At 38.9% G+C, this 288,358-nt stretch overlaps 1 protein-coding gene across 13 annotated transcripts; it reads right to left on the bottom strand.

Annotated features, from left to right (window-relative positions):
* Positions 1–73,470: 73,470 nt before the first annotated feature.
* LOC136883477 (peroxynitrite isomerase THAP4) lies at positions 73,471–235,726 on the bottom strand. Of its 13 annotated transcripts, none has more exons than XM_068229725.1 (9): positions 221,418–221,703; positions 141,369–141,458; positions 136,948–137,248; positions 136,588–136,861; positions 120,371–120,499; positions 113,065–113,205; positions 100,355–100,435; positions 86,324–86,353; positions 73,471–81,367 (listed from the first exon to the last, which is right to left on the bottom strand). In XM_068229725.1, exons 3-7 carry the CDS (start codon positions 137,106–137,108, stop codon positions 100,355–100,357), a joined length of 786 nt encoding a protein of 261 aa, XP_068085826.1. In that variant the 5' UTR covers positions 137,109–137,248; positions 141,369–141,458; positions 221,418–221,703; the 3' UTR covers positions 73,471–81,367; positions 86,324–86,353. The 13 variants fall into 13 exon arrangements, with proteins under 13 accessions (XP_068085826.1, XP_068085828.1, XP_068085827.1 ...); XM_068229727.1 differs by lacking the exon at positions 221,418–221,703 and adding an exon at positions 201,701–201,759; XM_068229726.1 differs by lacking the exon at positions 221,418–221,703 and adding an exon at positions 175,695–175,742.
* Between the last annotated feature and the right edge of the window lie 52,632 nt (positions 235,727–288,358).

The following is a 288,358-nucleotide window of genomic DNA, read 5'->3' as shown; positions in this document are numbered from 1 at the left end:
GCCATGTCTTCTGGCCCATTCCCGTCGTCTTTTGATCAATGCGTGATTTAAATTAAATTAATCATTTGTTGGCGATACCGTTGTGCATTAACGGTTTCACTGGGCTGCAAATGTTCATAATACACAATACGACTCTGGTCGCACCAAACACAAAAAAAGGCCTTCGTGCTGAAGGACCGGCTTCGCCAGGTGACAGCCATGATTTTCTCCGCTTTGGGTTTTCAAAACAAATCCATTTTTCGTCACCCATCACAATTCGGCACAGAAACGATTTTCTTTCATGATGTTGAAGCAGCATTTCACAAGTGGCTGCGATTTTCCTTTTGCCGTTCATTCAAGTCGTGTGGTACTCATTTACCGAGTTTATTGATCTTTCCCATTGCTCGTAAAGGCTCATCGAGTACCAGTACTCCTATTAAACAGATGAGTAAACGAACATAGTTTTTGGCTGTCTGTGGCCGGTCATTCTAGCTCTGGAAATTTGGACTGTTAGATCTGCAGCGTAGTACTGTTCGTTTAAAGTGAGAAAATGTGTGGTTTTTCATTTGATCGGGTATTTCATATGATAGCGTTGCTTTTAATTGCGACATTCCTACTGGCGTCATTGTTATGACCTATTTTGATTTCAGCTGGGGAAACGACAGACAGTTTTTCTGAGGATTGTAAAAAGGTAGGTGTAGAGTAAGTGTGTGCCATTATAATGAAAACTCTCCAACTTGATTGTGACTGTCAAAATCAGAAAGCTGCAATATCTCGGTCATATGATGCGAGGAGAGAAGTATCAGACCTGTAGCTTAGATCCTTTCCAACAGAACAAAGATGGCCTAGGCCACCATAGCTCAATTGGTACAGCAACCGACGCGAAATCGGGAGGTTGTGGGTTCGGATCCCACTGGTGTCTGGTTGGCCATTTTTGTTCTGTACTTAACATCTTTTCAATACGTACTAAATGTACGTAACACGACCTAATAGGTTGAAAGTCGATTTTGATTACAATGCGGTCGTGAAAATTCAATCTTCTCTGACTTGGCCCTCAACGGGCAACTTAAACGCACTCTACAGTGTGATGGCAGTTGTGCCAGACCTGTAGCTTAGATCCTTTCCAACAGAACAAAGATGGCCTAGGCCACCATAGCTCAATTGGTAGAGCAACCGACGCGAAATCGGGAGGTTGTGGGTTCGGATCCATTTTTGTTCTGTACTTAACATCTCTTCAATATGTACTAAATGTACGTAACACGACCTAATAGGTTGAAAGTCGATTTCAATTATTCATATGCACTTTCGTTTGGAGCGTAGCATTGTATGGAAGTAAAACATGGACAATAACTCGCTCAGAGAGAAAGAGAATAGAAGCTTTGAAATGTGGTGTTACAGAAGAATGCTGAAGGTGAGATGGATAGATCGAATCACGAATGAAGAGATACTGAGTCGAAATGGTGAGAGGAGATCACTGAGGCTAAATTTGACGAGAAGAAGAGATAGAATGACAGGACACATCTTAATACACCCAGGACTTGTGCAGTAGGTTTTTGAGTGAAGTGTAGGGGGTAAGAACGGTAGGGGTAGACCAAGGTATATGATAAGCAGATGTAGGATGCAGCAGTTATGTAGAAATGAAAAGGTTAGCACAAGATAGGGTGACGAGGAAAGCTGCATCAAACCAGTCTATGGACTGATTAGTCAAACAACAACATGCACAGATAAAATAAAACTGTTAGGACTTTATGGAATGCAACACATTCGTAGGGGATTATCATTCAAAGTGGCCTAGATTAACAATAATTATGATTAAAATATTAATGGGTGATTTTAATGCTCAAGTTGGCAAGGAAAGAAAATACAGAAAAATAGTTGGCAGTTATCCTGGGCATTTAAGAACCAATAGAAATGGGGAAAGGCTTATTGAAGTGTGTGAAGCATTCAACCTCAAGTTAATGTCCACCCAATTCAAGAAAGAAAGGAAGAAATTAATGACATGGCGTTCACCAAATCCCATGTTAGGGGAGTTCCAAATAGACCATGTAGCCACATCGAACCCTGCAGAGATTTTGAACGTTAAAGTGCAAAAAGGTGCAAACATAGATTCTGACCACTACCTTGTTAGAGTCAAGATAAGATTTATTCCAAAGTCCTTCAAGAGACCTTCACCCAAAATCAAGAAATATCAAACTGATGAACTCAAGATAAACCAAGAGATTGTTGAGAACTATAAACGAGAGCTTGAGGTCTTGGAATCTTCGAATTGGGACGAAATGGCAAGGAGGATACAAGAAGCAGCTGAAAAGACTATAATGATCGCCAAAAAGAAGAAATATCCATGGTGGAATGACGATTGTGAAGTAGCCTTACGGGAAAGGTCTAAAGCGTGGAATAAATGGTGTACTAATCATAAGAATTTCGAAGACTTCAAGGAACAACGGAAACACACAGCAAAAATTCTTCGGAATACGAAAAGAAAGTACGAGAAAGAACAGCTGCACAACATAGAAGAAGATTTCAAGAGAAACAACACAAGAGATTTCTATAGAAGGTTTAAAAACAAAATCAAAAAATTCTCCCCTGGTAATCTATGTTTTAAAAGTGAACAAGGGAAACTCATTATTGGTGACAAGAAGAACTGCGAGTATCTGGCCAACTATTTCCAGAATCTTCTGAACTGTGAACCTCCCGAAGATGGATTGCTATTTGGAGAGCCTCAATTCAAGTTGAAGGATTCATTACCACCAAATAAGGAAGAAATTAGGGACATCATTAAGCAACTAAAAATCAACAAAGCTCCTGGGAAAGATTCAATTACTGCAGAGTTATTCAAATTTGCAGGTGAAAATATAGTGGAAAAACTAGAGGAATTATTCGCTTTTATTTGGGAAAAAGAAGAAATACCAAGTGATTGGAAAAATGCACTCATTCATCCTTTACACAAAAAAGGGGACCAAACTAACATCAACAACTACAGAGGTATCTCTCTTCTTCCTATAGCATACAAAATTATATCCAAAGCATTGCAGCGGAGGCTTGAAACACATCTAGATAAACAAATTGGTGAATACCAGGCAGGGTTCAGGAAAGGGCGTTCATGTGCTGAGCAGATTTATATTCTAAAATCACTTATAAAAATAAGATCTATGAGAAATCAGAAGAGGACAATCATAACCTTCGTTGATTTCAAAAAGGCATATGATTCCATAGATCGTGGAGTGCTCATGAACGTTCTGCAGGAGTTTGGAGTGGATGAGAAATCTCTGGCCATAATTCGGCAATCTCTTACCAACACTTTTTCTCAAGTCAAATTTATGGGCGAACTCTCAAATCCATTTGAGATAAAAACGGGTTTGAGGCAAGGAGACAGCCTTTCTCCGCTACTCTTTAATTGCATTTTAGAAAAAGTTATTAGGGAATGGAGGCTGAGAATGACTGAAAATGGAATGAAGAATGGGGTAAAGATAGGTTGTGGAAAAAATGCGATGATGTTGGATTGCCTTGCCTTCGCAGACGATGTCATTCTTATTACAGACAACCGTCAAACAGCCAAGAAACAAGTCGAAGAACTACAAAATGTTGCAGTCAAAACAGGGTTAAGAATCTCTTTCGAGAAAACAGCATTCATGGATTCTATAAAAAAAGGCGACACGGACAGACTTGTTACATTGTATGGGGATATCCAGCGTGTGCAAAAATTTAAATACCTGGGAGAAATACTCACCCCCAATGGAGATGAAAAGGAGGGATTAAAGGAGAGGGTGAGAAGGATGGAGCTGGCATTCAGACTATGTCATGACACCTATAAGTCCAAGTCTCTCTCAATTCAGGCCAAGTTAAAACATTACTGCACAGTGGTTAGAACAGAGTGCCTTTATGGAGCAGAAACCTTGACGAGGATGGCTGACCCAGTCCTTGAAAAAAGAGAAAGAAGATTCTTGCGAAAAATCTTAGGCCCTAGAAAGTCGACGAGTGACCCAAACACATTCCGGTTAAGATCGAATTTGGAGCTCTACAAGTAGAAAGAATCACGACTGTGATGAGAAAAAGGAGACTGACGTTTTATGGACATATCAAAAGAATGAACCCTGAGAGATTGACCAACAGGATACTTCTTCTGCAGGAAAGGTGGAAAAAACAACCGGGATGGCTTACACACGTGCACAATGACTTGGCAGAAATAGGTATCAAGGAGGAGGATATAAAAGAAAGGACATCATTTAGGAAGAAGATTGCGGGATTGAGGGATGCGTCTGAAGAGCAACATGCGAAGCCACGGAACATCTCGGTGGAAGAACGAGCAAGAAGAAGTCAAAGACTCAAGAATCTTTGGCGAGAGTGTAAAGAGAAGGGTATCAGTCTGCGTGACAGAAGGAAGATTGTGTAAACGTGGCCCACAGGTGGCCGTATCGATTAATAATAATAATAATTATGAAATATACAGTTATAGTACATTATTACAAAATACAACTGTGTTCTGTAAGTTCAGTTCAGAATACAGTACAAAACTGCATATTACATTTGTAATTTCTACTTTGTAGCTTGTGTTCTATTAGAGTTACAGTATATTAAAATTTAATTAAGAATATAGTATACTGTATTTGAATTCTGTTATGCTAAATGTTAATTTTCTTTTTAGTAGTATGCTATGATTAAATCCCTTCTATACATTGCAAATGGCATTTTAATTTTTCTTCCATTGTTGCAGATTCTGTTTGGATTTGCAGGATTCTACTCTGTCTACTAATTTTATGCCAGTAACTGACGAATAATCGTTATTTGATTTTTCCCTTTCTCGATTTTTCCTGTGTCTAATAGGACCCACATAATTTCTCCTTCTTCAACATTTCTGCCTGAACATTCTGAGAAAAGGGGTAAAACTTTGATCTGCTTGAATGCACAGCTTCATTCCTAAAACGGCTTTGCCTGATACAGTTTTACTACAGAATGACCGACATCACCGCTCCGCGTTTTTGGCTTTTCCAAATGGGGCATAATGAAATATCCGGACAATCTTCTCGATAGGTTTCAAAATACAAACAAAGGTATAAATTTGTATTTGTACATTAATATACAATTATTTACAACATACAAATGGAGCAAGAAGAAAAATACTGTGCATATTACAACAATGTATATTGCTGCAAATATCAGAATAAGTTTATTTCTAGACAAGTGTTCAAAGAAAGGATTTTGTACTTCATTGAGGGGTTGAGATACCTCTGAAGTCTATGTTCCTCAGTGCATAAAAGATTAAAGTTACATCCATTGTTGAAGGATCAGTAGTAACTACATAGTTCTGCAGGTTTATTTCAGCATAATAGCAAGTTTTTATGTTCCACATTTTACAGTAGAGTCCCTCTAGTCCAGCCGGCACCTCCTTGAATGAGGAGGGGAAAATGAGTCACGCTGAGGGAAAAGCGACTTATATTGAGCAATAGATAGAAGCAAAAAACAGTTGATGTAATTTTTATATGGGAGTGGCGTGACTATGCTTCTAAAAAAAGCAATTGACACTAAAAAACAGAAAAAGATAACAGATTTCTTTTCATTTTTGAATTCTGGAGAATTTGACAGTAATGCGAGTTCCTTTTGTATACGACAGACTGTAATGTTTATATGAAGTGTTAAGTGTACCCTTACATATTAAATTCTGAGTTTTGTAATATGTTTTTCTGCATTTAATTTTCCACCACGATTGTTTATCTCTGTTTGGGAGTGAAACTACAATAGTGTATGGAAATATCATAAAGGCATCACCTTATTTCGGGTGAGTACACTTGTAAAGACACATTAATACTACTTGTTTTATAATTGGCTCTTTATATACGTACTGTATTTCACTTAAGCTAAATATTGGCATTTATAGCATATTGTCGGTTAGTCCGGCCTAGGGTCCGGTCCTGAGGTGGCTGAACTAGAGGGAGTCAACTTTGTTCTTTCCTACACTGACATAGCGACATATTATAAAGAGACTTCTAATTATGTTTGGTTTTACAGTTTCATAAAACCATTTTGGAATTGAATTCATAAAAATTAAAAAATACATACTTTTCTCAAAAGTCTTTTTTTCTTCTGAAATACACCGAGCAGCCAAATGTGTCAGACTTACAAGGTAGTGTTGAGTCCATACAGTAATTTAGGCAGGAATCAGAAAGGAATGGTTGGTAAAAAGAAGTCTGCCCATGCCTTCTGTAATGGTTCAAATCCTGTTACAGGGTGATATCTGTATTTTTATTATTATTATTTCATTTGTGATATTATTATTATGTTCATATTATTATTATTATTATTTTATCTGTGAGATTACTATTATTATTGTTCAATTCAATTCTGTAATGATTATCGCTTGCGTGATTGTATTTAATTTATTGTGTATATATGTGTGTGAATAGTAGCATTTTACCATGTTAAGTAAGACTTGCTACATAATATTATAAATGGATATGCTTTGTAATAACTTTGGCATTGCAATGCACACGTTGCAATATTGCTAACGTAACTGCCGAGTCATCACTCTGTCATCGAGTGCATTTAGCGGTGAGCTCATTTTTTGGAGAAACCTACTGCCACCCCAGGCAATTTCAACATAGTATGTAACATTTGGAGCCAGGTGGGAGAAATATTATAGTTATTTCTGGATATTGCGTAGGTGTGTCGGCTAAGGGTATAAATACTAGGGCCAGCGTCTTATAGCGTCATTCAAATGGATGGTGAACAGTGAGTGAGTCAAGTGGAAGGACAGACCACAGTCGGTCAGTTAGTTGAAGTCATATAGAAGGAGAGACTTGCCATGAAGTCATATGGATGGAAATACTTGCCAAGAAGTGTTGTACTGAGATGATAGTAGTCAGTCAATGGATGGAGAAGCAACAGTCACATGGATACTTAGTCGTCAGTGAAACAAAGAGGATACATCACCAAAATAGGCTTGATTCACCTACAGCAAAACACCAACTCAAAGGGATATTTCGTAATTACACTCAAAAGTGTTGAAGGTACAGTCAAGTGAACAGTGAGGGATAAATATCTCGTATAACTTTTAAATGTCTGGTCAAGAGGAATTCAAATTTAATGCCTAGTTTCTTTCAGTTGTAATGTCATAATTTTATATTTTCATCTGATTTATCGCAGCAGGTCTTGCTAATTTTTCTATGCAATTTCAGAATATATTTTGTTCTATCAAATTAATTTATCGTTTCATTTCAATGATAGAATTAGATAACCTCTTATTTAATGAGGAAACAAAATGACAATCTCCTTTTCCTAGAACCTATATGGTATGTTGTCAAAAGTAAGCTTATTACCCCACACCCTAGAGATATTCAAGAATCTCATTCTCTTATTGCTGCATTGAGTTGTAGCTGGCACCCATCAAATAACGTACGTGTAAGTAATCAGGCAAGAACTACAAGGTACAAAGTCCAACGATTGTGTATTTTATTTAATGAATATTAATTTTCATATTTTTCATTTTAATTCATATTTTATATTTTTAAAGTAAGTGAGTCAGGAAAGTCTTCACTTCATTTGATTATGACAAGGGGAAACTTTTCAGTGATAACTAAAACTGCTTGAATTTTTCTAATCTGGAGAGAACTGGGTACATGACTAGGCAGTTTTTAACAAAAAAAAAAAAAATAGTAGTACTGTGCCAGTGAAAACAAAATTAACTGTACTTCATTTTGTACAGATTCCTCAAGATAGGATCATAAAGGGAACAGAAAACTTCAGTCTGGAAGGACCTCATTAATGAGATGATCACAAAACCAACCAGCCTAAGTTGAAAAAACTTATTACCATTTTTACTCATATCCCTTTCAGACCGTGTACGCACAATTGTGTGGGTTCATATTTTAGTTATCCCTGATCGTATTTGATGTTTTTTCGGTGCTAGACCGGACTGCAGTGATTGTGCGGGACACGTGGCGTGTACTGTATTTCAATTGCTTTTAGTATGTGCTTGACCGCCAGGGCAAAGGAAGAAGAGTTTAAAAAGCACAGTTGATCGGCGAGATGGCAGGAAGCGGTAGTGCTAAAAGTAAGTATTTATTTATTGCGTTTATATTAATCTAGAAGCTTTACTGAATAACGGAATATATTCAGTGAAGTGTGTACATTGGTTAGTGAACGTAAATTTTGAAGATACTCATCGTATGTGATACGAGGTTTTGAATTTTAATACACACAATTGTGTGGGTCCTGTTTTTCGGATGTTAGTTTTTATTTTTTTAAATAAACTATCAATATGTGTATTGAGGAGCATTTTAGTCAGTTTTTGACATACAAACAAAAATTCACACCTCCAGTTTTCTTTCAGGTCTGAAAGGGCTATAAGTTTTGCTCTCCCATTATTTTTAATACCACAATTTTGAAGTGCCTATTTCAGATTTAAAATTATCTTGAGTAATTTTTGCATTTTGAAATAGCTTGGATTAGTTGAAGACTTAACAAATCCAGTATTTGCATTTGTTGCTAACTGTTGTTATAAACCGACAATGAATTGCTGCTGAAAGCTAATTTTTGTGACAATTCCAGTAAGAAAAAAAATTATGAAGAAAACCTATTTGACTTTTTTCACCAACCCCTGCCATTGTTTATGCAACTCAGTAGTTTTATAAAGCATGTCTGTCATTGTATTCTGAGATGAAAACGAGTGATCTACAGGAGACTGCCTATAAATATAACAGTTACACAGCTGGTTTGAAGTTAGCATATGGGGGCTGATGACCTTAGATGTTAGGCCCCTTTAAACAACCAGCATCATCATCACCATCATGAAGTTAGCATAATTCTGTATGTGGAAGAAAATGGCATCCAAGCTGCGAAGAGAGAATTTGGAGTTCCAAAAGCACTGGCAGAACTGATCCAAAGCTGAACCGTTACAATCTCATCTGGCCTGTCACTGGCACTTCCATATACTTTACAAACGTAGAAGCCGCTGGAAATCTCTGGAATCAGAAAGCTCTGGGTTCCTCTCGCATTGTCAGAAAGGCCTGCGACTAGCGACGACAGTAGTGGTTTATAAAGGTTAGTTTCTTCAGTCTGTTGAAACTAATTTATGTATAAATAAATTTATAAACTACCGAGCTCGATAGCTGCAGTCGCTTAAGTGCGGCCAGTGTCCAGTATTCGGGAGATAGTGGGTTTGAACCCCACTGTCGGCAGCCCTGAAGATGGTTTTCCGTGGTTTCCCATTTTCACACCAGGCTGTACCTTAATTAAGACCACGGCTGCTTCCTTCTCATTCCTAGCCCTTTCCTGTCCCATCATCGCCGTAAGACCTATCTGTGTTGGAGCGATGTAAAGGAACTTGCAAAAACATAATAATAATAATAATAATTATAAACTACCTGGGAAAGAAAACATACGATAACAGAATTACACCTGAAAAAGGAACAACTTAATTCAAATAGAATGACATGTTTCATTATCATCAGATCACACAAGTAAATATGTAGAAATGTATTAACTTATTTTTAATTCTGTTTAAATCCTTAAATACTTGAAATTCGGAACTTACCTTAATGCAAGTTGGTGTAATACTTTGTCGTTGGTGTGAATCCAGCTGGCTAGTTTCTCAGTTAACTTTCCACTACATCATGCTCCGGTTAGGTCATTACACGCTGAACTGTACTTTTAGGTTGTATAACTATTATTCTTAGTGCTCCTATTATTGTTATTATTATTGTCATATTTTAATTGTTTTGTAAATTATTTAGGGGCTCTTTAATTGGCTGGCTGGTTTATCAATAATTTTCTGTTTCATTTATCAATAAAAAGAGCCTCCGTGGCTCGGGTGGCAGCGCGCTGGCCTCTCACCACTGGGTTCCGTGATTCAAATCTTGTTCACTCCATGTGAGATTTGTGCTGGACAAAGCAGAGGTGGGACAGGTTTTCTCCGGGTACTCCGGTTTTCCCTGTCATATTTTATTCCAGCAAAACTCTCCAATATCATTTAATTTCACCCGTCATTAATCATTGCCCCAGAGGAGTGTGACAGGCTTGCACAATTCCTATCCTCACTGCTAGATGGGCGCTTCATTCATTCCATTCCTGACCTGGTCAAATGACTGGAAACAGGCTGTGGATTTTCAATTTTCATACATACATACATACATACATTATCATTATAGACTGTTATGCCTTTCAGCGTTTAGTCTGCAAGCCTCTGTGAATTTACTAAACGCCGCCACAATCCTCGATTTGCAACTAGTGTTGTGGCCTTATTTACTTCTATACATCTTTAAATCATTAGAAACTGAGTCTAACCATCGTCGCCTTGGTCTACCTCTACTTCTCTTACCCGCCATAGCAGAGTCCACCATTCTCCTAGGTAACCTATCCTCCTCCATTCACCTCACATGACCCCACCACCGAAGCCAGTTTATGCGAACAGCTTCATCCATTGAGTTCATTCCTAAATTAGCCGTTATCTCTTCGGTCCAAGTACCCTCCTGCCATTGTTCCCACCTGTTTGTACCAGCAATCATTCTTGCTACTTTCATGCCTGTTATTTCTAACTAATGAATAAGATATCCTGAGTCTACCCAGCTTTCGCTCCCGTAAAGCAAAGTTGGTCTGAAAACAGACCGATGTAAAGATAGTTTTGTCTGGGAGCTGACTTCCTTCTTACAGAATACTGCTGATTGCAACTGTGAGCTCACTGCATTAGCTTTACGACACCTTGATTCAATCTCACTTACTATATTACCATCCTGGGAGAACACACAACCTAAATACTTGAAGTTATCGACCTGTTCTAGCTTTGTATTGCCAATCTGACATTCAATTCTGTTGAATTTCTTACCTACTGACATCAATTTAGTCTTTGAGAGGCTAATTTTCATACCATACTCACTGCACCTTTTGCAGGCTTTCGGCACAATCTGCCATTAAGACCAAGTTGTCAGCATAGGCCAGACTGCTTACTACATTTCCACCTAACTGAATCCCTCCCTGCCATTGTATACCTTTCAGCAGATGATCCATGTAAACTACGAACAGCAAAGGTGAAAGATTACAGCCTTGCCCAACCCCTGTAAGTACCCTGAACCAAGAACTCATTTTACCAATCAATTCTCACCAAAGCCCAATTGTCAACATAAATGCCTTTGATTGATTTTAATAATCTACCTTTAATTCCATAGTCCCCCAGTATAGCGAACATCTTTTCCCTTGGTACCGTGTCATATGCTTTCTCTAGATCTACGAAACATAAACACAACTGCCTATTCCTCTCGTAGCATTTTTCTATTATCTGGCACATACTGAAAATCTGATCCTGACAGCCTCTCTGTGGTCTGAAACCACACTGGTTTTCATCCAACTTCCTCTCAACGACTGATCGTATCCTCCCTTCCAAGATGCCAGTGAATACTTTGCCTGGTATACTAATCAATGAGATACCTCGATAGTTGTTGCAATTCTTCCAGTTCCCTTGCTTTAAGATAGGTGCAATTACTGCTTTTGTCCAATCTGAAGGTACCTTACCAACACTCCACGCTAATCTTACTACTCTATGAAACCATTTCATCCCTGCCTTCCCACTATACTTCACCATTTCAGGTCTAATTTCATCTATTCCTGCTGCTTTATGACAATGGAGTTTATTTACCATCCTTTCTACTTCCTCAAGCATAATTTCACCATCATCATTTTCCTCCTCCTCATAAGCTTGGCTGTTCGCAGTACCACCAGGATGATTTCCTTTTACATTGAGAAGATGTTCGAAATAATCCCTCCACCTCTCCAGTGATTCCCTGGGATCTATTATGAGTTCACCTGAATTACTCAAAACACTGTTCATTTTCTTTTTCCCTCCCTTCCTAAGATTCTTTATTACTGTCCAGAAAGGTTTCCCTGCTGCTTGACCTAGCCTTTCCAGGTTGTTACCAAAATCTTCCCACGACTTCTTTTTGGATTCTACAACTATTTGTTTCGCTCTGTTTCTTTCATTTACGTACAAATCCCTGTCTGCCTCGGCCCTTGTTTGTAGCCATTTCTGATAAGCCTTCTTTTTACGTTTACAAGCTGCTCTCACTTCATCATTCCACCAAGATGTTTGCCTTTTCCCATCTTTACACACAGTTGTTCCTAGGCATTCCCTTGCTGTTTCTACTACAGCATCCCTGTATGCCACCCATTCACTTTCTATATCCTGAACCTGCTTACTGTCTACTGTTCGGAACATCTCACTAATCATATCTATGTACTTCTGTCGAATTTCTTCGTCCTGTGGATTTTCTACCCTTATTCGTTTGCAGACAGATTTCACTTTCTGTGCCCTAGGCCTAAATAAGTAGTTCACTACAGATCAGATAGTGGTCTGTATCTTGAAAAATCCCCGGAAAACTCGTACATTCCTAACAGATTTCCTGAATTCGAAGTCGGTTAAGATGTAGTCTATTATGGATCTGGTAACCCTAGCCTCCCAAATGTAGCGGTGAATAGCCTTATGCTTGAAGAATGTATTCGTAACTGATAAACCCATACTAGCACAGAAGTCCAGCAAACGCTTCCCATTCCCATTAGCTTCCATATCTTCCCCACATTTACCAATCACCCTTTCGTATCCTTCAGTTCTATTCCCAAGTCTTGCATTGAAATCGCCCATTAGCACTATTCTATCCTTGCTGTTGACCCTGACCACGATGTCACTCAATGCTTCATAAAACTTGTCAACTTCATCCTCATCTGCACCCTCACATGGTGTATACACGGAGACAATTGTAGTCCTAATTCTTCTAACTGACAAATCTACCCACATCATTCGCTCATTTACGTGCCTAACAGAAACTATGTTGCATGCAATGGTAATCTTGATAAAGAGCCCTACCCCAGATTCTGCCCTTCCCTTTCTAACACCCGTCGAGTACACTTTATAATCTCCTCTCTCTTCCTCGTTATCTCCCCTTACCCGAATATCACTTACTCTTAGCACATCCAGGTGCATCCTTTTTGCAGACTCAGCCAGTTCTACTTTCTTTCTTCCATAAGCCCCATTAATATTGATAGCTCCTGATTGAATTCCATTTCGTTCGCCAAGTTGTTTCCAAGGAGTCCCTCACTTGTCAAATGGGAGTGGAACTCTGTTACTCCCATTTTCATTTATTATTAAAAATAATGCCTTCCAAGATACTCTTTAATTAAATTTAAACTTTGTTCCATCTAATCATTAACTTAAATTTACTCCCAAGTATGCAATAATAATAATAATTAAAAAACTACTTAGTATAGTTCCATAAAAGGAATTCATGTAGCCAAAACTGACATAACAGAAAATTAAGAGGAAAAATAGCCAGCCCATTTAAAGCTCATTAGACAACCCCTGAATGATTTTCAAAAGCAATTAAATACGATGATAATAATAATAACAGAAATGGTACAGTAATTTGAATGAACTCAAATGTCAGAAACAAACTGCAACGCCACATACGAGTGGCCATACATCACGGGAAGGAGTGTCCCATTAGAAAATGTACCGTGTATGACCCCTGAGTGTTGTGGCTATCTGCGGTGTAGTTGAGCAGTCTGTCACAGACACTAGTGTCGTGAAGATGGCAGCACATCGCGAGTTAACCCACTCTGAATGTGGGATGATCATCGGTGCACGGCGCATGGGTCATAGCATTGCGGATATTACACACAAATTCAGATTTCCGAGGTCAACAGTGTCAAGGGTGGATCTTCAGTATCACAGAGAGAATGTTACCATCTGCATAAACCGCCACACAGGAAGACCACAGGCGTTTAACAAACGGATATCACGTCGCCTCTGCAGAACCATACTGGGCGTTCGACAAGCTACTGTGAGTCAGATCACCGCCCAGTTGAATGTTGGGACTCAGTAACCCATTTCTACCAGGATTGTAAGGAGACAACTGCACCACATAGGCTTCATCAGCCGACGACCAACTTGCTGACACCTCAACACAGAGCTCAATGACATGCATGGGCCAGCAAACATCGGCAGTGGACGATGGAACTGTGGCCGCATGTGGTATTGTTCGATGAATCCCAGTTCCAGTTGTATCGAGCTGATGGGCGCGTGAGATTGTGGTATATGCTCTATGAATCTATGAATCCTCCGTGTCAACAAGGTTGTGTTCAAGTGGGAGGTGGCTCGGTTCTGGTCTGGGCGGCCGTCTTATGGTCGTTATTAGGGCCCAATGTCCTGCTTTAGGGAGTGCTGACAGGTGCACGATATGTGGATATTCTTTCAGACCATCTGCATCCCTTCTGGCCCTAGAGTACCCTGATGGAGATGCCATGTTTCAACAGGACAATGAGTAATGTTACCGCTCTGCGGTGGCACGCAGGTGGTTGGAGGAGTGCTCCAGTGAAGTTACGACCATGGATTGGCCCTCCAAATCCCCCAATCTTAATCCAATTGAGCATTTATGGGATGCTGATGTACACTCTATGACCCCTGCAGCAGCTACACAAGGCTGATTTTTGGGTAGCAGTGCAAGACACCTAACACCTTGTAGAGTCGATGCCTCGCTGGCTGTATTGCTGCCGTCTTGAGGGCTCACGGAGGAGCAACTCAGTATAACGTAAAACAAAAGCTAAAGGTTTCCACCTATTCAATACTATTTCTTGTAACCTTTAAAAACTAGTTTCACTGGGCGAGTTGGCCATGCGATTATGGGCGCGCAGTTGTGAGCTTACATCCGGGAGATAGTGGGTTCGAATCCCACTGTCGGCAGCCCTGAAGATGGTTTTCTGTAGTTTCCCATTTTCACACAAGGCAAATGCTGGGGCTGGATCTTAATTAAGGCCACAGTCGCTTCCTTCCAACTCCTAGGCTTTTCCTCTCCATCGTCGTCATAAGACCTATCTGTGTCGGTGCGACATAAAAGCCACTAGCAAAAAAACCATCAGTCAAAATCAATAAAAGTTAAGGCAAGACATGAATTATAGATAAAATTTATGAAGCAAGCATGTGTTGTTGAAATTCAGTGCAAAGACAAGTAAAGATTTGGATGTTAAACACTCATCGCAATCACCTGTCTTGTAAGTTCTCAGTCTTCTTCCAATTTGAAGAATGCACTTCACAGAAGACCAGGTGAAACACTTAAAATACTAGCACTTGAAGAATCTTCTAAAATTCAGTTCAGCTGAAACAAGTGTGAACAGAATGATGATGATGATGGGAAGACGTTGAGATGTTCATTTGTTTCCAATATGGATCACTGAAGAAGTTGAAAGATCAAAAGCAAAGAAATAGAATAGAGCTGAGTTGTAGATGGGAGGTATATTGTATCCTAAGGTGGGGATGTGGAATGGGGGGAACATACCAGAATTTTTACCAGTAATATTTCCAACAACATTCAATTCTGGGACAGATACGTGGACAATACTATAGTTATAATGGACGAGAAATTAGCCAATGTTACCACCACCCTTTCAAACTTAAACACTTGATCCATATATCAAATTCACTCTAGAATCAGAAACTGAACATAAAATCAATTTTTTTTACGTAACAACATCATGAAACCATAATTCGCTTAGCTTCAAAATTTATAGAAAACCTACACAAACCATAAATACCATTCATCAAGACTCTTTACATCCACAAGTCCACAAACGTGCTGCATACTACAGCATGGTTCATCGTGCATTCAATATCCCAATGTTAAAAATGATCTTATACCTGAATTAAACACCATCTGAAACATAGCCAAGGCCAACGGATATAATAAAAGTTTCAATGAAGGAATAATAAATAAAGTCAGACATCGACGTTCCACTACCCTCACTAAAGAAGAGAAAACTAACAAAACCTTTTTTTCCACTTTCACTTTTAATAATCCACAGATACACCAGATTTCTAACATTTTCAAAAAACATGATATAAAAAAAAAAAATTTAAATGGGCAATAATAATGCATCAATTCTACACAACACAAACTCAATTAATAATAATAATAAATTTTATAGATCAGGTTTTTATATGCTTAAATGTAGTAGCTGTCCGTCACCTGTATTGGCCAAACAGGTAAAAAATTTTGCACGAGTTACTTAGAACATGTAAATATAATCGATTTTCAGCTATGGAAAAACATATGATGGACTCAAACCATAAATTCACAAAATTTGATCAAGATCTAAAAATCTTTAAAATTGGTTAATAAGGGCTTTCTGCTCAATATCTTTGAAAATTGTTTCATCCACCGTGTTCAATTCTTTAATCCCAATTTCAACCTTATTGAGATATCAGAAAAGCCAAACCCTTTATTTGATCTATTAGTTCCTATATTCAATGAAAAGAAATTAAGTACGGTACTCTTAAACCCCCTTCTTTATTATTCTCCAAATTCCCTCCAGCAATCACCCACCTTAGGATACTCTATACCTCCCATCTACAACTCAGCTCTATTCTATTTCTTTGCTTTTACTCTTTCAACTTTTTCAATGATCCCTATTGGAAATGAATGAACATCTCAACACTTTCCCATCAACATAATTCTGTTCACATTTGTTTCAGATGAACTGAATTCTAGAAGGTTTTTCAAGTGCTAGTATTTTAAGTGTTTCACCTGGACTTCTGTGAAGTGTATTCTTCAAATTGGAAGAAAACTGAGAAACACAAGACAGGTGATTGTGATGAGTGTTTAACATCCAAATCGTTACTTGTCTTGCACTGAATTTCAACAACACATGCTTGCTTCATAAATTTTATCTAAAATCATGTCTAGCCTTAACTTTGATTGATTTTGACTGAGATGGTCTCTAGCAAGACCGAAACTAGTTTTGTTAAATATATGTAACTTTTTTAAGATTACAATAAATAGTATTGAATAGGTGGAAACCTTTAGCTTTTGCTTTCCTTTATATTGCTCTTCAATATAGAATAATGTGAAATTTATCACCTATGAGGAGCAACCCGTTATTAACATTATTTTCAATGTCTTTGCATGACTTTTGGCCACTCAGCGTATATAGCCAAACAAAACTTCATTCCCACACCAGATACAGCAAACTCAAAAATGCAATTAGATACAGTCAGCATTCAGCCTTTGAAAGCACACATACGACAACTCACACAAAGTCAAAGATATCTACACAGATCAAAACATGTACACATCGAAAAGAAAAGCAACCATATAGGTATTAAGAAGATATTAATTTTTATATTGAAAATAATAATAATATACTACAAGTACAGTTAAAAAAAAAAGAGCAAGACGTCAACAGAAAATTAATGGTGCCAGCTCATTATATTCACTAAAGAACCCCAAATAACTTAAAAACCAATTAAAATATGATGATAATAACAACAACAGTAATGGGAGCACTAAGAATGATAGTAATAAAACTTAAAGTACAGTTCAGCGTGTCGTGATTTTACTGGAGCACGACAACTAAAGGGCCAACTGGACTCATGCCAACGACGGAGTATTACACCATCTTGCATTCTATGCTAGACTGGAAAGAAGTGAGAAGATAAGTTCCAAATTTTAATATTTAAGTGCTTTTATTTTTTTCTCAACGTCACACTGACATGTCAAAAGTTTCTGGCAATGGAAGGATGGGAGAGGGCTAGGATTGGGAAGGTAGCAGCTGCGGCCTTAATTAAGGTACAGCCCCTGGTGTAAAAATGAGAAACCACGGAAAACCACCTTCAGGGCTGCCGACGGTGGGATTCAAATCCACTGTCTCCCGAATACAAGCTACAGCTGAGCAAACGTATAGCCAACTCACTTGATATTTTTAAGGATTTAAATATAAAAGTTCATATATTTCTAAATATTTTCAAGTGTGATTTGATAAAATCTGATGATGATCTTTCAATAATAATATCACTGCCTCACTAACTACTTTTTCGGTTTTTGGGGACGCCGAGGTGCTGGAATTTTTCCCCGCAGGAGTTCTTTTATGTGCCAGTAAATTTACCGACACAAGGTCGAAGAATTTGAGCACCTTCGAATATCACCAGACTGAGCCAGGATCGGCCAGGATCAAACCTGTCAAGTTGGGGTCAGAGGGCCAGTGCTCCAACTGTCTGAGACATTCAGTCCAGCGATGATCTTTCAAGAACAAAACGTCATTCTATTTTTAATTAAGCTGTTTCTTTTTCAGGTATAATTCTGTTATAATATGTTTTCTTTTCAGGTAGTTGATTAATTTATGTACATATATAAAATAAGAGTTTTGTCCATACATTTTTGAAAAGAATGGTATTTCCGTATCGGTTGTGTCCACAGTAATAAGGAAATGCACTTTTTACTTTTCTGTAATTTCTGTTTGCCTGTGTGTATGTACATGTATCACGAGAAAACGGCTGAAGAGAATGTGAGGAAAATCGATATGTAAAGTCGGGGGATGATCCACTATAATCTAGACTATAAATCATTTTATTTTCACACTGAGTGAAATGGTAGTTTAGGGGAAAGCCTAAAATTTAATTCTCGAATTATATTAATAGAGGTTCTATTGATAAATACTACATAACTAAAGTTAGATATTCATGAATTTGTATTTTTGTTGCTAAGTCCATATAAACGCCGATCTACGAGAAAATGGGTTAACAGAATTTAATGAAAATCAGTATATAAAGTCGGGGAATAAGAAACTACAGTCTAAGCTATAAACAATTTTATTCGCCAAGGGTGAAATTGTAGTTTAGGGGAAGGCGCCTAAAATTTAATTTTTAAATAACTATGTTATTGGTCCTATCGAAAAGTACTACATAACAAAAGTTATAGAGAATACAATTTCTCATAATTTATGTTTTATTCAGTTTTACTGTACCAACTATGATAAGAGTGGTATTTCAGAGTCAGAAGAAAACTAAATGTGAAGGCCTACAATATCAAAAGCGCATAACATTGATCAACAATAACATTACATTGACCATTGTTTGTTGTGATGTTCTTTATCTCTTATGCTGCCCCTCAACTCCGATAGATGGGATTACTGCTGAGTACCGAGTATAACAGCCTGACTGAATATTGGCGGGAAATAGCTGGAGAGTTAGAAAACTTTCTTCTTTAGCATGCCATTCCTCTGGTGCATACGTTTTCTAATATTACTGGTACGTAACACACTGATTCATCATAGTATTCCAGCTATTCCGTCCCTTCTCTAACGCGCTGTTTTGAATGAGCAGTGTGCACACTTAAGGCAGAGGCTCACGTAGTAGTAGTAGTAGTAGTAGGAGGAGGAGGAGGAGGAGTATGACCTGGTCTAGAACTACCATTTATGCCTATTCCACATTATATCACCACAATTCATTAAATAACTCAAAACTGGGCGAGTTGGCCATGTGGTTAGGGTCGCGCAGCCGTGAGCTTGCATCCGGGAGATAGTGGGTTTGAACCCCACTGTCGGCAGCCCTGAAGATGGTTTTCCGTGGTTTCCCATTTTCACGCCAGGCAAATGCTGGGGCTGCACCTTAATTAAGGCCACGGCTGCTTCCTTCCCACTCCTAGGCCTTTCCTATCCTAAGACCTATCTGTGTCGGTGCGACATAAAGCAAATAGCAAAAAAAAAAACTCAAAATTCAACCGTGAAAAGAACCGTTTCTTAAGGAAAGCTTCTTCCTTTTCACTTTTATTAAATTCTACATTCTTTTTATTCCAAATTAGCAGTGAAGAGGGCGTTTCTTCTCTGGCTTGGAGGAAAAATTTGCCTCCAAGTCAGATAGATTTTTCTGTCGCCAGTGTAGTGAACTGAGATGTTCCAACTCATCGGGTACTCCTAGGAAACAAATTAGTAAAGGGCATAGTTTTTGCCCTGGGACTCTCCACTATTCGACCCCCACCCCACTGCCGAAAAAAGACGAAGAGTGTTCACGGATCACGGCTGTCTGCGGCTTGGTCATTCCAACTCTGGAACTTTGGACTGTTAGATGGGCAGCGTACTACTGTTCGTTAAAAGTGAGAAAATGTGTGGTTTTTCATTTAATCGAGTATTTGATATGAAAGCACTGCTTTTAACCGCGCCATTCCTACTGACGTCATTGTTATGACCTGTGTTCATTTCAGTTGGGAAAACCACTAAGACAGTGTTTCTGAGGATGTAAAAAGGCAGGTGGAGAGCAAGTGTCTGCCATTATAATAAACGTAAATGTCTGGCTTCAGCAGCAATGATGTCCTGGTGTATTGGTAGCTGGTCGTTTGCATTTATCTTCTTATACTCCCGGAGTAAGGTGTGTTTGCGTTTCAGTTCCGCTGATGGAATGTGACTCAGTGCTGTTAACCAGAATGTAGGTGTTGATTTTACTGTGCCAGATACAATTCTCATTGCCTGATTCAATTGGGCATTGACAAGTTCTGTATAGCTGCTATTGAGCCACACTGGAGAACAGTACTCAGCTGTTGAGTAGACCAAACTGAGGCTGGTGGTGCGTAAAGTGTCGGCTGACGAACCCTATGTAGTGCCACACAGTTTCTGAAGTATGTTGTTTCTAGACTTCAGTTTTTCAGCCGTCTTCTTCAGGTGTTTCTTGATGGAGAGGGTTCTATCTAATGTGATCCCCAATTAGTTTGATTCATTGGTGTGGGTCAAGCGATTTTTACCCAGGTACACTTCTAGTTCACGATTAGCTAGCTTATTGCATAAGTGGAAACATGTCACTGTAGTTTTGATTGGGTTTGGCTTCAGCCTCCATTTTTGGAAGTATTCTTCAAGAATGCTTAAGTCAGTAGTTAGGGTATGTTCTGTATTTTCGATATGTTTGTCCTGAATAGCAATTGCCCAGTCATCTGCATAGCCAAACTTTCTTGAAATGGTTGCAGGCATGTCAGAGATATAGAGGCTGAAGAGAAGTGGGGCCAAGACAGAGCCTTGAGGCAGCCCATTGTCAAGTTCCTTCTTATTACTGACTAGTTAATGGTGTTTCCCAAATTTACTTGGAATCTGCGATTCGTTAACATGTTATCCACAAGTCTAGCTATTCTTATATAAGGTATTGTGCGTAGAAGTTTATAGATCATGCCATGCCTCCAGAGTGTCGTAAGCAGATGTCAGGTCAATGAATGCAACGGATGTCTTAAGTCTTTTCTGGAATCCGGCTTCAATGTGGGTTCTCAGTGATGGTACTTGATCGACAGAACTGCGATTTGGTTGAAATCCAGCTTGTTCCGTAGGAATTATAGAGCTTATCCTGTTGTACAGAAGTCTTTCCAGTAGCTTATACACTGTGCTGAATAGTGCAATACGTCTATAGCTTTGAGGTAAGTCATTTGGTTCGCCTGGTTTTAATATGGCAATAACCTTTGTTCTTTTAAGTGCAGGAGGTATGTTCCCTGTTTGCAAGATATCAGAGAAGAAGCACGCAATCCATACTTTTGCATATTTTCCACAATGGAGCAGGAATTCTGGGTGGATACCATCAAAGCCTGGAGCTTTAACTTGTTTAACATCTTTTAGTGCCTTTGAAATATCCTCTGATGTGAATGGAGAATATACTTCATTATCCTCCTGACACATTGCTTTTAAGTCTTTAATAATAATAATAATAATAATGCTATTTGCTTTATGTTCCACTAACTACTTTTACGGTCTTCGGAGATGCCAAGGTGTCGGAATTTAGTCCTGCAGGAGTTCTTTTAAGTGCCAGTAAATCTACCGACATGAGGCTGTCGTATTTGAGCATCTTCAAATACCACCGGACTGAGCCAGGATCAAACCTGCCAAGTTGGGTTTAGAAGGCCAGCGCCTTAACCATCTGAGCCACTCAGCCTGGCTTTTAAGTCTTTAAGCTCTCGTTTAATCTTGATGGTGTGATCTCTTTGCTTGGGTGCTTTTGATGTTGACACCATGTGTGAGGCTATAGTATCTGGACTGATGGTGCTGTTACCACGTAATATTTTGTTTCCACCTCCCAGTTTTCGAAGAAGGGACCAAGCTTTCCTACTTGAGTGTTTGAAGTCTATATTCTCGACGGTTTCAATCCATTTCTATCTTCTTGAGGCATCAAGGCTGTGCAGTAGTTCATTTGATATTTCACGGTCACCAGTTGTGAGGAACTCTTCATATAATTTTTTGCTGACTTCATTCCATCCAGGAATATACTCCTTCCTAATACCTCTACGAATAAACTTCTTTGCAACACTGGTCACTGCGCCCACAAATCTCTTATGATTTTCACAACGCAAAAAATAACTTGCGCTAGATCAAGATACAGGTGTATGTATTTCTGTGTTCAGTGTGACAAGCACAGGTTGTGTGTTTTGTAGATAATGAGCTAGTGGGGAGGGTGAATCCTGGTGTCAGCACACAGCCTACTACTCAAGGCTCAATGTCCCCATCAACAGCGTCATATCAGCTATGTGAAGAGGTTTGGAACAGAATTCAAGCTTCTGATATGTGATATGTAATCGAGTGACCACCTCTCCCACTCTGCCAGCCAACATTCTGACTAGGAAAACTTTCTTCCACCAGCAGGACTCAAACAGGCTAATCAGAGTGTCAGAATATAAATATTGCCTCATCACGTTCACTCCCGTAGCTGACCTAAGTTGGATAAGCATTCGTGGGTACCAATGAAATTTAAACTGAGCTCCAGTCGTGTCTTTTGTTGTAGTTATGCTTCTAACCTACATACGATAGATAAATGAAGTGTATTTTTCACCCTCCTTCCATGCGGTCGTGAAGGACACGTGTCTACTAATTTTTATTTGAATGAAGGTCTGCTTTGAGCAGCCTCATTATGTTCCTAAGCGCACATTGTAAGTGTTGACAAGCGTGTTGTGAAATAAACAAGAAGCTATGGCTTACAAAGAAAGTTTGGAAACCAAAGAAATTTTGGACATGTTGCTCAATGAAGACTCGGCTGATGAATTTATACCAGTAAAAGGAGAAAGTGACAGCGAGTTTGAAGGACTGCCTACAGAATGTGACGCGGGAGAAGTTTAAGTACTTGATACCAATCCGCTATATAGGCAACTTCACCACCATTTACTGCTAATGTAGGGCTAAATAATGCTGGATAATGAAATCGATTTTGCGAACAAACTAACCTGTATGCCAGTCAGGTGATTAGTGCTTCACCTCGCCCCTTTACTAAATACTCTCGTGTACAGACATGGAAACCAGTAGAGGTTCTTGAGCAAAAATTTTCTTTGGTTTAATGTTTGTGACAGGAAAAACAAAACAAAAACTGATTTGAAAATGTAGAGGACTGATGACCCAATCTTTGAAACCCTGTATTTTACTAAGAGCAATGATAAATCTTGCTCACCAAATTGCTTGAAGATTAACAGTCCAGATGGAAGTTGCATAATACAAAGTAGCACAGTTATTTTGGTGCTCCACCACTCCGAGACGAAGGCAGACTCAAATTGTGGAGCAGCGGAGTGGGAATATATAGCGGTATAGAAAGATCTAGAAAAGTAAGGAGGCTAAAGGCCAGCAAGTTCCAGAAGCGTATTTATCACGTGTCCAATAGGAAAGCACCAGCACACACACGACGGAGCAGGCGAAGCGTAGAGAGGATGACGTCAGAGTCACGAGATGAATGGAGCCGCCAAAGCACAGGTGAGCAGAGTAGTTGAATGCGTGGAGCAGCGGCGACGTGTTCGGCGATAAAGCAGCATGCAAGGTAGGGAATATACGTAATGTAGGCGGAGATCATAACAACTTCCTTCATTCAAATGTTATGAGTTTGAATCATAAGTGTTTATTCCTTAGAATCCTCTGCTGTTCTTCTCTGCCTTCAATTTGGAGCACTGATAAATTGAATTCTTCTAAATCATTCATGATTTCTGCGAACCACGTGTTCTTTGTTTTATATTTCCAGAAGTAACTAAATAACTGCTTCACTAGTCAGGTTTCTGGCAGTCAGAATATATGACAAAAAAGGCAGTTCTCCTTTTCCGCATTGTATCTATTACCGATTCGCTTTCTCGATATACTAGTTCATCAGGTAATAATCTCCATTGGCCATCAACTTGGTGTTTCTTTTTGATGATTGTCCTAATGATTCTTCTATCTACTTTCTGCAATTTATCAGTTGTTGATTTAGTGTTCAATGTGAAGAGTGTTTCACTAGCATAATTTGCTTCGGGTTTTACAATTGTGTTGTAATATCAAAATTTAGCATTCATAGAGAAAGGTTTTTTGTTTTAATAAGTTGGCCATGTGATTTGCTGTGCCCTTTTCAGTTTAGATGTTCTGGTGTTGATCAATGTTTTCTCTTTTATGTTCCAGGTTACAATTTCCCCAAGATATTTGAACTTATTCACAATCTTAATTTATTTGCCAGTGTCGAGGTGAATGGCTGGTGTTTCATTCCTGAAAGTCGGCATCATTTTAGACTTTTCAAACAAGATTTGCAGTCCAATTTTTGTAGCAATTTTCTCGAGTTCTTCAATTTGAAATGTAGCTTCTTCCACACTATTTGCTGATAATGCAAGATGGTCTGCAAATGCTAGGCAATTAAGTTTAATATTTATGCTTATCTTGATGTTTGAATGACATTTCTTTACCCATTCTCGCACAACTTTCTCCAGGGCACAGTTAAACAATAATGGCAAGAGTCTATATCCCTATCGAAGTCCAGTGTGGATTTCAAGTGGCTCAGACAATTCAACTCTCAAGTTGTTTTTTGACTTAGTATTCTTAAGAGTGATTCCAATAAGATTGATGAGTTTTTGGTGTAAACCAAATTCTGTAAGGACTTTCAGTAGTGACTCACAGTGAATACTGTCATATGCTCTTTTGAAATCAACAAAACCGATGATTCATCTCTTGTTCCAGACTCTATGGTGTTTCATGATCCACTTAAGACTGATGATTTGATTGGGACAGCTTCGTCCTGGTCAAAATCCACCCTGATATTCTCTCAGTTCCTGTCAAGTTGTTCCTGAATTCTTGTACAGTGAAACCTCGGAATGCGAGTAACTTGGTCTACGAGTATTTTACAAGACGTAGTGGGACGTAAAACAAATAACATTATTATTATTATTATTATTTTACAAGACGAGCAAACATTTTAAATAAATTGTAACTTGATGAGCGAGTGAGGTTCCGCAATACGAGCATCTCGTGTGCCTACGTTTTCCCCTCCCCTGTTCGTTCGTTTGGTCCTGTAGTGAAGAAATATCTTATAGAAAATAATCTGATGCTCAAAGTCTTGCTGGTTATGGACAATGCTCCTGCTCGTCCTCCAGGCCTTGACGCCTTGTTGACGAATTACTGGAAGAATTCAAGTTCGTTAAGGTTAAGTTCCTTCCTTCCAACACTACTCCAGCCTATGGATCAGCAAGTCATTTCGATCTTCAAGAAACTATACACCAAAGCACTATTTCAGCAATGCTTCAAAGTGACCGAAGGAACAAACCTTAACTTCCAAGAGTTTGGGAGAAATCATTTCCCCATCTTGAACTACCTGAAGATCATCGATAAAGCCTGGGATGGAGCCATCAAGAGAACTCTCACTTTCTCCTGGGGAAAGCTGTGGTCTGACTGTGTTCTTGGACATGATCATGACGGGATTGTTGGTGAAAATGAGCCGCCGATTGTCGATGAAATTGTGTCGTTAGGGAAGACTATGGGGCTGGAGGTGAATGACGTGGACATTCAAGAGCTGGTGGAAGAACATAGCCAGGAACTAACCACCAACGAACAGATGGACCTGCATTGCGAACAATAGGAGGAGGTTATGGAGATCTCGTCCTGGTAAGAGGAGGAAAAGTCATTGGAATCTTTCACTTCAACTGAGATTCAGGAGAAGTGCAAAATGTGGGAAACTGTGCAAAATTTTGTAGAAAAATACCACCCGAATAAGGCTGTAGCAGTGCAAGCGATGAATCAGTTCAATGACAATGTAATGTCACATTTTCGTGAAATCCTCAAAAGAGGCCAAAGCAACAGGCATTGGACAAGTTCCTCGTTAAAGTTGCACGAAAAGAAAACAATTCCACTGAACCAACAGATAGCAGTGATTTCGTTAGTGAAATTCATGCTACACAGTAACTCTTCTCATGTCATCTTTCGTCTCCCTCACACCAACAACAATTCTATTGCAAGGAAAAGTGCACTTTAATTTGTTTTACGTTATATTTTGTTTTAGAAATGGTATGCGAATAAATATTTTTATGTTGTAGACGAATCATCCGCGTTCCAATTGTTTCTTATGGGAAAACTTGCTCTGGTATATGAGCGCGTTGGATTACAAGCATGTAAAGGAGAACAATAAAACTTTGATTTCCACCTATTCAATACTTTAAAGACTTTAACAGACTTTCAATATGGAAAAATGAGGATAGTCTCCTGCAATACAAGCATATAGCTGGAACGAATTATGGTCGCAATCCAAGGTTCCACTGTATATATAATTTTAGATAAAATCTTATAAGTAACATCAAGCAGAGATATACCCCGATGATTAATGGGATCCCATCTATCACCATTTTTGTGCAGTGGCTGGATTATTGCTGTATTGCTGTACAATAGTGATACTTACTCGACAACTGTCAGCAGCAACCATTTTTTCTACGACTTTATCCTCAATCAGTTCACTTTTAACTTTGATCTGAAATAAGACAAAATCCTTTAGAGACAACAATGTCATTTCAAAAGTTAACTATGATGTTATTCCTCAAAATTTCTCTGTCCTAAGCTTACAGAATTACCTACTCCAAAATTTCAAACAACTTAATAAATTTCAAATAGCATCATAATACGCTTGCTTACAGTTGAAGAGGTGGATTCCAAAGTGCACTAAGTCAATTTTTTTTCAATATTTCATATTATGGTTGCAGTTGTTTGAAAGGCATACTTGTATCTAGTCAGAAATGAATACTTTCCAAATAGTGTTTATTCACAAAGTTATTGAGGTGAAAAAAGTGTAGGTTTTTTTTTTTTCCAGATTGTGCTTAATTATTTAATGTAATATAACATGCTTAGAAGAAATCGGAGCTAAAATACCAATAACAGACACAAAGAAAGGTAATGAAGAATGGAATGATTTTAAGGCAAGTCTGGTTGGTAGTGCAGATAAAATATGTGGAAGAACAAGCAGAAGAGTGAGAGAGAAAAGAACATCTTGGTGGAATGATAAATGAAGGAAGCCATAATGAAAAGGAATAAAGCCAAAAAAGTTCTTGGTGTGGCTAAGTCTGACAGAAGAACCACTGTTGGCAAAAAGCATAGCCTCCACCGGGTTAGTGCCATAAGAGCCCATGTATACGCATGCTTCTACTTACTTGTGTTAGGTCACTCACTTTTATCTATCCTATCCGACTTTCCTCGGTTAACTTTTGTTCTTTTCCGACCCTTACACCATTAGATTTACGAGGGCTAAGGAATCTTTCATTTTCACGCCTTTCGTAGCTCTTGTCTTTCTTTGGCTGATACCTTGCGCGGTCGCTCATCTCCCCTGGACCTAAGGTTAATTTTCAGCCTTATGTCTCAATGAATAAAGCATATTATGTATTAAGTCTTACACCATCTCCCTGGTACCATGTCAAGTCCTAGGGGGTTAACGCGTGGTCAGCACAACGTTGGGCCTGCAGGGGTATCGAACGTAAAGTGTAAGTAAGGGTTTTATTCTGTGTTCGGGAATTCTGATAATACGCGAAATCCTGCAGAGCTAAATTCCGGCACCACATTATTTTTACGTTTTATATTGGGTGTGGGATATCTGTGAGTAAATGTGGTATTGTCAAGCCAGAGGGAAACAAAATATGATGTCCTATGAGATGAGCAAGTAGAAAACTGTTGCCGAGGCCAAGACTGAGCAGAACAAAGATCTGTACACAGAGCTGGACACTAAGGGAAGTGAGAATCAATCAATCAAGAAGAATACATATCGGCTAGTAAAAGCAAAGGACAAGGCAACACAAGACATTGAACACTTCATATGCATCAAAGACAAGGAAGACTGTAGGAAAAGTGGCAGCAGTACTTCAAAGAAATTTAAAATGTGGTAGTTTCACATCCGCCAATTCCATAGGGACCAGAAAGTCATATCACTTCCGATGAAGTTATCCATGTATAAGAACTCAAAAGCACGAGGCCCAGATGATCTACCAGCAGATATTTGGAAGCTAAAATAACTTCTTAATGCTGTCACTTCAATGCCATGATGGGTGATGGTCATGATGACTGGTCCACCTCGTCTCTCGTGACGAAGATCTTTGGCTAGATTCCTGACTGGTACGTGAGAGACATTATTACAATAGGCATGAAGTAGTGCAGTTTTGTAAAGGGAGTCAGTACTTCTGATGCAATCTTTGCAGCCCACATGCTTCTGGAGAAACAGTGAGAAAAGAATAAGCTATTGCACCTGGCATTCCTCAGCCTAGAGAAAGCATTTGTTTGTGTTCTGCGTCAGCACGTCTGGTACGATTTGCGCGACCATGGAGTGCCAGAGATGCTTATCGACTGGGTCTGGATACTTTATGACAATACTTCTAGCAGAGTGAGATGTGCTGGAGGCCTCTCCGGGAGCTTCCCTGTGAGAGTTGGAGTACATCAGGGATCAATGCTGTCACGTACTGTCTTCATACTCATTATAGACACTATCTGATGTGACCTGCATGAGAGCATTCCTTAGACCGTACTGACATCCTGCTTGCACCTACAACCAAAAAGGAACTGTAGTAGGGAAAAAAAAGCTGGAGCTGGCCCAGAGTCTAATGGGCAAGATGGCCGCCGCGCGCAATCAACCTCTAGGGCTAGTCCGCAAGATGGCCGCCGCGTGCAATCTACTTGCAGCTACGCATTACGACCTCTGACACCTTCAGACAATAAGATGTCGTCATCTTATTGAATACTGTCGAAAGAGGCTACTAAAAGAGGCGCCTGACTTGAGAGAGCATGGGTTAGCCAACACAGGGTCTTTAACTGAGTCTACACATGATGTGTATTCTAAGCTGTTGTCTATCTAACATCCCTTAGCTAATTCCTGTTGGACACTTTATTCCGGGGCGGGTGTGTGTTTCAGAGTAAAGCTCCTCCAGGGGCACCGAGCAACTTGTGCTGTTGTTGTGTCTGCAATGGCGAACTCCGTTTTCTTTTACCTGAGTCTAGCCATGATGTGTGCTAACCTGTCGTCTATTTAACCTCCTTGGCCAACTCTTCTAGGACACTTCATTCTGATGTGGTAGGGTTCCAGCAGAGTAAAGCTCCTCCAGGGGTACCCTTGCCTGAGGTAGGAGCCGAGCAACCTGTGATGTTGTGTCTGCATTAGCGAACTCGGGTTTTTTAGCTGAGTCTAGGCATGTTGTGTGCTAAGCTATCGTCTATCCAACCTCCTTGGGCAACTCTTGTAGGGAGCACTTCAGCCCTAGAGGAGCAGAGTAAATGCCACTCGTAAGGATTCGAACGTGGAGTTGACATAAACTCAAAACTAAAGAGCTTATGTGCAATTCAAATATCCTCACCCTGATTGAAATATGTATACGATGTGTACTGGCTACAGTAAATGTGGAGGCATATACATCTCAGCAGAAAAAGAATGACTTTGCGAGCTAAGCTGTATTTTCCCCTATCTGGTGTAGTAGTAAAAAATGTTGACAGTGTGTTATGATGCGAGACACTTGACTTGAGAGAGAACGCGGAGTCTTCAGCTACAGGTCAAAGCTTGTTCGCGATGACGTCATTACAGCTCTTGCTACTGAGATAACGTTACTCTACTTAGATCTGAATTATTTTATGAGGTAGGGTGGAGGGGTAGAATTTTATTAATGGTATACTGCTAGTCGAAAGGGTACCTAAAAGGGATGGGCTAACTCAGGAGAGAGCTGTGCTAGGAAACAGGGGTAATTAGACATATACAGAGCCTTATAGAGGCATTCTCTAATTTTCTTCTTCTTTCTATCTTAATCTGCTTACCATCCAGGGTTGGTTTTTCCCTTGGACTCAGCGAGGGATCCCACCTCTACCGCCTTAGGGTCAGTGTTCAAGAGCTACAGACTCTGAGTCGGGGGATACAATTGAGGAGGATGACCAGTACCTTGCCTTACATGGCCTATTGTTAACTTCTTAAGACTTTGTTGCTTACCTGATTATGGTTAAGAGTGCTAGGTTAACCCATGCATATGACACCAGGCTTAACTTTACAAGGGCGTTACAGTCTCAAGTTAGAGATTCGATCTTATGCTCAACCCAACTAGACGAGATAAGACATGATCCAGGGACTTTGATGCTGAGATTGGTGGAAGGACTAGGGATATGGTGTGAGGTGTAATACAAATGCTTTATTTACAGAAGGCGTAATATTGGGAAGCATCTTTGAAGTTCTAAAAACGGAGAGCCTAGCATAACATAGAAAAAATAACTGCACGTGTAAGTTGACTAGCTTTGGATGTATTTGCTAACACACAGAATACAAAGTATTTTTCCCTACAAGTTTGCAACTTAGGTACAATGACGCAGGAAGACCTTACCTATCCTTATACTGAATACCCAATACTCAAAAATTTTTAATTTCAAAGCCCCAATTCTATTTTCAATGCCTTACAAAGTTCCTACCCACATTTTCTACCTCCAACCCACCCTAAACTACCCCTCCTTCATCTCCCTATCTTATCCTTCCTCAACACCGTTTAACTTCAATCTCTTTTATTCTTCTCATATTCCACTATTCCTCTTCCTCTATTAATTTATCCTATCTTTTCTTTTCACCTCAAAAAAAAAAAAAAACAATACCACCTTCATTTCGGTTCTTCTCATTCAAATTTAACTCTTGCCTTGCGCCGACTTTGACTACTTCAATCACGACCTGAATTTTTTACATTTAAAAAAATAGCGCACTGTGCATATATGTTTTCATTTGTTTCCGGTATTGCACTTTTTACTATATTTTTTTCTCTTCACAATTGTTTTTTTTTCACGTCAACTGTTCCAAAAATTCTACAGGATTACAATTACTTATTCAGTTATATTGAATTATATTATATGTATCTATATATATACTTACATTCCCGCAACCGAAGCAAATACTGGATCTTTAATATATTCTTCATTTTACGTTGGTGTTTGAAACCACAGTGCCTGATGTTGAATATATCGCGCTGATCACCGGGAGCTGGCAAGTTACTTCAATTGATCTATTCATCTTCAACTTCAGTACGATTATGGTTCTTTATATATGTTCGATTGTGTTATGACTTTGTGCCTGACAGTGTATACAAGCTAGCTCATTTAACCGTTCTCCGCTTTTCATAAACACTATAAGACTTTGCCTAACACTGCGTGTGCCATACTGCCGTTCAGAAAATTACGCACTGTTTCTTTTAAGTAACTTACATTTTACTTCTTCTGAATTTTGCAGTGTCTACCCCCATCATTTTTATATCGCCTCTTTTACTGACCCGGAGTGAACTTGATCTTTTATTTTCTTTTTCCTATGCATTGTTTTTCATATTTTAATCGGCTGATGATGACCTGGACTAGGGTCGAAACCGGTACCACTTCTACTTATTATTAAATAAGAATGTAATCACTGCATTTCTTATTCTTTTGTATTGAATAGGTTGAACCTCTTTATTTATTATTTCAATTTTAACTGTGATACTTTTCAATACGGAACAATGAAATTTTTATCTTTAAATGATTGCAGTATAGTTTAGACATGGGCTGGTCCACTCAAATCAAAGGTATACCACATTATAGTCCATCCAGCGTCATCGTATGGGATCGAAGAGCTTGCCTGTCACTAGAAGTGCTGAGTGCCCTCTACAATCCATGGAGATGTGCTTGTTAGATTGGTCTCTTGGAGTGTCACTCCTTGATAACATAACCAATGACATGATCCAGCAGAGGATGGGAGTTATTCCCATTCTGGAGAAAATTTAAAAAGGACACCTAAAATGGTACAGTCATATCCTGAGAGCAAGAAATGGTACGGTCGCACATGATGCATACAACCTCACCATTCCACATGGAATGCCAAGACATTGGTGGCAAGATACCCTAACTGCTGACATGCAGATTGCTCAGCTGACACCAATTGCTGATAATGAGCGGACCCTGCATTTGTGACAAAATGCTAAGTTGATAAAGAATGTCATAAGCCCCTAAACCAACAGCAACATTACAATGACTCACTACAGTCTTCTGCTGCCACTCATCTCCAGCAGATGGCATTTCTGCTGCAGTTACAAAAACGAAACCATCAACAACAGGTACACAATAGCTAGGCAGCTCGATAGTTGCAGTGGCTTAAGTGCGGCCAGTATCCAGCATTTGGGAGATAGTGGGTTCTTGCCGCACTGTCGGCACCCCTGAAGATGGTTTCCGTGGTTTCCAATTTTTTCGCCGGGCAAATACCGAGGCTGTACCTTAATTAAGGCCATGGCCGCTTCCTTCCCACTCCTAGATCTTTCCTGTCCCATCGTCGCCATAAAACCTATCTGTGTCGGAGCGACTTAAAACAACTTGTAAATTTAAATAAAAATTACTAGCAGTTCCTGAGGCTCCATCTCCAGTAATAAATGGCCCCAGATCACCCTCTCTGTCAAATTTCACCTGTCCCCTTGGCCTCCACATCAATTGATATGTCCCAAGCCACAGACAGAGCACACTACTTTTTCCAGAACCTGAACTTCTGAAAAATTAGGCAGCATAAATTCCCTTTTGCTTGGTCCACATTTTCTTCCATGGATTAAAACATCGACCATGACTTACTGTATTAAGTTCTTCTGTGACTGGAATTTCCATTTCACTTTCAGTTGACTGAAGCTCTTCTTTGACAAAGATTTCAGGAAATGAGGTTCGACTGGGATCTGTTGCGGGTGCAATAGCCACATCGCCATTCAAATTTCTTTCCTAAAATATAGAAAAGATAAGGAAAGAAATTAACACAGTGAAGATAAAGCAAATCCAAGTTTTAATGCTACCAGCTTAGGCGTAATTCAGGGGTGGCAAGCGATGGCAGTTGCCACTCCAATATTTTGAAGGAAACCAAATTTTCATAATATTACAGACTTAGAAATAGACCTACATAATTTACAAGTGTGTTTTTCATTATTTTTAATTGAGCTCAATGAAACAAAATGATCATGGCAAAATTTTACAGGCTTCCTTTATAATGTTGATAGCAATAAAATCTTATATTGTTCAGTTTTACCTTTCTCCATTGTTCTAATTAAAATATTGCTAATCCAGCAGCCTGTGAGAGGTATTTTTCACGCTCGCCAGCGTTTAAAAATATACTGCAGGAACACGATCGCTCACGAGAGGTTATCCTCGTAGGATGTTTGGCTATCAAAAGTAATACTGATGTTGCCATTTCAAAAGTAACTAATGACTTTAATTCAAATTGAAACGGAAGACTTCATTTTGCGTGAAGATACAATGTGATCAGATTATGTAAAATAAAGACAAGGTTTGATCTTTGTCCATGTTGTCTGTTTGATTTTTACTTTTACGGATAAAAACAAGCCAAGTAACAATTACGTCTGAATGGGCTAAGCATAAATGTAAATATATTAGGATAAGTCGATCAAGAAACTGCATAGAGAATACATATGAACTAAATAAGAATGTAATACCGCAGTGTGCAAATATCAAACTTTTAGGATTTTATTTCTCAGGATTTGAAATGGAACCTGCAGATGGAGGAAGCAAGGTGAAAAGTGATAAAAGTCATGGAATTTCTTAGCAAGAACCTAAAAGGCTTCAAATCAGGGGCCCTACAAAAAGCCTACCTCAATATGGTAAGACCCATACTAACTTATGGTTTTCCTGCCTGGAGTCCCACCACAGTCACAAATCTAAACACTTCAGAAAATACAGAATCAGAATACTGCTCCCATCTTCATTCGGCTGACCTCCCCACAATAGAAACCATTGTTAAAAGAACCGACTTGATCTTCCTCCGAAAATCCCTCGCCGGCTCCATTATCCTTGACCCGCTTCGCTCCTTTTCCTATCCATTTGCTCTGTCCACAGAGGAGTTAATTTTGTCCCTCCATTTGCCCGCACTACCTCCTACTAATCCGGTTACTACGGACGCTCCGCACGTCTCTGGAATAAGCTACCACCTAAAATAAAAGCCTTGTCTCCAACACAGTTTACAAACCATGTGAAAAGGTGTAAATCTCTGTGTGTGCATGGATGGGAGTGAAAGGGAGAGAAAATGTCGTTGAGCGAATGAACTACTGTACAAGTGTAAATATGTGAATAATGTAATTTTTGTATATATTAGCTTAGTAGGTCTGTGAAGCAACTAATGTAAATGGGCCTTGCCCTTTTTCGCTAGACCATCCATATAATCTGTATGATTTGTGGTAAATAAATAATAATAATAATAATAATAGGTCTATTTTTAATTATGTGTTATGTTCTTTACTTTACAGAGGTTTGTTTATAAAATGAAAGTTATTAACATAGAATATTCAAGGAAAGATAGAAAATATTAGCAATAATTTTCTGGTCGCAAGTTGCTCTCAAAAGGGAGCTCAAATTACATCCATGGCTACCACGAATATGATCTAATAATGTTTGATAATTCCAATATGAAAGTTTATCACCACAGAGATTTTAAGTGATCAGTAGATTTGGCAATGATACTACCCTCATCACAGCTGACGAGGAAGAATTAGCCATTCTACTCAAAAGTAAAAAATTGGGTCTGGAGATCAACCACCAGAAAACAAAAATGAAAGTGGACAGAAATAAACCATCTGAATGGAAGATGTCTTGAAACTGTGTCCAAATTCATATACCTCAACTCAGATATTACCAGCAAAGGAAACTGCAGCAAGGAAATCAAGCACAAAATCACAATAATAAGAAGGCAATGTCATAACTTAATCCCACTTGGAAAGATAATTCTCTTTCAAAGTTAGTGAAGGCAGTTAGTTCACACTCTCATCTTCCCTATCTTCCTTTTAGGGTGTGGTGATGTATAGAAAATGAGTCAGATAAGAAGAAAATAGATGCTTCTGAGATGTGGTGTTACGGAAGAACACTCCATATTTCTTGGACAAAATAAAAAAAACCAATGATTCAATACTTTAAAAACTGAAAAGTGAGAAAAGGTTGTCCACAGTCTTTCTGCAATGAAAGAGTTCTCTGGGAACATGGATAATGTGGGAGAGTATCTCTACAATGGTCACATAAAATTAAAAGTACTGTTGGTCCTACTGCATACAAGAAATATCAAGAGAGAAGAATGTGGAAAACTCTTACAAAAAATTTTATCAAGGAAGATCACAATCCTCAGCAATGACAGACTGGCTGAGAGGCACATTCAGACTGAATTACCTAGTCATGCCGTAAGTTCTGTCCTCCATACTAAAGCAACTAGTATATTGAAAGTCACAACTAAAAGGGTGTATATGTAATTTATTCTTTCACACCCGGGCGACTGGAGTGGGACAGTGATGATCCTTTCCATTATGTAGCATTGGTAGTTGGTGGCATATGTTTTTACCTCTCTTTCACAGAAATGCAATGATCTGTCAGTAACCACCAAACCATCGCCGATGCCACAGCGTGACCTTCTTCCATTTTCAGAAGTTGGCAGCAGCTAGCTGAGAGAACACACTCAATCATTCTGACTGTTCTTTTTTTCTTCTCATCTTTGAAAAGAATTTGCTAATGATTGTCGTTTGTGTGTTTATCCAGTTATCATGGTTGTTATCTGACATAAAGCAACTGTCAGTCACCATCCTGTGCTGCTTTGAGTCTGCTTTAATGATGCTCACAGTTTGCAGTAGATTTCCTCATTTCCAAGGCATGGCAATTTTTTTCAAATTGTCACGGTGACAACTTGGATGGGTGCTGGTGCTTTCATTTTGTATGGCAGACCATTTCCAGCCTATCACTGACAAATGAAACATTGCACCATTTAAAGAGTTGATACAGATATCTGCTTGTTTGTTTACAGCAGTCATTACAAGATAAAAGGTGTCTAACGGAGTCTTGTATATTTGTGTAACAGAATCACACCAGTAGTGTTATTTCACTCCCTATTCCACATTGACTGAACAGCGGCTGATCTTAAAATTTTTCTAGTGCAGGAGCTCGGATCAATCAGTCACTTTTAAAAAAAATTATATTTGTTCATGGCACCGACCTCTAAAGATCTTTTGGCACTACTTGCACCATATGATATGAACCTGCGTGTAATTGGAATTGCGGAAGTGAAGTGTGTTGAATGTGAGGAAAGGAACGTTAAGTACGACACAAATACCCAGTCCCCAGGCCAGGGATATTAATCATTTACAATTAAAAACCCCTGACCCGGCCAGGAATCGAAGCTGGGGCCGCCGGGTGACAGGTGGACGCGTTGCATCCTACACCGCAGGGTTGGACAATCAATCATTACTGATCTGCATTTAGTGCAGTCCCTTAGGTGGCAGATTCCCTATCTGTTGTTTTCCACTCGGTTCACCTGGAAGGACGTGGGTTCAAATCCCCGTCAGGAAGTCGTAAAATTTAAGAAGTGAGATTTCCACTCCCAGAGGTGCATATGGCCCTGAGGTTCACTCAGCCTACACCAAAAATGAGTACCAGGTTAATTCGTGGGGACAAAGGCATCTGGGCGTAGAGCTAACCACTCTACCCCATCAAGTGCCGAGGTTACGAATAGTGGAAGCCTTTACCTTCCACCACTCCCAGGGCCTTCATGGCCTGTACAGAGAAGACTTTGCTTTTTTGCTCTAAGATCTTTTGCTACCATGTTTTTCCTTCATTCCCACCTAGATATACCTGCTTCCTTCACAAAGCTGCAGGTTGTTCTTATTGGGTCTTCTTGGATTTTCTCTCTCTCTTCACCTGGTAGTCCTAGAGTGGAGAGTCTGATTTTTCCCGTGCCTCACATTAAAAAAGTATGTGTTCAGCTGATTCCTCTGCTTCATTGCATTTCCTACATATGTTTTCTCTTATTATTCCAATTTTATGCAGGTGTTTTTTCAGAAGGCAGTGTCTTGTCAACAGTCCTACTACCCATCTTATATTTTCTCTGCTGAGTTTCAGCAGTTCTTTAGTATGCTTCTTGTTTGGCCCTTTTATCAGTTCCTTTGCAAGCCTGCATCCTGGAGTATTTTTCCAGTTTTCCATTTGTTTCTTTTGTACCAATTTTCCTATATAGTGTCAGGCTTCCATCCATAGGAAATCCTGCATACAGGTTCTGGGCCTACAAAATGTGTTTCTGCCCCTTTCCTCGCCAGTTTATCTGCCTTTCCATTTCCTTCTATACCTGCATGCCCTGGTACCCATATTATTTTGACAATGTTTTACTTTGAGAGCTTCAGGAGAAGTGAGTGGCAATACCAGACAATTCTGGATATTATCCGGACTGCCTCTAGTGCCTTAATTGCTGCTTGGCTGTCCGTAAAATTGAAAATGTTCTTATTCCTAAGAGTTCATTTTCAGATTTTCTTCAAGACATGTTGTGATAGCTATCATTTTAGCTTGAAAGACTGTAGTGTGTCTTCCCAGGCTCATCTGGATTGATCTCTCAGGTCTTCCCCTGCTGATCTCGCCTCCTGTGCCATTCACAGTCTTTGAGCTATCATCCACTACACTATATCTTCTCTATCAGTATTCCAGTTGTTGATATCCCAGTCTTATTTTTTTATTATCTCAGTCTCATGGTTTCTCAAAGTTGTACTTTGATATCATATAATCAGAAGGCATGTGTAGAACTTCCTCTGTTATTACTCTGTTAATTTCACAGTGTCCTAGATTGGGTCTTTGTGCATTCCAGCACTCTGATTGTGCCAATCTATATGAATTGTAGCCTGTCCTTTTATGAAATTGCACTTATGCCTTAGAAGCAAAACTATATGTATCATAAATTTTTGCTGTATAAAGGCAGAAGTCTGACATCCAACTTTATGAGTTAAAGGAGCTGTGGCATTTAGGACAGGTGCCCAGTACATTAGCTGCACTGTTGCAAAAACACCAAAAGGCAATATCTATGTCCACATCCCCCTGTGGGTGGGGGTGGTAGAATAAAACCCACCGTATCCCCTGCCTGTTGTAAGAAGTGACTAAAAGGGGCCCCAAGGCCTCTGAACTGTGGAGCATGGGTGGGCAACCACAGGGCCCTTAGCTGAGTCCTGGCATTGCTTCCACTTACTTGTGCCAGGATCCTCACTTTCATCTGTCCTATCCAACCTTCCTTGGTCAAATCTTGTTCATTTCCGACCCCGACGGTATATGAGCACTCAAGGCCTAGGGAGTCTTTCATTTTCACGCCTTTCATGGCCTTTGTCTTTCTTTGGCCGTAACCTTCATTTTTTGAAATGTCCGACCCCTTCTATTTTTTTTCTCTCTGATTAGTGTTATATAGAGGATGGTTGCTCAGTTGTACTTCCTCTTAAAAAATAATCACCACACTCTGTGTCCAGAACTAAATCTATCAATCATGTACTGTACCTAGAAAAGTGTGAGTGTGACAACACAGAAAAAATAATGTTACTAAAGAATGGTTCTACAGAACTTTTCTTTACTAGGAGTTCAATCTTGGATTCAAAAACCCAGCAAAAGATACATGTGATGTTTGTGATTCTCAGCAGGTCCAGCTAAAGGAAGCCACATTACAGACACAGGAGGAACAGAATGAAAATCTCAAGCAGCATCAATAAGAAGCTACATATTGATATCACATACAACAAAACAAGAATGTGATTCAGCAAAGCAAGGTAGAGAAAAGAAAATTGTTGTGATGTTGGACCTCGAGAAATGCCTCCCCCCTCCAAGTTTGAAAAACCTGCCAGTCTTTCTACCTCAGAAAACTGTGGACTCTTTAATCTTACTATGTGCAACAATGCCAAGGATACATTCATTTCATCTTATAGAACAAGTCACTGGGTGGCAGAGGAGGAAATGAAATTGATTCCTGTTTTGTGAAGTAGGCAGTGGAGCAAATTAACCAAGGTAGGGAAGAAATGACAGTATTGTCAGATAACTGTATTGCTTAGAATCAAAACTTGACAATTGTGTCTGCTTACGTGCAGCTCTTAAGAGTGAAGAAGAATCACATCTGGTATAATAATTATTGGTTCTAACTTGCTTACCGCTTATGCAACACAGGACGCAATGACAGCTGCTACTAAATTATGTTGGTGTTCGAAAAGGAAAGCTAAATGTGGAGGGGACATGTACTGGCTGTTGTAATAAATATAAAGTCAGAAGAGAGTTCATTGAAATTAAATTTGTTTGGTAATGCAACGCTGTACTTTAAAGTTTAACCCTTTCCTGATTATTATACTAGACGTAAAGCAGCTTCAAACGTTCCCCCTCCAGGGTCACGGTAGAATTGGAGTCTAACAACAGTAAGAAATTGAGACGAAGCTCTTTTCTCAAAAAGTGACCGGCAATCAGCTTCAAAGTTCCGCATTAGACTCAATTTAGGGCACATTAAGCAAGCTCAAAATATATATAACAGCCTACCTGGAAGGAGTGAAAGAAATGAACATTCAACAATAATCAGAACAGTGTCAAGAAGCCAATAATTTTTTAAAAAAACCTTTTAACTGGAAGACAAACAGATATTTTTTGTGTGACAGAGTTGAAACTTTTAACAACTATTCCAATGAATAGATATAGTTTTTAAGCAGGCTAACTACGTATTCATCCTGTCTCATTTCATCAACCCATTAACGCCCACATTGTTTTAACATCATTTTAATTTAATTTATATTCAAATAGTCTTTAAGAGGAACAATGTACCTGGAAATAATGTATTCAGAAACTTAACGATTCACCTAAGCTTAACAACAGCTGAAGATGTTCTCAAGTGAGAACGAAACATGTACTGTTTATAATTAATAATTTGCTAAAAAGCAAATAAAAAGTATCAAAAAGGTGGAAGATTTTCAATTATTGTAAGTCTGAGAACTTTGTGTGTCAATTCCATGCCTCCATTGATGCAGTGGGATGCCATTTTGAACATTTGTAGTAAATGGAGCAGCTTGTGAAACTTGTGCAGGTAAACGGACTTAAATGAGTAGAATTTTGCTTAACATTTGACTTGATCGTTTCCGGAATAAGGTTCCTTATCTCAAATTGATCCATTTGCATTCCTCCATCATCCCCGAAAATTTGTAGCATCATCACGGATACACCCTGTATTTGTGGGAGAAGCTAAAGAACTCTGTGGAGTAACAAGATCGACTAAGAACTAAAAAGACACCCCTTAGTGGAACAACAGAGTCAGAACAGTCATTAAAGAGAAAAACCACGCAAAACGAATGCAAGATAAAGAAAACAAAAAACAAGCGACGACCAGGTAAGTCAAGATTACACAAACTTCATAGAACAAGGAATGAATTGGATAAATTGGAAGTGCAGACAGAAGAGCAAATAGGAAATTATTGTATAGGGTAATAAAAAGCAAGATTGACCAAGAGTATATGAGGGGTTCAGAGCACAAGCGGAGTAACTACAATTTTCATCAAAAATATATTTGTTAACAGAGAGACATGTACAGTTCAGAGCTATAAGTATGTATCTCTGAACTTCCATCATCTGTGCATAGAGTGCTGCACTGTGTTAGTACTTCAACTGTTTTCCGCTTTTGTTCAGAGCACAAAGTACGTATGTCCATGCGCATTAGGAGAAGATGGAATGTGAGGGTTCTTGTAGTGATAGTATTATTGAGTGTTGTTCGGAATATCCACCAGACAGCAAAGGAAATGTTCCTATTAATAATACTATCCCGATCGATGATACCTCAGCCAAGACCTCACAGTGAGAAAAATGTATGAACTGTGTACTGAATAGTGTAAGAAGACTGGCAAAGAACCAGTAAAAAAGAAGTTTTCAGTTCAAAATGTAATCTACACTTCAAGCCTCCATACAAAGATACTTGTAAAATGTGCGATGAACTACAGTTGCAAACTGCAACAGAGGACAATGTACAAAAGAGAAGTGGGCTCCAAAAAGAAAAGGATGAACAGCTAGCAGAGGCTGAAGAAGCAAGAGAGTCGATGCAACAAGACAGAAACTCAGTATCTAGTGACCACTACGTGTTTATCTTTGATTTAAAAAAGGCACTGCCCTTTCCAAAACTGAAGACTTCTGTTGCCTACTATAAGAGAAATTTATATGTGTATAATCTGTGATGCCATTCTTTTAATGATGGAAACAGATACATGTATGTATGGGATGAAACAGAAGGAGGTCGAGGTTCCCAAGATGTTGTGTCCTGTGTCGTGAAACAGCTTAAGAAATATGCAAAACTTACAAAGTAATAACTGCATAATCCGATTCGTGTACAGGTCAGAACTGGAATTGTAATGTGTGTGTTTCCTTGATGAAATTAGTACAGGACCCAGACATGAAAGTGGAAGTATTAAACCACAAATTTATGGTATCTGGTCATAGCTACCTGCCTAATGATAGTGACTATGGTCTGATTGAATTAGCAAGTCGCAAAAAACAATATATTTACTCAGCAGGTGATTGGGTAGATATTGTCCAAGGGTGTAGAAAGAAAAAGCCTTTCATTGTTTGCATAATGAAGAAAGACAACTTTGTGTCAATGGAGGAGCTACTAGACAGCACAGTGATCGAGAAAAAGGCTACTGATTGGCATCTGTTAAATTGGTTTCAAGTCAGATGGATGTAATTGGAACAGGCAGTGCCATTTTCCATGAGGTTTAAATCAAGTTTCAGTTGAAGCAACAAATTTCATGAAGCAGACTTTCGTAAGCACACGTTAGGCAGACCTCTTTAAAGCCTTGCATCAGTGACACGAGGGAGACTCTACAAGACCAGGCGGACTATGACAACTGACAAGAAGGATATACTTGATCTTCTAAAATTTATTCCTCCTGTGTATCATGCATTCTTCAACAGCTTACCTACGAAGGCGTCTACTCGTTGTTCAGATTTCGGACGAGGACAACGACGAACCATTATTCACGCAATGTACTTGAAGTTACAGTGGATGAACGATACAAGTGTTCAGTGCACAAACTAAGTAACTCCTTTCTTTTTTGTTTAACAAGTCATTTTGTATGCATTTGTATGATATTCTGTTTATACATAAATATATAGACAGACTTTAGTGCCTATTATTCTATATTCATAAATACACATTTGTTATTAACGTCAATAATTTTTTAAACACTTCTTAACGAATGCTCCTCTTATTCAAAATGATCCTAAGTGGAGTTATACCACTTGTGCTCTGAACCCTTCATATAAGACAGTAGAACTGAACAAAGGATCCTTAGTATGAGAAGATTATGAAATCAAGAGTGAATTTAAGACAATTTTCAATAAGCTCTTAAATGGAGTGACGATCACTACATTAGACAACGAGGAGCCATGTGGTAGTAACGAGCCAAGGAGAAACATAAAACCATCAATTACATGGCTTGAGATAGAAAAGTCCCTGGAAAGTATGAAGAAAGGGAAAGCAGTTGGAATGGACAAGTTGAATGTGGATATGTTGCGAGTAGCAGGAACTACACCAGTCCAATGGTTAAATTGACTCCTCAATACACTATGGCAGGGAAATATTATTCCAGAAGACTGGAAGAAAGGCGTAGATCCAGATGAACAACTACAGACCTTATTTTTGCTGTCAGGATGTTAATGGAGAAGCATTGGTGAAAAGGGAAACCACTATTTCTATTCCTACACACTTCGAAAAGGCTTATGGTAACATACCAAGGGAGCATATCTAGGAATGTCTAAAAGGGCTAAAGTTTTGCCACAACCTTATTGCAAAAGTGAAGATGCTGTATGGAAAGTTGCGGCTGTCCAAATGGTTTGAATCAAAGCGAGGCGTAAATGAAGGCAATGCTTTCTCACCCCCTCCTATTTATCACCGTGATGGATGAAATAATAAAGACACTAAAAGGAAGGAGCACCAGGACTCACAAGCTGTCTCTGCAAAAGACAATCTTGTGAAATGAGGCAGACAATAGAATTAGCAAGGTAACAAAATTTTACCACCAAGTAAGACAACTGCTATGGGATAAATAAGCACAGATGACTATATAAATCCAATATTCACATCCTAACATGGAGCCTACAAACTACCATGTTAATGAGGCAAGACAACTCAAAATTCCAAGATGCAGAAATGAAGTTCCTACACATCATGATCCAGAAGACCAAGAATAAACGAGTCTACGAGCAGGTGGGACAGGAGACTACTACGAATGATCCAGAAGGCAAGAATGAAGTGATCTAGTCATGTAAGTTAAATAGGAAGAGAGCCAGCAGGACTGCAAGTGAATATGAAAGAGAAGTAAAAGGAAAAAGACCAGAGGGCAAACCAGAAAGAATGGACTGATCTAGTGAAGAAAAATGTCAAGGAGAGAGGTGAAGATTGGGAGAAGGCTACGACAGAAAAGTAGTTCATGCACAAAGATGGAGGGGGATATGTATACAATTTGGGTGACTGGAGTCCAGCTCCATGGTTAAATGGTTAGCGTGCTGGCCTTTGGTCACAGGGATCCCGGGTTCGATTCCCAGCAGGGTCAGGAATTTTAACCATCATTGGTTAATTTTGCTGGCACGGGGACTGGGTGTATGTGTCGTCTTCATCACCATTTCATCCTCATCACGACGCTCAGGTCGCCTACGGGAGTCAAATCAAAAGACCTGCACCTGGCGAGCCGAACATGTCCTCGGACACTCCTGGCACTAAAAGCCATACGCCATTTCATTTCATTGTTCGGGTGACTGGAAATGGTCAACGAAGATGATCACTGACTTAATGATAGGATGACTTAAATCTGCTAAAATACCAGGTGTGTTTACAATTTTGTTAATATGTGGTAGTAAATCTAGTGATTTAGTTGCTAATATTTTGTATATTTTCTCTTAATTGCCCAATCAACATGCATGCAAGAAAAGCTATGCCAGAAGTTCCTTCACTGGCTTCAAAAGATAATAAATATTTGTTTTACATCCCACTGATTACCAATACTTTTAACGGTTTGCACAGACACCGAGCTTCAAAAGAAAACTAGCGGCTACAAGCACAGGGTGGCATTTTCATTCTAGCTTTCCGTTTTGCAAACATGTTCTCATTAGCTGAAGTTCTTTATCACACAATAAAAAATTAGCGGTTCAATATCAGTGGCGTATACTGAGGGCTACCAAGGCTATCGGTGAAGCCCAAACCTCAACTGAGAATGATGGAAATCTAAAGCACATTATAATGTAAGCATCTCGCACATTGTTCCATTTACAAAACTTGAAAGCAGTGAGAAAAATCATTGCACGTATTTCTGAGAGCAAGGCATCAAAGATTGATACTGCAGCCCAGACACTCCTCCCTCTCCCCTCTATTAACACCACGCGGCTTGCTGCTGTATATCGGATAGGAGCAGGGCCCGGGGAGACAGGTGTGGTAGGCTTCATTCCGTCAGATCACCACTGATAGCTATCAACTATGCGTTACTCATCGCATATACTTCCTCACCTCATACTTCTGACTTTATCATATAGATTACAGAGTGCTGGTATTTCACTTCCGTTTACTTCTACATCCTTGTAGGAAGTCACTACAGGGCTGCTGTTCTAGGAGTAATATAGTTTTCTTTTTACAGGTAGATCTTCTAAATTGAAATGCAATCTTTCAGATTTAGTGTTCTCTTTTGTTGGTTGGAATCGAACCCGTGATGGTGGTGGTGGTGGTGATTATTGTTTTGAGAGGAAGTACAACTAAGCAACTATCCTCTATATAACACTAATAATAATAATAATAACTTAAATGTTTCCACCTTTTCAATACAATATATTCACAAAATTACAAAATTATACGGTACTAGTTTCGACCCATCTAGGGGTCATCATCAGCCGTATTGGAGCAAAGATCATAGGATTTCGCCACAAATGATCTTTGCTCCAATACGGCTGATGATGACCCCTAGATGGGTCGAAACTAGTACCGTATAATTTTGTAATTTTGTGAATATATTGTATTGAAAAGGTGGAAACATTTAAGTTATTATTATTATTATTACTTATATATTGTTCAATACGGACCAAAAACATGAAATTCATAACCATCAATATATAACACTAATCAGAGATAAATATGGAAGGGGTCCGACACTTTGAAAAATGAAGTTATCGGCCAAAGGAAGACAAGGGCCACGAAAGGCATGAAAATGAAAGACTCCCTAGGCCTCCATACATAATACTGTCGGGGTCTGAAAAGCACAAGAGTTGACCAAGGGAGGTCAGATAGGATAGATGAAAGTGAGGAGCCTGGCACAAGTAAGTGGAAGCAATGCCAGGACTCAGCTGAGGGCCCCGTGGTCGCCAACCCACGCTCCAAAGTTTAGAGCCCGTAAGGCCCCTTTTAGTTGCCTCTTACGACAGACAGGGGATACCGTGGGTGTTATTCTACCGCCCTCACCCACAGGGGGGCGAACCCGTGATCATGGGTCGGACACCACCACTGATCTCGCGAGGAAGCTAATTAACCAGTGAACGATGGGTGCGACCACTGTAAAATTCAACATTTTTATTTAATAGTAATGTTGATAATAATAATAATAATAATAATAATAATAATAATAATAATAATAATAATAATAATAATGGTGAATGGCATCTGTATAGGCTTGGTGGTTACCTAATGAGGATAAAATGAGTGGCGAAGACGGCATAATATACCCAGTCCCCAGGCCAGGGGAATTAACAGTATGAGGGGCCATTGGACCAAGATAGCGTTCTATCCATTAAGCCACAATGCTGGACTTTAATATGCTAAACCTTAGGCTTGAGGGGTTGAGCATTGGGAGTAGCACAGGCCAGGGCAGTAGCTTTTGAAGCAGCCTTGACAACACAGCAGGTTTCTCCATTGGCCATTGGCTGCAGCTCAAAACGCTGAAGGCTTGGCATTCACTAAAACAAAAGGGGTAACCGAAGTCTAGTGATAGCTCATGTCTTGATCCCAGCATATGCCCCTGAACAATGTAATTAGGTATTCCTGCATTAACTGTAATAAAGCTGTCAGCTGCTCTTCCATCATAACATTTTGAGAGAATGCAAATAAATCCTGATGGCATACTGGCTATAAGAAATTTTGCTTTAAATGTAGTTTTATAGTGGAAAAAATGAAAATTGTCTACCATTTTCTGGTCTCTTAACAGTTCACCTAGAACAGTCTATGATGCACATTTAGTTCTCATAATGTTCTTGAAATTAATAAATCGTGCTTCTGTATGCCGATCCATTGAGGCCAACATATCCAGTCCTTCTGAGTTTTGAGGGACTAAAAATGGCGCGCAGAACGTAGCGTATGTTGTAAGTTAGTGAATGATTCTAGAGAAATATCGCTAAATATACATTTTCAGTTGTATATATTTTAACATTTTGTTATAGTGATTGTGTTAAGGTGTTATCTCGTAGGTGCTTAAGCTATTTCTTGAAGATTTCGGGGAGTTAATCCGCACGTTGTTGTTGTTGTTGTTGTTGTTGTCGGAGAGATTATGGGCTCTATTATTTCACCCAGCCACTACACTTATTATCGTGATATTACACTTAATATGCGAAATCACACGCAATTATTCACACTACGAAGATCACACGCAATGAGTCTCACTACAAAGGTCACAAGAACAAAGTTGAGCATCATGTCTATGTACACATCTTAAATAGCGCGTAACATAAAAAAGGAAGTGCATAGACGTAAAAAACAGTGGAAGCAGGAGTATGTAACCGAGCGAACAATAAAAAGACAGTAATTTACAAATGAATATGAGAGTCATCCAAATATTGATTGATAGCATGTATTATAGCAGGAGACATATCGGTAAGCAAACAGGAGATATTGGTGGGGAGAGCTTTCTGAAGACTGATAAGACAAGAAATAAAAGCCAGACGAAAAGAATCATACACAGGGCATTGGAATAATAAATGATTTACATCAGCATACGACGGAGTACCGCATAGACAGGAGGAGTGGGGGGAGAGGTTAAAACGATGTTTATACAGAGGAGTAAGGGCATGATTAAAGCGAAGACGAATAATGTTGGTAATGTGGCGGCGAGAATACCAAGGATAGGGAGGAATAAAAGGCTGAATATTGTAATAATAGCGACCTTTATAAGAAGCTGATCGAGTCCAATCTTCTTGCCACTGACGATAAGCGGAATGTTTAATAACAGGGTAAAAATCGGGTGGGGGGAGAGGTTAAAACGATGTTTATACAGAGGAGTAAGGGCATGATTAAAGCGAAGACGAATAATGTTGGTAATGTGGCGGCGAGAATACCAAGGATAGGGAGGAATAAAAGGCTGAATATTGTAATAATAGCGACCTTTATAAGAAGCTGATCGAGTCCAATCTTCTTGCCACTGACGATAAGCGGAATGTTTAATAACAGGGTAAAAATCGGGTAGAGGAACTGCAAGTTTAAGTAGGGATTTTCCATCACGAGCAGCTCGCTTAGCAAATAAATCCGCCTGTTCATTCCCATAGATACCTATATGACTAGGGATCCAGACAAAAGTGAGAACCACCCCAGATTGATGCAAGGAATAAATTGGACTTTTAACATGATACAAATACCAGTTAAAAGAAAGATGAGAGGACATGATTGATTGAACGGCACTGAGAGAATCCGTATAAATAGCTGCTTTAGGTATAGAATGATGCTTAATGTACATGAGAGCTTGTCGAATAGCAAAAATTTCCGCAGTGTAGATAGAAAAGTCACTGAGTAAACGATAGAGTTCAGCAACATTGGTATTGACAATATAGAACGCTGCTCCAACACCAAAAGAGTTTTTTGAGCCGTCTGTATATATGCTGACACCAGAATCACTTAGAGCAACACGTTGTTTTTTTAAAAGGAGGGCCAGTCAACGAAGAACCAGGAATAGAAGAGGAAAAAGAAGATGTAGGGGAGATAATGATAGAAGGGACAAAAAATAAACAGTCAAAATGTACTGAATAAAAGGGAGAAGAAGCAGTGCGTAAGATAGTACTTTTGTAGGAGAGAAGAAATTGATATGCATACAACAAAGCAGGCATCTTACGACGGCGAGCCTGTGAAAGAAGAGAGTATTCATCTAATAACTGCAATTTAGGAAGCAACGGGTGTTGAGCCAGGGCAAATCTTTTAAGTAAATATTTAGATGTTATCATTTTATGGCGAATTGGAAGAGGGAGCTCACCGGTCTCGACAAGGAGAGCATTAGTAGGGGTAGACAACAATGCTCCAACACAAGTTCTCAGGGCTTTAAATTGTAAAGTATTTAAGTGGTTAAAAAAAGAATCCGGCGCAGTATCTATAACATGTGCACAGTAGTCGAGTCTAGAGCGAATAGTAGCAGAATATAACAACTGAGCTGTGCCAGGGTCAGCACCCCATGATCGTCTAGTAACTGCTTGAAGAATTTTAATATGCGTATCAGAAGAATTACGTAACTGAGTAATATGATGTTTCCAAGATAACGAGCGGTCTACCATGACACCAAGGTATTTATGGGAGGAACAAAAAGGAATGACATGAGAATCAAAAACAAGTGGCTCAGAGTTAAACCTACGCTTAGAAGTAAAAAACATTGCACAGTATTTAGAGGTGGAAAGTTGAAGACCATGAAAAGTAAGCCATGTAATGACTTGCTCCATTAGCTGATATATATGATGACGACACACATCGACATTACTATGAGAATAATAAAAAACTATATCATCAGCATAAAAGAGAAAACGAGCTTTTTGTGTAACCAATTGTTCAAGATTACTCATGTACAGGGCGAAAAGCAGACCACTTAAAATGCCCCCCTGAGGAACACCGACAGATGACAGACGACAAGGAAGAGAAGAATAAGTGGATTTAAGTGAAAGTTTCCGATACGTAAACAAATTACGCAAGATGTGGAGAAAATGAGCAGGAAAACCTTTCTGTGCAAGATTAGTCCAGAGAAGATGAAGTGGTATGGAGTCAAAAGCTCCTCGTATGTCCAAAAAAAATAGCAATAATACAATCCTTACGAATTTGCGCTAATAAGATATCTATAATTAAAATGTTAATAGCATCTTGAGCACAATGACCTTTAAAGTAGGCGAATTGATATTTGGGAACCAAATTATAATATTCAAGAGACCACAGGATTCGTTGAAGGAGAATTTTTAAAAACGTCTTGCAGATACACGAACCAAGGACAATCCCTCGAAAGCTGTTAGCGTCAGTGTGAAATTGACCAGGTTTGGGGATAGGCACCAAAAAAAATTCATTCCAAGAGATAGGAACAGAAGTAGTGAGAAGAATATTATTATAGAGAGCTAATAAAGCTTGTTTAGCACGTAGAGGGAGGATCCGGAGCATATCATATGATATATAATCAGGGCCTGGAGACGAACTCTTTGCGTTACACAAGGTGGCCTCAAGTTCAGAAAGGTGTATAGGTTGGAGTAATACCGAAAAAGGGGAAGAGCATGGAGACAGGGGGATAATAAAGTCAGGCACAACATAATCAGGAGTGAGTGAGTTAAGAAAGATAGATAGAATCTGTGGAGGGGTGACAGAGGGTGGAATGTATTGAGAAGCTCGGGTAAGTGAGCGAATTGCACTCCATAAATGAGAAGACGAAGTTCGAGCGTTTAGGGAGGAAATAAAAGATCGCCAGGCAGCACGGCGTTTAGAAAGAAAAACTCGTCTAGCGTAAGCAATATGTTGTTTAAGACGGAAATAATGATGGGGGGCTAGTGTTTTCCTATATATCCAGAATAAGCGACGTCGTTTAAGAACCAGATTATGGCACTCTGAGTCCCACCATCGTAAAAAGGAATAGGGACGAGAAGAGTGAGAAGAAATAGGTTTATAGGGATGGTAAAGATCGAGATAATCTTGTATAAATTGAAAGAGAGTAGAAAAGGACAAAATAGTATCCGAAATAAGCTCAATACGATGGGTAACATAAGAAATAAAAGATACTCTATCAAAGTGACAGAGGGAGCGAACATTACTGATACATGTAGGAGTGGAAGAAGAACTAGGAAACCTTCCAAGACCATAGTAAGAATAATAGGGAAATGGACTGAGCGCCACCTATTACACATGCATGTCAAAACAAAAAACAAAGCAAAACAACTTTAACCTCCCTTCCCTATTGTGTGCTTCCCGGTCATACAATAACGTTGCACACTCAGGGTATGTTACGTACATCACCTTATGTTTACAGCACATGCCTGGTAGGTATCCGTTCTGTGGTTGAACTCACTCCCAGGAAACTACTTGCGCGTCAATATGTACTTGCCCGACTTCACGCCGTCAGATGTGGCATGCCAAACCGCGCATGCTGTTCTTATTTATATCTCAAAAAGTAATTGTCCGATTTTGAAAATACTTACATATTTGAACTTGTACGTAGTTGAACTTCTAGGCTAGGTGTATGAATCTGTACCGTTCCATTAGAAATATGGAGTTAGTATCAATATATCGGGTATTAATCACCCCATGAGACTAAGTAGCACGTTATTTTACGAGATCCTGGATACCATTTAAGAATATGAAAACAGAATACCAATATCTTTAATGGTTTAGAAGTTATTTCCGTGTAACATGTTACGTGAATAACCCTGTATACTTAACCTTACCAGACTTCCACAATTTCACCAATCTCTGCCACTCAATCTATCATTCAACTACCGTATTACATTCCCATTCTTCACAGGCCTCCAATCCAGCCTCATTAAATTGAACCAACTTTCATTATTTACAATCGCTCTTTATATACCTCCAATCCAATAAACCTCCCGTCCGACCTCTTAACCATCCTTCATTATTTCACCAATCTCTATAACTTAATCACTCTTAGCAACAATCACACCAATATCATTTAAAACTTTCATACAACCAAGTCTTATCATTCAAGCCGAACTACACATTAAATTGTACTCCACTACTTCCACTTCAATCTCAAACAATTATAATCACACTATCCCTTCCAATCTAATTATACTTGCACACCATTCCCTAACTTTCATCACTTACGATCATTCTTTCATACCTCCAATTCAATCTCATATTAACTTACTTAATACACTTAACTACAATCACACTGCACCTTAAACCACCCATCCATTATCTTAACCATCCTTCCTTATTTCACCAATCTCTATAAATTCATCAATCTTAACCATCCGAACCACCTTTCATTTGTTATAATCACTCTTTTCAGTATTTTAAATATACTTAACTACACCAGACTTCCATACTTTCACCAATCTCTGCCACTTAATCTATCATTCAACTGTTACAATTCCACTATTCACAGTCCTCCAATCCAGCCTCATTTTACTCAACCACCTTTCATTATTTACGATCACCCTATATAAACCTCCACTCCAATCTCATAATAACTACACTTCCAATATACTTAACTATGCCAGACTTTTGCCTGCTGCCATTTCTTGATGGATACAGTACTTTTGTATCCATCTCTTAGCACAGGCCAGAGTAAAGTGTAGCTTCCACTGAAGTCCCAGTCTCATCCATGGCTGTGACAATATGGAAGCTGCTGGGGTATGGGTGGTGCTGAGTAATGACATTCAGAGCACGTCTAGTGCATCTAAGTGTTATGAAAGGTGGTGCTCAGAGGGTCAGTCGTGCTGCAATAGCACTTTCTGACCCAGTGAGGAAAGCAATGGCAAACTACCTCACTCCTCATCTTGCCTAGTACGCCTCATTTTGGTGCTGCCATTGGTTTTTGCGGTTTCCTTATAACCTCATAACTTTTGGTGGTGCTACTTGAGGATCCAACCAGCCTCTGGGCTGATGACCTAACAGACAGACAGATGCCAGACTTTAATTATTTCACCAATCTCTGCCACTTAATCACTCTTAACAAAATGTACCACCTTACCTTATTTCCAATCGCTCTATACAAACCTCCAATCCATTCTCATATTAACTTGCATTTCAGAAAAACTTAACTACATAATCACACTATACCATCCAATCTACTTAACTTCGTACCCTTAACTATTTACATTTCAACTATTCACAATCCTTCAGACCGGCCTCATTTTACTCAACCAACTTTCATTATTTACAATCACTCTTTATATACCTCCAACCACTTTTCATTATTAACAATCACTCTTTATGTACCTTAACTTACACTTCAAATACACTAAACTATATCAGACTTAATCACTCTATATAATTTACTTAAACACAGTCCACAACCTACCAAATTTAACTTCAATCCAATCTCATATTAACTTACAATTTAATACAACCTGCCAATTTTAACTTCATCATTCTTCACAAACCTGCCACCTAACGTAATCACTCTTTACAAACCTCCAATATTACTTAGATTTTTTATTTCTCGTTACTATACTCTCATCAACTTTAGCTTTCTTACCCCACAACTCCTTTAGACTTAGACTTCTCCGTTTGTTCATAGTTTCTCTTAATTTTCACAATGCCTCAGACCACTTGCCATTTCTTGAATATTTTTCCTCTCCCTTCATTTCCCGCATAAATTCTCTTCCCGCTTTCCTAATCCTAGCTGCTTCCATAAGCACTTCTCTGAACTCACAGCATCCCATTGCTCATTCCTTTTCACTAAGCCCGTCTTATCCGGCACTGGTTTCTATTGCCTCGTCGCCATCCTTTCTTCCTGCTTCAGTCTCTCTTATATTTCCCACAATTTAGTCACTGAACAGTATCGTATCCATCTACCATTGGTTACTACTAATTGTTGGTCCCTAATGTGCGCCCTTAGTCCTTGCACTCTGGCCCTTACTAAATGTTTCTTTAAAATATTTAAATTCTTGTTTCCTTCTCTTGTTTCTCTCCCTTAATCGAATTTTTTTTCACTCTGTAAATTTCCCGCGTTTCGTATCACTGTTTCCGCCATCAGTGTGGATAACAACTTCACTTTTATATGCCTGTGTCCTCTCACTTTACCTATCCTTTCCGCATCATCTATATCCCCTTCGCTGAAGTTAATTTTTCATTTTATTCCTGATGACATCCACCACTTTGTAAATTGCGCCCACCTTGTCCTCGCCCTTTTCTTCCGGCACACCATATATAAATATGCATTTCCTCCTACATTCCTAGCTGCTGGCTTCTACTTCTATCTTCAGATTCAACACCTCTGCTTCCATATTTCTAATTTTCTCTCTTAGTAACACAATTTCTCTCTCGTTGTTTCCCACCTTGGTCATTGTTGCTTCCGTTTTTTCCTGTATCCATTACCCAGTAGCGGCTCGTTTGGGAGGCGCTAAGGCGCGCGCCCCCCACGGGGTTCCATTAAATTCGGGAATTTTAATCTTAAATGTTAACAAGGGAAATATCGAAATATCGAGTTGTACTGTGCTGCGGCGCGATGCGCTGCTGGCCCTACGCAGGAGGGCGCTCTCTCACAGCAGACCAAATACTCCCGAGTCTCGCTTGACTGGCCTTGAGGGAGCCAATCAGAGGCGCAGTAGAGATGTGCTGTTCTAATGGAGATTCCGGTGCGTTTCTGCCGCGGCCCATCGTTGCAGCCAACCTACCCGAAACATTGGTGATCTGATTTCTATTTAACAGGGGTCAGTTTATGCCATTTCTCTCCTAAAACTAGGAACTATTTTACTGTGGCACTTACCTGAGTTAAATGTGCCGGTATACATTTAAAATAGTCTTGTAATTTTTAGGATTATTAACTAACAAAACGAGTAACGACTGTAACTACTGGCTCCTCGCACTTGACTCATGTTGGCCATACTCACTGGAGAGCGCGATGTTTAACTTTGTGTTGGTGAATGACCGTGATGTGACTGTGACAAGGTGAAATTAGGAGAAAGGTTGTGATTTATATGTAGGCGTAGTGTTATGTATGCACTTCGTACAGTATGATTACCGTCGAACATATTAAAGAACTAACGTTTTCTTCTCTTTCTACCGAGAAGAAAGTCGAACTGAAGGAGTGTTTTAGGCCGACACCAGACTTCTTGTTGAAAAAACCGGAGACAAAGAAAAATGAAAATAGGGCTTTCCAAAGACAAATTAGTTCTCCTGACGTATATAACAAGCACTCGCGGATATGTGGAAGTGATATCTCAGAAACATTTTACTGCTTTCCTTGCCCGCCATTCTCCCGTTCTAGGAAAGGAGATAAATGGATCACCACAGGGGTGATATCAATAGTACCATGGACTTTGACATGCTTGGTGAAGTCAATGTCGTGTCTTGTGTAAGTGATCACTACAATGATACTATTCGTAAACATAACTCGATGGTGGACAAGAACAGGCAAATATTATTATTATTATTATTATTATTATTATTATTATTATTATTATTATTATTATTATTATTATTATTATTATTATGTTCAGTCTTCAGCTCTAAGGCTGGTTGGATCCTCAACAGTTCTGCCATCAGCTGTCATAGATGGCCTAGGCATCACTGAAGAGGCATACTAGGGAAATGAGGAGTGAGGTAGTTTCCCGTTGCTTTCCTCACTGAGCCAGAAGTTGCTGTTACATATCAGTCTGCGAAGCCCACTGAAATGCACGCACCAACCGACCCTATGAGCAACATTTTCACACAATTCATAGCAAGGACTGGCTGCAGAAGGAATGGAATTACTAGCATCGCTCATACCTCAGTCACTTTCATATTGTCAAAGCCAAGGATAAGACAGAGACAGATCAATGAAAGTAACAAAATTGCTCTAGCCCATACCAGAAGACATAGTGCACTGTAAACACTAGGTCCTGCCAGTAAAGGCATATAATAATAATAATAATAATAATAATAATAATAATAATAATAATAATCGTCATAATCAAAACAATTGCGTATGCATTGCACCGTATAGTGTTCGAATTGTGTATCTTGATAACATGTTTTGAAGAACTTGAGATATTTGTGGAATTATGAAACTAAGGTGCGCCCCCCACTACTGATATCCACGAGCCGCCACTGCCATTACCTCATATTTTCGAACTCCTTGACTTGTTCCTCTATCATATGATCTGTTCAAAAGGGCAAACTTCTTCCACATCCTCCTTTACCACCTTCCTTGTGACTTCCTCCCAGCTCATGTTGCCACTTGAATGTGGGCCGGGGTTTACTTCGAGGCCCCCAATAACTAGCAGTACGGTTAACACCGCTGCCACCAACATCATCTCACCCTTCATTCCCATTTCCACTTTACCTTCCATTACATTGGTTGTTTCATTCTTCCTTCTCCCCTGTTATCTTCCGATAACGACCCGATGTTGTTCTACTTCAATCACCTTCCTCGTCACCCTCCACTCATCTCGTCCACTCCTCGATCACACTCAACTCCCACTATACCGACACACTCGACTCAGCACGTTCTCACACGTTGCTTGCTTAGGCTAGACTTGAGTGCGTTTTATTTTTTACTGTGTCACATATATATGTATATATCCTTTCTTCCCTTTAATGACGATCATGTCTACCTATCTCGTGCTGCCATTTACTCCGATGTCATGGACTTCCTCGTGCACTTGAAATGCTTTCTCACGGAGCGTCTATGGTTGGATGACCTGATGTGATGTCTGGTGTTTCAAATAGCTTCTCAGAAGGTACAGGAACTAAAGGCATGAGTAAAGTTTCAGACCCACTGCATCTTTTACAGCGGTTACCATCACGGAACCTTACCGGTACAGATCTTGCAGGTGCAATTTTACGCGCCATTTGTAGCGCTTCACGGCACTCCGTTCTAGAAAGGCCATCGTAGTTTCTACCCCAGCGGTTTGCAGGAGGGAACTCGTTTACAGACACACGCACTGACCTTTGCTTCTCAGCTGGCACCATTCCTCAAAGTGAGACTTTCTTAATTTATTTCTAAGTTTCTAGCTGTCATATTCACCTTGACTTCTTCATATACTTAGTTTTATAATTTATGTTTAGCTCAGTTACGCATCTGTTAATTTCTTCATCTAGATTTATAGTACCGGTAGCTTCAATGTATTGGTTCCCATCCCATTCCAGAATGTTGCAGCTGTATGCTATAGAAAGGCTTCCTAGCTTGCCTTAAAGCAGGTAACCATTTGTACCTTTTTTACCTGAGTAAATAATAAAATCTGGAGTGTCAGAAGAAAGGGATAATATCTCCTTTAGTGTAATCTTAACAAGTTTATCAGCGTGTTCTAATAACCGCCGTGGTATTTTTCCTGCAGGAACGCACAGGAACTGCTAAAGCAGTGTAGGGCAAACTGAACAATTTCTGATCCGGATGAAGCCAGGGGCAGGATGATAACGAAATAAGTTTCTGCTGAAGGAGAGCCATTGTCTTCTTGGAATCAAATAACATAGTATTTGCATAATTTACCCCTAGATATTTGGCACATTCATTCGTCGAAATACACTTCATCTCCGCACCTTCTTCGACTGTAATGAGCCTTACTTTTTTTCTCCTCTATTGATATTAATAACTTTAGATTATTTAGTGTTTACTGTTATACCAAGTCCACGAAACCGTGCACAATATTCAGACATAATAAACGAGGCGTAAAGCTGAACGGCGGAGATTAGTTGCGTTGGCACACCAAGTGGTACCACACAATTTCCGCAGGATGTAGTTTCTTGTCTTAATTTCGGCAGAATTCATTCTTATATGTGGTCTGAATGACGATGTTGTCTTCGGACACTCCCAGCACTAAAAGCCATATGCCATTTCATTTCCATTTCAATGACGATGTTCTGTTCAGAGTTACAACCAAATACTTGGGATATCTGTTGTGGTGGAGGAGGGTGTTTCCGAACCCTGGAAATAGACAACTTCGGTCATAGTTGTGCCTGACTGAAGTTTCCATTTTCGGAAGTAGTCTCCCAGGTCAGAGAGGTCATTTGTCAATATCTCTTCTTTCTCTCAAACATGGATCTCTATCAGCAATTGTCCAGTCATCAGCGCATCCAAATTTCCTGGATGTTGTACTGTGCATTGACAAAGTCAATTATTTCTTTTATTTTACGTGCTGATTTCACTGATAATAATGACCTGAAAACTTGTATCACTCAGCACTTTAATTACAAGGCGAGCCAATATCTGAAATGGGATAATCTGAGGTAATTAACAAATCGCGCCCATAAGCTGCCTTAAGTTCTAAGAATATCACAGAGGTTTTCTGGTGATTTCAGAACCCTGCAGCTGTGTAGCTGGTTAACGAAAGTTCTTGGTCAATGCAGCTCAGCTGCGGTCTGAATCCTTCTTGTTCTGTAGGAAGTACCTCAAAACACTTTCGGGGTGATTCCGTTTAGGATTCGGGATGGTTACCCAGTTGTATTTCCTCTTAAAGAAATGATACCCACCATCACCACCACTCCTTTCAAGATTAGTCTCTCAATTAACTTGTAGCACACTCAGCAATGTGATTGGTCTATAGCTGTTCGGTCTATCACTGGCGTTCCCAGGCTCAAAGATGGCAACAATCTTTGTCACTTTAAATAAGGGAAGTAGCTTACCTGTCAGAGTAACATTAGTAGCTACCTTGGGTAACTAAGTGTGTATTTTTTTTGCTAGGGGCTTTACGTCGCACCGACACAGATAGGTCTTATGGCGACGATGGGATAGGAAAGGCCTAGGAGTTGGAAGGAAACGGCCGTGGCATTAATTAAGGTACAGACCCAGCATTTGCCTGGTGTGAAAATGGGAAATCACGGGAAAACATCTTCAGGGCTGTCGATAGTGGGATTTGAACCTACTATCTCCCGAATGCAAGCTCACAGCCGCGCGCCTCTACGCGCACGGCCAACTCGCCCGGTGTGTATGTTTGTCACAATGAATCAGGAATTCAGGATGTTTCCCGTCAATCCCCGAAGTTTTTTTAAATTTTGATACCTGACAGTACTGCCTCAATACCCTTGGTAATAATAATTTCGTGTGGCTATTTATAGCCGAGTGCAGCCCTTGTAAGGCAGACCCTCCGATGAGGGTGGGCGGCACCTGCCATTTGTAGGTAACTGCATGTTATTGTGATGGAGGATAGTGTTATGTGTTGTGTGTGAATTGCAGGAATGTTGGGGACAGCACAAACACCCAGCCCCCGGGGCCATTTGAATTAACCAATGAAGGTTAAAATCCCCGAACCGGCCGGGAATCAAACCCGGGACCCTCTGAACCGAAGGCCAGTACGCTGACCATTCAGCCAACGAGTCGGACAATACCCTTGGTGATGAAAGGTTTAATATATTCTAGTCCAAAGTTATTTGTGGCTTTTATTCTGGTCAGCTGTAACTTGATATACATTGTGTGTTTTCTGTCTCTAGCCGTTTGTGACATAGAAAATATATGGGCAGCAACTTTTCTAGGAATACACTAGGACTTTCACCTCTTCCAACATTTCTCCGGAGTGATGAAGCCTTTCTGCAGTATTGACAGAAGTTCACAGATTTCACAATCTCAACCTACTTTTCCTTCCAAACACTGTGTACCACACTTAGCAGTTCTTCTGTAATTTCTTGTTTATCACTTCATTATGGATCATATTCCTGTCTGAAACAGCCGGCAATTATTTTAGGGGCCGTAGCAATTACAGCTCATCGAATTTCCCACAATCGTCGTTTGGAGGTATCCATCGGGCACATTTATCAAGTTCTTCTGAGAAGGTGGTTTTACAATCTGATTTTTTAAGTTCTAGCATGGGCGAGGATATGAAGTCACAAGAGAAATCTTAATGCCAACTTCAAGATAGACAGGGTTGAGCTGACAGAGCGGAAATCTGGAATAACTTTCCGCGTAACACACAAAGGCCAATAGTGGTCACAGGATATAAAGCAGAGATCCTGGTTATATTCATGTTTCCTTGCAGCTCATCTAAATGTGCCCCTTTCATTAACTTCGAACAAAAGATATATTTCCCCCCTCTCTAGAGATTTTCATCATTGATGTCAGTGGTAGCATACTTTCATTCCTAATGAAGGCTGTTAAAATCGCCTACATAGTGCGTTTGATAGCCAATAGGTCACAACGGTAGTCGGGATGCCTGGTCACTTTTACTCGTTTGGCACAATCCGGGTGGGGGGAAGGTTTAGGTCAATTTAAGTTTATTATAATCTATCAGTTTCATGTCCGTATTGATACTTGGTATCCACAATCGCAAAGAATGGGTACCGTCCAACTAATCAATACTTTATTACGTCTTGTTACTATGCAGTACCGGTTTCGACCTTCACAGAGGTCATCCTCATCTGGTCATGAGATCTAAAGATAATTTAATATATAATTTAAAAGCATTAGTAAATCTAATGAAGAATATCACACGATGTGAGTGATAGTATTGAAATATACAATATATAAAATGTACAATGATATAATTGGTCTTCTGGTTTAAAAAACAAGCGTCGAGATTCTATGACATGTATATGTTACACAAAATTCTCGTGTTCTCTTCGTGAGTAATAGATAAATTTGGTGAAATACAATTTCTACACTTAAAATGTTTATAGCATTCTTGAGGTGCACTTTGAAGATTAGTTCATATTGGTGAATCGTTGCGTACGTTCAATGGTATGTTTGTACTAACCATTCTAGAACATTCTAGATTATGGATGTAATAAAATCAAGTAACATAAAATACATTAAAATACGATAAAATGTTCACAGTATTCTTGCGGTAGGCTTTGGAGTTATATTAATGTTGTTAAAGCATTATGTACGTTCACAGGCATGTATGTAGGTGTACCAAGCATTCTAGAATGTTCAACGATGTGTATTATTTATCTTGTAAGTTTATATAGTTAAGAGTGTTGGATGATTTACATCAAAATATTGTGGTGTATCAATAGTTTCCTTGGTACTAATCTCGTTAAAAGATATTGAGTAGGTGCAGATGGTCCCTCTTTGTAGTTTTGTTGTTGGACATGCAGTGATCTGCGAGAACATGGAAGAAAATGAAGTATAAGAATTTTGTCAATGGTATGTCTAATGAACGTGTGGAGTAAGTGTTTACTTACATAGTACTGTTGACTAGTCGAATGTGTACAGTTAGGGAGCACGTCGTGCACTGCTCCGTGTACGTCTAAGGCTGGTACTTGCGGTAATGGTGAGGGGAAGTGGAGGGGCATGAGGGGTATTAATTGGGGAGGTAAGATAGAGGTGGTAGAGAGGGGAAGTGGAGGTAGAATATGGGCAGTGATTGGGAGAGGTGAGGTATAGCTGGGCGTGTCTTCGGGAGGTTCCTTCATATGTACTGGATTCTGTTTTTTAACTATTTTTATGTAGGTGTTCTTCTAAAATCGGGATGACTGTATTAAAAAGGATATTAACTTCATCCGTAATTTCGTTTAAGTTATAATTTGGATTTGCGTATTGATCTATAGTAATGTAAAATTCTTCCGTTATATTGAGCAGAGGGCCCTTGTGGATCATACTTTGAATTTGCATGTCGTCTTCAATATTTGTAAAATTATGCTTATAATCCTGGTCATGTTGAGCTATAGACGAAAAGTGATTATGCTTTAAGGCGTTAATGTGTTCATTGTAACGGATAAAGAAGTTTCTTCCAGTACGTCCGATATAGCTAGCCTCACAATTGTCGCATTTCATTCGATACACTCCTGAACAACTGTATCTATTATTTTCATTAACAGATTTGGATTTGTGTAAAATGTTGGCACTGCTGTGTGTGGTTTTGTGTGCTATTTTTAGATTGCGTTTAAAAAAATATTAGTTATGGCATGAGAGTGGATGTTATTAAATGTGATAAGTACGTAATCCTTCTTGGAGTCGTTAGCTCTGATTAGTCTTGTTTTGGGTTGATATTTTATCTTTTGAATGATTCTATTGTCCATTTCTCTATTAAATCCGTTTTAATGGGCTATATCTTAAATCGTGTTTAATTCCTTTTTAGCCCTTCCTGGGATAGTGGTGTTTTGAATGCTCTGTGTATCATACTATGAGAAGCTGCGTTTTTGTGAGCGTTAGGGTGGATAGAATCTTTTCTTATTGTATTGGAGGTTTGTGTGAGTTTCCTATATACTTGATATGTCAGGTGATCGTAGTGTCTAGTAACAGATATATCTAAATAATTCAAGGTGCAGTCATTTTATTTTTCCATTGTGAATGTTATATGTGGGCCTATCTTATTTAGTTGTTCTAAAATAGAATAGAACATCTCTTTATTGCCCACACTAGTAAACACCATCGGCTTACAGGCAAAAAAGACAACGAATCACACAAGAAAAACAATATCTACTATATATCTCTTGAAACTACTTAACTGCATACTCTTAACTTATTTAGTGGCGCCCCGCACAGGCGGAATACCAGACCCATGTATTGCACCACTGTTCACTAAAAGTACTGAGTGGCCTCTAACATGGGCGGATATCCTAACCGCATGTTAGGGCACCCCTTACATCAACTCGAACGTGCCAACTGTTTATTCTACTACCTACAACTAATTACAGAAAAACTGGCTGGTCGTGGTATCGCCCTGGTAAGGAGAGAGCCCGTCCAGCCCGTGATACCACAGCCAGCCACACCCCGTGAGTCAGATGTCTTCCCCTACCTACACCTAGTTGGCAATGTGCTTCCCTCCCATTCTTTGCGTGGCGAATCACAAGAGGCGGAAACCAGTCCATCATGCGACCCGTCTGGCTCTTATCTACTGTCCCGCCTGCTGATCCGAGTCGTCTTTCTTACACATTGCCTGCACCCATCTTTGACTCTCCTGTTCCGCCATGTGCGGACATACTTATTCTTTTTACCTTGGGATGGGTCAGTCCCACCCCACCGTTCCATCCCTTATACCTCTCCCTCCCTATCCCAAAGCTTTCAATCTCTCTTTTTCACTTACACCCTCCTTCATCTGCCTTATTTGTAAGTTATCCTCTGTGTTTACACACTACTTGCTCATTTTCATCCACTATGTCCTAGAGTTAATATTAGAACACTTTTAACAACACCGAACCTGCCAACAATTCAACACTTTCCTTATTTCTCACAGTTCTTCCATCTTATTTACGTCTCTTAGTCTAAAAAACCACTCACTAATTGCACATTTCTTTACATTACCAACTCAATTATTATACCATCTCTTTACAGGTTCTCTCCCAACTTACCTTCACCTATCTAATTTCTTTATAACAAGGTTTTCCTACCTCATCCTTATCTAGCAATTACCTACTCATCACTTGTTAGAGTCTTTTACCAATATTTACAGGCTTCTTATTGTATCTAGATTATCTATCATATAACACATTTGTCATCTCATCCTCGTCCCTATCTAGCTATTACCAACTCGTTTCTTAATACCAATATCTACAATCTCTTCTTTTTGTCACTACATTAACTGAAACATAACACATTCGACAACATCTTATTCACTTCTATCTAGATATTACATATTCGACTCCTAATCCACTCTTCTACCGATATCTACCATTTTCTTCTTTTGTCTAAATCATACTCATCCATACCAACTCGTCTCTTAATACAAATATCTACAATCTCTCCTTATTGTCACTACATTCACTGTACATAGCACATTCGACAACATCTTTTCACCCATATCTAGATATTACCTATTCTTCTCTTAATACGCCAATGACCGTAGACGTATTGAAACACCGAATCCCGTGAGATCTCCGAAGTTAAGAAACATTGGGCCTGGTCAGGAGTTGGATGGGTTGCCACGCGCTGTTGGTGGGGGTAAGGGAATGGAGGAGCGGAAAGGAAAACCACTGCGGAGGTTCGGACCTGCCTTCGGGCAGAATACACCCTTACCTTATCTTCTCTTAATACAATCTTCTACCAATACCTACAATTTTCTTTTTATACTACATTCTTTCCCAGTATATACAGATCTCTTCTTATTAATTTACATTATATATAATCCAACAGTTTCGTGTACATATTACTTCCCATTCCTCTGAAACACCATTCTCCCGTTATTCCCTTAATTTCTTTAAAAATCTAGCTCTAACCTAATTTAAATATTTCGATATATTTGTTCCTCTTTCCCATTCTTTGCACACCCATGATGCCATCTTATAACACTTTTCTACTTTTTCTCTTTCTCTCCTCTAACACACTACACGGGTTAAACATCCCTCCCAACATAAAATGCATCTACCCTTATTTTCTCGACCTACCCATCCCCTGTTTCTTGGAACTCCCATAACCCACCAGTATAAACCTCTTTTACCCCTTCTGCCCTCAAATTCGGTTCTCGGGTTCGTTGTTTCCACCAATTTTGTTTAATACTGATAGCGAGACTCTTTCCCTACATTCCATTATTAAACTCTGTCTTTCTATATCTGCCACTCTCCCTTTTACCCTTTTCCATACCCATTCTTTCCTCTGTCCCCATCCCTCACACCCTAGATCTCCTAACCCTAAATTTTGTAATTTATTTTTACACTTATTCACCCAGTACCCTTCGTTCTCCATACTTTTCTGGAACCTATACGCCTCTTATATTAAATCCCCTCCCTTCCCTTCTTCCAATCTCATCCAAAACTTCATCACCCTCTTTGCTATTGTAATTTCTATCGATACAGTACAGTCTGGAACCCCCATCATAATCTTACTAAATTTCACCACCACTTGGTTTAGTTCCTTTCTACTCTCCTCCAATCCCCAAACTTCTACTCCATATAACATTTTTCCTTTAACCAGTGATTGGAACACCATTCCCTGAATTTTATACTTTATGTACCGGGAGGTACACCTCCACGCCGCTTGTTCAAACATTGCGCCTAAAATAATCCCCTACAGGAGAAACTCCGAACTTTAAAATCTGTATTAATTCAATGGTTCCTTGGAAGATGTCACTACGGTAAATTTTGAGGAGTTCTGAACTGTGTCTATTTCGATTCGTGTTTGTTTGCCCTGTATCAAGAAGTGTGGACATTCTCTTCTAGATGTCTCTCCTGAGAAAAGACTACGATTGTGCACTCTGGTGCGAAGTAAAGGGACTGTTTTTGAAGAAACTTTGTATCCATAAGTTTGTTCTCTGTTAAATTTCTTTCTTTCATTTTTTGGGTTGGCAATATTGATCTCTGTTTCCGCCAGTTTTGAATTCAGCCAATTCCGAATTTTCTAAATTAATTTTCCTCCAATCCTAGGTTTCTTATTCATGTTGTGTGTAACTTTTGATGTTAGCCAATAAAGGGAGGGGGTGTGGCGCTTTTATTTCATGAAAAGGTCTCGAAGCTTCCTTGTGGGTATAAAACTGCTGAGGTTCCTGGCTCGTTGCCACTCCATCGACATCTTGCTTAGTGTGTGGATATGTAGCAGGGGGCGGGAAGCGCCCCGTTCTTCAGGCAGCAGTTCTTCATCAAGGTAATGGCCGTTTAATATCTTTATTTCTTGCTAGCTCAGCAGTTTAACCCACGGGGCAGGTTCGAAACTTTTCTCATGTAACCTACCTTTAAAATGTAAAGACATTTGGTAAAAATTCCGTCTCTTTAACTACAAATTGGGATAGAGAGTGCCTAACCCTCTCGAGCTCCCACTCATATTGTTTTGAGGTGACTACGTTTTCATAACCGATTTTCTTCTTTCTTAATGTAATAAAGTTTTCTTATAGAGTCATTTCCCTAGTATGGGATTAGCCCTTGTGTAAGCGGCCTAGAGCCGAGTAGGTTTTAATAGTGTAATGTAGGAGTGCAAGCTACGCCTCCAGTCATTTTGCATTTTGGACCATTTAATTATCCTGTTCTTTTTCGGCCGGGGCCCAGTAGATTGGGTACTAATACCCGTTTCATTTGGTGCGGTAACGGCAATTGATTTGTAAGGTCGGGTATGCCTTTAATAGGCTTGACATATAGAGAGCGGGACAGCTCTTTATAGTGTTGTGGTAAAAGGGCCTTAGAGAGGCTTGAGATATAAGGTTGGGAGCTAATGCTCCATGTAATTAAGGGTGTTCTGCCCTTTTGTATTTTTGTTGTTGTGAGCTGAGAGCTCAGAAATTACACTTGGGGCTCGAAGCCCAGATCTTGTAATAACCCCCGAAATTTTGGGATTTCTTTGTATCTGATTTTGGCTTGTTAAGTTTTCAAATTCTATGTCACCATTGTTAAGTTTTGAAAATATAACCTTAGTTGAAATTTTAATTCATCTTTCGAACTTGTAGTTCCAGCCCGCACCTTCTTTCACCTCTGCTGATCCACCAAAACTCCGTAACAAGTGGTAGCAGAGCATGGTTGAATGGGTCTCAATTAAGCCCCTTTTGACGGTTAAATAGTTTATCGAACTCTAAGTATTTTCTCAGTTGCTGGATTTTAAATTTGTAAAATCTTTTCTATCATGTCTGGCCCTCGCGAAGTCCTCAATCCCAGCCATTTGCGCAAGGAGGAATTTTTCTATAAACTCCCCATTATGAAGGTCGAATCTAGTGGCATGCTTGTTCAAGGGATTGTGAAACTTAAGGTTCCGTCTGGTTGCCCTTTTCAAGTGGTTTCTTTTGAGTGATGATCATTGTTTTGGTCGTGTGACATCAACCTTGTCATTTGTTTCGAGTGCTTCTTAACCGCACTTTTCCTATCGGTTGCCCCTTTAAGATGTAGTTTTTGGGCGAGGTCGTTGGGTATGTTCATGGGCTAAATTCTTTGCGATAGACCTACTCTCATTGTTTAGGCACTATGCCGTCAGGCCAACCTCTCCTTATCTCTCCTGTTAAGCCTTGCTGGATGTCACTTCTGATGGTCGTCTGCTATGATAAAATGTGTATATTTTATTTGCATGTCTTATTTTTCTTTCAAGGTCGGGCATTTCTCTGCCCAATTCTTCCCGTGTACGAATGAGCTTCGTGGCGGTCAAGTGTCGCTTACGTCCTAGTTCTCTGTAATGGAAGCCTTCTAGGTTGTGTGCAATCTAAGTTCCTGTAGCCTTCTCTAGGCAGGATCTGTATATCGTCTATTCCCTAGGCTTGATCGTAGGGTACTCTAATTTTACGGCACGTATTGGTTGGTAAGGTTGGGTGATTGCGAGGTACGCAAACGAAGTATGTGTTCCTTACGGCCAACATTCTATTGTTTCTTCACTTTATATGTCCCTCCCATTGGTGATGGGTCAGATGGGGTAAAGCTTCCAACATACTTAAAGTGGTCTCTGTCATGTTTATTGATCTTCCCTGTTTTCGTCCTCACTCCACACACATTTCTCGGTCTCACTTCTCTATTTTTGACAGTGCCTACTCAGTTGAGGAATTTTGCTTTAATTTGAGATGTGTTTCTACTCAGTCGACCCGCTATCTGGTCCTCCTGCTCAAGTTCACCCAGGATGTCTTTTGTATTGTGATGCATTGTAGGGTCATATTTTTGTGTAATAGGAGATCTTGTATGGGAGTTATAGGCTCCTTCTGATATACATTTTCTCTTTGGTGAATTAGGGTATTTATGATGTAAGAGAATGGGAGGATGTTGCTCCTTTTGGGTATTGATGCATCTTCTCGTGGTATTTCTTGTTTGTATTGTGAGGTCATCGTGTTACCTCTTTTCATGTGTAATTTGTCTTTTAACATGGGTGTAATGAAGTCACTCCCGAGTGATTATCCCTGGTAGGACGTTTATATCGGTATGAGGCGTGTTTTGGCCTTTGGATTTATCGATGAGGTTCTACACATTAATTACTCCTTTTCGTCGCCATAAGACCTATCTGTGTCGGTGCGACGTAAAGCCCCTAGCAAAAAAAAAAAAAAAATTACTCCTGGGAGTTGTGCTTTTTCTTTGAGGCAGGCTCTTATACGGTAGTAAACCATCTGCATCGTTAATTTGAGGTTCATCCCTGTGAATTCCTCGATATTTTTTAAATGTTTTTTTGTTTTGTTTTACCATCTCAAGAATTCCTCCTGGGAAGTAGGTGCCATTCATTTTCTTCCGTTAAATTCTTTCGGGAGTGTATCATAACAGTCTTCCCCGATAGAATGTTTCTGAATTTCCGTGTCTCCCTATTTTTGGATTCGGTGTTTGCATATCGTAAAGTGAGTTGCTCTTTCTTCTTTTTGGAACCCTGGTAATGAACTAGATATGAGCATAGACGGATGTCCACCCATTTAAATGTTGGAGATCAATTCATGTTTATAAGGTGTGTTCCAGCGGGCACGTTTGCCCCCATATTTCATGGGCCGTGTATTATTCTCGATTTCCTCACACCCGTTACTTTATTAGTAAGTAACCCAGCCACCGAGAGGATCTTTAGGGTTCACCTGTCTCAGGTGAAACCTGTGTAAATTAACTTTAAATTTCGTAGTTAGACCCATTCGCCGCCCGCACCTTCTTTCCACATCTGCTAAACCATCAAAACACGGTTACACTTTATATCCGGGAATTTATTTTCTAATACCCCTACTGCTGCAAGTGGTCCCCTCCCCTTAAATTTGGCCCTTCTGCTCTTATCCTTCCAGATCCGTTACTACTGATTATTTTTTCTGGTCTGATTTCTTCCTGCTCTACTATCCTAAATTTCTTTTCTTTCCTGGCTTTACTTTTCCTACATATCATTATCTGCGTCTTCCGTACATTTACTCTAAGTGCCCATCTTCTAGTATATTTCACAACCTCTTCTAACCGTATTTGCAATCCACTTGCTGTTAGTGCCAAGATCAATAAATCATCTGCAAATAGCAGTCCCAGTGTCTCCCGCTTCCCTATCCAAGGACATTGCCATCTCTCTCCTCCATGCCTGTCTAATATATGATTCATAAACAATAAAAATATCGGTGACAGCTTACAACCTTGTCTCACACCTCTCTTTGACTCAATACACTTACTCAACCTATAAGTCACATTAAACAATATTCTTGTAAAGGAGTTCAATCCACCTGTCCTTCATTTCAGCAAGTATATCTATTACACTCGTCTTGAAGTCAGGCGTCTTGCTAAGATGCCACAGCAGTTCCTTCTCTATAGGTAGAGTTCCCAAGTTAGACAGTCTCTGGCTGGTCATCAAATTCCTTAAATAGGTTTTAATTCGTTTGAATGCACTCACAGCGCGTTCACAATAATAATAATAATAATAATAATAATGGCGTGCAGCCTCTGGGGAGGCCTGATGCGGGTCTATAGCTGACCTGCGCGTCTATGAGGACAAGACCCTACCTATGATGAATTTTAATGATGAAGATGGCACACACATCCAGCACCTGGGCCATTGGAATTAACCAATTAAGGTTAAAATCCCCGACCCGATAGGGAATCAAACCCGGGAGCCTCTGGACCAAAGGCTAGCGCGCTAACCATTTAGCCATGGGGCCGTACAGTGCATTCCCTAGAAACTGCTGTTAACGGAACATACAGCATCAAGTTAAGCAATTTTGTTGTTTCCGTATGCACACACTAGAGTTCATTATTAAAAATGTAAGCCAGTACTGTTGTTGGGGTTATAATACCGTAACTACTGTAATAGTGGTGGGCAAAAAATGCATGTACTTGAAGGGTTTTGATGCTGAGATTCATTTATTAGGTGTAAGTTTGCTATACTTCATATTTGAATATTATTATTATTATTATTTTTTAAGACGTATCTTATAATAAAGTAAATTCAAATGAATTACATTAAAAGCATGTCTGAGATGGTAGCCAATAAGAGCATGAAATCCAAATACTACCCAATGAGAGCAAGAAGAGACGCTGGTAAGTCTGTCTACTGGGCGGAGAAATCTTGCTATAGGAAATTCATAGTTCCATAGTCAGCACCTACAGACAGCGTTAGTGTTGCTCTATCTAAAAGCTTTGAAAATCAAAGGGAACATACACAGAATGGACAGAGTCTACTTTCATCTACGTGCTTCGTGTAACTGACGCGAGCCCTAGCATTGCCGAAGTGAGATGAAAATAAGTAACGCAGGGAATACAATAATGTCACGAATGTGGAAATAATTAATGTTCTAAAAAATAATTGAATTGACAAGTCAGAAAATATTAAGGGTACCGGTATACGCTATCTACACTGTTTCCCCTGATGCTTCGCCCCTGCCCTCACTCCATGTGAACACTGAGGAGAGGTTTGGAATTTAATCCAGGCTTTTGGCATGCCCTCGTAAGATATGGTATGCCACTAAATAAAGCAATTTTTACTTGAAAAAAAAAAAAAAAAAAAAAGCAGCAATAGACTGGTTCAATAGGTCATGCATCAGGGTGTGTTTGCATGCGAGCGCGCATAGCGTTTCGCACAAATGGTACAATCAGAGCAAAACAAACCAACCAACCAACCAACCATATAGCCTAATAAACAAACAAAACAAACCCCTTGGCACTACAGTCCTTGAAGGGCCTTTGCTTACCAAGCGACCACTGCTCAGCCCGAAGGTCTGCAGATTACGAGGTGTCGTGTGTTCAGCACGACGAATTCTCTCGGCTGTTATTCTTGGCTTTCTAGACCGGGGCCACTATCTCACCTTCGGATAGCTCAATTCTAATCACGTAGGCTGAGTGGACCTCGAACTAGCCCTCAGGTCCAGGTAAAAAATCCCTGACCTGGCCGGGAATCGAACCCGGGGCCTCCGGGTAAGAGAGAGACACGCTACCCCTACACCACGGGGCCGGCATGACCTAATAAACACATCCATGAAAGCCTTAATTGGCAGAGGAGGAATCAGATAATGGAGGATTGTTTCCGATTTAAACAAGTTAGCAATGCTTATTTGTCAACTCTAGGAAAGGACGAAACAAATTGAAATGACTATCTGAGAGAGTTTCTTTTGACTACTGCATCTTGAAAAGGCATCAGTCCAACTGACAAGCCTACATGGCACAAACAGGGCAAAATGAGTCACATACACATATCCTAATAACCAAGTATATTGTTATTTTCTTTATGAATGTCCGTGAAACTGGCATTAATAACTCCACGAGTTTTAACTAACACACTTAACAGTATTTAGTAAGCTACTACTGGCTATTTCCCCATTTCATCATTAACAGTTTATATCAATATGCAAATTTAACTCACTCTTTTCTTTAAAGGATGTCACATCACTTGGGATATTCCTGAGGATCCTACCACCAACGAGATACATTTCAATCAAATTTTATAACTTTATACAAAAATGTATTCTATGGACTTATTCTTCTATGTGCCCTGCCCAGTCTCACGGACATTGGCAAGCAATGTGGAGGGAGCTTCTCTGTCTTCAGCAACACGGTACGGTTCTTCGGTACTTTTTATGCCTGTCCAGTCTTTAATATTCTTAGGGCATGTTATTCTTCTGCCTACTGCTCGGCGCCCTTTAATTTTGCCTTTCAAAATTAGATGTGAAACTGCGTATTTTTCACCGCGCAGAACATGCCCTAGGTATGCAATTTTTCTAAATTTGATGGTGGTTACTAGTTCTTTTTTGCATTTTGTTCTCTGTAGTACTTGTTCATTGGTGGCCTGGTCAATCCACGAGACTCTAAGCCTTGTTCTATGAAGCCAAAGTTCAAAGGCTTCCAGTCTTTTGATGGTGGCCTCTTTTAAAGTCCAAGCTTCAACCCCATAAAGGAGTGTAGACCAAATACATTTCACCATACGCTGCCAAAGTTTTAAATTTAATGCATCATCACACAACAATGTTTTCATCTTCCTGAATGTTGATCTTGCAATTTCTATTAGGCTCTTAATTTCTAGGTCTGGATTCAAATCATCCGTTATCCATCAACCAAGATATTTAAGTTTGTTTACTTGTTGAATATGTTGGTCTTTTAAGTTTCAGAGTAGCATTATTTCTTCCTCTGCTGAAAACCATTAGGTTTTTTTAATGTTGATTTTTAGACCCATCTCTTCCCCAACTATATTAATTTTGACCAGGAACAGTAGCAAACTTTCAACACTATTAGCAAGAATTACTGTGTCACCTGCATATCGCAAATTTCTTATTAGTTCTCCATTTACGTTAATTCCCACTTCCAAATCGCTTGATGCTGCGTTAAATATGGCATTTGAATAGATGTTTAAACAATAACAGAGACAAAACACAGCCTTGACAAACTCCTCGTCGGATTTCTATGTAGTCCGTTGTATCATCAATCTTCACCACAGCCTTCCGATGCCAATACAGGTTTTCAATAATTCTTATATCTTTATCATCAATTCCAGTTTGCTGCAGTAGTCTGATGAGTTCAGTATGTTTTACTCTATGAAAAGCCTTTTCATAATCTATGAAACAGGCAAAGACATCCTTTTGTTGATCCCAACATTCTTAAAGAAGAGTCGTTAAACTGAAAATAGCCTCACGAGTTCCATATACATTCCGAAATCTAAACTGGGTATCATCCAGGTTTTCCTCACATTTTATTCTTACATGAGCATAGATAACATTAAAGAAAGATTTTAACAAATGGCTCATTAGGGTAATGAGACGATATTCCCCACATTTTTCGAGGTTGTTTTCTTTGGAAGGGGAATGAAAGTAGAGGTTAGCCAATCTTGAGGTAATTTTATGGAGTTATAGATGTTATAAAAAAGGTCCACTATCTTGTTAATTTGTTCTTCATTGATAAGTTTCATAACTTCAGCTGGAATTTCATATGGGCCTAAAGCTTTCCTATCTTTTAATTGGCTTATCACATGACTTACTTCTGATTTCAAAATGCTCGGTCCATTTGAGCATTCACGATTTTCATTTAATGTCTGTCGATTATCACAGAAGAGTTCTTCTATATATTCTTCCCATATCTTAATTTTGTCAAAATGATTTATAATAGGTTTCCTTGAATTATCTTCTAGAATAGGCATATTTTTTCCTGAAAGTTACTTCTTTTATAATTTTGTGCATATTGAAGGTATCATGTTTTCTTCCAAATTTTCAATGTTTCTGCATTTTTCAATTATCCAATTTTGTTTTGCCTTCCTAATTTCTCTTCTAATTTGACCATGTACTGTATCTGACGATATTGAGCCTTATTGTTCTTAGCTTTTCTGCGTTCTTCCATTAAGTCCAAGATATCTGTCACCCACTTCTTTTTGCCTTTATATCGAACTTTCTGTATTTCTTGTTTACTTTCTGTATAGCTTCTTTTACTTCCTCCCACTGGTTTTCCACCTGTTGACTATTCAATGATACTTGTCTTAGCTCTTCATTAATTACTTTTGCACTTCTTGTTTTATTTCACTGTTTACCAATTTTCTTTGGTCAATTTGGTTGGAATGTTTTATTTTCTGAAAAATTTTCAATTTTAGTTGTACATCAGCAACTAGTGGATTATGATCAGAACCTATATCTGCTCCTGGGTATGTAATAACTCTTTTAATGAAGTTTCTGAACCTCTTATTTATGAGGATGTAATCAATTTGGTTCCTGGTAGGAACATGATGATCAGTCACCAGGTGAAACCCAAGTGCATAATCGACGATCAGGAAGTTGATACCATGTGTTTGTAATAACCATTTCATTTTCTTGACAAAATTCGTATAATTTATCCCTGCGTTCATTGGATTCTCCAAGTCCCCAATTTCCTCGTCGGCCTTTGCCGATCATAGCATTGAAATCTCCAACATTATTATGGTTATGCTATCATTTTTTGTTGATTTCAGAATGCTTTGCAAGCTTTCATAGAATCTTTCCACCTCAGCGTCATACTTTTTATCTGCTGTTGGAGCATATACTTGTATTATATTGATCTTGAAGGGTTGTCCATGTAGTTGTAAAAGCACGAGTCTGTCTGATATTGGGATAAAATTGGTGACATATTTCACGAATTCCGATTTTACAAATATTGCTACACCATTTCCGTGACTTCTATCAGTTTCAGGACTGCCAGAATAGTATAGATTTCCATCTTCTCTTTGACAGGTACCTTTACCTGGCCATCTCAGTTCACTTATCCCAAGGATAGAAATTTTTAACCTAATAATTTCTTTAACCATGATATCAAGTTTGCCAGCCATGAACAAACTTCTTACATTCCATGTTGCTAATCTTGTGTAGGACTTCATTACTTTGAGCCAGGAAATTCTTTGCACCCCCTGCCCACTAAAGGGCTGCCTGGGACTAGGAGCCATTATTTCATTAACTCTCTCCATAATGATATCCTGGGGAAAAATATACCAGAGTGGTTTCCCGTTGCCTTCTCTGGTTACTATTCAGCCGCTCCTAACCTGCGAAACAGACGCTGTTGGTAGCCGCCCCTAACATGGGATACAGCCACTACCGAATGGGATACAGTGGCATTTCCTCCACTGAGGGACCATTACCCACCTAAAGGAGCTCAACCACCGTAAGATGTTGACCCCTTTAGGGTGTTAGGTTATTTCCCGCCGCCCAACATTGCGTTGAGACGCTGGCTGTATGGTCTACTCCATTACCATGGCAGGATAACCTGGCCAGAGTTATTAGACAAATATAAATTATCTTTCATTAACTACTGAACAGTCTTCATTTTTATTTCACAATTTCCCCCAATATCTGATTAGAACCCTCCTCAACAATTTGCCTCAAAAAATCTGAGGGGAAGGAGGACTGATACAAAAGTAAATACAGTAAACTATAAATAGATTCCATTCTACCTAACTTCGATCTGTTTGAATGTACAGCTTCGTTCCCGAAACGGCTCTGCTCGATACAGCTGTACACCGTTCCGTGTGTTTGGCTTCTTGAAATGGGGCATATGCAGAGTATATAAAATGAAATATCCAGACAAACTTCTTGATAGGTATGATTCCAAAATACAAACAAAATATCTGTAAACAGGTCAAGGATGAGAGGTTTAACAGCAAAAATTTAGAGTACTGTAATTAAAACCAAAATTTATTAAAAGTATAAATTTGTACATCAATATACAGTTATTTACAAGAAATCAATCCAGACATTAAGAACAGAACAAGAAGAAAAATACAACACACATTACAACAATGTATTTTGCAACAAACATCACAGAAAGAGCATATTTGTAAACAGTTGTTGAAAGAAAGTATCTTGCACTTCATTGAGGGGCTGAGATACCTTTGTTAATTAATGTACCTTAGTGTACAAAATAACAAAAGTTACAGCCACTTTGTAGGATCTGTAGTAACTACACAGGTCTGCAGATGTTTAAGCTCAAATAACGCTGGAATGATTTAAAGAATGTAGCAATTTGTGTGTTCGATACAGGTTCTGTCAGATGACATGTTGTTTGGTTTTACAATTTCACAAAACTATTTTGGAATAGGACGTGTGATTAATAATAATAAATTACTGTATGTGTAATTAATAATAAGTTATTTTTAAAAATCTAAAATACACTAAGCAGCCAAATGTGTCAAACTTGAAAACTATTGAAATAAGGGTGCGTAAATTATGCAAGAAGAACGCGGTACATTATGTGTTTACGAAAAGTAAATAAATTACTGCAACACAAAATTACCACGCTTTTATGTTCCTGTACTCAATGTTTTCCCATTGTTTACACCATTTTTTGTTGGTTCCCTCAGATTTCCTATGCTCACAATATATTAAAATTCTCAAATTTAAGTTTGCGACATTTACGCCACAACAGGCTCTTGAGATGGAAAAAAAAAATGAAGTAAAATGGCATCGCAACTACCCAACAATGCTTCGAATAACCACGGCATGATAACAAAACCAGACAGCACACATATTATGACAACACATGGGCGAAACCAGCTGACTATGAATATCAGGGGAAGCTATGCAAATTGCATGACAATTCTGACAAGCAGGTTGCCTAAGTAACAAACTTATATTAAGAAGGTGATTTTGGGCTGGGGGTCTATCTGAAATTAGCGCCGACAATAAACCAACAACATAACCCAGCAATCAGTGTACGTCATAGAGATCAAAGATTGATTCCATTTTGGTGGACGAAAAGGCATGTATTTGCAAGATGATGTTGAATGTAATGGACATTTAAAGAGAGACTGTAACCAAACCAATGGCGAATAATTTTAATGGAATAACAAATTCAAATTCTGAGAATTAATTTGTATTCTAACCCTAAAACATATCCATAATTCAAAGTTTCTCTGTGTAGCTGCGAAAATTGCAACTTTTTGGAGGCCTACACACAATGAAGGATTCATTTCTCTCAAATAAAACCAAGTAAAGCCAATTTTCTTTTCTTCTTTAAATTCTTTCCTAAAAGAAGGGTGTGTGGATTATTAGATGGCATGTTTTATTTGCATATACAGTGTATGGTAATTTTGTTATTTATGTTTTTGTTATCTGAGTCGAGCGGTCAAAGTCATTTGCTGCAATCTTCTTGTTGCGTCATTTGTTTATAAGAAATAAATTTCATTTTGGATCCGTATTGACAATTATGTTGTATAAATTGAAAAATTAGTGTATTGGTCCACCTAGTCAATAAATAAACTTATAAGTATAGACTAGGTGGACCAACAAACTAATTTTTTTGGTTTAATCCTTCTTTATTGTTGGTGTTTGCTTTTCTGACTAATTATGGGAGGAGAAAAAAAAAAAAAGAAAGGAAAACTTTCACTATGGAAGAGAAGGTTCAAATCTTGGGAAAAATTGCAGCTGAATACGTTGAAAAACAGAGAAAGCACATCAAGTGCTTCAGAATTCAAACCAAATTCAAATAAACATACTCTTGGAAATTTGAAAATATATTACAAAGTAGGTTTGAAACTTCAAGAGCTGCAGGCATTCCAATTGATGGTGTGCCAAACATTCTTGGTATTGTAAATTGTAACTGGCATCCTAATTGACCAACTTACGAAAAGGCATAACATAACCTATAATATTGTTTGTGGAGGGGAATCAAATGCACTTAGGGACAAAACTGTGAAGGAGTGGATCAATGAATGATTGCAGATGATGACCAACATGAACGCAGGAACCTTTCTAACGTAGACAAAACTGGACTAATTTTCAGTGTGCTTCCAAGCAAGACTTTGGCATTCAAAGGGGACGAATACCATAGTGGGAAACAGCAAAATGGGGCTCACAATAATGTTGGGAGCTCTGAGAAACTCCACCCCTTTGTGATAGGGAAAATCTAAAAAGCCTCGTTGCTTCAAGCATGTGGGATCATTATCAACTGCCTATGATGCCAACTGTAAAACTAGGATGACTTCAGATCTTGTCTTGACATCAGTTGGCTGTTCTGGATGCAAAAATGGGTGCGCAAAATAGAAAGATCATCATCAACCACTGTCCTGCACATTCCACGGATGTTTGAGGAACATTCAGTTAGAATTTTTGCCTGGTAACAGCACAAGCAGGCTGCAGCCTATGGATTTAAGTCACATTATGAGAAAAGCTCTGGTGTAGAGAATTTTGTTTCATATGGATGCTGGAAAGGACCCATCATCATTTAAAATTTTAATCCTGGATGCGCTTCACTTCATTGCAAAGTCTAGGAAGGCTTAGAAGCACAGTACTATCTCAAATTGTTACTTGAATGTAGGAATCTTCAAGAATCATCCCAACTCACAGCTGCCAGTGTAATAATAATAATAATAATAATAATAATAATAATAATAATAATAATAATAATAATAATAATAATAATAATAATAATAATAACAATAATAATACTGCAGAGGGAAGAAGTGTGTGTAGGAGTTGGTTGCAGAACAAATTTCAGCCAAGTCTCCTATCAGTGACAATTTTTTTTTACTAGTTGCTTTACGTCGCACCGACACAGATAGGTCTTACGGCGACGATGGGACAAGGAAGGACTAGGAGTGGGAAGGAAGCGGCCGTGGCCTTCATTAAGGTACAGCCCCCAGCATTTGCCTGGTGTGAAAATGGGAAACCACGGAAAACCATTTTCAGGGTTGCCGACAGTAGGGTTCGAACCTACTATCTCCCAAATACTGGATGCTGGCCGCACTTAAGCGACTGCAGCTATCGAGCTCGGTATCAGTGACAATGAAGAAAATGAGCGTAGTGAAGTGATGCCTACCAGTGATGAGGCAAGTGCAGCTGTGGACATTTTATTTAGATGTCAGTCATCTCTAAAGGGGGATGAAAATATATTTCATAACCTTTAAAAACTTGAGAAACAGAGGACTTTAGAAGTAAGTGTAAGTAGGGATTGATTCTGGACTATTTTGGTAGAAAGCAGTGATTGTGTAGTTCTCCATCTAGAATAAATGAGTGTTAACGTTGTAAATACTGTAATAGCAGTAATTACTACCTACCTGTACCCTTCTCCTGGTCAGTGGATTTGCAGAATTACAAAGACTGTGTAGTATCAACAGATAATTTACATTGGACCTTTATTTGGGGTAAGTAATAGGATTAAAATTGAAATGCTCTATAAATTAATATGCATTTGTGTACTTTTTCCCCCCTTTCCAGAGCATTTTTATGTATACAAGTTGTTTCCTATGATTCCTCCCCCTTGTTTAGACCAGTATTCTTTGGGTCCCTAACTGACTCTCCCCAACTGGAGATTGCTCTGACGACAATGTATACCTTTGAGATACCTTTTTAAATTATTTTATGTATCTCAATGTAGTACTTTTGTATCCATACAGTAATTTAGAGAGGAGGAATCCAAGTAATACTGCATATAAGCAAATACTCTGCACATTTGTTTTTTGGAATTCAGCGAAGATAAACTGAGGTGTGCACATTATTTGAAAAGAGGTTTGAACTGGTTCAATTCAAAATATAACCCGCTTATATCATAGGTTAAATAGGCAACCCCCTTGATCAGAATAGTCATTCGAGTTGCTTAACTTCCCCTGATATTTTAATCAGCTAGTTTTGCCTTTTCTTTTTTTCCCCCCCATGGGTCACACACACCGAGGCTGGACAATACTATTCTCTGGAAGGAACTGAGAAAGACTCTCTATGGGAAGATTTGATTTCACTTAATATCCAAATTCTATTACCTGTTTTGAGTTTTAGGCATCTGGAATGTACCGTTTCTGTTTTTGTAGAAATTCAGGTGTTAAGTTATGAAAAAGACCGTTTCAAAAAATTATATTTCTTTACCAATTTTGGTGACCATAATTTAGAGATTTAATTTGAATGATTCATTAGTGCAGGCCCCACCAGAACAACAGGAAATAAAATCTGCAACCTAGTTCTATACCTGGAAAGCAAGTTTCGGGAGTTCTATATTCCTAATAGGAAGGTACAATTAACAAAAGTATTGTTAGTTAAGAATAGAGACATTTTCAAATGCTACAATTCTCATAAGCCAAATAAGTGAGGGCTTCACATGTACAAGGGTAAGTCAAATATAAACAAGCTTTTTTTTTATTTCAGCGCCTGTTTGGTATGCATGTGGTTCGAGGCCATTACAGCACGCAAGGAGGGGTCTCTGGGAGGGGCATCATAGCTTGGGATGTCTCGTCCATGCTGTATTCAGTTGCTCTCACGATGAGAGCGAGAGAGATAGGTACAACCTCGTGTTCCACAATGCATCATAAATTTCTCGCACGAGAAAATGTTAAAGCTGCTGAAATTTGTCGCCAGTTACATGCACAGTTCGGGGACAGAACCCTCTCATGAACCCGGGTGAAGTATGGTGTAATGAGTTCAAGGGCAGACATGAGAGTTGAAAACATGCCACACTCATGTTATTTAGGTACTCTCATTCAATTCATCAAAATATTAAATTTTATGTAATGATAATTTTTCATAACATTTAACTACTTTGTTTATTCACTGATATGGTGAATCAGGATACAATACTTCTTTAAATTGTAAAAAAAAAAAAAAAAAGGCGTTATATTGTTTTTTTTCTATTTGCTTTACATCGCACCGACAGATATGTCTTACGGCGACGATATATATAGTTTTTTATTCCTTGATTTGACATCACTGATGTTTCTGAAACATGTATAATAAAATAAATAATTTTCAATCATTAAAAGTGTATTGACAATGTGGACCCAACATAAACTATTTTAAATAGTTCCTTTAATAGATTTAGACAAGTCAATACACGACTAATAAAATATCTATTATGGTTAAGTTTATCAACAGCTTCTGACAAGGTACAAGGCGGAAGGTGACTCCTTTTTGATACGAATAGTCACTTGCTGTCAGATCTGGATCCACCATTACACTCCCACATCAAAGAGGGCCAGTATGGAGTGGTGGAAGCGTGGCAAGAGGCCACCGGTGAAAGCCAAGATGATAAAGATGTTGATTCCCATAGGGAAAGCCAAGATGCAGTTGTCTACAGGCAAAATCTTGGCCACGGTCTTCTGGGACCATAGAGGAGTACTGCTGATTGATTTCCTCGAGGAATGGTGGACCTTTACTGCGGCATACTATTGCAATCTTCTATGCCAGGTTCGCACTGCCTACAGGTCAAAAAGGCATGGCATCCCAATCAGATACTTTTTCAGATACTCTTTCATGACCAGGTCAAAAAGGCGCACCATACCAATCAGAACTATACTGCTCCTTCATGACAATGCCAGACCCCACACCGCAAGACTAACCAAGCAAACATGCACATAAATGCACTGGACTGTCCTGCCACATCCACCCTATAGCGCAGACTCGTCACTGTGCGACTTCCACATGTTTAGGCTGCTGAAGGGCACTCATGGTGGAGAGCGCTTCACAACCAACGATGAGGTGAAATAGTTTGTGCACGTTTCAGACACGCCCCGCTACCTTCTTTGAAAGTGGGATGAAGAAACAGCCTATCTGGTGGCAAAAGTGTATAGATAGGATGGGGTGAAAAGTAAGAATAACATCAAATGTACATAATTTTGATAAAATAGTTACAACAAAAGGCTTGTTTGCCTACATATGTTGCTGCAAACCCTGCCATAGGTTAGCTGTGAACATTCATCCCGTACTATGGTTCTGTAACTACACTCTTCCTTGATCCCTCCTGAAAGCCCTTTACAACAAGAAATGTGATGCAGCTTTGTCAATAACTCACTCAGGAATTCTTTGGGACTCACGAATTTCATATTTTCACTGACAAATTCCACACAAGCATGGATTTAGCAAAGCAACTGTACAACAATGGTTTCCATTTCACATGAAACAGTACTGATGAACCAAAAAGGTCTACTACCTATAATTGAACTGTTGCAATTGTCAATAGCTTTTTGTTTAATATGTAGGGACAGAAGCAACAGAAGAAGCCCTTCACACAGAGGATATTTAGAAAATAGCTGGCAGTAGAGTTAATTGGAGGTGTTCACAACATTAATTCTAGAAAGAGAGGATGTCCTGGTTCCAGTAATGATAAAGAGCAACTTAACAGAAACCCATCTTTTATCCATCCACATCCTAAGAAGAGTACAAAGGACAGTGCTGTGTGCAGTAACAGGCAGAAGAAAGGAGGAGAAAGGGAAACCCATTTTTTCTGCAACACCTGTTCAATAAAACCAGGCCTTCCTTCATCCAGGTGTTTGCTCTGAAAAGCACCATTCTATAAAAACGGTAAAAGTGAATCAACACATGGATATTTGCAAATTCTGTATACTCAGTGTTTCTGTAGGCATGTAAAGTTTTATTCCAGCTGGAGTTTTGCAAAATACAGTAAATTGTTTTAGCCTTAAGAACAGACAACAGTATAACCATACATTTTCAGAAAAATAAATACAAGTAGAGTTATGTGACCAACTTAACAAATTCAATTGCTGAGGGTTAATGATGACGTTCCGTGAATCACATATGATGTGCCTCAATCTTTAGAGAAGATGAGCACATCTTTTCAAACATCTGCAAAAAGGTGTAATAATGTACCACTGATCAAAGTACTTAGATTACTGACAGTTTTCATAAGAAAGAAAGAAATAAATAAAAATAAATAAATAAATAAATAAACAAAATACATTATATATCAGAGGAACATTTTGTGCAAGAATGTTTTTTCTCTATGCTAGAATTCTCATAATTACAGAAAGTTTACAGAACCTAGTATGGAACAATGGCAGCTAAAGAAGTGAAGTTCATGGCATATTATCTGCCTATGATGATATACAGGAGAGACCTAACCAGTAACAAAAAGAGGATTAAACACAGATGAAGTTTTTGAGAAGTGTGGCATCATCATCATCATCATCATCATCAAAGAATTCAAGTGATATGTGAGAAATGAATACACACAGGAAGAAATAGACAGAAAAGTTGTAATTAAGTGGAAAAAGAAATGTAAAGAGGAAATGAATAAGGAAACCCAAAACAATAGAAATACAAATGAAGGGAAAGCCTGGATTATGAAGACAGACCTGGTTAAGAACAGCAAAAAGTGTAGAAGCCTTGACTCAAATGCATCTAGATAATGGGGGATGATATACAGAAAGACCACAAGGAAATTCAAACAAGCTGTCAGATGCACTAACACTACACAGAAATTAAGGTAATTTTCCACAGAGTAAAACAAATTCAACACCTCAATAAAATAAGGAAAAATCAATGAAAGGACATAATATAATAATTCTACTGCCAACATAAAAGTCTGATTCATTGGGAAAACTAATTGGAACTTTGCTACAAAATATTAATGGATGTCATCATTCAAATGTATCGTCAAGCTTTAATTTTGTATCTCCAAGACAGTCCCACAAGCAACTTGCATCACTGCAAGTGAATTATTCCAAAAATACAGGAGCAGCTCTGGATCTGGTTCACTCTTCCAACAGGGTAAGCGTTTTAACACATTCCAACACCTTTTCAGTTCTGGTCATCTCTCTCCACCACCGGCAATGTGGATCTCAAATTTTCTCCACTGAGTCTCCTGAAAAAGAGCATTTTATTTAGTTATAAAACTTCTAAGTGTCTTTTCAATGGGGCAAATGGAACATGCTATATTTTCATTAGACTATTAAGCCTTTCAGAGTACAGTTTGAAAGTCTCTGAATTTAACTAAGACCTCCAATTCTCTATTTACTACCAGCTCAGCGGCCTCATTTTATTCCAGGCTTCTCATCTTTAAGTCATTAAAAACTGATCTAGCCATCATCGACTTGGTCTCCCCCTACTTCTCTTACCCTCCATGGCTATGTCTACTTTTCTTCTAGCTAACTTATCTTCCACCATTTACCTCACCACTACAGTCAGTTTATGCGTACAACTTCATCCATCGAGTTTATTACTAATTTGTCTTTTATATACTCAATCCTAATACCTTCTTGTCATTGTTCCCAACTGGTTGGACACACAATCATAGTTTCCACAGAAATGTTCTCTCGTATTTCCCTGACTTTCCCTGAACTACTAAGGAAAATTTCCCTGACTCACGAAAACTGAGTAACAAGTTAATTCGCCAAATAGCATGTTTTACAATGAACAAAAACGGAAGTTCCAGCCTCCACCATTGCCATAGCTGGCCTAATTCCCTCTCCATTTCCTTTTTTTCCAATTATTTATGGAAAAACAATTACACTGATGGCACATTATATATAAACAAATTGTTTAAAGGCAACATGTACGCCTAACATATACCTTTATCGTATCATTTCAGAGTAACAAAGAACAACTTATTAATAGAATAATTCAAATATGAATATAAAATTATTTTACCACAACAATCTAATACTAATTCACGTGGATTCAAAACACTCTTGAGATCAAAAGCAATTAACTTGTGTTTCTAATGTAGGTGAATATAACGAATTCGAATTAGTCTAGGTCTATATTCAAAACAGTTTTCAAATTTAAAGGCAAATCAGTCAGGAAAGATAGGAACAAAAAAGAAAAGTTTGCACTTAATGAAAAGATCATTGTTTTGGTTTTATGCTTTCTAGAACTATTTTCTTCCTTTCAATTTTCAACTTTTTCTGTTATTCCTAGAAATCTTTTAATTGCAATTCAATTTTCCTTTTATCCATTTTCTTCTTTTCCTCTTCTGATTGCTTTTCTTTCTTATTTTCCAGGTATGAATGATACCTTTTTCTTGAAGCTCGGATTGAGGTCAGCATACTTCTATTGGTAGTAACATTCCTCAAACCACCAACGTGTTTCACATTATCACAAATTATTCTCTGGGACACAAGTGGTTCTTCTGAAAGATTTTTGACTCGTAAATGTTTCTTGACAGAAAAGCCTGCCTCAACAAATGCATTACCACAGAATAAAATGCAACAAAATTTCATTACAGACCAGAGATCAAAAGCAATCTTCTCAAGCTATCTTCTCAACTTCTCTTAAAAGACTGTAGCAAAATTCATCCAATCCCAAGTCATCTGTTCTTTCAGAAATGAAGTCATTAATTTGTTTGTTGATTGATTCCCGCAATGTTCTGAGCTTCCTTGGTTAGCAGACAGAACTGTCGTTTGGCCTTTTCAACACTTTTATCACATTCTTGTATGGCTGTGCAAGTTTTCAAAAATGACATCAATCCTTTTCATTGCCAAACTGGATTTGAGCAATATCATTTTACAGTCTAGGGCAGTGAGACTCCTTGCTAAATGTGATTTTAGAGGAGTTTTCTCTCTGAGTTTTTCTAACATGGTGATCAAAGAGATTTTTGAACTCATTCTTACAAGAAACCTTTTCTTTTTCAGAACATTTAACTTGTTTCAGTAAGCTCCTGGCAGCATAACCAATATCCACTCTTTCTACTGAAAACAGATTGGCACTATCTTGTAAGTCTAAATATTTTCACTTTTAGGAAGTACTTGCTTCAGCTATCTTTTCAGACCTAACAAATCTCATTATGTTTTTCAAAAGTTCAAGTGACATAAAAACCATAGGTTTCTGACTTTGAAATCTTCCGAGGAAATCTGACAAAATACTTCCAAAAGCACTTAATTTTGCCTTAAGTAGTGGATTCTTAATAGCTTTTGTAAGGTATTGAAGGTTTCTTTTTTTTTTTTTTTTTCCTCCAGTGTATTCTTTCACAAATTTTTCAATGTGATCATATATTTTAAGAGCTTGATCAACACAGCATCCATTTTCAAACCATCTTATTGCAGGGAACTTGTAAGGAAAATGTGGTACTTGTTATGTATGTATATTTAGCACGTTGAGCAGGGCTATCTTAAAAAGATTGTACAGAGACCTGATAAAATGAAAAAGGTCCCAGTCAACCCTCGCCGCGTCACAAGATATTCTAAGACCTGTTACTGCATGCAATTAACAATGTTTCACAGTTTAAACCTATCAAATATCATGGAAAGAACTATTTCCAAAAAGTATCTAACAAGGTGCATTTACATTATTCAAATAATGTACTTGGATAAATAACTGCCAAACATAACCTCACGCGATGAAAGAAAAAACACTATTCAAAGACGAGGACAAATTATGCTGGCTTCCCTGTGCAAGTGCTTTAGTTTTTGGATTACTGCACTTTCTGCATTTTTAGATGCCTTGTACTTGCCTGAGTGGTATTGACGAGAAGTTTAAACGTGAAGGGAGGAAAGGTTAACCACAACAAACAGAAGAGACTAACGGATTTCTTCTCCAAAGATGTTAACGGAGCTATGTTTCTTGTTTCACTACTGTAACAAGCGTTATAAGTCATCATCACCTCTTCATTCCCGCAAGCTGGGTGCTGTTGTGTATGAGCCACCTCCAGGTTTGTTCTATCCATTCACAGATGCGGCTCATATGTGACGCCAGTTCACATCTCTAATTTCAAGGTCCTTCAATATCGGTTTTTCTCAAACATCACGAGGTCTTCCTCTTGGTCTTTTCCCAGGAACATTGTGGTCAAAGTATGTTCGAGGAGTCCTGTGAGGGTCCATTCTTTTCATGTGACCATACCATTGCAATCTCTTCACTTCTTGAGTCTCCAGCAAGCTTCTTCCCAATCCAAGCTGTTGCCAGATATCCCAATTCCTTATTTTATCCATGTTTGTTTTTTTGTAGACAAGAACGGAGGAACTTCATTTCTGTTGCCTGAAGATGACTCTTTGTTGGTCCAATAAGTGTTGTTGCTTCCAGGCCATACGTCAATATAGGTACTAGATATATTTTGTACAAGCTGATCTTGGAAACTAATGGAAATGTTTCATCTCAAAGTATCTGATGTACAGCGTGATAGAATTTGGCAGCTTTCTGTATTCTGTTGCTAATTCCTTGATGTATGGTATTGCCTGATGACAGAACATTACCTAAATAATGGAAGTTGTCTACAATATCCATCTCCTAATCTCCAACTCTTTTTAGATGAATAGTTGGATAGTTTCTACTCAACACCAAGCCAACTGTCTTCGTTTTTCTGTTTTTGAGACCTAAGGTTGTAAAAGCCAGAGATCTAGTCTAGTTTGTACTTCAACTTCTGTCTCACCCCATTCCATTACATCATCAGCAAAAACCAGGTAATTAGTTGCTGGATGCTTTCTTATAATCACTTTAAAACTTCATCCATTATGATTATGAAGAGGTGGTGAAAGCAACTTCCTTGCTGGACTCCACTCTGTTTCGAACCAACCTGACCTTGCATAAAACTATTTTCATACAAAACAGAACATCTAACAACTACAACAGCGGAAATGGAATGTAATATAAGAAAACTGCCAACAGAAACACAAAATGATGTTTAATTTGAAATAAAAAAGAAACTCCCATATTTAGTGAAAGAAATGAAAACCGACTCACCAGGCCCTATCAAAGCAAATAAAGAATCTGAAAACAAAAATAAAAGTTAATAACGTGATTATAACAAAGGCAGATAAAAGCAAAACAATAGTTCTAGGAAATAAAAACGACTACATTAAGAAAACCGAAGAGTTTTTCTTGGACAAGTCCTATACTGTGGTGAACAAAAATCCAATGAGGTTTAAAATCTATCCTTAAACATTCTAATTTTTTATTTAAAGAACAAGAGCAACAGAAACTGATAAACATGAACCCGAAAATACCAAAAGCAAAGGCTTTGCCTAAAATACATAAAAACAACATACCCCACTAGACCAATAGTAAATAGCAGGAATAGCCCCACTTACAACACATCAAAATTTATACACCAATTTTTAAAAAAACATTACAAGTTTAATAATACCTCTTCAGCCAGAAACTCTATCGAATTCTGTGAGAAATTGAAGTTCAACCTGCAAACCCATCACAAAATAATCTTGTTTGATATCACTAGCATGTACCCTAACACATACCTACCAATGAAACAGTCTAAATAATTATAGTCAATTTATCCAAACAACTATTTCTCTTTCAATAATAAGATTTATGACCAATTAAGCTTGGCTATGGGGGACTCCAGCTCAGGGATATTGGCAGATATTTTCAGGGATAACTTGGAAGAATCTAAAATTAAATCAAATATACAAGGGCTATGCCTTTGGCTGAGGTATGTGGATGATACGTTTGTAATAACAGACCACCGAAAAAATAACAGTACAAAAATTCTAGAATTTTTCAATAGGGTAGATAATTGCATAAAGTTCACCAAGGAGGACGAAAACAATGGTTCATTAAATTTTCTAGATGTGACCATAACACAAACAGATTTTGGATTTGACTTTCAGATATACAGAAAACCGACACACACACAAATTACAATGAAAAATTATTCCCTTCATCCGAAATCCCATAAACAGGCATCCTTTTTCAGCCTAGTCTATAGAGCCTTCAAAATACCTTTAACACCTGTTAACTTAAGGAAAGAACTTAGATTTATAAAACAGCGACAGTGAATCGAATCATTAATAAAGTAAAACTTAAACTGGCCGCTGATCTTACTCCAGAAAAAACTAAAAAAAAAAATCAAAATATGCAACTTTCAACTTACCAATCTTGCGATTCACCAAATTACAAATTCCTTGAAAAAAAAAAAGAACAACGAGATTAGCAAATAGGCTTCGAAACACATAACACTAATAAAAACATATTTTTCAATCATAATACAGTTAATTTAAATAAAGATGAATATCAGGGATCTGGAATATACAGGTTAACATGCACACAGTGTAATTTCTCATATATTGGCCAGACTGGGCGCAGTTTCACTAATACAGGGAACACTATAATGCATTAAAACATAACAAGTATTCTGCAATGGGCAATCACATGAAAGACTGGCCATCAATTCAGTACAATAGACAGCAATCTCAAGATAATAAAAAGGATTGAGAACATTTATACTCATTTGGATCAGTATTTCAATAGGGATAAAAGACCTAAACGATGCAATAGAAATAAAAAGCCCATTAATAGAGCAATTGCTGAAACTGCTAGAAGTTTTCAAATCAAATAATAGTAAAATCTTTAAAATATTCAATTATAAACCTTCAAACACATTAACAAACACAACTCCCACCTTGAAAACAGAGAGAGACCTCTCTCCACAAACTACCGTCAGTATCCAAAATCCTGCCCACAATCCCTTCCCCCACGTCCCCTACTCGCCCTCCATATGTCACACCAGTGCCTAATGCCCCGCCCACATTTCCTTCCCCACCTACTCGCCCTCTACCACACCTGCCACATGCATATAACACAAGAAGTACAAACATGATAACAAATAGCCTCAGTACTGCGACAGACACACCTAGACAAAGCATAAAAAAAAGAAAACCAAAAGAATAACAACTACAAACAACAAACTCTTAATATTCTTTTGTTACAGATACATTCATCAACAAATGTTGCAGTAAAATCAATACACCAACAACTAAGCATCACTTATTTAGTGTCCCTTTTAACTACGCTTCAATAACAAACACATCAGCATAAAAATAGGCCGATTCAAATCAGATGAAGATCGGTGAAAACTACTAGTATGATGTATCTAGTAAACTTCAATGTGCAACCTTTTAATAATGTTGTGGTTTCTCAACTAAAACCAAAATACAAAGGAGAGAAGCATCGCAGGTTTAATCTTGTAACATTACTAATTTCAAATAGGACATTTTACTTAGAAAAATAACTTTGCACTTACTAGTGTTAGAAAAAACTGGCAACCTACGGAGAAAAAAAGAAAAGCCCAATCTTACAGTTGTTCAGAACATTACTATGACTTGGACATCAGTATTTTATGATCAATGTCTAGTCCATCACAGATTTATTTTAATTGTTAATTCTTTTTAATTATGTGTCATTTAGTTGTAATATTTTATGGATGTAAACAAAATTTTAATGCACAAATTAATTATAAGAAGCTTCAATGTAAAGACTCAACCTTGAGATAATTGTTTAAAAAGGCTGAAGATCCTGTTAATGTTTGTATTGTAATAAAATGTCCTAGAGACAAACTTTTTAATGTATTGAATTAGGTGGAACATAAAACAAGAATTGAGGACCGTTTTTTCAAAACTCGCTCATTGCAAAAATGGGGTGAATTGAGTTATATACGGGACGTGGATGTTAGGTCACTTGGCTTTCATGTCCTTAAACTGGTTTTAGCAAAAGTTGTTTATTGTCATCACAACAAGCTGCTAAATCTGCGCCGTTTTCCCAAAACTCGCTTATTACAGCAAACGTCGCTAGACTGCTGGATATTTTGCTGACATGTAAGATTCCATTTTTTTTTAAATGTATGAATGTTAGTATCCGGACCTTAATATCAATAAAATGTACATTCAGTTCTGCAAAGAAAGAGATTTAGAAGGGAAATCAAAATGTTCAATCTCAAAGTACAAGCAAATTTTCTATACAGAATTCAATTTAGGTTTTGGGAATCCACACTCAGATACATGTTCGAGGTGTAAAGAACTTTTATTGATAATTAAAGATACGGAAAATGACGTAAGGAACAAGGCTCGTAATGATTATAAATTACACAAAGCACGAGCTAATACATTTTTTGCCATACTTAAAGAAAAGGATGATAATCATGTTGATGTTATATATGACATGCAACAAAATCAACCCATTCCTAAAGTATCTATAGGGGAAGCATTTTACTTGAGACAAGCATGGTTATATAATCTTTGTGTCATGACAAATGAAAAGCGGCTGGACAAAAGTAAAGTTTTCTTTGATATGTGGTTGGAGACAGAGGGGGGTCGTAGAGCGTATGAAATAGCTTTGGGTGTAAAAGACTATCTTGAGCACTTCGAAATAATCTTCGCAAGGAAGGAGCTACATATAAAAAACTCAGGCTATTTTCAGACTCTTGTGTATCCCAAAATGAGAATAGTATTTTATTAGCATCTGTGGCACGTTTCCTCGAAAAGTCTAAAGTTTTCACATCAGTTGAACATTATTTTCCCATTCGAGGTCATAGCTTTTTGCAGCCAGATCGAGTGTTTGGGAATGTAGAGAAAAAATACAGAGAGAAAGAAGAGATTGTATCACCTATGGAGTATCATAGCCCACTCAGTTATCATGGACAAGTGAGAATACTGCAAAAAGATTGGAACATCTATGATCTGAAGGCAAAATCAAGAAAGATTTTGAAACGGAAACTACCTTTCAACATCACGAAAACCTGCATCATTCAATACAGGAAACGTGAAAACTTCAAGGTACAAGTCGCTGTTCGATACACACACAGTGGTGAATCAACCATTGTAGAAATACTCAATAAAGGAAAAATTTCCTTCAAAGAAATGGACTTGGCTCCAAAAATGGAAATAGTAACTCACGCTAGTAAGGAAAAGAGCCAAGATATGGCAAAATGAATGAAATTCATACAAATACCTGGAGAAGCTAAGGAGTTCTATGAAGCGGTTCTTAAGGGAAAACATACCAAGAACAAGCTAAACGTAAGTGATATGATGGGAGGATACAGAAGTTGGGGAAACTGATTGAGAAATAAAGTGGTCTAATCAATAAAGACAGATTCATTAATTTTATATCTGTTAAATTTTGAAACACTGGTATCATATATACTATTACCACTACCATTCTTCATTTATAGTATTGTGATAATGTCTGTGTGTAAATTCTGACATTTCATGTTTCTAAATTTGTTTTATATATGCTGTGGAGGAAATTTTTACTCAATAGGATTATGCAATGAGCGAGTTTTGAAAAAAAACTTCCCCTACCTTTTTTGTAAAAACTATTCAAATTTGTGCTTTTGGCTATACTTATATCAGATTGTAACTAACAAACTGTTTAAGATGTACTTTGTCAAATTATCCTTTTTACTCTATTGTCTAACCAGTTTTTTGTCTCTCCTGAAAAATTATGATTTTGCAAGGAGCGAGTTTTGAAAAAACGGTCCTCAATTGTAACTACCAACCTGACCTTCCATCCTGGACCTGGATACAACACTTGGTTTCATCATATAATCGTTGTACTCGTGCTATGTCGTCATCGGGCACTTTCTTATGTCTCCAACATTCCCATATATGCCATGTCGTCATTGGGCACTTTCTTATGTCTCCAACATTCCCATATATGCCTGCGTGGTACATGGTCATAGGCTTTCTCAATGTCCAGAAAAACAGTTATAAGTGTTTTACCTTTCTCCCAATACTTCTATAGATCATTCTGGTGGCAAAAATGAGGTCTACAGTTGATTTATGAGGTCTAAATTCATGTTGTCCCTCCTCAAGTGTATGTTCAATATATTATCTAATCCTGCTCTCAAGGATGGATTAGAAGGTTTTGAGGCCACGTGACAGCAGAGTTATACCTCTGTAGTTGGAACATTTCTTTCTATCACCTTTTTTCAACAATGGGATGACGACCCTTTGCCTCCAGTCATTGGGTATTACATTTTCTTTCCAGATTCTATTTAGTCCACCTTCTCCGCTGTAGAGTCGTTGAGGTCTTCACTCGTAACCCTGAGCTGGGACTCTTACCAGATGTTACACAGCAGGTCAGTGTGCTCTGGGACTCACATAGGCAGGGGCACAACTCCATGGGTAGTACTGCCTCCAAAAAGGGTCCCTACCTGCTTCCTACTATAATTAGAATGATGCCGTAAAACTGAGTTTGTGTATTTTTAACGTATTCAGTAAGAGTCCATACATACAATGATTCAATTATGTGCTATACATGCTCAAAATGGATGAATTCTGTCTCTGACCTGCAACACACCATGACACGCTTCATGGTCCATGGATTTCACTACAAGGTGTGCAATAGAAAGTACTTCCACGAACCAGATGGAAAGTGTGTTTGTGAACTGTGTGGATAAATCTGCCAACGCTATCATGCAGAGCTGTGCTCCAAAAGAACAGTAACTCTAGCTGAATTATGCAATTAAGTAATTTCTCTTTCCTATATGCACATTGTGCGCTATTGTCCTATAATAACAAAAAAGGTATTCTCTATATCTCAAAAGTTCGATAACTCGAAAAAAAAATTTATCTCCCGAGGTGATTCGAGATATCAAAGTTCCACCGTATTTACATCACACCAACACATGCAACAAAACGCACAATAGTTTCCTTTATTAGACTGTAAAATGAACAAAAATTTAATTTTATAGGTGTATCTGAACACTTGGAGATAACGTTTGTTATGTTTATGGGCATAACGTGAAGAGAAAATACCAGAAACTGCCACAGACACAACTCCCCGAAATACATTCAACTCATTAAAATTAAGAAGTAAGAATGAACAAAAATGCACTGAAATACGCGAAACTACCACATACAAAACAGATTGGTATGACTCATACATTATTAACATACGACTTTGATTAAAATAATAACAATAAGTTATTTTATTAATTTGACCACCCACCGCTAGCAGCTCCGCTCCAAGTACTACAAACAAGCCCATAGTCACGCCTTCGCAAACAGATCCCCTTCCAATACAAGCCTACAGTTATAACACGTAGTAAGAGCTCTACAGTCGTCAACAACTCTTAGCTCATAACATAAGTTACCCTCACCATCGCCAAATGGTAAGTGTACACAATTTCCACCTAAAATTTATTACAATTTTTTTCATATAATTAACACCACGGTTACCTACGGCGAAAGCGTTACCGAAGATTCACAAGGCGGATGTCCCCATAAGGCCCGTTATTAACTTCAGAAATAGTCCGACGTACAAAATATCCCAATTTATTCACAATTTCCTTAAAACACATTATTCCTTTCAAGCTAACACGTCAGTTAAAAATTCCCTGGAATTCTGCAATAGAATAAAAAATCTCACGTTACCGAAACATTACACCCTTCACTCCTTTGACATAGTAAATATGTACGCGAATGTACCCGTCAATAAAACCATCGAAATAGTAAAAAATGATCTTTCCAAATTCAGTAAATTGACTATAGGGGAGATAGAAGAGTTTATTCAGATTCTCAAGTTTACATTAAATAATGGCTTCTTTACTTTTAATAACATCATATACCAATAGAAGGGGCTTCCTATGGGGTCACCGGCCTCGGGAATCCTCGCTGATATTTACGTAGATTTCCTCGAATATACTCACATTATAGGTAAAATTAATGGGATCAAACATTGGACTCGGTATGTGGATGATACTTTTATTATCCTGGATTCTCACATTACTGACAGCAGCACCGTTCTTGAATTACTTAATAACCTGGATCCACACATAAAGTTTACGATAGAATCCGAGAACAACAATTCCCTTAATTATCTCGATTTAACTATTACTCGCAATCAGAATAAAACCATTTCTTTTAATATTTACAGGAAGCCCACTCACACAATAAACACAATCCACCAAACTTCTCTACACCCAGGGACACAGAAGAAGAGAGCTTACAATAGTATGATTTTCAGAGCTCTTAATGTTCCTTTATCCCGTAAGAATTTTAGAAAGGAAATCAACACGATTTATGCTATAGCCGAAGGTAATGGTTCCAGTAAAGCTTTCGTGAATAAAATTCTTAATAAATTTAGAAATAAACCCAAGACCACCTTGACCTTGCCGCGGTGGGGAGGCTTCCGTGTCCCAATGATGCAGATAGCCGAGCCGCAGGTGCAACCATATCGGATGGGTATCTGTTGAGAGACCAGACTAACGAATGGTTCATCGAAAGGGGGGTAGCAGCCTTTCGGTAGTTGCAAGGGCGGCAGTCTAGATGATTGACTGATACGGCCTTGTAATGATACTCAACATGGCTTAGCTGTGTTGATACTGCTACACGGCTGAAAGCAACGGGAAACTACAGCCGTAACTACCTCCCGAGGACATGCAGCTCTCTCTGTATGAATTATGTACTGATGATGGCTTCCTCCCGGGTAAAATATTCCGGAGGTAAACTAGTCCCCCATTCGGATCTCCGGGTGGGGACTACACGAGAGGGGGCGATCATCAGGAAGATGGATACTGACATTCTGCGAGTAGGAGCGTGGAATGTTAGAAGTTTGAATCGTTGTGGTAGGTTAGAGAATCTGAAAAGGGAGATGGATAGGCTAAAGTTAGATGTAGTTGGTATAAGTGAAGTACGTTGGCAGGAAGAACAGGATTTTCGGTCAGGCGACTACCGAATTATCAACACGAAATCAAACGGGGGAAATGCAGGAGTTAGTTTAATAATAAGAAAATAGGGCAGCGGATAAGCTACTACGACCAGCATAGTGAAAGAATTATTGTCGCCAAGATAGACACCAAACCAATGCCCACCACAATAGTGCAGGTCTATATGCCTACTAGTTCAGCAGATGATGAAGAAATTGAAAGAATATATGAGGAGATAGAAGATTTAATACAATATGTCAAAGGTGACGAGAATCTAATTGCGATGGGAGACTGGAATGCAGTGGTAGGCCAAGGAAGAGAAGGTAGCACAGTAGGAGAATTTGGATTGGGACAAAGAAACGAAAGAGGAAGTCGGCTGGTTGAATTCTGCACTGATCATAATTTAGTCCTTGCCAATACTTGGTTCAAACACCACAAACGACGGCTGTATACGTGGACGAGACCTGGAGACACTGGAAGGTATCAAATAGACTTCATTATGATTAGGCAGAGATTCAGAAACCAGGTGTTGGATTGCAAAACTTTCCCAGGAGCAGACGTGGACTCTGACCACAACTTGTTGGTCATGAAATGCCATCTGAAGTTGAAGAAATTGAAGAAAGGAAAGAATGCAAAAAGATGGGATCAAGACAAGTTGAAAGAAAAGAGTGTGAGGGATTGTTTCAAGGAACATGTTGCACAAGGACTAAATGAAAAGGCCAAAGGAAACACAGTAGAGGAAGAGTGGAGAGTCATGAAAAATGAAGTCAGTAGGGCTGCTGAAGAAATGTTAGGAAGGAAGAAAAGATCAACTAAGAATCAGTGGATAACTCACGAGATACTAGACCTGATTGATGAACGACGAAAATACAAGAATGATAGAAATGAAGAGGGCAGAAAAGAATACAGGCGATTAAAGAATGAAGTGGATAGAAAGTGCAAGGTAGCTAAGGAAGAATGGCTGAAGGAGAAGTGCAAGGATGTCGAAGGCTGTATGGTCCTGGGAAAGGTAGATGCTGCATACAGGAAAATCAAGGAAACCTTTGGAGAAAGGAAATCTAGGTGTATGAATATTAAGAGCTCAGATGGAAAGCCACTTCTAGGGAAAGAAGACAAAGCAGAAAGATGGCAGGAGCATATCCAACAGTTGTATCAAGGTAACGATGTAGATAATTTGGTTCTGGAACATGAAGAGGCTGTTGATGCTGATGAAATGGGAGACCCAATTTTGAGGTCAGAGTTTGACAGAGCTGTGAGTGACCTAAATAGGAACAAGGCACCTGGAATTGATGATATTCCCTCTGAATTACTGACTGCCTTAGGAGAAACCAGCATGGTAAGGTTATTTCATTTAGTGTGCAAGATGTATGAGACAGGAGAAGTCCCATCCGATTTTCGGCAGAATGTTGTTATACCTATTCCCAAGAAAGCCGGTGCTGACAGGTGTGAAAACTACCGCACCATTAGTTTAGTATCTCATGCCTGCAAAATTTTAACACGTATTATTTACAGAAGAATGGAAAAACAAGTTGAAGCTGAGTTGGGGGAAGATCAATTTGGCTTCAGAAGAAATGTAGGAACACGTGAAGCAATCCTGACTTTACGTCTGATCTTAGAGGATCGAATCAAGAAGGACAAGCCCACGTACATGGCATTCGTAGATCTAGAAAAGGCATTCGATAATGTTGATTGGACCAGGCTATTTATGATTCTGAAGATGATAGGAATCAGATACCGAGAACGAAGAATTATCTACAACCTGTATAAAAATCAGTCTGCAGTGATAAGAATCGAGGGCATTGAAAAAGAAGCAGCAATCCAGAAAGGAGTGAGGCAAGGCTGCAGTTTGTCCCCTCTCCTTTTCAATGTTTACATAGAACAGGCAGTAAAGGAAATCAAAGAGAAATTTGGAAAGGGAATCACAGTCCAAGGAGAGGAAATCAAAACCTTGAGATTTGCCGATGATATTGTTATTTTATCTGAGACTGCAGAAGATCTCGAGAAGTTGTTGAATGGTATGGATGAAGTCTTAGGTAAGGAGTACAAGATGAAAATAAATAAGTCCAAAACAAAAGTAATGGAGTGCAGTCGAACGAAGTCAGGTGATGTAGGAAATATTAGATTAGGAAACGAAGTCTTAAATGAAGTAGATGAATATTGTTACTTAGGTAGTAAAATAACTAACGATGGCAGAAGTAAGGAGGACATAAAATGCAGACTAGCACAAGCAAGGAAGAGCTTTCTTAAGAAAAGAAATTTGCTCACTTCAAACATTGATATCGGAATTAGAAAGATGTTTTTGAAGACTTTTGTGTGGAGCGTGGCATTGTATGGAAGTGAAACATGGACGATAACTAGCTCAGAAAGAAAGAAAATAGAAGCTTTTGAAATGTGGTCTTACAGAAGAATGCTGAAGGTGAGATGGATAGATCGAATCACGAATGAAGAGATACTGAATCGAATTGGTGAGAGGAGATCGATTTGGCTAAATTTGACGAGAAGAAGAGATAGAATGATAGGACACATCTTAAGACACCCAGGACTTGTTCAGTTGGTTTTTGAAGGAAGTGTAGGTGGCAAGAACGGTAGGGGTAGACCAAGGTATGAGTATGACAAACAGATTAGAGCAGATGTAGGATGCAATAGTTACGTAGAAATGAAAAGGTTAGCACAGGATAGGGTGGCATGGAGAGCTGCATCAAACCAGTCTATGGACTGATGACTCAAACACAACAAATAATAATATATATATCCTATTTCAAAAATCTTTAAAAAGGACAAGTTAAAAGTAGCTTTCAAGACCGTTCACACCAATGTTTTTTAATTCTCATACTGTCAACAGCAAAAAAATTTCTAACTCTGGAATATACAAATTAAAATGCCAATCATGTCTTTCAACGTATATTGGGCAAACAGGCCGCAGTTTCAATGTAAGATACTCTGAACATCTTAATGCCCTAAAGTATAATTGCTACTCAGCCATGAGCGAACATTGTAGAGAGAAAAATCATAAATACACAACAATTGATCAAGACTTAAAGATCCTGCATTACGAACAGAAAGGTCCCTTACTTAATATATTAGAGAATATATATATAGATATCGACCAATATAACAATCCCGTCTATAACTTAAATGAAATCAACGAAAAGAAAAATATTTTATTGGAAACCTTTGTCCCGCTCATCTGCGAACAGTTCATTAATAAAAAAGAGATTCACTACCGACATTCTAGAACAAGACCCGCCCTTCCATCAACACCCTCCTTCCGCGAATCACAACGTCCCTCCCACCCTGCCCCTTCCCCTCCATTACCCCTCCCAACCACATCGACACAGATACACAGTAAGCCACACACAGGCTTAGTTGTCAATGTGACTTGAGACCGACAAGGTCATCTCCATTCGAGACGACAACTTGTCGTTATAAGTAAGTCATATGAGTTTTCTTCTTGTACATCATTTTAACTTGTTTCTTCATCCATTCATACATTCCTTTTTTTCTCATTACAGATGTTATACACGTTTTATTCGCAGTATTGACGGTCTCACTACACTCCTCAGCATAGTGTTTTTATTTAACAGTCAGCAAGATCTATTAGACGAGAGGACTTTGTACCTCAACGTGTTTTTAACTCACCAATCATGATCACTGTCACTTCACATCATTACGATTTTTAATTTGTTTGTATATTATGTAATCATTGTTTTACTACTGAAGATGGCCTTGAGATTAGGCTGAAACATGTATAGACTTTGCTTCATCTAACAGATGACTTGACTTGTATTGATAGGAGGATTTTATAAATATTTTCTTTTGTAAAGCAGCTACTAACGTTGTTTTATAATTCGTTGTTTTGAACAACAATTCAATCTGTGATTTTTATTGGACTTCATGCTTCATATCATGTTCACGCCGTACCATTTTAACATTGAAGACTGACAAAACGCCACCACACTGCGTCACAGGATACAAAGACTTTTTATTCACTTATTTCAACGTGTCCTTGTCTTATTTTTAATGTTTTGTATTTGTGACTGAAGATGTCCCATAAGAGGACGAAACATGTTTCACGAGATAATTTAATGTAGTCTTTTCAAAAAAGACAATTACAGTATTGTAAAGGTGAAATTATAAATTCAAATATTCACAAGTTTACTTTGACAATACGGGCTCTAATATGAAGTTTATAATGTGCAACAATGTACTAGTCTTTTACCATATGTTAATTTTCTCTCAGTCTCTTTAAGGGAACCAGGAAGTGAAAATCTGTCGAAATATAAAAATAATGTTTTAAGTTATACCCCAGTCCTTCCTGAATACAAATATACATGGTTTTTGCATGTCTGCTGCATATTGATATGAAGGAGGGAACATTTTCTAAACAATGACACTTATGCCACGCCTCCTTCTGTCACCTGTAGTGCATTCACGTGTGTTTATCGCGGTCGCAGCAGACTTTCTTTGACTTTGCACTCTTTTATTCTTTGACCAATGCTCTTCATGTTGGTTACTCTGATGCTATACGAGTGTAGGTAACAGCTGAAGATCATTTCAGCATTCTGTTTACGTTTTACTCGTAGTCATTTGAAAGAGAAGCTTGAATTGAGAAAGCAATCTTTCTGTGTTTATAGTTTTATTCTTATCCATATAGATCCCGAATATGGGCAGAATAATAAAGTTTAATAGTAAGAATAAATTCAAAGGTAATAGATATACCAGAACCGCGAGTGTAATGAACTCTCCCATGGATAATTGTGAGGTTATCCATCAAAATCCGCCACAGGATCCTACAAGTCTATCTTCTGCTAGTAAGAAGCTGTCTTTTCTAGACTCCTGTGAACGTGAGAATCGTAGTAATTGTGATGAGATTGTTGAAGTTAGGAAGATTAGTGGGAATATTATTGACTTGGGAATTGTTTCTGAACTTGTAAAAAGTGATACTAAATGCAAATGGTGTGACAACAGTGACTGTATGGAGATAAATGAAAATGTAGGGAAGAGAAGGGGACTGACCTCCAGTATTAATTTGTTATGTACAGTTTGTAGTAAAAAAACATCTGTTATGTCTTCTAAGTTAACAAGTAAATGAACGTACACTATAAATGTGAGGTTGGTATATGGCATGAGGTGTATCGGCAAAGGCAATACGGCTGCATAGACACTCTGTGGAATGTTAGATTTGCCACCTCCACCAAGAATGTTTAGTTCTTATTCAGAGTTATTGAATGAAAGCCTTGAGAAAGTAAGCTTGACATCTATGAGAACTGCTGTCCAGGAAGCTATTGACAATGAGGGAAAAGACATTACTGCAAGGCAAAATAGGGGACACACTTCTCTCAATGGTGTTGTCAGTGTCACCATAATGATGGTAGCTATGGACCTGGCAAGTTTTAGCTGTTATGTAAGATGATTATCACAAACTTTAAATCCATTTTTCCGAAAGTATGAAATTTTGAGTTTTAGGTGCAAGTGTCTCTGAAACTAGTACATCTATTGCAATGAAACTTGGTACAGTGATTAATTATAGCATTTTCATTAAAGTGTACTAGGATTATGGAAATCAGACTTAAAATGGGACATATTTAACTTTAAAAAAAATTGGCATTATTTTAGGTCATTTTCTTTTATCAATTTCTTCTGTATTAACAATGTTACTGTCATAAAAGTAATACATTTTGAAGAAAACAACAAATTATGTATATATTAAGTTTGGTTCAATTTGAACAATTAGTTCTTGAGAAATGTGTACCAACGTTAGTATGGTTAAGTATAGGAAATACGCTCTCTTCCTGGTCCCCTTAAAGCTTTTCATAAATTTATTTTATTTATATGTAAATCAGGTGCCTGACTTTATTTCAAGGTTAAACCCATGGCTGATGATGCCTATATGTAAGGCGAAACATGTACCATTTTAATTAACATGTCAATGTAATTCAACAAAGACAAGATTTATTGTATTGATTAGGTGGTCAAATAAATAAAATAACTTACTGTTATTATTTCAATCAGATATCATCAATATGGATCAAAAATTATATTTATCACATGTAATATGACTGACACGGGGAAAAGCACAGAAATACTAGGAAAAACACGAGGCCTACAACTCCAACGAAATTATGCACAGAAACGATGTTGATAGTGTGCGAACTACACAATAAAAAACTCTTTCGCCCCGATTAACTTGGTTGCTAGTGCACGCTAGCCTCTCTTGCTTGTATGACTATTGCCGTCTGGAATCCCCAGCTGTCAAGCACACGTGCTGCTGTAGCAAGCAGAAAACACGATACACGAAGGCGAAGGATGATACATGTGCGAAATAAAGCAACAAATAAAAGCGCTTGAAAATGAGGTTGGGTAAATTAAACAAGCACATAAGAATTTATCCTTTATCCTAGGGCAAGAGTATTGACTGTACTGGAGGTTATATTGGTCAAAAATAGGGAGAATTTAAAATAAATCGGAAAATTGGAAGACTAGTTACAAAACTGAAAGTTTCCGGGTAAATCGGAAGGATTGGCAAGTATGCCAAATCCTTGCTTCATCCTTTTCCCTCATGGTCCAGGTCTCACTTCCATATGTCAAAATTGGCATGTAATAAGTCAGATAAATTGATCGCTTGCATTTCAATGGTACTTTTGGGTTCCATATTAGGTCTCAGACAACTCTATAGAATGTTCCTCCAGCTTGAATCCTGCTGGTAAGTTCCTTTTCAATGGAGCCTGTTGCTGATATCATGTTTCCTAGATATGTGAATTTGTTGGACATCTTGTGTTGTTTACCCTCTATTTCTATTGACCATTTCCCTGCATAACCAACACTTCAATTTTTTCCTCACAATATTAGGCCGTATCCTTTAGCTGTCACTGTCCATGCGTTGATCTGAACTTGAAATTTCTCCTTGGAATCTCCCCATATACAGATGTCATCAGCAAATAACGATGAGTTTCATTTTGTTGTCACCTACTTTTTGACATACTTGTCGAATCTCATTCATCACAGTAATGAAGAGAAGACTTGACAGAACTCCAACTTCTCTTAGGCCCGTAGTTATTCTAAAGGGTTCCATCATTCCTGATTGTGTTTTGATGCGACTACTGATGTCTTCATATAAATTTTCAATTCATTTTTTATGTCATTATTGATTCGACCATTTCTCAATACTTCCCAGACTTTATCCCTGCTTACAGCATCAAAGGTATTTTTGATATCCAGGAAAGCCAGCCAAAGGACCTTATTATGTTCATAATATTTCCATAAACTTACACTATTTAAATCAATAATTCTGGTAATCAGAAGACATCAGATTCTGGTTTCTTTAATTTAAAAATCTGCATCTTCTTAAAACATTGTTGTCTTTGGAATAGGTACGAAAAGATTCTTTTATTCTTGGGAACTTACTAAAGCCCTTATAACTAAGTTTACCAGCACTTCAGGTTTGGCATTACACAGATACTGTACTATAGTGATACTTACTCAACAACTGTCAGCAGCGACCATTGTTTCTACGACTTCCAACTTAACAGTTCCTTCAACTGGTTCACCTTTCACTTCAATCTGAAATAAGACAAAATCCTTTAGATAGAATAAGGTTTTTTGAAAAGATAACCATGGTGCTATCCCTCTAAATTTCCCTGTCTTAAGCTTACAGAATTACTTCAAAATATCTAAAAATTCAATGAACATCACATGGGGTCACAATATTGCATGCAGCAGCTATATTCCAATGACGCCCATGACAATATTATCAAACAGATGGGTTCCAATTTTGATCATGAGCCTGCGATTTTGGAAAGTGAAGTGGAACAGGCAGTTAAACATCTGAATAACTACAAAACTGTTGGCAGTGAAGATGTATCTGTCGAGATAATTAGAAGTATGGGTGAAGAGGGTATTGCCTTACTCCATTCAATCTGCAATGAAGTGTGGAATACAGGATTTTGGCCTGGAGATCGGGTTACTTCCACATTCATATCCTTACACATAAAGGGATCCACACTGGACTACAGTAAACCAACGAACTATCACTGTGGACTCGCATGCCAGAAAAGTTCTATTACATATTATACATCAATGCCTAAGGCCATTTCTCCAGAAAGAACTTCCTCCAGAACAGGCAGGTTTTGTTCCAGGTTGAGGTACAAGAGATCAGATACAGTAGAACCTCGATTATACGTTCCCGGAAACAACGTTTTCCCGTACTATTCGTTCAAATTACGTGGTCCCGCGAGCATCCTAATTAAATCACGTTGTAAAAATCCCGCAATATCCGTTCCGCAAAGAAACTATTTCCCAGATCCACCGTCCAAAATTTCAGTCCTATCAACGCTAAATCCTCGATCATGCATTTTTCATGAAAGTGTGTCTTATGAAAGGACGGCTACAGCATACTTCCGGATCTTGATGTTGAGGTCCTGTCATTGCGGTAATTTGAGGAAGTACTGTACTGAAAAAGCGATCGGTGGTGAACTTGCATAAGGGATCATCTTAGCATCGCATTCGGGTGGTATTGTTTACAGAATCCTCAGAAATCACAAAACAGAGAGTGCCCACAACAATTGGAAGGTATAGTCACTGGGCTTTCAGGCAGGAATCGAAATTGCTCCTTCTTAACCCTCCAAGTGATTTGAGTCGTTAATAACGACTCATTTATGCCTTTGTGAAATGATAAAGTCGTAATTAACGACTCATTTCTTTAGAGCCGTGTTGCTGGGCAACCATTTAATGAATGTCGTCGAACTTTGCACTAATCAATAGTTCAGTTCATTGGCTATTTCGATTCATCTAGCTGAATTATGGAATAGGTTTTTTTGCTTATGTACTGTCTAAAAAAAAATCTTAGCGTCAGTCGCTCGAAGTGTCACACCGCATGGCAGTGTTCTAATGTTGTTCTACTTGATTGGTTAGTGTTTCAATAAACTAAAATGTGCGATCCATGTTGTTCTGACGATATTCGGGATATGTTAGAAGAAGATTATGAAAATTATGTTTTCAGTGATGACGGTGATTTGCCAGGTGACGAAATACCAAAAGCAGTTTCTTTGAGTGGTGACTCGTCAGGAAACAAGGATTTCGCCAAAAGTGATCTTTGCTCCAATACGGCTGATGATGACCCCTAGATGGGTCAAAACTAGTACCGTGTAATTTATAATTTTGTGAATATATTTTAGTATTGAAAAGGTGGAAACGTTTACGTTGTTATTATTATTACTTATATATTAATAAAAAGAAAGCGAAGCAAATTCTGGTGCCCTAAGTGTAATTGTGGCATCCATCCTACTTGCTACTGTAAGTTGAAACACTTCAACAGGCCCATAGTAAAGGGGAGGAAAAGAAAAACTCTTGCAAGTGACTCAAAGTAAAGAATTATGCCCGACGAGATGTACATAGTTTTGGTTTTTTGTACATAACTTTCTGCTCTTTAGTTTTACGGTAAATATGTACTCTAAGTCTTTTGTTGCTAACAAAATGGTGAACATTTTATACCTTTACCTTTTGTTTCGGTCTTTTATAGTTTTGAAGCTACGTATAGTGAAATTCGAAACATTGTTCTTTTCAAAAGTGAAAAAATGTAATTCACCACCCGCAATAAAATGGAATCAAAGCATGTGCCCAATATTATTACATAATCACATTCTCTAGTTTATACTGAATAAAAAGATATGTAATATGATATATTTTACTGTCTTTTTGTATTTTTTATGAATTTTTAAAAGAAACTTGTACTAAGACGTTACAGTCGCTTATCACTTAAGAGGTTTTTACGTATCACTTGGAGGGTTAAGTAACAAAAATTTAGCATTTCAATATAATCGTATATGATTATGTTTGTATAATATAACTATTTAAAATAGTTTATTTGAACCCGCCGTGATCAATACACTCATTAAATGAAAGAAAAACTATTTATTAAGTCAGACATGTTTCGGGAAGTCTCAAACATTCCCTTCATCAGTGGTCAGAATGAGTGTATTATTTAAGGCGGATTCAAATAAACTATTTTAAATAGTTATATTATACATTCAGACTAGTCAATATGGACCAGACACGATATTAACCTATCATGGTTAAGTTTATTAACAGTATGATTACGTTATCGACACCAGAACAGATTCACAACTGAGTATTTATTTATTTATTTTCCACCTAGTCGATACAATGATTGCCTAAGGCAATTTAATGGTTAAAAGTGGTACATGTTTCGTATATTATCAACATACACTGTTTAGATGAAAAATACATAAATTGACAGAGTAATGCTTTAGAGGAAGTGTCCTTAAAATTAACATAAGATTGACAACATTAAAACAAACAAAAATCTCAAGAGAGAATATATAAATTATTTCTGCAATTGAAAGCAGTCATCAAGGAAACACTCGTACAATATTCCATAGAGAATATGTCCTAATGAACATTCTTTTCTTAATAATTCATGAAAAAAATCAATTTATAAATTAAAAATTATACAATTTATAAGTAATTGTCGAAATGAAGAAATCCAGTTATCACAAAGTGGCTCTTGTTATTAATGCAGATGAAAATATTACTAATTCCTAGTTGTCAATTCTCATTAAGTCTGCTTTCCTTTGGAACAGTAAGTCCTGTCATTCTTTCACAGTCTTGTGTCTGGTGTAATACTGATGATGCATTCTTCCTTGCTCTTGCACCTGAGGAGGTGGAGGAGCGGGGGATATAGGTGTGTCAAGAACCTCCTTGCTGTCCCCTATAGCTTCAACTGAGGAGGAAAAAGTTGTAGGGCTATCTGTAGGTGGAGAAATTCCAATTCTTTTTTTTGTTATCTTCCTCAAGCATTTTCAAATATACTAGAATTTGATAATATAATGGAGTTTTATATTCTACAGCCTCATTAAGGTTATCATTTTTCTTTACAAGTTTGTCTACATGAATGTCTAGATCTTCATATGTGTTCATTAAGCTGCCCATTTTTAATTTTTTTATGATGGTCAGGTCTTGTTCTAAGTTGGTGAATTTATGACCTGTGGCAGTCATGTGTGATCCCATAGCCGAGAATCTTCTAGTTTTTCAGCATTCACATGTTCTAAATATCTTACTTTAAAATTCCGGCCAGATTGTCCTATGTATGTATTCTTGCACTCAAAGCACGCACGTTTATATATTCCGGAATCAAAAAATTTATCTTTTTTCGAGAGATTTATTGCATCATGGTTGAAAATACTATGTTTCATGTTGTTATTGGTGGAAAATGCAATTTTGAAATGTTTTCTCTTAAATAAATTTGTTATTACGTGTATGTTTGGATTATTATATGTGAACTTGATGTATTTCTCAGTTTTACTAGGCTCGATTGCTAATTTAGATTGCTGCTTCTCCGAAAATTTATTAATTATTTTATCAATCATGTTATTGTTGAAACCATTCAAGAGGGCTTGTTGTCAGATAAAGATGGCGATCATTGTGTTTTGGACATTAACTGAATTGCTACAATATGAATCAATGTTAATTTTTTTGCCTGTGTTCAATGTATTAGTTGTTTTTAGATCTTTATATCTTGCCCTATTTTACTATTTGGCTGATGATGACACTTGTAATGTGTCGAAACCGGTCCCAACAAACAAGTTGTGACTTCTTTTTAGTTCAACTTACAACGGAGTATTGAAAGGTGGATCCTTCTAATACTGTACATCTTATTTCTCTATTCAATACGGAACGATCATGAAGTTTTTAACTTTAAATAACCTTTAGGGTCGTAATCATGAACAAGACTGACTTAGACTTAGAAGGCGGTAAGTCGCCATTTCCATTTAATAATCGCTGCTTGGAGGTACGTAAACTTAGAAAGCGACTTTACTTCCAAGTCAATGATGTTCCGTACTTAAGTAGACTCCGAGATCAGAAAATTAATAAAATGGCAGATATTGCTGGTGTAGTTAATTGTGTAGATCAAATTGAAGAGATCCAGGAAATTATTCAGTATGTTGTGTCTAATCCTCGGCATGTTATAAGAGATGCATAGAACCCAGTTGAATTTTATACACAAAATGAGTTCAGAAAATGATATAGATTCGACAAACGTACAGTATTAGATGTACTAACAATGTCTGAAGACGAATTACAGAAATATAATACTGTAATCGAGGATCACCCATACCTCTAATAATACAGTTGCTAATTTCTTTAAGATATCATGCTACAGGTAAGAGTGAAATTATTGTTACTATAGTGCAAAGTTTTTGCACTTTCTACTCATCGTGTCATCTAGTTGAGTAAAGGGATGATCGGTACAGATTAATGCATTCTTATGGTAAATACAATAACCTTTCACTCTTGCATGGTTTTCAGGTAACTTCCAAATTGATTCCACTGATTTATGAGTAGTAATCCAGCCCTCAGTATGTAGAATAATCAGAAGAATATTGATCCTGATTGCCCAAAAGAAACCACAGTTGAATTCGTTCCCAAATGAAGCTAAGTGTCGAAATAATGCGCGTCGTGTGTGTGAAAGATCCCGATTCCCTGGAGTGGTTGGAGCTGTTGATTGCCCCCATGTACCAATAAGAAATAAGTCCAGGTGGCAACCATGCTGAGGTTTTCTGTAATAGGAAAGGAATTTTTAGTTTCAATTGTCAGGGTATAGTAAACCATGAGATGTTTACTGATTTCATGACAGGTTGACCGGGTTCTACACATAATAGAATTTGAAACAACAGCAGGATTTGTTTACGATTTGAAGCAGGACAGCGACACGGATTACTAATTGGAGATAGCAGTTATGCTTGCAGGCAATTCTTGATGGCACCCCTTATTAATCCTCAAACACCACCTGAGGAAGCATACAATGTGTCTCACATTTTTGCTAGAAATATAGTAGAGAGAACATTCGGAAGCTGGAAGAAAAAATTTCAGTGTTTATCAAAGAAGTTTACATTGAAATTAAACAACATACCTGTCTGGCCCTGCGATGTAGGGGGCAACGCGTCCGCCTGTCACCCGGTGGCCCCGGGTTCGATTCCTGACTGGGTCAGGGGTTTTTAATTGTAAATTATTAATATCCCTGGCCTAGGGACTGGGTGTTTGTGGCGTCCTTAACGTCCCTTTCCTCACATTCAACACTTTACACTTCCGCAATATCCAAATACACGCAGGTTCATAATATATGTTGCAAGTAGGGGAAAAAGATTTTTGTAGGTCGACGCCCCGAACAATTAGCATTTAATAAAAACATACTTCTGGTCATTGTGGCTACCGTTTTACTTCATAACATTGCTGCAGATCGTGGTCTCCTGGAAGAACCTGATGAAGGGAATGACGATGGTGAACATCATGTCCAACCTACACCCCAAATGTTGGGAGCTGTAGTCAGAAGACTTATCATAGAACGATATTTTAACTAAAACTGTTCTGTGGCTATCTAAGGAAAGTATTGCAACTGGTGGAGGGCCTAGTATAAAAGATGACAAGGATGACAGTTTTCTGGCAACGGTGGAAAGTGTGGTACCTCACCTTAGTCTCAGAATTCAGAGTTAGTTTGACACCAATGGATTCACGGGTGAAGAGGAGATGGAAAAGGAGGTGTTGTATAATGAAGTCACTGAAGTACTGGAAACATTGGGAGCTGAGAGTGGGCCTATATTACTGGCAGAATCATCAGCTGAAAAGGAAGCCACAGAACGAAGAAAGAGTACTGGTATGTCCAAATGTGTGACTAGACCACGAGCTGCGGCAATGTCATATCTGCAAGCAAGGAGGGAACTTGATATAGAGCAGATGAAAGAGCTTCACCAACTCAAGATTCAGCAGAAGAAGGAGTTCCATGCAGCGAGGATGAAATTCCAAGAGAAGGTGCGTAAGTTGACTATCATAGAGATGAGTTATTTATAAGGTTCAACCTATTCAATAATAATTACGTGTTGTATAGATGTTATTTACAACATTTATTTAACATGGGACTGGTTTCGACATTTAAATATCATCATCAACCATAAACAAATTACAAACAAATCACAAACAAATGAGCAAGGACATAATAATTAAAACTGGTGTAGTGACACACTGAAATATGCACATTCTAAGATTAAGAGAAGGCTTTGAAATGTTATCAAATCACAAAAGTCTCCATACGCCCATTCATACCTTACACTAACACTGGCGCAGTGACACACTGAGACATGTACACAGCCCTCTTACTAATCAAAGACTAATACAAGATTCCGACATATTATCAGAGTACAAAAGTCTTTACACGCCCATTCACACCACGTGTCAAACAAACCGTCAAAACAAATGAGCAACGGCATAATAATTAAAACTGGCGCAGTGACACATTGAAGTCTGTCTAGGTGAAAAAAGGTCAGGATAAAACGCATACATATCTACAGTTACAATGCAAAATGACCATTACATTTAAAATATTAAACTAAGAAAACAAAAATGGTTACAAGATAATGTACCTAATCATTCTTTTATGACACGTACGAATAATATTTATGTCACACCGGCACACACAACAAAATACATAATACCGTATTTTCTTGCGTAATTAAAGCATATTTTTGACAAAAAGTACAGGCGAAAACTTTGGATGCATAAATTACTCAAAGAATTCAGATATTTGTATATTATTTACAATTCATTTACATTTAAAAGATACATCAAATATAATATAAACACAACTGGTTCAACTCATTTGCGGTTATCGACATTTGGCGTAAAATTCCGGCGTGAGATTTTTTCTGAAAAGTCAAATACGGTACATCAGGTAAGTTAGACACGTGGGTTTGAAGTACCAACACTGGAAAATATTCTTCCCATTACGAGCCGACAATAGGACCTGAAGTGAAATAAACATTAACTAACAGAAGTACAATTCATGTAATGCCATAACAATGACATACCGGCAAAAAAAAAAAAAAGAAAACTGTCCATCACGAGAAGGGCCGGGCATCGTATCCAATCTTGTACGAGTGACGTGTCCATCAACACTTTTTCTTGAATATGAACGTGGATCACCCGCGGAAATTATGCTTTAGGCATTGTTTTAGGTTTTAGTAGAATATAAGGTGCAAGCTTTCTGCCATCAGCTATTACAGCAAGCATTGCAGTACATCGTTGTTTCTTGCTTCTCGTAGCGTGGACGATAACACTGTATGTTCCTTTCTAATCAATTGTTCGACTTTGTGGCATATGGAAATTGACTGGCGGTTCCTATAAGGGAGAATGAATATTCCTTCACTTTACATATCTGTCACAAAGCAATGAAAATGGTTGAAATCATTTAGTCATTTTTTTGGCATAATGTTATTCTTCGAAGAGAAAGTCCATTTCTCCTCATAAAATTAATCAATCCTCGGCTAACTTCAAATTCGAGACACTGATTCCATGTGAAGCGGCTATTTCTCATTCTTAACACAGCATTTCGTGAGAAACGGCATATTAACCCTTTTGCTCTCAGGCTATTTTCATCAGTCATGCCCAAAACACTCCGACCATTTTTCATGATTATGCATGTTAAAATGTAAAAAATTGCCGTATAAAGAAATTCCCAGGTACAAAATTGAAAATGATCACAATAGTACATCATTCAATATAGTTTTAGGAAAAAAATATCTGAAAATTTTTCATGGCATATTTTACTACAAAAACATTTTGAAAATTGGAAAATATTACAAAAAATAAAAATCTGTTTTCAAATACTAAAAAAATAATCTGTTCTTTAGTGATATTGTTGATCAGTTATTCTGAAGGTAAGAGCATTTAATTCTGTATAACTGATACAATTTTGTTTTTTTGTATTCTTATTTAGTCATATAATATACAACCCCCTGACGTTAAAAACTGTACACGTACTTCCGGAGTCCGCATTTATGTTTTGGAAAACTTTCTCCTATCATCACCATCTGTAAAATCGAATCACTCCTCTTCTTCTTTTCCTACCGCTTTTTCTACACCCGTGGAGTCGCAAACTGTGTCGTACATGTGGATTTGGCTTAGTTTTATGGCCGGATGCCCTTCCTGACACCATCCCTATATGAAGGGTTGTAATCACTATAGTGTTTCTGTGGTGGTTGGTGTAGTGTGTTGGGACAAACACAAACACCCAGTACATGGGACAGAAGAATTAATCAAAGGCGACTAAAATCCCCGACCCACCCGGGAGTTGAACCCGGGACCCTCTGAACCGAAGGCCTCAACGCTGACCATTCAGCCAATGAGTCGGACTAAAAGCTGAATCGGTATCAGCTATAAAGTCAGTCATCGTCTAAAGCATCTAAATAATCCAAGACTACGGAATTATTTAGCCTAGAACTTGGCCCAGCCATCTAAACAATTAGGCCTACTGGTGGCACAAAAATCAATAACACGGCATGTTAAACTAAACTTCACTTGAGAACACCAATAAATGTTGAATATAAACAAAATATAACAAACAAACTACTATTAAAATGGAAACAATGTAACGAAGGAAAACACGTATTTTGAAGCCTAAAGAAGACTTTACTAGCAAGCACAACACTTCAACTCGACATGCGATAAACATACGCGGTTTGATAACTTAATTTGTTTCGAACAGATGAATTTAGTGTCCCTATCTCTTGAGAAAAGTGTGAACTAAATATAAAAGGTAATATTGTTGGCTTTTCTTGACATCTGGGAGTCCATTAAGGTACTAATACAGCCATCCGAACACAGAGCCGATAGATCGGCACGCCGAATGTTTTAAGCAATACCACTCGAGCCGATAGATTGGCTTGCCGAGCAAAGAGTTAACAAAAGCATATTTTTAAGCAGATTCTCCTCTACTTGTGGAAACGTGCTGCTTTTTGATCCGCAAAATGCTTTGCGAGACTTGTTGGCCACTTGAAGTGCACTTCTGTTACCGCGGTAGCGCACGTTTCATTTGGGCACTGAAAACTTGCTGCCCGCTGCCCTATTCCCGTATGTTTTGGCGTAAATGATCACAGCGAGTTTGTATGTTGCAGTATTACTCGAATACTGTAGGCTGACAAACAATTTTGAGATTACACAATGTCCTGTGCCTGAAACACTGTTAAAACTAGTACAGTGGGATTTCCTGCCAGCTAATAACAGCATGTTGCCCTGTATTTGGAAAGCCCGCTTTCGCAATAGGAAGCCTGCTACTTGAGTAGTTGACATCTTTATTTCAAACCGCGTCCAGAACTGCGTGTTCGATGTTCGAAACTGTGGATGCGTCAAGTACGTGAACATTTCTTTTTCTCCACTTTGGATCCAAAATTATTGGGATGCGTAAATTATGCAAGGGCATTAATTACGCAAGAAAATAGGTAGTATCCTTATCAGATGGTAAAATGAACGGAAATGTATAGGTTTCTGAAACTTTGAGATAATGTTTGTTATACTTTTTGGCCATAACGAGAAAAGAAAATACCAGAAACTATCACCGACACAACCCCCTTAAAAACACTCAACTCATTAAAATTATGTACTTAAATACGCGAAACTACCGCATACAAAACATTTCAAAATGTCCCATACATTATTAACATACGACTTTGACAGACAGGGAAAGCATAGAAATGCCAGAAAGTTCTTGGCCCGGGTTATGTTCCTTTCTATATGTGGATTCCAAATTAGATTTTTATCTAACACTACACCTAGGTGCAGCGCCTGTTCTTCCATATATATAGTTTCTGGGAACGGATAATCAAGGTTCCACTGTACTTGTCTTGTGTTCAGAAGTCTGCTAGTGAACACGTCCCACACAGTGGAAACCTCTTACAATACAACACCTAATGCCACACTGTAACTGCTTGTGCCAGTAATCCCACACTTTGAACTTGTATTAATACCATAATTTGGGACAGAGGGAGTAACATGCTGCTGAATGTCTCAGAAGTTCAGGACCTGGAAAACGTACTGTAGCTTGACACAGAAGCTGAGGAGACAGATGAAATATGACGGATTCTTCACTGTTGTTACAAACAGTGTGAAATGTGATTAAGTCCGACTTCAAAACAGACGGTGCCTCAGGAACTGCTGGTAAATTTACAGGCTAGTTATTGTATACCTGTCATTGATGGGTTAGTTTTTGCAACTGCAGCAGAAATACCAACTGCTGGAGATGAGTGGCAGTGGAAGAGGCAGAGCAGACTTCAACAAAGAACTATAGTCAGTCAGTGTAATGTAGTTGATTTAGGGGCTTACGACATTATAGGTCATCACATTTTTTATCCCTTTACCTCGGAGTGATACTATGGCATTCAATGCTTAGATCTCCCTTTACCTTTTTTCACATCGTTTTTCGGTGATTGTTCCTTCTCACTTTTCATTTTGGTAGTCATTTTTGCTACCTTCCTGAAGATCAACAGGGGTTTATATCTACACTGTTCTGCAGCTAATAAAAAACCATTACAACAACCACTACCACCACCATCATGCTAAAAATGTATCTGATATAAGAGATTGTGAACTGAATCTTATGTACACTATTTAGACAGAACTAATATTTCCAGATATATTGGAAGTTTGTGACAAACGCTATTATTGCAAATACAGTATCTCCATTTATCATTCCTTTAAAAACTCATGAAACAGAACAGAACAGATCTGAAATTGTATTTTCTAAAGCTTTTGTTATGTAGCATTTCTTGATAAGACCAGTGTTAACAGAGGTATTTGAGAATTAATTTTTTAGACCTTCTCCCTAAACTACTATTTAAACCAGCCTGACTGTAGTGCCTTCTTCCTGGCCTTAAATATCAATTATCAATACATTCAATTCAGCCATTTTCTCTTGATGCACAAATACATACATGAAGGAAATTTAATTTCCTTCTTATTCCTAATATACCAAGGTTTTTCTAATGGTTTAATGTCGAACAAAAGGTTTTTGGCAACACAAGGATAGGAATGGGCTAGGAGTGGGAAGGAAGCGGCCGTGGCCTTACTTAGGTACAGCCTGGTATAAAAGAGGGAAACCGCGAACAACAATCTTCTGGGCTGCTGACGGAGAGGTTTAAACCCACTATCTCCCTAATGCAATTTCACAGTTGTGCGATGGTAGATGTACCAGATTTCAGCCTGTTATAATATTGAACTAGTCAAAAGCTGTACTGGCGATAGCACGGCATCTCTTTGTTGTTATAATTTCCCCCATATTAATAATATTTAAATGGCTACAATATGCTTCCATGTCTCTTAAAAACGTTGGGACCTTAAAATATGGAATATAAAGTACGCCCGATATGCGAATAAACATGGCAATTATAATGATTCTATACCACTGAATGATATGGGAAATATGGTTTCTTTTTTACATCCCATACTTGCTGATAAAGATGTCAATTCCCATAGGGAACCTGAAATATTTGTCCCGAATGAGTTAATGTATAATATCGTTATTGTCCATTATTGGACATTATAAATTTTCCAGCTAACTCATTCCTGGTTGCCAGGGTTTCACCCCAGTGTGCTAAGTTGGGCTCATCAGTTGGTAAATAGCACACCTACCAAGATGCATGGCTACTGCAGGTTCCCTATGGGAATCAACATCTTTATCATCCGATGGCCAGTCAGGCATCAATTTTTGAAAATGAGACAGTCTTTCATAGTGCATGGGCACTGCCAGTGGCTTTAAGTAGCCTACGTAGTGGCCTCCGCAGTATGCACTAGCCATGCGTCTTGGTAGGTGGGCTATTTACCAACTGATGAGCCCAATTTAGCACACTGAGGTGAAACGCTGGCAACCAGGAATGAGTTAGGTGGAAAATTTATAATGTCCAATAACGGACCAACTATATTTGTCACCGAGCTCGATAGCTGCAGTTGCTTAAGTGCGGCCAATATCCAGTAACCGGGAGATAGTGGGTTTGAGCTCCACTGTCGGCAGCCCTGAAGATGGTTTTCCATGCTTTCCCATTTTCACACAAGGCAAATGCCAGGGCTATACCTTAATTAAGGCCATGGCCGCTTCCTTCCAATTCCTAGGCCTTTCCTATCCCATCGTTGCCGCAAGACATATCTGTCGGTGCGACGTAAAGCAAATAGCAAAAAAATAAAAATTAAAAAAAACCTATACTGGTCCCATACTGGATGCAAATAAAGCTGGGAGGTACTACTGTATACCTTCAAACAGATTTCCTTCTAACAATTCTTGATACCAGAACCTCAAAAAACACTAAAGGAACTTAAGATTCTCGAACTTTGAGGTACAGATGAAGATTACTTACCATATTAAGTTCTTCTGTGACTGGAATGTCCATTTCACTTTCAGCTGATTGAGGCTCTTCTTTGACAAAGACTCCAGCAAATGACGTTCGATCAGGAGCTGTTGTGGGTGTAATAGTTACATCGCTATTGGAATTTCTTCCCTAAAAAAAAAGAGTTTAACATAGTACAGGAAAAGCAATAAAAATTTTCATGGCACCATAAATACAATAATGCTCATTCTAATATGAAAGAATATCACCACCGAGAAACTTGAGATTCGCTGAGAATACTACCCACATCACAACAGACAAGGTAGAATTAGCCATTCTACTCCAAAGAGTAGAGAATGAAAGTCAAAAATTGGATCTGGACATGAAATGCCAAAAAAGGAAAAAAGGAAATTAATATGGACAGAAACAAACCAACTTTTTAGAAGATGTATTCCTGGGTGTAGTGATACAAGGTCTAAATTTAAATACCTCAGCTCAGCAATGGAAACTGCAAATACTGCAGAATGATTTGGAAGAAGGAAATGTTGCAAATTAATCTCCACAGATCGACAGCCACCATTCAGCACCAACACTTGTGTGTTGAGCTCAAATTGTTACATAGTTTTGCGTTGTGTAACTACTGTTGACTATATAGAGACTTTGATTTTTTATTCAATGATTGCTGCTATCTTCTGGGTACTGTGAGAACCAAGTTCAGAAAATTTACTTTCGAATGCAATGACCATATTACTATGTTTCCTTGGTGATTTATAAGATCAATGGAAAGTGATCGGAGGAAAGTGGCGGCAGCCGGCCTAACCGATATGAAACATTGGCGTCAATTTAAACTGAATTTACGGACAGCGATCAAGAAAGTGATGAATTTGCAATTCAAGAATCTCATAATTGTTCCGTATTGACTTTACAGTAAAGGAAATACAAAGTAATTTCAGTAGTCACCTTGGTTAATACACAAATGTTGATTAAAAACACAATTAGAGATACTTTGCAGCAATAGGACAGCTGGGGGCAGGGAGGCAGTATGAAACCTGTGAAAAGCAACCAGGACTTAACCAGGACATTATATTCTCCAGAAATACCAATGAAAAAAGACTATCTGTATTTTTCTTATGTGTTCATGTACAATATTTTTGCATTATGAACCTGTATAAATCGTAACAGTGTAAATAAGGGTTTGATAATACATCTCCCAGTATGGCAAAAACTGACCGAAATACAGTAGAAGTCCGTTATAGCGAGAATTCATAACAGCGAAAAATGTACTCGTTATAGCGGATTGTCGTTATACCCGATTTTTGTATGAAAGTCGGAAGAACCTCCATACACATTAATATCGGAATGAAAAGGCAATTAGTTTGTTTAAACTTGCGTTTCGCGGATGATATCCACACTACGGCTTACTTGTTTGTTACTTTTCGTGGAAATGTGAGTTTAATTTCATTCTGAAAAAATTGTAGTACCATATTTCTCCGAATCCAAGACTACCCCACGTTTTCCTTCAAAAATGTAAATCAGGCTCAAAAAGTGCTCTGTAAAATCATACGAATGCCTTTGTTGTACAGTACACATTTTAGACGCCGAACATTGGCTTTCGTTATGCCGTATTTTTTCTTTTGCGACTGCACAATAAATTATTCTTTATATATGCAGGTTTAATGACCATTAACTTAAAATTGGCATCGTAATACCGAAAAGAACCTGCTGAAAATTTGCCCGCAATACCAATTTCATGGATCTGTACAATACGACGATCCATCAGGAAAATATTCTCACTGCCTATAAAACTGTTACTTTTACTCGGCATCAGATATAACCGGCAACCACTACGTGCATGTCCCGCCTGCCGGGTTCAGCCAACGTCAGCAGCTAGCGATGTATAGGCCTACTCGCGGACACTGAAGGTCAAGGAAAGAGTTTATTGTGCCATGGTATGGCCATTCTGCTTTTGAGTTTTTTGTGCATTTCATTCTGAAAAAATTATAGTACCATATTTCTCCGAATCTAAGACTACTCCATGTTTTCCTTCAAAAATGTAAATCAGGGTCAAAAAGTGCTCTGTAAAATCATATGAATGCCTTTGTTGTACAGTACACATTTTAGACGCCAAACATTGGCTTTTGTTATGCCATATTTTTTTTCTTCTGCGGCTGCACAATAAATTATTCTTTATATATGCAGGTTTAATGACCATTAACTTAAAATTGGCAACGTAATACCGAAAAGAACCTGCTGAAAATTTGCCGGCAATACCTATTCCATGCGATTGTACAATATGACAATCCATCAGGAAAATATTCTTACTGCCTATAAAACTGTTACTTTTACTCGGCGTCAGATATAACCGGCAACCACTAAGTGCATGTCCCGCTTGCCGGGTTCAGTCAACGTCAGCGGCTAGCGATGTATAGGCCTACTCGCGGACGCTGAAGGTCAAGGAAAGAGTTTATTGTGCCATGGTATGGTCATTCTGCTTTCGAGTTTTTCGTGCACATACCTCACAATTTCATCGTCGACTTCTTTAAAGCACCCTCGTCGCGGACCACTGAATGCAATTTTTTGTACAGTACGGTACGAATTTTTAAAATTATCTTTGTCTTCATACTAACGTCAAATATTGGCTTTAGTTCGGCCTATGGACAATTACTCTACATTTCCGAGTGCCTAATAACCATTAACTTCAAATCGGCATCATAATATCAACAAGAACCCTTTTTTTTTTTTTTTTTTTTTTTTTTTTGCCAGCAATACCTGTTCCACGTATCTTTACAAAACGACTATCAATCACAGAAATGTTCCTGCTGTCTATAAAACTTAATTTTACTAAGCGTCAGATAAAGTAGACGCGTTATAACTGCCACCGAGTAGCTGTGGCCTTTCTAAGAATTCCAAGGCTCGCATGTTTTGATGCCATTCTGCAGATATGAGAAACATTTCTGTAGGGGCTAACAGAACGTCATTCTCTCTTCACAACTTCCCAAGATCCAGTGACGTTACACACAGGCACTGTACAACAACAGGTTGATGGTTATGAATTTCATGTTTTTGGTCCGTATTGAACTGAGAATAATATATAAGTAATAATAATAATAACAACGTAAATGTTTCCACCTGGGGTCGAAACTAGTACCGTGTAATTTGTAATTTTGTGAATATATTGTAGTATTGAAAAGGTGGAAACATTTACGTTGTTATTATTATTACTTATATATCAACAACAGGTTGTCGCAGCTAGCGATGTATAATAAAGAGGTGGTCGTTCACTGTTAACGAGTTTTGTGTGTACGTGAGTGTGCAGGAGTGAAAAACAGCAGCGTGGTTACCGCAATAGTTGCCAGTGGTATTCGTTACTGTTAGGCCGGGAATGCAGGACAACCCTTGATTTTTTCACATAAATTTCTGAGGGAAAAAAATGTCGTCTTGGATTCGGAGAAATACGGTATCACTCAGCAAACTTTTCAGATTTCTTCAAACGGTGTTCCCTAACCTAACCGTATATGTATCATGAAAACATATTTGTAATGCATGTAGAGAAATGATAACCACCTCGCTAAAAATTTACATGTGAAGAGCCTTTCCAAAATGTAACTTGACACGAGAAATGAGGTTTATCACAGTGGCGGCTCGTGGAGTGTAAGTTTGGTGCAGCCTAACACGCGCGTGTGCAGTAAACGTGTACATTTTGAATAGGTGTGTTGGATAATCTAACTAGCAGGAAATCATGTATCGGGGCGATGCTTTGTGAAGATAATGGCTTACAAATCATCTGCTTACCATTTTCAAGCACTTACCTTAACAAGCACAATATAACTATAAATTTAACTAAAAAGGCAAATATTATTCACATTCGGTAAAGTTTCTTGCTTGTATGTTGAATCTATTCTCCTGTCCCTTTGAATCAGCGAACTTGGCAATGTCATCGTAAAAGGGCATTGTAACCATCAAGTTGATGGTTGAGCAGTGACTTCTCCAGGGATATGGTTGCCAGTGCCATCAGCCTCTCCTGTGATGTTGAATTCCTTAAGTAGGTTTTTATCCACTTAAGGCACAGAAAGCTTCTTTCTACTGAGGAGCTGGTAGACTGTATAGTATATAATTTATTGCTTCTTTGAACATGTCCTTGAGTTCATTCTTATTGAGCGACAGAATTATTTCCTCCAAACTGGTATTTTTGTAGGTAGAATCAGTATACGTTGTAGTTCGTTTTCTAACATGTGTGTGTCAAATATCGTGGGATAAGAGATTTTTAAGTTCTCTAGAGCATCAAGATGGAGGATTTAAGAAAATTCTTCAAACTTAGAGCTATCTCCCAAGAAAAGAAACTTGATCTTCTGCATATCTTGAAATCTTGTATCAATTTCTGCAGAAACTAAATCCAATATCTGAAAATAAAGCACTCAATACTTAAGAAAATTTCATTTTCTGTTTTTAAACCAGAATGTTTTTAGTTCAATTTTGGTTTTCTTCTCAGCCATTTGAAAATAGGTTTAAATGTTTAATTCCTTTATTTACAGTTCACTCACAATTAATCCACCACACGGGCGCGATTCACTTGATAACAACGGACATTTATTTTCACTATAAAAGAATACTCCGTACATCACAAGTACAAATTTATAAAAAGCTGCTTCTTTTTACAGCAGCTGGAACAGTAGCCACAACTCTTGTGACAAAATATGCTAGTAAATGTGCCTTTGTTTGTGTTTTAGCACGAAATTGAGATACTAACATTGTCAGCAATGTTATACGAGCCGGCATGCGTTCACCCTAAGCAGATAACTCGGGTTACATATTCGGGTGTGTTCGGATAATATCGGCCCAGCTCGTGCCATGCAACCAAAATCCCTGTGCCTCAATGGGCTGCACCAAGCAAAATATAGCCGTATACGTACTGATGACGGTCTACCTTGTGGGTTTACCGCGTTGTCATGGCAACCGCTGTGTTACATGTCAAGTCAGTCCGCACTGCTGTGAGCACCAAGAGGGCTCACTCAGATTGCTAGGCACACTCGTAAAGCGAACAGCGGAGCTTGCTTAATTAACTATGAGCGCTACGCCTGTTGAATAATCACAACATATAGGGCGCACTATTCGTTTTTTTAAACGAATAGGTTTTAAAGAGATTTTATAGGGATGCAGAAAATGCTAGACAATTATTTTGAGAAATGTTAGTGCAGCCAGGCTGTACCTGATGCACTGGAAAAGCCACTACTGGTTTATCACATTCTTACTTAACCTCAGCTTTTATTTTTAATGAGTTAACAACTGCTATTGGCCACGTTATTTACGCATTTATTACGAAAATGTGTTATCTTCTTTCACTTAGAATTTTCTTCAGATTACAGCAGTCGACGGGTATTACTAATCGACTCCAACATCGCCTTCGAATTTCGAGGAGAGTCGCAAATGCACAGTGAGAAAACTATACCGCACCGAAGATGATTGGTCGCATTTTGTGGCAAACGTTTCAGTTTTCTTGTTCAAACAGCTTCCGCTATTCTAACTTAACCGTACTATACGTATGATGAAAACACGCTTCAAGTGCCAGTAGAGAAATTATAACCTTCTCGCTATAAATTTACATGATAACAGCCTTTCCGTAATTTAACCAGATGCGAGAAAGTATAAACTAACCTCTGAAATCAATTATGCACTCTGCCATATCTCGAGATTATCCAATTCTTACTTAATTGTAGTATTTAGCTTTAAAATTAAGTGACCGTTTAGTCAGCCTTTATTTTTAATGAGTTAACAACACTTATCAGACAAGTTATTTATGAAAATGTCTTCTTTCATTTCAAATTTTCTTTACAGAACAGCAGTCGACGAGTATTACTAATCGACCCCGACAGCGCCTTCGAATTTCGTCAAGAGAACTCGCTAGTGTAAATAGCGAGGAAATGACACTGAAGGTAATCTATCGCATGCAACATAGTTGCTGGGGCGCATAAATACTGGTAACTGAAAAAAATCACACACGCTTAAGCGCTCATAATAACAGATGCGTCAGTGACAGAGCTCTCGCTGTAACCAAAGGATAATACACAGTTTAATACAGGAATTTTGAAGGGACAGCACAAATTGGCGTTATAACGCGGTTCTCGTTATATGCCGTAGTTGCTATAGTGGATTTCTACTGTAATTACAAGTTCAGACATTCTGGCTAGGGAAATATTCAAGGGCAAAGGGTTAAGCAGGAACCTCCAACACCACAATCATTTCAAAGGCCTCAATGTGACTTAATGTTGGAGTTCAGCATCTAGGTTTTTCCACAGTATAACTCCACTGACCAAACAAATAGCTTGACCGGTCTCTTCCTGAGTTCTAGTACCCTGTGCTTGTTGGTCAGCATTCCCTGGTATTTATAAAACACTGCTCTTACCATTCCAAGCAACATCCTGACTTCTTGTTGACAGCAGACATTCTTGAACATTATTCCTCCCAGGTATTTGAAGGAAGAGTTCAAGAGCCTCACAGTGAATTGAAATGTTGACGTCTTTCTATCGTTTACTTGCAAACATCACTTTCATCTTTGATGGATACAGTTTTATCCCAAATTAATCAGATATTTTGCATATTCGTAGGATCATTCTTCTAAGGGTACTAGGGCTACCTGTTATAATTACTGCTTGACAGTCTGCAAATTTTAATGTCCGCACAACTCAACCTGTTACCTTCCCCCTTTGTTCTTCTGAAGGCCTCATTTAGGACTGTGCCGGCAAAACATTGAAGAAACCAGGTTACAGTATGCATCCTTGGTGAACACCCCTGCAGATTTTTGCTGGATCTGGAAAAGTGCCATCAATTCTGACTATTGTCTTTTGCCTTCTACACAGATCTGCTAACCAGCATGATTTTTTTTTCCTTGGGCAACCAATCTGCTCCAACAAAGGAAACTACCTGTCCCAGGCTACCCAGTCAAATACTTTCTCATAATAAAACAGGTTGATTAGCCATTCTGGCAGGATTAGAAACCAAAAACACCCACGGGAGTCTTGTGCATTTGTGTAACATAATCAGTGGCAATTCTTCTTTCACTTTCCATTCCATGTTGACTGCAGGGGACCCGATATAATATATTCTGCTCTGTAAACTAGGGACAGAATTTATGGCAAGACTAGATATCCATCAACAATTTGCCACTGCAAATGATTCTGATCTGGTTCATAGCTTTCTTCAGGGCTACCGAAGGTGGGGTTCAGCGCGTAACGCCCAGTCAATTCAGTCGGCGATAATATTCAATAAGAAATTTAAAAACCTAATTGGCATTATGTTTCACTGAAGAGCTGATAACATGCTAATATACTAGGCAGCCTACCTCACCATCTGACAGAGGCTCTGATTTCACCTCAGATGCCAGGCAAGAACCAGATGAATATTCCGCTCCTGATGTCTCCCTAGACTCGTCAAATTCAATACTCCCCTCTTCAATCTCACATTTAATTTCCTGTAAAGAACAATTACAATAAGACAGATTTCACTGATAACACAGTAAAATTCTAAAGCACTTGATTAGCAAAAATATTCTTCACAAGAAGTATCTTTGTTTTGTAAACTTCTTTACAGCTAAAAAAATGTTAAGAAAAATATGTAATCAGTTCAAATTAGTCAATGCAATTAATGTGACAAAGAAAGAAATTTTTTAAAGTAAAATCACATTAAAGTTACATGCTCCAGCCCCCCTGGGCCTTATTAAGCCTTGAAAAAAGAATATAAAGTCTTTTGAGAAAAAATGAAATATGTTGTCAATATGGAAAACAAAAGAGCTGTCGATTGTGGCAAGGGACGGGGAAGAGGAAACTGTGGGAGGGAGAACTTTTATGATGATGGGACGAGTTGCGACTCAAGAAGGATTACTGTATTAATATCTCAAAAAGAACATTACATTGTTCAGTAATTTAAACTGAAAACAAGGGTTAATCCTTTGATCTAAATGGATGAAAATGCTTTCAATAATATTAAGTAATTTGCCCTTATTTTCTCTATGGAAAATAAATTGTTCTTTCTAATAAAGGCGAGATCCAAAACATTCAAAGAATCATTAACTTCAGATGCTGAATTGTATATGTTGGTGTAATGAATGCAAAAGTTGAAGCAAAGTGTTTTCTTTAAGATCGTGGTGAGTAACACTACAATTATCATCTAAGTATCTCGTTCAGAGGTTATAGACAGTTTTAGTATACTCCAAATCATCAAGATAAATATCGGCTAAAATGCTAGAAGCAGGGAACCCTTGAGAAGCCTATTGAAAGTACTATTGAAGTACTATTGAAGTACTATTGAAAGAAAAATAATTTTCTAAAACATATTTAAGGAGAATCATGAAATCTGTTTCCACTTCACTCAGCTCACTACGAATATTAAGATTCTCTTTTTCAATGACAAGTAGTTTTGGTTGCTGGCATGTTAAAATACAGGTTTGTGCAGCCAAATGAATAAATGGAAAAATGGGGCTGTGAACTAATATTTTTTGTCTTATTAAAAATTAATGGAATTTTTGACTGAAGTCTTAGCTGCAAAGAAATAATATCTACTTAAATATTTATGAATAAATTGAGAAGTTTCATAAGTGGATCTATTTTTGAAGTTAACAATAGGAGTAGGAGCTGGATAAGGGGAAATTATGATGAAGATAAATAGGACTTATTGGTATATCTGTTTTATAGTTGGTAATTTACAGTGGTAAATTTCCCATACATATGGTTGATGAGTTTCATCCCTTGTATTTTCAATGAAAAATAAATGTTCATTGCTCATATTTTCATGGAAGTTATTTATATAAAATTCAAACACACAATTATCGATAATCAGAGATGGAAGTAACGAGTGTAGCTGGTTAGAGACTCTTACTAATTATTGCCAAACTACTCCAGAGATGGCAGCACGATAACTGAACCCTCGGTCGTTGTGGATCTCTTCCGTGGGGTTGGAATGTGGAACGAACAGCCACATCTGTCAAGAGGGTAGTGGCAAGCTGGAATCCTGTAAGTTATCGCGCGTGGCTGGGATTTATTTGTTATTTCGTGAAATATGGGATTCTTGCTTGCGAGTGGTTCTTTTGTGCTATATGATGATATATGCCTGTTGTAATATTATAAATAATTTAGTTAAGCGTGCTTGTAGTGTAAATATATATTTAAAAAAAGAAAATGCGGGAATGTTATTTTGAAATGACATCACACTGACAGAGAGTAGTTCATCAGGCATGGATGTAAGAGCGCCAGGATCACGTGTTTCTACCGCACAATCCAAATTTAATTATTCTAACCATTGCATAATCAAATGATTATTACGAGAAACATTTAATATGCTTTCTTTTAAGGAGAAAAGCAGAATTATAAACGAAGGACAATCGCGTCCAACTCTGAATGTAACTACACAAATTAAGTCGTGTGTTCGTCATTTCAACAGATACATTTATGAAACAGACCACCGAATTGGTGGATGTGAGATTTTATGTGAACTTTTCTGTTGGCCCGTTTGTTGTTTTCTCTTGAGAAATGTGTTTGGAATGACGGTCTGTTTGCGTTGATGTTTGATGTTTGCGTTTATGTTTCCAAGCACACAGATACGACACACGCAGCAACAGGCAAAAATTTAACAGACCCCCTTGAACGGCTAATGTCTCCGCTCAACGCTCATCCAACATAAGAGATTTCAGTTCACGCACTTGGCATCTTATTTTTTTCCGTTTTGGTCTTGAACTCCCAGCAAAAATGAAGCGGTTTCAGGCGTGATCAATCCTGTTTGAAGTGTTACTACTCCATGTCTGCTACAACATATGATTTCTCTTGCTCGTTCTCACGTATCTATACAAGAGTGGGATTTAATTATTTCTTCACTTAAAAGAATATAACCATCATGTTTTGTTATATATGAACATTCTTATTAACTGACTGGCAGCCATGAGTTTGATATTACACTGCCAGCTCTATGTTGTACCTTATGTTTTTACCTCTGGCAACACGATTACGTGTTTTTTCTAACTCGGCCATGATGAACACTCTTATATATTTTCACGCTTGTTTTTATGTTTGAACATTCTGATTGACTGACTGGTAACAATGATATCCTAATGATTTTAATTATTTCACTACCAGCTCTGTATTGTAGCCTACTTTCTGTTCTTATCCTCTGTCTCAACTCTATTGCGGTTTTTTTTCTTCTTAGTCATGTTGTAACATTCCATGTTTTTTCACACTAGTTTTAAGCCTATTTTCATTTTATAAATATAAATGTTGATTCTTAGGGTGCCATATATGTTAAGGACACTAGGTTCAGGGCCCTGACCTAACTTTAGGCTAAGATTATTTTCGGCTGATGATGCTTACGACTGTTAAGCGAAACATGTCCCATCTAACAACGCCTGTTGTAATGTTTATTTCCTAAATATAGGAAAGATAAATATTGGAAAGGTGGTGTTAACTATTATTCTTGTTTTAATGTTCATATACATCCCCTAAACCAGAAATCAGGAGTCGCCAGTGGTAATTTATGGTTCATATTGACTAATTTGGTTGTTTCTTGTTCTGTTAACACAAGAAGTGGGAATTGGAATATTTTTTTAAGGTTCTTTTGCATGGAGTTAGTGGGATCCTTCTTGACAATTTTGAATTTGTTATCTGAGAGAAATTGCTCAGTTTTATTCATGATTATGGTGTATCGCATTTATCACTCTTAGCAATAATTAGGTTATTATCTTCGATTTTGCATTTTAAATTATCAAGTTGCTTATTAGCCGCCGAGTCATTATTGAGGAACGGTTGTTCATGCATGTTTTGAAGTTTATTTTTATTACGTATCTGATTTCTTGAAGGTCTTTTAGGAGCTGATTAATTGCAAATTCAGTCTCTGCTATTATTGTAATGACATTGTTTTAATTAGAAATATTTCTATTGTGTTTAGATCCTTCGCTTAAAATATTGCCTTCAGTGTCAGTCTAGGGAGTATTGGAAAGGTTAACAGGGAGATGAAATATGAAAGTTTTATCTGTAGAAAAGATATTATTATGAATGTTATGAAATACTGTTCTGTTTGTCAGTCTTTCAATTCTCTCACTTATTAGTGAAAATAGTTTGCTTGGTGTGTGAAATATACTGACACTGACATAAAAATCGAGGGCTTTGAAAAACAAGCAGCAATCCAGAAAGGAGTGAGGCATGGCTGCAGTTTGTCCCCACTCTTTCTGAATGTTTATACAGAACAGGAAGTTAAGGAAATCAAAGAGGAATTTGGAAAGGGAATCAAAATCCAAGGAGAGGAAATCAAAATCCTGAGATTTGCCAATAATATTGTTAAGACTGCAGAAGATCTGGAGAAATTGCTGAATGGTATGGACGGAGTCTTTGGTAAGGAATACAAGGTTAAAATAAATAAGTCTAAAACAAAGCAGGACTGCAGTTGAATAAAGTCAGGTGATGCAGATAATATCTGATTAGCAAATAAAGAAAGTAGATGAATACTGTTACTTGGATAATAAAATAACTAATGATGGAAAGTAAGGATGACATAAAATGCAGACTAGCACAAGACAGAAAGGCCTTTCTTAAGAAAAGAAATCTGCTCACTTCTAACATTGATATAGGAATCAGAAAAACGTTTTTGAAAACTTTCGTATGGAGTGTTATGGATTTTTGTATGGAAATGAAATATGGATGATAACTATCTCAGAAAGAAAGAGAATAGGAGCTTTCGAAATATGGTGTTAGAGCTCGAAAGTGACCTGGATAGATCAAATCACGAATGAAGAGATACTGAATTGGTGAGAGTAGATCGATTTGGCTAATTTTGACTTTTGTATGCAAGTGAAACATGGACAATAACTAGCTCAGAAAGATAACAGAAGCTTTTGAAATGCGGTGTTACATAACAAACATTGAAAGTGAGCTGGATAGATCAAATCATGAATAAAGAGATAAGGAATTGGTGAGAGCAGATCAATTTGGTTAAATTTGATGAGAAGAAGAGATAGAACGATAGGACACATCTTAAGGCACCCAGGACTTGTCCAATTGGTTTTCGAGGAAACAACAGGCGGTAAGAACAGTCGGGGTAGACAAAGGTAATCATAGGTTATAAACTTCATGGTTCTGATCCGTACTGAATTGTAAGTACAATATAATTATTAAAGTAATGTAGCAATGGTCCACCTTTCAATAATATAACATGTAATATTCTAAATTATATTAATTAATTAGGGACTAGTTTCGGCAGGGTCTGGCCATCTTCAGCCTTAATGTAAAACATCTAATAACTAAACAAATGTACATGTACACAATTGACATAAAACAAATGAAACAATATATACAAATTGACATTTAAAAAACTGGGATGAAATTATGATTAAATTTGAAAATAAACTAGGTTCTAACTTCTTGAGTATGCTCATCATTGAGAATATTTCAAGTATTAATTTATATACACAGAACATCTAATCATTAATAATTCAATAGTAAATGGTAGGCCTACTGGTAAAAGTTGATCCCACAGTTCATTACCAAATCTATGCAAGCCATTGGACACCGCTGTAAATAACCATTAGCTGACGGAGAACTGTTAGATGTTTCATCTTTGATCAAGGTAATAAAATGAGATGCTCTCGTGGTGCTTGTTAAATCATGCTGAAATGTTGTTGGACATTGTCAGGATGCCATATGAAGATGTGGTTAACACAGATACATTGTGTCTGGTATAAAATTTGCAATTCATTGCGATGTCCATGAAGTTGACCTGAATAAATTAGATAAAATTTAATTAATGAATTGAATGAGAGAATGTGTTAGTTAGATGGCATAGATTATATGAGACTTAGCTCTCAATACAGCTTGAGGTGTATGGCCTATTATTGTGTGTGCTTCAGAGTAACTGTTGTGAGATTCAAATGAAAAGGAACGAGATTGGAGGGGGAAGATCCTGAAGGAGAGGGGAAGGGGGTGGGTTGAAGGATGTGGGAAAAAGGATGGCTGCTGAGGAAAGGTGCTGTGAATATTATGAAAAACTGAATTATGACTTGTTGGTTTGATGTTACTAAAAATGCGAATTAGAAGGTCAAAAAGGATATTTGGCTTTTCTGAAATTTCATTAAGATTATGATTTGGGTTGAAATATTGATCTAAATGTATGAAGCAGCTTTCGGTAATGTTAAGGAGGGGTCCTTTTGTTGATGGTTTTGAGAATTTCCATATCTTGTTTTATGTCTGTGAATTTGTGATTATAGTCGTGCATATGCTGTCCTACAGCTGAAAATTTATTGTATTTTAGGGCACTGATGTGTTCCAAGTACCTTATATTAAAATTTCTCCTGGTCTGTCAAATGTAAGAAGAATTACAACTGTTGCAAATGATCCTGTATACTCCTGATTTTGAATAACTATTGAACTTGTTTATGGATGTGGCATTATGTAAGCCTTGTGCGTTTCTATTGTTTGTTTTGAAAGCTACTTTTACATCGTGCTTTTTAAAGATTTTGGTGACTTCGTAGATTTGTTCATTGAAGGTAAAGATAGAAAGAGAGTTCTTTTTCTTATCTTTCTTCAAGGTGGTTGAAGGGCAGTATTTATATTTATTGATTATTTTTTCTATAAAGAAACTGTTGTATCCATTGGATTTAGCTATATTACGAATAGTGTTCAACTCATTTTTGAGGTCTCTTTCAGACATTGGAACACTGAAGGCTCGGTATACCATGCTGTTGTATGCTGCTCGTTTGTGAATTTGGGAGTGTGAAGAATCTTGATGGATTGTGGTTACTGTTTGGGTGGGTTTTTTGAAAATCTTGTATCTGAAGTAGCTTGGGTGTTTGATAATAGTTAGGTCTAAAAAATTTATTTTCTGTTCAGTTTCGGATTCAAGTATACTAGAAATACAGGATTTCATGTCTATACTTAAGTTAGTTATAAGCAGGGAACGGATTTGTATGTAAATACATCTCTCTTTAGGAAGCTAAAATTAATTATATGTTGCATTATCTTTACGAATCATGACGTGTGGAGCTGAAAAATTGAGTATTCATTTTCCATATTTTTCCATATTTTGGAGTTTAGCACATGTTCCATATTCTTCGTCATTAAATTCAATATAGTCCATATTTCAGCTAAAAAGTATTAATTATATTAAATTAGCAGTCCTCTCAATAATGGGGAAATAAATTAAAAATCTATATTCGAAAAATTAATATTTTATCTGGTATGCAGGTCATTATCACGCCTATCCACTTCTGGGCTGATAAAATAAGCTGATAAGCCGTGCGAAGAAAGAGAAAGGTTGAGCCCAGAAGTAGTGGAGATCAGCCCGTCAGTACCGTGACCATCTGAATCACACTTACAGCACTGATAAGCTGCATTACATAACATCGACTGTGTCTGTGCCATAATTTCGTAACTAGGAAAATCTCATTCATTGACGATGTGCTAGTGGTTTCCGGATTAGTTCTTAATTCGGGAATTCTCTTTGATTACTTCATAACTCCATCTAGTTCACTACCAGTCAATCACAGTTTGAATTAGCAGTGAGACAGATCATAGTGTTCTTGTATGTTCAGTGTGTGCAGTTGTATATTAATATTCATTGAAGACATTAACGTTGTTACAATATGCCTAAAGTAGCTCAGTCAACCAGTTTAAAATTGAAAAGTTATGTATCAGAATTTAAAGAAGAAAGTTTATCAACTGACAGTAAGATATTATTTTATTATTTGTGTCATTGTACAGTGACATCTACTGAAAGGTTCCTTGTGCAACAGCACGTTTCAACCAGTAAACACCAGGCTAACAATCAACGAGATTCCAAGCAGAGACAGTTGTTTCTGACACAACCACCAACTTCCAGTGTAACGTCCGAGTTCAACACCGATCTTTGCAATACTTTCATCTCTGCTGACATACCTCTCTTCAAACTGAATAATCAGTGCTACAGGGAATTCCTCGTGAAATATACCAAACGATCCATCCCGGATGAGTCAACGTTCAGATAAACGTACTGTTCACCCATATACGATGAAACTGTTCGAAAGATAAGGCAAGAGATTAAAGACGGTCCAATTTAGGTTTCGATTGATGAGACCACAGACAAAGAAGGCAGGCTAATAGGCAACATAATCATTGGTTTGTTAAGCGAAGATTATTGTAAACGGATTCTCTTACACTGTGATGTTCTAGAAAAGTGCGATAACAAAACTACAGCAAAACTGTTCAGTGAGGCTATGGGTATCCTCTGGCCACAGGGCGTTAAGTATAATAAAGTGTTAATTTTTATTAGCGATGCCGCACCTCATATGATAAAAGCCGGAGAAGCATTGTGTGTTGTATATCCTAAGATGACTCATTTAACATGTGTAGCACATGCCTTTCATCGTGTGATAGAAGTGGTTAAGAGGGAGTTACCCCAAAGTAGATTTATTGATTTCCTCAGTGAATTTTTTTTCTCAAAGCCCACAGAAGAGTTAATCTTTCGAAAGAAATGTACCCAGAGATTCCATCGCCGCCTAATCCGATTCTAAGTAGATGGGGTACGTGGCTGCAAGCGGTTGAATATTATGTTGAATATATAGACTATTAAGAACGTTCTGCATGCCATGGACTCTGAAGATGCAGCCTCAATTGAAGCTGCGAACAGAGTTGTCTGCAATACAAGTGTGAAAAATGACTTATGTTACATTCATCATAGTTTTTCATGCATCACAAAAACATTGAAACGGCTCCAAAACTCGCATCTCTCACTTTCTGAAGGTTGTGAAATTGTGAATAAAGCTGTGGAATAACTAAATTGTGGTACAGGTAAAGTTGCAGATGTAGCAAACATGAAGATGGCCACTGTATTTTCAAAGAACCCTGGATATGAAGAAATGTCAAAGATTGCTACAATGCTGTGTGGAGATTTAAGTGTAAAATTAACATTGGATTTAACTCCAGCAGATATTGTGAAGTTGAATTATGCCCCCATTACCTCTTCCGATGTTGAACGCAGTTTCAGTCAATATAAATCTGACCTTAGAGATAATAGGAGAATATTCACTTTCCAGCACTTAAAAGAACCTTTTGTAATCCATTGTTTTGGTAGCAGAGAATAAAAGATTGTGTGTTCTTCAAATATATTAAAATGAGAAGTACAACATTATGTTGCATGTAGATCTACTTTGTTTAGCTTCTTTGAACTTTGATATTAAATAGAAATTAATGTTATATGTGTAATTTTAAGTCCATATATAATTCCATATTTCAATAAAAATAACTAAATATATATGCACATATTTCAATAATTATTAGTACATATAAATCCGTTCCCTGGTTATAAGCAACAACTATTTCACTTTCGATAATGTTATTTATCAACAAGAGGGATTGGCTATGGGATCACCGTCCTCGGGTATCTTAGCTGAGATTTACTTGGATTTTTTTGGAACACACCAAAATTGATGATGATGATGATGATAATAATAATAATAATAATAATAATAATAATAATAATAATAATAATAACAACAACTTCAACAACAGCCTTTTCTGGGCAAGATTTGTAGATGACACCATAGTAATCATGGATGAGAGTATTACAAGAGTATTACAAACACAGCTACAACTCTCCTTAAACTAAATAACATTGACCCACATATAAAATTCACACTTGAATCCGAAACTGAACAGATAATAAATTTTTTAGACCTAACTATTATCAGACACCCAGGCTACTTAAGATATAAGATTCTTCACACCCCCAAATTCACAAACGAGCAGCATACAACAGCATGGTATACCGAGCCTTCAGTGTTCCAATGTTTGAAACAGACCTCAAAAATGAGTTGAACACTATTCGTAATATAGCTAAATCCAATGGATACAACAGTTTCTTTATAGAAAAAATAATCAATAAATATAAATACCGCCCTTCAACCACCCTGAAGAAAGATAGGAAAAAGAACTCCTCTCTTTCTATCTTTACCTTCAACAAACAAATCTACGAAGTCACCAAAATCTTTAAAAAGCACGATGTAAAAGTAGCTTTCAAAACAAACAATAGAAACGCACAAGGCTTACATAATGCCACATCCATAAACAAGTTCAATAGTTATTCAAAATCAGGAGTATACAGGATCATTTGCAACAGTTGTAATTCTTCTTACATCTGACAGACCGGGAGAAATTTTAATATAAGGTAATTGGAACACATCAATGCCCTAAAATACAATAAATTTTCAGCTGTAGGACAGCATATGCACGACTATAATCACAAATTCACAGACATAAAACAAGATATGGAAATTCTCAAAACCATCAACAAAGGACCCCTCCTTAACATTACCAAAAGCTGCTTCATACATTTAGATCAATATTTCAACCCAAATCATAATCTTAATTAAATTTCAGAAAAGCCAAATGTCCTTTTTGACCTTCTAATTCGCATTTTCAGTAACATCAAACCAACAAGTCATAATTCAGTTTTTCATAATATTCACAGCACCTTTCCTCAGCAGCCATCCTTTTTCCCACATCCTTCAGCCCACTCCCTTTCCCTCTCCTTCAGGACCTTCCCCCTCCAATCTCTTTCCTTTTCATTTGAATCTCACAACAGTTACTCTGAAGCACACACAACAATAGGCCACACACCTCAAGCTGTATTGAGAGCTAAGTCTCATATAATCTATGCCATCTAATTAATACATTCTTTCATTCAATTCATTAACATGTTGAGTGCCAAGCGACCCCATATGGGTACGTGAGAGTAGTCAAGTTTTCGAACTTCACGGCCCCATATGGTGTCGTACGTTCGTTCTAAATCGAGAACAGTGTGAACCCATTTGGGTGCACAGTAAGTATGTGATTCGTAGCTGTGTAAGTTCTCTTCCTGCCATCTGCTGGTCATCTATTTAAGTAAGTGCATAGTCCACCTTCCATTCCTCAATTCCTGTTTCGGCGCGACCCCATATGGGTATGTCAAGAGTGGTTTGTAGGGTGACAAAGTCATTGTCTATCTCGCATGGATTGTTTATGTAAGTGTGCAGTACGGGTTTCCTTTACTTTTTTTAAGTCGTTACGAGTAAATCAAGGGGTAAAATACTTAGTGCAGATAATCTGGACATATATCGAACAAGTGGGACAATGATGTAAACGAAGTATATAGTTACAATGATTTTGAACCCAGAACAGAGCAAATAGCGATCTCACATGTTCATCCATATTGATGAATTAAGTCTTCAGAATACATATCCCCACTGTATTCCGGGTTTCCAAGCCAGCTGTTGCAACAATTATGACTGTCTTCAATGATATAGTCACTGGTTTCCCATTTTGCACAATTATCGCCGCTAGGTTCTCTTACTCAAATGTTATACAAATAAAATTATATTCTTATTCAATATTCCTTAACTACTAATTCTTCTTATAAAACTATACTGTAATATCCTAATTAAACTAATTTATATGACTTTCACTACTTTATATAACAACATTTTTTACGGAAGTTTCCTAACCAAAAATCGGAAGATTGTCATTTACAAACATTTCCTGACCTAAAATCGGGGATCGGGCGGCTCCAGTATGCACAAGCTAACACATCTCTCATAAGCAACAGCATATAACGCGTCCCTGCAAAGGAAAAGATAAGTATGACTGAGCGTCGGGACAGTAACTACTGTATACGTGCGACCCGATATGGGGGCGCGTGTTCGTGTACAATTTGTAATGACCAATACAACCCCATATGGGGTTGACCTAATATATCATAAATACATCCTCATTTCAGCGATGATTTGCTTGGTTAAGCCTGTGAAGGTTTTGGCACCAGGGACTAACTCGATGTTATTAGCTCACGGCACTAGACGGCAATCCTATGAAATTTGGGCTGGCACTCAACGTGTTAATTAAATTTTATCTAATTTATTCAGGTTAACTTCATGCGCACCGCAATGAATTGCAAATTTTATACCAGACACAATGTATCTGTGTTAACCACATCTTCATATGGCATCCTGACAATGTCCAACAACATTTCAGCATGATTTAACAAGCACCACGAGAGCATCTCATTTTATTACCTTGATCAAAGATGAAACAACATCTAACAGTTCTCCGTCAGCTAATGGTTATTTACAGTGGTGTCCGATGACTTGCATAGATTTGGTAATGAACTGTGGGATCAACTTTTACCAGTACCATTTACTACTGAATTATTAATGATTAGATGTTCTGTGTATATAAATTAATACTTGAAATATTCTCAATGATGAGCATACTCAAGAAGTTAGAACCTAGTTTATTTTCAAATTTAATCATAATTTCATCCCAGTTTTTTAAATGTCAATTTGTATATATTGTTTCATTTGTTTTATGTCAATTGTGTACATGTACATTTGTTTAGTTATTAGATGTTTTACATTAAGGCTGAAGATGGTCAGATCCTGCCGAAACTAGTCCCTAATTAATTAATGTAATTTAGAATATTACATATTATATTATTGAAAGGTGGACCATTGCTACATTAATTTAATAATTATATTGTATAAGACAAAGGTATGAATATGACAAGTAGATAAGAGCTGATCTAGGATGCAGCAGTTAAGTAGAAATAAAAAGGTTAGCACAGGACAGGGTGGCATAGAAGACTGCATCACACCAGTCTACGGACTGATGACTCAAACAACACATCACTGATATAATGTTGGAAGGAATTCCATTCTAATGACAGAGAGTTAGAAGCTTCTAAATGTGCATTTTAATGGTAGAGGATTCAAGGAAGAACAGCCTTTTTAGCCCATGAAGTGTCACAATATTTGGTCAACTCTTGTTCTGACTCCAACAGTACGGAGGCCTAGGGAGTGCCATCTTTACGCCCTTCGTGGCCCTTGTCTTTCTTAGGCAGATACATTCATTTTTTGAAGTGTCGGACCCCTTGCATGTTTTCTCCTTGATCAGTGTTATATAGAGGATGGTTGCCTAGTTGTACTTTCTCTTAAAGCAATAATCACCATCACCACCTCGGTATAGTAAAACTGAAAGAGACATAAATGATCTGAAATTTTATTCTCTATAACATTTTCGTAGTGTTTTTTCGAAAGAATCAATAACATACGTAATTAAGAATTAGATTTTAGATGACCTCCCCTAAACTACGATTTCAACCAGGGCGAATAAAATTGTTCATGGTGTAGAATGTAGTTCCTTATTCCCCGACTTTACATACTGATTTTACTTAAATTCTGTTTACCCATTTTCTCGTGGATCAGCGTTGATATGTACTTAGCAACAAAAAACCAAATTCCAGAATATCTGTTATCATAGCTAGGATTGTAAAAATGTATAAGATGTAAATGATCAGAAATTTAATACTATATAACTTTAGTTACGTAGCATTTATCGATAGGACCAGTAACAACAAATTACCATTTCATTCAACACGAATAAAATTACGAGGGTTGGGGCAAAATTCATGGCAACTAATTAATGAACGTAGGTTTTCGTGGCTCATTGTAGTAACATAAAGAAAATTAAAGCTACTATATATATATTTAATAATAAAACCAAGGTTTCAGCCAAATTGCATTGGCCTTCATCAGGGCATGTGGAAGTTTTGCCTCCGACAGTGAGCAAAGAAATTCTCTGAAGGAACGTGGAAGTCATGCCCATACTATCCATGGCCTACCCCACTAACTGGACTCAAGGATCGTGGCGCTGTGCTGTGGTGTTTGGGAGGGACAGAGGGTGGTTAATCAGTAACTTGCCAACCACCAAGCAAGAGTAAAACCTCAACAGATGACAATATCTATAGTTACTCAGAAATGAGTGGTGTATTCCTTTTGTAGGATTTTTCCTTCCTTAGGATAATAATATCAGATTAAAAATTTAACTTAATTTTCTCGCATTTTATTTGTTCAAACATTAATCTATTTTTATCTTATAGCCTTATCCTACGTAAGGCATGTTTATTAAGTAAGGCCCGTTTGAAAATAACTACACAACAAAAGACGATTCTCAAACACCACATCCATTTCCAGATTCTACATACTTTACGCTATTTTTCAACATAGCCGCCAAGTTTGTTCAAACACTTATCATACCTTACAACTAAGTTTTGAATACCCTTTTCATAGAAACTTGCTGCCTGCTCTGATATCCAAGAGTTGATCTTGCGCTGGGACAGAGTGTGTTTGGCCTTCACCTTTGGAGGGGAATGTGCGTCTCCATTCCATGCTCTGGTGCTTCTATGCAGACGTGATATGCAAAACCCATGTTTCGTCTCCTGTTACGATCTGACTCAACATGCCGTTACCTTCTTCGGCACTGCAAGTCAAAAACATAATCGAACACTCAAATCTTTTGTTTTTGTGATCCTCCATTAGGAGTTTAGGGCTCCAAAGGGGGCACAGTTTCCTAAAGTTTACATTTTCAGAAACAATTCTGTAAAGCACTGACCTAGACACATCAGGAAAGGCGTTTGATAGAGCTGTTATTGTGAGGCGTGTGTCCTCACGAATCTTCGCTTCAAGTGAGGCCACCAAATCATCTGATCAGAGAAGGGCGACCAGAGCGGGCCTCATCATGGATGTTGTCACTGCCGTCTTTGAAGTCTCATACCTACTTACACACTTTGCCTTCACTCATAACATTACCAGCGTACACTTCGCAAATCTGTCAGTGAATGTCTGCAGCAGACAGGTTCCTTGCCGACAAAAACCATATCACTGGCCGAACCCTGCACACTGCAGGCGAGCCGATAATCTTAAACATTTGAACAAGCACAGAACAGAACCGTAAGGGTTAGCAACAAAGCTGCAACTGAGCACCGTTGTTCCCGAGGAATACCGGCACACGATGCACGCACTTGTTGCGATGCGCACGCGAACAATTAGTGTCTACAACAATTTCCATTCATGCCGTGTGTCGTTAATCAGCTGTTTGTACTCATAATTTGGCACCAATGTCTGACTTCTGGTTAAATGTCAAGTCGAAACTCACAGAAACAGAACTATAGTGATGTTTACCATAGCACAAGCAGACAGCCCTGAATTGTTTCATCAGCGGCACATAAGGATTTCCGCAAGTAACAGGGCACATCGCATTAAAACAAAGCAAATCAAATCAAAATAGATTCTCTCACAAAAGATTTTTTTCTGAAAGTGACAAATCAATATTAACTCTAGGAAATCTTTAATATGGAAGAGAGATGGAAGAAACGCCAGGAAAACTTATCAAAACGAGTTACATGTTACAGTTGTTCCGTGTGGTTGAACTGTTCATAAGCAGCAACCATGGCTGATGGTATGTGTGTGGAAAACAGAAAAGTAGAACATTTGGTGGAAGTTAAGTGCCCATCATCTTTAAAAATAAGGGTATAATAGATGAAGGACGACATACCTCTGTTTAGATAGTCGGAAAAATCATATTTATATGATATTTATTATACAACGTCAAATGCTCATGCATATAGCAGGTTTAAGCATGTCATTTTATATGGATACATATGTTCAGCAAGTACTGATCAGGCTGCACAGAAACATCTCTTTCATTCACACTTGTTTATGTAAGTTAGGTCACTTTTATTTTTATTATTATTATTTACCTAAATCAGCCAATGATAAACCTGAGATACTTGACTAAACGAGAATGTTGAAATACACAACACGGGATATCATCCGCATATGGGAGAAGTTTGGTGGGCAATTTAGTTAATACGTTAAATATTTTAATACGATGTGAATTCTGACAGTAGCGATACTGTGATTCTTGTTCATTTCCTCAACAGTCAGTCACCCATCATGCAAGAAGGGTGGTGTTACAATAACTATCCCACAACCTTCCATGCGTATTTCTATTCCGGGAAACCCTTTTGTCAGCCATTACCACATCACCAGCTTTCAGCAATGACAGCAGCCTGCTACCATCAGTAATAAATGTGTCGCTAGCCCTTCTGCTGTAGCACTTAGATTTAAAGCTGATCATACCATTTGGTGCGATTCCTATGAAAAATTTCACTGTGTAACATCCCTTGTAATGTGAATACAGGTATATGCTATGATTAATTCTGCTTGGTTTTTCAACTTTTATTTTTGTGCAGTCTATTACTGTATACTCTGCAATGGGGATATTTATTTCAAAATTGTTAGGACATTGTTTCTTTGACACTTTCTCTACTAGGCCAGAAAACAAAGTTTGCCATAGTCTTTGTAAGGGTCATAAGTAACAATTCTAGATACTGTAATGCGATGAATACCAAACAGAACTCTCAATGCTGAAAAAGAAACCAGTTACCACCTTCATTAAATAAAATGTAAGCAATTTCTTTTTATTTATTTCGACTTTCCCCAACTTCTTTAAAAGTAAATTGAAAATCTCTGTATTTACACTTGTCAAGTCTCTGAATTCAGAATATTCTTTAATGGACAAGTAACTTTCAAAGCCAATTGTTTCAATTAATTCATCATCATTATTATCCTTTTGTACAATACCTCCACCTAGGTCAAAGCTGACGGGAATGCATGCATGAGTAGCAATATCTTTACCATCTGTCGTGCAGGTAAAAACAAACTCAAGTCATACTATTACTTACATCAGCATCCGTAAATGCATCCACGAATTTACTCCTACTGTTACAATCTATTTCTAGGATCTCATTCTCTTCTCTTACTTTTCTTTTTCTATTTAACACCCTTTTGATATGCTGAGCAGCCAAATCATTTGAAATATTTATTTTCTTATATTCTTTTGGAAAGATTGTAGGGACATATGCAGGATTTTCAGGATGACCAGACCGCCTATTACCAATGAAATGTACACTGCAAATTCTTGAGTGTGGTGTTGGTTGCCAACATGAACCATCTGGGCTAAAAGAAAAAAGAATATATATTTTTGTGTAGATATGTAAATTCTGTCTAAAATATTTATACTGTCAATGAGTGAAAAAACTTACTTTTTACGATTCACTGCTTGAATCCATTTTTTCCGCCTTTCTGCCTCAGTTATCCTCTTAGGAAAAGAATAAAATATCACATCAGTAGTATTTCTGTAGTTATTGGAACACCCTACAACACAACACAGTACGGAACTTCCCCTTCCTTTTTCTTTCTGCATTTTCTATTTTCTTACACCCTACATTCACGATTCCATTTATAGTAACTAAATGAAGCGACAAGTCTACACTTAATTCATCCAGTGGCCGCTAGAGTGTTGCGCACGCAGCGTATGGGGGTATCACACTTCTCTCCCATGGTCTGAAAATAATGGAAAAAATTATTCAAACCAGACTGCGAGCAGAGATAGAAGAACAGCAAGGATTTACAACCAATAGAAGAACAACAGACCTATCTTCATCCTAAAGATGTTAATGGAACAAGACTGATTGTTGTATTCTTCAACCTGTAAAAGGCATACGACTGAATATCTCGTAGGTAAGGTCCAGATGCTGTACCAGAACTGTAGCAGCTGTGTGCGTGTTGGGACTCGCCATTCAGAACGCTTTAATCCCACAAAGGATGTCCCAAAAGGGAGCGCACTCTCACCACAGCTATTTATTACCGACACAGACAATATTCTTAAAAATATGAAAAGAGAATGAGATGGAGAACTACACAAACTACACACATTGGAGTTTGCTGACAATGTAGCCATCTGGGGAGAGAGAGAGGTAGAGGTACAAACTAGGCTGGATGAATGGGTAGCAAAGTTCAAACAGTATTAAATGAAAGTTAGCACAAAAAAACTCTTGCACTGAAAATGAGAAGGAAAGATGTTGGATGCCACAAAGCTTGAGGTGAAAACATTTAAGTGTGTGCAGGTATTCAAATACCTCAGGAGTATGATTTCCAACCAGGGTACTGCAGATAAAGAAATTCTATGTACAACCTTGTAAGACATCTACTTTGGGATACTGCTGAGATGTTTATTCTAAAAAAACAGGAGACAAACTGCAGACCACAACATGTGAACATGATTTCTATACAGCAAAACGGTTGCATAAACTTCCATCTATGAACAGTACCATCAACTTAAGTCATAAGAATCTGTAGGCGCTAAATATAACAGCATTTCACGCATGATCCTACAACAGCTTATAAAGCCTATGCCCTGCATTGTGACGAGAATCTCAAACGTCTTTGAAGTCTATGGCCCCCGAGTGTGTTAATACCTATGTTTAGAACAATATTAATGTCCACTGCTATGCAATGGGCCAGTCCAACCACCCCTTAAGGATTCGCCCAGCTATAATTGTCAGATCAGGACAAATGATTGCAGGCCTGCCTACAATTCCGAACCTTTGAATGGATTGTGATTGCAACATTATTTGCAGAGGGTTCTGGCTGGAGACCAGTGAGTCAGTCAACTTCATTGAACTAAGTGTCAGCATAGACCACAATATAAAAGGAGTTCTCCTAAATTCAAAGTGCATTATGCTGAACACGAAAGTAAAGTCTGTAGTGAAAGAGTAAAATCTATCTAGGATTAATTGCTGGAAACAACTTCAGTCAAAATGAATTCTTTGCAATCATTTATTTAATTTGATACAAAATTAAATAACTAACATAGCATACTGCCTCCTACACTGGTAGGCCTCAATAGCAAGTATGACAATTATATTACTAGCCTAAATAATAGAAAGTTCAAAAAGTCTTTCCTTATAAAGATAACTTGGAACATAAAAAAATAATTTTTAGGTCATTCTTGAAGGAGTACTAGGCCATATAGCCTTACAGGACATTTTTTAATCATTTGTAGGTCATCAAAATCCTAGCCCTAATTAACCTCAATGTTATGGCTGATGAAAGGTGAACTTCCATATACTTTGTAAACAGCTGGACACTGTCAGTGCACTCTTCGCAAACACGCTGGTTCTGAATGGCACCAGTTTTCTTTTCAAGACATGGGGATCATTTGGTGGGTACTTACATAACAATATTTTAAATTATTTTTAGGCCATCCTAGTCATGAAGCAACAAACTAGGGTAACTGAATTTTAATTAAACAAAAGCTGCAAAATGTGTGCGTTACTGTAGTCATATCCAAGCACGTGAACAATGGGGAACAGCTGAGTGGCCAAGTAAGAGCTGGGATATCTGTTGCTATGGATGAAGAATGAGCATCTCAGACATAATCTGAGTCGTGCACCTCCTTGTGCTCAGGCGGCTAGGACACTATAATCTAAAGGTGGTACCTAATTCCATAAAGGAGACATTCCCCACAGGGACTTTGTAAGTAGGGTAGTAGTGGTCATGGGAAGATTTGGGTAATAACCTGGAAAGGCTAGGTTAAACAGCAGGGAAACCTTTTGGACAGTAATAAGGAATTTTAGAAGGCGGGGGGAATGAATATTGTTTTGGGTTAAATAATGTTAACTCATAGCAAATCCCGGGGAATCACCGGACAGGTGGAAGGAATATTTTGAAAATCTTCAAAGTAAATCTTCCTGCTGACATCCTGAACAACCGAGGTCAAGGGGAAGATCATGGTGCTGTTAGTAAAATTATGCTTGACGAAGGGGAAAGGATGGTAAATAAACAAGACTGCCATAAAGCAGCTACAGTAGATGACAGATGTGAAATGGAGAAAAGTAGTGAGAAGGCAGGGAAGAAATGGTTTCATAGAATGTCGTAATAATGGAATATTAGTAAGGTACCTTCTGATTGGACAAAAGAAGTAATTTCACCTATCTATAAGCAAGGGAATGGAAGGATTGAAACAACTATCGAGGTATTTTGGAAGGAAGTATGTGATCAGTGGTTGACAGTAAGTTGAATGAAAACCAGTGTGGTTTCAGACCAAATAGGGGCTGTCAGAATGAGATCAGTATATGCCAGGTAACTGAAAAATGCTATGACAGGAATAGACAGTTATGTTTATGTTTGGTAGATGTACAGTACTGAGGGGAAAAGATGTTAGCCACACTCAGGGATTATGGGATTAAGGGTAGATTATTAAAAAGCAATCAAAGGCATTTATGTTGACAATTGGTATGCAATGAGAATTGATTGCAGAATGAGTTACTGGTTTAAGGTACTTACAGGGATTAAACAAGGCTGTAATCTTTCATCCTTGTTGTTTGAACATTACATGGATCATCTACTGAAAGATATAAATTGACAGGGAAGGAATCAATAAGGTGGAAATATAGTAAGCAGTGTGGCCTATGCCGATGACTTTGTCTTAATGGGCAGACTGTGCTGAAAACCTGCAATATAATATCTTGGAACTAGAAAATAGGTACAATGAGTATCATATGAAAATAGCCTTTCTAAGACTATAGTGATGTCAGTACGAAAGAGATCTAAGAGAACTGAATGTTAGATTGGAACACAGAACTGAAACATGTAATCATTTCAAATATATCAGATATGTGTTTTCCCAGGACGGTAGTATAGTAACCTAAGCAAGATTGAATCAAGATGCAGTGAAGCTAATGCAATGAGCTCGCAGTTGTAATCAATAGTATTCTGTAAGAAAGAAGAGAGCTCCCAAAATGATTCTATCTTTACACTGCTCTGTTTACAGACCAACTTTGCTGTATGGGAGTAAAAGCTGAGTGGACTCAGAATATCTTATTCAAAAATTGGAAGTAAAAGACTTGAAAGTAGCGAGAATGATTGCTGGTACCAACACGTGTGAACAATGGCAGGATACCTGGAATGAGCGGATGAAGGTTAAGTTAAGAATGAACTCTATGGATGAAGCTGTACACATAAATCAGCTTTGGTGGTGGGATCAACTGAGACAAATTAAGGAGAATAGGTTACCTAGGAGAACAGACACAGTCATGGTGAGTAAGAGAAGTGGAGGGAGACTAGGATGACAATGGTTAGACTCAGTTTTTTCTGCTAGTTGTTTTACGTCGCACCGACACAGATAGGTCTTACGGCGACGATGGGACAGGAAAGGGCTAGGAGTGGGAAGGAAGCGGCCGTGGCCTTAATTAAGGTACAGCCCCGGCATTTGCCTGGTGTGAAAATGGGAAACCACGGAAAACCATTTTCAGGGCTGCCGACAGTGGGATTCGAACCTACTATCTCCCGAATACTGGATACTGGCCGCACTTAAGCGACTGCAGCTATCGAGCTCGGTGGACTCAGTTTTAAATGACTTAAGCATTAGAGAGATGGAACTAAACGAAGCAACAAGGCTAGTTACAAATAAAAGATTGTGGAGTTGTTCAGTAAATTCGCAGGGGCTTGCAGACTGAATGCTGAAAGGCATAACATTCTATAATCAAAATGTATGTATGTATGTATGTATGTATGTTGGCAATGCTAGACTTCTCAGAGCAACAACTACTTCCTCAATATCTTATTTGCAATGAATTAATATTATCTAGCAATATTTTATGGTTTTCCAAAGAGTACGTACCGGCACCAGCATTTCCCGATTCTTGCTCCGATTTGACCTCTTAACTTTCTTTGCTGTTGATGCACGGTCATTACTTGTTTTCTTTGAAACCTAAAAAAGAAAGAAATAATCAGGGGTGACAATACAATTTATGTTCTGTCGTTGGCATGAAATAAGTCAATATACTTCATTTATGCAGAAGAGGCTTTAAAGAGGAAATTATTCTGACTATTTAGCTTTACTACTCCAATATGGTATTATATAACTGTAATTTCATTATGTTCACATTATCACACCAAGGTGCACATGTTTATGTAAATTCATTAGAACTGTGCACTGAAACATATTTATAGTTTCCCCGAGTTTTCTGTGATGATACATTCGACCACGGAGTGCACAAGCAACTAATGAAGCCAATAGCCGATATTCAAAGGTGTAACAAAAAAAAAGTAATTATTTTTTACCAGCATTGTTTTGATTTTTTTTATTTGACTTTTTTTTTTTGGATGGGGTGACAATGACGTCCTCTATTGGCTTGACTGTTGCTTTGCTTCTGGGTCGTAACCATAGCACCATAACTCATCACCAGTAATGACCCTTGACAGAAAATCTGGATCAGTTTCAAGCTGTTGTTTCAAAACCAGACATGTTTCAATTCTACATCTTTTGATCGTTGGTCAGAACCTGAGGAACAAACTTGGCAGCAACCTTTTTCATTCCCAAATCTTCCGTTAAAATTTGCTGAACCAAGCTCCAAGATAACCCACTAATCTCTGACAGTTGATCAATTGTCTGCCAACGGTCTGCGAGCACAAGCACTTGAATTTTTTCAACAATTTCATCGATTAGGGCAGTTGACGGACATCCAGAAAGAGGTTTGTCATCAATCGACATGTTGCCATTTTTAAACCGAGCAAACGACCGTAAACTTGAGCTATTCCCATGACGTCATGTTTGTAAGCTATTTTCAACATTAAAACAGTTTCAGCAGCATTTTTACAGAGTAGAAAACAAAATTGCACAGCAGCCTGTTGTTCACTTAAACTTGCCAGCATAAGAAAAAGAACAAGAACAAAACAGAGCTAGCAAAAAAAAAAAAATATATATCATTGCACATGAACAGAAAAAGCCAGGTTGACAACACAGGAGGCACTGAACTGGCAATGAGTTGTGTTATACCAAATAGGATATAAAGATAATAGTAGGAACTCTCTTGAAAGTGCATAGCTTCCCGACGAGACAGCGCCACTAGCACTATCTAGCGGCTCGCAGTGTAAAAACGAACAGCTGCCGACTGCTCCCTGTGGCTGCTATGACATAATACCTGAACCAGAGATCTCAAAATTTCACCTGTACACAAAAATGTATTGGTTTTAAGTTTGAAAGGAATTATGGAATAGCTTTTCAAGAACCTCAAAAATGTTTGATCTGGGGTTATAACATTATATTAGTCACGAAATAAGGCATGAAAAGTAACATCTATTTTAGGCCTACAGCTAGACCAAAACTACTGGATTTTTTCATGTGATGGCCTACTATCTACATTTTTCACATATGTCATGTAGAGTGACAACTATATACATTCAAAAATAACTTAGCCTATTGTACACATGCTATTTCCCACAAACTGAAGTTTAGTCATGACAAATTTCTGTAACAATTCCCATACAACTGCAGGCCAAGCAGTAGCGACAACCATGCACAAACCATAATTATAAATATATATACACAATATTATGTACATACAAATGCACATGAACATGAAATTACATATGCATTACTTTCTGTAATTTGGCATTTTTCTTCTTCTGCTAAGATGTGTAAGAACCATTTGTTTTATTTACAGTCTTTACTGAGGACTGTAAAGTATGTATGGGCCAACAAGGAATAACAATTGTCACACATACCTTCTACACCAACATATTCATTCATTAAGGTCTTCACTAACTTGTCTTTGACACCTTAAGTCCTTTCACATACAAATTTATTTATTCTGAAAACACTGGATGTTTTAGAACAAACATGTGAGAACATTCATTGGGGAAAATCATGTTATTTGATTCATATTTTTTCAAATATGAGGAAGTTTTTGGGATCATGGGAATTACGTTCAAGTATAATAATAATAATAATAATAATAATAATAATAATAATAATAATAAAGAAAATATTATTTTTTATTATTATTATGGGTGGACGCAGGATATCTTATTCATAAGTTAGAAGTAACAGACATGAAAGCAGCAAGAAAGATTGCTGGCACAAACAGGTGGGAACAATGGCAGGAGGGTACTCAGAATGAGGAGATAAAGGCTAATTTAGGAATTAACTCAATGGATGAAGCTGTATGCATAAACCGGCTTCGGTGGTGGGGTCATGTGAGGCGAATGGAGGAGGATAGGTTACCTAGGAGAATAATGGACTCCATAAAGTAGGGTAAGAGAAGTAGAGGGAAACCAAGACGACGATGGTTAGACTCAGTTTCTAACGATTTAAAGATAAGGGGTATAGAACTAAATGAGGCCACAGCACTAGTTGCAAATAGAGAATTGTGGCGACGTTTAGTAAATTTACAGAGGCTTGCAGACTGAACGCTGAAAGACATAACAGTAATGATAATGTATGTATGTATAACAATCATATGGCCTCAGCTAACATGTGCAGACATTTCAATTTGATGCCATCTGGCTGATTGCTTGTCAATTTCGACGTTTCGTTTTACCCTAGGCCTACTAGATGGCAGACCGAGTAAACCGAAATTCTCTTGGACATCTATGTCCGAGATTTTAATTAATTTTGTCGGGTAAACACCATATGTGTCACCAGAGATCTTTTACATGCCGACATCATACGTCATGGAGTGTCGAATGGACTTTGTTCCGCCCTTCAAAACTCTTGACAACCTCTGCCGGGTTTGAACCCGCTATCTTCGGATCCGGAGGCTGACACTCTACCACTAATCTACAGAGGCAGCTATAAGTTCAAATGACGTCAAAACATGTTTACACCCATTGTGTGGCAGTCTTGAGATTGCACAATCATTAATAATATAATTGTCTGCATTTGCCTGTGTAGTTTGCACATTACTGTCGACGATACCATTTTCTTCATTACAATTAGGTCTCTTATAACTAATATTTAATCTTTTGTTCACAGTGCAACTCATTTTCAAATAACTGTATTTGGTTAGGAATACTTCAGCATCAGCCTCACAATTGCTATCTTGTGATCAGGTAAATGATTATTGCTGGGAGTGTCCGGGGACAAGTTCGGCTCGCCAGATGCAGGTCTGGGCATAGAATTTCAAGGATAAGATGCAGGTCTTTCAATGTGACTCCCGTAGGTGACCTGCGCATCGTGATGAGGATTAAATGATGAAGATGGCACACACACACCCAGCCCCCGGGCCAGCGAAATTAACCAATTATGGTTAAAATTTCCAACCCTGCAGAGAATCGAACACGGGACCCTTGTGACCAAAGACCAGCACGCTAACTTTTTTAGCTATGGAGCCGGACTTGTGATGAAGTGAAAGTTCCTTATAGGGATCACGGTAAGTACCTAGGTGTTACTATAAGGAAAGATCTTTATTGGGGTAAATCACGTAAATAGGATTGTAAATAAAGGGTACAGTTCTCTGCACATGGTTATGAGGGTTTTTAGGGGCTGTAGTAAGGATGTAAAGGAGAGGGCAGTCTCTAGTAAGACCCCAACTAGAGTATGGTTCCAATGTACCAGGATAACTTGATTCAAGAACTGGAAAAAATCCAAAGAAAAGTAGCTCGATTTGTTCTGGGTGATTTGCGACAAAAGAGTAGTGTTACAAAAACGTTGCAAAGTATGGGCTGGGAAGACTTGGGAGAAAGAAGATGAGCTGCTCGACTAAGTGGTATGTACTTCTTAAAATTACAAATTATTTATTTGATCAACCACCTATTCAATACATAAAAATCTTTATAATTAGGATTTAATCCTTGTTACAATAGTTTGAACGGGACATGTTTAGCCTGTTTTACAGGCATCATCAGCCATCATAACACCTCAAAGTTAGATCAGGATTCTGATGTTCAAAAGGTATTATTGGATTTTATCAACATTAATAATCTTAAAATTCTTTTCAGACAAGTCTTATTCAACAGAGACACCGTAGTAAAAATACAATGGAATTTAAAAACACTACTTAAAAACTCAACATTTCTTCTAAAAGAACAGGAATATAAAAAATTAGTTAACATGAATCCCAAAATACCTACAGCGAAAGCATTGCCCAAAATTCATGAAAAGGAAATACCTGTTCGACCAATTATTAATGAAATAGCCCTACATACAAAACCTCAAAGTTTCTACATAGTTTTCTTAAGAAACATTTCAAATTCAATAACGAAGATTAAATAAGTTCAACCTACAACCCAACCCCACAATACAAACATAAAATTTACCATCAGAAAGGTTTGACAATGGGTGATCCCTTTTCAGGAACTTTAGCAGGTATATACGTGGACAATTTAGAACACAAGATAGTGACAAAAATTAAAGGGCTCTGCTTATGGCTCCAGTATGTGGATGACCCTTTTGTAACAATAGACAAACACAACAATAGTGAAAAAATTCTTGAATTTTTAAATAATTTAGATTATAATATAAAGTTTACAAAGAGGACGAGAATAACAACTCTATAAATTTTCTTGATATTAACTTAACACATGTCATTAACAAGTTTGAATTTCAATTTTACAGAAAACCACTTATGCCCCAATAACAAAAAAAAAAAAAAAAAAAAACAATTCTCTACACCCAAATTCCCATAACTGTAATGCAGAACATTGTACAGTTTGTACTGAAAAGGTGGACCTTAATAATAAAATATTTAAATACTATTGTAATGTTTAAACACCGCCGAGAACACTGCTTAACCTCAAATGAGAGGAGTGAATCACAATCAGGGATTATGTACCATGAAACATGTAATTTGTATTATCACGTTGACATGATTCCGGGAAGAAGGGTTCCACCTAGTCGATACAATGATTGCTTAAGGCAACTTAATGGTTAAAAGGGGTACATGTTTCGTATATTATCAACATCTTCAGCCACATAACATTATTTAGATGAAAAATACATAAATTAACAAAGTAATGCTTTAGAGGAAGTGTCCTTAAAATTAACATAAGATTGACAACATTAAAACAAACAAAAAACTCAAGAGAAAATATATAAATTATTTCTACAATTGAAAGCAGTCGTCAAGGAAACACTTGTACAATGTTCCATAGAGAATATGTCCTAATGAATATTCTTTTCTTAATTATTCATGAAAAAAAGTCAATTTATAAATTAAAAAGTATACAATTTATAAGTAATTGTCAAAATGAAGAAATCCAGATATCACAATGTGGCTCTTATTACTAATGCAGACAAAAATATTACTAATTCCTTGTTGTAAATTCTTATTAAGCCTAGTTTCCTTTGGAACAATAACTCCTGTCATTCTTTCACAGTCTTGTGTCTGGTGTAATACTGATGATGCGTTCTTCCTTGCCTTAAGCAATCATAGTATCGACTAGGTGGAAAATAAATAAATACTTAGTTTTGAATCTTTTGAAGTGTGATATGGACCATGCAGCTGATTTTATGTAAGGCCTCTCTGTGGGTCGCCTGCTGCCTAACTCGCAGCAATTCATTTGACATGTCATAAAACATTTTCAATTGTTTCACTGACCTTTAACAAACAAATTCATGAGAATTAAAACAATATGCAAGTTCTATCCAGTGCCATTGGTTTTCTTGTTTTCAATTGTCTCTTTCCTTTCGGCAACAACACTCACGAACAAACTCTTCTCATCTTCAGAGAATTTGGATCCTCTCTTCTTTGACGAAATTTTTGAGACCACTCTATAACAGAAAATTAAATTACAAACCAAGCCTATTTTCAACCATGGCTCAGTACTTCAATTATTAATCGAGAAATGGCTATCAGAACGTACGATTAAACTCGATATATCATAATATAATGTTGTTTCAAAATGCGAGATCGTGTCAAAATAAACGGAGCATCTATTCCAGCTCACAAAGCGTCAAAAAGAAACGGGTCGTCATTTTTGACAGGCGTCAAGCATATTAGGACGAAGCTTGGTGAAACCGGCAGCGAGACTGACAAAGGGACAGTCCGGTAACTGTCAACTTGAATATAATTCTTGGCAACCAATATATTTTATTATATACATGGGGTTATTTCCATGGAATTACAGGTGACTGACTACATACATGTCAGAATTACTTGTCCCAATTGTCAGAGGGCTGTCACATACATCAACCAGGAGAGATTCACTTATATTTACTGCCAAGTAAACACACATAATAGTGAAAACTAAAAAGTAGGTTTGTGTGTTTTTTAATATACCGGTACAACATGTGACAAAGTTCGGTGAATAGTCCTGTACTATCAACACAGATGAAAAACGCACAGTGACCTTACTGTCCTTCGGAACAGTCCCCTCCCATAACTATGCACTTCTGAGATCGGCAATATATGTCCTGGAAACTTTGCAAGGCGGCTTTCTTCAAAAGCCTCGTCACGTTTCATTGGATGTCAGGAATATTGTCAAAAAAAGGTGATGAGCATCATTTTGATGCGTGACTTTTCGGCTCTGACCTTATTCCAACAAGGGGATCCTGGAGAACGCCATTCCATGCTTTGCCGTTTTGTTTCAGGGTCGTACCTGAGACAACAGGTTTCATCCTCAGTGACGATACAGTTCAAGAAATTTGGTGTCGCATATGCCATTTTCGACAAAATCCTGGAAAGCCTCTAAACATGCCTGCTTCTGATCATCAGTCAAGTGATGTGGCACAAGATGAGAACACGTTTTTCCTCTTCCCTAACTTCTGGGTAATGATTTGTCGCATGGATTCCCGGTTTATGCCTGGAATTTCTTTGAAGTAGTCCGGGGGTGGTGTTTCTTCCTACGAGTGGAGGGCGTGAGACCCCATTTGTAAAAGAAGTGGAAGAACTCCTTGGAAGCGTGTTCTTCTTCCCCGCCGTAGATTCTTGTTTAGACGGGCTGGGAGGCGATTTCCCAGCCCTGGTCAACGATGCTGCCTCCTCCGGCTTAAGCGTGGCTTTCGCTGACCTCGTGAGGGAACGAGACGTTGTCTTCTTCCCCTGCTGTGCTGGCATAGGTTTCTTAGCCGGCATAGGTTTATTGGTGGTCAAAGGCTGTGATGGACCCGCCTTCGAGCCCTTTCTCTTTGCGGTGTTGTTCACAGGAGCAAATGCCACCTTGGGCGCAGCGATTTCTGGGAAGGTGTTCCAGTTGTAAAGGACGAACCTGGGAGAGACTGCTAACATGCTGAAATCTAGTGTCTTGGCCAGTGTATTCAAAGAATTACACTTACGGTGTGCTTCCTGATAGGAAAGACCATCCAGGGTCGTATTAATCTTCTGGATCTTCTCACTCAGGTAAACCGGACAGTTCTGATCTCGAGGAGAGTGAAGACCAGGGCAGTTAGCGCACCTACATGGAGTTGTGCACTCTTCTGCGCTATGAGCTGCTCTTCCACACGCACCACACAGAGGGATTCAAACAACGAGATACCATGTGTCCAAAACTCTGGCATTGATAGTATCGCTTAGGAGGCGGGATGTACGGGCTTACATTGCAACGATAGATTGTTACCTTGATTCTCTCTGGCAACACCTGACAATTTGAAAGAGACTATGAACGCACCCGTGGCAACGTCTTCACCGTTGACATTGCAAATGATAGGCCAGATGTGTGTCACCCCACGGAGCTTCATGTCTTCCATCAATTCATCATCAGTGTTCAGAATGAAATCACAGTGGAAAATAACTCCATGAATCAGATTCAAGGTTGTGTGTTGTTCTACTTTGACGGGAATTACGCAAAAGCGGTCGCACTTGAGCAACCGATCTGCTTGGAGCGCAGTGCTCATCTTCAGAAGCAAACCACCACTGTGCATTTTCTTTAGGTCCTCAAGTTCACCATATTCACCTTTGATGTGTCGACTGAAACAAATCGATTTGACCAGCTTGAAATCTTGCCCATCGGTTTTGGTAGCAAACAGGAACCTAGAGAAGCTGGAACCCAGACAAATACGCTGCGCTTGTTCCCAAGGGGTTGCCCCCTTAGGGAATCAAATGTTAAAAACTTGGGTAGCGAACTACGCGAGGAGGCAGGCGGAAGTTGTTTCGATGCCATGCTCGAAATCATCCTCCCTGAATGCCACCCACTGCGATCAGGGGTCTCTGTAGCCGAACCAAGCAGCCAAGGCAATACCCACCTGGTCATAGCCAGTACTGCCAGGGGTCCGATGTTGGACAGTGCCTAATACGGGATGACTGAGGCAATGAGCACTAGGACTCCCCCCCCCAGTCACCTGCAATAGCATGTACCCCATAGCATGTACAGAGCACTAAATATAGGAAAGAAAAAAACAGTAAGAATATGTCCTCCTGGCATTCGGCTGTGCGAGGACCTGTGTTGTCAGGCGGATACTACTGCAAGGGTACATGACGCTTCCACCCGCCGCTTCCTGGGTGGTTACTGCACGGGTTTTCGAGCGTAATCGCACGCATAGGAGGTCCATCTCCGAGCAGCACACACATCAAAAATTTTGAACAGGTTTACAACTAAGCCCTGAAAAACAATTTAAAAAATAAAGAGGGGACCATGGCCACATGACCCTTTTAGTCGCCTTCTAAGACAGGCAGGGATTACCTGTGAATGTATTCAGCCCCTCCCATCCACAGCAGGTCCAACACATATCAAACCACAATCCATGTCCGTACCTGGGTCGCCCCTTTTAGTTGCCTCTTACGACAGGCAGGTATACCGCAGGTGTATTCTACATGTGCGCCCCCCACCCGCAGGGGGTTCCACAAATTTTGCGATTTGGATGACTGTCAGGCACCAACAATGGGCTAGCACATTGGTACGGAACTAGTTTTCCCGATTTTATTCCATCCAGGACATATGCTGTGGTGCACACCCGACAGACCACACCGAAAACACGTAATGGAAGATTTGGACCTGCAATATCTGGAAATGTGTCCATCTTTACCACAATTCCAACTTTTAATAGGGGTTGCTGTCTTGTGATAAGGGGACTTGCAACGTTGAAGAGCCCTGGCGATGCAATCAGAGAAGTGGGACAATTAAGAAATATTAACAGATTGATTGGGACACTGACCACAGGTGGTGATCTAAAGAAAGACACAGTTTTGGGGGAAGCGCAGCAAGCCGTGTCAAGGAAACAACTTTTATGAGGAGGAGAAGGGGTTTGGTACCAACCGTTTAATTGATGTGTGGATTCAAATTCGCGACCGAGATAAATCATATCGTCGACACTGTTTACATCAGAGCGCTTTATATCAAGTTCATACTGAGGAGCAAGGTTCCTATAGAAGGTATTGAACATTTCCGCATCTTGAACTTGACAATCAAGGTGGTTGTATAGGGTTAAGATGACTGTTGCACAGTCATCTATAGACTCTTCACAACCTTGAGTCCCACGAAGGATTTCCCGTCTAAGGATAAAGTCCATATCGGACAAGCCAAACCTTACTTTTAATTCTTTGGTGAAATCTGACCAGGTGTAGATTCTGTGCTTGAATAAATTAAACCATCTGCTGGCGGAGCTTTCCAGCATAGCGGGGAATACTGGTACAAATGAATCTAATGATAGTGAAGGGCATGCAGCATTGTCTTCTGCTTTCTCTAAAAATTCAACAAAAGAATGGCCTTTTTTTCTCGCCAGAGAACTTGAGGTCCCATTTCCGTACAACATTGAGAGCCGAGTATAAGAGAGATGAATTAAATGCAGCGGAATGGGGGATCTGACCTACTGCCATATTGGCAGATTTAGGGATCAATGAATTATCTTCATAATTGGTACAAGATTGAGGAGAAGAAACCTCATTTGATACAACATTGTTTTCATGTATCTCAACTCTAGGAGGAGTGTGCAAAATGGATTCACTTTCTTTATCCATGACCTACAAATGAACAGGTTCGTCAAAATAGGGAAGGTGCGACATGAAACAAAAGGGCATAGAAGGCGAGGGTACTAAGATAATGTGTAAAATGAACCAACATACTCATTAAAAGTCAACGTACAGCAAAGAAATTCAGGTGACTACGTGCGGATGTAAGACACAGGGAGTCTGGATTTGTACGAATCCAGTTCTGCTTCACCAAAATTCAACGTTCTGGTGAAACATTTCGATCGACCATGCTCTACATACCATCTTCACCACCCACTACACAAACCGACACATTAGCATACCCAGAAATTTGCTGTAGGATCGGCCAAAACCGGCAATTTTCTAGTCGGGAACTGGATCTGGGCCTCTCTTAAAATAAATCATGATTAAGAAAGGCAAACCCAAGACAGAAACACATTAGTGTAAAGAGGAGATTTTTAAAATTATCTTTGAGTTAAGGCAAAACAAAAAAAGACTAAAGATAACACACAAATTACAGGAAGCAACAAATGCATGAAATACAACTCACGTGAGTCAGCATGAATATTTTCAAGGATATTAGGATTTTATGGACATCTCTTTAATTATTCATTTGAATCCACTGTTTGTAATATCGCAGACATTATCATAAGACTGTAGTACAGTATGCGAACCTTTTCTTGAGCCCAAGTTCCCGTTCAGCACTATGGAGCTCAAGGCTCACGAAACAGTTTCCAACTATACATGGGCAGGAGAATTGTTATCAACTTATCGCATACAGAAACTAGAATAATATGTCTTCCTTATTAATTTTCCTTCAAACAGCCCTCAAAACAATTAACCACGCTTTTACGAGGAAGGTGGAAAAGGTTACATATCAGTCTCGAATCGTAAAAACATTAAAAACTCTCTAGATAATCTCCAAGGAAGAAGTAGTTTTATTTTTCCTGAGAGACTCCATGAATCGAGAAAGGGGCACGTATCCCAAAGATTGTAAAGCAAGGAAAACAAGGAGATTATAAGGAAAGGTATTAAGACGTTGCCATGTCGACACATAAATAAACGTGATATCTGAGAACCAAACAAGAGTAACGGATAAAGATCCCCAAATAATAAAATGGACCCAAAGCATATAACACAACGCGAAAACAAACCACAATAAAACACCCACGCAAATAAGAAATAAAAAAAGTCAGTAAGGAAAAGACACAATAGATAGTACAACCCACCATTTTCACAGTCAATTCACACAATGAGCGTAGCTAGACAGACAGTCCAAAGTATAGAATAAAAAGATAAAACCGAGACACACTGCGGTAGATTTGCAGCAGCACAATTTATCATACACGCAGGCATGGGCTGAATCAGGTTAACAAGAATAAAATAACATAGCCCCCTCATGTACAAGCGAAGGGTCGCCCAATCCAACAGAATCTCAAATAACATACACTGTAGGATACATTCGTATCAGGAAGGGATATGAAAACGAATAGAACATAAGACAACGCTATAGCACAAACAATATCACTCAGCCCAAAGGTGATACGCAGGAGGAGAACAGATATGGACAGGTCCAGACATAACGCATCCAGCAAAATCAAGTCACACATACATGCACACGAAACAAGTTTACAATATCTTTTCATCCTTACACAGCATGAATAAAATAAGCAGAATAATAGAATAAATTAAAAGAAGATCACATGGCCATGAAAATTAAGAAACAACCTAAAAGCAGCAGAAGCAAGTTCATATTCAAAACCATGCATAGATGTTCCTACTTAAAAAAAAAAAAAAATTACAGAATAAGAAAGAACAAGAAGACTGTGGAACTGCCGAATTTTTTTTAGGAATACTTGTGCACTTACTGGGCTACTACTGTAAATGTTACCGGGAAGGTTCTCTGTAGGTACTGCATCTGTTTTCAAGATCTTCTTGGGAGGAAAATGCAGTAATTCTGCTCTTAAATCGCGAACATAACTGGCTTCCGTAAAATGCCGCGAACACACGGTAGATGTAGCTACATTGAAGACATCCTTCCTTTTACATTTTTGTATCCAAACTTTTTGCCGGTCTGAAGCTTTAGGAAATGAATGATACACGATATCTCTTCCTTTCGTCTTTCTGCTGTATGACAGACAGCCAGTTACTGCACATCCAGGCATGTTGTCAAGTTATTGCCAACAGTTATCACCTGCTAAAACACATTTAAGAAATTTTATTCACACTCAAAGTACCGGAGCAAAAAAAAAAAACCCACGCAAATATATATACACTACAGTGACACTATGAACGAACACAAATTTCACTCCACCTACTATTATAATGTTCACGCAACTAACGAAACGAAAATAAGTTCACCTCGCAGCACGAACAGCAATATCAGAGATCTCACAGAAAGGAACTACGATACACACACTACGGTACGTAAAATACAGTAGGCCACTATTCAAACCAATTGCAATATTCGGAAAGAAATTACATGTAGATATTACGTGGAAATCGCCTTTTTTATAAGATAGACAGAGGTACACAACATGCGCGGTTATGTGCAGTCACGGTGCTCCTATGATGACGTCACAAGCAGGACGAGCTAAAAAAACTAACATCTACTGCGCAACCAGTCTGGGCCACCCGTGATCGTCAGCGTTAAAGCGCTGTAAAAAGGTGGTGGCCCTTCTGTTGATTGAATCGGCTAATACGCACGCTCCTCCGGTGATCTCCGGTACTACCGACGGAACGGAGCCAAAGCAGTTACGGAGAATAATAATAATAATAATAATAATAATAATAATAATAATAATAATTGTTAACGAATACATCGCAAATGGGAAATGTCCCAGTGGCACTGGCCACTTACGGTAGTGTAATAATAAAGTTAACAATTACCCAACAACAACAATAAACAAATAAACAACAAGAGTACAACAAGCAATTCCATTGAAGAAAATATTACAAGAAATACTACTAGTTTAATATTCTAAATCTAGCATCACATACAAATTCACACACAACTTAAGTATTTCTAGTACTTAACACTACAGCTTACAATACTATAGGCTGAACTTACTACAAGCATAACACTACAAGTGATAATAAAGTTAAAAACATAACTACCCAACAACACGAGTACAATAAGCAATTCCATGGAAAAAATATTACAAAAAAATACCACTAGTTTAACATTCTAAATTCAGCATCTCATATACAGTTTTTCATACAACTTCGTTATTTCCAGTACTTAGCAATATGCCTTTAAGCCCACCTAGTGGCCATGATCGTTAAGGCGCTGAAGTCTTAAACGGTCTGACACCGAGGTTAGCCCGTTTTCACCATTAGAATGTTGGCCGGCGGGATAGGGGAGGTGGTGGTATACAATTTCTAATCACTAGATTGCGTGCCAAAAGCCTGGATTAAATTCCAAATCTCTCCGCAGTGCTCATATGGAGTGAGGGCATATGACGCTGTTGATGGTGATCTCGTCCGTCGGATGGGGACGTTTAGCCTTCAGCATACCCCTTGGTGCTATTCGGCAGGAGTAGGCATGTGCCGGCACCGGGTTTCGCCCTCTCATTTCATCTCATTAACCGGAAGGGCATAGGTCATAAAAACCCGCCACGACAGATTCATCTTACCTCACCCGACCCTGTAGAGATACGGGACAGGGGTTGGACAAACAACTTAACACTACGCCTTTGCTGGAGGGACCTAGTGTTTACAGTGCATTATGCCTTCGGGCCTCCCCTGCGAACCACGTGACCTTGCCGCGGTGTGGAGGCTTGCGTGTCCCAATGATGCAGATAGCCGAGCCGCAGGTGCAACCATACCGGATGGGTGAATATTGCATTTTCACGACTGCATTGTAATCGAAACAGACTTTCAACGTATTAGGCCGTGTTACGTACATGTAGTACGTGTTGAAGAGATGTTAAGTACAGAACAAAAATGGCCAGCCGGACACCAGTGGGAGGTTGTGGGTTCGGATCCCACTGGTGTCCGGCTGGCCATTTTTGTTCTGTACTTAACATCTCTTCAACACGTACTACATGTACGTAACACGGCCTAATACGTTGAAAGTCTGTTTCGATTACAATGCGGTCGTGAAAATTCAATATTCATTGAGATGCCCCGCAACGGGCGACTTTAACGCACTCTACAGTGTGCTAGCAGCAGTGCCAGACCTGTAGCTCAGATCCTTTCAAACAGAACAAAGATAGCCTAGGCCACCATAGCTCAATTGGTAGAGCAACCGACGCGAAATCGGGAGGTTGTGGGTTCGGATCCCACTGGTGTCCGGCTGGACATTTTTGTTCTGTACTTAACATCTCTTCAACACGTACTACATGTACGTAACACGGCCTAATACGTTGAAAGTCTGTTTCGATATCGGATGGGTATCTGTACAGAGAAAGGGGGGTAGCAGCCTTTCGGAAGTTGCAAGGGCGGCAGTCTAGATGATTGACTGATATGGCCTTGTAATACGGGTAATACTCAACATGGCTTAGCTCTGTTGATACTCCTACACGGTTGAAAGCAACGGGAAACTACAGCAGTAACTAACTCCCGAAGACATGCAGCTCTCTCTGTATGAATGACGTACTGGTGATGGCTTCGTCTCGGGTGAAATATTCCGGAGGTAAAATAGTCCCTCATTCGCATCTCCGGATGGGGACTACACGAGAGGGGGCGATCATCAGGAAGATAGATAATGACATTCTGCGAGTCGGAGCGTGGAATGTTAGAAGTTTGAATCGTTGTTTAGAGAATCTGAAAAGGGAGATGGATAGGCTAAAGTTAGATGTAGTTGGTAGAAGTGAAGTACGTTGGCAGGAAGAACAGGATTTTTGGTCAGGCGACTACCGAATTATCAACACAAAATCAAGCAGGGGAAATGCAGGAGTTGGTTTAATAATGAATAAGAAAACAGGACAGCGTGTAAGCTACTACGACCAGCATAATGAAAGAATTATTGTCGTCAAATAGACACCAAACCAATGCCCACCAAAATAGTGCAGGTCTATATGCCCACTAGTTCAGCGGATGAGGAAATCGAAAGAATATATGAAGAGATAGAAGATTTAATCCAATATGTAAAAGGTGACGACAATCTAATTGTGATGGGCGAAAGGAATGCAGTGGTAGACCAAGGATGAGAAGGTAATACAATCGGAGAATTCGAATTGGGATAAAGGAACGAAAGAGGAAGTCGGCTGGTTGAATTTTGCACCAATCTTAATTTAGTCGTTGCTAATACTTGGTTCAAACAACACAAAAGATGGCTGTATACGTGGACAAGACCTGGAGACACTGGTAGGTATCAAATAGACTTCATTATGATTAGGCAGAGATTCAGAAACCAGGTGTTGGATTGCAAAACTTTTCCAGGAAAAGACGTGGACTCTGATTACAACTTGTTGGTCATGAAATGCCATCTGAAGTTGAAGAAATTGAAGAAAAGAAAGAATGCAAAATTATGGGATCTAGAAAAGTTGAAGGAAAAGAGTGTGAGGGATTGTTTCAAGGAACGTGTTGCACAAGGGCTAAATGCAAAGGCTGAAGGAAACACAATAGAGGAAGAGTGGATAGTCATGAACAATGAAGTCAGTAGGGTTGCTGAAGAAATGTTACGAAGGAAGAAAAGATCAACTAAGAATCAGTGGATAACTCAGGAGATACTAGACCTGATTGATGAACGACGAAAATACAATAATGCTAAAAATGAAGAAGGCAGAAAAGATTAAAGAATGAAGTGGATAGAAAGTGCAAGGTAGCTACGGAAAAATGCTTGAAGGAGAAGTGCATATGTCGAAGGTTGCATGGTCCTAGGAGAGGTAGATGCTGCATACAGGAAAATCAAGGAAACCTTTGGAGAAAGGAAATCTAGGTGTATGAATATTAAGAGCTCAGATGGTAAGCCACTTCTAGGGAAAGAAGACAAAACAGAAAGATGGCAGGAACATATTATTCCCTTGAAATTTGGCATACAATGAACATTTTATTGTGTGTTAAAATGAGAGGCTATTATTTCATTATTATGGGTGAGATATTCCAAGTTCTGTTTTACGAAGACGTGTTCGCATGCACGGAACCGGTTTTTACCAGCCGGGAGCGAAGTACTGATTTTTCAATCGACCAATCAGCTGTATCATGTGACCTAGTGGGAACTTTCAAGGCCAAGGAAGCCTGTTACGCGTATGGAATATTCTGGTAAATTTCGAGAAGTGTAGTAACCTATCAGGTGTGAGAACGACGTCCAATTACGAGACGATATGGAGACACACCCACCTTATGAAAGCTTATATACTCGTGTGTTACGAAGAAACGCTGTCTTACGCTCTTATATTATTGGACTCATATACTCTTGCATTCTTACTGGGATATTTGGACTCTGCAACATTTTAATTTTAATACCCTCTAACAGTATAATATTCAACGAGTCAAGCAGATTTTCGAGGGCTAAGTTTCGTACTGTTATTCTACAAAATTTCGACGTGTTTGTGTGTGCAACACATACTCAAATTTTGTGTTAGTTTCAGCCTTCACCTTACTAAGAAAGAAGAGGACCGCAACGTGTTCATTGAATTTCATCACGATGTTTCAACTACCTGAAAAGGAAACATACAGTATTTCTGGTCTGGACTTGGCTGCTATTATGGTCAACTAAGATGTAGGCAACATCTAACATGGGGAGATAACGACGGAGGCAGATGACCAGCAACATGTGATCGAGCAATTCCACAACATCGGCAGACATCCACTTTCATCAGACATTTAAGTACCAATTTATAATGTTTTACCTGTTTATCTTTGTAGAAATAATGCTTACTTATTCATTAGTGGTAGTAATTCTATTAGATTTGCATAATTAGATGATATTTCCATTCTTCTTTCACATGGGTAATGGTAGAGTTGTCACGTTGTGAGTTATTGGATTCTATTAAAGTAGTTAGACTGTGTGTGTCTTCTAAATGTCCCAACCAATAGTTCAGTGTTGTTTAACAAATCATTGTCCTCACCGATAAATATAATTTATTTTTAAAATTATTTTCAAATGTGGAAGCCGTGTGGGACAGACTTACAGCATATTTATTACGCTGTTTTCAATGTCCATTTTATCTCGCTTATTTCGTTGGATTTCACGCGTGTTGGCATCATCTGGTCTATTGCCGAACTCAGATTTATGTGGAAATAATATCCAGCAAGACATAATAATAATAATAATAATAATAATAATAATAATAATAATAATAATTCTAGCTCGGGTTAAGCTGAAGATTAAGGGTCATGAGTTTAAAATGTTACTTGATCTTATTGTAAGATGTTGATATGTGCTCAATTAAGTGGAATATGAGCCTGGATTACGGCGGAATCCTGACGGATCATTTACTGAATTTATTGCATTTATTGAATTAATTTATTGAAATTTGGAGTGTGTGTACGTATTTGGTGAACCATAACTTCTTCAAATGTTGGAGCACATGTTAACTGATGTGTGTAGATTCAAAATAATAATAATCTTCGTGACTCATGAACCATGAATTTGAGGTGTTAGCGTTTGACCTGTATTATGTGCGTGTTTGTAGTCGACAATTCTTCCATATATTAAACCGCTGATATTATGACCAACGTTGTGAGAACACCATTATCTCTGACGAAGTGATCACTCATATTTCATCACATTCCTATGAGGCTCGTAATTTGATTTTTGACCGACACCGTCATCTTGATATTCCGTGTGCAGATGGTAATAATCAAAATCTAACATTCAAAATCTAGAATTCGCTTGTAAATAATGTAAATAATATTCGTGTGTCCTTGTGTGAATGTTGAGTGAGTGCTGTAGTGATTTGTGATATTTTTGAAATGTGGTTTTGATATGGCCACGTGTTCATCATGTTGGGCCCCGGTTATCATCATCGTTGTTTAAGATGATTAAATTTATTGGAAGTTAAACCTTTAGTGAATTTTATCTTAAATTTAAGTTGAGGCAAGATTAAGGTACCCGACAACAATGAATAAGTTCGTATTGTTTCAATCGTGCGAGCAAAGATTCCCATATTCACAAAGTTTGTAAATGTTATTTTTCAAGGCGTCAGATGCTGAGAGTTAACCAATTTCATGTGTTATTCAGTAAAATATTGCAAGAAGTTTCGTGAAAATAATTATTCCGAGAATGTAATTTTATATAAATAAGTCTGATGGAGACATGTTTAAGTAATATTTTTATTACAAATATTTTTAAAGTACAGTTCAACGGAACTCAGGCTTGATAGATGAAATAATGTGATTAAAACTTATCCACGAGTAGGACGACTTAGTTAAATATTTCTGACAAAATTTTTGGTAAAGTCAATGACACCATAAATTACTTAATTAACTTGGAGAATGTAATGTTTTGATAAAGTGAAAATGTTATCACGAAAGCACATGATCATCTAGGATAGCCTAGGATGGCTTAGGATCATTTACGGACCATGAAGCCCAGGGACATTTAATTTTCTAGCAACCTATAAATAACATAAAATTTATTTTGTTTCTTTAAATCAGAAGTAGGCTAATGTCAATCAGTTATATTTTCAGTAAAATTCAGCTTCGAAAGGGTTGGAGAACGATGGTGGTGTATCTCAGGAAACTGGCAGAGAAGAGTTTTGATTTAAATTCCATCAAGATTTTATTATTATATTTTGTTAAATATGTTATTCAGTGCTAGTTTATAAATAAATGTCAAAACCTGTAGTTTTAAATGTCTTTTTGTAATTGTCGTCAGCCCTTGTATCTTTCCTGCCTTTAAAAAGCATGTGAAGCCAGACAGCGAACACCCTTCGGACTCTCGCTCTCCAGCTGAGCATACCGGGAATAATGGGGGCAATATCCAACAGCTGTATCAAGGCAAAGATGTAGATAATTTGACTCGTTTCTACTCATGATCGAGTCCCTGAAAAATGAAAATAATGAGTTAAAAAAAGGATTGAAAACTTAAGCGAGAGGATTACTAACTGTGAACAATATTCCAGGGTGAACACCTTAGAAATCCATGGAGTTCCGCATCAACAGAACAAAAATGTGAGTGAAAAAGTGGTAGCTGTTGGTAGAGCACTCAATGTCAGTATTGAAGAAACTGACATTGATGCTTGCCACAGGCTCCCTAACAGCAACAGTCCGAACTCCCCCACCATAATTGTTTGATTCTGCCGTAGGTATTTCAAGGAAGAACTTCCCCGTCAGAGGAGAATAAAAAGGAACTTTTCTACACTGGATATTGGCCACACATTCAGTAATCCTATCTCTATAAACGAGAGCCTTTGTCCTACACTTAGGAAACTGTTTTCGAAAGCTAGGGAAGTTAAGATTTCTAAAAATGTGAAATACCTCTGGATCAGGAACGGAAAAATTTTTATGAGGAAAGAAGATGGCTCACAAATAATTAGAATTCAATGCGAAAGTGATTTAAATAAATTTAAATGTTAACTTCACTCTATGATATTTATTATCAGAATGTCAGAGGTCTCAGATCAAAGACAAACGTATTTTGTAACAATGTACTGTGTAATTCTTATGATCTTATTGTATTAACTGAAACATGGCTCCATAATTCTATTTATGATTCCGAAGTGTTTGACGATAGGTATCATGTATATCGCCAGGACAGAAATATACAACTCACTAGTAAGAGCAGAGGTGGAGGGGTGTTGATTGGTGTAAAGAATAGTATCATCACTGAAAGAATAAATCTAGTTGAAGGAAATGCTGATTCACTATGCATTTCATTCCTTAGTAACAATGCAAGGTACATTATTTGCGTAGCCTATTTTCCACCAAATTCTGATCTGACAGAATATAGTTTCTTCTTTGAAAGTCTAATTCAAATCAAAGGTATATTTACATCAAATAGTATTATAATGGGTGACTTTAATTTACCTGAAATAACAGGCAGCAATTATGATATGAGTCAAGGTAGCAACAAGGTTAAAGAAGTCCTAAAGTATTTATACTTGTTTAATTTAAAATCAATTAATTATATACGGAATAAAAATGGAAGAACCCTTGACCTTGTGCTTTCAAATATAGATACAGTTGATCTGAGCGAAGAATCAAAGATACTTATTCCCATTGATCAACACCATCCTCCTTTGTTAGCCTCTATCAAATATACAGAAAATAAAACAAGTAAAATCCACGGATGTGAAAATAGATTTAATTTTAAACGAGCAGATTTTTTACAGCTTTATGTTCTGCTTAGGGAAGAAAATTGGAATGATATTCTGAATTGTGATGATGTAAATCTAGCTGTAGATGTGTTTTACGATAAGTTGTATTCAATTTTTAGTAAATGCGTTCCTAAAACTAAGTCTTATAAACTGAGATATCCAGTCTGGTTCACTAAGGATTTGATACGTAAACTGAAGCTTAAAGAAAAAATAGGAAAATAAAAGGAAAAAAAATAATTTTAATTTGGTTAAGTATAAAGAATTAAGAGCAAATATTAAGAAGGAAATGAATATTGCGTTCAAACAATACATCGAAAGTATTGAGTTAGAAATACCAACGAACATACATTCATTCTGGAATTTTATAACAAACAAAAGAAAAAACTGGAACAAAAGTACAGTGATGAAATTAGATGGTAAAGTATTCAATAGTAATGAAAGTATTGGGAATTGTTATGCAGAATATTTTTCTAAAGTGTACTCAGAAAATACTGCATCATACAATCCGCTCTGTTCAAATGGTAACTCAAACGTACAATTAGATTTGCTTCTCTTGGGCAGAATAACTATCTGTGAGATCGAGAAAGCAATAACGAAACTCAAGCCAACGAAATCGTCAGGACCAGATGGTATTCCACCGTTTATTTTCAAGGATGCAAAGATCAATTACTGTACCCACTGGCAATACTGTTCAATATGATTGTTAGCTCTTCGATTCTTCCTGATGCTTGGAAATATTCAAAAATTACTCCTATTCCCAAAACTGGTGACCTTAGCTTAATCAGTAATTATAGATCAGTAACTATATTGTCAACTCCTGCAAAGCTATTTGAAAGTATTCTTTTTGAACGTATAATGAATCATGTAAAACCCATTATTTCTATTCGTCAGCATGGTTTCATGCCAAAGCGTTCTACCACCACAAATTTAATCCAATTTTCAGAGTATATTTCAGAGCATTTGGATGAGAGAGGCCAAGTTGATGTTGTATTTACTGACTTTCAGAAAGCGTTTGACAAAGTAGATCATGATATACTTTTAAAGAAAATTGACTCCTTGAATTTCTCTCAGGGCTTTTACTCCTTGATAAGGTCTTACCTAGTTAACAGAAAACAATATGTGTGTTATAAAGGATATTCATCTCACAACTTTATAGCCAAATCAGGTGTGCCACAGGGCTCAAATCTAGGACCTTTGCTGTTTCTAATTTATGTTAATGATGTTGTAGATGTCTTGTCTAAGTCTGAAATATTACTCTTTGCCGATGATCTGAAGGTATTTTCTGCAATTAAATCCACTGATGACTGTAAAAATTTACAAAACGATCTAAATGCTATATCATTGTGGAGTAAAGAAAATTACCATTCAATGTAAATAAATGTGTTAAAATGTCTTTCACAAGATGTCGCTAGGATATCGGGTATACTTACATCATCAACGGTTCCGTCTTGAAGGAAGTCGAACAAAAGATGGATTTAGGTATTCAGTTTAACATAGATTTGAAATTTGGAAGTCATATTGAATATATGGTTAATAAAGCCTATAGAAATTTGGGTTTCATATTTCGAAATTCCTTAAATTTTCAACGTATGTTATTTTATACAACTCTTTAATAAGACCGAAACTAGAATATGGTTCTATTATCTGGAGTCCTTCAGACACTAAGTACATCAAATTAATTTATAAGTACAAAAGCAATTCTTAAAGTATGTGTACTGGAAACAGTTACACGAGTACCCGACATTTCTGTCCTTCTCCACAATGTTATCTCACTTTGGTGTTAAAACTTTGGAAAAAAGACGTAAAAAGTCCATGATGTTATTTTTGTATAAAATATTGAATAGTAAAATTGATGATGAAGAGTTACTTGGAAGGATACCATTTTATGTTCCTCGGAAGTCTGGCAGGTTCAAGAATTTGTTTTACATTAAGAAATGCCGCACAGAAGCCCATAAGAATACTCCTCTTAATAAAATTCTGAAACTTTATAATACATTAAATACATATAATTTGGATATCTTTTTCATGAATCGAATCAACTTTGAATTGGCGTGTGATACTTTCCTATAATGCACATACTGTTTAATATTATCTCTTTTCTGTATATGTTTTTTATTTCATTCTTCTAGTTGTTCTTTTATTTCTCTTCTATTTGAATTCACAGTTTTCAAATGACCTATAAATTAAACACTTTCTCTTTTAGAATATTATTTTGGATAATGTGTCATGTGTCTAGTAAGACTGTATAACTGAATGTGTTACTTTGTGTTAGGCACCGCTGTAAAATAATTATTAATGTAGTAACTGTATATTTTTATTGTATTACCAACTTTGTATTGTTTAGGTAGTTCATTGTATTATCTTTTTCCATTTAATGTTTAGTAGTGTAACTTAATTTTACTGTATATTGCGACCATTGTAATTGGACAAAAAAGCCTGTTATGTTCATCACTGAATAAATAAATAAATAAATAAATAAATAAATAAATAATATGATTCTGGAACAAGAAGAGGCTGTTGATGCTGAAGAAATGGGAGACCCAATTTTGAGGTCAGAGTTTGACAGAGCGGTGAGCGACCTAAATAGGAACAAGGCACCTGGAATTGACGACATTCCCTCTGAATTACCGACTGCCTTAGGAGAAACCAGCATGGCAAGGTTATTCGATTTAGTTCGTCGCCGTAAGACCTATCTGTGTCGGTGCGACGTAAAACAACTAGAAAAAAAAAATCCATTTAGTGTGTAAGATGTATGAGACAGGAGAAGTCCCATCCGATTTTCGGCAGAATGTTGTTATACCTATTCCCAAGAAAGCCGGTGCTGACAGGTGTGAAAACTACCACACCATTAGTTTACTGTCTCATGCCTGCAAACTTTTAACAGGTATTATTTACAGAAGAATGGAAAAACAAATTGAAGCTGAGTTGGGAGAAGATCAGTTTGGTTTCAGAATAAATGTAGGGACACGTGAAGCAATCCTGACTTTACGTCTGATCTTAGAGGATCGAATCAAGAAGGACAAGCCCACGTACACGGCATTCGTGGATCTAGAAAAGGCATTCGATAATGTTGTTGGACCAAGCTATTTAAGATTCTGAAGGTGATTGGGATCAGATACCGAGAACGAAGAATTATCTACAATCTAAATAAAAATCAGTCTGCAGTGATAAGAATCCAGGGCTTTGAAAAAGTAGCAGCAATCCAGAAAGGAGTGAGACAAAGCTGCAGTTTGTCCCCCCTCCTTTTCAATGTTTACATAGAACAAGCAATAAAGGAAATCAAAGAGGAATCTGGAAAGGGAATCACAATCCAAGGAGAGGAAATCAAAACCTTGAGATTTGCCGATGATATTTTATCTGAGACTGCAGACGATCTAGAGAAGCTGCTGAATGGTATAGACGAAGTCTTGGGTAAGGAGTACAAGCTGAAAATAAATGTCCAAAACAAAAATAATGGAGTGCAGTTGAACTAAGGCAGGTGATGCAGGAAATATTAGATTAGGAAATGAAGTCTTAAAGGAAGTAGATGAATATTGTTACTTGGGTAGTAAAATAACTAATGATGGCAGAAGTAAGGAGGATATAAAATGCAGACTAGCACAAGCAAGGAAGAGCTTTCTTAAGAACTGAAATTTGCTCACTTCGAACATTGATATAGGAATTAGAAATATGTTTTTGAAGACTTTTGTGTGGAGCGTGGCATTGTATGGAAGTGAAACATGGACGATAACTAGCTCAGAAATAAAGGGAATAGAAGCTTTTGAAATGTGGTGTTACAGAATGCTGAAGATGAGATGGATATATTGAATCACGAATGAAGAGATACCGAATCGAATTGGTGAGAGGAGATCGATTTGGCTAAATTTGACGAAAAGAAGAGATAGGATGATAGGACACATCTTAAGACACCCAGGGCTTGTTCAGTTAGTTTTTGAAGAAAGTGTAGGTGGTAAGATCGGTAGGGGTAGACCAATGTATGAATATGGCAATCAGATTCGAGCAGATGTAGGAGACAGTAGTTACGTAGACATTAAAAGGTTAGTACAGGATAGGGTGGCATGGAAGCTGCATCAAACTAGTCTGTGGACTGATAACTCAAACACACATGTCTTCGGGTACGGGCTAGAGCAATTTTGTTACTTTCATGGATCTGTCTCAGCTTTATCCTTGGCTTTGACAAAATGAAATTGACTGAGGTAAGAGTGATGCTAGTAATGCCATTCCTTATGCAGCCAGTCCCTGCTATGAATGGTGTGAAAATGTTGCTCATAGGGTCGGTTGGTGCATGCATTTCAGTGGGCTTGGCAGACATATGTAATAGCAACTTCTGGCTCGGTAAGGAAAGCAACGGGAAACTACCTCACACCTCATTTCCCTAGTACGCCTCTTCAGTGATGTCTAGGCCATCTATGAGAGCTGATGGTGGAGCTGTTGAGGATCCAACCAGCCTTCGAGCTGAGGACTAAACATACACTTACCACTATGGCTTACAAAACTATAGATTGAGCTTACTACTCGCTTAACACTACAAGTGATAATAAAGTAAACTTAAAACATAACTATCCAACAACAACAGGAGTACAACAAGCAATTCCACGGAAAAAATTACAATAAATATTACTAGTTTAACATTCTAACCCCAGCATCATCATTCCGACTGTTCGGACATATTGGGCTGTAATTTCAGACTTATGCCCATGAATGTAAGCACCCTATAAAAGAGTTACCTACACAGAAATTGATATAGTCTATATATATCACTGATATTCTACACAATTTTTTTGATAAAAGGTCATCACCATATCTCATTTAGATACAAGCCCTGTGAATACTCACATTTTCTTCTGACCGTGCAGTTCGCGGTCGACCAGGGCTTTTTCCTTTACACAAACATCCTGTTTCCTGGAACTGTTGGAACCACCGTCGGATGTTCTTGGGAGAGGGCCTGTACGCGTCGTCGTTAAATCTCCTACGGAACTCGCGTTGCACAGTGACCACAGATCCGGTCCGTGCGAACGCAACAACACAGAATGCTTTATGCTGAGGTGTCGCCATTGTTAGACTCACGCGGCAACTGAGTGAGCTCACTGCTGTCCAGATTGAATGGAGTCTGGGCGGGCGGGAAGGGGAGGAAGACCCGGAGCACTCTACTGACTTATAGAAATGTGGGGCACGCCCTTTGTAACGATATGCGACTCGTTCCTCTGTGTGGCATGAGAACGGCCCAATAAACCTTCGAAATCGGTTCATTCTTTATGGTATATTTACGTAGGTTCAGTTGTTTCTCAGAAAAGTGTAGGTCCTACCTGTGAATAATTTATACAATCCCCTGCGTTCATTATTATTATTATTATTATTATTATTATTATTATACTATCTGGAGCTTCCGAGGCTTAGGCGGCAGTGCACCGGCTTCTCACCACTGGGTTCCATGGTTCAAATCCCGGTCACTCCATGAGAGATTTGTGCTGGACAAGGCGGAAGGGCGACAAGATTTTCTGCGGGAACTCTGGTTTTCTCTGTCGTCTTTCATTCCAGCAACACTCTCCAATATCATTTCAATTCAACTGTCAGTCATTTATCATTGCCCCAGAGAGTAGTGTGTCAGGCTTCGGCAGCCGGCACAATTCCTATCCTCGCTGCTAGACTGCGGCTTCATTCATTCTATTCTTGGCCCGATCGAATGACTAGAAACAAGCTGAGGATTTTCATTACTATACTATTTCTCTCTCCCTTTCCGCAGCAGTTATGGATTCAGAAAGTTTCAATTTAATAGGTGAAAAGTTAACAGTAATATGTATTATTATGGAAATATTCACATACACTGGTACCAGAATACTCAATTTACATTTGAATACGCTTTTAATTTGTGGATATATGTCAAAACCGCAAAACACATGACGAGAAATATAGGATGATTAGTTACGACATTATGAAGGAGTTCAAGTCTGTAAGTGCTGCGCTGTATAAACATGGCACAACTGAATCGGAAGCTCCGAGTGAAAGTGCACCTCCGCTCCGTTAAGAGCACTAGAACGTTTCAACTGTTCGCAAGAGGATATAACAGTATATAACTACTACAGTAGTGTAGCCAGGATCGACAGATTGGGGAAGATTATAGTTACAAAATGATTAAAGAACACAATGAAGGTGCGCGCGCGTGTGTGTGTGTGTGTGTGTGCGCGTATGCAAGACTTGTCATTTTAAGGACACTGATATATTTATTTTTTTAGAATTTGCTTTACGTCGCGCCGACACAGATAGGTCTTATGGCGACGATGGGATAGCAAAGACCTAGGAGTGCGAAGGAAGCGGCGTGGCCGTAAGGTACAGCCTGCTGTGAAAAGAGGAAACCACGGAAAACCATCTTCAGGGCTACCGACAGAGGGGTTCGAACCCACTATCTCCCGAATGGAAGCTCACAGCTGCGTGCCCCTAACCGCACGGCGAACTCGCCGGATGGGACACTGATACAAAGGAAATAGGTTGATATTCAGATTGCCGTACCGATACACTACAAAATCTTACATTAAAATACAGAACAAGAACGATATGATCAAAGTCAACAGTTTTACAGCGAATGGTAAGTTATGTTCGGTTTACAATCTGAAATCCAACTTTCGAGGCTTCTTAGAAAATAGATTTAACAGACCTGTTGGTTCTAAAATTATGTTTCTGAATCTTTATTTAGTTTATTGTACGCGCTTGTCATTCAATGGGAGGCCACTGCGTAGGCTAACTGGAGCCACCGGCAGTGCCAATGCACTAAGAGACTTTGTCTCATTATCAAAAATTGATGCCTGCTTGGCCATCAGATGACATAGTACCTGTACTTCGTTCCAAGAACAGCCTAATCAATTGAATGAACTCCAGTTTCTCTCCAGTTCTTTCTCACTTTCACCGGCAAGTACTCCACCCCTGACCCATTCAAACAGCCCCATAGGTGAGGCTCAGTTAATCGAGATCGAAAATCGCAAACATCTGGTGCACTACATAAACAAAACACTACATGTTCATGTATTTTTGAGCTCTGTGAAAATAATGAGATTTTTCTTTTTTTAACCGCTAAACTTTTATTTATTTGCCACAAGACACCGTATTCTGAAATTCTATCAACAATGACAATCTGTTGCGAACACATTTTGATTTACCGGTATATTGAATAAAATGTGATAAATAAAGGAGCTTACCTAAGGAATACATCTAATTTTTCTTCGTAAAATATGCAGAACTTCGTTGAACTGGATTCTGTTTAAACGAAAGTAGTTACTGAACTGTTTTTTCTGAAAATTCTGACGTCAAGGCAAATTCACCATGAGTATTCCTCTTCTTCATATAGTCGCTTTTCCAAGTTGACATTTTACGTTTCGAAGCGATATACATTAGCATAATGGTATCGATTTCGTCAACAGGATCTGATTCGGAACTTCGATCAATGTAGGTAGCCATTGCTCCTTCCTTCTAAAGGTAATCGCCCACTACACCGCGCCGCGCAGCCGAGAAGAAATTTCCGTGGTCTGCTTCTTGTGAAATGCAATGGCTTAACGCCCACTGCAGGGAGCCGCGCCGCGCCGCGCGGAACAAGCTTGTGGAATTTCCGCACCAGAAGCCCCAGGTTTCTGGAACGGAACTTCTTCCTTTCGGCGCGCTTGTATGGGCGAGGGTAGAAGGGAGGATTAATGGAAAGAATGTGGTTTCGTGCCGTTTCGGCAGTCTTCGTGAGTCCTCGACTAGTGCCAGCACGCTCGTACCTTCACGCGGTTAGTGGTATTGTGCACTGTACGCCTTTCTCGGCGAAAGGTGATATTTTCTCGCTCTACATACGGCTTTTTTATTTGCTAGTTGCTTTACGTCGCACCGACACAGATAGGTCTTATGGCGACGATGGGACAGGAAAGGGCTAGGAGTGGGAAGGAAGCGGCCGTGGCCTTAATTAAGGTACAGCCCCAGCATTTGCCTGGTGTGAAAATGGGAAACCACGGAAAACCCTTTTCAGGTCTGTCGACAGTGGGGTTCGAACCTACTATCTCCCGAACACTAGATACTGGCCGCACTTAAGCGACTGCAGCTCTCGAGCTCGGTACACACGGCTTAACTAGGTTCAATAGTTCATAGAATTTTTCTTGGGACATACGAAAGCAGTGGGAAAATTTACTTCGGTCCTTCAGTAGATCAGGAAATAAATGGTGAAACTCTCCGTTCGTTTCCATTTTCTCATAAATGTTGTGGGCCCAAACTTTTCTTTCGCGTTTTTCTTCTTCCTCGTTTGCAAGTATCGCAACCGCAAATAATAAGTCCTCCTCGGAAATGGAACTCATATTTCTGTGTGAGCTGCACTTCCCCAATTGGAGAGAGGCGGCGCGGCGCGGTAAGGTATGCTGTATGGGCGAAGTCTCGGAAAATGGCCCGTGGAATGTTCCACAAGCTTGTTCCGCGCGGCGCGGCGCGGTTCCCTGCAGTAGAGGTGGGGACGGAGCGAGTAATACCGATCAGTAATCCGGTTGTAGCGGTAGAGCGCACCACCGATCCCCTCCGTTTACAACTGCGAGTACTCGCGGAGGACCTGAGCACAGTGTAGCGCACAACACACGTACGAAAGTACCTGTATTCAATCTGTGTGTTTCGAATGTACGTATATATTTCCTACGCTTGTTATGTTTTGTAGATAATGTAAAGTCTGTTAGATTATATTTGTGGTGTTAGTGTGATATTTAAACATATTCGTAGATAGTAGTTATATTTTTAGAATATTTAAAGGAATTTAAAGAAATGTTTACAGAACGTTGTTCCACAAATGCCACGAAAACCGTCGGATGCCTGGCAGTTTTTTGACATCACTGATAATAGGAAACACGCAAAATGCAAGTTTTGTGGCCGCACATACGCGACGGGTGGTGGCACATCAAATATAATATAATATAATATAATATAATATAATATAATATAATATAATAACTGTATTTATAGAAGCATTCTACTGATAGCTGTTTGGCATTGGGACGTGTAGTAGTATGTTGTCAGATATGTTTTGTAATCACATTTGCAAAGAAGGACATTCCAGTCAACGTTCATTTACGTAATTACTTTTGTCATCCTGTACATGAAATTATGTCCGTGTTTTTCATTATATTCTGATAAGATTCTTTATATTCAGGTTATTCTTCTCATGAACAGTGTACCGTATCACATGAACTTACGAAATAATTGTTAATACATTACTTTTCTGTTAACTACCAATCCCCTTGTATACAAACCCTTTCGGTAAGTGTGCGCTATACTTTGTTTCACTATTCGAATTAGTTAACTATACGAGTTACTAACATTTATTCCACATACTACCTCCTACTCCCTAGCAGTTACGTATATAACAATTATAGTGAATATATATGCAGTTATTTACAGTTGTTACGTTGTGAGAGAAGGGTATTAATAGGGGGATGCAATATCTTCGCAGTGCCATACCTATAACGTGTTTAAACGTCCCGCGTCAGGACATTCACTCGGTAGTTCACTCGGTACTACCGGGTGATGACGTCACAACAACTGCTCCGCTCCGCTCCGTCCCCAGCACCTATCCTCTTTGCCCAGCACTACCCTGCAGTGGGCGATTACCTTAAGAATGACGCGAGACTGCGTGGCAATGTGCGCTCACATGCACTTCGCAGTTTCGTCAGAGCTCCGCTGCCCTGACCTGATCAGCCCTGCTCTGCGGGCAGCTACTTCTCAATGTGCGCCCGGCCTTAATTCTTATCAAACGATTTAAACAGACAATAGTACTTATCAAACTATTTAAACAGACAATAGTAAGGACTAACTTTCTACTGACTGACGTTTTCTGTCTTCAGCCCGGAGGCTGGTTGGATCCTCAACCAATGAAGTTTATGCGGTTTTAGGGAAACAGAAAATAAATTATAGTAGCGCGAAAATGAGACTACACTAGCGAGCAAAAAAATCTGGCCCATATAGGAACGACAATTTTAAGAACAAAAGGAGATTTGCTCAATTTTTAAAAATACCGGCCGGGCTGAGTGACTCAGACGGTTGAGGCGCTACTGGCCTTCTGACCCCCAACTTGGCAGGTTCGATCCTGGCTCAGTCCAGTGGTATTTGAAGGTGCTCAAATACGTCAGCCCCGTGTCGGTATATATGTTAGCACGTAAAAACTCCTGCGGGACAAAATTCCGGCACCTCGGCATCTCCGAAAACCGTCAAAGGGACGTAAAAATAATAAAATTATTAAAAATTCAGAAGCAGAACAGAAGATACTGTACACAAATTAAGATCTCCTCCATAAAAAGTGGACATGGCAACAACATTACAGAAATTACTAGAGAAACCTCACCATCAGGAGAATATTTGATATTACTATAAGTACCACCTGGTTTATCTTACTCAGGCACATCGGTGACTGACGAGAGAGAAGAAACACACACACACACACACAAAAGTTCGAAATGTTCAATCAAATCAGAAGCGGTTGATTAAATTTGAATTAAACGCCCCGACGCGCTTGGCCGTTTTTCAACCATGTGGTCGATTACAATCAACTGGAAAGTCAGAAAGGCTGCACACAGCAACTGTGACCAAGCGATTATTAATCTTAGTACTAAAACACCAGATCTCAAAGATGTCTGATTTCATCAAAACAGCAAGACGTCGTTCATATACTTGTCTAGTCCTTGTTTTCCTACCGATATCCGGCTTCATTTCGCCAGCACCAGCACTAGGAACGAAACCATTTTAGACAAGAACTAAGAAAAATATTCCACTGAACAAAGCGAGCGCATGCCACATGACAGCAACTATACATTTTTATCCAAGATAATCTGAACATTAAAATTTAAACACTGACAAGTAGAAACCATTACTGTTATGACCGTAAGGCCAACGTGTGCCATGAACAGTTTACAATGTGTTTACTCAAAATACTTTTCTCTCACTGAATTTGTATATAAAATTCTTCTTCTTTGCTATTTATTTTACGTCGCACCGACACAGATACTATGGCGACGGTGGGATAGGAGTGGGGAGGAATCGGCCGTGGCCTTAATTAAGGTACAACCTGGCGCGAAAATGGGAAACCACGGAAAATCATCTTCAGGGCTGCCGACAGTGGGGTTCGAACCCACTTATCTCCCAGGTGCAAGCTCACAGCTGCGCGCCCCTAACTGCACGGCCAACTCGCCCGGTATTTAAAATTCTAGTAAAAGGTACGAATGAAATGTAGGGCCGAATTCATAGTCAGCACTTATATATAAGTGAACCCTTAAGTAATAAGGGATCACTTATAATAAGTATTCACTTATATGAGTTTACATTTCATAGACATCACATAGGGCACACTCATTGATACAGTATCACTGGAGATGTGGCAATGCTGTATATTATGCCCATGCTTCCTGGGTCGTGTAGTTCTGACTACCGAATAGTGGGATGATCTATTGTGCTTTGTTTATCGAAGGACATCGCGCGCACGCGCGCGAAATTTTTGAGGTTATAAGATCGTCTATATTGGATTTGATTATCAGAATGGATAACAAAACAGCGGTCTTTCATCGACCTCTCAGAAGTGTCTGGACTTGAACTCCATATCAACTAACGTAATTTTTGTTCGGCCAGGGGCTCTTCACCTATACTCAAGCTCTCTGCCGACCCCAATAAAGCATATGGCCGACACCGCATTGGAAGTCAGCCTCCCCAACCTACGCTACGCTCTAACATGGCCAACACCACCACCCTCACCACGACCACTACGACCTCCGTCTTTGCTTATCCTTACCTTCCTATCACCACAGTAACATTTTCCCATCTTTCACCGCTTTCTACAACGATTCGTCCTCTGTCATCTCTTGATCCGCCTACTTTCCTTCGCATCCCTCCCCGCTACGTAAACAGTTCGTCCCTCAACACCGACGCCGCAGCAACGCCACGGGTCCCACAGTCGTCCTCCTCAGCCGATTCCGGACCAAGAACACCATCTCCGCCGTCGCCACCAGATCGCTCCACTGCAGAAGCCGCTCGAGAACCGTCATCACCGCCACCAGATCGCACCGCCATGTACAGTTGTGTCCTTCGCGGCGTGGATCCTGCAATCTCAGACCACGACATACTCACTGAATTAAACCTGGCAGACATACCTGTTCGTCGAGTCTTTCGTATATGGAATGACTTGGGACCAACTTATCTAGTCCGACTCCACCTGCCCACTGCGGACGAAGTACAACGCCTCATCGCCAGCGGAGCACGCCTCTACGGTCAACGCCTGAAAGTGGAACCTTCCCGCCCCCCTCTCCGAACGCCTCACAGCCCACGTCATCGACCCCGGCCACCACCTCCAATCCTCCATATCGTCCTCCACCTCCTCCTCCAAATCAATCCTCCTTCCCACCACCACCGCAAGCCGAACTCCTCCGACTTTTCACCACCTCCCTTTGCACTATATCTGTTACGCTTCACCTTCTCATTCTACATCTTGGAACTCCTATCTAAACTTCGGCCACTCCTTAAAACGCATCTCCCTACCAAAGAGACCCGTATCATTTCTCCTTCATCAACACGCATCTTCGATCACCCATCTTACCCATATCACACTTGACACTGTTCTCTTCACTGCTCCTGGCCCGAGAGAGGGCGTAACCCTCTAGGGAGCCCGCCCCGCCCTTTGGGCGAGGAATTTAAAATAATAAAAAAATTAAAAAAACAGCGAGCTGAGACGGTACCTGCAAGAACTTGTGTCGAAGTACAGTACGTGCACATAATATGGAACAAGTAGACCGACGCAGTTTCTCATCAGACTATGAATGATGTGAGAAAAACTTGTTGTGAACAATGCAAACTACAAAAAAGCCCAGAGTCTAATTTTCTTCTTAATATGTTTATAGTTATCCAGGCACTCGAACCTATACAAATATTCACCCAAATGTAGAATATCTAGCCTTAAAACGCTTTTAATGATTTGTCAACTATATCCGTAGCCGTTACGTTGTAATAGGCCTAATTACTTCCCCAATAAAATGTAATTAGTATGTTTTGATGTGCGATGCCATAATTTCAGAAACTTCTGATATATACCGGCAAACGATAGGTTGCCTAAACTGATATAATTAGCACAAATCAACCTTAAAATAAATGGTAGTAGTGCAACACGTTCATTTTTCTTATAACTCAGTAGGTATAGTTCTTTATTATTCTATAGGCTTACAGTCTTGGTAACTAATCAACTTGTAACACATTTTCAGTTAAGCGAAATACCGGTAATGATGATGGTGATGATGATAATATCAATAATAATAATAATAATAATAATAATAATAATAATAATAATAATAACCTGAAATTAAGAGGTGGCATAAAATCTCAAAACAGTATCTTCATTAATGGTGAGATAGTGAGTCCTCTAGAGGTTATGTTCACTCTCTCAATCAAAGGAACAAGAATATTCATAACTCTCACTACTAAAACAAAACCTTCTTTAAATTGTTGGTCACATTACATTTCAACAGGATTTTCCATCCCTACTGTGTGCACGGAAAGTATTCTGTGAATGAAATGCAACATATTCAGCAAAATCATCCTCCATCTTGCTGCAACATAAGTGAGTCGATTAAGTGTGTGTGGGAGGTCCACTTATAGCAATAAGTGGGACACTTAAGTAGGTAATATGAAATGAAACCTGGCTTATAAGGGGCACTTATGTATAAGTGCTGTCTATGAATTCTGCCTGTAATCTGAAACTGTATATATTGAAATTAAAATTTAAACATGTTTGAGTCAAAATATTTATGTCATCCATACACCGAATATAGAAAAAAAGTAAGACTTATGTTTTGTCCAGCCCCCTTCCTAACAGCAGCAACTGAAGAATTTTAAAACTCTAATTCAATAATTACTCTTAATTTATTTATTCAAAGAGTCTGCACAGCACTTCCCTCCATTGTTAGATCCCGTGGAATATCCATACCTAAACAAGCTCTTTGAACTCCACTTACTGGACAAAAATAAACTAATAAGCGAATAAACAACAAAACAACATAATTAAAATCAAATGGCCCATGGTCGACTCCCTTCCAGAGATCTGATAGCCATAGTAATATGGCAACTGGATGAACAAAATAAAAATCACATAAAATAAGGTGAAATAAAATAAATGGCAATCACCGGCAAAACGGCACATGAAGGTTAAGGACCTTCATTTCTCTCCTGACTGGACTCGCGAACCTTTGCACATTCCACACCTTATACCATCCTCTCTATTGACCTACTAAGGTTTGCTGATTCAGTCCAAACGTTACAACACCTGCTGCGTTTGTGTGCCACATTCCCTTCATGATGCAATTTTCTACATGAACTACTTTCTTGTTACCAGTCATCATTATCTAACTTCAACTCCAAATCAATCTCTTCTCTTTCAAATATATTTAACAATACTTTTAATCTCATTTAAGCTTCAAGCTAGTCTCCACATTAAATTATACCACCACGTCTTACCATACCAAAATTTACCAACGATACTTCACTCCTCCCTTTTAATCACACTTTAATCACTCTTAGTAATGACTCTTAATCTCAAGATTAACATCAGAAGACAAAAGTGTTATGGTAAGTTCTGCTATGTATCTAAATGCTATGGATAATAAAAGTGATTACTAATAAGAAACGTCAGTTGGACTACTCCATCTCTCCGCAGTTTCAGTTCATGACGTTCTTTTGGCAAATATCAATGGAAGTAACCTTTAGGATTAATAAATTTAACAGTGTTAGTCAATGTAACATACTCCTTCTTTCCCTAAATTAAGATAAATCAGCAATCATAGTCAATATCAGAATGTCAGCTGGACTACTCCATCTCTCCGCAGTTTCATTTCATGACATTATTTTGGCAAATATCAACAAAAGTAACCTTTAGGATTACTCATTTTAACAGCATTAACCTATGTAACATTCTCCATGCTTCTAAATTACAATAAATCGGCAAAGTCAATATTTTTTCCATAGAGGAGTAGGTATTTCTACCGCGAAAACTTAGGTCGCCAGCACCACGTGTCAAGCTATGAAACTACCCAGATTACAGTCTGTGGACCCGATTTTCAAGGCCGGTAAGGAGCTAGCTAGAGCGACGCATCAAGTTGGCCGTGGAGTGTTAGATCACGTTCGTCTTGGTGTGTGCGGAAGTTTTACAGCAACGTGCTTGGCGGGAGACAAAATTGCAGCGCTGGCGACTGGGCGAGTGACAATCCCCGTCATAGATAAAACAAAATCCTTGTACTGTATCGGTACAAGGTAAATCTTCAGTAAGCTTATGTGATAGGCCTATTCATTAAATTTGACAATATACTCAAAGGTATTGTATTTGTAATACAAATAATAGAATAAGCCATTAACAACTCAGTGGTACATGCCCAAGAGAGATTCAGTAATATAAACAAAAAATTAAGGTAAATTTGCCTAAGCTGTTTACGCTTTATTCACTCTTGGTTGGTAGCGACAAAAAATCCTCTAAATGCCTGCACAATCTCTATTAATTCAAAGTCAGTTATGATAGTCTATTATGAACAGGCCTATGGTACCTCTGCCCTCCCAATTGCTATTAAAGGCTTCCCGTTACTATTACCCCCACCCTTCATTTATGCAGCATTTCACATCTGTCATTTTATTTTCAATTCTAATCCTGACATTATTCCTCAGAATTATGCCATTCTCACTATCCTTTACTCAATGCCACATAAAATTTGTGTAATCCAGCCTTATTTGTCCCTTTACATTGTAAATACATTGAAAACATTCCTACAAAGTAAAATATCTACCCACAACACTTGTTTGTTTATATTTTTAACACAAATCATGTAATATCGTAGGATTTTCTCAATTAACAGTTCCATCCATCTATTCTGTTCCTTTTCATTTCTATTTGGGTTGAATGACCATTTAACACACTCTAAATTTGAAAATTTGACGGTAATAATCATTTTGGCATAAAACTAACCATAGTGCTAATTAATATCTGAAAAATCAGCTGGGTAAAGTTAGCTGACATTCATGCAGAATGACCCTGTATATGAACTGTATGAATGTACCAATAGGCTTAGTTCTATTTAAAAAGATATTCTGACTACATAAACAGAATTTCACACTCACGCCTGTTGTCAGATTCTCAATTCATTTATTTGAATGCTGCTTATAGACTTAGTAACTGATAGTGTCCCTGTTATTACTGTTCATTTCCCTAAATACCTATTTTAACCGGGCGAGTTGGCCGTGCGCGTAGAGGCGCGCGGCTGTGAGCTTGCATCCGGGAGATAGTAGGTTCGAATCCCACTATCGGCAGCCCTGAAGATGGTTTTCCGTGGTTTCCCATTTTCACACCAGGCAAATGCTGGGGCTGTACCTTAATTAAGGCCACGGCCGCTTCCTTCCAACTCCTAGGCCTTTCCTATCCCATCGTCGCCATAAGACCTATCTGTGTCGGTGCGACGTAAAGCCCCTAGCAAGAAAAGAAATACCTATTTTACGAATAGGCCTACATATTAACAGTATATGAATGTGTGAAAATACTGTATAAAGTGTTACTTTGCACTACTTATAATAGTAGCTAATATATTATGTAGTATGAAATCTTGGTCATTATGTAAAATGTGCATGGTAGGCCTATTAGCATAACCTTTTATTGCCACAAATGAGGAAAATGACTGAGTCTGGTTTAGAACCACTCATTTTGCAAAGGTGTACAGCAATAGAAGATGCTGAGTAATATTTTGATAATAATGATCATCGTACCAAGTTTAATTGTAACCGATGCCTTTGGTGCACCGTGTTCCACTTAAAACTGCAGCAATGAATTACTATTTTTAATTCATTATCATCTAAAGGCAATGCCTTGTTGCTGTAGCCACATCTGACGATCTTCTGCTAGCCACTTCATGTTGCTATATGAACAGGGACATCATTTTATCTATTCGGGGGAGTCTCACTCGACTGGTCACCTGCGCTGTGAGCCTGTCTCCTGCCAAGCAATTTGCCGTTATGCGCTTCTCGGCACCACAAGCTCCCCTCCTATGCAGTCTGCTGAGAGCTTTATGAGCATAAGATTCAGTTTAGTCAAGTGTTCACGTGTTTAGTGCTCAGTGTCTTGTTTCAATGCCATTTTCATTATGTGAGCAGGTGTGTGTGTATATATATATATCATAGAGTATAGGAAATATCGTGCTAAAACATGCGCCAACAATCCTTCTCAATCTATTTGTTGTTTGTCCAAGGTGAAAGGCAAGAACAAAAAGAATGATTATACTCCGCACGACTTTACTTCTAAATTGAAGTTTCGCAAAACAAATGAGCATCGCCTTCCCTCTGTTGCCAGCGCGCTACGCCTGCAAGAACAGCTGATGCAATATGACCGCGGTAAACAGCCCTTTTAAATTGTAATACAGTACTCAGAAAAACGAATGAATATGGACTGAAAACAAATTCACAAGAACTACACTTTCTAACAATATCTGGCACTAAAAGAGAATATATTTTTAACAATAAAAGAGAACGAGGAAATAACACATCACTAACGGCTAATGGCTGGCACAGAAAGGAGGTTATGGCCTACAAAGGGAACACACTACTGATCTCAGAGTCACTAGAACCCTCCAACAATCACACTAAATATTGAAGGAAAATGCAAAAGATCGCGAACTGTATCGAACACCATACACGCTGAGCGAGATAGGTTAACCACGTGGCGAATGTAAATATTAGAGTTGGCAACTAAGTTTCGAGATTGTGCTCTGCCGATATAAATCGATATGAATGGCAGCTTGGGATTGGTGGATGTCTATGCTTCACCGCATAACCACCAGACAGAGCCAAAATCTGCTAAAACGTCAATTTAGAAGTAGAGTTGTACGGAGTATAAGGTCTGCTATTGAGGACAATGCACATTTAATAACTTCTTATGAACAACATTAACACAGAAATCTAGGAACGTGGAGGAGGGGAACATCTGAAAAGAATGAGGTGAGCGAGTGTGTGTGTGTGTGTGTGTGTGTGTGTGTGGAGGGGGAAAGGAAGGAAGGAAAATTAAAGAAGCTTTCTTCACCTTATCCCAGCTATTTCTGGGGTCACCGAAGCCACCTGAATCATTTTCAATATTGGTCGAAGGGTTATGTTCGGATGCCCTTTCTCACACCATGAGACTGTTTAGGTGAAAACTTTCAACATGGGACTGACCAGGAATCGAACCTCAGCCATCCAGGCAGAAAGCCAGCAGCTAAGCTACTATGTCAGGCCTGTAAAAACGCTGACCACTACAAAAGAGTTGCGGTAAGCATGGCAGTTGTGCAAACACATGTCCTGGGTCAGTGTACTGTAGCACAGACTTGTCTACAGTTTTAAAGATGCTTATAAATAAAAATTCATAAATTCAGTTCATACTGTATGTAATATTTAAAAAAATATGTTTCCTCACATTTAAACAGACCTCACATTACGGAGAAACAGTGATGATAAACAACATTATTGCAAAAATAATTTTTTCCTCAAAATAATAATGAATGCAGATAAACAATAGATCATTTTCATATTCTAGTGGGGAGAAAAAACTAGAGTAATAAGATGTTTAATAACTCATACTGATCATACATCAATAACAATGTAAATTCACACAAAAATATTAGAAATTTCATGATGTTTCTCTTAAAAAGAAATTAGTAATAAATAAATGGCACTTGGTAATTACAAATATGAATAAGAAAGATTTTACTTTTATATACAGCCAGGTAGAAGAAAAAGCAGGAAAATACAGATCAATAAATAGTCCTTATAAAATGAATAAAGGGAGCAAACATAAAACTCTTTTCCCTTGCATGTACTGTGATTCTCTCTCTTTTTCAAAAAAAAATTTGATTCCACAATTCGAGTACAGAATTTGATACATCAACTTCAATGCAACCATCACAACATGCAATCTTATCCCACCTTTCGTTGTGTTGTAGGCTACGGTTTGTAAGACAGCTGTCTATCAGCTCAGCCACAGTAGAACAGTTGGCCAATGCTCAGTTTGATGTGTCTGCACAATGCTAATCATGCCTCCCATGAAAGGACAAAAGCAATCACAAATCAAAGTGGAGTGTGGTGGTCGTTTTAAGAGGAAGTACAACTGGGCAATCATCCTTTCCTAACACTAATCAAGAGAGAAAATGGAAGAAGTCTGACCCTTTAAAGAATGAAGGCATCAGCAAACAGAAAATGAAAGACTCCCTAGGCCTAATACCATTGGGGTCAGAAGAGAACAAGAGTTGACCAAGGGAGATCGGACAGGAAAGATTAGTGAGGAGACTGGCACAAGTGGAAACAATGCCAGACTCTGCTGTGGCCCCGTATTTGCTACCAATGCTCCCAAGTCAAGAGCTGCTGGGGCCCCATTTAGTCACCTTTGACAGACAGGGGAATATGGGACATTCGATTCATTTTACTGAATCGATTCTTTTGATTCCGTTCACGTTACTGAATCGATACAGTGATCCGATTCACGGCACATTAGTCACCGCTCCTACTGCATCTGTGTAGTATGTACTGGTAAGACAGCAGCAACAGCATTCAGTGCTCGCAGTTGCCATCTGGTCTTCATACTATGAACTCCTTTATTAAAAAAAAAATGCTAGTCACTCTAATACATCGGAGGTTTCTGGCGATGCAGGATGGGAAAGGTCCAGGATTAGGAAGGTAGCAGCTGGGTACAGTCCCAGCATTTCCTGGTGTGAAAATGGGGAAACTATGGAAAACGGCTGCCGACGGTGGGACTCGAACCCACCATCCCCCGAATGCAAGAGCATAGCTATGTGATACTAACCGCACGTCCAACTCGCTCAGTCATTTTTGAAAATATGTATTTTTCTATCAGCTGAGGATTTTTTTAAATCATCATATTTTGTATAGGTTACCCTAGATGTATAGTAGCCCGCTGGTTTCCTCATTCAACATACTGTTGGTTAAGTTATTGTGTCAGTCGGCTCACTTACGGTCCACATATGATTGAAGTCTTGTGCAACAATGTGACATATGAACTGAGAGAATACTGAGCCGTTCTTTGCAATATAAAACAGGTACTTTTGAGTGGTCATGAGCATGACTCATAGTCACAGGGCAGGCTAGAGTCGAGTTTAATTGTCAAATGTCAACTAAATTATAATACTAAGATTCATTAAACTAATAAATAGTATAACCTAATAGCCTACCTACTTACTAAGCTACTTCACAATTAAGTTTTGACTACCTTTTTAACACTGCAAATAAATCCATCTATTATTTAAACCTCCCTGTAAGAAAAGGACAGTGAATGCAAGTGGGTATTATTTTCAAATGAGCTGAGCTCGAGAGTCCATTATAGCATACGATTCTTTCAGTGTCCCATGGCTCACTGTATGTCTCGTTGCAGCGGAAGTTCGGCTCTCCACCAGTGTCCAGTGTGCCGATAAGGAGCCGTGTGTATCTTGTCTCACCGAGCCATGCTCGTTCATGATTCTTTCGATGTGCCATGGCTCACTGTATGTCTTGCTGCAGCGGAAGCTCGGCTCTCCACCAGTGTCTAGTGTTACATAAAATCAGCTTCATGGTCCGTATCACACTTCAACAGATTCACCTGATTCAAGAACTGGAAAAAATCCAAAGAAAAGCAGCTCGATTTGTTCTGGGTGATTTCCGACAAAAGAGTAGCGTTACAAAAATGTTGCAATGTTTGGGTTGGGAAGAACTGAGAGAAAGAAGAAGAGCTGCTCGACTAAGTGGTATGTAAACCGTATATAGGATAATATCTTTTGTTTATTTCCACCTATTCAATACGTTACAAGAAGTTGGCATTTACTTTAAAACATGCCTCACAGTGAGAGGCGAAACATGTCTCATCTGAATAATGTTTTAAAGTAAATGCCAACTTCTTGTAATGTATTGAATAGGTGGAAATAAACAAAAGATATTATCCTATATACGGTTTATGAAACTTTCAATACGGACGAAAAATGATTTTCATCACTTGTAATAAGTGGTATGTTCCGAGCTGTCAGCGGAGAGATGGCGTGGAATGACATTAGTAGACGAATAAGTTTGAATGGCGTTTATAAAAGTAGGAAAGATCAGAATATGAAGATAAAGTTGGAATTCAAGAGGACAAACTGGGGCAAATATTCATTTATAGGAAGGGGAGTTAGGGATTGGAATAACTTACCAAGGGAGATCTTCAATAAATTTCCAATTTCTTTGAAATCATTTAGGAAAAGGCTAGGAAAGCAACAGATAGGGAATCTGCCACCTGGGCGACTGCCCTAAATGCAGATCAGTATTGATTGATTGACTGAATTAAGTATCATTGTATCAACTAGGTGGAAAATAAATAAATACTTAATTGTGAATCAAGTGTCTAGTGTGCCAATAACGAGCCGTGTGTATCTTGTGTCTCAATGAGCCGTGCTCGTTCACGATACTTTCGATGTGCCATGATTCAATGTCTCGCTGCAGCGGAAGCTCTGCTCCCTGTCAACGGTCAGTGAGTGCGCCACTCAGCACTGTCCGCTGGGAGTAAGTTGAATCGTGTGCCGTGAGCTCGCCGTTCCTGTGAATCGATTCACTCGGACACTTGAATGAATCGATACACTGCTTCGAATCATTCATTCAGTGGGCAACACTACAAGGGATACCGTGGGTGTATTCTACTGCCCCCACTCACAGGGGGTTGTAGGTCTACATTATATTACATTCATAACTGAAGAAGGTCAAAGAGACCTAAACATGTATTATTACATGTAATTATAGCTTCTTAAGTATAAAAGGTGGAATGTCAAATATTTTTGTGTGAATTTACATTGTTATTGAAACATTAAACAACCTTATCACTCCATTTTTTCTCGTCACTCCACGAGCTTGTTATTGCTTCGCAAATTAACCAGGCCGAATGGTCTGAAGTCTTTTAAGTGAAAAGTGTAGGATAAGAACAATGCAGTGATAGTGCACTCTAGGGAAGATCTATGTACTTTCCTTTGTATAAATGCATGCCTTTAGCTTATGTATAAAAAATTAAGTTCCAAGTTCCAAGAAGGAACCATCATTTAATTTCATCGATTGCAAAATATTAATGCTCTTCATGTTTATGCATGTGCTTCAATTAGAGGCTTGCACTGGAGTCTCAACAGGGCACTAGTTGCCAGTGTCTTGGAGAAATGTGGGAACCCAACCGGTAAGCCGAATGACACACTGAGACACAACGATGGTAACTTCACAACTGAAAAAACCTAAAGGGTTTGAACTCTTCTGGATTATGTAGTTACTAATTTTTAAAAAAGGACAAAAAATGAACAGGAGTACACAAAAAGAGTAAATTTTCAACTTGCCAATGAGAGGCAATTCAAATTAAGTTATGTTCGGTAACAAATTTATACACAAATTAAAACCCACAAGTACAGGATTTTCAATCTCTTGAGATATGATACTATAATTATGATGGTAAAAATGACTTTGCAGCAATGAAAATACTAAAAATTGCTGAAGAAACCACAACAGAAAATATTGGTAAGGTTTGCTACTAGTGAAAGAACCTACAAGTACCTTTTTCGGACGAATAGAAAAATCAAACACTGTTGGTACAGCGTTGTCTTTCAATATTCTTTTTCCTATAGACTTCCAAAAACATCCTTGTGCGAAGTGGGCAGAACATAACCTATGAGCATATGTTGGGAAAAAATCGTCTCTTTTAAGAGCAAGAAGCCATTTTGTTAGCACACCAGGCCTCTGTAAAGGAAACCTGAAAAGAAATAAGGCTTAGAATAATAACAATTTAGTCAAACCTAAAGGGAACTGATCCCCTAAATTTACCCAACATATCTTCTAAGACTTCCTAGCATTATGAATGTAGATACTTTCACCAATTTATCCCAAGACTGAACCTTCTCTGAAATACAATCTAAACAAACATAGTAAATGTTTATAATAATCAGGCAAGGAGGCCGTATGGCAGTGTAGCAATTATCATCCCTTTAGTCATCAAATGAAAAACGTCTATTTGTTAAATAGAGGGTAGGATAGTTACTTTTGGTCTTTTAAGCTTACCACTGGTTATAGGCTAATTTTTTAAAAAACCTATATGTGGCATCATTCACATAAAAGTGCACAAGTCCAACTTAACTTATTTTTAGATTAATATGATAAATAACATTTCTCCTGCTCAACCACTTTCAGGGAGGCTTACATGTCCCAATGAAGCAGGTAGTAGAGCTGTAGGTGCTGCCATATCAGATGGGTATCTGACCAGACTAAGGGCAGCAGTCTGGATGACTGACTGATATGGCCCTGTAATAATATTAACATGGCTCAGCTGAAAGCAAGGGGAAACTACAGCCGTAACCTACTCCTGAGGACATGCAGCTCTTTCTGTATGAAAGATATACTGATGATGGCTTCCTCCGGGGGTAAAATATTCCGAAGGTAAAATAGCTCCCCATTTGGATATTTGGTGGGGACTACAAGAGAAGATGGATACTGACATCCTGCAAGATGGAGTGTGAAATGTTAGAACTTTGAATTGTTGTGGTAGGTTAGAGAAGCAAAATGGACAGACTAAAGTTAGATGTGGTTGGTATAAGTGAAGAACGTTGGCAGAAAGAGCAGGATTTTTGGTGAGATGACAATGGAATTATCAACACAAAATTAAACAGGGGAAATGCAGGAGTTGGTATAAAATAATAATAATGAATAAGAAAATAGGGTAGTGCAGCAGATAAGCTACCACAACCAGCATTGTGAAAGGATTATTGCTGTTAAGATAAACATCAAGCCAATGCCCACCACAATACTGCAGGACTATGTGCCTACTGATTCAGTGGATGATGAAGAAATGAAAAGAATATATGAAGAGATAGAAGATTTAATACAATATATAAAAGGTGACGAGAATCGAATTGTGATGGGAAACTGGAATGCAGTGGTAGGTCAAGGAAGAGAGGGTAATGGAGTAAAATTCAGATTGGGACAAAGGAATGAAAGAGGAAGTCAGTTGGTTGAATTCTACACTGATCACAATTTACCGGTAGTCCCTTCTAACATTTCGTTCAAAAACCACAAATGATGGCTGTATAAGTGGACATGACCTATAGGCACTGGAAGGTATTAAATAGACTTCAATGTGATTAGGCAGAGATTCAGAAACCAGGTGATGGATTGCAAGACTTTGCCAGGAGCAGACATGGACTCTAACCACAATTTGTTGGTCGTGAAATGCCATCTGAAGTTGAAGACATGTAAGGAAGAAATGCAAGAAAATAGGATCTAGACAAGTAGAACAAAAGAGTGTAAGGGATTGATTCAAGGAACATGTTGCACAAGGATTAAATGTGAAGAAAACACAACAGAGGAAGAATGGACAGTCATGAACAATGAGTTCAGTAGGGCTGCTGAACAAAGGTTAGGAAGAAAGAAAAGATCAACTACAAATCAGTGGATAACTCAGGAGATACTAGACTAAACTGACGAACGAATGCACAAGAATGCAAAAAATGCAGAGGGCAGAAAAGAACACAGGTGATAAAGTAGATAGAAAGTGCAGGGCAGCTAAGAAAGAATGGCTGAAAGAAAAGTGCAAGTATGTTGAAGGTTGTATGGTGCTAGGATGAAGAGTTCAGATGTACAACCACTTCTAGGGAAAGAATACAAGGAAGAAAGATGGCAGGAACATATCCAAAAATTGTACCAAGGTAAAGAAATACATAATATGGTTCCGAAACAAGAAGGGGCTCTTGATGCTGATGAAATTTTTATTTATTTATTGTCTTGTTTTATATGGCGAGACTCAGGCTATGAAGCCTGTTATTCTGTCCAACCATACATACACCTACATTAGTTAAATATACACTAAATAAATTATCTACAATTTAATATCTTAAGGTATCAATTAAATGTTTTAATTAACCTAATAACTTAGCTATGATCTAATCCTACTATGTTATGAATAATTATTATTAGTTATTAAACAGGTATGACAGAGTTTGTTAAAGCGGAGGAGGTTTGACACGCTCCTAATTTCAGCAGGTAGGGAATTCCAAATTCGGCTGGCAGCGACTACAAATGATATACTGTAGCCAGTTGAGCGGTGAATGGGAATGCTTAGTACTGAGATGGATGATTATCTGGTAGGAATACTAGAAGGTGATACTAGGTAATGGAATTGTATAGCAAGGTATTCAGGAATGTTAAGGTTCAGTATACGATGTAACAGGGTAACAGTGTGTAAATTTCGTCGCTCTATTAAGTCTATCAAATGTGGGAGAACTATGGTTAAACCTTGGTATATCTGAAATAAATCAAACACATACGTTATGTGCCTTTTGGAGCTTGATGGAAAGTGAGGCTTCAGGTTAATGTATACTATGTCACAGTAGTCTAATATTGGCATTACCATACTTTGGATAAGCAGTTTTCTTACATTTTGCGGGAGTGAATCTCTGAGTTTCTTAAGGGAATGTAAGAAATAAAACACTCGCTGACATATACCTATTACATGATCGTTCCAGCTAAGGATTTTATCCATTACCATCCCTAAGTTTTTAACTATGTCTTTGAATTGTAACTGAGTGCCTCTTAATGTTACTGAGTGGGTATGAACATTTGTAAGGCGTGTGTGGGTTTTTTGGGTAGCTAAAAGAATACAATGCGATTCTTGGGCATTGATTTTTAGTGCATGGTCATCGGTCCACTTACATATTCTTTATAGGTCATCATTCATATTATTTATTGCAGATGGTAAGTCACGAAGGCGTGCATGTGTATATATATATATGTAAGTCCTCTGCGTACACATGATATTGACAATGTTTCATTACTTGTGTTAGTCCTGAAATGAAGATTGAAAATAGGATTGGTGATAGCACTGACCCCTGTTGTATTCCAGTCTCTACAGATCGCCGTGAAGAGGAATTTTCACCTGTTGATACACATTGCTGACGTTCAGAGAGATAGGAATGCATCCAGGGTACTGTGCTTTGTGAGAAATTAAGAGCTCGTAATTTTGCCCTTACTATGTCCATGTCAATGCAGTCGAAGGCCTCACTAAGGTCTAGAAGAGTTAAAACAGTAACTTCTCCCTTATCCATAGATACTCCTATGTCGTTTGTAACTTTAAGTAGTGCAAATTTTGGATAGAAATGGTAAAATGCAAATGGATTGAAAGTCTGTGGGTTCCACGGGATTGTTGGTCCTTGGGAGTGGGCGAACAACTGAACATTTCAAAAGGGAAGGGAAGGGAATATGCTGGGTATCAGTGAGGTATTCATGATGTGGGTTAGAGTTGGTAGGATTACGTCCAGAGTTTTTAACAGTAACTGTGGAACAATCTCGTCACATCCTGTCACCCCCTCGTGTGTGCTTCTACAATTGTAGGGGGATAACCTCAGTTACCCTCTTCAATTGAAGATCCTCTGCATGGTGAGGGGGACTAGTAGCTCCTTTCTTGCGATGCCGAATGGAGCCCTATTGGGTAACCATTCGGTATACAAGGAGGAGGAAGCTAAAGCACCACCCAACCCTAAGGTGTAACGTGACCCGTACCGATGGGGTGCATGGCACATGGGAGATGTGTCTTGAACAGAGCCTTCGAGAAACTTGACACCTCTTGAAGTAAGTAGCCTTACCCGGGTATGCGGGGCTCTGCCTGGGCGGACATTATATTTCCCTAGCTACTCGTGGGACTTACATGAGTACTGTAGCCACCCAAGAATCAGAGAGCTCCTCTGGGGCCTCCGAAACACCAGTTCAACAATAACCGATGGGGACTCATCGGAGATACCCTCGGATAGTACAACCTCGACAGTAAGAGAGCTCACTCTAGAGGTGGACAATCTTCTGGTCCAGAGGAAGAAGAAGAAACAGTGCTCCAGCGCTAAGAGGAGGTATAAGAAGGCTTTACAGGCCCGGGAGCAGGCCAAAGAGGGCTTAACTCCTGGAGCTGAGAGGCCTTCTACTGCCACGACAGCGACGACTGTGGGGGGGATCCAATGGGCACAAGAGGCGGGAAACTGAAAAGGGCTATGCTTCTAGGGCACAGAGGACTCCACCCACCAAGACGCCAGTGGGGAAACGACTTCTGTCAGGGGCAACCCCAGAAGAAGATCGGCAGACCCACAAAAAACCCAAGGTGGAGTATGCCAGGATAGCTAAAGCTGGGATCAGGATGGCCATAGTGCCTGTAGGGTATCCTGACCAGCAGCTAACTGAGAAACAGGTGGAGTCTGTGGAGGAGGCTATCACCAATCTGATAGATGAGCTTCCGGAGCAGGGGCCCATTAAGCCTAAGTTTCTGGATTGCTATCTCTTGAGAGGTGCGGCCATCATTATCGCAGAGAACGAGACTGTAGCATGGCTTTCTAGACTTGTTACAGACATGCAACCGTGGGAAGGAACCAGGCTCACAATTGTAGGCATGGATAAACACCTTTCCTATAAGAGAGTCATGGTCTGGATACCAGGGCAACCAAAGGACAACAACGTCCTTTTGGGAAGAATGGCACGCCAGAACCATGGCTTAAATCCCAATAGCTGGAGAGTCTACGACCGCAAGGAGGAGAGGAGAGGTGTCCGACTTGTGGTCAGCATGGACTCCAGAGATGTGGAAAAAGTGATGGGGAAGATCTTCTGCGGGGTGCATGTTGCTACCTTCATCCTAGTGGAGGGCAAACGCGACAAGCAGAGAACCCACCCCACCACAGACAACACTGAGACCACCAGGGGCGAAGAGCGGGAGCCTGGACAGGAGCCAGGGCCAGCCAAGCCTCAGGATTCATCGCGGGAGACGGAGCTGCACGTATCGGAGACCGCATAAGGTAAAGTATTGCATGTAAGTAAGGAATGATTACTTTCATACAAGCAAAGATACAACATTGTATAGGGGCCTCTACTTCTTATAAGTATCCAGAAAGGCAGGTTTTTGGTCGCCCTGATACAAGAACCCTGGCTTAGACAGGGGCTTATCATGGGACTAAAATGTGCAGGCTTCACTCTATTCAGTGGAGTGGTGGAGCAAAAGCCTAGAGCATGCATACTATAGGTCTTTTATACTCTGATGGCGGGCAGTCTACATGCTGTCAGGGGAAGTGGGGTGCAGGCAGTATGTCACTGCCCAATCAGACAAAAGATTTCCTAGCGGTGGCGCTGAGAACTATTCAGTCGCCCGGAGAGTTTGCCACGCTCACTTCGCTCCACTAACTGCTGTGTTGCAGAGTAGTCTTACAGTGTGCGTTGGGTATTACAAAGAGCTTGTTTGACGAGGTTTTTTTAATGAGTAATTCTTGCCACGTCCTTTACTGCATTCTTCGATTAACGTTTTCGTGGCATGTGATGTGACATTAGTTTTTTCTATTGTTTCTATTTGTGTTGCTCTGTGTTTTTTTAAATATAATAATTGCACTATATATCTTACAATGGCGAAGAGGAAGGAGATAAGGAGCCAGGGTAGAAAACTGATCAGCAATGTTCATGAATATTTTCAAAAGGAAGCAGAAAATAATGGCCCATTAGTGAGTGTGTATAAAGTGCAGCAGAGAGTGTCGGAAGCTTGTCAAGTTAGTACACGAACCGTTCAGCGTATAGTAAAGGAAGGTAAAGACAGTATCCAGTCATCTGGTTCCATCTCATTTCAATCACCGCGCAAACAAATCAAAAGGAACTGTATAACAAAGGCAATCAACGGATTCCATAAAGATGTAATTAGAAGAATTCTCCTCAGTTATTACATAAAGGGTGAATACCCGACACTGAACAAATTACGTGGTGATTTAGAAAGAGATATACAATTCAAATGGGGAGTTACTTCATTGTGGAGGATACTAAAGTCTATGGGGTTCGAGTATAAAAAAAAGCAACGACAGGAGAAGATTTTTAATGGAGAGAGCTGATATAGTAACAGCCAAAGTAACGTTTTTGAGAAAAATGCATCTCCTGAGGAATAAGGACCCATTGCCCCATATATTTAATTTAGATGAGACTTACATTCATCAGAATTACGCTCCAACGAAAATCTGGCAAGATAAAGAGGGTACAGGAGGTTTAAAAGTTCCTGTGGGGAAAGGTGGACGAATTATTGTTTGTCACGTAGGTTCCAGTCGCACTGGTTTTCTACAGGAATGTAAATTGGTTTTCATGCCAAAGGTGAAATCGACCACACTAATATGAACGCTGTGGTTTTTGAAGTTTTTAGACGTTCTTGACGAAAGGAACATCAAAGACGCAGTGATTGTAATGGACAATGCCAGCTACCATTCAGTACAGCTAAAACGAATTCCTACAACAAACACACGAAAAGCTGATATTATATCGTGGTTATCTGCTAGGAATATTCCTCATGACAGCAATCACACCAGACTTGAACTGTTGTCTCTTGTGAAACAATTCAAGCCAAAGGCAAAAATGTATGAAATTGATACATTTGCTGACAGAAAGGGTCATACTGTTGTTCGCCTGCCACCCTATCAAAGCCAATATAACCCCATAGAGCTGGTTTGGGGAAACATTAAAACTGCTGTGGGGAAAAGGAACAAAACGTTCAAACTAACTGACGTCCAATCTTTAATGGAAGAGGAGCTGGATAAAGAAACCGAACAGGAGAGGAATGCTTGTGTGTGTCACATGCTGAAAAATTTCAAGAGGACGATTACAAAACGGACGTGGTATTGGACACAGTCATGGACGATATCATCATAAATCTGCGAGACAGCCACAGTGAGGAGTCGAGTGATGAGGATATTTCCGGTGACAGCTCTGGTGACGATGGCGAGTGTTGGGGTGCTGTAACACAGATCCTTCAGCTGGAATAAGGTAAGATAAAGTAAGAAAATGTGTTGTGTAACTCTGTACTTTTGAACGAATTGTTCGGTCTGTTGTCAATGCACTTGTTATATGCATTATGAATTAACTTTTATCATACTACATCAAAGATATAAGAAAATAATAGAAATAAATAAAAAATAATAAAACTCATCCACGGGCCATAATCGAACTATAACATACGAAGCTCTGTATTTTATTGTTATGTGGATTTCAACACAACTTTAAAGCGCGCGGGTGCTCCTGGCAATGTTGTAGTAGTGGCCTCTGTCTCTCTCCCTTAACGGCCTCTCGCGTCGTGCTGGATTGGTCGGCCCCATGCTCCCCGCTTCCCCTGACAGCATGTAGGCCGCCCGCCTGCCATCAGAGTAGAAAGGACCTATAGTTAAGGATCATAACGCTTGGGCTGTACCGGGCTTTATTACTAGAGACCTTGTAGCAGTTATTCCCTAAAGTCATTGCTATAACCACTCCCCTTCTAGAGTTTCTCCATCTAAAATTTCAAAATGTGCCAGAGTTGTGGTTTTAATCACGATTCGGTCACAAATTTTTTGAAGTCTTACTCAGCAGATACTCAACAGTAAGGGGTTAATTTTTGCTAGTGGCTTTACGTTGCACCGACACAGATAGGTCTTATGGCGACAATGGGCGAGGAAAGGCCTAGGAATGGGAAGGAATCGGCCATGACCTTAATTAAGATACAGCCCCAGCATTTGCCTGGTGTGAGAATCGTGAAAAACCATTTTCAGGGCTGCCGACAGTGGCGTTCGAACCCACTATCTCCCGGATGCAAGATCACAGCTGTGAAGGCTTCACTGTAACAGACCCCGTGGTGTTATTTGACAGGAATAGGCAATGTGCCAGTTGGGTTTCACCCTCTCCCTTATAAGTTACATTACATCGCACCGACACAGACAGGTCTTATGGCGACGATGGGATAGGAAAGTTTTACAAAAAACAATATAAATATAAGTCACCACCTTATCAATACAAAATTTATTCACATTCAGCTAGTAAATATGGTCAAGACCGGTTTTGACCCCTAGGGGGTCATCTTCAGTTGACATGCATAAAAGATATATTTTACAAAAACATCACATATAATGATTAAAACTTAAATTAAATGGAACTGATCATAAATGTTGGTATGTATGTCTTGGTACATTTGAGCTATTGTATGTGTCAATCCTAAGTTTCCCAGCATACAGTGTCAAGGTAAGTAGTTAACTTATAAACAACAGGGGATAGGAAAGGCCTAGGAGTAGGAAAGAATCGGCCGTGGCCTTAATAAAGGTACAGCCCCAACAGCATTTGCCTGTTGTGAAAATGGTAAACCATGGAAAACCATCTTCAGGGCTGCCGACAGTGGGGCTCGAACCCACTATCTCCCGGTTGCAAGCTCAGAGTCGCGCACCCCTAACCGCACGGCCAACTCGCCCAGTACCAAACAATGCAGCACTCTGTGTTCTGCTACAAACAATCAGTGTGCAGTGTGGCTAAACATACTGCAACTTCCTGCGATAAACATAGAAACCATTATGCCACAATTAGTTGTCTTTTCTTCTTTGGCGGTGATGGAAGAGGATTGTGTTTTACACAGAGGGGTGAGATTTTAGTACACTGCCATCTGCTGTATCATATTATCGTGGAGGCCAGAGAGTTGTGCACCATCTCCATTGCCTTCAGTAATAGCAATACAGGAACCTCGGATGAAATTCCTGAAGGAATGGCCAAAGACTTCAGGTCTAACTTCAGGGAGATTCTGTAAAAGAATCCCTGGTTGGGAAGATTTTTGTTTGTTGACAATTTACTTTATTACATAAAATCAACTTCATGGTCCATATTGCACTTTACCAGATTCACAGCTAAGTATTTTCCACCTTGTCGATACATTAGTTGCTTAAGGCAACTTACTGGTTAAAAATGGTACATGTTTCGTATATTATTAACATCTTCAGCCACATAACACTGTTTAGATGAAAAATTCATATACTGACAAAGTATCAATGCTTATGATATTTTTAAGGACACTTTCTCTCAAAGCATTGATACTTTGTCACTATATGAATTTTTCATCTAAACAGTGTTATGTGGCTGATGTTAATAATATATGAAACATGTACCACTTTTAACCAATAAGTTGCCTTAAGCAACTAATGTATCAACAAGGTGGAAAATAAAAAATACTTAGTTGTGAATTCGTTTTATGTCGCACGAACACAGATAGGTTTTTATGGCGAAAATGGGATAGGAAAGGACTAGGAAGGAAGTGGCCTTGGACTTAATTAAGGTACAGCCCCAGCATTTGTCTGGCCTGAAAATGGGAAACCATGGAAAACCATCTTGATGGCCGCCGACAGTGGGGTTCGAACATACTATCTCCCGGATGCAAGCTCACAGCTGCGTGCCCTTAACCGCACGGCCAACTCACCCAGTTTGGGAAGACGTAAAACAAATAAATGTGGTCTTCTATAGAATTTCTTCAGCCATATAATTAGAATGGAAATGGCCTCATTTAAGTATTGCCTGATCACATCCTATGAGGCTGACAGGACATTCTCTCAATTTAGAAACATCCTGACTGAAATGAGGCTCAAAATTATACCAGGAAACCGTGAAAAATATAGTAAATTGTTATGTAGTTCGAGAGCAGGTTGTTACCATAGTTTCATTCTATCTTCACGGAATGAAGACCAGTAGTAAACTGATGCTACCTTATATAGTAAAACCCCTATTTAGCCTAGTCAATAAAAAAATTAAAAATCCATGGCCTGTTAACAGTTTCAACTGGGTCGGGAATGGAATTAATGACGCTCTCATCTAGAGGCGAGGATAGAAACTGTCGCACTCCTCTGGGGCAATGAATAATAACTGACAGAAGAAATGAAATGATAGTGGAGAGAGTTGCTGGAATGAAAGATGACAGAGCAAACCAGAGTACCCGGAGAAAAATCTGTCCTCCCTCTGCTTTGTCCAGCACAAATCTCACAAGAGATAATTTAAATTTTATATTGTTTCAACAGATTTTAAATTTTGATAGTGTCTATTTTAATATCTCTTTAGAACCCAACTTGGCTGCTCAAAACAAACTTTCTGTTGTCAACCGAGACACTCTAACACTGCGCCAGAGGAGAGACAACGGGACATGTTTTTGGTTAGACCTCATTTAGTTGTCTATATACTGGTGTGTGTGTGTGTGTGTATGCGTGTGTGTGTGCAGTTAAAGGATCAGACTTTGTTCAAACACACTAACGTTCATGCCCACAGATTCTATGGGCTTCTGTTCTTTCAAAATTATCCACACCCACAGTTTGTACAGGCTGGAGAATAAGATCAATTTAAAATCCCATCCCCAATTTTGACGGGCTTGGTTATAGTTACAAGTTCATGAGAGAATGTTTCTTAGAAGTGAAGCTTCCACGGTGTGTAGAACTATAGAGTTCTTTTTCCGGGTTGAACCGAGTTGTTGTTTTCTGTACATTATGTAGTTTGCCGACGTTTCAAATACATTGCAGTATTCTTTGCCAAGGCGACTGAAATACCCGTGCTCGATCCGAGGTAATCAGTCTCCCAGGCCTCTTCAGATGCTACATGCCATTATTATACTGTAATACATTAAGTTATATTTTTCACTAATCAAGAATGCGGTGCAGAATATAATGAATTATCACCGATTGTTCGCGCGAAAAATGCTAAGAGAAGACTAAATAGATAAAACAGTTAAATGCAGGTGATACAGTATAAATAAAGTTTTGAATACAACTAATCACAGTTTAGGCCTAAGCTCTGTTAAGAAAATGACAAAATAAAAATGGTGTGTGGCCTCCTGCAGTTCTTTCGAGTTGACGCCGTATAGGCGACCTCCACGTCTGTGAAGATGAGGCCCTACCGGTACCTAGGATGATTTCTAATGATGAATACGGCCCCCGAACCATAGGAATCAACTAATGAAAGTTAAAATCCCCTATCCGACCGGGAATCGAACCCGGGACCTCTGTGAGCAGAGGCCAGCATGCTAACCATTTAGCCACGGAGACGGACATAAAAATGATAAGGGATATGATTTACCACACAAAAGAACAATATGGTAGCTGGTGAATTATTAGTTAATGGGAAGCATAAAATAGTTTATGTATAGTTCACTTTCATAATCTGTATTTGACAATGATAGACATAAAAATACAGGGTTTTCTGTATAAAACCTAACCGCTCGCAGCGGTTAGGCCAAGCTGGTGAAGGTGAATGTTTCGGCCGGCTTTCCCCACACCCGCCGCCCACTGAGCCAAATCCGGCCCGTACTTTGTCTTCGCTCCTTAAATCTATAAATCTGCATATCCAGTACAAGAGACTAAACTGAACCCTTACCGGCACCTTGTAGATAATGCTGGAAACGTCGGCCTTCCCCAGCTTGAGTTTTAATAATCTTGTTGCAGTATGTGCAGATGTCACTGAAACTCCCACTTGTTGTGCTAACTGCGGTAGTGATTTTCGTGGCGAACTTTGAAGTTTTGCACCAATTTCGTCTAATTTTTCTTCTGTTAATACTGTACGTCTTCGCGTGTGTTTCTGGTTTAGCACTGAACCAGTAGTCTCAAACTTATTTACAAGATCGTGAATTGAAGTTCTGGAAGGAGGAAATTGTCCAGGGAATCTCCTTATAAACTCCGCACGAACGCGACGAGCCGATTCGTATTTATAATAACATTTACAAACAAAAATACGTTCCTCTAAATGTAACTGTCTTCCCATCTTCGCAAACGAACGCAGGCGACTGACTAGTTACAGCGTGGGAAGTGAGGGACAGGAAGTGAGCCAGCCAGACAGGTGCGCCGCGGTGTGGGGGAAGCCAGCAGGCCGGCCTTGGCTCAGCTACGCGCGAGCGGTCAGGTTTTATACAGTTCAAATTAATGTTTATTTGATCAGTTTATAGGACACACGTTCACTATTCACAATATTTGATTGCTGTACGTGGGGTATAAACGTAGAAGATCGCACTTTCCCGATGGTGTATCACAAGTTAAAATCCACCAAGTAGGCTAGGTAAAAAGCAGCACTTTTTTAAAAAAATCACGAAAATGGCTTGGATTCCGAGGACAAGTAACAAAATATGTATTAATTATCACTATTGGTTTGTTTATAGCATAAGGAGTTAGAATTATTAATTTAGATGTCAATTAAATGGCATATAGCTTTCTTTTAGTGCCTAGGGTGTCCGCGGACAAGTTCAGCTCGCCAGATGCAGGTCTTTCGATTTGACGCTCGTAGGCGACCTGCGCATCGTGATGAGGATGGAATGATGATGAAGACCACACATACAATACATCCAGCCCCCGTGCCATCGGAATCAACCAATTATGGTTATAATTCGCGACCCTGCCGGAAATCGAACCCGGGACTCCTGTGAACAAAGGCCAGCATGCAAACCATTAAGCCATAGAACCGAACAATTTAGATGTGTGTGAATGTTAATTTATCACTACTGGTTTGTTTTTAGCAAAAGGGTACGTTCAGACGGGAGACTTTTGTCATTTGACAGTCCTGCCAATGAAAATGAAACATATTTGAGTTGGCATTGTTTGGATGAACCATAGAGTGAGATGAACGACTATTCTGTAGCACCAGTAGAAAAGATGCAATGCTTCCATTTTTGCGGCGACATGATTGTCGATACGTATGAAACAAACTGGGTTCTATATGTTCGTTCACACGGGCTGAGAGACTGTCACCCAGGACTCTTCCTAACCATTTTAATTTTACATTTCGTGAAGTGTGCATGTCAAAATGCCTACAAATATTAATACAAAACCTTCAGTATTGAGGTCGAAAAGCAACCCGCTCGGTTAGCATTGTTACAGTAGTCACAAAAATCTAAAAGATCAATTTGTGGGAAGAAATTTGTGAAGTGATTGTTTCGGGCAAGACATATATGAAGAAGAAAAAAACGTGGAAAAAATGAAGTAGGTAAACGTAAACTAATATTATCGCAATTGGCAATGCAGTCATTTACAAAGATCTTGCTTTTAAACACTAATTTTCATTTTTAAGTTATGAACAAATTAACTACGGTTAAGCTGTTTCTGACAGCTAAACAAGAAGTGTTACACTAACTAATAACTCCTTAGGTTAGGCTACGTATACACTATTGTCGTACTGCCAAGCAACAGATCATATTGGAGATGTAAAGTAGTCTGCACCCACAATCACCTTTGCTTGACTTTTTGTCGATCATATCTAATGAGAAGAACCGAAATCCATCGTAATTCAATGAATCCCTTATGACAACTGAGATTTTCCGTAACACTTCCTAGTCTATGTGCACACTGTACCAACATCGCCCGTAAGCGTGTGTCGGCATGGCCAACTCCACAGATACAGTTCTGGCTAAGATACACAATATACAGCAATACCATCTCAAATTAATTGTCTTGTATACAGACATTAATGTTGTTCTGGATTGCTGCAAGATGGAGATTCAAGTGGCCGTGAGCATGTTCGAAACGTAGATTCCTTGTTTCAGCATACAGTCGGTGAAAGTTGACGATAAAGAGTGAGCAACATAAAGCGGAACCAGTCCCGCAGACTGCACACGAGGTGAGTGCGTGACAAGAAGTCCGCAATAAATACATTGTTACGTAAGCTATTTCTAACAAACAACACAAAAAATAAAAGTACTCACATATATCACGCCAGATGTTGAAACTGCCTCCCTTCGTTGTCCAAGCACTTCAGGCACTTGCTTAGGAAATTGTCCATTACTCTTCAGTAACTTCGTACCCGTTCGAACTGAGCCATAGGAAATTTCCATTTCCTGAGCAAGTCGTCGAAGTGATTTTGTAGGAGACCTTTCCAGAGCGTTACCAATATTACTTACAGTTTCTTGTGTGAGTACTGTACGTGGTTTATTACGTTTCTTATCAAGAAGACTTCCCGTCGTACGTAATTTATTTACTAATCTATGAATAGAAGTCCGACCTGGAACTTGAACATCAGGAAACTTCTCTTGAAATAATCTCCTTACGGTCCTCGCGCTTTTTGTACGGACGTATGAATCGTAAATGAATACTCGTTGAGAAACAGAATACCGATACCCGACTTGAGCCATTGCACTGAATTCACACACTGCACTAATGTCACCAACGAAACACGGGTCACGTTTGCAAACGTTCAGCAAAGACTGAAACCTGGCGCGGTAGTGAGGCCTTGAGTACATCCGGCACTGTATTTCGTCACCGGCCGACTCACTCACTCAGGAATTCCCGCGCACAGGATGGAGCGGTTCCACTTTATTCTGCTCACCCTGCATTAGTTTACTGGTAAAATATACGTGCACGAGTGTATTTATACGAATCGGTGGACATTTAGGATCTGTAATTATACTCAGTTAATGTGAGAGTGGGGTTTCTTCGATCATGCTGTGTGCCAAACTACGCCAATGCCTCTCATACAACTACTTTAGTTTCCTAAAGGAAAAAAACAACACAACGTTAAAAAAGAAGTGGATTAAGTATATACAGTGGTAGACTAAAGTATAGGTACGGTGGAACTCCAAGTAATGTACATATGAATACATGCAAACAATACCCCATCGAGGAAACACATAAACAGGATAGTATGCCGAAATGCATGACAAGGGTAGGCTACTGTATGACTGAAGTAGGCTATAAACACACAGTGCTCTCTCTATGCCTCACATACAAAGCAGAAGGTGCCTGGACACATTGTAGTTTATATTAGGTAACCTTTATACACCATAAGCATAGGTGAGTACAACGGGATGGAAAGGAATAAAGGTCTCTCTTAAAGAAAGACAAATTATTGTGCAAGTACGTAGCCAACAGAAATTGTACAATAATGTTGCAAATGATGTCAGCACAAGGGCTACACAGTTTGAACTGTTAAGAAATATCAGAAAAATAAATTTAGTTGGAAATCAGAGAGCAGGGTGGCCATTTAAATGTGAAGTAGGGATCAGAGAACTATTATCAACCTAATGGTAGCATTAAATTGAAGAAGATCCATTTTGGTTTTAGACATTCTAAACTCCACATGTTAGGACTGATCATTTCCAAATTTTAATTAAAAAGTGTATTTTATCACTAGTTTCCTCCATTAACCATCATTGTTCTGTCCATATTTTAGATGTTTTCTAGTGTGTTAATTTTAAGATGTCACAATATTAAAAAGGTTATGAATTGTAAACTTTATATCTTACAAGGATAGTTAAGGTCCAAGACCAATGACTTTAAGGTTGAGTTATGGCCGATGATGCCTCTAACAGAGGGTGAAACATGTAAAAAAAAACCTAATAAGACTATAATATTATGTAATTTCTTTTTTTGCTATTTGTTTTACGTCGCACCGACACAGATAGGTCTTATGGCGACGATGGGATAGGAAAGGCCTAGGAGTAGAAGGAAGCGGCCGTGGCCTTAATTAAGGTACAGCCCTGGCATTTGCCTGGTGTGAAAATGGGAAACCACGGAAAACCATCTTCAGGTCTGCCGACAGTGGGGCTCGAACCCACCATCTCCCGATTACTGGATACTGGCCGCACTTAAGCGACTGCAGCTATCGAGCTCGGTATGTAAAAGTTTAATCATAAGATTCTTGGTATGTACTGAATAGGTGGTCTTATTAAATATTCATGTAATATTCTTGATATAAGTTCAATAATGACGGGCACATTTTGATATGGCGGAAAAAGGATACAGAATGAGAGCTGCACAAATTTTAATCCACAGTGAAACAGAGGTGAGGGTGTTACGAGTTTGGGGTGCACGGCAGCTTCTGGAGTAGGTGAACTTGCCTTTAATGATCGGACAATGGACTATTTTTTTTTACAATTGGCTTTACATCACACCGGCATAGATACGTCTTATGGCAACGAAGGCATAGGAAAAGGTTAAAAGTGGGAAGGAAGAGGCCGTGGCCTTAATTAAGGTACACTTGCCTGGTGTGGAAAATGTGAAACTTAAGGAAAACCATCTTCAGTGCTGCCGACAGTGGGATTCAAACCCATTATCTACTGAATGCAAGCTTACAGCCGCGCGTCCCTAACAGCACGGCTAACTCACTCGGTGGGCATATTTGTCTACAAAGATATTCTGCACAAAAACTTCAAAGAAAGTGTAGAAAAGCTCAGGCAAGGAGGTAAGTTCTACGTATTTCCAACAGGACATACAAACAGCTGAAACAGTTTGTCTGTGGATCATCTACAACATACTCCATACTCTTAATACCCTTCCCCAGTCCACTGACATAAATCCTTATTGTCTTAGTGGGGAGCTGGGTAAAGGGTGAGGAAAAAACATCATTTCCAGCAAAACCCAACTGAAGGAGGTACTCCTGCAGGAGTGGAACAACACTGGAATGTGAATATTTTAATTTACAGGAATCGTTAAATATTTTCCTTCCTTCCTTCCTTAAGAAATGCATTAACTTTTCAAGTTGGCACCAGTATGCCAGGTCTTAACACAAGCAGTCCCAACATCATCCTGTCCACCATTTGTTTGTGGTAACAACACTGACTGTCCCATATTATCACTAGCGTATGTGTTACATTACTTTCCTCAAGGAACTCCGAGATTAATGTAAAAAAATATGTACTTAGTAGACAATCATTGAAGTGGAGCACAATAAAAAGGAAGGCAACTACTAACAAATGCATTAATTAGGTTAAGTAATTACTTTAGCATCATTTACTATATGAATAATACAACAAATCTATCATGAAATAAATAAATGCCAAATGCAGCAGATAAATTGTATCCAACAAACAACTTTTCCTAAATGAGCAGCTATGAACATATTGAGAGAAAATTACTAGAAAATTCAACTGAAGGACATGCACCAGTTGTTAGTTTAGGAATTTTGGGGGGGACATGAATAGGCTAACCATTTTCGGTTGGAAAGAGATCTTTCCTAACCACAAATTTTGGTTCAAAATGTTTAACACTTGCGACAGTTTAGTCCTTGGAATTCAAGGTTTCTTTTGCGGTGCACGGTCTTAATCCATTTTAGGGAATTTAACAGATGAAGTGTTTGCAACAGTACAATTTGATCTACAACCCGGTATGCAACATGAACCCATTTTGTTAAACGTTACAGTATGAAAATATATTTGAATGAATGAACAACCTTGCATTTCCTTGAGATCTGTACAGTAAAAACCTAATGGATCTACTTGGAGAAAATAAACGGAACAAAATTACAAATAAAAGATTAACTACATCTAAAAATGCTTCTTACTGAGCGTGTGGCTGCATGTGTATCCCTCATTATAACTGCCCTAACCACACAGACACTGTAGCCAGAGCAATCATCCTTACCTCTCTCCATGGATGCCCAGTAGGGAGATGATCATCACTCCCCACCGAAGATATTCACCAGCGGGGTCGCCTATCTTATCACTCCCAACCTACCACAATCATCTCACGAGTAAGTCAGGTCCCCTTCCCTTGGGAACACGTGCGCTCACAACTCACTCGCTCCCCTCCCACAGTTAGCCAGTAGTGGGGAAATCCTCCTTTACCTGCACCGAGTTGAGTGTTCTCATATCATGCCATCATATGTCTTGCTCACATATCGGAATCACACACTACTTAGTTCTTGATCTCTATTCACTTGACACGATGCTTTTATTGCAGCTGTACATCGATTCCTAATTCTACACAAACCTTACATAAATTACCAGCACATTTCCATTATTTCACTAACCACTTTAACATTTTTCTTCATTACCCAGTTGAGATACCACTTCGAACCACTTCTCTGACATAAATATACATCTCTCTTCATATGTTTCTTTGCACACTGTCAGTAAATGAAAATCTTCTCTTTTATCACCATATAATATTGTTACGTGCCAGCCATATGGTAGCCTCTTTCGGTGCTTCCAGGAAGGGGCTGGCGACTCAGATGACCTTGAATCTCCGAGCCAGCTTGTAGGGTGGGGCCAACCTTCCCGTGTATTGTTCTGGTCAGCCGGCTTACCTGTGAGTTTCTTGAAGATTCAACGGGAATGTTCTGTCTCTACTGACATCGCACATTTTCTGACTCAAATCACCCGAGCTATAAAAAGGAGGCTAGCCACGGACAGTCAGTCAATGCTGGACTCGGAATGACAGTTGGGCTCCGAGGTGGAGTCAGTATGAGACTCTGTGTGTTGGGGTTCGGTGACTGGGCTGAGGGTGACGGAGGTGTTGGCTGTCGCTAGTGTCCCACCAAGGTTTGAACCAGGAGCTGTTGTTGTGGTGTCGGAGAGTCCAGTGAGTGGGGTGAGATGACAGAACGGAAGACTGTACTGTGTGTTCGTGTAATTCTGTGGACTGAGAATCACCATGAGCCAACGAGCAAACCCGCTGTTGTGAGTGAGAAGATAAATGCACCTGTGTTAATGTTCGCTATTGTGAGTATCGTCTTGCTGTTGAATATTGTTGAGCTGTTTAGTTGTTCACTGCACGTGACTGTGTGAATTACTGGGCTGTCTGTGGAGTTGAACCAACGAACAGTCGTCGTGTGTTGACTGGCCCGTAGCCCTGTGTTCAGATTCAATGGTCTACACACAGCTGCTGCATGAGGTGACTGGGCTTGGGGAAGTGAAATTAAGGATTAAGTGTCCCCAGTCCTCAGGTAGAGTAACAGGCTGGACCTCCTGCTGCGCCATTCAAGAACAATTTGTAAACAGACAGTAGTTAGTAAGTGTGGCCATTCGTAGCTGGTTAAAATTGTGTGTGTAAATATGTGTGTGTGTGCATTTTATTAGGTCATCCTGAAATAAATTAGAGTAATGAAACAGACAGAGTTTTATTCGTAACAATATACAAACCGTATTATTCATTTGACTTAGTCCACCCCTACTCGTACAGTATATACTCCTAACATCCACCATATTAAGCCTCTTCTCTCTAACCTGTTCACATTAGCCACTTTCACATTTAATACTTTCTCTTTCTTCATTCGGCCACCAGCCCTTGCTCTACAATGTCTCTTCCCCTCTTTATCACATATCTCCAGAAACACCACTCCTCCTCTCCCATTCTATATCATAATAGTCCCCTAAGCCAGCCTTTCTAGAGCATTTTTCACCTTATCTACCCAATAATCACCATAATTACTCTTTTTTTTTTTTTAATGCTGGTAAGCCGACTGCAGAATTAGCCAGCCCCCCTCTTTTTTAAATTTGATAAACTCTTTACACATAATACTTGCGGCTGCACTAGTGGAGCAAAACGGTAACTCCATAACAATCTTACGGAACTTAGTCCCTATCTGTTCTAATACCCTGCTCTCTTTCTCCACACCCCAAATCTCTGCCCATACAGCACTCTACTCTTCCCCACTGCATTAGACACAACTGAAAATATATTCAGTTATAGTACAAGCCATTTCTTTTCAGTTTCAACTCAGTCAATCTATAACTGTTAGGTTCTTCAATCTGGTGAAACTAATCTATCAGAAAGAAAAAAAGAAACAACTTAAAGTAGAATTTTAATTTAGTTGTTTCTTTGTTAAATGTGTTCTTTTAGAGGTATTTTCTAATTTAGAACATCCCTTATGACCACTTACGAATTTTACACGTCTAGCACTACACAATATTAATAACTCCCTAAAGACTGTGTATTTGGGAAACTGTAGGACTTACACTAGTGCAGACTTCAATAAAGCGGTTGAAATAGCACTTCCTAACTTCAATACACAATGTAAACATAAGCACGTGCAAACTACACATCATTTACAACCACCACCACCATCATTTTCCTGCCGATCAATAGTAGCACTAATGTTTGAGATATTGTAGTTGGTCTCGGACAAAGCCATAATTTAATTACTCATACTATTGATCCATGGCTAGCCACTATTTGTTAATTACTGTACAATTAGGCCAGACTAGCCATTAATTTCTAATTATCATACTCATACTATTTAGCCATAATTTATTAATTACTCATACAATTGGGCCAACGGCTGTAGCCATGTTGAAACACCGGATCCCGTGAGATCTCAGAAGTTAAGCAACATTGGGTGTGGTCAAGATTTGGATGGGTTGCCACGCGCTGTTGGTGGGGGGTAAGGGAATGGAGGAGCAGAAAGGAACTGGCCACCCTACCGTACGTAAACTCCGGCTCAGGCACACCTCTGCGGAGGTTTAGACCTGCCTTCGGGCAGAATACACCCTTACCTTACAATTGGCCCACTGCTAATTTTTTAAAAATGAATGTTAAATAATTGTAATGATTCCTTATTTGTTAATTACTTGTACTGTTGGTCTCGATGACTTGATGGGTAAGTTAACAAATACACTGACAGACAAAAAAAAGTTAAGCACCCACAAGGAGTGGTTCAATATTATCCCACTTCAATATACATGCATACCGCTGATGTGCGAGTAAAATGATTAGATTTACAAGGATCTGTAATGTACAGAACGCCCACCAGAGTGCATTTGTGATGGCACCGTCATGTTGTTAAGTTGTTACCAGTCAACTGCTGTGCGTCAGACAATTAAGCAAGATGTGCAGAGAGGACTATGTACAGTACGAAGCACCCACAATACCTTGCAGATGCGTTAGACAGCCTATCCACCAATTGATAGAGGCCGCATTGTGGGCCTGCATGAGGTTGATAGGTCGTATCATGCAATTGCCAGGCATGTGGGCCATTCAGATGTCACAGTGGCCCGATGTTGGACTCAATGGGTATACAAGGGCATCCAATCACATCATGCAGGTTCGGATCGACCAAGAAACACCACTCCGAAGGAGTAGCAGGTCGTATCGAGCAACTGCCAGGCATAGGGCACCCAATCACATCGTGCAGATTTGGGTCGACCAAGAAACATCACTGCGAGGATCCCGTAACTTCGGCGCCCACCATCCGCGAATATGTACTGGAGACTCTACAACATCCTGTGAGTTCCCGCACAGTGTTTCGACGACTCACATCTGCCAGATTGGGGGGTCCTACCACACACTGCGTCGGTTGCCATTGATACCAGAACACCAACACCTGCGTTTGGAGTAATGCCATGCCAGCAGGCATGGACAGAGGATGACTGGCACTGCATCATGTTCAGTGATGAACCTCCGATGACCATTGTGTGCGGATTTGGCAGCGTCGAGGACAGAGAGCAGATCCTGCCCATATTGTGGAAAGACACACAGGCATAATGACTGGCATCAAAGGGTGGGAAGCCACAGGATATGCGTTCAGGTCACTTCTAATAGTGCTTCGGCAGACTTTGACAGCACAGCGATATGTCACAGACATTCTGCGTCCGTACATCCTACCCCTTATGGCACAGCACCCTGGGACAGTGTTCCAATAAGATAATGCATGTCCACACACAGCAAGTGCGTCTATAGACTGCCAACAGCATGTTGAGGTCCTCCCATGGCCAGCCAGATCCCTGGACCTCTCCATCATTGAACACGTGTGGGATGACATTCGAAGAGGACTCCGTCCCAGTTCCAACCTGCGGGATCTGGAAGGACAGCAACAACTGTGGATGAACTTACCTCAGGAGAAGATCCAAAGGCTGTTTGACACCATTCTGCACCGCATAAGAGCATGCAAGCGGGCGAGGGGGAGCGACACCCTACTGACCTCACGCCAATATTCCACCTGTAACTGCTAACGGCCTTGTCTCTTTCATCCCATATTGTAATCAGTTCAATAAAAGCACATGGTCTTTCAGCATATGTAGTTTCATTCACTTTCAACCACTCCTGCGTGCTTAACTTTTTTGACATATGTAATTGAATTATCAAGCAAAGCCGATGTCGATAAGATTTTGTTTTCCAAACTTCAAACCAGGAATATTCCAACCGTCAACATAACTATAACCATGTTTGAAGTGGAAAGACATATTGTAAGTATGCAAGTATGCTTAAATAGCTGCAAGATACCTTCTAAAAAATATAGCGGGATTTTAGGAGATAGTCTGCAGTGTACTACTGTACATGTTCAACACCAGAGTGTTTTTTTAAGTAATTTGAATGCTTTCAGTAACTCTTCTATATCACTGGATACAGTAAATTTAAATAATACTGTATGTGCTTAAATTTAGATGACCAAATTAACTAATTACTAACCATAGACTGTGATGTAACTGCCACTCTTTCAAGAACTCAACTTTTTAAAAGAATGACTTAAGTTCAGCGTCGAAAGAAAGAAAGAAAGAAAGAAAGAAAGAAAAAGGATTCACAATAGATATTACTGCAGGTATTTTCAATATATTTTTCATTTCCTGGTGCATACATTCACTCGAGGAATTTAAGTGTTTTGACACTACCTCACCCTTTTTACTTAAGATTAGGTACTGATATGAAGAGTGAAGTAGGTTTGAAGGACTTCCAAGTAAATTATCTAAAACAGTGGAAATCATATATATGTTATTTTTAAGGTTTTGAATATGAAAACTGAAAGAACCTTGTAATTTCTGTGACAAGTGTGTGTGTTTTCTATAGTCAACTAGAGGACCCATGTTGCTCAGCGGCGTTCGTTATAAGTAAGCCGATGATGATGATAATAATAATAATAATATGGCCTCGGCTACAGTATGCAGACATTTCAATTTGATACCATCTGGCTGTCAGCTCATCAATTTTGACGTTTTATTTTACTCTAGGCCTACTAGAAGCAGAGCAAACCAAATCTCTCTTGGGCATCTACTGCATAGCCGAGTTTAGATGAATTTTGTAGGGTAAACACCAAATGCATTACCAGAGATATTTTTACATGCCGATATGAAGTGTCGAATGGACTTTTCTCCGCCCTACCTCTCCCGGGTTTGAACCTGCTATCTTGGGATCCAGAAGAAAAGTAGGTCAGATAACGTGTCTTGATATAAAATTGCTCCATGCATTGCCTAGGTACTTCTTTGAATGTTTACTTTTAGGACTTATATTACTGTACCTGTTAATTATGTCTTAAGTGAATTTTCGTAGATTTCTTTGTGAGGTGGTGGCAGTGGTGATTTTTTTTTTCTAGTTGTTTTACGTCGCACCGACACAGATAGGTCTAGATTCACAATTAAGTATTTATTTTCCACCTAGTCGATACAATGATTGCTTAAGGCAATTTTTAATGGTCATTGTATCGACTAGGTGGAAAATAAATACTTAATTGTGAATCTATTGAAGTGCGATACGGACCATGAAGGTGATTTTATGTAACAGATAGGTCTTACGGCGACAATGGGACAGGAAAGGGCTAGGAGTGGGAAGGAAGCGGCCGTGGCCTTAATTAAGGTACAGTCCCAGCATTTGCCTGGTGTGAAAATGGGAAACCACGGAAAACCATTTTCAGGGCTGCAGACAGTGGGGTTCGAACCTACTATCTCACGAATACTGGATAGTGGCCGCACTTAAGTGACTGCAGCTATCGAGCTCGGGGATTGTTGTTTTAAGAATAAGTACAACTAGGCAACCATCTTCTATAAACACTAATCAGAGAGAAAAATAGAAGGGATCCAACACTTAGAAAAATGAAGGTATTGGCCAATGAAAGGCAAGCGCCACGAAGGACATCCAAATGAAAGAGGTGATGGTGGTGGCGATTGTTGTTTTAAGAGGAAGTACAACTAGGTAACCACCCTAAATAAAAAATTTTTAAAAAAATTAAAGATTCCCTGGGCCTCGGTGTTCTAATACTGTCGGGGTCAGGAAAGAACAGAAGTTGACCAATGGAGGTTGGATAAGATAGATGAAGGTTAGGACCCTGGCACAAGTAACTGGAAGCAATACGTAAGGATCTCCTGGATGCCAACCCATGCTCCCAAGTTTAGAGCCCCTGGGGCCCCTTTTAGTCACCTCTTACAACAGGGTGTTATTCTACTGCCTCAACCCATAGGGGGAATTTCCTTGTTATGTTGATATTTTACAAAACAAAGTTATCCCCGTACAGGCCATGAAGACTCTTGGAGGGGTGGAAGGTAAAGGCTTCCACTATCCATAACCTCGGCACTTGGTGGGGTATAGTGGTTAGCTCTACACCCGGCCGCCTTTGCCCCCAGGAATTAACCTGGTAGGCCTACTCATTTTTGGTGTAGGCTGAGTGAACCTCAGGGTGATGTGCATCTCCGAAAGTGGAAATCTTTACGACTTCCTAGCGGGGATGCGAATCCACGCCCTTCCGGGCGAACCCAGCGCACCTTTACCGCCTCGGCCAGACAGGCCCTCGATATTTTACAAACGATTTTGTAATTTTAGACTTATTATTGTGTGTTGAATTTAAAGTTTCAGTTTTAGATTATTTCACTTCACATGGAATTTTTGATGGTTCACGTTTGTGGGTTACTGTAGTCACGTCCTAGTTCGTGAACCATGGGCAACGGCTGAGTGGCCTAGTAAGTGGTCCTGAGAGTCGGGATACCAGTTGCTGTGGAATGGGAGTGGGCATCTCGGACATATTCTGAGTCCTGGCCCTACTTGTGCTTAGGCGGCTAGGACTATACAATCCACCGGTGGTCCATAACCCGTTAAACGAGAGATCCTCACTTGGACTATGTGCAAGTAGGGTAGCATCCTGCTTCATGAATCGACCGAGCTCAGACCGTTGTAAGCAAGCCTCGGACCTATGGGAGTACCGGAGTCCCACTCCCATTTGACAGGCGTTGGACTCCTTGGAAACAACTTGGCAGACGAAATGGAATTCGATGGGGAGCTATCAATATTTTTTGCTAGGGGCTTTACGTCGCACCGACACAGATAGGTCTTATGGCGACGATGGGATAGGAAAGGCCTAGGAGTTGGAAGGAAGCAGCCGTGGCCTTAATTAAGGTACAGCCCCAGCATTTGCCTGGCTATCAATATTAATGGGGCTTATGGAAGAAAGAAAGTAGAACTGGCTGAGTCAACAAAGAGGATGCATCTGGATGTGCTAGGAGTAAGTGATATTCGGGTAAGGGGAGATAACGAGGAAGAGATAGGAGATTATAAAGTGTACTTGACGGGTGTTAGAAAGGGAAGGGCAGAGTCTGGAGTAGGGCTCTTTATCAGGAATACCATTGCACAGAACATAGTTTCTGTTAGGCACGTAAATGAGCGAATTATGTGGGTAGATTTGTCAGTTGGAGGAATTAGGACTAGAATTGTGTCCGTGTATTCACCATGTGAGGGTCCAGATGAGGATGTTGACAAGTTTTATGAAGCATTGAGTGACATCGTGGTCAGGGTCAACAGCAAGGATAGAATAGTGCTAATGGGCGATTTCAATGCGAGAGTAGGGAATAGAACTGAAGGATACGAAAGGGTAATTGGTAAATGCGGGGAAGATATGGAAGCTAATGGGAATGGGAAGCATTTGCTGGACTTCTGTGCTAGTATGGGTTTAGCTGTTACGAATACATTCTTCAAGCATAAGGCTATTCACCACTACACATGGGAGGCTAGGGGTACTAGATCCATAATAGAATATATCATAACAGACTTCGAATTCAGGAAATCTGTTAGGAATGTACGAGTTTTCCACGGATTTTTCGATGATACAGACCACTATCTGATCTGTAGTGACTAAGTATCTGTAGGCCTAAGGTAGAGAAAGTGAAATCTGTCTGCAAACGAATAAGGGTAGAAAATCTCCACGACGAGGAAATTAGACAGAAGTACATGGATATGATTAGTGAGAAGTTTCGAACAGTAAACAGTAAGCAGGTTCAGGATATAGAAAGTGAATGGGTGGCATACAGGGATGCTGTAGTAGAAACAGCAAGGGAATGACTAGGAACAACTGTGTGTAAAGATGGGAAAAGGCAAACATCTTGGTGGAATGATGAAGTGAGAGCAGCTTGTAAACGTAAAAAGAAGTCTTATCAGAAATGGCTCCAAACAAGGGCCGAGGCAGACAGGGAGTTGTATGTAGACGAAAGAAACAGAGCAAAACAAATAGTTGTTGAATCCAAAAAGAAGTCATGGGAAGATTTTGGTAACAACCTGGAAAGGCTAGGTCAAGCAGGAGGGAAACCTTTCTGGACAGTAATAAAGAATCTTAGGAAGGGAGGAAAAAAGGAAATGAACAGTGTTTTGAGTAATTCAGGTGAACTCATAATAGATCCCAGGGAATCACTGGAGAGGTGGAGGGAATATTTTGAACATCATCTCAATGTAAAAGGAAATCATCCGTATTGTGAACAGCCAAGCTCACGGGGAGGAGGAAAATGATGTTGGTGAAATTATGCTTGAGGAAGTGGAAAGGATGGTAAATAAACTCCATTGTCATAAGGCAGCAGGAATAGATGAAATTAGACCTGAAATGGTGAAGTATAGTGGGAAGGCAGGGATGAAATGGCTTCACAGAGTAGTAAAATTAGCGTGGAGTGTAGGTAAGGTACCTTCACATTGGGCAAAAGCTGTAATTGCCCCTATCTATAAGCAAGGGAACAGGAAGGATTGCAACAACTATCGAGGTATCTCACTGATTAGTATACCAGGCAAAGTGTTCACTGGCATCTTGGAAGGGAGGGTGCGATCAGTCATTGAAAGGAAGTTGGATGAAAACCAGTGTGGTTTCAGACCACAGAGAGGCTGTCAGGATCAGATTTTCAGTATGCGCCAGGTAACTGAAAAATGCTACGAGCAGAATAGGCGGTCGTGTTTGTTTCGTAGATCTAGAGAAAGCATATGACAGGGTACCGAGGGAAAAGATGTTCGCCATACTGGGGGACTATGGAATTAAAGGCAGATTATTAAAAGCAATCAAAGGCATTTATGTTGACAATTGGGCTTCAGTGAGAATTGATGTTAGAATGAGTTCTTGGTTCAGGGTACTTACAGGGGTTTGCTGTTTGTAGTTTACATGGATTATCTGCTGAAAGGTATAAAATGGCAGGGAGGGATTCAATTAGGTCGAAATGTAGTAAGCAGTCTGGCTTATGCTGACGACTTGGTCTTAATGGCAGATTGTGCCGAAAGCCTACAGTCTAATATCGTGGAACTTGAAAATAGGTGCAATGAGTATGGCATGAAAATTAGCCTCTGAAGACTAAATTGATGTCAGTAGGTAAGAAATTCAACAGAATTGAATGTCAGATTGGTTATACGAAGCTAGAACAGGTCTATAATTTCAAGTATTTAGGTTGTGTGTTCTCCCAGGATGGTAATATAGTAAGTGAGATTGAATCAAGGTGTTGTAAAGCTAATGCAGTGAGCTCGCAGCTGCGATCAACAGTAGTCTGTAAGAAGGAAGTCAGCTCCCAGACGAAACTATCTTTACATCAGTCTGTTTTTAGACCAACTTTGCTTTACGGGAGCAAGAGCTGGGTGGACTCAGGATATCTTATTCATAATTTAGAAGTAACAGATATGAAAGTACCGAGAATGATTACTGGTACAAACAGGAGGGTGCTCGGAATGAGGAGATAAAGGCTAATTTAGGAATGAACTCGACGGATGAAGCTGTACGCATAAACCGGCTTCGGTGGTGGGGCCATGTGAGGCGAATGGAGGAGTATAGATTACCTAGAAAAATAATGGACTCTGCTATGGAGGGTAAGAGAAGTAGAGGTAGACCATGACGATGATGGTTAGACTCGGTTTCTAACGATTTAAAGATAAGAGGTATAGAACTAAATGAGGCCACAACACTAGCTGCAAATCGAGGATTGTGGCGACGTTTAGTAAATTCACAGAGGCTTGCAGACTGAACGCTGAAAGGCATAACAGTCTATAATGATAATGTATGTATGTATGTATGGATGGATGGAATTTTGTCCTTGTGGCAGTCCAGATTGTCTGGGAAGAAGTTGCTTCTTTCAGATAAGTAATTATGTATGTATTTATTGCACTGTAGATATGATGTAAATGATTCCAACTCTCACCAACCAGCCTAGCAAATTTATCAACTGTGGGTTCAACACTAATCTTGGCCATTTTGGACATTTTCTTTTTCACCCTTCTGAGCCCCATGCTGATGGAGGCTGAACTTGAAGTTAAATGACATCTAAAAATATCACAGTTCATCTCAGTGACCCCAAAAGTTGTGGATTTGATAATAATATTGGCCATTTTCAATTACTTTGTTTACACATCACACCTTCCCAACCCCTAACCATGTGGGTGCTAGGGGCGTGTTATACCCATAGTATTTTTCTCTGGATAGGAAGTCATATGTGAATCAAGTTTGGTTGAGAACTATGCTGGAACATTATACACATACATCCATAATCTCAGTCATATTGGACATTTTCTTTATCATCCCTTCTCAACTCCCATGTCGATGGAGACTGAAACGGCGTCCGGAGAGACTCCCAAAAGTAAGGATTTGGCACTAATATTGGTCATTTTAGATTATTTTTACAAATCACTCCCCCCAACCCCCAACAGCAGGGGTAAAAATGAAATTTGAAGAATCTGGCAATTTCTGTGTGTGTATGCACGCACGCGTATAAATGACTGTTGTGTCCAAGACAGTCATATTTTGAAAAATATTTTTGTACAGTTACAAGTGCTCAAATAAGTGTAAAATAATGAGATTATTTAAGAGGGACAACTACTGCAGAGTCCAGGTGAGCAGCCATCATTTGAACAGTTTCCAATAAGTAATTATACCTTGGATGCATGGTGGTGGTGGTGGTGGTGATGATAATTTTTTTAAGAGGAAGTACAACTGGGCAACTATCCACTATATAACACTAATCAGTGAGAAAAAAATGGAAGGGATCCGACATTTCAAAAAACGAAGGTATCAGCCACAGAAAGGCAAGAGCCACTAAGGGTGTGAAAATGAAAAACTCCCTAGGCCTCCACACGTAATACCACTGGGGTTGAATAAGAACAAGAGTTGACTGAGAGAGGTCAGATAAGTTAGGTGAAAGTGAAGAGCCCAGCACAAGTAAGGGCCACATGGTCTATCTTGTGTACATTTGTGTACTTGTTGGCAATTTCTTCTGATAGCATTTCTTCAGTTTTGTGTTTATAGGCTTATTCCTTTGTCATATTATGATAAAAAGTATTGTATTGTATTAGAGTACAGCAATTTACACGTGACGGCGTAGACTTAGCGCTATCCGTACGATAGACAGCTCTTGGTAGCAGGTTTCTATATCAAGATGGCTATGACAAGAATGTTGATCGACAAAATGTCTCCCATTGAGGATTGGTGCATAGTTGTACTTCCACTTAAAACAATAATCACCACCACCCAAAATGTCTCCTGCCTGCACTTGCCATTAGTTTCCTTTCAACATAAGTAGTTAAAATTCAAGAATTTTAGAATTTAACTGGTAAAGACATCTGCTGAATTCAATTCTGCGAGTGGTACCACATTCCATGAATTTCAGCTAATTACAGCAGCAGCTGTCATGAGAGGTAAGGAAATTATTGCTTGATTTGTGATAGGTTAACTATACAATTAAAATTAAAGTTTTAAATACCTGAACAAAATTTAATGATAACTGGAAATGAAAGTCAGAGAAGAAGGCAATTCAATCTTATTCATGCATGGTGAAATAGTAGTTTTAGGGAAATGTCAAAAGAATTAATTCTCAAATATCTCCATTTATACTGGCCCTACCAATAAATGCTACATAATCCAAGCTGTAAAAATTAACATTTCCTATCTTATGTACAATACAATTTTAAGCTATAATGAATAAAACAAATACAGTATAAGGATTTTATATTGATTTATTTCCTGCATCCTGCCGCTGATAATATCAATCGAACTGAAGAATTATTTGTAGCAAAGACGGGAGGAATAGTAAATTGTGATCTTACATGCCTCACACATTTTTATCGTAGCAGGAAAGTTACTGTTCCCAGGTTATTCCTGCCAAGCATAAGAATAGTACCCTTCGCAAAATGTGTGAATGTGTGCTGCTTTACATTTTGCCAAGCATTTCATACGATAGCATCACTTTTAATTATAACATTTGACCATACATTCACTCCAGCCTTGAATCAGATTGCTTTTCTCCATTTAATTGAACCACCCACACAGCCAACCCGTCAAAGACAGGTACAATAGTTAGTTAGGTTATGAAAGTAATGGACAGGCTGCTGGATCCCTAGCCTTGGCAATGAACTCTTCACTCTCCTCCAGTTATATGAGGCAAAAGTTACATCAGTTACCTTTGGTACTCATGCTGAGTTTTAAAGTGTATGAACAATGTTAGACAACAAAATTCAATGACATTTTATGCAATCTAGACTACTAAAGTACGAAAAAAAAAAAAAAAAAAAAAAAAAAAAAAAAAAAAAGAGAGAGACCTTTACTGTCTGCAATTTCCTGGGAAGTATCTTTCTAATCACATCAGCTAAGATTTGACTGTTAAAAGGAGTGTATTTCTTTATAATTTTTTATTTAATGTGAGTGTTAGAATGACCTTGATTCACCAAATTCCATACTTCAGGCAATTAGTTTGACAAGCTCGCTACAAGGAAAGGCATTTTAGAGTTATTGCCAGCAGCTGATCAGGCCACTCTTAACATGGAGTACAGATGATGGTTGAAAGTTTCAGTTTTAAGAGGACGTAACACAGAGTACAAATACATTTTGCAACTGCCCCTAACCTGAGAAAAGACAGTGCTTGGTGCATTCTAGTGCCATATCCTACAATAAGAAATATGGGTAAGTGGTTCCACTTTTAATTATAACGTTTGACCATATATTCACTGCAGCCTTGAATCAGACTGCTTTTCTCCATTTAATTTTCGACATTAAATATCCTACAATGCGGGGACAATCACCTAAGGGAATACGTCCACCTGAAGCTGTTGGTCCCCTTAAGCGAAACAGGATTATTTACCAATGCCCAACGCTCTACAGTTGAGACTCTGGCTACACAATTTTCTCCATTACCATAACAGGGTAACTGGCTAAGAAAAGATTAGCGCAGAGAAAGCCACGGTGGAGGACCTTAATTCATAACCCGACCCAGGAGAGAACTAGAAATGGGAACTGGAGGAGTATGTGTAAATCACTCACTGAAAGGTATAAAATGATAAGAGGGATTCAGTTGGGTGGGAATGTAGCAAGCAGTTTGGTCTTTGTGCCAGTGACTCAGTCTTAATGACGGACTGTACTGAAAGTCTGCAATCTATTATCTTGGAGCATGTCCGGTTCCATGGCTAAATGGTTAGCGTGCTGGCCTTTGGTCATAGGGGTCCCGGGTTCAATTCCTGGCAGGGTCGGGAATTTTAACCATAATTGGTTAATTCCCCAGGCACAGGGACTGGGTGTATGTGTCGTCTTCATCATCATCGTCATCACGACACGCAGGTCGCCTAAAGGCATCAAATCAAAAGACCTGCACCTGGTGAGCTAAAGTCCTCGGACACGTCCAGGCACTAAAAGCCATACGCTATTTCATTTCATTTTCATCTTTGAGCATGAAAAGAGTATGGTATGAAAAGTAATATTAGTATTGTGGAGTTGGTTGGTTTAAACTGCAGCAGTTTAAACCAAGTGTTTAAAAAAAAAAAAGACATACCAGTTTTTAATGACTTGTTTCTATTGACTGCTAGAAAGTAAATTATTTCTGTTACAGTTAAATTAAATTGTTCAATACAGTTTTCCTATTAATCTTATGAGTAATGAACCATACCCTGGGAAGTTCCCCTGCAAACGGGTAACAACACTTTTACATCCAAGGCTTGTTTTGGTTTTGAAAGCATCATACTTAATGGTAGTAGAAAAGAAATCTAAGAGGACTGAATGCCAGGTAGGAAATATGAAACTGGAACAGGTGGATGATTTCAAGTACTTAGGATGTGTATGCACCCACAATGGTAGTATACTAAACTAAATTAAATCAAGGTGCATCGAAGCTAATGCAGTGAGCCTGTAGTTGCAATTAACAGTAGTCTATGAGAATGAAGAAAGTTCTCAGACGATCTATCTTTACACTGGTTCGCTTTCAACAGGGTTGGAAGAAAAACCTCAGTTTTTGTTGTTATTTAAATCAGGTTTAATTTCAAACATCTAGTTTATATTCATTTAAAACATTTGTGGCTTCTTATTAACTTTATACCCTCATTATCAAATCAAAGAGAAGTAAATAATAAGTTATACACTTGCTGAAAATAAAGGTTGAGTGATATATTAAATGCTGTATCACAAATTATGGTATTATATCTTGAGAATTCCAGTTATCATTGTACTGATTTCATAGAAAAATGTAGTTTCATCATTATATTGTTGATAAACTAAGCACAAAATAATTAGCAACTATTACACAATCTTAAAAACCTAAATCATTTAAGTCAAGTTCAAAAAGCACTATGAATTTATGATTTATGAATGATTTTAACATCAAAGATTTAGTAATGATATGTATAAACACTTTTCTGTTTAGTACAGGGTTGGTTGGTTCATTTAAACTGCAGTGGTTAAAACCAAGTGTTTAAAAAGGACATATCAGTTTTCAATGACATGTTTCTAATGAGATAAGATTTTCTGTTAGGTAGTCTTGGTAGTCCCCTGCCACACCTGTAAGGCAATAGTGCTTTGGTGAATTTGTGTCATTTCCTACACAAAGGCTTCACCAAACAAATGGGTAATACTCTTCAAAATGCTTGCACAGGCTGTGAAGCAAGGAGCCGGAGCAGTTTATGAAGTTTAGTGGCAGTGTGTTGACATGTTACCTGTTGGGCTTTGGCTTTTGAGTATTTGAACTTCAACAATTCAATAAGACTGTAGAAAATAGAATATTGTTTGGTTTTCGTTTGATGAAGTTAAATCATCAGAATTACTAATTTTTTTTTTTTTTGCTAGTTGCTTTACGTCGCACTGACATCTTACGGCGATGACGGGACAGGAAAGGGCTAGTAGTGGGAAGGAATCGGCCGTGGCCTTAATTAAGGTACAGCCTCCAGCATTTGCCTGGTGTGAAAATGGGAAACTATGGAAAACCATCTTCAGGGCTGCCGACAGTGGGGTTCGAACCTACTATCTCCCAATACTGGATACTGGCTCATCAGAATGAAAAATCATGGGAGCTGATGATAGTGAAAATAATGTATAGTAGGGCCCACGAGAGATGAAGTCTGACAGGTGAGCGGCGAAAGCTGTAACTACGAAGTACGCTGCGTTGTCATAGTTACCTCCATTTGCAGCCTACCACCCTTTCAGACAGGCTGAGTGTTTAATAAAACATGTAGGCCTAGGCCTAACACAATTCATTTACCTTAACCGGTTCCTAAGCTCGTGTTAATAATTCCAGCATTTAAGACAGAACACGACATTATCGATATATATAAAAGATTTCATAATCACTGACAAAATCAACAGTTTCTGACAATAACCTCAACAAATGCACATGTTAATCACAGAATAGAACAACACTACCCACACTGATAGTTTTTTATTATTTAACTCCGATTGTTAACGGTAGCTGTACAATTCAAAGATAATCTACGGTATAATAAACACAATAGGAAGACGATACTTCATCGAGAAAAGAAATCAGTCAGAATATGAATGACAAAAGTGACTGAGAGCAAGCCAACCCACGTGGTGATAGCGTCCTAAAATGTTGCAACTCTGTTATCGTTGCCATAGCAACAGGCCATTTTCGAGCAGCGTTAGTCAACTTTTTCTCGCCGGTGGCGCTAAACGTCAGACTTCAACTCTCGTGGGCCCTACTTTAGGTAACATATTTAATGTCAATTTTTGTACAATTTATAAACGAGAAAACTGAGTGCATTAAAGACCTAGATTTGTAAAGAGAATACCGCTATTATGCTGTATCAATGCTCACCAAGTCATTATTTTATGAGGAATTTCTAGTGAGTTTGGTGACTTTTGCTGATGGACTGACATAGTAGGCCTACAGGGTAATGAGGCATTTTTGAGTCGGGCTCAAGAGTGTGTTAATTTCAAGAGTGGGGGGCATAATAGAAGTGTGCACAATATGCATTAACTCGTGTATATTGGATGTGTCTTCCGGTTCAGTTGCAAGAACAAATAATAATCCAACCCAATCAGGTGCTTTTAGCTGGCAAGAACTAATGTTTACAGTGTATTTTGTCTCCTGGTATGGGCTAGATCAAATTTTTTACTTTCATTAACTTGTCTCGGTCTAATCCTTGACTTTGGCATGGTGATATGAAAGTGACAAACGTACGAGCGATGCTAGTAATGCCAATCCTTATACAGCAAGTCCCTGTTACGAAGGGTGTGAAAATGCCACTCAGTGAGATGGTTGGCACATGCATTTCAGTGGGCTTGGCAGACTGATATGTAACAGCAACTTCTGGCTTGGTGAGGAAAACAACCAGGAAACTACCTCACTCCTCATTTCCCTAGTGCCTCTTCAGTGATGCCTATGCCATCTATCACAGCTGATGGTGCAGCTGTTGTACATCAAAGCAGCCTGTAGGCTGAATACCTAGCATGCTATCCAACCAGACGTTATTAACATGGTCTTGATTTTTTTTTCAGACACTATTTCAACCACATTTCTGATAGGCAAAATTGTCCTAATACATTCATATATGCTTTTGTCACTCTCACTACCAGTACTGCAGCATTTTCCTCTAGTAAAATAAATGAAAATGAATCAGAATACTCAGAATAGTAAGAAAAAAGGACAAAGCTGCAACATCACTGGATTCATAAGAGGTTACATCAAAACTAAGGATGAAGTCTTTGGATGAGCAACTACCTTGTTTAATATTTGCAAAAAAAATAATTGCTTTTCATAGTGTTAAACATCCTCAGTTTGTGCAACTTATGCAACAACTTTGCCCTAATTACACCACTCCAGACAGACAGGAAATGAGTGGGGCTTTATTGGAAACTATTTACGAAGAGGAAAATGAAATTTGTACCCATATTCTGGAAAATAACTCATATTTTCAATTATAGTACAGGTACGTCTAATTGCACCATATGGTGCTGAATGTCGTCTGTCCAACAAAAACAGTGAACACAAATTTCACATGCAGATGCGAATGCTCCGCTGGTTGATGGCCATCTCCTTAATCCACCACATCAGGAATGACAATGGGCATCATGCTAATTATGGAGAAAATGCAGGAAGGGCACCTCCACTGGCACGGCCATGTTCTACATGTAGCACCTGGCACAGTTGCCAACCTTGCCTTCCACCTTGACACCAATGGTGTACGCCCACCTAGACATGCAAAAAAGCGCTGGCTAGGAGCAATAAAAGAGGATGTGAAGACTGCTGGCTTCAGGCCTAACGTCCGCGACCGTGCAGAATGGCATTTACGGACACAAAGAGCAGACCCTGCACTTGCAGAGCAATCCAATTACGACCTATGGCTCAGCCAAACATATACGTCACCATCTTAAGCACATCATTTCATGTGAACATCTGCTGGAGGTATAAGGCATCTGTTGAAATAAGCCTTATAAGATAAATACTGTTGCTGACTGCAACAGACTTGTATCAGCTAAGTCTGTCAAGATCGTATTTTGCAAACACAATAGTTCATACAGCAAATTTTTAAACAATTTTAAGTGTACATGTGTATGTGTGTTTTTAACATAGGACTGATTAATCTTTGAATATTTGTTTGTTGCAAAATTAGTTATGTCATACTTGACTTAAACTTAACAAGTAGACTTTAAAATGGACAAATTCTAGTAGTTAAGACTGAGTAAATGACATTTTTATTCTGTAAATTTATATAATAGTCCATAGCTTTTAAAGTGTTCATTTTAAGCATACAGGTTATATTCCTACTACCATACATAAATCATCAATTTTAGTTATAATGGCCGACGATGGCCCCTTAAAGGGTCGAAACCCGTTCCATGATGTATGCAAAGTAAATATAACTTACATCAAATATTAATTTGTACTGAATAGGTTGACATTCCTTTAATTCTTATAATTGTAAAAGAAGTAATTAAAGTTCTAGCAGTAAGTAGAATTACATGTCATTAAAAAACAACATGGTTTATTTAAAAATACTTAGTTTAAACCATTGCAGTCTAAACAGCCAACCACGGTTTAACTTATATGCTAACTTTGATGTCGCTATAGCAGCAAAAGTTGGTTAGATTCAAGATATCCAGATATCTAATCACGAGTTAGAAGTTTTTTTTTTTTTTTTTTTTTTTTTTTTTTGCAACTTGTATTACATTGCACTGACACAGATAGGTCTTATGGTGACGATGGGATAGGGAAGGCCTAGGAGTGGGAAGGAATCAGCCATGGCCTTAATTAAGAAACAGCCCCAGCATTCGCCTAGTGTGAAAAAGAAAATGAGTTAGAAGTAACAGATATGATAGTGAGAATAATTGCTGCTACAAACAATGGCAGGGGGTACTCAAAATGAAGAGAGAAAGGCAAAGTTAGGAAGGGACTGGATGGAGAAATCCATATGCATTAACCAGCTTTGGTGGTGGGGCATGTGAAGTGGAGGATAGGTTAATGAGGAGAATAATGCACTCGACTACGGAGGGTAGGAAAAGTAGAGGAAGACCAAGGCGAGAATACACTAATGTTCTTAACAATTTAAAGATATAGAGTTCGAAACTAAACAAGCCCACAGTACTAGTTACAAATAGAGGATTGTGGAAATGCTCATTTTTAATTCACACAAGCTTTCAGACTAAATGGTGAACGGCAAAATGGTCTGTAATGAAGATGTATTTAGGCCTACTGTATGTGAGAATTAAAATCATATTTCAGTTATTACTTTAAGATAACCACAATAGGCTACTGGCAATTTCTACAATTTTGAGAGGCAATTGTTTTCAAATGGTGTAGCTGTTTTTGAAATTCATGTTCCAATCAGTAAGTAGAAATGTTAAAAATATTATGCCAAAAATAATTATAAAATTGAGCAAATTTCTTTAGAGAGAAGTGACTTCTTCTACCGGTATTCTTTTCTGCCGTAAATTTGCAAAAGGGTCCCCTGTACCAACGTGCGACTATAGTTTAGTCAGTTGGATTCCAACTTGACGTTTAAGTGCCGCGCGAGAGCTACCAGGCTGTTACTAAAGAGAGAAACCACTTTAATCTATCACAGCTATTCATATCAATAAAGCGTTTTATCGTATGGGGTACCGTAATTAGTTACGTATTAATTAGCCTACACTTAAAAAATTTCTGTACGAGCTGTTTCTACTCACTTGTGGAAAGTAATTCCGGAACCCTTTCGATAGCGATTTCTACAATTAGAAGCTGCACAGGAGGTCACCATTATAACGGTTTAAAAAAGCGGACGTATCACATGTTATTCTTCGTTCTTGCATCTCATCCTCACTATCATACTTCCTTTACTACAAGCGTTTGGCTACATTGTGACTTAACACACAAAGCAAACGATACGCAATACTTAGCGTGAATTTCACACAGTAATTCAAAATATGTTAAACCATGCAAAGGTAAGGTTAAATCCGCCTACAACATGGCGGACCGGGGCGAGTGAAGCATCTGCGAGCTCTGCCGAATGTCGTTATATACTACGAAAGTCGTTTAATATCTAAGAATTCTCAGTAGTGATGGGCTAGCGACGGAATCGAGTAGAATCGAGTAATGTGCTCTTAGAATCGGTATTACTCGACTCCAGACTCGAGTCCAAGCATACTGGTGTCGCTATCTGTGGACATGCCTTAGAACTAAAATCTACTTACTGGAGTGCACGGCATTCAGGGTCACCCACAGAATATTTTTGTGGTGTGGAGTGCAATATGTTTGCTGCTGATGATTGATGTTGTTCAGTCATCGGTCGTCAATAATTCGATTGTTATGATTATTATTATCATCATCGTAGGCACTAAAGGTTGTGACTTACTAACAAACTGTCAGCTGTTTAGCTAGAACAGAATGACGTTCTGTCCGCTGATTTGCTGCGTGAACGTACGTCATATTCTGGACGCCTCTTCTTAATACCCGACATTATATCTGCCGAAAGTAAGATGTACATATAAACTGCTGTAATTCACCTGTTCCCCCGGACGATTGTAGGCTTTGGCACGGTTGGCAATAGGCTATGGTTACAATAAAACTGTCATACTACCGATCATATTAGCACATCTACGCTCGTGTATATGCATAATGGCTACATGAGATATAATTTACCAGTAGCGAAGCAATACAATGTGTGCAGAAATACCGTCTATAGTCTACAAATAGCACATGTTACCGGGCGAGTTGGCCGTGCGCGTAGAGGCGCGCGGCTGTGAGCTTGCATCCGGGAGATAGTAGGTTCGAATCCCACTATCGGCAGCCCTGAAAATTTTTTTCCGTGGTTTCCCATTTTCACACCAGGCAAATGCTGGGGCTGTACCTTAATTAAGGCCACGGCCGCTTCCTTCCAACTCCTAGGCCTTTCCTATCCCATCGTCACCATAAGACCTATCTGTGTCGGTGCGACGTAAACCCCTAGCAAAAAAAAAAAAATAGCACATGTTTAAAATACACTGATTACAACATACATACCGTGACAGGGATTTGAAATAATAATAATAATAATAATAATAATAATAATAATAATAATAATAATAATAATGTTATAACTTTTAAGTCCAAGTACGTACATTTGTATGGTTTTCGGGGATGCCGAGGTACCGCATTTAGTTCCCCGAGAGATTTTTTACGTCCCAATAATTCTACCGACACTAGGTTGACGTATTTGAGCACCTTCAAATACTACCGGAATAAACCAGTATCGAACCGGCCAAGTTGGGCTATGAAGGCCAGATAAGTTATATTATCAATATTAGAATAGATGGCATATTCAGTGAAGTGTGTGCGAGACGCCGTAAACGGATATTTTCATATCTTATTATGCGTTTTAAGTGACATTATTATCGTTCTCAAGTAATTATCAAATTTAGGTTATTCCTTTTCCGCATTCATTCAGTTTTTTCATATCGTACCGCGCTGTCGCAATCCCATAAACCCTCAGCGACCGCTTGTACGCATGCTTCATCCATCTACGAGCCGGCGAGTGAGCGAACGTGTGACGTCATGCTATCATCGAGCCTTCGCAAGCGAAGCGAGTCCGAGCCTGGACTCGAAAGAATCGAGTACCGCGATTCCAGGCATCACTCGCGCACATCACTAATTCTCAGTATTTCGACAGATGATACGGTGTGAGGACGGAGAGCTGAGTTGTATTGTCAAATCGAATCAGCTTTATTTATACGTGTCCAAAACACTAATAGTTCTATATATTGTATTATTGTTTACTACACTTTTCCTATCCTGTGTATAGCAGCCTGAATTGCACAGTTGTCCTCAACGCTGATTCGACGGCTACCGCTATTGTTTCCACAAGTCGAATATAATTGAATTTATGTATTGCTCCAACGCACAAAAGCGACCAAATAATAATAATAATAATAATAATAATAATAATAATAATAATAATAATAATAATAATATCAAAGCTGTTAATTTTCAACCCAGACAGCCGAGGTTCTAATGCAAGTGGACTGTAGAGAGGAATTTTCATTTCAAAAACCACATTGCGTCGGAAATAATCTATCTGGCCACGGGGAAAAAAAAAGTGAACCAGCAATTACTGGAATAGCAAAAGAAAATGCATTTTAGTAAAATAATGCACCATAGCTCTGAGGAACTGGTGGTAACCGGAGAGCGATGGGAAAGAAAGCCTGCTTCTCCCGGGCTGAATATCTCAGATGGTAGACCACTGGCCTTCTGAGTTCAAACTGGTGGTATTTAATTTGAAGGTGTTCAAACAGCCAGTCTCGTCTCTCGTGTCGTTAGAATTACTGGCACGTTAAAGAACTAATGTGGGAAACAATTTCGGCACCGCGTAGTCTCCGAAAACCAGTTACTGGGACGTAAAATAAATAATATTGACGGAAGGAATAGCATCGTGGTTACACAGTGAGGAGTTGTTACATATTCTTATTCTCCCGAACTAGCATGCCTTGTTGCCCTTAGAATGGGGGAGCTATGTGACAGAATAGGTAATCGGGAAGTTGGCGAAGGTCTAATCGTTCCTGAAGCAAGACCGATCTTGTAAACGTAGTTTTGTACAGAATTCAAGCTTCGAATTTATTTTCTCTAGTAGCAACACCATCGACTTGAACATTTTTGGCTTCTTAGCTGGAAGTTTTATTTTATCCTTATGGTCTGATTTATACCGAATGTACTGTATTTCATCTTAGAACAAGTTAATATCCATGGGGAAAGTGCTATATAATTAAAAAAAAAATGAAATAGATGAACCCCTTCCATCAAAATTAACAAGCCATCACTGTGAAACACAAAATCTAGCATGTGTTGGAGTTAGTTAAGGATATTGGGATCAAGCAAATTATGCTTCAGGCAAGGAAGAAGTGTTAGGGATTTCCTAAGAATGCTTTCAGAGCATTATTGCAGGAGGAATTCTCAAAATTATGTAATAAATTTATTGCATTGGTGTTTAGACATATGCATAGCCTATACCATATAATAATTTTCTTACGAAAAAAAAACTAGAATATGACTGATGCAGTATTCGAACCTCCTGCCTTTCAATTTTCATGTGACTGCGATGACCATTACACTACCAGTCTATATGTTCAGTATAGTGAAATTTAGAGTATATGAAACACTATGGACCCTTCAGTTTGAACACATTCAATATTTGACCAATTTATTAATAGACTATAAAAAGCATAACTATAAAAAATTAATCTCTACAGAGATGTGAAGTCATGCTTTTTAATATTTATGCTCATTATCAGTCTTATGTCAATTATCTTGCTGAGTAATTTGTTCAGCATATAACATTCTCCTTGAGATACCAACATCTTCTGGAGGAAAGTTTTGATACTGCTACCTTTTTTAAGGACTGGCATGAGAGATTTCTCTTGCTGTTGATGTAGATTTCAATCAACCTATAAGTTCGATAGAAGCTATAAGCTGCTTAGCACCATTATTACCATTCGTTAGAACATGCCTTAATAATAATTCTAAGTAGGTAATGGAAAGGATTTAGCACACCCTTGATTTAGTAAATTAGGGTTTGAGCTTGTTATTTGGAAATGATCTGAGCATAGGCCTACATGGTAGTTTTTATTCAAAAGTTAGAGATCAAATTTCTTAAATCCTGTGTCCAAGCCCTTCCTTTTACATATATGTATATATACCCATTGCTGGCACCTACAAATTAACAGAACATTATTATCAGTTAGGCCTAAGTAATTATGACTGGTGAAAAATGGTAAATATAACAATCTACAGGATGGGTTTAAAGCAATTCTGGAGGAATTTGAAAACCTTTAAAAGTGGCATGTAATGGTTAAGACCCACTATATCATAACTAGTGCTAGTATTTACATGTAAATACACTTGCAAAGATAATATTTTTTTTAGTTACAGTATTTTTATTAATTACATTATTTGTGATACAAGTTATACAAATATATTAATCTTCTTCTTGGCTGAAGGCTGGTCACAATCACAGCAAAGTCTGTACGATGTTCGGTTGTCCTCATCAGTCTACTAGAATCTAGTCCTAGACCGCGACCTCTACGTCTATCAATTTTACCCTGCATGATCAATTTAAAGGTTGTACTTTTCATTCCTAATAATATGCCCAAAAAAGTCTTTCTTTGCTGATGACCTAGATGTTAGGCCCCTTTAAACAACAAGTATCATCATCATCATCATCATCTCTTGACTGTACACATCATTTGTTCCCTCCTCATGCGTCTGAGTACAGCAGCATTGGAGACGTGGTCAGTCCATGAGATCTGAAACATCCTACGGAACATCCACATCTCGAAGGCATTTATTCTCTTAATGGTGTTGCATTTCAGAGTCCATGTTTCAGCGATGTACAGAAGCACTGAATATACATGGCACCTGACGAAATTGTGACATGTCTCAAAGCTGAGGCATCTGTCACACAGTAGATTCCTCATTTTCAGAAAGCTAGTATGAGCCATGGCTATTCATACATGGATCTCTTAAATCCAGGTCCAAGTTCTCAGTAATTCAGCTAGCACATATTCCATACTTAGGAGTTTTAATGGAATATTCATACATATCTCTCTTCCTCTGTACTAAATTCAATGAACTTAGGTAGTGGCTCAAAACCGAGACCATCATGTAGGTTATATTTTATCACTACAGATAAAATCTTACAAGGTCATTTTTAATTCTTTACTATAGGCTACATTTATTCCCTTTACAAAACGTAAAGAATTTCACCTTGTTTTCTTGACACGTCAAAAGCTCAAAAACCATATTATCATGTTTAATAATGTTATTTTGCTTTTTGTCCCCACTAACTACAGCAGCTCCCTCAGCCCACCTTACGTCGCGCACGGCCGCCCTGCTTTAAGCGTGTATACAATCTTATATGAAATCTTACTTTATAAAAGACGCTGGAAGTGTCATCCTTCATAAAGATGGACTTCATAAACACCATTAGGATTTTCTACACACCAATAGCAAGAGTTACGACTGTTCACACGACCATTAAGATGAACCCAGGCCTCATCCGAAAAGAACTTAAGCTGTGGATTGAATCATTCGATGATAATAATGAATGTTGTTTAAAGAGGCCTAACATCTAAGGTCATCGATCAAAACGATTATTCAATGATGCAAGATACCACTCTCAATATCTCACTCTTGTGGCTGGATTAGCAGGTTTTAAACAAAGGACCATTGTAAAGCTGTATGGTTTGATATGTACCAGCTTTGTAGCTCTGTGTGCAGAAGAAACCGAAACCCCTACTTATTGTGCTAATTTTGGGAGTGATTTATTCGGAGACCGTTCAAGAATCGCACCAATGTCATCTAGCTCTTCCTCTGTTAAAACTGTTCGCGTGCGCGCAATTTTTTATTGAGCACGGAGCCAATAGTTTAAAATTTATTTACAATTACATGAATCTGTGCCCATGAAGGTGGCACTTCAACAAAAAATTGCTGAACAAATGCACCGTCTACCCATCGAGCTGACTCACATTTAAAACAACTTTTACATACAAAAATACGGTGTTGCAATTATAACTGTCTCACCATTTTAACAGCTGCAATTCAGTTTGGCTATTGATGCTAAGTCGAACACGTGCATGCTCCTTGTAAGGTCGAGAACTAGGTTTCTTGAAATAATAACTGATTTTTATGGGCCTTGTTGACGTATACCAGACTACCATTGGTGCACTTTCTGACTCAAACGTAAAATACCTAGATCAAGTTGGTCTTAAAGTTGAAAAATGTGTTTTGTTTGGAGAGTTTGTGTGGGGAGAGTTATAATCTTTTTACCTTTCTTCGTGCAAAAATCTACAACCTGCAGTTATTTATGTGTTCATGCCGTCCATTAACTTTATATTTCTCAAAAGCTGTTAATGAAGTGCCTTGAATATTTAATTAAGGAGACAAAGTTGGTTATCCTGTAGCCAGCTAAGGCATGACCTTTTGAAAGCAATATATAACAGTATTAACCCATTTTCAGATTACAGCAAGTAGCCTACAGAAATCACATATGTCCTGCATATTAAATGAAATGCACAGCTACAAAACAATCTCCTGCTTTTAGTGTTCCTGAAGCCAATAACAAAGGAGTTTAATATAACTAATTTAAGACTCTAAGCTGAAAATGCTGAAGCAGTAAAAGTGTTAGAGATCTACATATTGACACCTAAGACTGAAAACCTTGTTAAATCAGATGTTTTCTGAAATCAAGATATTTGGACCAAGGTAAGGTAAGGGTAATCCTGCCCGAAGGCAGGTCCGAACCTCCGCAGAGGTGTTCCTGAGCCGGAGTTTACATGCGGTAGGGTGGCCAGTTCCTTTCCGCTCCTCCATTCCCTTACCCCCCACCAACAGCGCGTGGCAACCCATCCAACATCCTGACCACGCCCAATGTTGCTTAACTTCGGAGATCTCACGGGATCCGGTGTTTCAACACGGCTACGGCCGTTGGCATTTGGACCAAAAGTGGCTTAATGACAGAGAACAGAAAAACTGAAATTACACTACCATTCACCAACCAGTTAGTAAAGCACATATATCTCAGTAGGCAGAAATTAGTGTGAAATACTCATTGGCAATTGATAATGATTAAATATTTAGGTTTAATTGACTCAAATAATGATTATTTAATAAAATAAAACAAATAATGAAATATCAAAGTTGAGAAATTCGTGTTGAACGTGCAAAAGGTGTCAAGACATAAAAACATTTCGAGAAAATTGCATTTGAAAGTATAGAATCATAATGTATAATGTATACATGTGAACATTTTAAGAATGTTTGAAGAACAGTTCATACTATCCTCTATTTATAGTAAGAGACATGATTATGTCTTATTATAATCTCAAGTGACTTTACACCTTTTGCAGACCCAACACAGAAATTTATATTTCCAAGTGAAAATAAAGTATTTCCACCATTCATGATATATGAGCTACATCAGAGTCCCTGAAAATGTACTGAAATATAATGAAATGTTATTACTGACCAGAAGGACAGAACAACTCTGACATGGACAACGGGGTTCGAACCCACTATTTCCCGGATGCAAGCTCACAGCTGCGCGCCCCTAACCACACGGCCAACTCGCCCGGTGACTATATCATCTCAAACAAGGAGACAAATACATCCACGAAGTCAAGGTCATCCCAAGTGAAAGTACGGGCACTGACTATAGAATGCTGGTTGTGAACTTCACACTCACGACCAGGAAAACTAGGAAGAATATATCAAAGTTTAGAGTCAAATATCGACACTGTTACTAAGCAAGGTTAAGTGGAAAGGAAAAAGAAGTAGGACTCTTAGGGAACAATACCATTTTTTTGCTAGTTGCTTTATGTCGCACCGACACAGATATGTCTTATGGCGACGATGGGATAGGAAAGTCCTAGGAAGTGGAAGGAAGCGGCCGTGGCTTTAATTAAGGTACAGCCCTGGCATTTGCCTGGTGTGAAAATGGGAAACCATGGAAAACCATCTTCAGGGCTGCCGACAGTGGGGCTCGAACCCACTATCTCCCGATTACTGGATGCTGGCTGCACTTAAGTGAAGGGAAGAATACAAATTGCTGGATTCTTATCTTGTATTTTATCTTTACTTGAACTTCTTCCAATTTCCACATCTCATTTTTATATCACTGTAATTAATTTATTGAATAAGAGGATGTCATGCTTATAGGACATGATCGTAATAGTGTTTACCCCATAGGACTGGCTATAGTGAAGGGACACCCACAAGGTCACATGGTATAGGTGCAATGGCAGGTACAGGACACTGACTGACTATATCATCCTTTTTTTTAGAACTTTTTTTTTTTTGCTAGTTGCTTCACGTCACATCGACACAGATATGTCTTATGGCGATGATAGGAGTGGGAAGGAAGCGGCCGTAGCCTTAATTAAGGTATAGCCCCAGCATTTACCTGGTGTGAAAATGGGAAACCACAGAAAACCATCTTCAGTTTTTTTTTTTTTTTGGTTCATACTTGTGGGTTACTGTAGTCACGTCCTAGTTCGTGAACCATGGGCAACGGCTGAGTGGCCTAGTAAGTGGTCCTGAGAGTCGAGATACCAGTTGCTATGGAATGGGAGTGGGCACCTCGGACATATTCTGAGTCATGGCCCTCCTTGTGCTCAGGCGGCTAGGACTATACAATTCACCGGTGGTCCATAACCCGTTAGAGGAGAGATCCTCACTCGGACTATGTGCAAGTAGGGTAGCATCCTGCTTCATGAATCGACCGAGCTCAGACCGTTGTAAGCAAGCCTCGGACCTATGGGAGTACCGGAGTCCCACTCCCATTTGACAGGCGTTGGACTCCTTGGAAACAACTTGGCAGACGAAATGGAATTCGATGGGGAGCTATCAATATTAATGGGGCTTATGGAAGAAAAAGTAGAACTGGCTGAGTCAGCAAAGAGGATGCATCTGGATGTGCTAGGAGTAAGTGATATTCGGGTAAGGGGAGATAACGAGGAAGAGATAGGAGATTATAAAGTGTACTTGACGGGTGTTAGAAAGGGAAGGGCAGAATGTGGGGTAGAGCTCTTTATCAGGAATACCATTGCACGCAACAGTTTTTCTGTTAGGCATGTAAATGAGCGAATGATGTGGGTACATTTGTCAGTTGGAGGAATTAGGACTAGAATTGTGTCCGTGTATTCACCATGTGAGGGTGCAGATGAGGATGAAGTAGACAAGTTTTATGAAGCATTGAGTGACATCATGGTCAGGGTCAACAGCAAGGATAGAATAGTGCTAATGGGCGATTTCAATGCGAGTTGGGAATAGAACTGAAGGATACGAAAGGGTGATTGGTAAATGTGGGGAAGATATGGAAGCTAATGGGAATGGGAAGCGTTTGCTGGACTTCTGTGCTAGTATAGGTTTAGCTGTTACGAATACATTCTTCAAGCATAAGGCTATTCACCACTACACATGGGAGGCTAGGGGTACCAGATCCATAACAGACTATATCTTAACCGACATCGAATTCAGGAAATGTTAGGAATGTACGAGTTTTCCGTGGATTTTCGATGATACAGACCACTATCTGATCTGTAGTGAACTAAGTATATCTAGGCCTAGGGTGGAGAAAGTGGAATCTGTCTGCAAAAGAATAAGGGTAGAAAATCTCCAGGACGAGGAAATTAGAGAGAAGTACATGGAAATGATTAGTGAGAAGTTTCAAACAGTAAACAGTAAGCAGGTTCAGGATATAGAAAGTGAATGGGTGGCATACAGGGATGCTGTAGTAGAAACAGCAAGGGAATGACTAGGAACAACTGTGTGTAAAGATGGGAAAAGGCGAACATCTTGGTGGAATGATGAAGTGAGAGCAGCTTGTAAACGTAAAGAAGGCTTATCAGAAATGGCTCCAAACAAGGGCCGAGGCAGACAGGGATTTGTACGTAGATGAAAGAAACAGAGCAAAACAAACAGTTGTTGAATCCAAAAAGAAGTCATGGGAAGATTTTGGTAATAACCTGGAAAGGCTAGGTCAAGCAGCAGGGAAACCTTTCTGGACAGTAATAAAGAATCTTAGGAAGGGAGGGAAAAAGGAAATGAACAGTGTTTTGAGTAATTCAGGTGAATTCATAATAGATCCCAGGGAATCACTGGAGAGGTGGAGGGAATATTTTGAACATCTTCTCAATGTAAAAGGAAATCATCCTGGTGGTCTTGCGAACAGCCAAGCTAATGGGGCGGATGAAAATTATGTTGGTGAAATTATGCTTGAGGAAGTGGAAAGGATGGTAAATAAACTCCATTGTCATAAAGCAGTAGGAATAGATGAAATTAGACCTGAAATGGTGAAGTATAGTGGTCTTGCGAACAGGAAAGCCAATGGGGCGGATGAAAATTATGTTGGTGAAATTATGCTTGAGGAAGTGGAAAGGATGGTAAATAAACTCCATTGTCATAAAGCAGCAGGAATAGATGAAATTAGACCTGAAATGGTGAAATATAGTGGGAAGGCATGGATGAAATGGTTTCATAGAGTAGTAAAATTAGCATGGAGTGTTGGTAAGGTACCTTCAGAGTGGACAAAAGCAGTAATTGCCCCTATCTATAAGCAAGGGAACAGGAAGGATTGCAACAACTATCGAGGTATCTCAATGATTAGTATACCAGGCAAAGTATTCACTGGCATCTTGGAAGGGAGGGTGCGATCAGTCGTTGAGAGGAAGTTGGATGAAACCCAGTGTGGTTTCAGACCACAGAGAGACTGTCAGGATCAGATTTTCAGTATGCGCCAGGTAATTGAAAAATGCTACGAGAGGAATAGGCAATTGTGTGTATGTTTTTTAGATCTAGAGAAAGCATATGACAGGGTACCGAGGGAAAAGATGTTCGCCATAGTGGGGGACTATGGAATTAAAGGTAGATTATTAAAATTAATCAAAGGCATTTATGTTGACAATTGGGCTTCAGTGAGAATTGATGGTAGAATGAGTTCTTGGTTCAGGGTACTTACAGGGGTTAGACAAGGCTGTAATCTTTCACCTTTGCTGTTCGTAGTTTACATGGATCATCTGCTGAAAAGTATAAAATGGCAGAGAGGGATTCAGTTAGGTGGAAATGTAATAAGCAGTCTGGCCTATGCTGACGACTTGGTCTTAATGGCAGATTGTGCCGAAATCCTGCAGTGTAATATCTTGGAACTTGAAAATAGGTGCAATGAGTATGGTATGAAAATTAGCCTCTCGAAGACTAAATTGATAATACCAATATAAATGGTCCGTTATTGGACATTATAAATTTTCCAGCTAACTCATTCCTGGTTGCCAGCGTTTCACCCCTGTGTGCTAGGCTGGGCTCATCAGTTGGTACCTAGCACACCTACCAAGACGCATGGCTAGTAGTGCATACCGTGGAGGCCACTGCGTAGGCTAATTGTAGCCACCGGCAGTGCCAATGCACTATGAGAGACTTTGTCCCATTACCAAAAATTGATGCCTGCTTGGCCATCAAATGATATAGATGTTGATTCCCATAGGGAATCTGAAATATTTGTTCCGAATGAGTAAATTTATAATACCAATATAAATGGTCCGTTATTGGACATTATACATTTTCCAGCTAACTCATGCCTGGTTGCCAGCGTTTCGTGGTGAGGCGAATGGAGGAGGATAGGTTAAATGGAATAATATCAATAAGTTAATTTATTGAATTTACCACCTAATTAATACAAAATGTCATACTTTAGTTGGTTTACTTTGGCATATTAACTAAAATGGTACATGTTTCGCCTTGAATTCAGGCATCATCAGCCATTATCTAAACTTAAAAATAGAAACTGGCATCTGATTTATATAGGCCTATACATGAAATAAAATTTAAAAAGCTTGGAGAGACTAAAATTACAATTAACATATAGTAAAAGAATTAAAGTTAAGAGGAGAATAATGGACTCTGCTATGGCGGGTAAGAGAAGTAGAGGTAGACCAAGACGACAATGGTTAGACTCGGTTTCTAACGATTTAAAGATAAGAGGTATAGAACTAAATGAGGCCACACCCCTAGTTGAAAATCGAGGGTTGTGGCTACGTTTAGTAAATTCACAGAGGCTTGCAGACTGAACGCTGAAAGGCCTAACAGTCTATAATGATAATGCATGTATGTATGTTTTTTTTTTACTAGGAGTGGGAAGAGAGGGAGGGTGGAAGACTTTCAAAGTTCAGTCAAGAGGGAAATGGAGGCACCGTGGTGGAACAATAGAGTCAGAACAGCTGTGAAAGACAGGAACCAAATAAAGAAGGGACTATAAAAAAAAAAAGGGCCAAGAATGCAATGACCAAGAAATCCGAAGACTTCAGGAAATACAGAGGGCCAAAAAAGAGGAGAAATGAAAATGAGTCTTCATACAGACTGGAAGAGAACAGTAGAAGAAACATGAAATTGCTGTATAGAGTATATTTTGAAGATCAATGGGACGATGAAAATTTGGCATTAGATGAGGGATAAATCAGGGAAGAACTTGAGAGCTACTGTTGCTGAATGGAGAAACAGAAACCGTAACAATGGATATAGAAGAGCTAAGTCAAGACAATGAACCAGCAATCACATGGCTGGAGACTGAGAGGGCACTGAAGAGCATGAGGAAAGGAAAGACAATAGGCATAAACAAACTGAACGCGGATATGCTGCGAGCAGCAGGAATTTCGGCAACCCAGGGTTGTGCAGACTGCTCAACACAATATGGAGGAAAACATCATCCCAGATAATGTTCTGTTCAAGAAAGGAAGCAGACATAAATGCACCAACTATGGCAGTATTATACTGCTGTCTCGCAATCTGAAAATACCAGAAAAAGAACCACAGAACTGAATCAGAGATACTGTCGAACCATTTCTAGAGGAAGAACAATACGGTTTTAGGCCAGGAAGGGCAGCTACAGACCTCATCTTTCCATTAGGATGCTGAGAACAAATACTGGGAGAGACTGGTGGTTAATATTGGATTAATGAGTCTTAGAGCTACAGCCTGAACATTAGCAAGAAAGACGGCAGTGATGATGGTGCAGCATTGTCTCACAAGTCAACCTGACAAAACATGAGACGAGTCAACATGGCAACACAATTCTACCATCAAGTAAGGTGGCTTTTGTGGGATGAACAGGTACCTTGAAAACAAAGCGACATTCCCAAAGTCTTATTACACACAACCTCCTTGAAACTACCACAGTGACCAATAGGAATAATTTAAAACTCTAGACAGTTGAAATGAAATTCCTTTGCACCATAGCACAGAAGACTAGGGAGGACAAGATTAAGAATGAGAAGTGCAAATAGGAGATTCTCTCTTCAGCAAGATCCAGGAATCTAGACTGAAGTGATCTGGACACATGAAGAGGATGCTAGCAAACAGAACTGCAAGCTCACCTGTGGAAACACAGAGTAGAAAGTGGATTCATTTAGTGAAGGATCTACTATAGAGAGTACATGATTAGGACAAGTTCATGGAAGAAGAGTAGTACGAAGACAGGACAGTATTGAGAGGGCTCGTACACCACAAGTGGGCAACTGAAAATGGTTTGTGATGATGACTATGATTATGCCTGCCAAGAAGCCACCGACTTCTCCCTATAAGTATTCTTAGTCATATAACAGAATTAAAACGAGACAGTATGAATATGCCAAACTTGACCATTATCTGTGTTGCTATTGGCCGACTATGGTGAAGGCATATTAGCTACTGTCTCCGATAGAGTTCACGTCATATCTGTCCTCTGGGCTGACATAGTCGGTCAAAATAAAAAAGCACCCTGTTTCAAATTGTACATCAATGATCTTGTCACTTGCCGGACCTGACCTAACCTAACCAGGCCACAAGTCTATGCAGATCTATGGTGTCGTCTACAGGGCTGGCAGCCAAAGAGCATACAACCCCCATAAATCTCTTGTACTTGCCGTCCAGGTGTAATTAAATTTTTGTCCACCTTCGAAATAGGATACATTGCTGAGTAGGCTAATGTGCGAACGTTGGCTGCTCTGTTTACCAAATTCTGACGTCACAGCCGCGCAATGTTGGATTCCTAACCTCTCTTTTCCATATCCGCAATCGAATCTTTACGATGACCTGACCAATTTAATAAAAAATAATAAACTAAAAGGAGTATGAGGGGGTAAGATATTACATACGATTAACAATTTCTGAGATAATTAAAAAACACTCACTGCTTAGTATATTAGTTTGAAAAAATAAAACTTTAGCTAACTGCACTTACATTCCCAGAACGAATCCTTTTAAGCCGATAGGTTTTAGTTGGCTTTCTTAACAAATTTGAACCTCTCAATCTTTGATCTTCAGTATTCGTATTTCTCTCAGCTCTATGATTTTTCTTTATGTCCTCTATATCGTCTCCTACTGTCCCGTAAGTCCGCCACATTTCTATTAGTTCCGAAATGTCCGACTTAGTAGGAATTTTGGCACCTGGATATTTTTTTATGTATTTTAATACGGGATCAACATAATTATTACATGTCACAAACGACTCCACGAGGAAAATTCGTTGCTTGATCGTGAACTCCATGGCCAGCTGACAGCAAGCCACTAGTTGAGCTCATGAGCTGTAAACAAAATAATGCAACGCGACACTTGTCACAGAATATGTATAAATCTGGGTGTACGGATACAAAGGAAATAATCACAGAATCAATGTGTGAAACGCCATAATAGGGCCATAACAACGTAGGGAATTAACGGCACAAGCGTCGGGGCAGATTATTAGCTACTCATTCTCTGTGTATTATTAGCGCAGCACAGAGCACAGCCCATGGCCCAGCACAGTGGCGACTACAGTACAAGGATCATGTAACTACAGTAGTTCCGCCTCACCGCCTACCGCCAAGTAGCAACAAGGCAAAGAATAAAGATAGCGCAGCAATGCGCTTCCTGCTCCTGGCGTACTGCATTTTACAACACCCACCCAATTATCTTCAAATGAGCCCAGAGGCCTGTTTCAAGTGTTACAAGTATACAAGTTGTAGTTACAAGAGCATGTTTCTACACTTGTAAGAAATTTTTGTTTCATAAACAAAATTTCTACAATTGTAACGTTGGCACTTTTCACTACAAGTCAGCTGATTTCTGTGAGATAGACAAGTGGAGTTAGAACGAGTCTACGCTGTGCTACTAAAGCCTACTAGATACTAGAAGGCCTGGACAGAGAGCCAATTTCTTGTATTAAAAGCGGGGTAATAGTTTTTCTCTTTTCCACCGCTAGGTTCGCGTTCATGTTCTGTTGTTTGACATGAATTCTATGATTATGTGTGCTGCAACATGTTTTATGAGAAGAAATAACATCGTTTCATAAGTTAAGACCTTATCTAACATGAAATATGAAGAGTTTTGTCCCTTTTTAATTTATTTGGTCTCACAATTTGCAATATATGGATGGTTGCTGAGATGCACTTAACATTTGTTTAGTTATATGCTTCCAAATTACCGTCAAGGTGGTGGTGATTGTTTTAAGAGGAAGTACAACTAGGCAACCATCCTCTATATAAAACTAATCAGAGAGAGAAACTGGAAGGGACCCGACACTTCGAAAAATGAAAGTATCGGCCAAAGGAAGACAATGGCCACGAAGGGCGTGATAATGAAAGACTCCCTACCCTTCGGAAACCTAATAGCGTCGGGATCGGCAAAGAATCATAGTTGACCAAGGAAGGTCGGATAGGATACATGAAAGTTAGGAGCCTGGCACAAGTAAGTGGAAGAAATGCCAGGACTCAGCTAAGTGCCCCGTGGTCGCCAACCCACGCTCCAAATTTCAGAGCCCCTGGGTCCAATTGCCGTCAAGTTTCTCTTCCCTTTTTGTAGGTTAAGGTGGTTTGTTGTTGCGTGCCTAACTGCACATCCGACACAGCAAAGAAATATACACAAATATAAATTTTCACCTTTTTCCTAAAGATCCGAGTTTAGGGGACAAATGGAGGCTTGCTATTTCTCGACAGGGCAGCAGAAAAGGATTTCTTTGGGCTCTTAATGATAACTCCAGAATATGTAGCTTGCACTTTGTCGAATCAGATTACAGTGTAAGTACAGTGAGGGGAATTCTGCTCCCCGACAAAGTGCCGACGCAAATTCGTCTTCTTCTTAAAAATGTATTAATATTTACAACGCGGGCGTTAGAATTTCTCGGAAAATGTAACCTTGTCCGAAAGCTGAAATTCCGTACCGCTCCAAAGTTTAAAGAGACGTTTCAGTGCCGCGACTGTGATCAAGCACACATCACTTACATTACAAAATTTTTCAGGCCTGTTCTTGATACTAATGCAAAGAAAGTGACTAAAGACTGTGATTTATTAAACAAATTCAAGAGAAAGCCTCTGAGCAGAAAAGTGTTGAAATTATAGAAACAGGAAAAAATCGTGTGAGTACTTCTATTTAGGCTTATTTCCCTATTCTTTATTCTTGTGTGATAATCAAGTGCAAAATGAAATAAATATATATAGTGTGTTCTAAGTTGTTTTATATATTTATATCTGATTCACACCGGGCATAATGATTATAGAATGTATTATTTCACGTTATTGTATGAATCTTCAATGTAAGGATATAGACAGAACATGAGAACATAAACGCGATCCAGGCGGCCATTCCCTGAACTACTTTGTTTGCCCAGAAATGTGTCGGCTTGTCCAGGCCTTCTATTATAGCGTAGGCAACGGTTGTACAGTGTGTGTCATATTCTCTTTGGTGTGTGTGAGTTGTTTACTTGGTGGTAGTGTGGTGTTAATTCGTGCTTCGTTTCTTGTGAAGATTCCGTGTGATATTCTGTCACGTTGCCGGTCCAGTGAAGAACCGGTCCAACCACAGTAGGTGCTGAGGAGCATAGCATAGCACGCAGAACCGGGTGACACGCTGCCGGTCCAGTAACAGACCGTCCAGCTGAGGAGCATGGCTCCGCGGTGACACGCTACCGGTCCAGTGACAACCGGTACAAGCACAAATGGAGCTGAAGAACATAGTATACTAGGCTTACGTAGTCAGCGGACGCACGATTTGCTCTGTTCTTCGATTATGTCATGATCACGCCTGTCTTATCTGATTACATAAAATCAGCTTCATGGTCCGTATCGCACTTCAATAGATTCACAATTAAGTATTTATTTATTTTCCACCTAGTCGATACAATGATTGCTTAAGGCAATTTTTAATGGTTAAAAGTGGTACATGTTTCGTATATTATCAAAGATTGACACTCCCTTATGTTAATTTTAAGGACACTTCCTCTAAAGCATTACTTTGTCACTTTATATATTTTTCATCTAAACAGTGTTATGTGGCTGAAGATGTTGATAATATACGAAACATGTACCACTTTTAACCATAAAAAATTGCCTTAAGCAATCATTGTATCGACTAGGTGGAAAATAAATAAATACTTAGTTGTGAATCTGTCTTATCTGATTCGATAGTGGCACACTGGGGTAGGTTGAAAGATTGGAAAATATTTTTTATCTTAATAAATACATACATAATAATGTTATTTGTTTTACGCCCCAATAAGTACATTTACGGTTTTCGGAGACGCTGAGGTGCAGGAATTCTGTTCTAAGGAGTTCTTTAACTTGCCAGTAAATCTACTAATAATAATGTTATTTGCTTTACGTCCCACTAACTACTATTACGATTTTCGGAGACACCGAGATGCCGAAATTTAGTCCCGCATGAGTTTCTTTGTGCCTCTAAATCTACCGATACGAGGCTGACGTATTTGAGCACCTTCAAATACCACCCGACTGAACCAGGATCGAACCTGCCAACTTGGGGTCAGAAGGCCAGCGCTGTACCGACCAAGCTACTCCGCCCGGCACAATTTTATTTCAAGAAGTAAATTACAAGTAGACTTTCTGGAAAAAGTAACGATTACAAGTATTTTTTAGTGTAATCGTTACAAGTAATCCGATTACTTTCCGACTAGGAAAATGATAATATTTTGTGTGCAATTCTTCCCTAAGATTCTGACATGTGAATGGCCTATAATGTTGTTTAGAAATCGCCGATGATCATTTTGAAATATCTGACGTTTTAAAAAGTATTCCGTGTTATGATTTTAAAATGTGCATATTCGCCAGATTAAATGATTCTTTATAGTATTAAAAGTGACGTTTAACTATATTTTAACTATGTTAAGAAAAACAGCCATTCATGATAATTACAAAAAATATATTATTATTATTATTATTATTATTATTATTATTATTATTATTATTATTATTATTATTATTATTTGTAGAAACGTTTTAATGCTGAAGTAGATTACTGTGGATTTCTTTCGTTCGCATGAAATATTGAACACCATATCGGTATGTCTCCGTCCTGTTCTTGTCACAACCTCCTAACGGTACGGGACGACGACGGCTGTGTCACTGGACCGTTTGCGAATAGCAGTAACAACACTTCCCGGTACAGCAAACTGCGAGTCGCAGCGGAAGACCGTCACAGTCGGGTCACAGTAGCAGACAGCAGTGGACCGGTAGCAGCAAACTGCGAGTCGCAGCGCAAGTCTGTCACAGTAGCAGTGGACCGGTAGCAGCAAACTGCGAGTCGCATCGCAACACTGTCACAGTAGCAGTGGACCGGTAGAGAAGAGGATCCTGGAGCAGGTTGTCACTGCTCCATTCGGAGAATAGGTGACGCGTACCGGTACACCAGTACCGACACACCTCTACTTTGGTGTGATGGCTGCCTCCAGTGGAGGGGAGGGCCTTTTGGACGATTCGCAGTTAACCAACGACTCTTTCTAGCTCGTTGCAGTTAACGGTTGATAATGAAGTTGAAGTGGAAATGGAAGATGGTTCTCTGAATAATCAATCTAACGATCAGCGTACTCAAGATCCAATACCTGACAAACAAGCAACGCAGAGTAGTCAAAAGCCACCACCTCCGGTTATTCAGGAAGTGTATACCCGGAAACATTCCGGACCATATATTGTTTTGGTGGAATCCGTAGCAGACAAAAATGCCGGACAACCTCACCATATGGCCTTAGGCCGCCTTTTTTACGATAGGAAGTTACCAGTCAAATCAATAACACGTAAAGGCAGAAATCGTCTTCAAGTCGAATTCAATTACCCTGTGCAAGCCAATGAATTCCTGTGTCATCCGTTACTGGAAACTAGTCATGCTTGAGCATATATACCCAGCTCCAACATCCTTCGTGTTGGTATTATAAGAGGGGTAGATAAAAACTTGACTGAGGAGTCTATCCTCCAACATTTAAAATCTGATTATACGGTCAAATCTGTCCAGCGTTTACATCGTAAAGCTGTTATCAATGAAGCTATTGAATACATCCCCACTGGTTCGGTCAAAGTAGTCTTCCGCTCACAACATCTGCCACGTTATGTGTCACTTTATAGTGTATTTCTTGATGTTGAACCTTTTATTTTCAATCCCATTATTTGCAAAAAATGCCAACGCTATGGTCACACTGTCCGACAGTGTCGGGCACAGGCTTTCCGATGCGGCAAATGCTCCTTGCAGCATGCCACAGATAAGTGTACCGAACGGATTACCAAATGTACACACTGTAAAAGGAGATCATCCAACAGTACATGTTACATGCCCAGAGCACAAACATCAACAACTTGTTAAAAAAATAATTTGCACTGAGAACATATCTTTCCCTGAAGCAAAATCAAAGGTTTCACCCCCGATATATTGCCCTGCTCAACATCCGCAACAATTTCCACCCCTCGCTAGTGAACATTACTCTCCCCGTTGAAAACCCGAGAAAACGTAAGTTTACTCGGGTTATTACGCAATCACCAAGACCTCAGCCCCTACCGGGGTACGACTGAGCTGCACATATGGCTATTCTTCGAGATACACCTATTTCACTTAATTTGTCTGCGAGTGTCACTGCTCAACCCCCCCCCCCCACCTGCAGTCACAACCGTCGACTTCTACAGCAACTGTCATTTCCTCCATTCCTCCCCCTGAACATACAGACCATCCCGTTTATCGCCCACCTTCAGAAAGATATCCATAACATCATTTTCCTTCTACTTCAAGCTTTAGGTGATCACCCCTCTATCCAGCACACTATTTATCAACTGTGAGACTGACTATGCGACATTTTTACTTTGTATAATCAATATAGTTCAATGGAACGCTAGGAGTGTACTTAATAAAAAGAGTGACATTCAATTAATTATTAACGAAACATGTGCTCATATTCTTGCGTTACAAGAAACATGGTTTTCAGATCAAACAAACTTTACGATACCGGGATATAACCAAGTACGACATGATGGTCCAGGGCATGGAGGGGCTGCCTTTTTATATTCAGTCTTCTATATCATACCAGTCATTACCCATCCATTATTACATCCCTCATACCTTTATTGTTGGCATTTCTTATCACCAGCTCCACCTTATTAACCTTTATTGTCCCCCTGATGTCCATATTCCGAGCCCGCATTAGTCTCAATTTTTTCAACAATTCAATCATCTATCAAATATTCACATCTTAGGAGACTTCAATCTGCATCATACAGCATGGGGTGGCACCAGTGATACCCCACGCGGCTCATATCTTCTCTCAGCTTCACAACAACATGACCTAACCCTTCTCAATGATGGTTCATCCACGCGACTCACTTTACCTGGATCTACACCTAGTGCGGTTGATTTAACATTTTGTCGCTCAGCTTTGACCCCCATAGTTACGTGGTCAACACTCTCTGATACATATACCAGTGACCATTATCCTATTCGGATTACGTATGGGGTTGGTAGACCTGTGCACCCCAACACACTTCTTTACCCGCAAGCAATGTCCTATCCATGCGATTATTCGATGACCAGACAAATACATCCTATCTTCGATATCATCTGCGTCACAACTCGGAACATGCCATCACGTACTCGTCCCTAGTTACACTTCTCAATCAGTATCTCGATAGTTATCATCCCTTCAAACCAGTTGTTACTTCCACCTCCCGCCCTTTCCAATATATTGATTGGTGGGATAATGAGTGCCACCAACTGATATTGACTCGCAAGACTTTATTTCGCACGTAATTATCTACGACTGAACCATCATATTGCTAAAACTAAACATATTTTCAATCAGAAACGATGTGCTGCGTGGAAGTCGTTTATTTCCTCACTCAATTCACACGTCTGCTCTTCATTTATGGAACGCCATTCGCATGCTGTCGCGTGCCTCCCAACATCAAGCACAACAAGTCATGCCACGTGATATTATTCTTTCTTTTCTGCATTCTTTGACCTCTGATTATTCTGTACCACTATTTGAACTACCCCCAAATAATTCTCATCCCCATTACTCCACTCTTTTAAAACCCATTCAATTAAGCGAATTAACAGCTGTCCTTCATTCAGCATCTAAATCCACCCCAGGCCCGGACTACATTACATACCATATGCTCCGGCTATTACCGTTGAGTGCACAAAATGTGCTTCTTACTCTTTACAACAATATTTTAATTAGTACACATATTCCCTCTCATTGGAATGAATTTTTTCTGGTACCCATACTAAAACCTAAAAAAACCCTACAGACCCGAATAGTTATCGTGGCATTGTCTTCGGATCCTGTATTCATAAGACTTTCCTAAAAATCTTACTACAAAGGCTGTTGTGGACTATAGAGTATTATCAGTAAATTCCTAAGTAACAATATGCCTTCCTTAAAGGAAAAAGTACCCAAGATCCCATCAATATTTTTACTATAGACCTTCTCCTCGCCAAGCATCGAAAACAGAGTACTCTTTCCGTATTCGTGGATATCAAAAGTGCATACGACTCTGTCCCACTCCACCTTCTCTGGGAAAAACTCGCTGCGAAAGGCCTACCTCCCGCCTTTGTTGTCATATTACAAAACTTATACACATATCGTTCATTAATAATTAAATCTTCATATCATCAAGTACCTAGCCGCGCTTCTTGTAATGGCTTGCCTCAAGGTGACATATTAAGCAGAATTTTATTTGCTATCTATATCAGTGATTTAGAACATGTCATTTCGCAGTATGCCCGGGTACTTATTTACGCGGACGATATAGTACTCTACACATCTCATGATAACATTGATACTGCGCGACAACTGATGAGAGATGTCATAAGTAAAGTACATACATGGTTTCAGAATAATGGTCTTAAACTTTCTATTGATAAATGTGCGGCAATGCTTTTTACTCATAAACGTTATGATCGCTCTCCACTTACTTTTGACGGATATAGTATTTCCTTTACTACTCATCACAAATACCTCGGAATAATCTATGATCAAAAAGTCACTTGGCAGCGGCATATTACATCGATACGTCAAAAAGCTGACGGATATCTCAAACTTCTTAAAACTGTAGTACATCGTAGTTGGGGCGCAGACCCCAATACTGCTCTCATTACGGTATATAAAGCAACTATATGCTCCTTTCTGGATTATTGCGCTCATATAATAGGCATTGCATCAGTTACCTCTCTTACACCACTTAATACGTTACAATTTCATGCCTTACGTCTCTGTTTGGAGCCCTTACGACTACTCCTACCAACGCATTACTAGTAGAAACAGGTGAATTCCCACTTGTAATTAGACGACACAAAAATATCTGCTTAAAAGGCTTGCCTTTTCGTCTTCTCCTTTAATCCCAAAGTTACAACTTGTAATTAGACGACACAAAAATATCTGCTTAAAAGGCTTGCCTTTTCGTCTTCTCCTTTAATCCCAAAGTTACAACTATTACAGGAATATTATCAACAATATCCGCCCCGTACAGGTCGATTTCCAGCTATATACACTGCTTATATTACTCTAAGCAGATCCCGCACTTTGATTCTCAGGACTCCCACACTACCCATGTATTCCATTCCCTATAATAGCCTACACTACACACCCAATATTATATTCTCTCATAAATCTCTATTCTCAGGATCGACATCTACTTCTGATTCTCCCTTTCCCATGTCGAAAAAACTACGCATAACCCCTTCTGCTAGAGGTGTCCACATCTACACCGACTGTCACGTTCTGTCCCTTTGTAGAGATCTAGCTGAGTGAAATAACTTTACGTTTGATGGGCTTTGGTTCACGGATACGAGACAGTCACTTGTTACAGTCTTAGAGTCATGGTTATGTTGTGTATATACAGTAGATGTGTCGGAAATACAGTCTTACCTTGAATAAAGTAATTTGTTGTTACTGTTTCCGAAAATAAGAAGTGCCTGCATTTTTGACGAACCAGTCTGCCAGGTAGGTTTTCTGGTTTGAGTGGAACATTAGTGGCGACCATGACAGGACGGATTCGATTCGACGTGAAGAAGCTGTAAGCAAGTCAAGATGGAGAGATTCGTAAAGTCGAGAAACCCATACGTGCAGCATTTACGAAGACTTTTGACTCATTGATGACGGAAACAGAACTCGACAAGGTAAGATTATATTTAACTAAGTTAGAAAGACTGGCTGTTGAGCTGAAAGAAGCTGATGATAAAGTTTTAGACGTGCTTCTCAACAGTAGCGACGACGCAGATTATGAAAGTGAATACAATAAAGTGCATTAATACCGCGATAAATTAGACGAAGCACGTCAGAAGGTCGGGAACTCGTATGCAGTGAATGTAGCAACTGTCTCAAGTGAAGGTGTCGATGTGTTGAGTGACAATTCCAGTTCCGGTAAGAAAAAACTTAAGTTGCCTAAGATCGAACTGAGGAAATTCAGTGGTGAATTTAAAGACTGGTTAGATTTCTGGAGCCAGTTCCGTAGGATACACGATGATCCGGACATAGAAAGGGAATTCCAGTACCTAATTCAAGCTACTACAGAGGGCAGCAGGGCGAGAGACGTCGTAAATAGCTTTCCGCCTACAGCTGATAACTATGAGAAAGCAATTCAGTGTTTACAGAGTAGGTTCGGAAGAGAAGAATTATTGGTGGAGTTTTATTTTCGCGAACTGTTAGGATTAGTTATTCAGAATTTCACAGCGACTCAGAAACTCACTCCCTTGCAACTCCATGATCGATTAGAGTTGCATCTTAGGTCGCTGGAATCGTTGGGAATGACCAGTGATAAATATGCAGCCTTTTTATTCCCCCTAGTTGAATCATCGCTCCCAGAAGATCTGCTAAGAGTGTGGTTAAGAACTGCTATTTCTTTGCCTATCAGTGAAACAGCAGAGAATCTTTATTGTGAGAAATTGTCACAGCTATCACTTTTCCTGAAGAATGAAGTGGAGGGAGAACAGAGAATTTCTCTAGCCCAAGGGGAATTCCACATATCCTCACAGAAACCGGGAAAGCAGAAGAGCAAGTCCCCTCAACCTGAATCTATACCTACTGGTAGTAATCTGTTTTCTGGAGAAGCAAGAAGTTCATCAAATGGAAGCAATTGTGTCTTCTGTAAGAGAAACCATGATACGAACGATTGTTTCAAGGCACAGAATATGACTTTCTCTGAGAAGAAATGTATATTGATGAAAACGGGGTGCTGCTACCAGTGTCTGAAACAAGGTCATACGGCTAAGGCTTGTAAAGCGACTGTGCGGTGTCAGGTATGTGGGAAGAGACACCGTGTTCTTATGTGTCCAAACTTTCCATCGAAGGAGTCGAATGAAGAGCAGAAGAAGGAGGAGCGAAGTACGGAAAGACACAGTGCTACTTTGAGCAGTCAAAGCTATGGTCAAGGGGTTCTTCTTCAAACTCTAATGGTGAAGATCCTATCCGGAAGACAAGAACGCATCGTCAGGGCTTTGATCGACAGTGGATCGCAGCGATCTTATTTGTTGGATAAAACTGCTCTGTCTGTTGGACTTCAATCCTCAGGTACAGAGACCTTAACTCATGCTTTGTTTGGAGGTGCCGAAACGGACAGGCAGTTGCATTCGACCTACCAGTTGAAGATCTGCAGCATGGATGGAAAATATTGTTGTGAGATTCCTGTGCTCAGTCAGCCTGTGATTTGTGGTGAAATTCCTAGGCTCCAGAGGGGTCCCTTAATGAAGGAACTGAAACAAAACAACATTTTTATTTCTGAATGTGGTCCCAATAGACCTGAAATTGAACTGCTTCTGGGAGCTGACGTGTATGGGCTGTTACTGACCGGGAAAATTAAAACTTTGAACTGTGTGCCAGTAGCTGTAGAAACCCGTTTGGGATGGGTTGTTATGGGAAGTTTGGCGGGTCGTCATTCCTCCTGTAGCGCTAACATGTTTGTAACATTCTTGCTGACATTGAATTCTAGTGTGACTGAACAGTGGAAATTAGACACTCTTGGAATCAAAGATCCTGTGGAAAAGAAGTCCCGAGAAGAAATGGAAATTGCCACACTTGACTATTTTAAGAGTACCGTTTCTATTAATAGTGAGGGACGCTATGAGGTCAGCTTACCTTGGAATGAGAGATTGGAGGATCTGCAAGAAAACCTGGAAATTGCTGAGAAGAGATGCAGGTCTACTTCAGTGAAACTGATCTGTGAAGGAAAGTATCGTGACTATGATGAGGTACTTAAAGAATGGCAACAAGAAGAAGTGATAGAAAAAGCACCACTCAAAGAAAAGAATAAGAAATGCCACTACTTACCACACCGGGGAATTTTCAAAGACAACTCCACTACATCTGTCAGGCCGGTATTCGATGCCTCCAGCAAGGGTAAGGGATCTCCATCTTTGAATGAGTGTCTAGAAAAGGGTCCCAATTTACTGGAGCAAATTCCACCTATTCTGACAAGATTTCGCCGTGGGAGAATAGGTGTAGTTTCTGACATCAGGAAGGCCTTTCTTCAAATTTCTGTTGCTCAACCTGATAGAGACTTTCTCAGGTTTCTGTGGTGGGAGGATTTTTTCCCAAGGGAAATTCAAGGTTTTCAGGCATAGAAGAGTAGTGTTTGGACTCAACTGTAGCCCTTTTTTGTTGAGTGCTGTACTTAACCTTCTTCTGGAGAAGAGTCCACCCGAATTAAGGAATACATCTGAAGTGCTAAAGAGATCTTTCTATGTTGACAATTGTGTTGCGTCCGTTGACACTGAAGAAGAATTGATCCAGTTCATTGATGAATCCATACGACTTCTTGCAGAAGCAAAGTTCGAACTTCGAGGCTGGGAAAGTAACTGCTTGGAAAGGACTATAGGACTGCAAAGTGCTAATCCAGTTCTTGGCCTGGTATGGGATAAAGAGAATGATGAACTCTTCTGTGACGTTCGAATGATGACTGAAACCGGGACCATCACCAGAAGAAAGATCCTGTCTATGGCCCAAAGGATTTTTGACCCTGTTCGATTTTCATGTCCGTTTACCTTGATCCCGAAACTTCTTATACAGAGTAGTTGGAACCTCAAGATGGGATGGGATGATCCATTGCCTGAAGAGATGCAAAAGGAATTCAAAAGGTGGGAGCAAGAAATTCCGCAGCTTTCTGAATTGAGGGTACCAAGACGCATAAGTGCTTGTGAAACTGAAGAAACTTGGAGCCTCCACACCTTCTGTGATGCCAGCAAAAGTGCCTATGCCGCAGTTATTTTCCTGAGAAGTGGACTGGAAGGATCTGTTCTGGTGCAACTTGTCATGGCGAAGTCGAGAGTTACGCCTCTAAAGACTTTAACAATGCCCAGGTTGGAACTTCTGTCTTGTTGTATAGGGAGCCCTTTGGCAGCCAGTGTGAAGGAGACTCTAGGTAAAGACATCCCAGAGTATTTCTGGACTGACTCTTCCACGGCCTTGCACTGGATCAAGACAAATGATTCGTGGGGTCCATTTGTCAGTAACCGTGTGAAAGAGATTAGAACACTCACGAGAAAACAAGACTGGAGACACATAGCCGGTGACCTGAATCCTGCCGACCTTCCATCGCGAGGATCTTCTGTGCAATCTCTGATTGACTCCCGATGGTGGGAGGGGCCAGGTTGGTTAAAGCTGGAAGAAAAGGACTGGCCCCTATCATGTATTAATGCAGACGAAGAAGAAATTCGGCAAGAGAAGAAAAAGTCGTCTCCATGCTTGGTTTCTACTTCGCACCAAGATGCAGCATGGTATCTACGACGATTTTCCAAATTTAGTCAGATTGTCAGACTTGTAGCTTGGATACTACGCTTCGTTGCCAGAACGCTGAGGCAGATAAGGTGTGAAAGCGATGACCTCACAGTTGATGAAATAGAAGAGGCTGAAGGAAGGCTTCTGAAGCTCGTCCAGACTGAAGCACTAGGAAAAGGAGAAAGTGACAGTATCAAATCATTTTGCACCTTCATTGATCGGGATGGCCTTCTAAGGCTGAAAACAAAAATTACTGGAAGGGAGGACGATGAAAACTTCAGATACCCTATTATATTACCTTCCAAACACAGAATCACACAACTTCTGATAGAAGAGTACCATGTGAAACATTCACACGCTGGAGTTCAGATGCCGTTGGGAGGGCTAAGAGAAAAATATTGGATTTTGAGAGGCAGGAAGACAGTTCGTGGAGTAATATCCAAATGTGTTACCTGCAGAAGATTTGAGTCAAACAAGATAATGGCTGAGCCTGCACCGCTGCCAAAGGACAGGGTAAATGATGCTTTAGTTTTTGAAGTAACTGGAGTGGACCCTGCCGGCCCGCTTTACCTGAAGTGTGGTGAGAAGGCATTGATCGTGCTATTCACATGTGCTGTCTATCGTGCTGTACATTTGGAGCTGGTTCTGAGTCTCTCGACAGATGCATTCCTCCAGGGTTTGAGGAGGTTTATCGCAAGAAGAGGAAGGCCTCGTGTAATTTATAGCGATAATGGCACAAATTTCACCGGAGCAAATAGCTTGATGGCCTCACTAGACTGGAGCAAGCTAAAGGAGGTTGCACCATTCAGAGAATCCAGTGGAAATTCATCCCACCCACTGCGGCATGGTGGGGTGGATGGTGGGAGAGCGTGGTGCAGATGATAAAGAAACTATTAAGGAGGACACTTGGAAGGGCTTCTTTGAACTATGAAGAAATGTCTACAATCTTGTGCGACGTGGAGAGTGTGGCTAAAGCCAGACCCCTGACCTACCTGTCCAAAGACTCAGATGACTTGGCACCACTGACCCCTGCAATGTTCCTGCAGGACAATCTTTCAGTTGGGGTGGCAGACCTTGACCACCTGGATGCTATAGATACCAGGAAGAGAGCAAAGTACGTCCAACACCTGCGGGAGCAGCTGAGGAGGAGGTTTCGGTAGGAGTATCTGAGTGTTTTGGTGCAGCAGCAGACAGGGAAGGTACACAAGGAACCTTTGAAGGTTAGTGATAAAGTTCTGGTTGGTTCTGATGATAAAAGAAGACTGGAATGGCCTGTTGCTAGAGTGGTAGAGGTAATCCCAGGACAAGATGGTCACGTGAGAGTAGTGAAAGTTAGAGTTGCAGGAAGAGATATCATCAGACCTATTCAACGAATTTTTTCCCTTGGCGGTGTCTTCACCAGAGGATGTACCACATCTGGAAAGAGATAGTGATGTCAGCCTGAGAACTGACGTTCCAGCTGTAGAGCCTGCAGTCTTGAAGACTAGGAGTGGGCGTTCAGTGAATGTACCAGTTCGGTTTAGGGAGTAATCTAATGATGATAATTTTTTGGGGTGATCGTTTTGATTTTGTTGTATAACAAAAAATCAAGGTGAGAGGTATGTCGCGTTCTGTCCCTTTGTAGAGATCTAGCTGAGTGAAATAACTTTACGTTTGATGGGCTTTGGTTCACGGATACGAGACAGTCACTTGTTACAGTCTTAGAGTCATGGTTATGTTGTGTATATACAGTAGATGTGTCGGAAATACAGGCTTACCTTGAATAAAGTAATTTGTTGTTACTGTTTCCGAAAATAAGAAGTGCTTGCATTTTTGACGAACCAGTCTGACAGGTAGGTTTTCTGGTTTGAGTGGAACACCGACGGAGCAAAACATTCTCAAGGAGTTGGTGCTGCTTTCTTTATTAGTGACTCCAGCACGGTAGAACGATTTCATCTTCCGACTACCTTTTCTATTTTTTCTGCTGAGCTGTTTGCCATCCAACAGCCTTTAATTTATACACAACAACATTCCTTTCCAAAAAAGTTACCATTTATACAGATGCTAGAAGTGTTCTACAGGCATTATCATCATTTACCCCTTCCTTAAACTTATATATATATATATATATATATATACACTGTCAAATCTCTACTCTGTCCGACTCGTTGGCTGAACGGTCAGCGTACTGGCCTTCGGTTCAGAGAGTCCCGGGTTCGATTCCAGGCCAGGTCGGGGATTTTAACCTTAATTGGTTAATTCCAATGGCACGGGGTCTGGGTGTATGTGTTGTCTTCATCATCATTTCATCCTCATCACGACGCGCAGGTCGCCTACGGGAGTCAAATAACAAGACCAGCACCTGGCGAGCCGAACCCCTCCTGGGATATCCCGGCACTAAAAGCCATACGACATTTCATTTCATCTCTACTCTATCAACTTGAAAGGAATGGAGTATATATAACGCTTGTATGGATACCTGGATATTCAAACATTCCTGGCAAAGATCAAGCTGATCTTGCCGCCAAAGAAGCTAGCCGTCTTCCAACTCCCTCCCTTACAGTAGCTATACCCCCTCTTGACTTCTATCCTAGTCTTATAGACAATGCTTACCGGTCCTGGCAAGACGAGTGGAATTAATCTGCCCGTTATAAAGGTACTTATTATTAGCTTCAACCATACATTCCAACAAAACCTTGGTTTTCCAAGGGCACATATACACGCCGGCATATTACTAACATAATTCGCTTACGTTTCAACCATTACCCCGCAATACAAGTTTCGTTTTCATTTACAGTAGTGTGTGTGTGGTGATTTATAAGGGGATAGTAATCATCATCTATCTTTTCAATGTCCTGTCTATTTTGCCCCCCCCCCCGTCGTAAGCTACTCATTAGTCTGACACGAATGAAAATTCCCTTTCCTACCATTCTTTCCTGTCTGTTATTTGATCTATCACCTGACATAATTACAGTTCTTAATAAATTCCTTGACGATGCTCAATTGATTCTATAACCATTCCAAGTCTCTTTTACTGACCTATTTCACTGGCGTGTAAGTTTATTCACTCATTTTCTTTTGGTCTTAGTTTACTTTTGCCTACCGTTATAATTTACTCCTGTTGCTACTATCCTTCTCGCTACTACAAATAGCTACTGTCTTTTGTCACTCCCAATACTCGTGCTTCATACATTATCGTACGTATTTCCGGTGTGTTCCTCTTTTGTCAACCAGATCACACATCGCGTGTTATGGTTTTAGGCTAGTACGTTTATCTATACACTACATTTTCTGGTATTTTTCATTCCCCCTCCCCCCGCAATCCTTAAATGTTCACTCTCTTATTAGTTTTTTACCCCCTCATAGATCTTTCCTTAATGTTTGTCCATCCCCAATTGTAGACCCGATCGTGTTTGAGTAGTAAAAAGACGCCAAGAAGGGTCACTTCGGCGTGAAGATTAGCACCTTTGTGTCCCTGTGTTTTCTCCTATGTTTCTCTACCTTTTTGCTTATTTGCATACTCCCCATACCCTTAGAGGGCCTAGGCCACCCTCCTTATCACATAGTTGCACTCATTCAACAGTCTCATGAGCGATCCCCTCTACACCTGTCACCCTAACTTCAAAAATTTTCGTTCCATACAGAAATTTGCGTGACACGACCCCAGCTCACTCATATTTGCAGGTGATCAAGATGTTGTCCTTTTCATAATTCTCTTATCTACCTTCGGACACTACGTCCCGGCTTCCATTTTGAACTAAGTGCAAGATGTTTTTGTGTGTGAACTGTGAATACCTTGACTGCTTTCAGGGATGTCAGTTTTAAACCCCTCCATTATTACGTGAAAATTTCACTTGCCTTATGCTTTCTAGATTCTATTTTGCGTGTGATTTATTCTATTCATTCGCATAGTGGCTGGGCAACAGTAAAAGGGCCCATAAGTATCAAGAAAGAAGATTCATCCAAGAGTCATCGAAACAGTCGTGTTCGAACTCTCATTGAGTGCGGTCGTTCACAGCGAAGACAAGTGTTATTCATCTTAGTGTGTGCAAGTTGCTGCCTTGGTAGCATAGTGATTTAGTATTAAATATTTTGTGCTATATTCTGAGTGCTATTTGTTTTTCATGTAATTTATTCACTATGGCATTTGACAGTGGGAGAGGAGGAACTAACCGTAGTGCGAACCTCCTAGAGGGTGGCGATTTAATTGTAGATGGTCCATTTGATATGGCTAATTCAATTATTCTCAATTCAGGTAATGGGGAAGATGACTCCATGGATTCTCTTGAGGATAGACCTCCTAACCCAACACAAACACCAAGCACGCCATTCAACAGTCTGACAACCCAACAATTGGGGATGAACAGAATACAAATTCACATACTATTCCCAGAAGTAAAATTCCACCAGCGACAAGATACCCTGGCAATCATATGGGCCCCTATCTTGTGTTTGTTGAAGCAAATGCTAACAAAAATGTGGGCAACTTACACCCAATGGCATTGGGTAGGTTCTTTTATGAGCGGAAAATTTCGGGTATCAAAGCTATTCATAGAAAAGGGAAAAATCGGATCCAATTAACCTGTTTCACAGCTGACGCTCTAATCATTTTATGTAACACCCATTCTCAGTGAGAAAAACCTGAAAGCTTATATACCTTCCTCCAATGTCTACAGTGTCGGTTTGGTAAGGGGAGTGGATTTGACGTTATCTGAAGATGAAATTAAGCAATTTATAGATTCACCTGTGCCGGTTATAGGTGTCCAGCGCCTTAAACGAAGGAAATCTAACGCTGATTCATTCGAGTATGTTCCGAATGGAACTGTGAAGATCACTTTTGGAATCAAGCTCTCCCTCAGCAGATTTCTATTTTTAGCGTCATTTTTGACATTCAGGTTTTCATCTTTAATCCTATTATTTGCAAACATTGTCAACGTTACGGACATATAGCTCCCAGTTGTCGGGCAAAAACTCCTCGTTGTGGCCGATGCAGCAATAACCCCGTCACGAAAGTCTGTCAACAAACGCTTGTCAAATGCCTCCACTGTGATCAGAATCAGCAGGTAGGATCATCGCGATGTGCTGTACACCAACAACAGACGGCTATTAAGAAGCGTATGTGTACTGAAAACGTTTCCTTTGAAGAAGCCAAAAATAGACTGCAACCCGTTACCTATAATCCTACCATACTACCCCATCATTTTCCGTCCTTAGCTGAAACCCTGGTAACCAGACCTGGTAATTTCAACCCACGTAAACGCAAAATCACTACCTATGTACACAGGGAAACTCGTCCACCCCCAGGTGCGGGTTATGATAGGGAGACCTATCTCAACATAATACGAACCCCCTCAACGGAAAAAATCACCAGCTACCCAAACTCCGACCACCCATACTATTACACCGGCGGTTCCTACTAATCTTGCTAGCGAAAACGATCAGGGAATAACCCCTTCCACATCACAAGTTTTAAGTTAAGGGTTATTCTGCCCGAAGGCAGGTCCGAACCTCCGCAGAGGTATTCCTGAGCCGGAGTTTACGTGTGGTAGGGTGGCCAGTTCCTTTCCGCTCCTCCATTCCCTTACCCCCACCAACAGCGCGTGGCAACCCATCCAACTCCTGACCACGCCCAATGTTGCTTAACTTCGGAGATCTCACGGGATCCGGTGTTTCAACACGGCTACGGCCGTTGGACACATCACAAGTAACCCCTGTTAAAGATTTACGTAAGGAGATCCAGGACGACTTTTTTAATCTAATGGAACTAATGGGTCCAAATGTCCAATGGAGACACTTATTAAAGTTGATACTTGATAAAATCCTCCCCATTTTAGAAACTAAGCAAGCAGATACTGCAATGGAACTGTAGGAGTGTGGTAAACAAGCGACATGAGTTAATCTTACTCATTAACGAATTCCAACCAGATATTATCTTCTTACAAGAAACATGGTTTCCAAATTGTATTAACTTTAGCATCAAAGGATATACTATCGAACTATTGGATGGTCCAGGATATGGTGGAATTTCAGTTTTAATTAAGAATTGCATACCCTATTATCTTCTACAATCGGAACAAGCTATAGCAGGCACTTACTTTCAGCGATAAAAGATTTTATCTTTTCTAACTTTTACTGCCCTCCCGATATACACATGGTTCCTACCATAATTGGTCCAATTTTTTAAACCAATTTACCGGTGCGAAGCAACATATTACATAACCTGGGGAAGCAAGTGCAATAGCTCAAAAGGAACTCATATCTTAACATCTTCTCTTCAAGTCAACCTCACAATACTTAATGATGGATCACCCACCCGGCTAACAGCCCCTACAAATGCTCTGAATGCAGTGGATCTTACTATATGTACCACGGACATAGCGCATAAATTATCTTGGCAAACTATTAAGGATCTTTATGGTAGTGACCATTTGCCCATTCTCGTTACATGGTCCAATCACAAGCCTCTTTCAACTCACACGCTTCCTCGGATACCTATACGCAATCTGAATAATATGGATTACGATCTCTTTTCGCAATTTATTCAGGATTATTTCAGTCGTACCTTTAAAACGACATCTGCGGAATATGATTCGCTTTTACACTGTATAAAATCGTATCTCGACATCTATCATCCAATCATTTACAAAACCTCAACCAACTATAATCCGACGCTCAACATTCGTTGGTGGGATCAAGAATGTGAGGTCTGGATTAGGCGACGGAGAAACCTGATGAAAAATTTATGAAAACATTTCACTTTTACTAATTATAATGAAATATAAACGAATCTGTGCAAAATTAGATGTTTATTTATAAATGAATGTCGAACCGCATGGAAAACCTTCGTAGAGAGTATTAACAGTAGTACATCCAGCAAGATCATGTTGGCCGAAATTCGCTCTCTTAGTAACTCTCGGTGCACACCCCCAACCTATCGCTTTATCTCCTCCTCAATTACATCAATTCATGCAATCTAACACCCGATTTTGTTCAGCCTGAATACCTCTTAAGTTGTTCACACCCAGCTAATAAATATCAAACTTTGATGAATCCTATTACACATCAGGAATTAGAAGTCACCCTACATAAAAAAACTACATCCCCAGGACCAGATTTTAACTTACAAGATGCTCAACTCCCTACCAATTAAGGCTAAATCCATCATTCTTAACCGGTATAATAAAATTTTAGCAGATGCCTTAATACCATCAGACTGGAATAATTTTGATATCATCCCAATACATAAACCAGGCACGGATCCCTTACAACCTCAAAATTACAAAGATATAATATTAGGGTCCTGTCTACGTAAAACCTTTCAAAGCATCCTTCTCCGCATATTAATATGGCATCTACAGCATCATAATTATTTACTGAAATGTCAATTTGCTTTCATAAAAGGACGAAGTACCACAGACGCCTTAAATATTTTTCTAACGGACCTCTTATTAGCACGGTGCCGAAAACAAGATACTATAGAGGTTTTTCTCGATGTCAAAGGAGCTTACGATAATGTTGATCTTCACATTTTGTTTCAGAAATTACACAAGTTAAACTTCCCACTATCCCTTATTCATATATTTAAAAACCTTTCACTAAATCGAACATTAAATTTGAAAAATTATAGACAACTCTTGTGCACGAAAGGCTAATGTCGGGATTCCGCAAGGGGATATATTAAGCGGCATACTTTTTACTTTATATACAAGTGATTTGGAACGAGTAGTAACTCCTCATTTAAAGATATATTATAAGTTTATATATATATATATATATATATATGTACATTTTCGTGAACTAAGCAAATACTTGATCATTAATCTACCCTTCAATCTCCGGCAGCGTAAACACCGCGTAAACACCGCGCCGATCTTCTGGAGCTTGCAAGTTACTTCGGTTGAGCTGCTCGTCTTCGGCTTCTTCATGACTTTAGATCTTTATATTTGGACTAGCAAGATACCCGTGCTTCGCTACGGTATTATACTGAAATTTATAATTGAATGCTTATTGTATTAGATATATAATCCGCCAAAATTCGCGATCTGACTCGTTTTCTGCAAGAATCCACCAAAATTCCCGATCTGACTGGTTTTCTATGATTTTACGGCACGTTTCCTCCCTCTTTCAAATCTTCCTTTCCAGCAATCGATTTCGTACTCCCCGGGCTAGGCTCAGGTATTCCTCCCGGTCAGTTGGGTCCGTAAATCTTTGCCATCTTTTCCTATAATATTTTTAATATGGATAAAATCCTTCAGGAGATCCGGCGTGATGTCATATTGGGTGCCTTGGCGGCACTGAACCCGCGGCCGGACTGCATGCTTAGTCATTACCCGTCCAGGAGCCGTTTCCAGCGCGGTCCGCACATTTGACGACGGTCCGGAATATTATTATTATTATTATTATTATTATTATTATTATTATTATTATTATTATTATTATGTGTTGCTGGAATGGCTGATGACAGGGAAAACCGGAGTATCCGGAGAAAAACCTGTCCCGCCTCCGTTTTGTCCAGCATGAATGCCATATGGAGTGACCGGGATTTGAACCACGGAACCCAGCTGTGAGAGGCCGGCACGCTGCCACCTGAGCAACGGTGATCCTTATAAGTACATTAATAACAGTAAAATCAATTGGTCTCACCTCCTTCTACACCCCACCGCCGTTAAGTTTATTTACCGCCACCCCCCCCCCCCACCCAAAAATTAAAAGAATGCTTGTTTCTTTATGTTTAAGGGAGATTCCAAACACCAATGTTCACGTCTATTACCTTCAGTTTTGAGATATAAGTATCCCCATAAAAATAATTCACTTTTTTCACTTCATTTCACAATAATCCCCCCCCCCCCCGTTAAGTGAATTTTCCCGCAAATAATACTTGTTTCTTTAATAGTAAAGGATCTTCTAAATACCAATGATCACGACTCTAACTTCTTCAGTTTTCGATTTATGTGTCCTCATGAAAGGAATTCAACTCCTTTACACTCCCGCCCTCCAAGATGGTTTCCCCACCAAAACGCGTTCTTCTTTGTTTTTAAAGGAGGTCCAAATAAGAATTTTCACGTCTGTAACAACTTTAGTTTTTATTAGATGTATGTATTCTCATACAATTCAGTCAATTAATTTTTCAATTCTTTCACCCCCCCCCCCCACTTCATTGGATTTTCCGAGAATACGTGTTTCCTTACTTTTAAAGCAGATTGCAAATATCAAATTTCACGTCTGTAACATCTTCATTTTTGAGATATCAGTAGCCTAATTAAAAGAATTCATCACCATTTTCAGTCACTTTTACCCCCCCCCCTCCACCCAAGTGGTATTTCCGAAAACTAAAAGTACACGTTTCTTTGTTTAATAGAGATAAAAAAATACCATTTTTCACTTCTGTAACATGTTAAGTTTTTTAGATATACTGTAAAAATTCTCATTTTAAAATTTCACCCCTTTTGAGTTCCCCTTAAGTGGAGTTTCCAAAACAAATCACCTATATTTCTTTACATTTACAGAAGATTTACACCCACTCTTTACGTCTGTAACATTTTACGTTTCCAAGATATTCTCTAGATATAGTCTTTCAGAAAATTCACCCCAGTTTGTCACTCCTGTTTAACCGCCATTAATTGGCTTTTCTAAAAACTAAAAAATACGTGTTTCTTTATTTTTAAAGGAGATTCCATATGCAAATTATCAGTTCTGTAATATCTTTCGTTTCTGAGATATGTGTATCCTCAATTAAGGCATTCAACCCATTTTTCACCCTTTTACACCCCTCCTATTAGGATTTACAGGAAACAAAAAAATACGCGTTCCTTTATTTTTAGAGGAGATTCTAACTACCAATTTTTACATCTGTAAATTTTAAAATTTTAAGATGTAGACACACTCATTTTAAAAATTTCAACCCTCCTTTTCACCCCCCCAATATTTGGATTTTCCAAAAACGAAAAAATATGTGTTTCTTTACTTTTAAAGTAGATCCAAAATACCAATTTTCAGGTCTGTAATATCTTCAGGTTCTGAAATATAAGTAGCCTCATGAAAGGCATTCAACCCATTATTCACCCTTTTACATCCTTCCTATTGGGATTTTCCGAAAACAAAAGAATGCGTGTTTCTTTATTTTAAAAGGAGATTCTAAATACCAATTTTTACATCTATAAACTTAAAAAGTTTTGAGATATAGATACACTCATTTTAAAAAATCACCCTATTTTCACCCCCCCCCATTAATTGGATTTTCCACAAAAAGAAAAATAGGTGTTTCTTTATTTTTTAAGGAGATCCCAAACACCAATTTTCAGGTCTGTAATATCTTCAGGTTCTGAAATATAAGTAGACTCATGAAATGCATTCGACCCATTTTTCAACCTTTACCACCCTTCCCATTATGATTTTCCGAAAACAAAATATACGTGTTTCTTGATTTTTAATGCAGATTCTAAATACCAATTTTTACATCTATAACCTTTAAAAGTTTTGAGATATAGATACAGTCATTTTAAAATATTACCCCCTTTTCACCCCCCTTAATTGGGTTTTCCAGAAAAATAAAAAATACGTTTTTCTTTATTTTTAAAAGAGATCCCAAACACCAATTTTCAGGTCTATAATATCTTCAGTTTCTGAGATATAAGTAGCCTCATTAAAGGCATTCAACCCATTTTTCACCCCTTTTCACTCCTCCTATTGCGATTTTCCGAAAACAAAGAAATACGTGTTTCTTTATTTTTAATGAAGATTGTAAATACCAATTTTTACATCTGCAAACTTTGAAAGTTTGGAGATATAGATTCACTCATTTTAAAAATTCACCCCCTTTTCACCCTCCCATTAATTGGATTTTACAAAAACAAAAAAATACGTGCTTCTTTATTTTTAAAAGAGATCAAAAGTACCAATTTTCAGGTCTGTAATATATTCAGTTTTTGAGATATAAGTGCCGGTGTCCTGATTAAAGGCATTCAACCAATTTTCCCCCATTTTCACCCTTTTTCATCCCTCATATTGGGATTTTCTGAAAACAAAAAAATACGTGTTTCCTTATTTTTAAAGAAGATTCTAAATACCAATTTTTACATCTGTAAACTTTTAAAGTTTTGAGATATAGATACACTCATTTTAAAATTTCACCCCCATTTTCACCCCCTTACCGAAGGAATATCCAAAAATCCTCTCTTAGCGAGCACCTACATCATAATATGAATATATCCCCAAAATTTCATTTCTTTATGTCCAGTAGTTTTGGCTCGGCGATGATGAATCAGTCAGTCAGTCAGTCAGTCAGTCAGGACAAGCTATTTTATATATATAGATTGTGTTGTGACTTTGTGCCTGAAGGTGTATGCAGTCTGGCTCATTTAACTGTTCTCTGCTTTTCGTGAACATTGTGAGACAGTGCCAAACATTGCGTGTGCCGTGCTAATGCTAGGAAGATTACACATTACTTCTTTTAAGTGACTTACATTCCACTTCGTCTGAATTTTACAGTGCCTACCCCTGTCACTTTTATATCGCCTCTTCAACTGATATTGTGTGGACTTGACCGTTAACTTCTTTCTTACTTATGCATTGTTTTTCGAGTTATAATCGGCTGATGATGACCCAGACTGGGGTCGAAACCGGTACCATTTCCACTTTTAATTAAATAAGAATGTAATCTCTACATCTCTTATTTACTTGTATTGAATAGGTTGAACTACCATATTTATTATTTAAATTTAACTGTAGTAACTCCTCTTGCACATATATTGCAATTTGCAGACGACATACTGATCTCTACCACGCAAAATAACGTCGACCATTGTCGTCACTCCATCTCCCAATCCCTCTCCCATATACATACGTGGATGGAACACCATGGTTTAGAAATCACGCACTCCAAAAGTGCCGTGGTTATATTTACCCAAAAACGAACATATGACAAATCTGCACTACCATATGCCAACCACCATATTGCTATTCAACCCTATACCAAATATTTGGGAATTTTCATAGACAATAAGTTAAATTGGAAGACACATTTTGCCCGACTGAAGTATAAAATTGAAAATACAATCAAAATCCATAAGTCCTTAACTCGTAGAAACTGGGGATCGGATCCGGCCACGTTACTACTTTTATATAAAAATTCAATCCGTGCAAGGATAGATTATGGCTGCCATTTCATCGATACGGCTTCAACGACCAACCTAAAAAGATTAGACACGTTACAGTTCACCTCTCTACGAATCATATTAGGTGCATTACGGACAACACCCACCAATGCCTTACTGGTTGAAGCAGCAGAACTACCCTTGGCTATGCGACGGGAATATCTAGCGTCTAAATATTTACTTAAAAAGATAGCTCTGAATCGTCATCCCATATTACCTAAACTGCAGCTTTTAAATGAGTACCAAACTGTCAAAAATTGAAAGCCAGCAACATACCGGCGCTTCTTCTGGCATATGAAGTACTTTTCCCTTAAGGAATAATGTTTACAGTCAAGATCATTTCCGGAATACTCTCACGAATACAACTTATCAACATACCACCCTTCCATCATTACTACTACTATCGAACACCTTACGGGTAATCTGAAGGATAATCCCACTCTAGTTAATAAAACTTTACAAGCACTTCTCAGTCCGCATAAACAATACACAAATTGCTTTACAGGCGGATCTAAGACTTCAGAGGGAACTGGAGCTGCCTATTACATCCCCCAGTTTAACATCCAGCAACAATTTACTTTACCATCCAACGCTTCCATATACACTGCTGAAACATTTGCTATTCGACAAACTCTTTTATGTTTACGGCAATATAATATTCCCAATGCCATCATCTGTACCGTTTCATTAAGTGTCCTCCAAAGTATCAAAACCCCGCAGGAATCTACTCGATGTATATATGGAACATCCGTAAGTTGTTATACAACCTTTTCTTAAATCACCATGATATAACATTAATTTGGATACCAAGTCATTGCAGCATACCCGGTAATATTCAGGTTGATCGCTTAGCTAAAGCAGCAGCCGAAAGTCAAGGTCCTCCCTATCACCTCGCCATTCCACACACGGATTATTCCCCTACTATCAAACAGAACGTACCTAAAAATTGTCTTCTCTCTGGAAAAATTCCGCAAAAACGAAGGGTAAAGCTTAATATCAACTACAACCGGAACTGCAAATAACCCCCAGGTTCACTATGGGCACTTACTCTCAGAGACATATAACTACACTAATCCGCCTAAAATTCAATCATGCGCTTACACCTGAATATAAGTACCGATTTCATATCAGTGACACAGATATTTGCTCCTGTCAGCAAGCTAGTGGCACGATTCATCACATAGTATCCCAATGTTGTAACTATTCTAACCAACGAAAAGCGCTATTCCAAGCACTAATAAATCATAACGTTCCTCTACCAACAAGTGTCGCTTGTCTCATTCATACTCCTACGGAGCCATTAGTTAATATGCTCACTAATTTCCTTGATGAATGTAAAATCGCCTTATAGGTCACTCATTTATTTGCCCACAAATGTCATTAACATTCTCACACTTACAATACATAACCTGGCTATTCCTTTAACCTGCACATGATCAACAACAGTACAAACCTCAGCTCACCGAATATAGAAGAACTTCCATATCTATCATTGATATCACATATAGGTGAAACTAAACTTTTTATTACAAAATCATATAGGGTTAAATTAATACTTTAATCATCCTTTACCAGCACAAGCATACTCCTCTGATTCATCCTTATCCACGAAAATCAACTTCCAAGACTTGCACTTCCCAAGATTGCCAACCTACGGATATTAAATCAACGCAAACAAATGCATTACCAAACGGTGTGGCTATTGGGTACGGAGTTAAACTAAGCCCACCAACATACAAGAAGAAGGAGAAGCGTCATCAAAGGAGTCAAAGATGAGTAGTACGGCGTGTCAGTCGCCTGCTCGCCGGGTACGACGGTTATGTGGTAGTGATATCGTGTGCGGCGTATTGGTTGCTGGTGTTCTTTTGTGTATATAGTGAACCATGGCTGCCTCCAGTGGGTGGCCTATGTCCCTCACAGGCGATCAGTTAATTGTGGATAAAGAAATCGAAGTGCCTATGGATGATGAATCCATAGATAATGGTTCTTCACAATCTTCTACTGCAAAGCAAACCAAATCATCAACAAGTAATCAACAAGGGCAACCCCCATGGAACAAGGAACGTTCTTCTGATCAACAGAATACTCAACGCAGTTTTGTAGCTCGTTCTACTACTATACCTGAGTATTATAAGTTTCATTATGGTCCTTACACAGTATTCGTGGAATCAACCGCTGATAAAAATATAGGCCAATTACACCCTATGCCTCTAGGACAAAGGTTCTATGAACAGGATTTAAATGTAAAATCACTCCAACGTAAAGGCCGAAATCGTTTTGAAGTAACCTTTCACACAGCAGCCCAGGCTAATGCCTTTTTTTACGTAACCCTATGCTAGAGACGCTAAAAGTCAAAGCATACATCCCCTCTTCTAATGTCCTCCGTGTAGGACGCATATGCGGTGTTGATAAAAACCTCTCAGATGAGGAAATTCTCCAACAACTTGAAACACCGGTGCCCATTAAAGCAATACAACGACTTAACCGAAAAGTCGTACAAAACGACACAACCGAGTATTTACCTACAGGATCAAAGTCATATTTCGTGCACAAACCTTACCACAACAAGTAGCATTATACAAAGAGTATTTAGACGTGGAGCCCTTTATTTTTACACCTATCAGATGTCGGAAATGCCAAAGAGACGGACATACGGAAAAACAATGTAAGGCACAAACTCATAGATGTCGTAAATGCTCCCAACAGCATGCCACCAATCAATGTACAGAACAGTTCGTCAAGTGTGTATATTGTAAAAGGGAACATTTGACAGGATCCTCAGATTGTCCGGAACAAAAATATCAAGTACATTGAAAAAATCATGAGTTCAGAACATATTTCATTTGCAGAAGCGAAAGCGAAAGTTTCACTCCCTGTGTATTACCCGGAACAAAACCCTACCCATTTTCCTCCAGTATCTCACGAGCTTACTCCATCTCCTAACGAAAACCCTAGAAAAAGAAAATTTATACAGGTGGTAATGCATTCTCTGCCTCTTTCTTCTGCCACAGGATATGATAAACGGGGCTATATGGCCATAATTTGTAACGAAAATACTCCTATAGTAAGACTTCCTTCTCAACCTACTACTTCATCAGCAAACTTGACAGTGCAACCTTCCACATCCAACTTACAAAATAGGGTTAACAGAGATATGTCGGCCTCACAGGCCCCACTGCTCCACAGTATGAAGGACCATCTTCAAAAAGAAATCCAACGGATAATTCTATTGTTAATACAGACTTTGGGAAATGAGCCCCAACTTACTCACGTAATTCACAAATTACGTGATCATATAGCTAACATTTTAAACGTGTATGATCAACATCCTTCAATGGAATGTTAGGAGTGCAATTCCAAAAAAAAAAAAAAAAACATGAATTACAATTGCTTATTCAAGAATCCCAGGCCCATATTATTATGATCCAAGAAACTTGGTTTACACCTAACTCCCATTTTACTGTACCAGGGTATAATATTCTAAGACAAGATGGTCACGGTTTCGCAGGAGTAGCTATATGTATCCATAATTCCTTTGACTATATGCCTTTACCAATTCATAAGCAGATTCCACAAACTTATGTTGTAGGTTTCATTTATAACAATATTCATTTTGTTAATCTATACTGCCATCCAGATGTTTATATTACAAAACGTCAATGGTCCCATTTTTTTCGCAATTTGATCCCTTCTCAAATGTTTTTGTATTCGGCGACTTCAATTGCCACCACACAGAATGGGGAAATACAGGAGGTCTTTCCAAAATAAATGGAAATTATATATAATGACGGTTCTCCCACACGTCTCTCCCCTCCTGGCTCGCCTCCTAGTGCCGTGGACTTAACGTTATGTCGTACACCTATGGTTCCATATACTGCGTGGCACACGTTAGCTGATACTCATACGAGCGACCATTTTCCAATAATTATTACTTATGGTCTTAGTAAACTCCAAACTACAAATCAAACAGATCAAGTTAGCAATATACGATCCTTCAAAAATTTTAATAATAACACATATAGTGAATACTTCAGCCATGCACTAACACGTGTACACGGTTGTAATATTACATTTTCAACTGTTCTTACAATTCTGAATCAATATTTATATACGTATCACCCATTCAAACCAATAATCTCAACTTCACCCCTACCATTTCAAACAATGAAATGGTGGGATAAGGAATGCCATGAACTCATTCACTGCCGCAAGATTTTGTATCAAACTTATAGTCAATCAATGACTTAAGCCAATTATTTACAACTAAAGCTACATATTGCCAAAACTAAACTAATTTTCAATACAAAAAACCGAAATGGCTGGAAAAACATTTATATCATCATTAAATTCTCATATCCCTGTAACCCACTTATGGAATGCCATACGAATGATCACAAGAACCTTTCAACACCAATCACAGTGTTCCTTTCCACGATACGTGCCCTATTCCTTTCTTAACTCGCTCACCCCTGATTATACGATACCTTCATTTATTTCACCAGTAAATACAACTCCTAATTTCTCCACTTTAACACAATCAATAAAATTAAATGAACTACAAGCTGTTATATCAATTGCAAATAGCTTATCCCTGGGCCCGGACTCAATAACACACTATGCCCAAATTACTCCCTTCTCAGGTACAACTTCGTCTCCTCAATTATTATAATGATATCTTACACACAGTGCATACTCCTACTCATTGGAATGATTTTTATTTAAAACCTATATTAAAACCGCATAAACTTCCCGATATTCCAGATCATTTTCGCGGAATAGTATTGAGCTCGTGCATATGCAAAACTTTCTGTAAAATTTTACTTCGGCGATTAATTTGGGTGTTAGATTACTATAACCTGTTTCCCAAGTGCCAATTCGCCTTTATAAAAGGACGTAATACCCAAGATCCAATCAATATACTAATTCTTGATATTCTGTTAGCCCGGTGGAGAAAACAGAGTACCATAGCCATATTTCTAGACATAAAAGGTGCCTATGATTCCGTATTGTTATTATGGGAAAAAATATCCATGAAAGGTTTTCCTTTTAAATTTATTTCCATTCTATATCAATTATTCTCTAATCGCACATTAACAATTAAATCTGCCTACTACCACATTCCGAGTCGACAGACTTCTCATGGCTTGCCTCAGGGAGCAATATTAAGTGGCATATTATTCGCCTTATACATGAGTGATTTAGAAAAAATAATAACGCCATTTGCTAGAGTGTTAGCCTTCGCAGACGATTTTGTGATTTATTTCACACACACAAACTTTGAAGACTGCCGACAAACGATTTCCACTATTATGAGCAAAGTATTACATTGGTTCAATAATCACGGCCTTCAACTTTCTATTTCAAAGTGTGCAGCAATGATATTCACCCATAAACGTGCATTTGACAATAGCCCCATTTCCTTTGACGGATTTAGCATTCTCTTTACTAACCAACATACATATTTAGGTATACGACTCGGCTGAACTCTTTACAATTAGACAAGCATTATTCTATGTTCAACAACATTCTGTTCCTAAGGTAAACATTTTTACGGATTCCCAAAGTGTTCTTCACGCTCTTAGCACCCCCACACAGTCCTATAATGGATATTTATATGAGGTTAAATACATACTATATCAACTCGAACATTCCGGAGTCTACATTAATTTAATATGGATAAAAGGACATTCACCACACCCAGGAAATGATCAAGCTGATCTAGCTGCGAAAGCAGCGAGTAACTCCTAATCTGATCCTCTTCAGATAAAAATACCTCTTAAAGCAGGTCTCCACTGATTAACATTTAACAACAACATGTTAAATGTTAACTAGCGACACCATCAACATGTTCAATGTTAAATGTTGACTACTGTTTCATTTAACATTGTGTCCACACTTAATAAACATGTTAAACTTGACTTTCTTTGCTTATATGTAGGCCCTAAGTAGTTCATCATATCGATTTGCGGTAATACATTTAAGTAGTGTCTAGTATTTTCAAATAAGGACAATGGACTCACATGAAGAGGATTTGGCCCTTTGTTATTGCCACCGTTGCTTCTTGTTATGACTTAGAAATGTAGTTTTACTAGACACATTTCCTCCCCTCATCCTGCTCATTGCTTCAAAAGCATAAACTTCGTCCGCTCCCGCACCCGACTTCTGATCTTTTTTTCAATACTCGACTGTACTGGGAGCGGAAGGACGCTAGGTTTTTTGCATTGCACTCGCGGGAACAATTATAGATAATTTAGAGTTCCTGGAAACTGTCGGCCTTCTTCGCTTTACATCTGTATTTCTTTGATGAGACATCCCACAAACAAGGCCTTTATATTATATCATTAATTAAGTCCAAAGTAATCTTGCTCCACTCCATTTCTGACTATAAATATTAGTATAGTGCAGAGAGAACGACACACGTGCGCGTACCGGTACCGGTACTGTATTTGTAGCTTATAACAAAGAGAATGAGTGTTGCAGAATGTTGTAACTATAATCCTACTTCACGAGAAGCACGTCGTTTGACTATCTGTTAACATGAAAACGGCAAGGAAGTTGCCGAAGCTGACCAACATCTCACGAACAACGAATTGACTTGACATGTTTTCCACTTGGAGCGGAAAACACGCCAACATGTTAAAAGTGTTAACCTCAACATTCTGAGTTAACATGTAAAGTCAATTGGAAGATACAATCACAATATACATGTCAATTGTAACATGTTAAATTTAACATGTTGGTGTTAAATGTTAATCAGTGGAGACCGGCCTTTACAGATTATTTTCCAATTAGCAAACGTGATGCTCAGCAATCTCGGCAGAATTTATGGAAACATACTGCAAGTGCCAAAGGGAAATTCTATTATCAGTTGCAACCCTACATTCCAACGAAACCATGGTATCTAAACAGCCCCTATACCCGACGACACATCATTAACATTATACGATTGCGTTTTAACCAGCATTAACGCCCGCATACAAATACCGCTTTAACATTTCTAACCTCCCATACTGTATTTCTGGACATCCAAACGGCGATAGTAATCACCTGCTCTTTCAATGCTCTCAATATTCATCCTCTCAACGTATTTTATTTAAGCAATTAATAAAATTGAACATACCTTTACCAACAAGTGTTCATTGTTTACTATTTGAACCATCACCCAATATAATTTCACTCTTAAACCAGTTTCTTGATCATACTAAATTAACGTTGTAAACAACTGACTTTCTTTTGTTTAGTATCTATCACAGGTCTTACACTCGTACATTCTTTGAACCCCCATCCTCTAACCATTGTGCCTCGACTTTGAATATACCTCTACATAATGATTTGTGCTGACATTAACATTACAAGTACACGAGTGAATAAAATTCGATAACAAGTGATACGTGTGGACTATCTGTTTTTATCAATAAAAAACGGGACGAGAATCCCTAAATATGGTGACTGGGTAATAGTCCAAAAAAGCCCAAACCCCCATCAGCAAGAAGAAGAAGCAGAAGAAGAAGAAAGATGAGTAGTAAACAGACCTGACAGTTACAGGGGAATTTATCTGGGGCAATGCCTGGGAAAATTTTTCCAAAAAATCCTTCTGGAACGCCTTAAATGGTCTCTCGAGTTTTACAATTTGTGGCCAAAATTTCAATTCGCCTTCCTTCCAGAACGTTCTGCATCGGATGCTATTAACCTTTTGGTCACCGATATCGTTTTGGCACGATGTCGGAAGGAACCGTTGCTGGCCATTTTTTTTATATCCGTGGAGTTATGATCACGTGGATCTTCACCTACTTGGCCAAAAATAGCTCAATTATAAATTTCCTCCGCACTTCATTAATTTGCTATTGAACATGCTGCTGCATCGATCTCTTCAACTGAAACATTTCCCACAAATACGTACGACTTCTACCGGGCTCCCTCAGGGGGATATTCTAAGTCCTATTTTATTTACAATATATTCCATGTCCCTAGAAAAAATTATTACGCGCAGGGCCCGGATGATCCAATTTTCCGACGATCTGGTAATCTATTTCAGCCTTCCATCACTTGACGACATTTATTCGGCATTAAATATTACCCTTAAAGAATTTGGTCAGTGGCTTCTGGCGCATAATTTTGAAGTATCCTTAGATAAATGCCGTGCGGTGATTTTCTCCCGGGCTCGGCGTACGGCTCACCCACCAATCCGATTCCAAGGCGTCACGATTCCGATAGTCCCGTCTACTAAATATCTAGGTATTTACCTTGACCGAAAACTACTTTGGCACGCCCAGGTTAACTACCTGGTGGGCAAGTTACTGCCCAAAAAACACTATTTTTTGCATTACGACAGCGGTCTTGGGGAGCTGATCCCGCTACGTTACTTCTCTTATATCGTAATATTATTCGTTCCTCATTGGAGTATGGCTCGGGGTTTCTCGACATGGCGGCTAAGCAAAAACTTACCAAATTAGATTCGATTCAGGTCCAGTTTATTAAACTGTGTTTAGGAGTATTACCAGCATCACCAAACAATGCAACTCTAGTTGAGGCGGCGGAATTTCCATTGACCTTGAGGAGAAAAATTATCACCACCAAGCTTCTGCTACGGAAGTTCTCTTTAAATTCTCACCCTCTGCTACCTAAATTAGATTTACTAGTTCGATACTTTCAAGAGAAAGGTACTCCCCTACACCGTTACCCAGCGTTAGCATGGGCCTATCATCAATTTAGTTCTCTTCGTACGTCTATCTTGCGTAGCCCGTCCCCAGTGCATTACATTATCCCTTTCCAGGCTAACTATCACGTTCCTGATATGATATTGCCTACGTCTGGTAGTGACCCTATTGTTGGCCCGGCCTGGACACGAAGTGCTAGAAAATATCTCTATCGGAGTCAGTCTACAGATGTTCATTCATTCGCTCCAATCTTCTATACTGACGGTTCCAAAATTTCCCACCTCCCTGGGGTAGGGGCGGCTTTCTGCTCCCCGGATTTAAACATTTCTAAACAATTTGTCATTCCTCAGGAGTCTTCTATATTTATGGCGGAAGCGTTCGCTATCCGTCAAGCTCTACTGTACTTTAAATATTCCCAGCTAACTGCAGCAATTATTGCTTCTGACTATTGAGCGTACTACGCGCCATACATAATCCCAGGTCCCGCTCACATTGGTACGTTCAAAATATTCGTAAAATGTGTTTCGATCTTCATCTACGAGACAAACGAGTTACCTTAATCTGGATTCCAGGTCATTCAAACATAGCGGGTAACGAATTGGCGGACCGCTTAGCTCAGGCAGCCGCGCACGGTCAGGGAGTGGTGTATCATTTGATGTTGCCGTTCATGGAATTTTGGAGTAGTTGTCTTTCACACATACGCCGGCTTTGGCAGACTGAATGGAGTGATCCCGCGTGTCGTATAGGTCGCCACTTGTATTTTATACTTCCGACTGTCCCGCGCTCTCCGTGGTTTCTGAAACAACCCTATACTAGACGTCAAATTACTACTATTATTCGTATGCGACTTAACCATATGCAAGACCAACTACAATTACATCAGATCCTAATGCAGAAAAAACATGGCGGACATCGGCGTACGATATAAGAGGTTGAGGGAAAGGTTATGCATGTTTATTCCGAGTCACCTAAAGAAAATATCACAAGTCGAACCTCATGAAATGCAACTCACTAACTCAAAATATGAATAATTAAACACCATAAGCGTTATCGCGTATTGTAAGTCTAAATGCAATTTCAGAGGAGGGGGGGGGAAATGAAGGGAGAATTATTGTATCAACGTCAGGTTGAAACACAGAGTATAAAAATATTTTACATATGAATCTACGGTCAGCAATTACGATATATAGATGTCAACAAAGTACATTATTAACCTCACATGAAATACTATGTAACACCACCATTAACCACAGCCCATTATGTAAAACACGCAGACAAATTTCCCCAACAAAATTTCAACCCTCCAAAATCCACCTGTATTGTTGAGTAGGTAATAATAATAATCGTATGGCCTCAGCTACCGTGTGCAGACATTTCAATTTGACGCCATCTGGCTGTCTGCTCGTCAATTTCGACGTTCTGTTTTACTCTAGGCCGCCACTAGATGGCAAGCCGAGTAAACTGAAACTCTCTTGGGCGTCTATGGCTGAGATTTAATTAATTTTGTCGGGTAAACACCAAATGTGTCACCAGAGATCTTTTACATGCCGACATCGTACGACATGGAGTGTCGAATGGGCTTTTTTCCGCCCTTCAAAAATCCGACTACCTCTGCCGGGTTTGAACCCGCTATCTTGGGATCCGGAGGCCGACACTCTACCGCTGATCCACAGATACAAGCGATATTTGTATGATAAACTTGACCGCCTAAAGCACTCGTCTCCTTAAAACTCATCAGAATTGATGGCATAATTGAATTTTATATAAAAAAGAACATAATCCTCACGTTAACTCACGGGAAATGGGGTTAGGTTTAGTTTACGCATGTTCACTGTAAAACGTTGAAAATTAATTTACATCATTCTTGCACCACCATTTAAGATTAATTTAGTCTCTAAATCATAAATCTTGGTCATGATTTTCCAGATCTTTCTGCGACTGATTTAATTTTCTTTGTAGTAAGGTTCGTTGGCTGAGAGGGTAAATGCTAGGATAGGCATCATTAGTTTTAATTTCGGATGTTTGCGCGGCACTGGAATTAGATCACCACCTTCTATATGTATATGTCTTCCCTCAGAATACATTTGATTTCAAAAATGATAAAATCATTAATGCACACAACATTATTAGTCCTATGATTCGTTTCGAAGTTTTCCTTACGAATGCTCTTAACCCAATTTTGCCTTAATACTAGGTCTATTGGAAACGGGAACACTGAGCTCTTACTTACATCCAGGCACACAGCACATTGAACTATAAACATACTGAATAGATAAAATAAAGAAAGTACTTTCGGAGAACACGAGAATCAAAATTAACCTAATCACCACCGACATTGTTGGAATAAATAAGCTCTTTGAGAACAAACAGCTTCTTACGGCACTGAAAGAGGATCTATAATCTTCTTAAGACCATAAATAAATATCATGTACGATTAATAATATTCAAATTTCCATAAATATTTGGTAACAACACGGCTTACACAAATCAAAACAAACGCATCCTAGCACTCCAGCTGCCGCCATTATGGACAGTTTCGATAGGTCGGTTAAGGTCTGAGATATTGTAGTTGGTCTTGCCATATGTGTACGCCGGATTACTTATTTCGCATGAAATTGGTAGAGTCTAATCTATGCACTCGTCGTACGTCGGTGGCTACGATTAATCATATTTTATTTCAGTGTCCGTTATTAGAAGTCAGCAGGCGTAAATGGTTACAACCTTGTTTTCGAAAACAATTCGCGTTACCCACGAAATTGACGTGTTGGATATTAGATCTCACTCCATCTTCGGTAGCTGCTCTATCCAATTTCCTTTTTGACAACAAAATATTCCTGTAGTTTATGTTCCTTCCCTTACTCCTTATGTGTTGACCCGGTTTTGTACGTGATTTGTAGAAGTCGCCAAGTATCGATCGCTTTGGCGTGAAGCCTAGTATCTTGTGTCCCTGTGTTTTGTTTTCCTGTGTGTAGGTTATGTAGGGCTTTTTCTCTATTCAAACTACCTTTAGCATTAAAGTTTCCGCATCCTCTATCTTTTGGCTTGTTTTTAAGATACGTGGCTGGGTATACCGCTCCCAAGCGAAGCCCATTAAATAACCTAGACAAGACAAGACAAGAGTAGTAAACAGCAACAAATTGCCAACCAAATTTTAATCCTGAATAAAATCAGGGATGCAAAAGAAATTTTGTTTAGAGCCTTCTCTTTTTCACTCACAAAAAAAAAAGTTAGAGAGTTATCTGTGGGTCTTATCCCTGATACTAAAGATTTTACCTATGTTAGAGATGTCTTGTGGCACAATCTAAAGAAGACCACTGTTGTAAGTATTAAAACATATATTGTCACATAGGCCTATATTCTTATCTCTTAAATTTTAAGGTTAGGTTATCATTGTATACAACTTTGTACATAATAATTTTATAATATTCTGAATTTCAGACAAATAGTGTTCATATATTTATTATACAGTCCAAATATGAATTTGTTATACATGTACACTTTCCATTATTTCACAGGCAAAATTGGACAATGCCAAAAAAAAAAAAAACAGGTTCTGCTGGTGGCAAAACATCAAAGCTGACAGATATAGATAATGTAGTAATTGATATAATTGGCAAAGAATCCCCCATTGTAACAAGTTTAGGGGATAACGAAACATGGGAGAAACCATTAGAAGAGACTACTGCTTGTGAAAACAATGCAGAAGCAACATCAGTAGTAGTTGGTGATGAAACCATGTTCAAGCAAAGGCAAGTTAATATTTCTTATTTGTTTACAGATTTCAGATACATTCTAATAATTTAAGCATTTTTAACCATTTTAACAATATTTTAACCTTTAACCATAATATTCTAATCATTTATGAACATTTCAGGTCAGAAATGGGAGAGAATTTCCTCTGAGTCTTCACTTCACCACACAGATTACCAGGAAATTCAGATAGCCCTTCAGAATGAGCTACCAGAAAAAATAATCAAAATTGGAAGCTTTGAAACTTGGGAGAGACTTGGGCCTACCCATATCTCATTATACAAAGGAAATTACAAAGTGTGATGATAATGTAGGAGAGGGTGTTTATTATTTATTAACAAATGGAGTGGCTGAAGAAGCTAATGAATGATTTTACATCTATGTTTGATTATTTTTCTCATGTAAATTAAACAATAACATTAAAATAGTTTGTCTGTATAAATAACTGCCTTGTATCACATTATTTCACTATATATTTTACAAGACATTATTTCACTGAATATTTTAGGTAAGCCTTAACCTTAAGAAAAATGATTAATGAGTTGTTGTAGGCACCTATGTGCTGCTGGAAGTGGTATATAGTCAAAATCTGGTTCATCGTTTTAATTTGCATTTTCAACAGGTTCTATGTTCATCACATTCTGATCTTTAAGTTCTCTTGAAATGTTACAAAGTGTAACACAACAAATACAAATATTAGCTGCAAAAGTAGGGTTAACTCTAAGATGATCGAGACATGGAAATGTCTCTTTTAAGATCCCAATAGCATTTTCAATGATGCGTCTTGTTGACTTATGAGCTTTATTAAAACGCATAACTGCAGGCTCATTTATATTATTCAAGACAGGTGTAATGAGCCATTCCTTAAGTGGGTACCCTGAATCACCAAGAAGAATAGCACCTGGAAATGGACGCCACCCAGCATCAAAGCGTTGAGAAAGAGTGCTGTTTCTTAGTTCACGTGCATCATGCACACTTCCAGGCCAGTTAGCACTTGCATAGTAAAACTTAAGATTTGGTCCACACACTACCATGCAATTTATGTAATGGTTCCCATGCCTATCAATGAAGTCATTTTCATGTCCTACTGCAGAAGCATCAATGTTTATTAGTGTTCCATCAATAAATCCACATACTTGAGGCATATGAGCAATAGCATGGAACTCTCGAACAATGTGGCCAGTCAACAACCATGGGAAACTTGACAATATTCACTGCATTCACAACTGAATGAACTGCTCTGCACACACTAGATTTTGATACACCATGCATTTCACCTACGGTACTGCATGATATTGCCCTCCATTTCCTAACCAGTGTAATGCTATAAGTAACTGTCGTTTTGGGGATAGAGCACAGTTTCTGTTTGTTGCATGTTGAAGTTGATTACCTACATCTTGAAGGAGTGACTCCAGTTTCACTGAACTCATTCTAAACCTTTCATTGTATTCATAAAAGCTTCTGAAAGCCATGTTAACCCTACTTCTGAAAGCTCTTTTACGTCTTTGCCCATCCCCTTCTATATCTTCATCACTATCGCTACTACTATATAACAAATCCATATTCCACACAAAAATGAACACAAAGCTTGAAAAGTAATTGATTATTGGGTATTTAACAGCAAATTACACATACTTGTAACCAACCTTACATGTCTCAAACAGCTTGTAAGAAAAACTGTATTTTCTACAAGTTCTTGTACTCTACAAGTATCTTTATGAAACAAAACATGTATTTTGACTTGTTGACAAGTCTTGTAACTTGTATAAATTCACTTGTACCTCCAAATGCTTTTATGAAACAGGAATTCATTTTTTCCTACAACTTGTATGAAAAATTATTTGTAACTTGTAGACTTGTAGTTTTACGAAACAGGACCCAGTAATTTCTATTCTCGTCGGCAACCATAGGTAATCGAGTACGCTTTTCATCGACACAGGATTACTAAAAAAAGAACAAATACAGGACTGCCAAGTGCCAACTGCAATGAAAAATGAATTTATTCTGGTGACTTAATATGCAAGGTTAGTATATATACTATTGTTGGGAGATCAGAAAAATGCACATGCCCGGTGAGGCACGGGGTGAAGGGGTTTCCACCAGCAGAGCCAGTGACGCAGTGGTTACCATAGCAACTCCGCTATTACCCAGGCGACTTTGTATTATCTTCTATCGGCAGCTCTTCGCTCTTGACTGTTGTAATCCAGCAAACTGCAAAATGTGAGTCAATATTTTCGTGTAGCAGATAAGAGCCGATCTGTCTGAGCAGAACAGGAAGTTCGTGCTTGCAGGTCACATTCTTCATTCTTGCATTCTTCTCATCTCTACATAGTACTGGTACTGCTCACCTGAAGCTGACGGTGACCTTGAGATATGGATTTCCGGGCGCTCCGAGTAAACGTCTCTTGGATTCTCCTCACATTTTCTTCTGACTATGCAGTTCATGGTCGACCAGGGCTTTTTTCCTTTACACAAACATGAGTTCGCGCTTGTCGTGACGGAATCGAACCTGTCACGAAAGATATGCTATGCCTTTTCCACTCTGTATGAAATGCACTCATGTCACGGTTGTTGACGTCGGCTGACGTCATTGTGACGTAGAATCTGGTGATAGCGCTCTTCACGCGGAGTACATTTTTCTGCTCTAGCACATATTATATGGCGACGTGAAGTGAGAATAGAAGCAGTTTCTTTTAGCGATATGGAAGAGATGTTAATTGAATTGGTGCGGGTGCATGACAATCTGTATCGCATAGGTCATATTAACTATAGAAATCAGCAAATGTGGCATGAGGCATGGAACAAAATAGGAAAGGAATTAAAAGATCACACGTACTAATTTTAATACGCATCCAGTTGTTGAAAACAGTCCGCAATTGTACTTGTGATTATTATCCCAATAATAATAATAATAATAATAATAATAATAATAATAATAATAATAATAATAATAATAATAATAATAATAATAATAATAATAAATGAAATGGCGTATGGCTTTTAGTGCCGGGAGTGTCGGAGGACAAGTTCGGCTCGCCAGGTGCAGGTCTTTTGATTTGACTCCCGTAGGCGACCTGCGCCTCGTGATGAAATGATGAAGACGACACATACACCCAGCCCCCGTGCCAGAGAAATTAACCAATGATGGTTAAAATTCCCAACCCTGCCGGGAATCGAACCCGGGACGCATGTGATCAAAGTCTAGCACACTAACCAGTTAGCCACGGAGCCGGACATAATAATAAATTAAATACTACACAAATACAAATTATCCTGTTGAGTTAGAGATTGATGAATAAATATGTATTGTATGCTCCATTCACTACCGCACAGTTCTTTTCTTCTTTGTTCAATTTATTCTTCCATAACGAACTGCTGGTAATTGTCACAGCACACAGCCTTCAAGCGAGTTAAAGTATTTTTTGAAATGTTCTCATATCTGAAAAGCCTTTGTAGGATTCCTCCAAATTAGTTGCAAATGTAGAGCATCCTTCGGTCAACAATGTCACCCTTGATGAGATTTTGTAAATAGTTGAATATATTCATCTTTGTTCAGCCTGAAGTACATCTGATTTTTTTCTGGATGCCCATTTAGCTCCTTTACTGAATGTGTGGTATTCACTGCAAATTAATTTCATGTAAGTTACCCACAGTCGTTTGCGGAAGACAGTACTCATGGGAACAGAAACACCACAGGCAATTAAAAGATCATCAGAATCCGATGAACTGGATGTACTATCGTAGCTTGCCATTGGACGAAGTATAGAAACCGTGAACGTGAGGACAGTGTGTTTCCTGTCTTCACGCCGCATTCAGTGACATCATTAACCTTCCCTCCACGCTGACTCAGCACAGAGAGATTTTGCGTGAAGCGACGGTAGTGTGTTTCCGCTTTTAATGTCCTACGGAACTCACGTTGCACCGTGACAACAGACCCTGTCCCTGCGAACGCAACAACACAGAATGCTTTGTGCTGAGGTGTTGCCATTGTTAGACTCACGCGGCAATTGAGTGAGCTCCCTGCTGTGCAGGTTGAATGGAATCGGGGGGAGGGGGAGGAAAGCGCGGAGCACGCATTAATGGCGTTGCGAAGGTCGCGGGATCGTATCCCCATCCTCCTATACTGCGCATGCGCCCGAGCAATATCACGAAGGAAAACAGGCATGATTTCCTCGGTTGTTTTGAATCCCGTGTTGTGCTGCCGCCAGTGGCGGATACTGAGGGTTACCAAGGCTGTCAGTGAAGCCCAAACCTTGAAAGCAGTGAGAAAAAAATGTCGCACGTACTTCTGAGAGCAAATGAAATGGCGTGTGGCTTTTAGTGCCGGTAGTGTCCGAGGACATACCCGGCTCACCAGGTGCAGGTCTTTCGATTTGACACCCGTAGGCAACCTGCGCATCATGATGAGGAAGAATATTGATGCAGACGACACAAACACCCAGCTCCCATGCCAGAGAAATTAACCAATGGTGGTTAAAATTCCCGACCCTGCCGGGAATCGAACCGGGGACCCCTGTGACAAAAGGCCATCACGCTGCCCATTTAGCCATGAAGCCGGACTTCTGAGAGCAAGGCATCGGAGACTGATATTGCAGCCCAGACTCTCTTCCCTCTCCCCTCGACTCACCCCCCCCCCCCCGGCATACTGCTGCTGGATAGGAGCGGGGTCCGGTGGTGTGGGATAAGTGTGCTAGGCTTCGGTCCGCCAGATCGCCTCTGCTATCAACTCGTCGTATATACCGGTACTTCCTCACCTCATACTTCTGACTTAAATAGATAACAAAGTGCTGGTACTTCACTCCCGTTTACTTCTACATCCTTGTAGGAAGATACTGCAGGGCTGCTGCTATAGGAGCAATATATTCTCTTTTTATTGGTAGATCTGCTAAAATGAAATGCAATATTTCAGGTTTATTGTTCTCTTTTGTTGGTTGGAATCGAACCCGTGTACATGAGTCGGACACCACCAATGATCTCCTGAAGAAGCTAATTAACCAATGAACGATGGGTACGACCACTGCAAAATTCAACATTTTATTTAACAACAACAACAACAATAATAATAATAATAATAATAATAATAATAATAATAGTGGTGCATGGCATCTGTATAGGCTTGGTGGTGACCTAATGAGGATAAAATGAAAAGCGAAGACGTCATAAACACGCATTCCCCAAGCCAGGGGAATTAACAGTATGAGGGAGTTGATTCTGAATATTAAACCGGGACCATCGGACCGAAGGCAGGCATTCTATCCATTTAGCCACAAAGCCATAATTTAATTTGCTCAACCTTAGGCTACCATCTCCACCGATCAGGGGTTGAACATTGGCATTAGCAGAGGCCAGGGCAGTAGCTTGTGAAGCAGCCTTGGTAACACAGCAGGCTACTCCGTTGGCTATTGGCTGCAGCTCAAAACGCTGAAGGCTTGATGTTCACTAAACTAACCATCGAAAAGGGGTAACCTAAATCTGGTGGTAGCCCACATCTTAATCTCAGCAAATGCCAGTGGCTGCTGCTGTATATACAGGAACTCAAAAATGTACATATACTTGTTATCCCCCTCCCGTCCTTCTCTCTTAACATTGGCTTTCAAAGATTTCCATGCAACCGTTCAAAGTTTTGGTTATGGGTGTCAGGATCATCAGGTCATCAGATCGCATAAAAATGTTGGACAATGATCTCATAAAATGTTATACTATAACATCTAAAATAGGAATGTTGCACATAAAGTATGTTAAAAATACTATGAATTAACAGTTTTTTAAGATTATAACGTGGTTAATCATGAATATTTGAGGCTTTAGCGTTTAAAACAAAATGGATCCTCTTCTTATACATCATTAGGACTGTGACGGCCTTGAGTGTAAAAGCACAATCATCCAAGGGGGATGTTTGCTCAATTCCCACAGCATGAGTTCAAGATAGTAAAATCAATGTCAGTTATTTAAAATAGAAGTGTGAACGTATCATATGTGTTAAAATATGTACTGTTGATGTATCAGAAAGTCGTAGAAAAGAAAATGGGACTTCTTGTGGAGACGTTGCTAATGATAAAATGTTGTGTCAAAGCTAGCTGATGTCAGTGTTTAGTTATGTTAGTACGGTAATCAATTGGATCCAAAAGACGGTCAAGAGGGTGTTATTAACCCTGTTGAAACATTTGTTCGATGAAATGATCCAGTTTTACTCGTACGGTGCATGTTAAGTACGTCGGGCTGTTCCAGCAACACTAGCTAGCTAGCTCGATCATTTCTTTTAAAGACAAAAAAAAGTAGGTAGCCTAAATAAATGGTCTAAATCAATAGAAATTTAGGTAAAACAGACAGCACAACACAAACTTTTTATAAAACTACTAAAACACCGGGCAAAAGTCACATTGAAAATTTCCACGCTCCATAGCACGAGACCATGAGGTTGAGACTTGAAAAACCAACAGAGTTGTCGACATCGGGACACTGTCGTCACGTCACTTTTCCGCCCTCCCCGCCCGCCAAGGTAATAGTCGATGCTTTTACATGGCTGCCAATATAATATATAATTTGTGTTAAACAGGTACCTCGTGTCAAAAATAACAATGATAGGGTTTCATCCAATTCCTACGAAGGAAATCATGAAGAATTCTGCAAAAATATCACAAGTTAAAAAAAAAAAAAAAATGTTGTATTTCCGTATGTCAGAGTATTGTATTTCTTTGCTTCAAACCCTTATTGCAAGCTGTCCAGTTCATGGCCGTATCGATGAGTTTAATCAACAAATTACTCTAAAAAGCCACCTAATCGATACTTTATTTCTTTTGCCTTTGGCAACCTTAAAAATACATTAACAAACACAGTACATGTTTCGACCACTTAGTGGTCATCTTCAGCTGTATATAAAAAATCTTAGATGATAACATTTAAAAGCAAGCACATTGGATCTTAAAACTATCTCCCATGGGAATCCAAAAACTATTGTTCTAGATGCTTTAAATGAATTGGAAGATGGGGGGGGGGGGGGTAAGGAGATTTATGTGAATGATACTTAAATTACAGTATCGTTTACAATTGTGTTTAAAAAACTTAAATGATGAAAAACATATTTAAAATATTTAAAAGCGCCTATGGTAAAATTCTTTTTGATAAAATTAGGTGGTGTGAATAAAAAGTTCGTGTTTGTAATAATCTTCAGGCATTTGTGAGAAAATTATAACTTAATTAAAATTCGCGTCTGTGGTGCTGTTAAACACTTTGTTTTTAATAAACACACTTTAAAATTTTCTAAAGTGTCTATGGTAAGGCACTTATTCAAAAACACTTGTGCTTGAATGAAAGTTTATGTCAGATGCACCAGTCTTCAGGTATTTATTGTTTATATTTAATAACTTCCTTGAGTGATATTCTTGTGATTAAAAGGCCGTGTTGACTGTTTAACTTCCGAGAATTGCTCTTCGGAATGTGATAAAAGAAATTGTGTTAGTCGTTTAACTTGTTAAAACCCTGTGGTGGCTTCTGTTATACAAAATGGCGATCTGATTCGGGCAGCTTGCCTCGCGATCTTATCTGGCAAATGTTTAATCCGCGTTGCCTTGGAGAACTGCCTTCGTGCACGACCTAGTGTGATAGCTATTTTGTATAACAGAAGCCACCACAGGGTTTTAACAAGTTAAACGACTAACACAATTTCTTTTATCACATTCCGAAGAGCAATTCTCGGAAGTTAAACAGTCAACACGGCCTTTTAACCACAAGAATATCACTCAAGGAAGTTATTAAATATAAACAATAAATACCTGAAGACTGGTGCATCTGACATAAACTTTCATTCAAGCACAAGTGTTTTTGAATAAGTGCCTTACCATAGACACTTTAGAAAATTTTAAAGTGTGTTTATTAAAAACAAAGTGTTTAACAGCACCACAGACGCGAATTTTAATTAAGTTATAATTTTCTCACAAATGCCTGAAGATTATTACAAACACGAACTTTTTATTCACACCACCTAATTTTATCAAAAAGAATTTTACCATAGGCGCTTTTAAATATTTTAAATATGTTTTTCATCATTTAAGTTTTTTAAACACAATTGTAAACGATACTGTAATTTAAGTATCATTCACATAAATCTCCTTACCCCCCCCCATCTTCCAATTCATTTAAAGCATCTAGAACAATAGTTTTTGGATTCCCATGGGAGATAGTTTTAAGATCCAATGTGCTTGCTTTTAAATGTTATCATCTAAGATTTTTTATATACAGCTGAAGATGACCACTAAGTGGTCGAAACATGTACTGTGTTTGTTAATGTATTTTTAAGTTTGCCAAAGGCAAAAGAAATGAAGTATCAATTAGATGGCTGTTTAGATTAATTTGTTGTTCAAACCCTTATGTCAATATACAGTATTTATTGACGCAGCCTCTCACATCATTCAAAGTAGTATGTCAAACACTAGCAGTTCTCCGCTACTATTTGTATTTGCTAGTAGTTGTTTGCTTCGATGTTTTCTGTTTTTTTAGCTATTGTTTGCATTAGTTTGAGCTTTTATTGAAGAAACTGGAAAATAAATGTAAGTACCGTCAACTGGGGATACTTTGTGCTTTCAAGGTATACTTTGTGCCACTGTGTCAACTTGTACATTTTTCGAATGTATTCACCGAGGCAGTAGTTCCCGAGAATTGTAAGATGCTCGAAATTCTGGTTATACTCGTAAATTTATTTTACGATAGCAAGGAACTTATATAAATGTACGATGTACATTCTCTGGAGCGAGAAATTCTGTGGTTCAAAAAGGCGCCAAGAAGTGTTTATTTTTGATCACATATTATAGGCCTGCGAAGACAGCCGTAATCACCTGTAAACTTTAGGTAAGTGTTAACCTAATCATAATTTAGTCTGTAATCGCATGGTGATGTTAGTTTGGTTGAATGTATGTACCTTAATTTATTTTTCTGTTGTAAATGAAAGAGGTTAGGTCGGTCTAACTTTGTGCCATCTTGTTTTTTCGTAGATATTGGTTTAAAATGGCAAGGATCCATAAAAGGAAGATTGGAAGTAGAAAATACAAAGACTATTCAACAGAATTATTACAGAAATGCATCAATTTAGTCCGTGAGGGTGCTATGACACAGCGGCAAGCTGCCAATGCTTTCGGAATTCACCGGAATACCATAATGAACAAGCTTAAGATGAATCATGGCCTGGAACCTGGTAGATATTGCTCTATATTGTCTTATAAAAGGTGTATTTTTGTATTATTGACAATCATATTTGTAGGTACCAGTACTTACGTAATTAATAATACCTATTACGGTATGTTGCTTTTTAGGTCGTCCTCCAGTTTTCACTAAAGCTGAGGAAGAAGCATTTGCTGATTACTGCATCACCATGGCAGAGTGGGGGTATCCATTAGATCGCTTTGATTTGAGGTGTATTGTCAAATGTTACCTTGATCGAGAGGGAAGAACTGTTAGCAGGTTCAAGAATAATCTTCCAGGGGAAGACTGGGCAAAATCGTTCATTTCAAGGCAGTCGGAAATCCTCAAAGAACGACTTGCCGCTAATATTAAGAGAAACCGTGCTGCGGTGTCAAAAGTAACCATAAGTGAGTATTTCGACAACTTGGAAGCAGAAGTGGAAGAAGTACCTCCGACTAATATATGGAACCTTGATGAAACCAATTTGTCAGATGATCCTGGAAGAAAGAGTGTGATAGTCAGACGCACATGTAAATATCCCGAGAGAGTCATGAACTCGACTAAGGGCAGTGTGTCAGTCATGTTCTGTGGTAGTGCTGCAGGCCAATGTTTACCACCATATGTGGTGTATAAGGCGGAAAGGCTGTTTGACACATGGACAGCTGGTGGCCCACCTGGTGTGCACTACAATGCTACAAAATCTGGCTGGTTTGATGTCAGGATGTTTGAGGACTGGTTTGAAAGTACTTTCCTTCCAGCAGTGAGGAAGTTGGAAGGGAAGAAAATTTTGATAGCAGATAATTTAACCAGCCATGTTTCGTTGAAGGTGTTTGTACTGAGCCGGGAGAATAACATCAATTTCGTGTTTCTGCCACCCAATTCAACCCATATCTTGCAACCTCTGGATGTAGCCGTTTTTGGCCCACTCAAAAAAGCATGGAGAAAGGTTCTGTCTGAATGGAAAATGACAAGCGAGGGTAGGCATTCATCATCCATTCCAAAATCTAAATTCCCAACTCTTTTGAAGAAGTTGATAACACAAATTTCTTGTAATTTGACTGAGAACTTAAAGTCAGGGTTCAGAGCAACAGGCATTTTTCCAATGGACAAGAAACATGTTTTAGATAAATTGCCATGTGATGATGTGCAAGTTATGAATAATTCAGTTTCTCAGGTGTTTATAGACCACATTAAGAAGATGAGATATCCAGAAGAGCATGGAAAAGCACAGAGAAAAAAGAGGCTCAATGTTCTCCCAGGCAAAAGTGTGGCACCAGAAGATTTGCTGACTGAAGGTGATAATGAAGAGGATGCCCATTTCTCTGGCAGCATGAGGAAAGCGGATAGGGTGCAAGAATGTAATGGCCTTTCTCAATTAGAATGTGATGATGGAAATGAAAGACGATCTGCCTCTGCTGGAAAATCCCATCTCCGAGCAGAGGATTTGTCAGTAGGGTGCCATGTTGTAATAGACTATGAAGGAGCATTGTTTCCAGGAGTGATTTTAAGTGTAAATGCAGCACAACAGGAAATAGAAGTGAAGTGCATGCAGAAGAGTAAGAAAAACTGGAAGTGGCCAGGAGTGGATGATTTAATTAAGGAATATCCTGTAGAGGACATTGTTATGAAAATTAATGATCCTGTCATGGTGAACAAAAGGGGCATTTTCAGAGTGAAGGAATTGGAGTTCATGTGGGGAGAATAGACCTTTGTTATGTTCCATTATGTATTGTCATTGGAAGAACTTCAAAAGTGTATCAAGGAGCACATTTCTGAACATTGCTAGCAAGTCTGTATTTATTATTATTACTCCTTGTTTCCCTTAGATGTTGTAATAAATCTTATTTGACAACTGGAGTCACATTTAAATTTATTACATAAATAAAAATGGCACAAATTAAACCCATTTGTGGTATACTTTGTTCAAACAGTGACATTATATAGGTGGCCTAAAGTTACCCGAATCCGGGGTAACATTAGGCCACTATCAAAATCCACCATAATGGGATATTTCTAACAATTAGATGACAGATATTACTTGATATGGAAAGCACAATATCTAAGCTATATTTTAACATAAAATTAAGTTAACTTATCATTTATCTCGGTGTACAAAAATTATGGCAAAAACAAAGATGTGAAATATATGGCACAAAGTATCCCCAGTTGACGGTACAGTATATTTTAGTTATTAATTCTATGATGTATCTCTGAACACCATACCGAAATTTGCATTCCATCTAGTTTCCCTTCTATAAGAACATGTTTCCTTCTACGTCTTTCACGACCATTTACTGAACCTGTCTGTCTGAATATTTTAGCTAAATTTCATATTGTATTGACGCTAGGCACAGGTCTGTTTGGAAATTTCTTGTGGAATTTGCTCATCTTGTTCAACCCCTTTGTCTTGTAATCACATGTTAAAACTACTGCCATTTTCTCTGACACCGTGTTGTCCACACGTTTGATGCTGGATGTGTTCTTTGTATTTACCATGGATTTATAGCCTATCTTAGCCATTTCTCTTTTCCTGTGGTTTTTCTGAGAGTATTGTTTCCGTATGTTTGTTCATGTTTTCTTAAGCATCTTTTCGGTATATCTTACCTAAGTTCCTCGTATTTTTCCATAATCTTCACCTCTGGTCTGCGTTCGTCGCAAAGCCATGTGAGCTTACATTTGATCTCTTATGGGTATCAAACTCCCCTTGAGTCGGTCCAGCACACTTCATGTGCATCGATCTACTACAGCCTTCACATTCAAGTGAATTTTCGTGTGCATCAAAATTTTTCTTGCAAGTTCGACATAGCTCCTCGAGGTCACTCTGCACTGCTGCTTCAGGCATATTACTATCTGTAGTATAGCTGGCCTTGGATGTGCTGGTAATTCTCTATACCCATGTATTCTCCATGAGCTTCAAGCACTACGGGGCATGTTGCTAATTTTCTATTCATTATTATAGCTATGCTCCAGAGTACAATAATATAACTTATTATTCCTTATCATTTAAATTATCTATAACATAACTTGATGTGTAATTACTACAATTAAATTTTGCTTTCTTGGTTGATTTATAGCAATGCTACATTTATACATCACTTCATTAGAGAAAAGTTTGAGCTATTCTTCTTCTTCTTCTTCTTCTTCTTCTTCGTGAATGGGTCACATTTGTTGAGCCTCCGTCCTTGCCCAATAGTTCTTCATTTTCATCGAATGTTGTAATTTCTGTTCCTCCAACCAAGTACATCGTGTTGGTTTCTTCTTGTCTTCCTCAAATCCCCTTGTGTGAGCAATTTTCCTGATTACATTTCTATCCTGCAGATTTCATGATCCTAATTCATTGAGGTCTTTCTGTACTTGCTTATACCATTCTGATCTCATACGTTTGACTTGGAAACTTTGCATCAGAATTTAGTACTCTCAGAAGAACATATTGCCAGAAGTTGACAATTCCAGTGAGCAGTGTGAATTCTATTTTGAAACTTTGGATGCACCATTATTTCCTGACTATTTCAATAGCTTTTTGTACTATGAAGCTGGGTTTCTTGGAAGAAAAAAAAAAGCTCCTTAAACATACAAGGTGTTGTAAATGTAGTGTCTTCTCTATTGTATGGAACAATCCTATCAGTGACCATAGCCTTCTTACTGCAGAATTGATGGAACTAATCCAGCTGCATTTTCAAGAAGTTTGACTAGAGGTGGTCTCAAGCTTGCTTCAGAGTCTGTTTTCACAAATTGTATAGTATGCAGAAAGGTATTTATGTTCTATTATGAATGTTATAGATGCATAAGAAACATATATTTCTAGAAAATAGATCTCAGAGAGTTAGAGTAGGTGAAGCTTTGTCTGACCCTGTAATAGTTGAGAGGGGAGTTCCTCAGGGCATTGTTATCGGACCTTTATGTTTTCTTATATATATAAATGATATGAGTAAAGGAGTGGAATCGGAGGTAAGGCTTTTTGCGGATGATGTTATTCTCTATAGAGTGATAAATAAGTTACAAGATTGTGAGCAACTGCAACGTGACCTCAAAAATATTGTGAGATGGACAGCAGGCAATGGTATGTTGATAAACGGGGCTAAAAGTCAGGTTGTGAGTTTCACAAATAAGAAAAGTCCTCTCAGTTTTAATTACTGTGTTGATGGGGTGAAAATTACTTTTGGGGATCATTGTAAGTATCTAGGTGTTAATATAAGAAAAGATCTTCACTGGGGTAATCACATAAATGGGATTGTAAATAAAGGGTACCGATCTCTGCACATGGTTATGAGGGTGTTTAGGGGTTGTAGTAAGGATGTAAAGGAGAGTGCATATAAGTCTCTGGTAAGACCCCAACTAGAGTATGGTTCCAGTGTATGGGACCCTCACCAGGATTACCTGATTCAAGAACTGGAAAAAATCCAAAGAATAGCAGCTCAATTTGTTCTGGGTGATTTCCGACAAAAGAGTAGCGTTACAAAAATGTTGCAATGTTTGGGTTGGGAAGAATTGAGAGAAAGAAGAAGAGCTGCTCGACTAAGTGGTATGTTCCGAGCTGTCAGCGGAGAGATGGCGTGGAATGACATTAGTAGACGAATAAGTTTGAAAGGCGTTAATAAAAGTAGGAAAGATCACAATATGAAGATAAAGTTGGAATTCAAGAGGACAAACTGGGGCAAATATTCATTTATAGGAAGGGGAGTTAGGGATTGGAATAACTTACCAAGGGAGATGTTCAATAAATTTCCAATTTCTTTGAAATCATTTCGGAAAAGGCTAGGAAAGCAACAGATAGGGAATCTGCCACCTGGGCGACTGCCCTAAATGCAGATCAGTATTGATTGATTGATATTAGGGATCATCATCATCATCATCATCATCCATTACCCTCAGCCAGCTCCCAACAGGTTGGGATGTTTATGATAACTTTACATCTTCCTCTATTCAACCACCATTGTTCCTCCGTAAGTGTATTCGAGTCCAGGTTTTTACTAATTATAATATTCTTGATCGTTTTCAATCACCTTAGTCTGGGTCTCTCAGGGTGTACATCAGCCACTTAGGCCTCCTCTTTAACATGTCCAAACCATCCACAATTCTTTTTCTCCATTCTGTCATGAAGCTTTTCCATTCTGATTTCCTTCCTGACGTCCACATTTCTTACTCAGTCCTTTCTTGTCTTTCCTAAGTCCCACGGACTCTTAACTCTGGAGCATGGGTTGGTGACCATGGGATCCTTAGCTGAGTCCTGACATTGTTTCCACTTACTTGTGCCAGGCTCCTCACTTTTGTCTACCTTATCTCTTGCTCTTTTCCAATCCCGACGGTATTAGAGTATACGAGGCCTAGGGACTCTTTCATTTTCATGCCCTCTGTGGCCCTTCTCTTTCTTGGGCTGATATCTTCATTTTTCGAAGTGTTGATCCCTTCCCTTTTCATTCCTCTCATTAATGTTAATAGAGGGTTGCCCAGTTGTACTTCCTCTTAAAACAGTAATCACCACCATGACCACCACTTGTCTTTCCTATCACACTTCTTAAGAATTTAATTTCAGTGGTCTGGATTTTATTCTCCTTAATTAAGGTACAGCCCCAGCATTTGCCTGGTGTGAAAATGGGAAACCACAGAAAACCATTGCAATTCTTGCATGGGAGCATAGTCCATTGTTTTCTCAACAGATGATGGTCAGATGACAGTGAAACAATGAATGAAGAAAGATTGTTGTTTAAGCAATGCAAGGACGTATTGAAGTGGTACTGGAAATACGAAAATATGATGGAGATACAACAGCAATGGCATAATGTGTACAGAATTAAGCCATCAACATGTACAAGAATTTATTGTATTCAGGATAAGTTTGAAGCCGGTGGTACTGTTCGGGATGTTCATAGAAAATATCTAGCCGACTATAAGCATAAAGTCCAGCTTCCAGCACTCCTTTTACTAGCTCACCTCAAAAAACTGTGAATCAGGGTGCATGAGAGAGCAGGTTAAGCCAATCAACCGTACGATGAATTCTGAAGGCTGCAAAGTGGAAAGTGTACATTCCAAGTTCACTGCATGTTATGAACGAGGACTACCCAGATCGAAGGATGGAGTTCTGCGAGTGGTTTGAAGGCATGCTTCGTGAGGATAAATGGTTTGCAGGGATGGTTATCTGATCTGACGAGGTGCAATTCAAACTGAATGGTACTGTAAACTGCCACAACTGCATGTACTGGGCTCCTGAAAATCCTCACATTCACGTGGACAAACATGTTAATCTACCTGGCGTTAATGTGTGGTGTGGTCTGTCATCGCGCGGTTTGATTGACCCATTCTTCTTTGAAGTTACTGTAACTGATGAAGTGTATCTTCATATGCTGCAAACATTGATTTTACCTGCCATCCGAGAGGTGTTTGGAAATGAAAGATTTTTACCTACAACC

The sequence above is a fragment of the Anabrus simplex genome, chromosome 11 (genome assembly GCF_040414725.1).
Source record: "Anabrus simplex isolate iqAnaSimp1 chromosome 11, ASM4041472v1, whole genome shotgun sequence".
NCBI lineage: Eukaryota > Metazoa > Arthropoda > Insecta > Orthoptera > Tettigoniidae > Anabrus > Anabrus simplex.
The sequence above is the reverse complement of the archived record's forward strand: the minus strand, read 5'-3'. Positions and strand labels throughout refer to the sequence as shown.

Excerpts from the sequence above, each read along its gene's own strand:
- LOC136883477 (XM_068229723.1), bottom strand. The coding sequence starts at position 198,474 with ATGGCTCAAGTCGGGTATCGGTATTCTGTTTCTCAACGAGTATTCATT. Across the intron at positions 120,500-141,368 it reads ATCGGGAAATGCTGGTGCCG|GAAATTAAATGTGAGATTGA; the intron begins GTACGTACTCTT and ends TGTTCTTTACAG. Across the intron at positions 113,206-120,370 it reads AGCCTCTGTCAGATGGTGAG|GGAAGAAATTCCAATAGCGA; the intron begins GTAGGCTGCCTA and ends CTTTTTTTTTAG.